Raw genomic sequence first — 288,358 nt, forward strand, 5'->3', positions numbered from 1 at the left:
GGGGATCAGCTGACAGCGTGAAGTAGTAGTAAATTTAATTCTGCAAACACAGTTGTCAACAGGCTATGGTCACTTACCTATATAAAAAGACTATACAATACACGTACGTACCTTGGAGATTGGCCCATTTTATATTAAACGTGCTGCTAAACAATCCAGTTACCAACGACCATCGCATATTAGACCTGTATTGTACAATCAAAGATATCTTCCTATCCTTCTAGGCCATTTGCTTTAATTTATAATTTAAAAACATCATAAGAATGGGGATTGGGTTTCAATCATTACTCCATCATAGAATGTCCAAATACTCTGTTTTTATTTTGGGTTTAACACATAACTTTAATAAATTTGTTTACTGGATAAGGAAAAATTGAAAAACTATTGTAAGGTGTCATTAACTTTATTATGTGACCAGTGCTATACTTGTTCCATAATTTCTAGTTACTGAAATAAAATTGATTAATTTTTTACTTTGACACATATAACTCTAATACATTTATATTTTCGGCCTTAGTTTTAAAGGCAACATGATTAAAATAAAAAAAGTAATCACATACACATACACATTACTACTATCAAAGTAGCGTAATAATTTAGAATACACAGCTACACTTTTAAACTTAAAACGTAAGCATCTGTAATCTCAACAATTACAATCACATCTAGAATTTTAAAGCAATCGCTTAATCCTTGCTCTGGATGTACTTGATGAGATCAATAACTCGGCTGGAGTAACCATATTCATTGTCGTACCAGCTGATGAGTTTCACAAAGTTGTCATTCAGAGAGATACCGGCAGCGGCATCAAAGATGGATGAGTGAGAATCCCCAATGAAGTCAGAAGATACTACTTGATCTTCAGTGTATCCAAGAATACCCTTGAGGGGTCCATTTGCGGCTTCCTTAACTTTCTGCTTAATAGCTTCATAGTTGGCAGGTTTGCCAAGACGCACAGTAAGATCAACTACTGAAACATTGGCCACTGGCACTCGGAAAGCCATGCCGGTGAGTTTGCCATTCAGAGCCGGGATCACTTTGCCGACAGCTTTAGCGGCTCCTGTAGAGGCAGGGATGATGTTTTGTTGGGCACCACGGCCATCACGCCACAACTTACCAGAGGGACCGTCTACGGTTTTTTGGGTGGCAGTGGTAGCATGTACAGTTGTCATCAAGCCCTCAATAATTTCAAAGTTGTCGTGGATAACTTTAGCGAGGGGCGCCAGGCAGTTTGTGGTGCAGGAGGCGTTAGAGATAACTTTGAAGGATGGGTCATATGCATCCAAGTTAACTCCAACTACAAACATGGGAGCATCAGCGCTAGGAGCAGAGATGATGACCTTTTTAGCTCCACCTTCTAAATGAGCAGATGCTTTATCTGTGGTGGTGAAAACTCCAGTAGATTCTACAACATATTCAGCACCAGCCTTGGACCATGGGATGGCTTTAGGGTCCCTCTCGGAGAAGACAGCAATTTTGTTTCCATTAACAATAAGATAACCATCTTTAGCATCTACAGTTCCCTTGAAACGTCCATGGGTAGAGTCATATTTGAAGAGATATACCATGTAGTCTAGACCGATGAAGGGATCATTGACAGCAACAACTTGGGCTCCCTTTTCAATAGATGCACGAAGCACCAGACGTCCAATGCGACCAAATCCATTAATTCCAATTTTCGACATGGTTTCTGTAAAATATTTTTATTTTAAATAATTATAAAAAAACAAAAGGAAACAATTTTTTTCTACCCACAATAGACAAAATTAATTTATCCTAAATAAAATTTTTGAGAGGATTGTATTAGAAATGAGCATCAATCTATATAGATCTTTATTTACCATCATTTGCAAAAAAAGTGTTAGATATTATACTATTTTATGAAATATATTTCAATTATTTTAGCATAAATCGCGATTAGTTACATTAATAAAATTGTTAATAATTTACTGTACAAATTATATTTTAAATTACATTTTAACTTTGGTTTATTTACCAGAATATACCGAGATTCTGGTGAATTTCTTAACAAGTACTATACAAGAAATATTAATGAGTAATTTAACTAAAACTATATCCAGGATTAATTACAACAAATCTTTTGTTAACATGTATATTAACTGCAAAAGATTGTATTTAGTGATATACTTATTAGTTAAACTGATGGTAAATTTTAGGTAATGATTAAGCATTGACATATTCAAAGAACAATATCGTCAAAAAATAATTAAAGAAATTCTTCTAAATCCTTGAAAATAAAGAGCAAATTTTCTAACCATTACTAAAAAACACGTAGGTTAAGATGAGAGCACTTTGCCGGCGTATGAAGGTCAAATAGAGGTCAAGCGATTCTTGAATGTTAATCGTTCGTAATAACTTAATTTCATTAAATCAATATACATATGATAATACTATTAATATCAAAAAATCTGACAAAAAATATAAACCTATAAAATAATTGTTAGCTGCAAAAGTCGGTCTCGGTTACATCTACTTACAACAATGTCACGCAACAAGTAATGCATAAAATGTTCACACAATAAGTAAAAAAATCAATCGATATTGAGTAAAAATTAATAAATTAAAAAACAAGTTTAATGCCTACCAGAAAGAAGAAGTTCTGGCGTAGAATTGATACACGTACGATCCCCACAAGATGGAGTACTGAAATGTCGTATGAAGGACAAGTTAGTATGTGAGTCGACCGCTATGAGCTGGAATCTAGATTGCGGATATCGAGTAAACACAGGTTTTCACTGACGAAAGCTCCAAAAATATTGATGTTGTGATCTCTCTCATTCTCTTGATAAAAAAACTGAGATAGCAATATCTTTTTGTAATGAAGTTTCATCAGTAGAAACCTAGTCTAAAACCTCTAGAGTGGGAAAAACGTCAATGAGTTAGAAAAAACAGACAGGCCACCATTCTGTAATAATGTAATTTAAATTATATAAAAAAAAAATCCTTCCCAGATTCACAGAATGATTATTAGTAGAAAAAAAAAAATGCTGCGAATGTGAGTGGTCATGTTAATTGAGGTCGACCTAAACAGGCTTATACCGTTGAAATTGGTGAGATACTACGAAGGAATATTAAGAGCACCAGAAATCGAATGTGGATGTTGAGGCAAGAAAAGTGTCGAGCCAATTACAAATCAATTCGTTATCTCACCTCTGTTACTCATCTGGGTTATGACTTGAGTTGTGTTGTTGAAATTACCTGTGTGGTTTATTAGATTTATGCTGTAATACATAATTTTCTGGATTTTCCAGCATCTTTTATACTTATTTTCAAATAATGTAAGGCTATAGTCTTGCGTCTTGCGAACTTTTAATGCATATTACGCTGCATTAATGGCTTGTCAAGCTTTACTGGGTTATGATATGTCACACGGCAGAATTCAGCCAGCATTATATAAAATACATTTTAATACCAAGTTGATATTTTTGGGAATATGAGCAACAACATAAAAACCATATCATGAGGGCGCTACGATCTCTATAGATATTGCAACATTATAGATATTGATATAGATGTTCAATCGAACATATGTTCTTTAAAAATAAAATCCAGTATTTCCACTTTTCCTACGTTAATAATAACCTATACATTTTTTTCTCCACGGCCATAAATATTTTTTACATAAATTTATTAGATCCTCATAAATAACACCACGATTAAAATAAAGTACTTCGACAACTCGGGTACAATCAACGATGTTAATGCCGTGGTCTTAGAGGATACAAATAATTCTTCTAAGGCCGTGGTAACTAATTTTTAATGCAATTGTTTTTGCCGTTACAAGAAATTAGTTCCGTAGATTTTCTGCTATATGGTGAAAATTTGTAGTTTTCTGGACAATCTATATAACTAGGTATTTTAAGAGACATTTGTTATAACTTACATCTCAAGTACCTATTGATTACTACTACATTGATATTTATTCAGAACTGTTTAGTTTGTTTAAATAATTTTAGATACCTATGCATACATAACTTTAAAAATTAAAATTACAGTCGCAAAAATATTGATTCAATATTTGAAACTTGTTCTCTAAATTCTTAATTTATTGATATGTCAACACTCGTGAAACGATTTTAATCTATTTTCTATTCTGTGGCGGCAATTTCAAAATATCAACTTTCTGTTTCTAATCAAAATTAAACATTTTTCCGTAATTTAGTGCACATAAATATAAACTGGTTATAAATGTATAATGGTTATAAAAGTAGGCATAAATGGTTTTGGCAGAATTGGCAGAATTATGTTTAGAACTTGTATATTGAATCCCGATGTTGAGGTAATACATTGTTGTATTTTTATACATTTTAAAATGTTTTTTATTCTCTGACCATATTACAGGTTGCCGCTGTTAATGATCCAGCAGTTGACGTAGAATACATCTGTTATTTAATAAAATTTGATTCAATACATGGAAAATTTGAAGGTGATGTCGCGCCATGCAAGGGCGATATTCAAATTAATGGTAACCTGAAAACACTATATTTTGAGATAATTACCCAGTCGTTATATTTTTTTTCCATTGCATAACAGTTATTGTATAACATATTTGTTTTGTTGTTAGAGATAACATTTCAATGATTTACATTGCACAATATACTTGTTGGTATAAGTCGTATAAATGCACTGAAATAACCTCTTCGCAACTATTGACTTATTTATATTGAAACTAAAGTAGTTAAAATTAACAAAAAGTAAAATAACAATTAAATAAAACAGAACTCATGACTTTCCAATTTTAGTCATGAATCTCAATTACACCACTTGCATAGCAAACTTAGGCTGAATCGTAATTATATTTCAGGTAATTTAGTTAAAATATTTCGAGCAAAGCAACCATGCGATGTGCCATGGAACACCGCCGGTGTGCAGTATGTCATCGAATCTTCGGGAATGTTCACCAATCTGGAAAAAGCTGCGGTAAAAAATATTGCACCTAACAACTAATACACTTTAAATTCTGTAAAGTGAAATACATACAGTTTAGTTAAGACTACACTATTATAATAACACTAGCTTTGCCCCAAACTTTGTCTGCGTAAAATACTATCTTCGGGTAGCATTTTTAATGACGTAGACTAATTATTTTACTTAAAATTATAATATATTACAACAAAAGATATTAAAAACCACAAAACATCCACATAAGCCTTACATATTACCATACAAACATTCATACCCTATTCCCATATTATTATTATGTTCCTTTGAGGGTAAAACTTAAACGATATTTAAATGTCATTTATGTTTAAATTAATTCAAATTAAAAGTTTAAAATATAAGTTTCAAGCTTGTAACTGTAAAAAAGACGATATTTCCAAACAAAGTTTCACCCCCACTTTGAACCCCCTTACAAATATTTTTTCTGTCTGTCCTATCTTAGGCTCTAGACTCTAGAAAATCTGTGTACCAAATTTCATTTAATTCAATAGTTTTGGCGTCAATGACAGACAGACAGAGTTACTTTCGCATTTATAATATTAGTAAGGACTAGGAACGATTTAAGATTTAATTATAAGTATATGGACAATTTTCTTTAATAAATCAAAAGAAACAAAAGACCAAGTAGTTTAAGTATAACTTATCTTTCAAGAGTTAAAAATATTAAATTTCTTTATGTTTTAACAAATAAGTCGATAGGCGTTGGCTGATAAACAAGCTGACGACATTTTTTGTTTTCATATCAGTAACTCAGAGATATTTTTAATATGGGTTCAACTAAAGGTTGAGGGTGTGTACGTGACGTCTTTGAAATATAAAAAAAAAGGTCAAAAACATATTGTTTATTGTTTTCCTAACCGTCTTATCATATTGTAATATTGTTCAGAATCCGGGTTCATTATATAAAAAATAGGATTCTCAACGTTCTAAGTTCTAAGCGATATGAAACTTTGTCAGTTTAAAAGATAAAGACAAAAGACTAACTAATATGTTATCTTCAGTAGGTACAATAATTTAGTACCATTTAGAATTCTATACAATTTTGTATCGTCCATAACATAATTAGTAAGATTGTTAACTGACAAAGTTTAGATCGATGACATAAAGTTTTGTGTCAGGGCCATTTGTCGGTAGAGGGTGTGAAGCGTGTGGTGGTGACTGCACCAAGCAGCGACGTGCCAATGATCATCCTGGGTGTCAACGATGATAAACTCAGAGCTGGTATTATCACTATTATTTAAATTAGCCATTTTTATTTTTGACTAGGGATTCAAGTTTCGCTTGTTTTCACGATCCAAATTAAAAAGTACCTACTCTAGGTTATTTGGACCATAACTTTATGTTATCAAATGTTTCCTAAAACCCTAAGGAAACTAATTAAAGGTTTTCAAAACAAGAAAACATTAGTATTTATAACTAGCAGTTAACTGTGACTTCTTCCGCGCTGATTTAAAAAAAAATAGCCTATGTCACCCCGAGGTAGTGTAGCTTCCCGACAATGAAAGAATTTTAAAATAGATTCAGTAGTTTCGGAGCTTATTCAATGCAAGCAAGCAAACAAACAGTCAAATCTATCTCTCTTTATAATATGTGTATAGACAATAGATTTTTTTACTGTAACTTTTTTTCACGACGGCCTTATAATAGTAGTTTTTTTTCATTTATTATGTTTTTTTTTAATAATTCATTAGATCAGAGAGTGATATCTTGCGCCTCAAGCACCTTGTACTGTTTGGCTCCGATAATGAAAGTTCTAGAAAACAACTATGGCGTTTCAGAGGGATTTGTTACTAGCATACACGCAATGACGCCCTCTCTCAAACCACTGGACGGATTGTGTTTGAGAGGAAAGGTAAAAATTTCACAAATGGTGCACATATACAAAAACAGTTTTGTTTCGAAATCCAACTGGTAGATTGATTCCGAATGAATTACTCTAGTGTTATTATAACCCTCGTTCTCCTCTCCTAAATGACATAAAAATGTATGGGTTTGTATGGTTTTTTACGGATATAGGAATATAGTACAGAAAGTCGATTAATTGGACCCATAATGAATAACTAACCTACCCCAAACCATAGAGCTGTGCATCGTCATCAAATTCATAATTTCTGCCTACCTCCTTCAACAGGCGTGAGTGTATTAGTAGTATATGATTCCAGCACTGGCGTGACTTTAGAAGCATCCATCAGAACGTAATCCCGGCTATGACAGGTGCGTGTAAAGCCCTCGGGAAGATACTGCCAGAACTTAAAGACAAGATGATTGGCCTCGCCTTCCGCGTACCCATTGTTAATGTATCCGTATTAGATTTGACAATAAGGTAAGTACACTTTTTTGACAATTGAAAATGAATAATAACTTCGTAGGAAATTAACTATGATGTATGTCAAATATTAAAATGTATTTTCACAAGGTTAAGCAAAAAAACAACATTAGAAAATATTGTTAAAAACGTTGAAAACGCCAGCGAAACCTACTTACAAGAAGTATTAAATATATCTAAAGAGGAAGCCGTGTCATCAGATTTTATAAGAGACAGTCATTCCTGTATATTGGATGTCAATTCGAGTTTGCAACTTCGACCCGATTTTTACAAACTTATCTGTTGGTACGAAAACGAATTTTCATACGCGTGTCGTGTTATGGATTTGATAACATTTTGTGAGAGACGATTTGAACAGAAACAAACTTTGGAAGGTAAAATTGTTGACGGCGTGACAGAAAGTCCAAAATTGACGGACACCGCCGCTGGTCTTAAGAGATTTAAACCAGCAGCTGGTACTTGTCGACAGCAAATTCCCAATACAATAAAGACTTTTTCCAAAAGTGTGTACAGTAGTTTACAAGATTTGCAGCCGTGGGGAGCTGATGTATCTGTAGTACATCAGGGAACATTTACAGATAGACAACCAAAGAAGGTAAACGAGTTATTACAAGTACCCACCGTCGATAACATGGTTAAGAATGTTTCAGTATCGACATCTATTCAAAATATTGAACCGACATCGAGTGCTAGTAATAACATTGAAGCTAAACCAAGTGTTAATAAAAACGTTCATAAATCAACTAAACATGAACGAAACGACTTCTTCGGTCAGAATCATTTGGAGAGTGTGAGAAAAGAATTAAATAAAATGATGAACGTCACTCAAGGATTACTTGAGAAATCTAATAGATTATGCGATCCGTTCAAGTTTAAGTTCGAGGATCAGGAATTAAAAAAAAACAAAGCGGATAGATGTATAGCATTCGTAGAATCGAACGAATCTATCCAATGTACGGGATGTTTGACAAAGAGTCAAGGTACATTTATTATTAACAAACAATTAGAAACAGCGTGTTCGGGTCGAGGAGATACGAAAAATGATAATGCGAGATTGATGGCTGTGGAACATTCAGCACTGACTGAAGGTACAAATATTTTATTTAATAAATAAAAAGCATAAACGAATTAACACTTAACCATTTCCACGTGATGTTAAGTGTACACAAGTTACATTTGTAACAACTAAAGCCGCATTCACATTTGTCTGACGTGTTGTGTCGTGATGCTTTCTGTCGTGATGGCTACTGTTCACATCAATGTGACGCGTTATGACGCATTTTTAAACAGTTCCGTTATAGCTCTCAGAGAGTTTACACATTCGCAATGTTTTTTCATGAATCATACGATTCAGATTCAGATTATGAAGAAGATATTTTTTTTTTTGTTTTTTTTTTTTTTTTTTTTTTTATTTATTTATTTTCAGGAAAAAAATAACACTATTTACAAATTAATGTTCGCCAAACCACTCACGTGGTTTGTAGGCGTCGCACCTTTTCAACTTTCCAAACACATAAATATAATCTTAATTAAATACAATTTTAAACTAACGCTATCAAGTTATTTCTTATTTATATATTTATTGCTGAGCTTTCAATCAAGAACAATTCATTGTTAATTGAAAGCTACAGCAGCATATTTTTCAATGTTTGCTTCAGTGAGCCCCTACTATTTACAGAACTATTCACAATTGAACTACGAACTAGTAAAGGTCTTAAGAATTTATTAAAAAGCTTTGGAGCCAAGTATTCTCTGGTTCGTTCGCCGTAATAATTATATGCTCTGGCTTCGCGTACGTTACCCGCAGCGACAGCCCTCGTGTTATAATTATTAGTAATTACTTCTAAATCCGTAACCTTTTCATTTTTATAGTATAACTGTAACATTATTAGGTAGTGTGTTTTTTTATCAATAGGTAATATCTGACATTCTTTAAAGAGTTTATAATAATCGTGTTTATATTTATCTTTAAATTTTTTATCTACAATTAATTTCAATAAATGTAACTGTATATTTTTAATTTGATCTGTATAAGTTTTAAATGTTAACCCGTATGAACTTAAACCATAACTTATCACTGAATCTGCTAACGCATAGTATACCATGAACATAATATCTTTACTAACCACTCTTTTGAGCTGATATAATTTAGCCAAAACAGCTCTTAATCTGTTACAAACAGTATTTATATGCGGTCGCCAGTTAAAACAGCTATCTAACGTCAGACCTAAATACCGAAAAGTAGTAACACAGTCTACCCTTGGACAGTTACACCAATTCTGGTCGCTGCGGTGGAAGCAGTCAAATGAGTGGCCAATGACATGAACCCCATGTATTGCAGCCTTCTTTGCATTCCTATTGTAGGGTGAATATATATACATAGACTTTGTCTTCGCTATATTTAATAGTATACCGTTATCGTGCGCCCATTGAACCACTCGATCAAAATCATTCTGCATCAATCTTTCCATCCTCTTCAAATCTCTGCCAGCCACCAACAAGCACATGTCGTCTGCATACATGTACACCCTACAATTCTCGACCACGTTGACCACACTATTTACGTGCATGATGTACCCAACCGGCCCGAACACTGAGCCGGTTGGCACACCGAGCACTACACCCGCCTCTGCTCCCCTTATCCCATTAACAACCGTATACATTGACCTTTCTTTGAGGTAATTGTGGAAATATCTATTGATGGGACCACTGATACCACATTCTTCCATGGCCAGTAGTAATTGGTTATGCTGTAAGGTGTCAAATGCCTTTTTGAAGTCCACAAAAAGTGCTATGAGCTGATTGCCCTCACTTAATTCTTTATTGACATAATCGGTGAACTGCCCAAGAGCAGTGTCAGTGCTTCTTCCCTTTCTAAATCCGTGCTGACTGTCACTTATAATTTGATGCTTTTCTAAAAATGTACTAATCTGTGGTACATATGCAGTTATTGGCACTGGCAACACTTCTAATAAAACAAAGAAAGAGAAGAAGATATTGGATACATCCAGTAAATACAAAAAGAGAGACTAAAGGCGAGTTTTATTGTCTTGTTAAAGAGCTTGAGAGTGATGCTGAAAAATTTCATCAGTATTTTAGAATGTCTAACTTCTGACGCGTCACAACACAACACGTGCGCGTGCACACTAGTCCGACCCGCTGTGTCGTGTCGCTGCGCCGTCCCCCGCACCTCACCCAACTGACGCGGACCGGGATCGCTACTGACGCGACACGACACAAGCCATCACGACACACTGCGTCAGAGAAGTGTGCACGCAACCATATTAATTGTATGAGACCGATACCTTTCTGATGCATCACGACACAACACGTCAGACAAATGTGAATGCGGCTTAAGTTGATGTAACATTTGTAGCTTTTCTACACTTGTCTTATGCAAATATATTTGAAAAGGAAATATGTAGGCATAGTTATAATATCTGTGTTCGAAAAGATTCTTATGCATTGATTACATTACGCCAGTACAATAAGACAGTAGCGGAATGTTTGCGCTGATTTTGAGCACTACTGTCCTACTTAACTGGAATAATGTAAACAAGGTATTACAGCTAAGTAATACGATATTAATGATGCGTGTTACTTTGCTATAATTTCATTTGTATTATACAGATGCACCTAAATTACATGATGGTGACGATATAAGTAAGTTCCATGTAAAAACTTTATACGATACTAATTTCGAAGAGATATCAGATAGTCGTCATGCAGGTGAACTGGTACAAAAACGAGCAATAACCAAACTTCAAAAGACAAGTACCAGCTTTCTAAGAGAAAATCCTTACGTGTATTCTTTTAACAAGAAACATGAATTTAGAAATGACCAATTAAAAAAACAATTACAAAAATCAAGTCCCGTCAGTATAAAGATGGAAGGGTTAAATCTTGCTGGTAACGAAGCGCATTGCTCCGAAAATATATCTAGATATATTATTGTACAAGAAACTGAAAACACTAAAAATGATGGTAAATTCTTGGGACAGCGACTTGTGGGCAAACAGAACATTCTAGTTCAGAAACAAGTGATTTGTGAAAATGTAGCTCTGCGTTCGAACGATAATAATAATGTCTTTGTAAAAAAAGATTCAAATAAAACTAAACAAGATATATTTGATAAACTAGACAGTACTAGTGCAACTAATTCTGAAAATTCATTTCACGTTAAAGAGAAACAATCTCAAGTTATTTGTATCAACGATTTAACGAACTCGTTGGAGGATTTGTCCCGCTTAGAAAAGATATGCAAGATTATAGAAATTTCCGATGATCTGTCAGACGAGTTGTTCTCAAAATTGAAACCGACAGAAGCGACTTGTATGAAAAATAAAAAATGGTCCTTCAAAGATCTTTGCGCTAAAATTAAATTGGACGATTTTTGTGATAAAGTTTTTCGTGAGTGAGAAATTTTGTTTTTGATATTAAAAATATTGTTTATAGTAAAAAGTTTTTAATCTATAATTTATTTTTATTTCAAGGCACATTCTTATAGAACTACATGAATATAAACTCTATAAATTTTCTTTTACCGTTATTAAAAAAATAGCACATACAAAACACTTACCATTAATATTATAAAAATAAAAAAAGCAGGTACAAGGTAGAAATACTGAGACTGGAAATAAATTCTTAACTATAATTTATCTGCGGAATCCATAGTTTTGAGAAGTTTCATATTAAGTTGTATAATAGCCTTTGGGAAGACGGCATCGTCCATTTCAACAAAGTCAGCGATTACAACGTTCACAGGCGCTTGAGATTGCAAATTCTGAGAATCTGTTACAGCCAGCGGAGGTCCTGGTGCAAAATCCTCTATTAGCTTAGGTAGAACCTCATCTTTTACGGGTATTGCACATTTCTCACGAAGTGTGGATATCCATCTGAAAGGAAACAGCATATGATTTAAGGATATTGCAATATTATTACAATAGATTGCTGAAAATACTTGTACTGAAGTTACACTTCTGATTTTTTATTTTTAAATTATAGACAAAGTCAAAATTAACGGTACAACTAGTTTGATTGTTTAAATCTTTTAGGAGAAAAATTAGGCAAAGCACATTATAGTAATTTCACAACAAAGTAGTTAATTTTTTTTACTAGTAGTGACAGCATTGTATTAAAAGAATAGCAAATTAAAAAAGAAAAATAACAATACCTGAAAAGTATAAACGCTGGGGTGGGTGTCAACACAGCTTGGTGCACAAAACCCATGCCGGGATGTCGGCACACATGTTGCAGGAAGTTGAGCAGACCACTGACACGCTCCTGCTGAGGCCAAGGTGACGGCAACATCTGTGGCTGCCAGAACTGATCTGTACTGTATACTGACCGGTGACGGTACACTATCACTACCTGAAGTTAAATCAAATGTTACATAAACATTATTATATCAAATTGACTAGTACACTATGAAAGAAATCCAAGATGGCGGATGACAATAAATTTTTACAAAACCTCCAAATATCTAGCTTGACTGGTTAAATATACTGGTTGAATAAATACAAAATGGCTGCCTCCAAAAATTGGCCTTTGATTTTGACCAGCCAGTATGGTTAGTAGACCTAGGTTACACTAGAAATTCCACTATGAATACCATAATAAATCTTAAATAGAAATATTAACTAAAAAAAATAATAGTTTAATCAGGTATTTTACTAATGAAATAAGTCGAATATTCATTTGTTAGAAGTAAGGTTAGTATAGAAATGGTACAATATTACCTGTTGTCTCAATCTTGCCAAAGAATGAAGTGTGATGTCTTGCAGATCTATTTGTCGAGGCACCAGCTGCTGACCGTATATATGTAATAATAACCCCATCAGTCTCTGATGGTCATTTGCTGTGAACCCATAAAAATGTTGACAATCTAATATCACCACCTGGAAAAGATTTAATCATAATTTTTTTTAACCTGTTTACATTCTAAGTGGGATTTGTAACATAGTTTATTTTAAACTTTTGTATAAATCATAATTTTTTCAGCCATTTGTCATACATTCATGTCTTGTCACTTTAATGACACTAACACTTACTATATTTGTCATAAAGATGTACAAACACACAAAACATGAATGTGTCGTTTGACACTTTAAAAGTATTACTGAATAACTGTAGGTAATTCCACTGAAGAAATGCATAAACAAAAATTACTTTTTTTTTTAAATAAAAGGGTGCGGTGTTAATCTTTTTTGCACTTTTATTCTACTAGTGGTTACAACTTTATTATTTTGATTGTAAATTTCTCTTACCTCGCCTGGATGTGTATCAATAAAACTTTTAACTTGGTGCAAAGCTGTTGTTATTTCATCTGCGTACACTCCATGGGTAAAATAAAATTTATCATCCCCCGTCTTTGTTGCGATCCTCAAATCAAAATACCTGTAAATTGAATTATTATGTTGTTAACTAAAAAAAATTAATTTAAAATTAGTTTTCTAAAACAACTTTTAATTTTGCAATTAATGTTCCATCAATTCCAATACCTATTTGAGTTGTATCAGTTTTCAGGAAGGCTGTAGCCACCATGAAGAAAAAACTAAATAAGTGTTTGTAGAACAAAAAAACAGCTATAAAATGAAATACTCGTGTATTATGCCATACATGTAAAGTCAGCTGCATAAATATTATCTACACATTTATACATTTTTAGAAACTTGTATAGAAAAATGTCATAAATGATATTATTTAAGATCTTAGTGCAATATTTAAGACTAATAAAAAATCCTTATTAAGATTATATCGACGCTAGAAAGCGTAAACGCTGTAACCCCGAACGTATGAACTTTACAGGAGAGCCAAAAAATGATAACTCGTGAGCTGATACGCCTACAAGCATGCGGTATTTAGCAATGTTGTGTAGTTTGTGCTAACATATAATAAAATCATTATCGTTTGATAATGGTTGAAATTATTAACGTGTGAAAAACATATTCGCGATTTCATGGGTTACAGTGTTTATGCTTTCCAGCGTCGATATGGTTTGTAATACAGCTATTGCTAAATGTAGACACTTAGATTACTGTGGGTTTCTGAGACCAAAAATGCTTTTAGAACTTATTGTTATCTCGTGTTTCGTCAAAGATAATGACAGGGATGATGATACTCAGAAACCAACAGTTAGTGACTTGTGTCCTATTCTTATGGTTAAAACTACAATTATTGTTGCTACGTATCTAGTAAGCATATTAAGTACATTTTGTAGGTATACATGATATTAGTAATTTAAGCAATGTACCTAATGCCAATTAGCAGTTGCTGCGAGGTATCTATAGCTTGTGTTATTGTCCAACGTAATATCGTACCTCGGAACAATGGGTACAGTTTCTTGACAATTGGCTCTGCATCGGGAGCTATCCCACTTGATTCTGTGATACCATAAGTCATTGAATCATGGCTACCTAGAAATTTTATAGTGTTGGTATAATGGTTTTCAGATATCTTAGTATCTTTTAACTTCATGAGTGTCACAGCACTGAACACAGTTTAAGGTGTAGTGAGGCATTGCAGGATGCAGGGGGGGCACCATGCAGCGCAATAAGGAACTTAAGCCGCCAAGATATTTGAAAAGAACTATAGCATATATTTATTTATGGTTTGTTACATATCCTAGACTTAAAAAATGTGGGTTGTATATGAATATTGGTAATCTAACAACAATCATAAAAGTTGTTAAAAAGTATATTAAATTATTATTTTTTCATTTTGTAGTATACTACTGTAAAAGGATAACCCCAATACATTTATAAATTATATATAGCAAGCTATTATGATAACTTTAATAAATTTACACATAGTTTTGTAAAGGAATAAAGAAAAGTATATATGATGTTATCATTACCTGGAATAGCCAGATATATAAAAGGAACATTTTTTAACTGCTCAGGCAATTCTCTCATCCAATTTTCAAGATTCACATTTTGTGCTGACCCGTTTTCACACATTATAGAAGCTTTAAAAGAAAAAAAACTATTACATACAACTAACATCTATTTACATAGTGAAAAATAAAATAGGAAGTAAGAACTACCTTTGTACTCGGCAATAAATTATTTAACCTTTGTTACGTCATGATCTAAGTTTAACTTTACTTGTCCTTACAAACAACAAGCCCTACCAGGTTTTTTTCTAATCATGTGTGCACATTACTATGTTTGATAAAATTTTGGACTCGTAACAGTTAAAATAAATAGACTAATTAATTTCAAAGTAACTATCCGTTGGTGTTTTTCCATTTCTTGCAGTTAAAATGTTAAACATAATTTTTTTCTTTTAAAAAGCGCAAACAAAACAAACCAAAACACTTTTAGAACTTCAAAGTATCTGATATCTGTCAACATCAAGTTGTCAACCTGCCAATGCCAATTGTCAAATTAGAATTCAAAAATAAAAAAGAAAACGAAAGTTTTTTGTACAATGGCAACACTGTAATTTTTGTAAAAATTTCCTCGTTGATATAAAAAAAAAGTAGCCTTTTAAAACCCACACATTAAAAAGTCTAGACACACAACACCTTCTCCACTAAATAGTGCATCCAAAGGCCCAAAATTTACTAGGTTATTAAAACTAATTTTTAAAACTAAGTTAACAGTGGTAGAGTCCTCCTAGATGCTGTTCATAGAATTTGCTCGACCTTCCCAATACCACGACTATACAGAAAGGACAGAAAGACATGTTAAGTGGAAGTAACTCTCCAATTCGTGTATGTGCCGGAGAATAAATTCTCCTTAACTTTCGATTACTGCCCTTTTACGATGAAGGGATAGGATGGTAAAGTAGATTTGATAGGCAAGGGGACGCACAGAAACAAACGGAAATATCCTCTTTCTTCCTCGCTACCTCCGCACAAAGCACGAAAATTAGGCAACGAATCTACAACGATTTAATTTCTAGCAGATGTCGATGGTCGGCGGTCACTTGACTATTTTAGCTAAATTAGGTTACCGTGTCATTAGAGCAATTCAACTAGGTAATTTTGATCAAACTTTAAACAGCAATAAAAAGCTTTTTTATCATTTATCGACCAAATAGAGAAAGAAAATCATACCCAAGGCAGCTAAAAGAAGTCCAAGCCTCATGTTAGCGAGATGAATATTATAAAACTACCCACTCAGAAACGTTAACACACTCTGTGACCGTTATTCGACGAAAGCTAATGTTCGAGTATTTTCAACAAATTATCTGACAAAATTATTTTCTGTATTTATTTCACTTAAGTAAACTGCTTCGAGACGTAAGCTAAAATGAACTTATCATGCAATCTAATGCGTTTGATCTTCTGTGATGTTAATAAATGCAAAAAGTAACCTCTGCATGTTATTATTGGCTCACTAGCCCTCCACCGATTGCTTTGTTACAATACTTGCTCTCAACTGTACGAATGTTTTTAGGAGTTTAGGTGAAAGGATAAAGTATGGTGTGTTTTTTGTGTCGACGTTCTTAACAGTCTCTTAATAAGATTAACCTTGAAATTTGGTCAGGTTTTAAGAATTAAATTTGCGTGACACGGAAATAGTTGGTTATTAAAATTTAACGTGCCTTTATAATATAGCCAAAATCCCAAAGATGGTGAACACGACATACGATGCTTTTTCTTGGGTTCGAGTAAACAACGCTGAAAGATTATTATTTTAGCTTTTCTTTGAGGATTCGCTGTTGCTGCAATTATTGTGATATTTTTATTATATACTAGAAAATTAGTGCAGTTTATAATAATAATTAGCCACCATGTTTCCATGAAACAACATTGAAACAATAAACAATCTACTCGTATGCTATATTGTGCAAGATAAAAAAAATTTACTTGCATAAAAGATTGTGTTCGTTTCCTTTAATTATTATTTTATGCATAATTTAAAGAGGTGATATGAAATTATAGATTGTATAATTCACTAAAGGTGAATATAAAAATAAATAAATAATTCAAAATTGTATTCCTTTGTGTGCAAGTGGCATTTTCCTTTCCACTCCAGTATTTGACGGAGGAGGCAAAAATATCCTCTTTGTATCCGTCCCCTCCTCCGTCGATTAAAATTAGGCAACGCATCTGCCTGGGATGTCTGTGGGCAACGGTAGCTTCGCTGTTTACCACATTATGATATAAAAACAAACAATAACGAATGCTCTTAAACTTTACTGAAGTTCATTGTTTCATGTTCCTTTGGCCTTATTATGCATCAAGTTAACGAAGACAAGGTCTTGTAATTAAAAATATTATTGTACTAAAATGGTACAGATAATTAATTGGCGGCGTCTGAAAATGATTCTTATAAAAGTTACTCGAGTTTAAAAAAAACAACTTCATTAAAGGTTTTTTTATTTGCGTAATTACAGAATCGTATTGATGGACGACCATTAATTATGTTATTATATTTATGTTATTACTTACAAATTTATTATGGCCCTACACCGATAACGAAAAGATCAAACCCAGTCTCCGTAATTTTCCTAACCATTAATTAATTGCATGTAAATAAAACTTCAATACTAAAAATTTATTGTTCTGTTGAAATCAGTTCGTAATGCAATCATGTTTCTTTGCCAAATAATTTATGGACTTTCGGCGAATGCACTTAAGGTCGGTAAGAAGTGCGTTAGTAATCTTAATGTTAGTGCCAAGGTTTCTGATGAGTTCGAAATATAATCATCTTATTCATGATGTTTGAATAAAAATAAAATATATACGCCCAACTATAACAACCCCATATATTATACTAACTTCATCCCATAATCATATCCATCCAAAATCATACTTTAAAGGTTAAATCATAAAAAGGCATGTAAAAGTTATGTTTACGTTATTTATATTTTTCCTAGATAACCTGTTTCGTGAGACAAAGGGCTTTGTACTCTTTGTAGAATGTGTGCAATGGTTGTAGATAGGAATAATAAAAAATGTCGCCAGGTAGTGCGTCATATGGATATATATGTCAGAGTAACATTAAATATTTATTTACGCAGCCAGGCTACTGTTAAGCTCTAAAAAAGGATAATAAATGTTGGAATCAGGAAGGAGACTAATAAAAATTAATAAGTGCCTATTTGCTTGTCATCAATGCATTTCTACCTTGATAAGATCATGATGAAACTTTGGTAGGGTGTGCTAAGGACACCTGCAAAGGGTCAAAGATCAACGAAAAAAAAAGAAGAAATTTATCTTTTAAATTATTTCGAATATTTTTACATTTGTTATTTCTACTTATTTTCATCATCAAAAATGTGATCGCTTTAGCATGACTACTACATGATTTATCAAAAATAATTAAAACACAAGATCAAGTCGTGCTCAGCTGACCTTTAGATGAGGTCATCTTGTGAACCATGTGTGATTCGCCAAAGTTAAGACATTAAAGAATAGAGCGTCATATTATTATACAAAAAAAAAAATTAAGTGCAAATGAATGCTTTCTCGTTTTTACACTCAGTGCTCAATAAGTTTTAAATTCGTAGACCAAAAACATACGAATTTCTTTTCTTTCGTCTGTCTTCCTCTTCTGCAGCCCCTCTTCTTAATCTTCTTTGTGCAGTGTCTTTGTCCTTTTAGGCGGTGGCATCGTACTCATTGTGATTTCGGGCTTGGTGCATATTTTATCTGCCCAGCGCATAGGATTGCGACTTAACAATTACTATTTAATTTTATTTGTATATTAATAATATAGAATTTTAGGATATGCGGAAAATATAAGCTAATTTTCTTGTATTCATATAACGTTGCTGGTATTGCAATTGGAAAAGTCCATAACGTCAAATGCTCACGCATCTTATTAGTAATCACGTGGGAATGTGTAGGAATGTTTAATCATAGCAAAGTTTCCCTTAGTTTATGAAACTGATACACGTGCTTTGTTCACGTGCAGTTTTATACTACAATTTACTCGCAGATGTTTTCATCTTATGCAGTAGAGAGTTTGAAGGTTCCAGATATTAGTAAAATAACTAGTAAATAAGTTGTTACTTTGCATAAGGTAATTAGTTTCTTTACCAACATTTTAAGTACCTTCTTGACTTCGAAATTTTACTAGTATAATCACTATTTGGTGCCTAGTGGTAAATATGCAATAAACAGTTTTTTGTTGATTCAGTTTATTGACTATTTAAATCGACAGAGTGGTTTGTATTTACAGCTGCATTTATAATTTCTTGCAATTTATTTATGCATCGCAACAACGCAGTGAGTACGCAGTCGGATATCAGAATACTCCCTCCCACTCGTTTGTGGTCGCGACGCGGTCCGAAGCTAGTCGAACAAGAATCGATGTCACACGAAGTCGTCGTGTTACCGCTCCCACTCCCCCGCTCTCTACTATATCTCGCTTTCGCCGAGCTTCGAGCGCCCCGCCGCAACCCGTCCCGCCTGCATTCTAGTTCGACCGTCCACGTTGTCAACTGTGAATAGTCTTTCACTCAGCGTAAACATAACACAGAGCCCGATATTATCAAGTAAATATTATTATTAACTTTTTCTAAGTCCATTTCGAAATTACAATGCGTAAGATAAGGTCTGGTGTTAAATAGTGACGCGGTGGACATTCAATAAGTGTTGATATCGTCGCGAGGTCAAAGACTGCTACAAAACTGTATAACTTTAGTGTCGTATTCCCAGTGAGATGTTGGGGGAGAGTTTTGGTTGACAGATTGACTGTTTTCGTCTGCTCGGACTTATTGCGAATGTGTATTGAAACGTTCATCGCTATCCACGGGCGCACTGCTATGCGCCACGACTTGGTACATTTTATTCGACACACATCTTCTGACCACTACTGCGAAGGAACACTTTAGTTATTCGAGCTGGTAAGATGATATATAATATATTATATCTTTATATAATCACTTTATTTTCATTTATCTCTCACCTACCTTTACTTAGCAATAAATTTTCAAAGCAGGTAGGTACGTAATACTATTAAAATGCAATAAAATGAAGTCATTAAACGACCTTCTAATATGAATCAAAATAGCAAAAGACATTCCATATTCATCATTAATTTGTTTATGAAGAGAAACCACTAGCAAAGTTTTGAAGCCAACTTTACACAGCAAAAACCTCGTAATTCGAGATTGCATTTACGTAATAAATGTCATACATATTTAACATACAATAATTTACCAACGTAAGTATTAACAAATATGGTTATTGTTAAAAGAAAAAAGTAACAAAGACGTCATAACCGCTGTGCGGTGCGTTGCATTCGATTGTATTTATAATGTAGGTATACGCATTCTGTTTACATTTTGTTCACTTCAAATTTATATTTCCTTCACAATTCGACATCAAAACAATAATATTTCCAAGATTAGTTACACGTGGTCTTCTTGTATCTATATTTATATAAAACGTATGGGTGCAGAGTCCACAAAACTGAATTAAAGTTGATCTTAGTCCGGTTTTACACCTGCAGGGCAAGATTTTAATTACGTACTGATAGAAAGTTGTAATGCGTTGCTTCGAATATGAACGTCGCGTCGTCATCGTCATTGATGGAGTCGTCAAATCAACAACCTTATTTATCATAAGTCTTTTGTTTTGTCCTCATCACTAATTGACACTAAAGTACGCATTAGATTCAAACAATTACAAACGTAGAAATTTAAAGAAAATTTTACACACTTTAATTGGGTACTATTTCGACAAAATATTTGTAAATTTTGAAAAAGATACAAACGAAATATTAAAACAATGAATACTATAAAGTATACCAATATTAATATAACAATAACATACTAAAAAACAAGCTATTCAAATTTACAATACAGCCCCACCTATTGAAAATTGTGAGTTAGGTAACCACAATGACGTTATTTGCAATATGTTCTGTGATAGTGTTTATATCTTTTTGAATATAACATTTTATACTACAATAGGTATAACTTGACATGAATAACATCTCCGTTAGGAAGCTTTTGTCCATCCATAGACTATACAATTCAAAAACACGATTTAGTTCTGTATTTCGAAGTTACCAAGGAAACTTGCTATTTTGTTTTTAGGGGGCGCGAGGGTATATTTTTCTTAATGGCCTGCAACGTCTTTCTTATGTTTTGCGGATGTCATTGGGTGAAGGTGTTCCCGCCGTTGTTTGTCCCCTAAATTTATTCAAAAACCATTGATATATGTAAGTAGGATTTTGACTATTGAAGAGATGAACCCCAGAAGCATTATAAAATGCCATAAGTAGGTACGTTGTCGTTACGTAAATCTTCAAAGCGTCGAAATCTCTTCGTTGCCGTGCAACGAATTATGCAAATATAGTCGAATCAAAAACCTGTTTATATTGTAAGACTAGTTGTTCCCGTGCAGCTTCATCCGTACTAAATTCTATAAATTTTTGTTAAACAAAAAAACTTCTTTAAATTGCAAATGTCAAAATAAATGCTTATATGTCAAGGAAGGTCTTCGCCATTGCCGGAGAATTTCCGTTTCCATGGCGACCATCCATTATTTTCGCTTTTGGTTTGCAATTTTTGTCCATTTCTCGTACAAAAATTATTTTAAATTTAGTGAACCCCTAAGTTTAATGGTGTGAAAATATGTAGCCTAAAGCGTGTCGTAAGTTTAGGACTTTTAATACATTTTTTTTTTATTTAAAACATGCCGTTATTGCTAAGATTCTAATTATATTACAAGCTGTCGCCGCGACTCCGTCCGCGCGGAATTAAAAAGCGTAATAAGTAGCCTATGTGTTCTTCCAGATTATGTTCTGCATCTGTGCCAAATTTCATCAAGATCCGTTGAGCCGTTCTGGAGATACCTTCAAACAAATATCCAACCATCTAAACATTTGCATTTATAATATTAGTAAGATATAGATCACGAGAATATCCCTTATTTATTTACCTACATTATCCTTGTTTTCTTGGACGTTCGGAATGACCGGACGATTGTAGAGCTTTTAATTTTGTAAATGGCAAACGTTGGCAAATTATCTAAATATAAATTTCAAAAGCACATTGCGAAAGATTTATGTAATCAACATTTTTACACAACTGCACTAAATCTTTTGATTTTCTGTAGCTTATTAAAAATATATACCTACTGGAGTTAGATAAGGAAGCCATTTGAAAATACAAGTTATAATAGTACGAAAATGGGCGTATCATCAAAAAAGTTACAAAAAGATAACCAAAGAGGTTCAATAATATTTGTTACTGGCTGCTAATAAAATGATTATAAATTGATGACAACTTATTTTTTTTTTTCTTTTCACCCATGACGCAGGTTATAGTCTTTCGACCATACCGCGTAGTCTTTCGTAGATTTTTGTTCAACTTATAGAAAACATAGCAAATCAATAAGGGAGCGTTGTTTCACGCAATGTGGAGGGGTAAAACAAGTATAGCCGGTCTATTCGACCGAGAGCTAGTTGTTAATAATGAATTATTCATTAAACTTGTCGATAAATCGATGTCCGTTTAACTGGCCTTTATTAACGTGAACGAAGTTATTATACGGCACTCTAGACAGTAGTTACAATGCCTAAAACATTACTGTTTTGGCTGTGGAAGTTTTATCTCTATTGTTCTCTTTGAAAAAAAGAGAACAGTATTTCAATAAAAGTGTCAGCAGGGGAATTTATGTTTATGAGATCCTAAGAACGACTATACCTTTTTCTTAACAACTGTTGAATGTATACCAAAATTGATACAGCTGTTGAATGAATGTGAAATGAGAATGTTGGCAATGCGTCATTATCATTAACTTGAGAAGGTTAAGATAATTATTACGATACATATTGTAATCACTTCTTCCTTTCATAACAAACATTTATGCATAAGAACATATAGGGTTGCTTCGCGGGTTATGCGGCCCAGCTTCGGTTGACCATTTGACGACTGAGTTTTTTTTTTTAGATCAATAAATATAATCGATAGAATTTACTAGAAGGAAGTTTTAGTAATAATATATAGTTTGTAACAAATGATTACCCAACTGCGAAGAAAAAATTATGACTGCTAACTGGTCGATAACCGGCGAAATGTCCCTATTCTGTAACATTTAGGATTGGTCCTAGAAAAAAATTAACAAAAAACGTTATTCGTTTACGTCGCACGAAAAAGAATACAAGTAAACAGTTATTATATCCCATATTAATTTCGGAGATCCACAAAATAGATTAAAGTTTATAGAAAAAAAATTATTACACATCTACATATTTTTATGACTGTAATATCCACAACATTATGTTTCCATCTGAAAAAACCAATCACGACATGTTTTATTTGAATCATTCGACAATGGAACTCATAGATACAATTTGTTACACTTTCCTGTATTGTGTGTTTTGAACTTTTATTGCAAAGTATGTTTTGGGGTCAACCTGAAAGATGAGGTACGAAAAGGAAAACCCGAAGTCATAAGGTTTCTTTACGTGTCTCATTATTTTAATATTTTATTGTGAAAACTTACGGTATAATATAAGGTTGACTGAAATTCTTTTTTTTAGTACCGGGCCGATTCTTCTGATTCTGTATTGATTTATTGTTTTATAAGTGAAGTTGCTACAGCAATTTTTTGTACAACAACGCTATGGTTATTATGCGTAGGTACTTTCAGGTTACAAAGTTTCAAAATAAAGTAAAAAATCTACTGTATTACTGCAAAAAATACATTTAGACTATTCAACGTGATTATGAAACATTAGATTAGAAACATTGAACATGTATTATCAAAACTGTTTCCTGCATAAATATTTTATTACTTATTTTTTAAGATCACATTTTTGAAGCCTATGCATAATCATATGTCAATAACTCAGATGAAGAATTATATAGATATGACACGCGCGTTCACCCGTAAGGGACAGATAGAGAGTACTATATACTATACCTATATGTAAGTAAAAGGATTGGGGTTACCAGTTATTTGTTTTGTCCCGAAAATGAATAATTACGATATAATTTAATATAGACCAATTTATATATTCCCAATTAAATTGTAATTAATAAACGTAATAAATATAAAAAACAATGCGTAATTTTTGTTTATGTGACTAAGATTACGTAAACAGATTTTTTTAGTAATACTTAGTCAGGTCATAAATTTTGTCACATGTTTAATATAAAATAATTGAAACAAGTTTATTCATTATGTGACCATTTATATACCAAAATGAACTTAACAAAACATAGATTCTTATGACACTAAAGTTTATTCAAAATGACATCCGTGATTTTGAATACAGGCCTTCAATCTGCTCGGCCAGTCGTCTATCACAGCACGAACGAGGTCCATGTTAATATCGGCGGCTGCCTTAATCAAGGATGTCTTGAGTGACTCCAAAAAAAGAATTTCCCGATATTTTTTTCTCGCGTACCGCTTCAACAAAGCGCGGCATCTCTTCAGTCTTAGGTCCATTAGACGAGCATTCAAACGATGTCCTATTTTTCTTCGATATGCACGAAGCCCTAAGTCTTCATAAAAAGCTACAAAAAACATACCAATATATAGTCATATAATTTTAAATTACTCTGTATATCATTACAGTGAACACTACATGTAAAACTACTTAATATTAAACTATTTTGATTGTAATTTCTAAGAAACAAAATTTACATGGGACAAATTAAAAAGCATACTCTTTAAAATCAACGGGATAAGAAAGTATCAAATATTTAAAAACACAGCATATACCAGAATTAAAAACTCCTTTTGAAATCTGTTGAAAATAGTATAAAAAATGTGAATTGTTTCATTTATATACATTATACATACTATAATTTATTTCCCCTAAATTCAGGGTAATTTTTACAACAAGATGGTGGTATTATTTTTACGGGTAATAACCAACCAATTTGAAAATAAGTTTAATATGGCCGCTTGTTTCCCAGATCTACAGTATATTATTTGACACAAATGACATCTGCGTTTGGGCGCATAATGTTAGAAAAATACTATTTTATTTTAGCTGATTTTACCCGTATTTTAACATATTAGTTATTACAAAGACTGTAAAGAACAACTAGTTTGTATTTTCTTCCTTATTTTGTATGAATACATGTGAATAAGTGCGTAGTTTCAGTACTTACGAGTGAAAGGTTATGTTTTTCTCTTTTCGCTCACTACGGCTTTTACAACCGACGATACAGCAGTATACCATGTTTTATAAACTTTACCTTACTAAAACTGTAATATCAAAATATTTTTGCACAATTACAGCCACTAAGTACTCACAATTTTCGAAAAATAGCTCGAATGTCAAACTTTGTTAGGGACAACCTAGGTTGTTTGTAGGGGACAACCTTTGTTCCAAACAAACCCCAAAGCCTGGTACGCAGAAAGGGACAGAAGATAGTTATCCCTGTCTTTGTCACGTCACAGGAATTGGGTATAACTGTATCTCTCTCAATCACGGTATTATTATTACCGTGTCATAGACTTGGTCAATAATCATGATTGGTAATGTCTTATGTCAGCTATTACGATAAAATTGTTAACATATTATTTTTAAGCTAAATTAAATTGAAACGTCTAAGTTTTTATGGTTAGTTCCAAAATAGAAATTTATAGATCGACAGACATTTTATACCTAATTTTTTATTTCGTATACCATAAAGTTTTAGTGACATATTCATGTGCTTTTAGCACTGGAATATTTATTTAAACTGGGTATTAATTAACACTAATTAAGGAATGTCGTTTTGGCCTCTATAAGTGCTTTTAACTGATATAAAGAACAATGCCCTTATTATATATAAACTTAATACTTTTGATTACAAAGAAAATATTTCCGCAAAACATGCAATAAATATCATTTTATAGTCGTTTACATCTGAGATGACAAGCTTATATAAAACAACAAAGAAAACTGGTGTTCTCTGAGATGTTTCTCTGTTAAAAATGTTTTTCATCGATATAAAAGATATGAATTTAAGCGATTTCTACCGTATGTATAGCATAACATATTTTATTTTGCACACCTTGCACAACTTTAGGATTATTGTAACTATGTAATTGTATGAAAATTCATACTAGGCCTAAACAATTGAAAAAAAATTTTTAGACTTAATATATTTAATATATTTTTTTTATAATTTCAGATCGCTATTAATGGCGTTGCTTTGCATCCGTGGCGACTGGTACCTGTATATTTGGCTAATATACTGCAAGATCTATTCGGCTGTCGTATGGCTTGTCGGTAATCATTGCCGCGGAGCTGATAAGCGGTCCGTGATAACTGCAAAAGCCGGCCAGTCGTCTACAGGCCTCCACAGAGTACGCACGCGTCGTAAGAGATCGCAGCACCATCGTGTCAAACACGTAGTCGCGTTAGTGAGGAGACCGTCTTTGAGGCGAATCGTCATGGCACCAGGAGCGAGCACCGCGCACACCATGATGGAAGATAAGGAGAAGGCACTGCACGGCGCCTTGGCCACAGGTTAGTCTTTGAAAGTGAAGGTTTCAATGAGATGTGTAACAAAGCATTCGTTACCATTCTTGGCAGTTGTTTCAGGATGCGTGTATTTTCCAAATTTTATATTTAGAACGAAAATCTTACAGCGAAAGTTGTGAAACGGTATTGACACACATTTTCATCTCCACAAAACGTTCGTTGAACCTTATTTCTCGATGTGTGTGTAATTTTTAATATGAAAATTTGCTAAATGCAGTCACAATCGCGTTGTCAGAATAATGTTTACTTTGCTGACTGGCTGGTAACGGAGGGTGAACGGTTAACAATTGAAAAAGAAATCGATACTCTTACGTGATGTGATTATAATTCGGCTAGTTAAATAACGCCTTGACTTTGAAATAATTTTAGGAGTCGATTTCGCAGCGCCACTCTCTTCCGGGCTTCCTGGTCTTGTTTGCATCGTAAGGTCGTAACTATTTATTTATCAACACGGATGATGATCCGTGTTGATAAATAAATATATTTTGATACATATTTATAATTTATTGATAACTTCTCATTTAATTGAAATTGTTAATGTGTATGCCTTTCCACTTTGTATAATCTACAGCACCGTCTTGAATACTGGCCAGTATCTGAGCTAGTAAGAGAGGCGCTGCTATCGCGGTTGGGTCTGTCAGAAAATATGTAAAACCTTCATGAGCATAAGAAATGACATAAGAGAAAAAAAACATCTACAGTAAGCCAAGGCTCTTGCGACACTCTTTTGACGCTGACAGAATGGCGCTAGTGAACTATCATCATTTTGTTTGACTTACTACTTAGTCGGTTTTTACTCGACTGATTAAAAAATTATTTTTTTAACATTCTGAGGCAAAGATAACGTTTGTCATTATGCCTATTTGCTGCTATCATACGCGTTCTTACATAAAAAAAAGATTAAACTATTTGTCCTACAAATATTAACGTGCTTATATGTAAAATTGCAAATCATCATGCTAATAAAAATGTTTAACAAGAAATTCTGATATTCAAATTTTGAATGTCGGTTCACGAATTAAATTTAACGTGGGTTTCTAAGACCAAAAGCTCTGTTTAGAACATAGCATTACCTGTGTTTTGTCACAGATAACGAAAAGATGACGATATGTTTTATACATATATTTTGATCTCAGAAGCCTACGATTAGGCGGGTAAATAGTGAACTTTGGTCTTACATTCCCTCTTTATAAGCACAGCGGGAGATTTTCAGTATCTTATTGCGTTCTAATTAGGGATTTCTTGGCGTCACGTCAAAATATTACGAGATACGAGATATATGTATATTTGTATGAAACCAATTCGTTTTATTGATGAAATTGACTTCGAGAAAGAACGATGATGTTATTGTTATGATTCAACGTACAACAACATTGATGTTGTTAAAACTTAAAGAAAATAACCTTGATTTTTCCGTCTTTCTCATGAAGTAAATTGTACGTCTAGGTCTTAGATTGTCTCACTCTTTGATATTAACCAGTAGAAATCTCTCCAGAGTAAAATTCGTTTTGTTCTTAAACTTGAAACTCTTTTTCTCTGTCCCCTCCACTACTGGTTGGCAATAAGTTTATGGAATTTATCTCACAAGCGAAACAGTCATCGACGCTGGCAGTACTGGTCCACTCCCTGATATTTTCTAGACCTAAATACTCTCTATGTTTGACGCGTGTCGAAGAGATATTATTAATATGTTATTGGAACTAATATAAGTAGATCAAATAATAATTCTAATCGTTAAGGTATCGTATCTTCTTGGAATTAACTCATGCATCATGAGCTATGGCACACTGCCAGGGAAAATTATTTGGTCCCCGTATGTCATGAAGCTAAACGTGTCCAATAATTATTAGAACCATGTATTGTTTACCTTTCATTTCACGCACTGGTATCGTGGTACAAACAACAACTAAGCAATAAAATATTAAACAACTCGATTTAACACACATTTATGAATTTTGTACGTAAGCTGTTTCGCTTTCATTAGAAACGTTAAATGTTTCAATTTAGTCAATGTTTTGAATATTGTTGTTTTCCTCAAATTTAATGTGACAATTTAATACGAATTGACCTTCAAGAATTTAACCAGGGCGGTGCGTATTTTCGTTCGTTGCATTCATTAATTGACTTATCAAAACCCCAATTACTTAGATGCAAAGGAAGGATAGAAAAGAGTTATTGCTCTTTCCATGAGCGTCCAATGTCGTGGGTATCTGTTTTATTTATGATAGAAAGAAGCCTCTTTCGTAATAACACTGAAAATTTGTTTACTCAAAAAGGATAGACGCATTTGCTGAATAATTTCGTAATTATCAAGATGGCAAAACATTTATGCTTTTAAATATTAACAGTTCTGAATGATTACTCCAAGTCGTTTATATAAAATGATAACGCATTATGTAGTCTTGAGAGATCGGTCAATTGCCTTGAGCAAGCGGTACAACGGAGCGCAATTGAACTTTGCGCTTTACGTTCAAAAATAGATGAACGGTTTTAAAGTCACTGTAACGCTTTTTATTAGTACTAAGTGAAATATCAAAGTTCAGTCAACAACTCGGACTATAATCGTCAACAACTTTGCCAAAGTATACGATACTCAGGGAGGGCCCCTAGTTCCGGACATAACTTAATATTTTGTGTTAGTGTAAATATACGACAAAAAAAAATACATTACAATTATTCGATTAAGGAAAAAATGTTGTAATTTAGATAACGTAGTTACAAACGTCGAATGGAATGAGCTAAATTCATCAATGTGCAAAACAATGTTTTACGAAACTGCTATGACGTCGGACCACGCCTCCGGTACCATTGCGGTCGATAGCGATAGTTTCAATCGACAACACAGAATATAAATTTATTTCTACAGATTATATTCTACGATTTTATTTAAAATTGGAGATTATTAAAACTCTAATAAACTAATGAACTTATGTTTGTTAAATGAATTTTATCTTTATTATGTTTATAAAATAGACGTGCTGTGTTCAATAACTTCTAGATTTTTTAGAGTATTATGAACTTAAAAGTTTTGTAAACAACAATGACATGTGTTAAATTACCGTTGTTATTCGCCTTACATTATCATCGTGCCCCCAGTGCCGTATTATCAGGGGGCGTGTTGTTACCAACGTTATCTTTGACAAATATTAGCTCCGCCACGTTGGCATTACAAGACGGATTCATTTGCTAGGTAATGTAATAGCTATTATATGTATTTAAATTTAAACGGAGACTATTATAAAAACAATCGACTGGAATAAAAAAACAATTTGATTAATAAACGTCTTTGAGGCTTTTAAGCCAGTCAGCCAGAGCTTAGCTTGTTCCTCGTTTGAAAACTGTCTGAAAAAAGTTATTTTTGCCTTGGAATTACTATGATTTGTAGACGATTAACGGCAGCAATGGGTTTTAAACTGTCTAACAGGTTTGTCAGGACAATAGATTATTTAACAAGTATAAATAATAATTTATCTAATAAGCAAACTTCTTTGAAGTGTTGAAATACTGCGTGACCAGAGGTGCTGCGAAACAATCGACGATAATGTCATAGAAACTATTTTATCTATTTTATACTTGTATTGCTCTAAAGATTAGATTATTGCTGATGAAATATTCAAAACATGTGGGCGTTGGCTACTACCGATACACATTTATATAAACATTTGGTTTTTTTATTTAATTTTGAACTCAAGTATGTATTGAGACAGTGAATACTTTTTATAGATTGTACACAATATTAGTCTCATCATAAATTTCCTTTACACCATTTGACAAACTTTATTTTATCTTTTTATTTCTTAAAATGATTTGGGAAATGTAAAAAATTCAGTCGAATTGATAACCTCCTTCTTTTTGAAGTCGGCTAAAAAGCCTAACAAAAGCCGGATAACTCTGACACCGTTTGTTTTGGCCGGACACGCAATCAAAAAAGCCTACCTATGTCCGGCTTTATCCGGACGCCTGGCAACCCTATATACACTCGATTCAGTAATACTGTCACTCTACAGCACCTCTATAACCTTGATAATTCTTCAATTGGTTTTTCAAAAGTTTAAAATTACAATGTTGAAGTGGATGGATGTTCATAACGCATAACGGAAGGAAATGGTTTTAAATGACACTAACTTTTTGTTGACATCAATGACAAAAACAATGTTAGGAAATAGGTCACGAAATAACTATTTAAATCTATATGAGAGAGTACTCCTTCTTTATGAGCTGTTAAAATTAAATAAATAAACAATTGAAGCATACAAAATATTTTTTATTATTCATGAATAAATCTCGAAATTTCTTCATGAACTTCAGCAATGAACAAGATTCTAAAAATGACAAATTATAATAACAATTATAATAATTTTTTTATTTGATTAAGATACAAGAAGATTAAAATGTTATCAGTTCACGACACTGAAACATGATGTAATAAATAATTATGTAATTAAATAGAGAATTAGATTATTACGCAAATTATTATTATAGCTGGCAATACTCAAGTGACATTTATTGGCGGGAATTCTCCGAAGGGTCACTACGTCAAGTGACCGAATGACTGCAAATTGCAAGCGACATGAGATGCCCGCGTGAAAGGCGGACGTCATTCATTCATGTTCATGTTGTTTTCTAAAGTCGATAGTGCACAACATAAATAATTAATAAAACAATAAATATATAATAGTCAAAGAATTATAATCCCCACTAAATATCCAATATCGTACAACAAATTGTCACCAAAGAGCTGTTATTTAGAAGTATATTTGTTGCATATAACACTAAAATGGGTAGGAAATAAACGTCGTTGACTGTACGAAATCGGCTGCACATTTAATTTACTAGTAGATAGATATATCAATGATATGACGTTAAATTAGTAGACGCTGCTGCGCATTCAGATTTTTACGCGGTGAAAGTCATTTGGGATACATTCTTGATCTTTTCACAACGTTCACTGTCTAGAACAAAAAAAAATTATGTTTAAAACAAAAGTAGAATAAATGTAAAACAAGCTACAATTATAAAAGGATTACGAATAAAAAAATATGTATGTTTTTTTGACATCTGTTCACACTCAAATGTTAAAAAGTAATTTCTAATCCCTATCAATTACGGTTGCGAAATGTGTTTATATTTTAACATACTAATACTAAATTGACACACGTGATGTTTCCGTTATCATAAAATTTATTATGCCATTTTTTTATTTGTTTGTTTCAACTTACATTGTAAATTATAGATTCTAAATGTTCATTAATGTTTTAGTAGTATTTATTATAAACTAGGTGTAGTCCTTGACTCCTTCCGCGCGGAATTAAATAAACTTAATAAGCCTATGTGTTCTTCCAGACTATGTTCTCCATTTTTGTCAAATTTCAGCGAGATCCCTGTAGCCGTTCTGAAGATACCTTCTAACTAACATCCATCCATTCATCTAAACATAAGCATTTATAATATTAATAAGATATAAGCGTCCATTATTGTTATACTATAACGAATTTAATACAGTTTACCAAATGGTACTTCTTGTTTTAATTAAAAATTTAAATTTTCTGATCCAGCAACAATAAACAAGATTTTCATGTTCTATGGTCAAATCTATTTTGACATTATGGTTCATATGTTGACGAAATTATATGTATATTTAATTGTATGTAAATATTCGAGAACAACGCGTTAGTTGAGATCACGAAACTATAAATATAGTCGGTCATCTCTCGAGATCCAATAATAAGTTTGTTGAATTTATTTAAAGGTTGTTAATGTCATTTGCTCACTGTTTTATTTATAAATTCAGATTTGTATGAACAGTTTATTCAATTAAATTACGTATAAGGACACTTACTACATAAATAATGCTCAAACATAGCCTTGTCATTAATCTCTATCTTACTAATATTGTAAATACGAAAGTTTAGATGGATGGATGGATGTTTGTTTGAAGGTATCTCCGGAACGGCTAAACGGATCTTAATTAAATTTGGCACAGATGTAGAACATAGTCTGGAAGAACACATAGGCTATTTATTAAGTTAATTTTTAATTCAGGGCGGACGGAGTCGCGGACAACAGCATACACAATTTTAACGAATTTAACAAAATTAATTTAATTTGTTAAACAAATGTCATCTGTCTTCTTTACTTGTATGAATTAACTCGTAATATTATAGATAATTTAGACTCACGTTTGTTTCTATAAGTTAATGATATTATGCAACTAAATATAGGCACTCGCATACCTATATAACTGGCCTCGGATCACTTGGCTTGTGTCGAATGCACTGTGGAACGGTGCTGTTCTCGACAGTGTAAAGTCCAAACCAATCTACTAGGGTTGTCGATTTTATGATAACGAATTTTATATTTTGTTCAATACACTTTGACTTTTTAATATAGTAAAATTGACAGCCCTAGTAATAATCATGAAATATCACGCCACTCGGGCTGCTGCGTGACGTTCTAGAATTCTTTACCGCCTAAATGTGTTAGCGTCATTATTTCTGAACGTATGATTGTTACTAATAACCTAGTTTTCAACTCCTAGCCCTAAGGGAGATGTACTTCTGTTCATATCTGTACTTTTTGTTTACGACATCCCTTAAAGGGACATAGAACTATAAATCAACGGGAAGAATTTGATTGCGTCAGACAAAGTCAGCTTGTTATGGCATTTGCATTTGACGCTAGTTAAAAACAGGGTGTAATAAATTAGTCGCGTGAGCATTGTTTCCATTAACCAGGCGTGTCGAGGTGAATGACGTGGGTGCGTTTGCATTGGAACTAGTGTTAGTACAGCGCGAGGGCGCGCCGTTATGCCGACATTTTATTGGTCGACCTCATATTTGTGTTCTAGTGGCCATGTTGATTTATTTATAAATTGCTTTAGCCCTCATTACGCAACACAGTTTTTACATACGATACTGTGTTTTCAACTCTACGAAGAAAAATCGAATATATGCATACATTTTCTCGTAATCTCCTTTTAATTTTTTTTCTGGTTTCGGTGAAAATCTTGCTGCTACATTTCTACCACGGTATTTCCATACACCACTTTGTTTCCTTCCAAAGTATACCCCATCGTGTCTCCCGTGAACCTCAGATCCCCTTTGACCACTTTAATCCAAAACACAAAATATGATATTTACATTGATTTGCAACTTTAATTTTGATTGAATCCTTTATTATTTACTTATTTTTTAATATTTTCATCATTTATTTAATTTCATAATTTCCAATGTTGTTTTTTATTCTGCGAAGAAAAAAGGTTCGTGTTCATTCAACACGAACATTTCAAGTTTATTGAGATAATTATAATGCTGATTGAAAGATAAGTTATCGCTTATCAAGTTGACCCGAACAGTTTGTTCAAACAACAAAAGTTATTGCCTGATTACATCATATTTGCAAAAATAATAATTCTATAAAGAAACAAGTTCAATATTATAACTACTTTATGCGTAAATTCACCTTTTGTATTACTTCCATGCACTCTATATTTACGCCTAAAACATACTTAAAAAAACTGACTACATTCGATTATGACTTTATGACATATAACCTTGTTCTAGAGATATAATGGCTGATAAAGATATATGGAAGAGTAAAAAATTAAAATAATAAATACTGTTTATTAACCAAATCAGTACCTAGTACATACTGTGCCGTCTCTCCGAAGGTGAAAGGGCATGATGATGAGGATTTTGACCTTGACATAAAATTTTAATCGAGAGGAACATTCCCACTGTCCTTGTAGCATTGTTATCTTGCCTCTCACTTATGTACATTGTAATACAGGGTGATATTAAGTTGGTATATTTGTTGTTACAGTATCGATGCGTTCCAGACGCATTAGCCAGTTCGCACCACTACTTATCGCGCTGGTGGGACTGCCGGCGCGAGGAAAGAGCCAGCTGGCGCACCGACTCTCCAGGCACCTCAACTGGAATGGAGAGAGCACTAAAGGTAACAACTTAGTAAATAACTTGTACAATCTTTTCACATGCCTACCAATTCTATTATCTTTACAATTTCAATTGGACTTCGTACTTTCATGAAATCATTTAGGTATCGCGCGTAGAATTGCGATATGATATTATTCTAAAGCGAAGCTATTCTAATGCCTTATTATGCATACGGATGGTATGATGCTACCCTGTCCTATTTTTCCAACATTTTCTCGTTTCCTTTTTCCTAAATTAAACTGTAAACAATTACATATAAATCGCTTGCCAAAATTAATGTTCACTGAAAACAGAACTACTCTACGAAATTTTGCCAATATTATAAATAAGACAATTTGAATGTTTGGATGGATCTTTATTAGAAGATATCTCAAGAACGGCTCTTTCATCTAGTTCATCAGTCTGGAAGGACACATGGGCTAGTAATGAAGTTTTTTTTTAATTCCGCGCGGATAAAGTCGCGATCGACTGTAGTTATTAATATGGGTGACAATTGTCCAGTGATTTAACATTAACATACTGTTTATAAAACATAACCGTTACCAGAGACTTCGTCCGTGCGGAATTAAAAAAATCTAGTAATAAAAATAACCTATGCACCTGGGGATAGTGAATAATAACAGTGAAATATTTTTTCAAATTAGTTCAGTAGTTTCGGAGCCTAATGCAAACAAACAAAAGAACAATCAATTTCCTCTTAATCATATTAATGTAGATACATATATGTCTTCATAGCACCAACCTCGACATAAATTGTGTCGTTTTATATCAAAAAGCATCAGAGAAACGATAACAAATACATTGCAGTGCCTTGACCTGGTTGAAGGTGTGCGCAAATGTCAACATATAGATTGTAGACGGTCTTATTGTACTTTCGACTAGATATTATTATTATATATTTTCTTGCCTACACATAATTATTATTCACTAGCTATTGCTCGCGACTCCGTCCGCACGAAATAAAAAAAACTTAGTAACCTGTTTGCAGACTATGTTCTACATCCATGCTAAATTTCATTGAGATCCGTTGAGCCGTTCTGGAGACTTTCTAAAAATCCATCCATTCATACATCTAAACCAGGGATCCCCAAACTATTTTGGACAAGTGACCCCTTTTCCAAAAATTACCTACTTTTAAGATCCATTATTATTATTACTATTATTTTTCATTCTGACTTAGGTCAATAGAAGAAGATAGAGTGAGAATTAGAAATGCTTTAAGTTCGATATCGATCACTTTGGGAATCCCTGATCTAAACTATAGTTTAGATCAGGGATCAGGGATGTTATAACATTGATTATATAAGTAAGGTATTTTATAAATGACATCATAAGTACGAATGGAATCCTTTAAAAACAAGTTCACTTAAGTTCATCTCAGTACGATTAGACTAGATAGTACATTTATTAGTTTCTTAGAAATGATATTAGAAAAGCAAGCAGTTTTTACTAAAAGTAAACTGTTTCAAATATTTAATGCATTTTCCTGTTAAAGTACTTATTAAATACAAATAATCTTTCGTGTAATTTGATATTAGCCCGGTGGGTCGTTGCCCTTAATTATTATTTTAGCCTATTATTCTGATAAAATATTCGTGTGTTTAAAGTGTTACAATACATACTCTTTATTTGTTCGTACTTGTCTAAAGTTGATACAGAAATATGATTTAACCATTAGCTCATTCTCTTCTTTAATTAAAGTTGCGTAAAGATGAATATGATACTGGCAACTTGTTAAAATTCTTTTCTGTACGGATTAATAATGCAAAACATATCTTACGTCTTATCTTACTAATATTATAAATGCGAATGTTTAGAGGGATGGATGGATAGATGTTTGTTTGAAGGTATCTCCAGAACGGCTCTACGACTGTCTATGAAATTTGGCATACATGTAAAACATAGTCTGGAAGACCACATAGGCTACTTAATATTTTTTTTTTAATTCTGCGCGGAATGAGTCGCCAGCGATAGCTAGTACAGACTAGTGATCTGTCTAAACATCTATTGAATACACCAGATTATATTATTACTGTCGTGTATGATAATACTTTAAAACTCGGACATTGAATCATTAGATTGACATTTAATAAAATAATATATTAACCTTTTAAATGCTACTTGGTTTAAATTTACATACATCTTAATTGTGATTTTTTTTGTGTACAGTATTCGACTGCAGCGAATATCGTCGCAAGCACATGGCTTTGTACGGCAGTCATGACATCTTCCGTGCGGACAATCAGCAGGGTTCCGCCATCCGCCGGCAGAGCGCGCGCGAGGCGGTACAGGATGCTGTGCTTTGGCTCAAAGAAGGGAACAGTGTTGCTGTAAGTTGCCTCTTTATAATCACCAATACTGCTTGTTGGATTACGTCAAAATGACGTCATAATAGTGCCATTGTTTGCTGTAGAGTCGATGCCGATGAAGAGATTATCAAGATCAGCTTATTCTATGAGATCTTTGTGACTCGAATGTTAATATAAAATGATGCTCTTGATCTGACAAGCATAAGGAGACACATGTGACAGTGACAATGGATATTTCATTAAATAAAAAATGGCTACCGAACTTTTTGATTTTTTTTAAGATAGGTACATTTGGCACGTTGTCGTTGTTGAGAGTGTTAACATATTCCTCTACGTTAACTATCGAAACTTAATTTATTTAATCTGTGTTTATCCATCCATTTGTGCAATTAACATCCTGTTTGCTAAGTTGTTATAGATAAGCGAGTTAAGAGACGATACATATTATGAATAGCAGATTAGAATAACAACATTAGAGATAGCTGTCTGCTGACGTAACGAACTATTTGCATGATAAGCTGATCTCTTGATAAATAACATCCTATTGCAAATAGACAACGCACGAGTTATTATGACATTAAAACTTTAAAAAGAAATATATAGTTCATCCGAACTTGGCATAAAGTTTATTATTATTAAAAAAAATCTTAATTTAGCATTCAGTTTCCATTCTTTATGTTTAAAATTAGGACAAAGACAGGAATATTTCTCCAAACAAAGATAGTACAAAAGTCCATTACCATCCGGTACTATTTAGAATATCATCCGTCTAATTTTTGTCAAACCTCAGCTGTTCTATTTCAGATATTCGATGGCACGAACATAACACGTGAGCAGCGTCGCGAGCTGGACGAATACTGCCAGACTGACATGGGCTTCAGGATCCTCTTCATCGAGTGCGTCTGCGAGGATCAAGAGTTGCTGGAGAGGAACATCATTGAGATCCTGCATTACTCAGCCGATTACAAGAGTATGAGTGAAGAGGAAGCAGTCGATGATCTGCGGAAGAAATTGGAACACTACATGAGGCAGTATGAACCTATAGATGGGAATCTAGAAACTATTAGCTTTGTGAGAGTTGAGAATATGGGGGAGACGGTGACAGCGCACAAAGTGATCGGACAAAAGGAGTCTGGAATACTTGGATATCTGTCTGGAATGAGAGCTCTGCCGCAGACGTTGTATTTCACACGGGTAAGTTTACAGTTTAAATAGAAATTATTAAAGTCGTCTTCGTTGATGCCAGGTTTTGGTCAGAATCAATTTTCTTGAATGTTTTGACTTTATTATGTTTAGAAAATTATATGTACGACATTTTCTGATAATATTAATAAGCTAAAAACATATTCATCGTGTAACAACTTTCATTCTGATATGGAATGGAAAATTTATTGACATTGTTATTTATAGTACAGGCAATAAACAAGTCTTGGAAAATAGACATACGATTTAAATAAATAAGTCTGTTCACGTATGTTCCAGCTGTTTAATATCAAAGTTCTAGCCAAATAAACGATATTGTTATTTCAGATTATTTTAAGAGTATGAAAGAGATATAGATATTCTTTTCTTCTTTTCCAGTTTAACATTGAAATTATTCGCATTTAAGAGATGTTCTAAATTTACTTAACTTTTCCGAACATATCGTATTATCCGTGTTAATTTGTAACAGTATTAATTTTGGCAAACATACAGAAAACTGGAAGCATTTCTGAGAATTTGCCAAAAATGTTTTTGGTTTACACAGTTTTGTGTACTACAAAACCTAAGTTTACCATTATTTTATAAAAAAGAAAACTATTTTTAAATATATTCAGATTAATGTGTATGCAATCGTTATATACATAGGTACTTAGAGAGAAAAAAACAAAAAAACGGTACCTTGTCAGTTTTGTGATGATTTCTAATAACTGTCTTCATTTTAAAGATGTCAATCAATTCGTACTTTCACACATGTATAGGTTTATTGAATAGTATATTTAGTAATTAACAATAACTAATTATTCAGCATGGTGAGAGCGAGTACAACGTGGTTGGTCGTATTGGAGGTGACGCGGCGTTGTCAGCACGCGGTCAGTTGTACGCGCGCGCGCTCGCCGAACATGTTAACGCACTTGCTGGCCGCGAGCCGCTCGCCGTCTGGACATCAGAATTGAGGCGCACAAAGCAAACAGCCGCTGACATACGAGCACCCAAGTACCCATTGCGAGCACTCAACGAACTGGACGCTGTAAGTACACTTTGTTAGAATCGTTTACGAACATTAGAACTAATCCTTGTCCCGTACTGATCCTTAATCGATGACACTACGATTTTTTAGTATCTAAGTTAACTGAATTAATTTTGAGATAATTTGTCTGAGAAAGGGTGCACAAATTTGAATGGTCGTCAGGTTATTTTTATGTGGTAACATTACTATAGTTCATTAGATCGGTTTTTGAATCAAATAAATTACAAAAATAAACTAAAATTGAATTACACAAGTAAAAACAGATCGATTATTAGGTTTCTTTGTTGCATATTCTTGAGATGTTAAAGTAATCTAATGACCTAATGATAATAACTGTAATATTCTAAACACAACTTTTCTAGTAATTGCGTCAGTTTAATTAATACGCATTAAATTTAGTTTAATTCGTGTTATGAGCAATTCTAGCGAATTTATCAATATTAATCAAAACTTAAGGTCGGATTATGCTGATAGAACAGTAATATAGTGATTGTTTTTAGCAAAGAAAATGCTTAAATCATTGTTTGTTAAATTATCGAAAGGAACAAAAACGACGCGTTTTCTTTGACTTTGTTATTAAGATAAGAAACTGGCTTTTGTATATTTGATTCACGATTTTTTTTCGCGAAAATTCCTATTAATCATTGAGTGTTCTATAGAAACATGTGTACAATATTTGTATGAAATAAACAACATTGTATGGTTATTGTTTATACTAATATAATATCTATTATCCTTATCTTTGGTCTAAAGACATCTATGCTCTATGTCTATGCCAAATTTCATCAAGATCCGTTGAGGCGTTCCGGAGATTCTGATGGCTGACATTCCACAACAGTGCGGTTCTCGCGATTTTGCCACGCACGTCCGCATTGTAGAATGGTCTGTCCTCGGCGATATTTCCAAACCAGTACGACTTAGGGTCCTTCAAGAAGCGAGAATATATTTTCTCAAAGGCCGGCAACGCATCTGCAGTTCCTCTAGTGTTGCGAATGTCTATAGGCGTGTCTATGGTGTTCCCGCCGCTCGTTTGCCCACTTCTCTTATTAAAAAAATACCTTCCAACAGACATCCATCCATCCAAACATTCGCATTTGTTAATATTAAGTAGTAAGATTGTAATCTTTGTTTTGTCAATGAAAAAAAAAAATAAACAATATGTTACTAATGCAGGAAAATATTATATTTAATATCTATATATATAAAAGAAAGTCGTGTTAGTTACACTATTTATAACTCAAGAACGGCTGAATCGATTTGACTGAAAATTGGTGAGCAGGTAGCTTAGAACCAGGAAACGGACATAGGATCATTTTTACCCCGTTTTCTATTTTTTATTCCGTGCGGACGGAGTCGCGGGTAAAAGCTAGTTAAGTATATTAAAGAGAACATGATAGGTTCTAATACTCTGATAAACTAGTTACCTACATACCATCTGGGACAAGGTGGAAACTCATTTTCTATTTATCATAGTTTATTTACATAGTTTAATGATAGTTTAATTTTTGAAAAATGGAACGTTATATGCTGATAAGAAATAAGTAACATAGAATTGTAACGAATAAATTTACATGTTATTCTTTAAACAATGTCATAAATGTAGTAAAATAAGATAGGCTTTCAATATTACTACGAATATGTTACATTGTAAACTTTTTTTTATATCATAAGATGGCAAACGAGAAACCTGATTCTCTGTAATAGCGAAGCAACCGCTGCCCATACATTTGCAATTGCAGATGCGTTGTCTACCTTTAAACGCACAGAAAGAGAATATCCCTCCTTATTATATCCTCTCCGACAAATTACCATCCCATTGTTATCATTTCATAAAAAAGGTGGAAAAGGGAAGGGGACTAAATAAAAATTTGATAATAAAATTTCTAATACAATTGTTAGTCAATATAATGGTATTTAAAAATAGCATTGATATCATCATAGTCTGATTTCATTCATCATTTATCATCATCATTTTATTTATCACATATTTATCTAATTAATCCGCCTTTGTACGATCACGTATTACAAATAAAATACATTTTAATGTATTATTTCATTTGTAAACAAATCAAACGACCGATAGTGAATGATAAAAATATTGTATCTGTAAACAGCTTTGAACATTTTTACAACGAGTGATTTGTTTCTAAAAAAAAATTAAAAGGTAAAAGCGATTTTGCGATTAAATAAAATCTAGTTTTACTTTTATGTTAGGTATATCGTAAACATATTATTAAGTGTAACTTCAATTAACTATGTTTAAAACCATTACGTAGTTATTTTTGATATTATAAAATTGTGAGTCATATTAGGTGAAATATAAGATAATCCGTGATAGTATTATCTATGCAAAGTGGTTTATATTGTACCAGGAAGTGATACGTGCTATCAATACTTTTTTGTGAGGCTCGGTTGTAAGACTAAATTTTTGCGTCCTCGATGCTATTTTTTACTCATTTTAATGGATAAACTATCTTACTTATTACTAACTAGCTTTTACCCGCGACTCTGTCCGCGCGGAATAAAAAAAATAGAAAACGGGGTAAAAACTATCCTATGTCCGTTTCCTGGTTCTAAGCTACCTGCCCACTAATTTTCAGTCAAATCGATTCAGCCGTTCTTGAGTTATAAATAGTGTAACTAACACGACTTTCTTTTATATATATATATAGATAGATTTTGTAAATGCGAATGTTGAGATGGATGGATGTTTGTTTGAAAGATCTCGATGAAATTTGGCACATATATAGAACATAATCTAAAAGAACACATAGACTTACTGTTTTTTTTTATTTCGCGCAGACGAAGTGACAGGCAAAAGCTGGTAGTTCGTAAAAATGTTTAGTGAAAGCTTAAATTTTTATAGTACTTGGAAAGTATTATTTCTTTGCTGTTAAATTTGCTGTACAAAGTTTGGCTTTCAGGTAAACGTGTTGCATAATCTTACCTTACGTGTAACCGCAATCGATTTAAAATGTTTTCGCGCGTTTGCGCAATGTGTGATTTCTTTATTGTATTTAAAGTATTGTTGTGGTTCTTGATTTCTTATTGTTATTATTCTTAAGGGGCTAGTTATACTACATTTTTATAACACATATAAAAATTCAGTTACTTTTTATGCAAGGACTTATAATTACAGTAATTTCGTAATACATCTCGAATCTTCATTTACATACGTATTGACAAAATAAGTATTTTTATTGTAGGCAATTCTATTTTTTTTCTTTATTTCAACTTTAATAAATGTCGAGAAATGTGCCAGAGACATATCTTTTTGCTCTAATTATTATGTCACACTTATTTAAGAATATATTTCTTGTTGTTGTTTATTAATTTCGCTGTTTACCAAGCATACCAAGTATTCATTGCTATATACGTAAACATGAATGGAAACGTTCCATATGTTACATATCTTGGCAGCAATATTTAATGTCCTATTACATACCACAATCGCAAAGGAAAATTACCTAATGAGTATTCCTTTTGTTTATACAAATACTCGCCAGTGAATATCTACTTTTGCGAAATCTATAAATGAATATGTTACGTGGAAAACACTTTCGAATTATATAGCTTCAATGCTGTTGCCAACAGACTTAATCTTTCTTTCCATTGCGTCATGATTTTCCCGCCTATTCTAATGTCAAATTCTAATCCGTATCAACTTTTAATTAATTTATTTTTATGTTAAAATTATCTTTGTGATAAAATTAATCAGGTACCTAATCAAAGATACAAATAACAATTACCAGGAAAAGTAATTGATAATGAACAGAAAACAGTATCTCCATATGAAATTTTTGACCAACAACACAACTCACATCCGTAACAGACGCATTAGCGCCGTCCTGGCACACCTCCCTCGCCTCTATATTCATATGCTTGTCGGTAATGGGTACTGTTGAGTACTTTGTTGATGGGGATATTTTACAGATTTCGTTTCTTGTCTGCAGGGTATCTGCGAAGGTCTGACGTATGAGGAGATGCAGGAACGCTTCCCGCAGGAGTTTGCCTGGCGTGACCAGGACAAGCTACGATACCGGTACCCGTGGGGCGAGTCGTACATCGACATAATGACTCGGCTGCGACCCGTGCTCGCCGCGCTTGAAGACGACCACAATGTTGTAGTGGTCGGCCATCAGGCGGTGCTGCGCTGCATGCTCGGATACTTCCTTGACGCCAAGCTTGGTAAGTTTTACTCTGATGAACTCATTTTATCATCCACAACGACAATCTTTATATATTACCCTAATTACAATCTTTTAAGTGGTCATTATCAGTGTATTTTACCCTAAAGATGACTTTTGTACTCAAAACTTGGTGTTTATACTCTTACGTTATTCATATACGAAAATAGTTCGAATACATTGTGAATTTTTGTGAAAGAGTCAAAATAAAATTAATATTTTTTCGTTTACAGATGAACTGCCGTACATGAATGTGCCTCTACACACTATTGTAAAACTAACATCTTACGGCTACAAGTACAAAGTGGAGATGATAAAGTTACCAATAGACTGTGTGGACACGCACCGAAAACAGCCCAAGGTAATGTTTACACGTCAACTGAATCACATGACTTATCAATCTTAGGCAATTATGTGCAAGTCATAACGGTTTAAAATAATCAATCATGTAAGTAGAAGCTTCCATGTTTTTGTTCTGACTTTCTGGATATTTTTTATTTAAATTCAATATGTCATTACTTTCTGTTACATAAGCCATAATCGTATTTTACTTAATAGAAAACTGTCAATTTATAATGACAGTCTAACCGTTGGTTTCGAACACCAAAATCTCTATATGTATAAAACATATCGAGGGGTGTAAAGGCTATTTGTTTTAAGCGACATTTTTTGCTATATTGACTTATATATATATTCAGAATCAAGGAATTTTTCTGATTCTGAATATATATATAAGTCAATATCAGAATTTTTCTGATTCTGAATATATATATAAGTCAATACCAGAATTTTTCTGATTCTGGATATATATATAAGTCAATATCAGAATTTTTCTGATTCTGAATATATATATAAGTCAATATCGCAAAAAATATCGCTTAAAACAAATAGCCTTTCACCCCTCGATATCGTCACCCCTGTTATTATCTTTGACAAAACAGAGATAACAATATGTTTTAAACGAGGATTTTGTTAAAAAATCACGATTATATTATTTTCCATATATGAAAATATAAAAAATCACTTGTACAAACAATCTTATCGAAGTAAATGTCATCTTTACAGAACTGCTCTATAAACCGGAGTACAGCTGAAGCGCTAGTTACTGTGCCCTCTCACTACGACACGTTGCCTTCCAACTTATGGCAGAACTCCACTGAGGCACAACTTTAGGCGTTGGAGCCGCGCCTCAGTGCACGGGGCGCTTGAGTACTACGCCAACATTACACGATACAGGGAACGGAAACCCTCTAGTGTGTACAGGCTCTGCAAGCCTAAGTACCCATAGTGACCTAAGAGGCCCTATCTAGGTCCTACAGGACATAGTAAGGCCTTTAAGGACTCAAACTTAGGCCCTATTAGGCCAGGTCGAAAGCCACGGATACATGCAGAAAGGAATCAGCCATCTAGCGATCTGAAGACTCAATACACAGTTCACGCCCACAGTGATAAATGAGTTTTTTTTTAAGTGATAGATTTAACTTACAAAACTCATGGATGTGTTCGAATAAAAGTGTTAATTTCCAATTAATTATAAGACTGAAATGGTTTTTAAATGTCGTTTCAATTTAACAGTTCGTTTTATTATTAATCTTTTGATATGTGTTCTTATTTTTTAATCTATGGTTATTTTTTTTTAGTTAGACGATGTATTTCATATATTTTTATTATAAATAAATCTTAATAAGAGCTTCATCAGTTTTATAATTTTTTTTTCATTATGTTCAATTTCATTGTGTCTGTTTTATAGGTTAGAATTTCGTAATTAAAACAAAAAAAAATTAAATTAATTCTTATTTTGTATCAGTAGTAAATAATTTTTTTAAACATAAGTTAGTTACAATTTAAAGATTAAGAAAAAACGACGCTGGTTGAAAATGTTTGTTTCAAGTTTGCCGGGATTTTTTGAGCAATTTCATTAACAAATATAATTGTTACTTAGGCTCTCATTCTGTTCGATAATAGCTTATTTCTTAAGTTTAAGACGGTGGGGTATACTTAGACTATGCTTAGTATTAAGTATATTCCTAAATATTATACTCGTCAAAGGCACTGCGGGGCGTAATCTTTAATTATTAAAAGTAAAGGTTCAATTGAATCTATTTTAGAGGTTATGTAGGGATATTGCTTCAGATGACATACTTAGTTTCTTTCAACGAATCTTGTATGTGTAATAATTTTTTTAATAAATGATATAAATGCAGAATACATTTTTGTTTTATTTTGTTAAGATAAGCTTTTATTTAATTTCACAGAATCTTAGCAATCACGGAATATTTTTGAATAATTAGTTTTGTAATAAAAAGCCCTATATTTACGACACGCTTTAGGCTATATATTTTCACGCCTAGAAAGTTATGGGGTGAGTTAATTGAAAAAAAATATATGCAAGAAAGGGACAAGAATTGCAAGCCGTAATAGCAAAGGTAAAATTGCCATGGTAACGGTAAGGGTCAATTCACACGTACCGCAACCACACAACGTCGCAGCGTCAAAATGTGGTCAAGCTGTGGTTACGTGTGAATAGTGTCGCAGCGGCTTTTTGCAGTTGCGTGTGGTACAGACAAAATGGCGTCGTTGTGGTACATGTGAATTGACCCTTAATCTCAATCAATGGCGAAGACCTTCGTTGTCATTTGAGGATTTGAACTTTGACATAAGCAATTGATACTTTTGATGTGAAGATTGTTTTGACAACATCAGCTGGATATGAGGTTACTAAAGTGATAAATGTACTTTATTTATTAATTTTCTGTAGAGTTCACATGAATTTATACTATTAAAAAAATCATAATTATTTAAGTGCTAAAAATATTATTCACCCAAATAAATTTAATATAAAATAAATGTAAGAAATAAATAAATTCATTTATTCGAAAGTTTAGAATAAATACTCAGTCAACCTTGAGACTTAAACTTATGACAAAAATTACAACTAACAAACATACCGTACAGACCTAAAAGAGAACAAAAAGAAATCAACAATTATGATCGTTAAATAAAAGGAAAAACAGCACAAATCCAACAAAGGTACAAAAACTACTAATATATAGGCAACTCCGAGACGCCGAAACAAATCCGAATGCAATTACACACAGAAACATCTAGGTTTATTGATTATGAATATGAAGTTTTTATATCTTTTTTAAAGGTAAATATGTCGTAGTCACACATAAAAAACCGAATGTAAAAAAAAATCCGGCTGAATAAAAAACCGCCGGAATGTATTCGGCGCCACTCGACATATATATTGGCATTAACTAGATTTTTTCAAGAATTAACCTAAAAAGATAACACTAACGAAATTGATCTATGAGTGATTTTAAACATTTTATACTAGATTTTACTAAAACAATATTTGTATACATGTCGGAACAAGAATGACTCACTTTATGATGGATGTCTCACAGATTTCATATTATAGTGATAACAAAAATCTATATATAGCGGATATAAATAACTGTTCCCTTGATTTATCAGCTTGAATAAACTGCATTATAAATGTATGTCTCTATTCTATATTAATTATATTTAATAAAGAATTTAAAACTAAACTTTACTTTATTTTAAATAGTCTACCTGAGTTGTATAAAGACCTACACTAATGTGTTTTACTATAAAAACTGGTCAATCTTCAGAATTCATTATTCACATTTAGTTTTTTTGTCCTTTTAAAAAATACAAATTTAAGATTAATTAAATGTATATTATGTTACGTTACATCAAAAGCAGGTTTTCGTGCTACCCAAACGTTACTTTACAAAGTAAAAATATATTTAAATTAATGTAAAAACACCTACTGTGGGTTGCAACTGCCGTAACATTAATACGTATTGTCATCCTCTCATTCTTTTAACACTGCAGTTGAAACTTAAAGTAATATTTTATCGACTTGAAACTTTAGAAACTAAACGGGTTCATATAAACTATAATGTAAGATATTTGATGCAAAAGTATTTTAAAAGAATTAAACTAACAGCGAAATAATGAATTTAACTCTACTTCATAATAAACCTCGCTGTAGTATAAACTTAAACCGAACGTAAGTAAACAAAAATGTCAGACGTTCCGCAATGACGGATGGAAAGAGACTGCTTCGAGCAGCAGCGCACGCTTCCTTATAAAACCTTTTTTTTTTGTGGCTACCCTCAACAGTCCTAACACGGCTTCTCCTGACATGAGACCGTCCTCGGGCTCGTTCTTCCAGCATCTTCAACACTGGAATTCGTCTGTAACAATGGCATAGAGTTTTTCGATACCAGCTCGTTGGCAGGCGCGATGCGGGCGCGCTGCTCGTCGTCAGGTGCTGCACCGGCGCGCTGCTCGGCGACAGGCGCTGCACTAGCGTGCTGCTCGCGACAGGTGCTGCACTGGCGCGCTGCTTGTGGGCAGGCGCGGCTGTGGCGCGCTGCTCGTGGGCAGGCGCGGCTGTGGCGCGCTGCTCGTGGGCAGGCGCGGCTGTGGCGCTGCTCGTGGGCAGGCGCGGCTGTGGCGCGCTGCTCGTGGGCAGGCGCGGCTGTGGCGCGCTGCTCGTGGGCAGGCGCGGCTGTGGCGCGGTGCTCGTGGGCAGGCGCGGCTGTGGCGCGGTGCTCGTGGGCAGGCGCGGCTGTGGCGCGGTGCTCGTGGGCAGGCGCGGCTGTGGCGCGGTGCTCGTGGGCAGGCGCGGCTGTGGCGCGCTGCTCGTGGGCAGGCGCGGCTGTGGCGCGCTGCTCGTGGGCAGGCGCGGCTGTGGCGCGCTGCTCGTGGGCAGGCGCGGCTGTGGCGCGCTGCTCGTGGGCTGGCGCGGCTGTGGCGCGCTGCTCGTAGGCTGGCGCGGCTGTGGCGCGCTGCTCGTAGGCAGGCGCGGCTGTGGCGCGCTGCTCGTAGGCAGGCGCGGCTGTGGCGCGCTGCTCGTAGGCAGGCGCGGCTGTGGCGCGCTGCTCGTAGGCAGGCGCGGCTGTGGCGCGCTGCTCGTAGGCAGGCGCGGCTGTGGCCCGCTGCTCGTAGGCAGGCGCCGCGGCTGTGGCCCGCTGCTTGTAGCCAGGCGCGGCTGTGGCGCGCTGCTTGTAGGCAGGCGCCGCGCAGGCGCGCTGATTGAAGACAGGCACCGCTCAGGCGCGCTGATTGAAGACAGGCACTCTGCTGAGGCGCGCTGATTGAAGACAGACACTCTGCTGAGGCGCAGTGCACAACACAGCTACACAGTAGGACACAAGATCCGACCAAATCCGCATCTATATCAATAATAGTGTCCTCGGTTAGTTGATCATAACTCTTTATGGTTTCAAAACATTCGACAAATTACCATGCGAGCCATGACATCAGTGGAAGCCCGCAGTATGCCAGATAATGAACGTCCCGCAGTCCGTTCAATGCCTTAATTCACAAGACCATGTAGTTCCGCAATGACGGATGGAAAGAGACTGCTTCGAGAAGCAGCGCACGCTTCCTTATAAAACCTTTTTTTTGTGTGGCTACCCTCAACAGTCCTAACAATAATATAATAAAGAGGAAAGGTTTGTATTTTGTACTAGCGGTCGCGCGACTTCGTCAACGCAGAATTTTAAATAAAACAGGCTATAAAATACCCGCGTCATCAACTATTTCCCGTCAAAATCAGTTTAGCCGTTCCGGAGATGATACGAAACAAACTTACGGACAGACATACAAACAGACAAAAATGACTTTTGTTCTCAGAACGCAAATACATCACGTGTACGAAATATGATGTTTTCGCTCTTTACGTTAATATTATCTGAAGTCTTGTATACTTCAACATTCAACAGTCCATTGATGCATCGTATTCCGTCTCTTTTATACTTATACTAGCTGTCGCCCGCGACTCAATCCGCGCGGGATTTAAAAAAATAAGTAACCTATGCCAAATTTCATCGAGATCCATGCAGCCGTCCTTGAGATACCTTCAAACAAACAAACATCCATCCATCCATCCATCTAACCATTTGCATTTGTATTAGTAATATTTTTATAGCTATGCTTTGGTACTATACCGTCAAATAAATGAGAGTTATAAACATTCGGAGATGAAAGATAATATTTATAAAACTTTCGTAACGTTTAGTAGTGTATGATTACGTCTGCGCACGTGCAGTAAAGGTATTGTAGATTAAAGATTAGATAACACATGCACTACAGCTAGCTACAGATCGGAGTCGTATCGAATGATATGCAACAAGCCTATGTAGCGGTGAGAGGCTCGATGGCGACCGTGGCTTACTTCATTGACGCCGCAGCGCCTGCGACTGCGACCTGCCCGACCCCTAAACTAAAATATAAACGCTTATTGTCATACAAATCGCTGAGAAGCGCGCACGTTTCTCTCAGATTTGTTTTCCCGCGCTCGCGTTATCCCGTTCTATTTTTAAATTTTCAGTGTCATTTATCGAACAATAAAAAGTTCGCGGTTATGTTGTGACATTAACAAAGGAGACGTGTGGATATATCATTTAAAGTAAGTGAAATTTAAATAAAGTTTGACGATGTAAAATGTTAACCTTTTCGATGTTACTGTTTGATAACCGTGTTTAAGTCTTTTTGAACTTTGGATTTTGTAAGGAAATTTTTTGTTGTATCGTAACTTAAAAGAGTAGTTACTAGTTATACCCATTTTTTATTAGTCTAGATTTATCTCATCTATTCGTCAGTAAACTACTTTAGTTGTCATCTTTTAGTTAATTAAAAGCGCCTTTTGGACTTTTTAATTTAAATCCCCGAATTGTTTCCAAAGTATTTAAACCTAAATGTTTTGAAACTAAATTTTATCTCATTATATCTACAAAAAATCTGTAGACTGATTGTTATAACCCTCAAGTTGTATTGTGCACGCATAGTAATTTTTATTTTTTGTATGAATTAAAATAAAAGATCCTTTTTATACGACATCTACCGACGAAAAAACATAAAATAAATACTTGATTCAATGTTGTTTCTCACTGGTTTGGCATTGTTTGCTAATATAATTATACACACATTACTTACCGTAGATTTCCGAGACCAAATTCTCCGTTTAAAACATATTGTTATTTCTGTTTTGTCAAAGATAATGACAGGGATGGAGATATGTTTCAAACAGAGATTTTGTTCTTAGAAAGCCACGGTCGACCCAATAACTTATTTGCATAATAAAAACATCTTTTAATTCTAATAATGAAAATAGATTATGAAAACACGAAATATATCTTATATTTGAGTGTAGGAAACATAACACATGGTGTTGCCATTATCATCAGAAATTAACAGCACAGAAACTGGCAAAAGCTCAATTGAAAGACGAAAATAAATTTATACCAATGTGTTGGTAGTTTAAATCCACAGTTACTTCTTGTACAAGGCGTCAAAATAACATAAGAATTACGTAAAATGCAACGCTATCACAATAACAATTCAGTTTTTCATTTGCGACATTGTTTTAACAAGATGCGATAAACATATTTCATAGCAGTCGTTCGTATTATGTCGCAGTATTTTTTGACGTTGACTTTTTCTACAGTGTACAAAACCGTAGTAACGACTTCCAACTTCAAACTCAGTTCTCATGATTTTGCGCGTGTAATAAATTATATTTATTGTGTTTATAAATGTTTTATAACAGTCTTCATTGAAAACATTGAAAAAGTCAAGGTTAAAAGTGGCAATCGTAATGAATGATAGCGTTTTTTTCAGACTTCTCTGAGTGAACTTAATAATGCATTAGAAAACAATGGATAATAAAAAATGACTGAAAAAATAAAACCTTATAATCAGAACAAGTTTATGCAGAATCTATGTAGGTACATATGCGATCTTTATTATCTATCTTTTTTAAATTAAATAAAATATTGTTCCTCTTTGGTTCTTAAACTACTGGACAGATTCTGGTGGAACTTTGGTAGAATAGTCTGAGGATACCAGAGAAAGTTTGTTCAAAACTTTTAACGTTGTTTTGACTATGGCACTACAACACATGCCGGGTTGACCTAGTGTGTTCCTTAACATGTTTATAAAGCGAACACAATGTGTTCGCACATGTCATGTGTAGGCAAAATCAGTCGATGTAAATATTTTTAACAATACTCACTGTTAATTTGAGATAACGAATACTAACGAGTATATAACGCTTTTAACATCTGAATAAATCGGTCTCACATTCAATACGATTGCTGAACGGAATTGCCTTGAAGGAAATCAATTACTGATCCCACGCAAACTCCAATATATCAAACTAGCAATTAGTCGCGACTTCGTCAGCGTTGAATTTTAAAAGTAGCCTGTACCTAATTCCAGTATACATCAGCTACCTTCCAGTAAAAGTCCCGTCAAAATTGGTCTAGCTGTTTCAGAGATTATGCGGAAAAAAACGTGGTCTAGCCACAGACAGACAAAAGTTTTTGAAATAGTTTTTTCTTATAAGCAACGCAAATACATAATATTACGGCACGGCATACAAACACTCCAATAGGAGTATAAAATTTTATAAATTGTATAGATATATCTAAATACAATAGATACTCGACATCGACAACCCAACAAACGTTTTGCAGGGCAGTGTTGAACTAATTTTGTCGGATTATAGAATAACCACTGCCTAAGTCGCCGGATAATAGTACAGATTTTTTTTACAAAACAGTACACGTAATCCGACAAATAACAGATTCAATGAGAAGACTACATCTCTACATTCTATGAAACTGGTTGATTGGAATATTGTTCAATTTATTTTACTCCATTCATAAATATCCGTATCGATCTAACTTGGTTATTAGACAAAAAACTTGAGAGGTGTCAAGGGACACCCGGATGGAACGAAGTTCCTTTCGATTAATTAGTGAAGGAACCAATGTTTATTCTATGAATAAAAAACTTAAGTCTTCACAAGAAGTACATTTTATTTCTATGAATTTTCGTTATATATTGTCACGTCGTTGCCATGGTTATTATAGCAAAAAGTATCGTGACAACTTTTCGTAAGAATTTTTCCGGTCTAGCCCCCTTTCACAACGCGCGATAAACTTCGTTCCAAAATCTATGATTGTCAATGGTACGTAATACTTGAGGACACCAATAAAGTAACATGTTCAGATGACATAATTTCATTTATAAATTGACTCATTTAAGTTGAACCAACCAGTTTAGAAGCTTATAATTTACCACAAATAGGCTAATATTAATAAGAAAAAAATAGCAAATAGTCATACACATGCTCTCAATTCATGATTTAAAGACAGAGCTCATGAGGTTTACCTTGGGCTTGGAACAAGATCTCAATAATTTTACTGTACCTTTACAACGCGAAGCTACCCTCTAATCTTTCTATTATAATTCTTAACACAAAGCAATACGGTCCATTTTAGCGTACCGAATTCAAAGAAACATCAGTGAAAAAGTATTGTAGTCACAGAGGTGATAGTCGAAACTATAACTTATGGCATTGATCAAAATAGGTCATCATGTTGCAGTCGAAAATTAAACAAGCTTAAAAAAATGTTGCTCGCTACATGTTTAACTGCCCCTTAAATATTATTACATTTAGATTTAGTTTAATAAATATAAGAAACTGCTTAAGTAATCCTTATATGGTTGTGGGTGAAGCAGTGAGTGATACAAAGCCTGAATTTCGAGGATTCGCTTTTGGATTGTCAATAGGGATTGAAGTGATTTTTACGGTCCTTTGAACTGCTGAAGTCTTGAACAGTCTAAATAAAATGATCTAGGTTAGAGAACTCATTATGCTATTTTTTTTTCTAAAAAATTTTGAAATTAACGTGTTTCCCACTATTATTTTCTATATTTTCAGAATGTTAAACGAGCAAGATTTAGTAGTGGCGCGGGCCTTAGCGGCGGAATCACGTGAAAATTCCCCGGGAGGATCTCCCGGACCGCTTCGCAAAAACCCACTTAACAAAGTGGTAGACAAACTTAAAACATTCAGGTAAGTCGATATTTTATGTAATAGTTCTTAATTAAAAATATTATGGGATAAAATTAAGGAACCACGTATTAAATATCTTGATAATTTGACCTAAGAGTATGTACTAAAATAATTTAACTTAAAAACTCCATAAATCATTTAAACTCGTAAGTAAAGTCTATTGGACTCTGGCTTTGATGATGTCTATCTATTAAAGCCAAAATCTAATATACCCTTTAAAATAAGTTGTTAATAGCATGTAAGTAAAAAAAATACGAAGACGAAATTTATTTCAGAATTTTAGATATACTTTACAGAGAAAAGTATAATAAAATATTACTCTGCTCAACTACGAGGAGGTGCACATTTATAAACGTCATAGGCAAAACGTCAAGTGCGTGTGAAGACCTCCGTGAAGTTGGCCCCCTCACTTTCATTTTTTTAACTTTTTTTTACGCAAATCGTTTGAGAATCGTTTGAGAGAGTTTGAGAGAAAAGAAATATCGTTTGAGAGTTCCTACTTTCTCCGTAAAAACAATTTCAAATTCTAGTGTTAAGTTGGCCCCCTCACTTTACTTTTTTCTATTTTTTTCAATGCGAATCGTTAGAGAGTCGTTTGAGAGACATTAAGAGAAAAGAAATATCGTTTGAGAGTTTTTACTTTTTCTGTAATAAATATTTTGATTCTGGGCATCGAAAGTTACAAATCGATTTTCTTTTTTTTCCGAATTAAATATGGCAATCATACACTTGGACGTTTCAAATTTATTGTGTAGGTAGAGAATGGTAAAAGAGTGATTGAGAGAAAAGAGAAATCGTTTGAGAGTTAATACTTTTTCTTAAATAAATATTTCAATGTCGGAATCGAAAGTAACAAATCGATTTTCCTTTTTTCCGAATTAAATATAGCAATCATGCACTTAGACGATTCAGATTTATGGTGTAGGTAGAGAATGGTAATAGAGTGATTGAGAGAAAAGAGAAATCGTTTGAGAGTTAATACTTTTTCTGAAGTATATATTTCAATGTCGGAATCGAAAGTTACAAATCGATTTTTCTTTTATTACGAATTAAATATGGCAATCATGCACTAAGACGTTTCAAATTTATTGTGTAGGTAGAGAATGCTTAGGGAGTGATTGAGAGAAAAGAGAAATCGTTTGAGAGTTAATACTTTTTCTGAAATATATATTTCAATTTCGGAATCGAAAGTTACAGATCGGTTTTCCTTTGCTCCGAAATAAATATGGCAACCATGCACTTGGACGTTTCAAATTTATTGTGTAGGTAGAGAATAGTAAGAGAGTGATTGAGAGAAAAGAGAAATCGTTTGAGAGTTAATACTTTTTCTTATATATATATTTCAATGTCGGAATCGAAAGTAACAAATCGATTTTCCTTTTGTCCGAATTAAATATAGCAATCATGCACTTAAACGTTTCAAATTTTTTGTATAGGTATAGAATGATTAGGCAGTGATTGAGAGAAAAGAGAAATCGTTTGAGAGTAGATACTTTTCCTGAAATAAATATTTCAATTTCGGAATCGTAAGTAACAAATCGATTTTCAAAAACTTACAAATCTCAAAAATTGAAATATTTATTTCAGAAAAAGTATTAACTCTCAAACGATTTCTCTTTTCTTTAAATCAATCTATAACCATTCTCTACCTACACAGTAAATTTGAATCGTTTATTCTCATGATTCCCATATTTAATTCGGAAAAAAGGAAAATCGATTTGTTACTTTCGATTCCGACATTGAAATATATATTTCAGAAAAAGTATTAACTCTCAAACGATTTCTCTTTTCTCTCAATCACTCTCTTACCATTCTCTACCTACACAGTAAATTTGAAACGTCTAAGTGCATGATTGCCATATTTATTTCGGAGTAAAGGAAAACCGATCTGTAACTTTCGATTCCGACATTGAAATATTTATTTCAAAAAAAGTATTAACTCTCAAACGATTTCTCTTTTCTCTCAATCACTCTATTATAATTCTCTACCTACACCATAAATTTGAATCGTCTAAGTGCATGACTGCCATATTTAATTCGGAAAAAAGGAAAATCGATTTGTTACTTTCGATTTAGAAATTGAAATATTTATTTCAGGAAAAGTATTAACTCTCAAACGATTTATCTTTTCTCTCAATCACTCTCTAATCATTCTCTACCTACACAATAAATTTGAAACGTCTAAATGCATGATTGCCATAATTATTTTGGAAAAAAAGGAAAATCGATTAGTAACTTTCGATTCCGACATTGAAATATATTTTTCAGAAAAAGTATTAACTCTCAAACGATTTCTCTTTTCTCTCAATCACTCTATTATCATTCCCTACCTACACCATAAATTTGAATCGTCTAAGTGCATGATTGCTATATTAAATTCGGAAAAAAGGAAAATCGATTTGTTACTTTCGATTCCGACATTGAAATATATATTTCAGAAAAAGTATTAACTCTCAAACGATTTCTCTTTTCTCTCAATCACTCTCTTACCATTCTCTACCTACACAATAAATTTGAAACGTCCAAGTGCATGATTGCCATATTTATTTCGGAGCAAAGGAAAACCGATCTGTAACTTTCGATTCCGAAATTGAAATATTTATTTAAGAAAAAGTATTAACTCTCAAACGATTTCTCTTTTCTCTCAATCACTCTCTTACCATTCTCTACCTACACAATAAATTTGAAACGTCCAAGTGCATGATTGCCATATTTATTTCGGAGCAAAGGAAAACCGATCTGTAACTTTCGATTCCGAAATTGAAATATTTATTTAAGAAAAAGTATTAACTCTCAAACGATTTCTCTTTTTTCTCAATCACTCTCTTACCATTCTCTACCTACACAATAAATTTGAAACGTCCAAGTGCATGATTGCCATATTTAATTCGGAAAAAAAAGAAAATCGATTTGTAACTTTCGATGCCCAGAATTAAAATATTTATTACAGAAAAAGTAAAAACTCTCAAACGGTATTTCTTTTCTCTTAATGTCTCTCAAACGACTCTTTAACGATTCGCATTGAAAAAAATAAAAAAAAGTAAAGTGAGGGGGCCAACTTAACACTAGAATTTGAAATTGTTTTTACGGAGAAAGTAGGAACTCTCAAACGATATTTCTTTTCTCTCAAACCCTCTCAAACGATTCTCAAACGATTTGCGTAAAAAAAAGTTAAAAAAATGAAAGTGAGGGGGTCAACTTCACGGAGGTCGTGTGAAGTACAGCTTTCAATCTAATGTCAAAGTCAAACCAATAAACCAAGATAAACTGTGATGACAGTTAACCTATTCATCTTATAAATAATAATTTTTTTTTCTCCATTGAAACGTCTTCATATGTGTTGTGATTTAGATGGATAAGTAAGATGTGCTATGCCTCAGCAATTATTATATTTCATAGATAAGTTAATGAACCAATTTAGGGATTGAAGTATGGTTATGAAGATGGATTACAAAGTCAAATTCAAACAACCTGCGACAAGCAAAGAAATAGTAGATGAAGATGAGAGGTATGCTTTACTTATAATTTTTTAAATTCTGTGACCTAAATTGATATGCGCTATTTTTTTAAGAAAACAAAAGAACCTATGTTGCATATTGTATTTTGTCACAGATTAAAAATATGTGACAGAAGTCAAACGAATCGAATAAACTATCTCGCGGGTATAGAATCGAATACAATTACCATTTTTTACAACTATACTCTTATATTATCTGTCTAATGTTTATCAGTTTTGGTTTCATATTTTATTCTAGTTGAACACATTGCAATTTTTATATTTTGGATTTTTAAATACAAAAAAGGTTTAATTAATGGCTTGACCCTTTTAATGCTAAAAGGTAGTTGGTGAACAGTGATCACTATGTGATATCTCTAACTTAGTCCTAATTTGACTACATATGTAATAAAATATTTGCTAAATCTACATAAAATATCAGTATTTTCGTTTCCAAAAAAGTCGATGTGGGGGCAGCACTGAAAATACAGAAATGAATCGATTTTAATCTTATGTTAATATACGTACTGTGTTTAATCCATTATAGTCTATGACCGTTTTCGTAACAAATTTCTATTATTTACAAATCGGTCGGTTGTTGGTTGGAATTGTAAATAAATCAGATTTGATTGTAAAATCTGTGCCTTCTAACGTTATTTGAAAAAAAATATATTTGAATCCTAGTTACATGGTTTTCGTCCGTTTCGCGGTCTACAAGACAGTTCGTACTTCGTAGACAGATACGAAATTTATGAACCGTTCTCGCAATGGATTTAATTGCGGAATTGATGCAAGAAGTTACTCTTAACAATTTCGATGTTGGATCGTCGACATGGGTTGATGTTACTTATATCAATAATCCACACAGTTTTTACGTTCGACCAACCTCGTACAGAAGTTTTTTATCTTCAATGCAAATTCATGGTCAGAAACTTGAGCAGCAAGATCTGCAGTTGAGTATGAATATAGTTTATTATTCTAAAACACTAAAGCACTTTTGTAGAGGTTTAATTTATCATATAGATACAGCAAAAAAGAATTGTACATGTGACATATATGCCATTGATTATGGTTGTGTAGAGAAATCTGTCTCATTAAAAAATATGTATTCTCCTCTCCTTGAGCAAGGTTTGCCACCTCTAGCAACTCACTGTCAATTGGCAAATTGTGAACCTAAGAATGGCTTGTGGAATGAAAAAGAAATAGATGCTATGAAATGTTATATAGGGACAGAGAAGGCAAAGTTAATAGTAAAAGGGAAGACAAGTCTTAAACTAATTGTCGAATTGTATAACTCTTGTCCTGATGATATAGCCACAATGCTAGCATTAACGGGTTATTCAACCATGGGCTATAATGAAAATGTTATTAGCCGCATTCCTAATTTCAAACAAGAAAAACATTACTATACCTACACAAAGATAGAACCAGGAAATATTTTACATGTTAGAACTCAATCAGGAAAAGAACTTAATAATTTCTATGTCGCAAAAGTTGATGATTATTATGACTACTCTAAGAATATAAATAATTTTCTTGCATATTCTAAGCAAGCACAAAGTTTAAGGTCAGAAGATATGAAAGAAAACAAACCTGTAAGTGTTTATGTACCACATTTTGTAAGATATGAACGTGGCATTATACAAAAGATTACAGTGTCTGAAGAAAAAGCTTTGGTACAATTAGTTGACTGGGGTTTTGTTATTGAAGCTGATGTGTCTGCAATGAAGCCTATGTCGGAATATTATTTTTTAAATCCTGTAATTGCTATTTATTGTACAATAGAAAAAAGTAAACAATTTGACGCTAGCTTAAAGAAATTCCTACACACAGGTTGTGAGTTTCTTATTAAAATTGAAGAGGTTGGAAATGAATTTGATAAACCTAATATTGTTAGTTTATCTCCATTACCCAAACAAAAATAATTGCTGTTATAATATATAACAATTTTTTTATCAAAATTTAGCAAATTCTCTTAGTTTTTGTTTGGGTTGCTAGAAATTTAATTAGGAAATATAGCCTAATATCATTTTAGTTTGAAGGTATTTCCAATTCTTTCATTTCCTTTATTTTTCAGTTTGAAACAAGTGTTATAAATTATTATCATAAGATTTAATAAATTTAAACTGATAAAAGATGGCTTTGTTCAGAAACACATTGTTACTATTTTCATTGTAAAAGAAATCATAACCGCAACAATAGTGTTCTAAGAAAATGAAATTTTGATGTTCTTGTAAAGTGAAAAACATGTTTAATGTCTACACTAAGACTGAATAATTTAGAATTTGAGACTTACAACTTTATATGAAGTTAAAGTCATAAATAAATAAATATGATCATCATATAAATATAACTATAATTAATTATATTGTTAATAGATTATTTCGTAGTATTACAATTAGTATAAGGCTATAGCTTTTTGCAATATTAAACCTAAACCTAAAATTAAAACATTTAACTTTTCTAGACCAGAATTATATTTTATGTTGTGTTGTGGTATGACAAATATTTTATGCAGAGTATGCAGTTAATGATTTGACGGATTTTATTTAAAACATTAATAATATAAATTAATATTCACACATAGTTTAGTTACTATTTAGTTTACTTTATGTTGGTATTATATGGCAAATGTATTTACAATTAAAGATTCCATTTAAAAAATAAACAGCATTTAACAATTAAAACAATTAGTTTAATTTATATTATTGTATTCGTGAGTAATTTACGGCTAAACCAAGCTTGAAGTAAAAAAAGTGCAACACAACTAAATAATCTATAATAATTTGAGCTGTAAAAACGCCTGTCACTTTTAATATAGCAATTATTTATAATAGATAAATATTATCTGATCTAAAACAGGCGTCATAATATTTTAATTAAACTACAGTTTTAAAGAGATAAATGTGTATCCGAAAATAACTAATAAGAAAATAAAAGAAGTAGAAGAAATGCATTATACGCAACATATAGCTTAAGTACTATGAACATATTAGAACTTAAATTCAGCTAGATCCATTAAAACAAATTGCCTCAGTAAGTCAGTAATGCAAATGACTGGCAAATAAGTTAAAAAGCAATTTGGAAAGGGCGTGTCAATACTTGGGTATTCAATGTTGGTTGACTGTAAAGATACAATGAACTGGACACCATAACAATTATGAGGCCTCAGGCACAGTTGTTTTTCGGAACTACCGGATAAAGTACGTGAGCCGTTAAGCCCACGCATTGTTTTTATGTTAAAGGTTACAAGCAAGCGTTTAAAAACGTTATTTTAGTGAATTATTTTTAAATTTAGGCAACATTTAGTTTTAACTTTAATATTTCTTTTTAATGAAACTAAATTTCCAATACATTTCCACTGCTGAAGACTTACGTTATAAATCTTTCGTGTTTATAATGAACGTCTGAAAAAAAAAAATTATGCCTGGTACACATATAAACAACAATAGGGTATGCGAGCACTTTGTTTGAGAAATATTCTAAGCCAAGATAAGTCAGTTTTAGAAGTAAAGCCATCCAATACCATACCTGTAAAAAAAGGCGCGTTGTTTAGGTGGTGTGGACTAGCCTTTAGCAGTTTTAGGAAAGCTACCACACGCCTGAGTCAGACACCCCGGTGCGTAACAGTTGTAGGACAATGACTCTTGACCCACCGTCTGCGATTCAATTATAGTGCCCGCACATTTTGGATTACGAGGTTATTGTACACAGCAGACTTCTGAAATGTTATCGTTCGAGATTTATAATAAATCCATTTCTTGTCTGTTAAATATAATCTAATTTTACCAATATAAAGGTATGGTCAAACTTAAAAAAAGCTACATTGGAAAGATCTAATATAGCTTTGTGTTTTAACCGAAATCCTTAATAATAAATCAAGAACTATAGTTTTCTTTAATCTCATAAAAATAAACTCCAACGATACAAAATATACTTCTTTCTCAAGTTTTTTTTTAAAAAGAATCATGATTTCAGGCAGTGAAATTTGGATGATTAAAACAAGTCTTCAATTAAAATTTCGTGAATACTTTATGAATTTTGCTACTGAACCAACTGTTAGTATTAATTCCTGTGTTCGCAGTAATTTGGCGAGCAAGATGTTACTTTCACTAAACTTGATCCAGTACAAACTGAATTAGATTCAGTTTTCAGCGAGATATCGCGTGACTTGTGATCAGAAGGCGGCACAACTTTCATTAACCTAATTATGACCGTTCACTTCAGACTAAGTTTTTTGTTACTTTTTGTGGCTTAAATATTTAAAAGCAAATAATTAAAGAATTTTTTGAAATTCCCACTAATTGTTAGTTTTAAAATTATTATAGACTCTACTAATATAACTAAAAAGGGTTTTCGAGTCGATAAATAACCAGCAAGTAATTGCTCATACAGATTCCGTTGGTAACAGGATTTGTGATTCATAACAAGATTGTCAAGTATTGAAAATGCTAATATTCTGGAGTTGTTAATGGACGGAAGAGCTTTGTAGAGTAATGTCGAGTATTTCTAAGTACTCTCTATAAATAACTTAGGTATATGACATTCCAAAGAAATTTGTTCAGTCGTTTACAATAGAAAAATATACAAAAAAATATAGTCTACTTCATAAACAGAGCTTTCTATTAGTAAAAGAACATTTTAAATTGATTCAATAGTTTTTGAGATAAATCCCGACAAACAATTTTTTTTATAATATTCATACGTAAAAGCATTCATTCTTTTATGTCCACAGATTAAGTAAATATTTAAATTTGATTTGATAATTATAAAATGTTGCCCACTCAATCATAGATTATAACAGTTTAATAGATATCGTGATACAATTCTGGAATAGGATTTTGTGTAGACAAGCTTTTACAGTAGTTGTCAGACATGTTGGCGGCTCTTAACTTCTCGCGAGTCGCGTTTCCTAAAACAAACTTAGGTATTGTACGATGCGGGGGGAGGGCACTGCGCAGCGCATCTATGAATTTGGGCCACCAAGATATTTGAAATGAATTGTACTTGAGTTTACATTATAACACGGTTACTTTGATCCAACGAAAAATGTTAATCGAATTTTAATAACTATAATTTGTTAACAGAACCATTAATGGTAGTTATAATAACTTTAGACATTTTATTATTCACTTTTAATGTGCCATTAATTGATAGCCATGGATTCCACTGCCAACACACATGTTGGCGTCCATCTCGTGCTCATTGAAAACATTGTTTCATTATTATTATTAACACTTAAAACAATATTTTTAACAGTAAACAGTCTTGCTAAAGAAGTTCCCAGATATTAACTCTAAAACAAATGAACAACTTTATTTAAGAGCAAGTTGGTGACTATCCATCCACAAGATAGATATAAAAATAAATATCTGTAATTCACATAATAACAATGTGTAATGTAAATATCATTGTTCATACTCCGAACACGTGCTGATAATGTACCGTGCAAAGTTTAAAAATTCTATAACTTAGATAACTGGTTGGTATATAATCATATTAAAAAGAACGATATCGTCTGCTAGCCAATGTGTACATAAATATATAGCTCAATTTGTTTGATAAAGTCGAGGCAGTTTTTTTTCTTTGCAATTTCGTGGTATCGTTAAACCCGGCGTGTGTTGGAGCGGAACGCTTGCTATCAGTTTCACAGTCGCTCTGGTCGTGTTCGGTCGTATACACCAGGCGGCGCACTCATAAATATTATTCTTTAAAACATCAAACCAGCAACTCCTTAGCCTCCGTATTATTTTAACAATTTTGTACAACACAACCGTGTTTATTTTGCAATAACGTTTCGCGTGCTACAGAAGGTTGCCGTACAGTGTTGTGAAATTAGATTCGCTTTCGGGCATGCGAGTTGTATAATTCGTACTTTATTGAGGATAGGTTTACAAGTGTAGAATATCCAGTCAAGTGATGTGGTAAAAGACCTCGCCATGTTGTCTATGGAATCGTTGTGGTGTTCCTCGGAGAGCGAGCTGTCCAGTCTTAAGATTGCGAAGACCGTTGAAAGACCTGAGTACAGATTTTCGAGAAGACGATCATCTAAGAGTTTAATACCTCAGGCTCTTTTGCACTGTCCGGAGCCACAACCGAGAGCTCACCGCCGACGAAGATCTGGCACTTGGCCGTAAGTTTCTTAATGTTGTCATTACTACAAACGTTTTGTTTAAAAATCAATCGGTCAAGGCGACCAGAGTTGACTGAGATTACCATAGATGAATTTAAATTACTATTGTTGTTTATCTTACTTCTTACCATTATGGATGGATAGATGTTTGTTTGAAGGTATCTACGGAACGGCTCAACGGATCTTGATGAAATTTGGCACAGATGTAGAACATGGCCTGGAAGAATAAATAGGCTACTTGTTATATTTTTTAATTCCGCGCAGACGGAGTTGCGTGCGACAGCTAGTAATGAATAAATAATAGAAGGCACTTTATTGGAAAACAATTATTATTATGTTTTATAGTACAAAAGTATTACAATGTAGTCTCATGAGCTTATCACCCTAAATGGATATATCAGGTAGAAACTACATGTGAGCCCGCATGCTCCAAATAGGCTGCGGTGAAAAGTGGGTTAAGACGACTTAATATGTCTGTCTCTTACCGCCTTATAAAGCTAAAAAAGTTAAAGTAAACGATTGTTTTTTTATTAAAATGGGCGAGCACTTTACCACAATCGTATCGTATAATATTAGAAAGATAATTTATCACATTTCATAGGATTCAATATCAAATCGTTACTTGAATGTTGAAAATTACAAGATGCCATAACCCATAGCTATTGTCTTGAAGTACATTTCGTATCACACAGGAAATTTTTGACAGTGTCTAGAAGATTAATTAGGCCGTGGTTATAAAATATCAATATGATAACGTAACAATGTTGTTTATCAGTTCCCTCTTTAAGAGAAGTCTGTGCAACGCCTTTCACACCTCTCTATCAACCGTAAACTAATTAGTAAATATCATATTTTAAACATTTTCATGCAATTTGCTCGTCTAATGCAACTTGATGCATTCAGAATTGCAATTTCTTGCAAATACCTCGTTTAGATAGTGCACATTATCGCCTTTCTCTCTTACAGCTCTATGGACAAACATTTGCCTTCCTTTAGCTTAATGTCCATCAGAAGTACATATCTATACTAATATTATAAAGAGGAAAGATTTAATTGTTTGTTTGATTGTATTGAATAGTATCCGAAACTACTGAACATATTTGAAAAATTCTTTCACTGTGAAGTTACATTGTCTCCGAGTGACATAGGCTTTATTTATTATAAACTAGCGACCCGCCCCGGCTTCGCACGGGTGCAATGCAAAATATACCTACTACAGAATAAATGCACAATTTATTTAAGGTACTTAAATGGATAAGGATTAATGCTGTATTGTTTAAAATCACTTCGTAAAAGAATAAAAATGGTTATGCTGGGTTATCCCTAAGAGATAGACATATACCATCGCGGACTTTTTTGTTGAACTTTTTAAGGTGAACAATACTGTAGTACATTATTTTGGTCTATCTCGTAGGGTTCAGCCAGCGTTTGCAATATAAGCGCAAAAAAACGTGCTTATTTACGACATCACCTTAGAAAACTTTAAATTTATCAGTGTTTCTCTACTATATTATGCATTTATTATACATACAAACCTTCCTTAAGAATCACTCTATCTATTAAAAAAACCGCGTCAAAATCCGTTGCGTAGTTTTAAAGATCTAAGCATACATACGGACATACAGCGAAAGCGACTTTGTTTTATACTATGTATTGATGTTTAACTCCGCACAGACTAACTGGCGGGCTTCTGTCTACTTATTAGTAAATAGAGGAACTTGACACATGTCTGTCATTATTAGATTATAGTTTTTCAGTAATTTTGTAGTAATTTTTAAAATAAAGAGTAGTGATATTGTAAGACAATCGTAGCTAAAGTGAGATTATGCGAGAAAAAATGTTTCTAAGTGATGTGCATGATTTGTAAAGCCGCCACTACTATGGCTGCATTCACTTCGCCCCAGATAACTATTGACGTGTTAAAATTTAAAACCTTCGCATCGATTTAGTTTGTTTACACTTGCGGAATTTTAATATTTTTTATTGTATAAGACGAATCTAAACTATGAAGTTTTTATATAACATGGGCATATTTCGTCTAAACTATTATGTCACGTGACCTAAATAATATTACCTTGGTTTTCCTCTGCAGAGAGACACCTTAACAAAGTGAATATGAGATGAATATGATATTTATCATTAAATTTATCACTTTCGTATTCTTCTTGTTCTTGAATTGTATTGGAATATTAAACCAAACATATTTCGTTTATTACATTGAAAATGGGAAGAGTTTGTACTGTGTCAGCGTGAATAAATAGAAATTTATTTGATATATAAAATGAACATTACACGCGAAATATTTTCAACTTAATACATAGAATAATGAGAAAAGAAATTGATAAATATAAAAGAATTATTCATAATAATGTTTGTTATTATCTAGAAGGCCTAGAAACAAAAACATGCGTCGACGAAATGTCCTAGTTTCCTACATCTAGAGACGAAATGACCTCATTGCTTTGTAAAACAGTCGCCATATTTGCACGTATAGTTAAGTTTGACTTTTAACTAACTTTAATTTAAGAGTAAGTTCTTTGTAAAATTCTTATACCTGAACAAAACATATTCCTATCTCTATCTTTGGAAAGGGAATGAAAAGGATGAATATATATGTTTTGTAAAGCTAAATATCAAGGTTAAGAGTTTAAATAACCTCAGTTTCATACAAAGCACGGTCTATAACTTCTAACTTCTTCACAATAACTATATTATTTTATACGCTGTTAGAACTGTATTAGCTTTTACGAAGGAACTAATTTTTTTCTCGACAATGTAATTTTTATAAATTAAGTCCTAAGCTAATACTACTCATAGTGAGTAGGACTTGACACTTGAGTATCCATCTGGTTTGTAACAAGCTCAGAAGGATTACGTGACATATACCTAACATTACTGGTACTTCGTAATGTATGCATGCAGGATAAATAGGTGGAAGGAATTGCGCTAAGCTTTCTAATAGTTACATTCTTAATGTAGAGAGCGTATTTAAATATTCTTTTACAGATAAATAACTTTATTATTCGTATTACTTTCATTTTACCTCTATGGTTAGAAATACAGAGACAATTATATTTTTATACATTTCTTATCACAATTAAAAAAGCTATTTACAATGATGACTAAATAAAAAGTATTTTTGTTATCATTCAGTATGACCCAAATACAAAAATTACATTTTGTTTAATTAATGAAATGTAATGTATTCGTTTTTCAAAGTGAAATGTAGCAAATTCCTTCTAGAATATTCACTGATAAAATTTCAGTATTTTTTTTCTCTTTATCAAAATATCCCATTTTTTAATTTTTGTTTGCAAGTTTTCTGCAATTTCTTAATTTTTTTTGCGAATGTGGGTAAAGATTGTTTCATAACATTACGACAATATTATTCTTTGTATAAAAACCTTTTTACACCTCATTACGTAAGATATTTCTTAATTGAAATATACATATAAATAAGGAAGTGAAAAAAAAATAATGAAGGTTGATTTACTAATGTAAATTTATTGCTTATCATTAACTTATCCATATGTTATCTGTACCTAATAATTTGCTATGTAAGAAAAAAAAATATTCTTACACGAGAATAAAAGAGATTGTTTTTTTTTTTTGCTTCTATATAGAATTTAAGGTTTCGTTGTTAGTTTGTTACTATGGACTTCGTAGCAATATCTAAATATATCCCGTTTTGTACTTACCCCTATCTACATCTTACTAACAGCCACAGCATTTCTGTCAATATTTGAATACAAAAGAGGTAGTTATTGAAAATGGGGCTGCCACCTAATAGACTCACCGCAGTTTTTCGCCGAGCATTGTACTGATTCAAATTTAAACTGATGTTTTGTTGAGCCTCAATCTGAGATCTAATTTTAACCTGTTTCGTTAACTGAACTTTGTACCCTTTGTAACGTTGCCTTAAATTTGTTTAAGTTGAGATATGAATAGCTTGTTTTATTCTGATTTATCTCTTCCTGTTTATTTGTATTTTATATATATAAGTAAATGTTAACCTTTTTGATTGCGTGTCCGGCCAAAAGTCCGAGTTGTCCGGCTTTTGTTAGGCTTTTTACATTTCCTAAATGAGAGTGTACCTATTAATACTGAGACAAAATTCTAAATAATACATGGTGTCCGACCTTTCCACCCAAACCAAACCAAACTGTCCGGCCAAACTGGCTGGTATGACCGGCTAGAAGGTTTGGCGACCTGGCAACCCTATACATAGGGGCACAACAGTTTGGCAATTACAAATTACACAGTCTCACCAAATCCCCCCCCCCCCTGTATACTCATATATGTAGAAGATACATATCCTTATTAGATAAAATATCTAACGATACTAATTATGTAGGTTCCTAATCGGTCATTGAATTTTAATCTTTCAGTTTTAAATTAAAAGCTACCACACGCCTGAGTCAGACACCCCGGTGCGTAACAGTTGTAGGACAATGACTCTTGACCCACCGTCTGCGATTCAATTATAGTGCCCGCACATTTTGGATTACGAGGTTATTGTACACAGCAGACTTCTGAAATGTTATCGTTCGAGATTTATAATAAATCCATTTCTTGTCTGTTAAATATAATCTAATTTTACCAATATAAAGGTATGGTCAAACTTAAAAAAAGCTACATTGGAAAGATCTAATATAGCTTTGTGTTTTAACCGAAATCCTTAATAATAAATCAAGAACTATAGTTTTCTTTAATCTCATAAAAATAAACTCCAACGATACAAAATATACTTCTTTCTCAAGTTTTTTTTTAAAAAGAATCATGATTTCAGGCAGTGAAATTTGGATGATTAAAACAAGTCTTCAATTAAAATTTCGTGAATACTTTATGAATTTTGCTACTGAACCAACTGTTAGTATTAATTCCTGTGTTCGCAGTAATTTGGCGAGCAAGATGTTACTTTCACTAAACTTGATCCAGTACAAACTGAATTAGATTCAGTTTTCAGCGAGATATCGCGTGACTTGTGATCAGAAGGCGGCACAACTTTCATTAACCTAATTATGACCGTTCACTTCAGACTAAGTTTTTTGTTACTTTTTGTGGCTTAAATATTTAAAAGCAAATAATTAAAGAATTTTTTGAAATTCCCACTAATTGTTAGTTTTAAAATTATTATAGACTCTACTAATATAACTAAAAAGGGTTTTCGAGTCGATAAATAACCAGCAAGTAATTGCTCATACAGATTCCGTTGGTAACAGGATTTGTGATTCATAACAAGATTGTCAAGTATTGAAAATGCTAATATTCTGGAGTTGTTAATGGACGGAAGAGCTTTGTAGAGTAATGTCGAGTATTTCTAAGTACTCTCTATAAATAACTTAGGTATATGACATTCCAAAGAAATTTGTTCAGTCGTTTACAATAGAAAAATATACAAAAAAATATAGTCTACTTCATAAACAGAGCTTTCTATTAGTAAAAGAACATTTTAAATTGATTCAATAGTTTTTGAGATAAATCCCGACAAACAATTTTTTTTATAATATTCATACGTAAAAGCATTCATTCTTTTATGTCCACAGATTAAGTAAATATTTAAATTTGATTTGATAATTATAAAATGTTGCCCACTCAATCATAGATTATAACAGTTTAATAGATATCGTGATACAATTCTGGAATAGGATTTTGTGTAGACAAGCTTTTACAGTAGTTGTCAGACATGTTGGCGGCTCTTAACTTCTCGCGAGTCGCGTTTCCTAAAACAAACTTAGGTATTGTACGATGCGGGGGGAGGGCACTGCGCAGCGCATCTATGAATTTGGGCCACCAAGATATTTGAAATGAATTGTACTTGAGTTTACATTATAACACGGTTACTTTGATCCAACGAAAAATGTTAATCGAATTTTAATAACTATAATTTGTTAACAGAACCATTAATGGTAGTTATAATAACTTTAGACATTTTATTATTCACTTTTAATGTGCCATTAATTGATAGCCATGGATTCCACTGCCAACACACATGTTGGCGTCCATCTCGTGCTCATTGAAAACATTGTTTCATTATTATTATTAACACTTAAAACAATATTTTTAACAGTAAACAGTCTTGCTAAAGAAGTTCCCAGATATTAACTCTAAAACAAATGAACAACTTTATTTAAGAGCAAGTTGGTGACTATCCATCCACAAGATAGATATAAAAATAAATATCTGTAATTCACATAATAACAATGTGTAATGTAAATATCATTGTTCATACTCCGAACACGTGCTGATAATGTACCGTGCAAAGTTTAAAAATTCTATAACTTAGATAACTGGTTGGTATATAATCATATTAAAAAGAACGATATCGTCTGCTAGCCAATGTGTACATAAATATATAGCTCAATTTGTTTGATAAAGTCGAGGCAGTTTTTTTTCTTTGCAATTTCGTGGTATCGTTAAACCCGGCGTGTGTTGGAGCGAACGCTTGCTATCAGTTTCACAGTCGCTCTGGTCGTGTTCGGTCGTATACACCAGGCGGCGCACTCATAAATATTATTCTTTAAAACATCAAACCAGCAACTCCTTAGCCTCCGTATTATTTTAACAATTTTGTACAACACAACCGTGTTTATTTTGCAATAACGTTTCGCGTGCTACAGAAGGTTGCCGTACAGTGTTGTGAAATTAGATTCGCTTTCGGGCATGCGAGTTGTATAATTCGTACTTTATTGAGGATAGGTTTACAAGTGTAGAATATCCAGTCAAGTGATGTGGTAAAAGACCTCGCCATGTTGTCTATGGAATCGTTGTGGTGTTCCTCGGAGAGCGAGCTGTCCAGTCTTAAGATTGCGAAGACCGTTGAAAGACCTGAGTACAGATTTTCGAGAAGACGATCATCTAAGAGTTTAATACCTCAGGCTCTTTTGCACTGTCCGGAGCCACAACCGAGAGCTCACCGCCGACGAAGATCTGGCACTTGGCCGTAAGTTTCTTAATGTTGTCATTACTACAAACGTTTTGTTTAAAAATCAATCGGTCAAGGCGACCAGAGTTGACTGAGATTACCATAGATGAATTTAAATTACTATTGTTGTTTATCTTACTTCTTACCATTATGGATGGATAGATGTTTGTTTGAAGGTATCTACGGAACGGCTCAACGGATCTTGATGAAATTTGGCACAGATGTAGAACATGGCCTGGAAGAATAAATAGGCTACTTGTTATATTTTTTAATTCCGCGCAGACGGAGTTGCGTGCGACAGCTAGTAATGAATAAATAATAGAAGGCACTTTATTGGAAAACAATTATTATTATGTTTTATAGTACAAAAGTATTACAATGTAGTCTCATGAGCTTATCACCCTAAATGGATATATCAGGTAGAAACTACATGTGAGCCCGCATGCTCCAAATAGGCTGCGGTGAAAAGTGGGTTAAGACGACTTAATATGTCTGTCTCTTACCGCCTTATAAAGCTAAAAAAGTTAAAGTAAACGATTGTTTTTTTATTAAAATGGGCGAGCACTTTACCACAATCGTATCGTATAATATTAGAAAGATAATTTATCACATTTCATAGGATTCAATATCAAATCGTTACTTGAATGTTGAAAATTACAAGATGCCATAACCCATAGCTATTGTCTTGAAGTACATTTCGTATCACACAGGAAATTTTTGACAGTGTCTAGAAGATTAATTAGGCCGTGGTTATAAAATATCAATATGATAACGTAACAATGTTGTTTATCAGTTCCCTCTTTAAGAGAAGTCTGTGCAACGCCTTTCACACCTCTCTATCAACCGTAAACTAATTAGTAAATATCATATTTTAAACATTTTCATGCAATTTGCTCGTCTAATGCAACTTGATGCATTCAGAATTGCAATTTCTTGCAAATACCTCGTTTAGATAGTGCACATTATCGCCTTTCTCTCTTACAGCTCTATGGACAAACATTTGCCTTCCTTTAGCTTAATGTCCATCAGAAGTACATATCTATACTAATATTATAAAGAGGAAAGATTTAATTGTTTGTTTGATTGTATTGAATAGTATCCGAAACTACTGAACATATTTGAAAAATTCTTTCACTGTGAAGTTACATTGTCTCCGAGTGACATAGGCTTTATTTATTATAAACTAGCGACCCGCCCCGGCTTCGCACGGGTGCAATGCAAAATATACCTACTACAGAATAAATGCACAATTTATTTAAGGTACTTAAATGGATAAGGATTAATGCTGTATTGTTTAAAATCACTTCGTAAAAGAATAAAAATGGTTATGCTGGGTTATCCCTAAGAGATAGACATATACCATCGCGGACTTTTTTGTTGAACTTTTTAAGGTGAACAATACTGTAGTACATTATTTTGGTCTATCTCGTAGGGTTCAGCCAGCGTTTGCAATATAAGCGCAAAAAAACGTGCTTATTTACGACATCACCTTAGAAAACTTTAAATTTATCAGTGTTTCTCTACTATATTATGCATTTATTATACATACAAACCTTCCTTAAGAATCACTCTATCTATTAAAAAAACCGCGTCAAAATCCGTTGCGTAGTTTTAAAGATCTAAGCATACATACGGACATACAGCGAAAGCGACTTTGTTTTATACTATGTATTGATGTTTAACTCCGCACAGACTAACTGGCGGGCTTCTGTCTACTTATTAGTAAATAGAGGAACTTGACACATGTCTGTCATTATTAGATTATAGTTTTTCAGTAATTTTGTAGTAATTTTTAAAATAAAGAGTAGTGATATTGTAAGACAATCGTAGCTAAAGTGAGATTATGCGAGAAAAAATGTTTCTAAGTGATGTGCATGATTTGTAAAGCCGCCACTACTATGGCTGCATTCACTTCGCCCCAGATAACTATTGACGTGTTAAAATTTAAAACCTTCGCATCGATTTAGTTTGTTTACACTTGCGGAATTTTAATATTTTTTATTGTATAAGACGAATCTAAACTATGAAGTTTTTATATAACATGGGCATATTTCGTCTAAACTATTATGTCACGTGACCTAAATAATATTACCTTGGTTTTCCTCTGCAGAGAGACACCTTAACAAAGTGAATATGAGATGAATATGATATTTATCATTAAATTTATCACTTTCGTATTCTTCTTGTTCTTGAATTGTATTGGAATATTAAACCAAACATATTTCGTTTATTACATTGAAAATGGGAAGAGTTTGTACTGTGTCAGCGTGAATAAATAGAAATTTATTTGATATATAAAATGAACATTACACGCGAAATATTTTCAACTTAATACATAGAATAATGAGAAAAGAAATTGATAAATATAAAAGAATTATTCATAATAATGTTTGTTATTATCTAGAAGGCCTAGAAACAAAAACATGCGTCGACGAAATGTCCTAGTTTCCTACATCTAGAGACGAAATGACCTCATTGCTTTGTAAAACAGTCGCCATATTTGCACGTATAGTTAAGTTTGACTTTTAACTAACTTTAATTTAAGAGTAAGTTCTTTGTAAAATTCTTATACCTGAACAAAACATATTCCTATCTCTATCTTTGGAAAGGGAATGAAAAGGATGAATATATATGTTTTGTAAAGCTAAATATCAAGGTTAAGAGTTTAAATAACCTCAGTTTCATACAAAGCACGGTCTATAACTTCTAACTTCTTCACAATAACTATATTATTTTATACGCTGTTAGAACTGTATTAGCTTTTACGAAGGAACTAATTTTTTTCTCGACAATGTAATTTTTATAAATTAAGTCCTAAGCTAATACTACTCATAGTGAGTAGGACTTGACACTTGAGTATCCATCTGGTTTGTAACAAGCTCAGAAGGATTACGTGACATATACCTAACATTACTGGTACTTCGTAATGTATGCATGCAGGATAAATAGGTGGAAGGAATTGCGCTAAGCTTTCTAATAGTTACATTCTTAATGTAGAGAGCGTATTTAAATATTCTTTTACAGATAAATAACTTTATTATTCGTATTACTTTCATTTTACCTCTATGGTTAGAAATACAGAGACAATTATATTTTTATACATTTCTTATCACAATTAAAAAAGCTATTTACAATGATGACTAAATAAAAAGTATTTTTGTTATCATTCAGTATGACCCAAATACAAAAATTACATTTTGTTTAATTAATGAAATGTAATGTATTCGTTTTTCAAAGTGAAATGTAGCAAATTCCTTCTAGAATATTCACTGATAAAATTTCAGTATTTTTTTTCTCTTTATCAAAATATCCCATTTTTTAATTTTTGTTTGCAAGTTTTCTGCAATTTCTTAATTTTTTTTTGCGAATGTGGGTAAAGATTGTTTCATAACATTACGACAATATTATTCTTTGTATAAAAACCTTTTTACACCTCATTACGTAAGATATTTCTTAATTGAAATATACATATAAATAAGGAAGTGAAAAAAAAATAATGAAGGTTGATTTACTAATGTAAATTTATTGCTTATCATTAACTTATCCATATGTTATCTGTACCTAATAATTTGCTATGTAAGAAAAAAAAATATTCTTACACGAGAATAAAAGAGATTGTTTTTTTTTTTTGCTTCTATATAGAATTTAAGGTTTCGTTGTTAGTTTGTTACTATGGACTTCGTAGCAATATCTAAATATATCCCGTTTTGTACTTACCCCTATCTACATCTTACTAACAGCCACAGCATTTCTGTCAATATTTGAATACAAAAGAGGTAGTTATTGAAAATGGGGCTGCCACCTAATAGACTCACCGCAGTTTTTCGCCGAGCATTGTACTGATTCAAATTTAAACTGATGTTTTGTTGAGCCTCAATCTGAGATCTAATTTTAACCTGTTTCGTTAACTGAACTTTGTACCCTTTGTAACGTTGCCTTAAATTTGTTTAAGTTGAGATATGAATAGCTTGTTTTATTCTGATTTATCTCTTCCTGTTTATTTGTATTTTATATATATAAGTAAATGTTAACCTTTTTGATTGCGTGTCCGGCCAAAAGTCCGAGTTGTCCGGCTTTTGTTAGGCTTTTTACATTTCCTAAATGAGAGTGTACCTATTAATACTGAGACAAAATTCTAAATAATACATGGTGTCCGACCTTTCCACCCAAACCAAACCAAACTGTCCGGCCAAACTGGCTGGTATGACCGGCTAGAAGGTTTGGCGACCTGGCAACCCTATACATAGGGGCACAACAGTTTGGCAATTACAAATTACACAGTCTCACCAAATCCCCCCCCCCCCTGTATACTCATATATGTAGAAGATACATATCCTTATTAGATAAAATATCTAACGATACTAATTATGTAGGTTCCTAATCGGTCATTGAATTTTAATCTTTCAGTTTTAAATCTAAGCAAATTAAATGTAACTATTATGTTCCTTTGTAAATATTGTGTACAATAAACTAATAGTTACTTCCAGGGCAGTACTTGGAAATGGTTATTTAAAACAACACGTGTTGTTTCTATATTGTTCACGTGTAAAATACATAATGTACCTAATTTAACAAGCCATTTACTACAAGGAAAAACTATGTTGTCGTTATTATACTAGTATGACGTCACACGACATAAAGTTATTTAATTATTACATATGTTGTGGCCTCGGTGTTGCGTCCAGCTTTTTTGGACATTTTGTATAATATTTTTAAAATTAATATCTTCTGTTTATTTTACATCTTGTACGTTTTATTTTGATATAATAAAATGTCGTGTCACTTTAAGTTTCGTCACCAAAAACCAAAAATATTTAATTTTTTTCTTTCGAAGAAATCTCGACTCAATAAAGTGACTAGAATTTTTACCAAAGGTGTTATTAAACGTTGCATTAATAATACAAATCTTCTATGAAAAATTAATAATACTAGGTCACAGTAGATGCGTCACATTTCCATTGATTTTTTTTATCTGTATCCATGACTTTCTACATTTAAAACAACAGTATGGAAACATATTGTTTTCTCGATTTTTTCAAGGTCGAATGAGTGGGATGGAAGTATGCTTCTTATAATTGAAGCGCAGTGGAAACTCATGTTAATTTAAAAAATTACTCGTTAACAGTGATCATCTGTAGAAAAAATGTATGCTATTGATTTGTTTTGTTGGTCGAGAGGTCAAGGCTTGGATCAAATGTTTACACAACGGTTGCTATAGTGAAGCATATTGTTGCGCAAAATTTATCATTAAAACTAGCTGTCGCCTGCGACTCTGTCCGCGCGGAATAAAAAAAAATAAGTAGCTTAATGTGTTGTTAAAGACATCTATGCCAAATTTCATCAAGATTCATGAAGATACCTTCAAACAAACATCCATCCATCCATTCGCATTTATAATATTAGTTAGATACAGCTATTTCCTATTATATGTAATTATTTTAACAAGCAGACTTTCTTAGCAAACAAAATTGTATTCAACCAGAAAATTAATCAAAAACAAGGCGTAAAAACAGACTCGAAGTTTTTTTACTGAAGGCAACTATATGCTTTCGTTAAACCGGTTGTATAAATTCTTCGTACTTGAAACAAAAAAACAATGCATAAAGAACGGCACTTGCTTGAACTGTCCTTGGGGAAATCCCGACTGCATTGCGTTATAGAATAATTGTCGATGTCACAAAATAAATATGGTCCTCCCAAGTATTTCCTGTTTGAATATATTACAATATAATAATAAAAAGCTCATAGTACATTTGTCATGAGAAAGAATTAAAAAAATATCTATTAAACTATTTATTTTTCTTCAGTTCGGCTCAATGACAGCATTTACGAGTAAGTGCTCTATGCATAGAGTTGGCACGTCGAATTAAAGAGTATTGTGATTCCAGACATGCCAATTCAAAAGCCTAAAACTATATTTCTGTCTACTTCGTCTATATATCTAAGCCTAGCGTTATACTACACTAAATACCTATACTAAATAATATAAGGTGTCCGACCTTTCTATCCAAATGTCCGGCCAAACTGGCTGGTCTGTCCGGCTAGTAGGTTTGGCGACCTGGCAACCCTATCTAAGCCTCTATACAAGTATTGAAACATTTCGATGGGTCTTATGTATATGGGCCAAAGTAACAAATTAATGATTTTTACTTTTATGTGTTTACCTCCAAGTTTAGTTAACAACATGCACTAAACAAAATACCCATTTACAGATGTAATTCTTAATTTTTGCTGAATTAAAAGGGCCTATGCGGTCTATTTTCATATATGGTTAAAACTTTGAGAGCCTCTCCTGAAAAGTTGTCAATTTGCACATTGTCCCTTATTCGTAGGAGACATCGATCTGTCGATTTACTCTCCAGTTTTAAAGATATCATTAAAGAAACTTTTCTTGTTAAATAATGTTCAAATATATTTGTATAGATTAGATTTTACCGTGTTACATTATTTAAACACCTCACGATTGTATTATCAACTAATTTAACAGTCACGAAACTCAATTATGTACAAGGTTCGATAAAAAATACACGTGATGCGAAATTAGTTGATTGTTTTTACCTGTGTGCGTTTTTTTTAATTTTTTTTAATCGTTACATTTGCAGTTTTCTTGTACCAAAAAAAAAATTGAACCTTCCGATGTATACTTTACTCTATGTCTGTCTTTATAAGGCAGGCATATATAGACAAATGAAATGTTATTTATTTTTAATTTTTCCTTTCTGTAAAAGGACAAAATGCATTGATATGTAAAATTTTATTGTTAGTTATTTTATTTTAGAGTATGTTTCCACTTGTGTAAAATTACTATAATTTCATTCTCAATGCAAAATCAGAGACAATGTTTTGTGCACGATTTTCCACAGTGGAAATTAAAAATTATTTAATACAGGTGGTATCACGAGTTTGACAGTATTAAACAGCTGTTTTTTTTTTATTTCCATATAATTACAATTCTTAACATGTTAAAGTCATAAAAGATAAGGTTGACTACAAACATGTTTCCTTTGCAAATGGCCCTTTGGTAGGTAAGATGTTTCGCAAAACACCTTAATTGACTACGTGTAGATATTTTAAATCGAAAATTTTAGAGTATTTCGTAAAAGTAAAGAAAGAGAAATCTCATTATAATTACCTACCAATTTGTCTATGGTTGAAATAAAGCCAGATATGACAGTTGATAGAGATGTATGGAATAATAGTAGGTACATAATTTGTCGACCATTCGTTGGGAAAAGAGCAGGATTATTGAACTATATAGTAGGTATATATTAGTGTAAGCAAGGAGTTCCTATATCTGCATATCTATAGCTCTGGTTAACGGAATACAAGTATTCATATTGGATCAGCTGCCGCTAGTGTGAAAGTCACATGCAATGAACACGTTCCTTCAATTATCTTAGCCATTAAACTAAATTTAACTGTATTACTAAAGTCTTACGAAACATTTTTGCTTGACCAGTATATGCAGGGACATGCACAAAAAGGGCACAGAGTGTCATACGACGTGAAAAAGCTTTAATACTGGTTCGATTTTAATTGACATAAGGAAGAAGGTAGTTAAAATGAACATGTGAAATTCAAAAATTCAATAACATATCGGTACATGATAGGCTTTGATAAACAATAACACATTTAAAGTTTCGTTTTTATTGTTTACTAGCTGTCGCCCGCGACTCCGTCCGCGCGAATTAAGAAAAAAACGAGATACCTTCAAACAAACATCCATGTATCCATCTAAACATTTGCATTTATAATATTAGTATGATATTATTTGGCGGGGATCGATGGACTACTAAGTAACCAGTTAACTCACTACGCGACCACTTATATTACTTCGTTTTTTTATGTTTTCATGTCAACAAGAAGTTTGAGCTCTACGTACTACATAGTAGGTATATAAGTGATGTTAAAGTTTCCAGAAACATATAAAATATCAATTTTATCTTTGTTATAATAATGTCTCCAAAGAGTTAATAAGTTGACCCCGATAACGATTAGTTTGATTGGTTATCGACAGTTGCGAGCACATGGTCTCACACACCAGTGACGTGAACGCGAGTTCGCTAGCTATATGTATTAATATATGTGTTACTGATTGAATGCTAACTTAGATATGTTATAATCGTACCAGGCTTCAACTATCCGTCAATTTCTGGACGCAGCAATTTCTTCGCAGTTTATTAATTACTAGCTGTCGCCCGCGATTCCGGCCGCGCGAAAAAAACCTTTATTAATAGCCTACGTGTTCTCCCAGACGCTGCCAAATTTCATCAAGATCTGTTGAACCGTTCCGAAGATACCTTCACACAGAAATCCATCCATCCAAACATTTGAATTTATAATATTAGTAAGATTTTATAGTCCGTAGTAGATTAATGTCTATGTGAGATCTGCACAACAGGTTATCGTCTTTGAAATCATTCCATCATTCGTGTTTTTACTATTGAAGTAAAGAAGTACTTGAAATAGAAATCTGTAATTGAGTCCTTTTAGTCTCAATTCCTGTGAATTTACAATACGTCTAGTGCGGTTATAAACCAAGTTTATAATCTGTTGGTAACATAGTTGGTCACTCAAAGCGCTTGTTAGTGCATTTGTTATCAACAAAGATAAGACCCCATGCTACTCGCAAGACATAAGTACTTGTATTGCACTTAAATTGCTTCAAACCGAGTAAAATGTACTTTTATTTTCCTTTTAGAGCTTGAAAAATATGGAGTTGGATTTCTTTTTTTATGTTTATTTATATTCACAAAAATAAATATCACTCTTTTGTTTTGTGACCTTTCCTTTTTACTGCATTTCTAATTCTAATATTCACAATAACATTTCTAGCATTCATTTTTCTAACTGTGGTTTCCGAAAGATATTTTTTTTCAAAGAAAAAACAAACTAAAAAATGTGGCTATCCTAAAAAATCTAAATAAACATTGTTAAGAATGTCTATGACTTAATGACAGCGACCTCTGACATTAAAAAACAATAAACATTGTAAGTTAATCGCAGACCTCACGTCTTCGTCATGTAGTGACGTAAAACTGTGGATTATTCCTTATGATAATTTCTAGATTATACTTCATTTAATTGACGTACAATGATTTGCTATAAAAAAGTACTATTCAGAATTAATTATTGCACTAACAGACTGCTCTATTAATCTATGAACGACATAAATATCCGTGTATCCCGGCCGTTATATACTTAAAATTTCTTTCGAAGCTTTTTATATTCTTAGTGAACCAAAAGCAGAAATACCTCCGCCTTATTTATTAGTTAAAAATTGTTTTAAATGTAGGTCATATAACCATTTATTTATTTATGATTAAATCGCAGTTGATTTTAATCACATATGCGTCCAAAATATACAGTTATTTTATACAAACCGGTTTTAATAATTTGCGTTGTCTCTGAGCTGTACATTCTTGTGGTATGTGAAATCACACGTTTGAGCACAACGCAACTCTAACAAACACGTTTCCGTTCACTACGCCAATTTTGTGTTTGCATATTATGCAATTAAATTAAATTACTACGAAAGGTAAATATTTCGAATCCGCGCACGCCGCGCCGCGCACGCTGTCCGCAAAATGTCAACGTCGCGTATAATTTGTTATTCGGCCAAGGATTGTTGTGTTACCGTCGATAATTATGAATATCGTTTTGTATTATTATATTCTACACTTGGATTTTAAATTCCGAAATACTTTAAATCATTCATATTTTCTAGAAATATTGATTTTTACAAAGTTTAAGACGGCTCGCAATTTCGGGCAGGGCGCACCCTTGTGCGAGCTTTTTTACACATACGAAGATCTGCGCTCGCAGCTAACCGCGATATGACATTAATTTTGAATCATATAATACTACAATTTTTATCTATCTATACATTTAATAACACATGATAGCAAAAATTCAACTTATAAATTTTTTGTCTGTCTGTCCGTAAATGACAAATGAATGAAACAAACACGTTGTTCCGGGTAATCTTCGTAACGGTTGAACCAATTTTGACGGAACTTTTACTGGAATGTGGCTATTGTGTGCGTGAGTAACTTGGCTATATTTTTTTCGCGCTAACGAAGTCGCGGGCTACCGCTAGTTACAAATACACATATTTAATCTCAATTATATATTTATTTAGTATTATAAACACTTGTTATATATGTGTTAGATTATTAATTTTGTATATAGTCTTATTTTTTAACAATATTTATTTATTAAAAGAAACTGTGCCATAAAAAGTATCTAAACTATAGAAATAGACATATATGTATTTTAATTTAATCGCGGAATTGAAATAAGGACATGTTTTGAATAACTTAGACGATAAACAAAACCTTGTTTTCAATTCTTCATGGTTACAAAAATTAAAAGAACCTTGTAGAAATATTGAACGTTAATATATTTATCGTTTATTATTTAGTTACTTAGTTTCAAGTGTTTATTTAGTTATATACATCCGTCATCTATTTATATATATAAAAGAAAGTCGTGTTAGTTACACTATTTATAACTCAAGAACGGCTGAATCGATTTGACTGAAAATTGGTGGGCAAATAGCTAAGAACCAAGAAACGGACATAGGATAATTTTTACCCCGTTTTCTATTTTTTATTCCGCGCGGACGGAGTCGCGGGTAAAAGCTAGTCTTTTATAAAAGAAAATAACTGGCTTACTTTTCGGTATAACTTTACATAATCCTTGCAATTTAACCTACCGTTTGTTCAATGTAAGAAACAGACAAAAACTAAACAATATTAAGTCATAATTTTAGTAATAAATTATAGGTCAGAGTTTAAATTAAAAATAATAATTAAAAATAAATAGCCTCCTCAGGCAAAGTGCATTCGATCCGAAGGGATTCCATAAGGAATTTCAAAAATCATAGAACTGACACGTGACATTCACGTGATATATCGAAAGTTTTTGTCAGCTCTATATATCTTTGAAGTTCTTTATGGAATCATTTCAGAGCGAATGCGCTCTGTCTAAGGGGTGGTTGTGTTCATTTCAGTATCTAATTGCTATCGCACGAGTTTGACATAACCTACAAATTCTTTCGATGTCACGTAACAAGTTGTGAATGGAATGTCGTATAAAAAGCGTGACGTCACCGGAGTACGTAACTACGTTATGAAATGGTCACCAAGTTGCCAATGTCGGTCAATGCTGGCGTGTTGACACCTATCGTAAATGAGTCGTAATTCTCAAACAGTAAATATTGCTCTGTCCACACCTTTGTCTTTGCCTTTGCGCTATTCCAAACTGTAATCTATCTCTGTTCCAAATTTCGTCCAGCTTCGTTCGACCATTATGATGTTATGTGGTAACAAACATACATCTAAACTTTCACATTAATAATTTTAGTAAGACTAAATGTCACCCGCGAATCAGTCGGCGCGTAAAAAAAAAACTTAAGTAAGTCTTCCAGACTATGTTCTATATCTATGCCAAATTTCAGCGAGATCCGTTGAGCCGTTCTGGAGATACGTATAACAAACATCCAATATTTTGTTTTAGTATTTTGCTGATTTGTAAAAAGTAAGATTACCAGTAGCAACGCTGTGGAGTCTATTTGTATAACTAATCTAAATGAACAAACAGAAATCATGGCTAAAGAAACATTCGAGCCTAAAGTCGCCAAACCCCGGAAAAGATAAGTTGAGATAAAATCAACATCACACACACATACAACAATGCACATTCTGTCTAGAGATTTTGTTATCTTGAATCATCCTCTATAAGATATAAAATATCAAAAAACTTGTGAAACTGTGATAACTGATATAAGGTTTATTATGCAGGTAGGTACTAGCAGTCGCCCGCGACTTCGTCAGCGCGGAATTTAAAAAAATTATACAAACAACGATGAACAACGACAAAGGAAATATGATATGTTTTTAGATAATACACACAGACACTCCTTTTTTTAATGTAACGATAAAATCACACAACACACACAATATTATTAATTAAAATGATAAGATTAAGAAAGTCACGAAAGTTAGCATCATACCTACATGCAATTGATCATTCCGAATGTCACGGTACAAAAATCAAAGTAATTAATTTCATATTTTGAAACATAATTGTAACTTAAAGAATTTTCCACGTTCAAATAGTCAATACTAGCTGTCGCCCGCGACTCCGTCCGCGCGGACTTAAAAAAACTTTATAAGTAATCCATGATGTAGAACATAGTCTGGAGAGACCAGACTATGTTCTACATATATGTGAACTTTCATCAAGAACTGTTTAGCCGTTCCGGAGATACCTTCAAACAAACATCCATCCATCTATCTATTTGCATTTATAATATTAGTATGACAACTCGATGAAAATTAGATATAATCATTTAATTTTATAAATACACGGAAGATTTTGTTATAAATTAACATTTTTAACAAAAAATTCGTTGTTTGTTTTATATTTTACTATTCGAATACGAAATACGTTGCAATGACAAATTCAATATACATAATGCCAATGAAAAATTCTTAGTGCTAAAGATTCATTAAAAAGGAAAACATTTTTATTTAATTTTGTAGATTTTTTATAATTATTATTATTCGCCAGTACAATAAAGTGCTTTGCTTTAATTTTAAATTGTTTCTTAATCTAAGGTTGTTTTCGCACTATCGAATTTATAGGTCAATGTACAGTACGTTAAGTCAACTAGAGACTCCTCATAATTAAAAAAAACTAACAGACCGAAAATTCCGCTTCAACCAGTTTTTTATAAGTGAGATTTTAGTAACGCGAAATGTAAAGGACCAAATCTTTTCGGTCCGAGTATCGGCACGTCAAGGTCAGTCACTGGTTACTGCCATTCGTTGTAATAAGAGGCTTCTTCATGGTTGTGTTGCTCGTGCACATAATATCCATTTTTTAATATGGTTTAAATATGTTTTATAACAATCAAAGTGTATTAACCATGGACTTAAATGTGTCTAAAATTGTAGCAAAAATGACAACTAAGAGTAGTTCCGATCATCAAAAAATGTACAAATAAAATACGTGTTTAGTGTATATTTTTTTTACGTTTTGTTATAAACGATGTTGAAACGACAGTTATCGCATGAGTCCGGTAAAACCGCGCTCATTAGAGCACATGAGGAATATTTAGATAGACGGTAAGTTTCCGTATAGTTTTATTTATGTAGGAAACAAGAAATAGAAACTATTTACAAACTATACTTCCAAACTCAGAGTTGGAACATGGGTACTTAAACTCTCAGAGTAGATTTCTCTCACTAAAATTACAGTAAGTCGCAAGTTGATGACTAAACTTGTTAACTTGTTTGTGGTGCTTGAAGTGGCATTTGCTGGCTACTAGCGATTATTATTAAAATAAAATTATTTAAACTTTCGTGAGACATTATCATAAACTAATATATAAACGGCTAAACACACGTATTTGTCAGGTGTCGGCACCGACTAGTTGCCGACTATGTGCCGACATCGTACAAATACTTGAATGCTTAGCCGTTTATACGAGTATATTAGCTTAAAATTTAAATTAATTCAAATGACTCTATTATTCATTTATTTAAACCATTTTTCTTTATTTATCATATCAAAAAGTCTACACTGAATGAGTTTCAAAAACAAAAGATTCGATATTACACTGGTTTATCGCACTACTTATGTACTTATCATGCAATGCAATAGACAGTTTGAGAGTATACTAACTGAATTATCATAACACAATGTAAAAACATCGAAGTTAACTTTTATGTACTATTCGCCCGGTTTCTGAAAGAATTGGCAAATTGTTATTCAACGATATTTTATCACTTTGATTGATTAACCGTGGGTTTCTAAGACCAAAATCTCTGTATAAAACATATCGCCATCCCTGTCATTGAGAAAACACAGATAACAATGTTTTAAATGGTAATTTTGGTCAGAAACGCACTGTAAATCAATATCAGAATAAGCAATCTGAAGTCCTGTACTTACGACACGCTTTAAGCTATATAATATTTTTACGGCATTAAACTTAGGGGTGAAAAAAAATGCGAAATAGTGACATAAATTGCAAGCCAATAGCAGCAAAGATGGATGGTTGCCATGGTAACGGTAACTCTTAGCTAAAAGCGAAGGCCTTCGTTGTCATTTGAGCATTTGAATTTTGTTATTTGCAATTGAAAGTTTTACGCAATGTGAACAATGAAACAAAGTTTTTCTGTGTAACAAAAATGAATGGAATTTCATGCGGATGAAGCACTTGAACAGCTAGTAAATAAAAATAACAACATTTTAAAGAACTTAAGAACAAGATAAATGGCTTTGGTGAATCAGTGGAACAATCTGGAACAGTCTACGTTTAATTCTATAGATAATAAGGAAATGATTCAAAGTTACCTTATTTTGCATTTACTTCTTACGTCGTAAAAAGTAAGTGATTGCATCGTACTTGTTGTGGAACTGTTTGATTTTCCACTATAAATATAAATAAACGTAAGAATTTATGCATTACTAGCTGTCGCCCGCGACTCTATCCACGCGGAATTTAAAAAAAATTAAGTAGCCTATGTATTCTTCCTGACTGTGTTGTACATCTGTGCCAAATTTCCGGAGATATCTTCTAACAAACATCCATCCATCCATCTAAACATTCGAATTTTATAATATTAATAAGATTTATAAGTAATTTTTTTTTTCAATATTGTTTTTTTTTTTTTTCATTATACTATTTGTATTCTGTTAATTTAATACGACTTAAAAATCTATAACCAAATGATTACATTCTTCTTAGCCATTCATTTTTAATTATTTAGCCCTTTGTATACTTTGGTTTAGAATAAAGATCTATATTCTATATAACTATATTCTTATAAAGTTACTTGCATCCAAAAACAGTATAAAAGTAGTATTGTTATAAATTCATTAGCAAGGTCATGCAGGTTAATACAAAACTTTGTTCACGTACCTACCTCGTGACCACTGTATACAGGATGATAGCTAATATAATTAAAATCTTACTTAGATAATCTTACATACCTCAAATATATCGCACATAAATTATTCGTGGAGAAAAAAACACTAATTAATCGATTCCTATTTGAATAATTTCAAATTAAAATATCAAATATCGTAGTGCAAACAAGTTGTATACAACAAAATATGTACCTATTTTTCCATGCCCAAATTTTAAGCACAATTCTTTACCGTCCCAAGAATCCATATTGTATTATAAACTTATTTAGTTTGTTTAAAACGGTGCCGTCATTTGACAATCATACGTGAGTTAAGCCATTCTTAATGAATTTAACTTAACTTCTTTAGTGTAAATAATATTCGATGTTTTTTTTATTTTTTTTTTACATTAGAGAAACTATCCGCCATAGCACGCACTGAACCACAGACAGATACAATAGAAACAAAATGGCAACATAGGCTTTGGCCATAAAAAAGAAAAATCTTTCTGGTAATAAACTCATACAATAAGCGGGTTTTTAACAGATATACAAAGGCGTAAAATTATTTTATACTTATACAAACAACCTGTATTTACTTTTTAATTCACTGAATACATTAAGAAAGCGGACTCCATTTTATTTGACTTGTCATTTATAAATAAAGTCTATGATGTGTACGGTCGCGTTATGAATTGGATGCGTTCAGGTATTATCGTATTTTTTTTTTTATTTAAACGGTAGTTTCCACTCCCGAAGCAATTGTAAAAAACATATTGTCTCATTGGAAAAATTACAATATGTTATTAACCAGATTAACTTTATTTTTCATGTTTTAATCTAGTGTGTAGACTGTCGTGTTAAATAAAGTAGTTTACCGGCGGCAATTACATCCCGGTGTATTACAATTTAATTGAAAAAAAGTCTTCCATCTATAAAAAAAGATTTTAATGTTATTAATTTAAAACTAAAAATGGTAAAAAAACGCACAATTATAATCTTAGTCGAAGTGGAAAAATAATATTGTGTGGTTTTTTTGTTGCAGGAGGACCAGATCTCTGAACGCACCGTCTCCAATCCAGCAGTTTGGACCATGTGGCAGGATAATGAAAAACTCGGCAATGGTTATGTATGTTATTTCTTTCATATCGTCCTTTATTTTATTAGATTCATTAGACCTACAGAACTGAAACGAAAAAAAAAACCAAATCAATCGAAATACATACATACTTCGCTTTACCCTACATAGGATAACTATATGTAGTACGTTAAATACTATTTCAAATGTTGTGTTATCATTCCAGGCAAATCCAGGACCCGGCGTCACAGCGGCTGACTTGGTACAAACCTCCACTGACGGTGCTCGTCATCAAGAAGGTGCACGACGCCAGCATACTGGCATCTTTCGTGCAGCTCGTGCACTGGCTTGTACATGTGAGGATATTCCTAGTGTTTGTTTCCACTTAGAGTGTAGTCGTGCGACTCTACCTTCGCGCCATACTTAAGCGCGAGCGCGGTCGAGAAATTTCCAACATATTATAAACATACAATTAAGGAAATCATAAAATGTAAAGTTTTTTAACAAAAATTTACATTGTTTTTTACATATATTTGATCGAATTGATCTCCAATATATTGCATTCATATGTTTTTCTTTGACTTATTCATCTCAATCAGGTAGTCAGTCAAAATTTGTAAATTGATGTCCTCTTAAATTTTTATAATTTCGAGTTTAACAGAAATCTATAAGTATAAAGCGAAGTTGGTTATGAATCAAGATAGCTGCAAAAGGTCGACGACCAGCCGTCACCGCAGACCGCATTGAATCTAGACCAATCTAAATCTAACGCCTATGTGTCATTTGAACAACCTCTGTTGTAATTACTGATGATAATAAATCATGTAATTAGTACAAGAATAATAGGATAGAGGAATTTATGTACAAACTAGCTTTTACCCGCGACTCCGTTCGCGCGGAATAAAAAACAGAAAACGGGATAAAAATTATCCTATGTCCGTTTCCTGGTTTTAAGCTACCTGCCCACCAATTTTCAGTCAATTCGATTCAGCCGTTCTTGAGTTATAAATAGTGTAACTAATACAACTTTCTTTTATATATATAGATAAAATAAATAAATAAAAATATTGTGATGTAGAAAGAACTTAGTGGTGGACACGATTACGATGTCAGTCGACATGTCAAGGAAATCTGAATGTAGATAATATTCGAGTAATTTTGTGTGGAAATTTAGAAAATGAAGTCTATTTTTACGGTATCGCACAAAGTTTTTCAAGTGGCTTATAATCTCAGCGCACGTAAAGACCGGGATAAGATCTTGTTGACATTATAACCTACATTTAAGTGAAGTTGCGGCAACTATTCTATCATGCTTAAAGTTTATTTATGTAGTATATTGTACATATCTAATATTTTGATAATCATACAATTGACTATTGAAAACCTAGAAAACTCAATTGTGGGCCTAGCACGAATAAATTTTCAACAACATTCAAATTTTTAACAATCGGCATAGTATCGTCATGGGTAAAATTTGTGTACCGTTATATCGGGCGTTAAGTACACTAAAAATCTTATACTAATTTTGACATAATTAACACTGACGATACGAAGTCGATTGTCACAAATATTCGTGCTAGGCCAGACTATACCTCACTCTTCAAAATCGGTCATAGTAGGTTACAATAAATACAATGGACAGCGACATTACCTTGGATAAAGTTATCAGTTTTAAAAAATGCTTACACCGTTGCTATAACAAGTGATATTCAAAGGTTATTTCTAAATTTCCCTATTTTACTTTTAAAAAATCTCTAGGTCAGTGATTCCCACACTTTTTTCTCGTAGACCAATTTCATTTTTCCCCTACATTTTTCTGTTTTTTTGTGAACCCATTGCCGTCATATTTCTTCTTCAGCTTGTGAATCCTCAACTTAAAATCCCGCTATCCTACATCCATACCAGGTCTTCTGTGAACCCCGGGTGGTCGTGGACCACTTTGGTAATCACTGATCTATGGATGTAGCAAATATTTTTTTCTTTTCTTATTTAATGCTATGGTAAAATTTTCTAGGACAAAAGTATGGTAGTTTTCGTGGAAGCGGCGGTATTAGATGACACATTACTGGCTGAGTACGGAGACTTCGCGTCGGTGCGGGAGCGGCTGATGACCTTCCGCGCTGGCACCGACGACCTTACCGACAAGATTGACTTCATTATCTGCCTCGGAGGAGACGGCACACTGCTGCATGCCAGCTCACTCTTCCAGGTTAGCTGGTACTTTTCTGCTGCTACTTTTCAAATAAAAAGGAATAACAAGGTGCGCGAAAAATATCTGTCAAAAATTAGTAAAATATTTTTATTTCCATTTTGGTTTAGAGGCCATAAACAATTGCTATCGATTGCCCATGTAAATATTGTCTATGGTGCGGTTACGTATCCGCGGGCGGAGATTGAGAAAATATTTTTTTTTCTAATTAAGCTATGAAATATCTGTTTTCTGTGGACTTTCACTATCGAAATATGTTTATAAATCATATTTTCATCCTTCTTATTCTCTTTGGAGGAACAGTGACAACAATATTGGGTTATTGACCCCGTAGTTGGCATATTATTTCTGTTTGTATTGTTCTACTTAAGGGGAACAAAGGATATGTGGTACTTGTCTATACAATTGCTAATGACCCATTCTAATGTAGAGAATTTAAGTCACTAGCTTCTTTACTATAATCGAGACTGTGAATGTTGGTTTCTACTGCAGAAACAGCTGTAAGAAAACATATTATCTTACCTTTATTCTCCCTCATTTTCACTTACAGAACAAAGATAACAAAATGTTTTATATAGGGATTTTGGTGTCCGAAAACAACGATAAAAGATTCAATCAGTTTTTGTTTAATATTGTAAGATTATAGATAAACAGTTTTGGCAAGTTATTGGCAAGATAATTTGAAACTAAATAGTTGCAAAATTTTGATTTTTTTTTTCAGCAATCCGTCCCTCCAGTGATGGCTTTCCACTTGGGTTCCCTCGGGTTTCTGACGCCTTTTGAATTCAACAATTTTCAAGATCAAGTTATGAATGTATTAGAAGGTATAGTCATTTCATATTATTCTTTTGCTTTTTTGTGTCAATTATTTAGAATCTTTAATGATTATTTTGTCACAGCTTTATTTATTAAATTTGTTTTAAACACATTATTTGCATTTTTTAACGCCACTAACTGAGTAGGATTGTGTTTTTCGCGAGTATGTTTTGTGTGTACATTTGCTCCAATATGGCCTCCTCTACTTTAAATAAATAAACCTTTTTAGACAAGTCGTCTAGTCAGTCGGTTTTTGTTGTTTTTATTAACAAATATTGATGTGATTACCAGGTCATGCAGCGTTAACGTTGCGATCGCGTCTGCAGTGTGTGGTGCTGCGTAAGACGAGCAGCGAGGATAAGAACAAGAAGAAGCCGACCACTATATTGGTGCTGAACGAGGTGGTGGTCGACAGAGGACCTTCGCCATACCTCTCCAACATCGACTTATTCCTCGATGGCAAACATATCACCTCCGTACAGGGCGACGGTAATTTTCTATTTACTTAAAAATGACACAAGAGCTAACAGGCAACATGCAATAGACAGACAGACAGTATTTTGTAATAATATATTTAATGAAATATTAATGACAATATAAGATTTTAATCTGCAGGTCTGATAGTATCAACGCCGACTGGCAGCACAGCATACGCGGTGGCGGCTGGCGCCAGCATGATACACCCCTCAGTACCCGCCATCATGGTGACACCCATCTGCCCCCACTCGCTCTCCTTCCGCCCCATTGTGGTGCCCGCGGGCGTCGAACTCAAGGTAACTACTGTCTCTAGTTCTCCAATCAATTTTACAATATTTATATTGTAATAATGTTAAATTTAATTAAAACTCGAAAATTACTTAAAATTTTTAGCTTGTTAAATCAAACTAAAGTCCCATTATTAAAAATAGATTTTAGCTTAGTCATTCGTGATGACGGTAAGTGATACTTTTAGCAATGGATACTAAGATATAAGATGACAAGTCTATGAACTTATGGGTATAAATAGAAATACATAAGTATATCTGAACCGGTTAGAGGCGCTGCTATCGCAGTTAGTTCTGTCTGAAAATATGTTAAACCTACATGGACATAAAAAATGGCATAAAACAAAAAACATGTCAGACGGCTACAGTATGAAAAGAATCTAGTAACACTTAACCGTTGACAGGGAGGCGCTAGTGATCTATCATAATTTAATTTGACTTATGCTCACCGGTTCAGATATTTTTGTCGGTCTATAAAAGGAATATGACAAACTAAATATCTCGTTAGACGTTAGTTATATTCGTCACTCAACATAAATTGTTAGAGGATAAAAATGTTTGTAATGTTAATAAAACTAATCTTATAGATAGCATTGTCCCCGGAGGCGCGAAACGCAATGTGGGTGTCATTCGACGGCCGCAACCGACAAGCCTTGCAGCACGGAGATAGGTATACGAAGTCTAGCAGACCTGAACGCTCTGCTCTAACGAACACCACTAATGCTTTGTTTTGTACATTATCTGTGCCTTTTCACATCTTTTTATCTGTATGCGTTATGATATTTGACATTTGGAATTGTCAAATAAAAATTTGACATTTATCTAATTCTTTGAAAATTTATTTATTTAATCTATATTTTTAAAAACATGTGAAGAGGTTATGTGTAAGTATTATTTATTAATTTTAGGTTAGTTTAAAAAATCGGTTTAAAAAGATAGTAGATGAAGTCCGCGGGATTGTTTCAGATAACTCCTAGCCTAGAGGCGCGTAATGTCGCCTGCGTTTCATTCGACGGTCGCTCGCAGTTGACACTTAGACCAGGCGATAGGTAACCTATAAAATTTTGGTCTAAACTGGAGTATGACTAGGAAAAATGGTCCAGTCATAATCATGGTCCTTAGGACATTACATAAGTCCATACATAAATCACGTGGTGACGGCGATATAATAAATCCTGCAGACGGATTTAAACTTCAAAACATTATCACCAGATTAGGGATTCTCTTCACTATTTTAAAATTAATTATAGTTAATTGTCACAATATAACGTTTTGACGTCACAATATAACGATTGGCTTAGGTTTTCCTTGCTTCTTTTATTTACGACAGTTAATTGTAAAGTACGACACCATTTTGAATTCTGTATTTCTCTATTTCTGAACTATTTTTCACAATTAATTATTTTTTATTAATAAACAATAAATGAACGCGCCTTTTTACTAACTTTATCTATATGCCTACTGCCGATAATGCCGTGTAATTATTACCGTGCTTTTTCGCTTGATCTGTAATTAGATATGTAAGATAATTTTTAGAATTAAATTTTTATAGTTTTTATTTACCACAACTTTTATCATTATAGCATGGTGCAGGTGAAATTTAATTTAAGACTTAACACTTTTAAAAATACGCGCGTAATAATTTTTTTAAATTATTATTTTTTATTACATCAATACTGAAAACTTCACCTGCAACATGCTGATTTAATTTTTTTATGCTAACAACACTGTTATTTCACAGCCTATATGTGACGACATCAGTGTACCCAGTGCCGTCGATATGCGCACAGGACCAAATCTCCGACTGGTTCGACTCACTGGCTGAATGCTTGCACTGGAACGTACGGAAGAAGCAGAAGCAAATCGACGAGCTAAGTGACATGACGCACTCATCCAGCGATACACTCGAGGAACTAGACGCAAACCACCACGATGACAGGCCCGCGGACACGTGACCGTACCATAGACAATATTTGCATGAACGATTGATAGACTGGAGGATTTCGTTGTCTATGGCCTCAATGAACGGTATAATAGCAATAAAATATTTTTAATGAAGCACAGCTCTAATATTGTGTCAAAAATATACTTGCTTTGTTTCAACAAACAAGGTTCAACGGATATTTATTTCTATTGTTACTATAAGTATCAACTAGTTATCGACGATTATGAATAAAATAAATGCTTTGACAGCACAAATATTTTATTATGTAAATTTAAGTTAAATACAAATTTAAACATAATTTTAGTGGTTACATTGTATTATGTTGAAATGAATGCAAGAAAATTAATTGTGTTTTTAATTAAATTTTATCAAATAAAAATGATATTTAAATTTGTTTCATTCTGTTCATAATCGTCATAATAATATTTATAGTATATGTATTAAAGTGCCGATTAATCCTGACTGTTGTTATAAGTCTTTGGATGTTTGTGATTTATGGTTAAGAGAACTTTTTTATTATTGGAATGAAATTGTACACACCTTTTGTGTTCCTAATTTTCTTGACATTCCCTTAAAAATTGTAAGATTTTATAATCTAAAATTAAAGTGTTGGCTCTATTGAAAGTCTGTGGCTTATATGGATAAGGCTGAAGTTCCAAGAGATAAAGCTCTATGACGCCAAAATTAGCGAATTGTCTCTAAGTGTCATGGACAATATTTGTGGCCGCATGCTTTTATGTGTAAAATATTTCTAGTTAAAGGACCAGACAATGTTTATTGTATTAAATCCATCACAATAATGTTTATAATTGTCTAAACGCACTAATGTGCAAAAACATTTTTTCAGCAATTAAAAAAATACTGAAAAAAATTCTTTCCAGGTGCTTTGTGGAATAGTGAATAGTGCCAATCCAATTTATTTCTAAGATAATATTAATGCACAAAAATAGATGTAAAATACAATTATTTTAAATTAAAATCAAGGTTTCTCAATTTTATTGCGGGATTGTTTTAATATTTAAAAGAATAAGTAGCGTTTTATGTATCACATCAAAGAAAATAATAAAATATTATTCAATTCCACAAAAATCGGTTGTTACGGGAGTAAATGCAAGAGTGTTTGTATCATATTTTATAAAAAATTGTTTGTGTTTTTAAATATGTATCTTATGATGAACGCCTAAATGTTTGTTATAAATTATACAGATTTGACAATTTTATTTCAAGTGTTTCTTTTACCACCTAATGTCACTTAACAATGTATTGCCGCGCCACCTGATAGATAGTACTTACTAAAACATATATCCATGATTTGTTTTAACAACTTGTGGATGACACGTAATAATGAGTAAGCAGTGAAGTTGCTTTTGGTCTCAGAGCTCATATCAAGGAGCCCTGAACCAAATCAAGTAATTGTCATGATCACACAAATGGGATTGTAGGTATCTCATCATATATGAAAACAAGGTTTAACTTTGACATTTCTTGGCTTATATTTTGTATTTTAGTTGCAAAAAAACTTTGTTTAGGCTATGACATTTTGTTATCTGTTAAGTAAATTTACTCTTTGAAATTTGTTATCTGTGTTCAAATTTGACATTAAAAATAAAATAATTATAACCTCATAACAGTTTTATGTACTCTTTGAATAATTTTAGAAATTTAAAGAATAACAATAAACATAGCATAAAAGTAAAATGATAAAACCATCAGCATTGATAAATTTAGTGTCAAAAAGGGGAATTTGTTTGACAGCAGCAAGAGAAGGTAAACGAAATTTTCGGAAATTCGTCATCCCCAACAAAAGAGGTTCAAGAATCCACAAGGAGCAACAGAAGTCAGCAAATAGAGAACTAGAGATAGACAAGCGGGGTGTTCGTGATGTTGGATATTACTTAAATGGAAAATTCGTCAAAGTCCCCGAAATGATACCAGAAATAATTGTGCCCGATTTAACAGATTTTAAATTAAAACCTTACGTTTCTTATAAAGCCGAAGATGTTATACAGAGTGAATTTACAGCAGAGCATCTTTTTAATTCAATTTACAGCAAAAAAATTGCCAAAGATTTTAAAGAAGATAAATTAGATGCTGATGGTCAACCACTTGAGCCCTCGGAGGAAGAAAAATTACAAGCAGATGAAGCTGTTATGAGAGCAAAGAGAACTGGTTCAGATATATTTTAAATGTTGTATAGTTTCCTTAGTATAGATGTTTAGTAAATATAAATTAAATAATATTTACAACTGTATTTTTTTATTTTATATAACCCTTATTTCACATATTACAGAAAGAAGAATAACTAAAAAGGTACATAGATCAGAGTTAACAATAAGTTTTTAGTAAGACATATGGTTAAAAAAAGAAAATATAAAATTCTTTGAAACGCATGATCCTTGGCCCTCATTTTGTTTATTTAATTTAATGTACAAATATTTATACATACTAATTACAGAAATAATTCCAGAATATGTTTAATATCAATAAATACCTACATTTACTTTACTGATTTTATTTTAAACAAAAATATTTAATTTTTTTATGCCTACTGGTAGTTTCATTAGTTAGTTTTAATTGAATTCCTGTTATGCGAAATAAGTTATTAAGTTTTAATTTAAATTATATAAAAGTTTTTTTCATTTTAAAAACTTTAAGTGTGACACATAGGTATTCTAATTGTAAAAAAATCACCTTTTATAAGACTATTTTTTGATAAACCGGTCAAATTAAAGCACTATAGGATACTATCAATAGATAAGCTGTTATTGCAATGACCTACAACCCCTATACGACCCTTGTTTATCTTAAAATATTATTTCTACAACTCGTAGGTATTTTATCATTTAAACTGCAGTTATCTTTTGGCGCGGTTGTCAGGCGCGTGCACATACCCAACAAACATAAATATAATGGGTGGTAACTATTCCGCTATGGACCCGATGGACGTATCTGTCCCGGACTTAGCTAAATTATTCGAACGCGATGGATATTTGAAACCTTACGAACGTGAAATTCGCCGGCGGTGAGTTGATTTAATTCTATAATATAATAGAAATTATTGATTAACTTAAATTCAGCTTGGAAACTAAAAACATTTTACTTTCGTAAATTAGGTTAGGAAATTGTGTTTACGGTGTTTGTCACATTAAGCGCTTTAGAGCTGCAAGATGTCACTTGTTAACAGAGTAGTTATAGTTCGATTATTAACTTTAAAAAAAACTATGAAGTATACAAAAAACTTTGAAATGTTATTGTAAACGTAAAACAATACTTAAGATACATAGACTTTAATAGTGGAAAAATATTAATATAGAAAAGCTACCAACGCTTTTAAGCGCTTTCGTTGCTGTTGCGACAATCTCAATGTCAAAGTAAAGGTCGTTTCGTTTCATTTCGATGTTACATATTTGAAAGAACTGTTGCAATAGGTACTTATAAAACAGGATTCTTCTTAAATAACGTATAACATTTACATAACACAAATGCGACAAATATCTCAACTTTCTTTTACAAAAAAATTTACTTTAACATTGCCTCGGTTTTCTTCAATTAACTTAGAAGCATAGGAATATATTTTCTAATTATGTTGTACCATAGAAACATAGAGAAAGTGTTAAGTTTTGACTTTATATGTATGCAGATATCCTAGTTGATTTTATAGAATGCGTCTAATGCAATTCATGATTTTTTATAGTTCTAATTGTAATAATTCATACAAAACTTTGTTCCCAATCTAAAAAGGGTACTACTATTTTTTATACTACCGTGCTAATAATAAGCTTAACAGTCATGAGTTCTTTTTTTAAAAATTAACTATTGCTTCGTTTATATTAGTTTTAGCTAGTTTGTTAATAATTTTAGATATGGGTGCTTCAAGGATCTATGGGAACGCATCGAGACGTGGGATGGTGGATTAGATGCTTTCACCACAGGTTATCGTTATTTCGGGCCGCAGTTTAACTCTGATGGTTCGGTAACTTGGCGGGAATGGGCACCGGGTGCTCACACGTTACATCTGCAAGGAGAATTCAGTAAGTAGTAAACATAAAGATGGCGTAAAAAAGAAATATGATGATGATACATAAAACCATGACAAATAATATAGTAGGAAGTGGGTATGGCACTGAAAAGACTCCTGGTGCCAATTTATTTTTTTGAGAAATCCACCCTCTCCAATTTTTTACGCTTGGATCCGTTGGTGAAGTGTTTAGTTTCTTGTCAATTCGTATGGCGCTAGTTACGCTAGCGTAAAATTATTGTTAAATGAGGACTGTACTTGTGTAGATGTTAAGAATACTAAAATGTTATTACAGATGGCTGGAATTCAAAAAGTCATCCATTTAAGAAGTTGGAGTATGGGAAGTGGGAGCTGCATATCCCCGCAGTGGCAGGTGGCTACGCGTTGAAACATGGCAGCCGAGTCCAACTTATCGTCAACGAACATTTATACAGGGTGTCCCCCTGGGCAAGCTATGTTAAACCATTCGAGGGATTTACGTATCAACAGTTTATTTACAAACCGGAACAGGTATATATAATGTTCATTATAAAAATATTCATACCAGTAAAAGTAAAGACGAATCTTTGGCTTAAAATAAGCTGGCTATAAGTTTTCAACTGTATTAAGTTTTTTTCAATATGCATGAAACTTTGCGGCTAAAAATTCATAATATGATGTCTTTCAGCCGTACCAGTTTAAACACCCAAAAGTTGATAGACCGAAATCACTTAGAATCTACGAGAGTCACGTGGGCATCGCCACTCCAGAGGGCAGAGTCGGTACTTACACTGAATTCAAGGATAATGTGCTACCTAGGATTAAGAAACAAGGTAACAGTTCCATTGGTAAATTTGACCTAAAAAGTTCAATCAATTTCAAAAATACATCCTAGAATTTTTTGGGGCAGTAATATTTGACCAGTCTGCCATTCCTGCGGTCGTATAATTGTTTATTGTTATTTATAGGTTACAATGCAATACAATTAATGGCTATAATGGAGCACGCCTACTATGCGTCTTTTGGATATCAAGTCACCAGTTTCTTCGCCGCGAGCAGGTATTTTTTCACATTCATGTCTACTTTCAGTGAAATCGCTATTTTAGGAATATCAAATGACCACTTTTGCCTTTTTTCTTGTAAAAAAAAAAACTTTGACATTTCCAGTCGTTACGGCACGCCATGCGAACTGAAACAGCTGATCGACCGCGCGCACGAAATGGGTCTTTACGTGTTGTTGGATGTGGTTCACTCGCATGCATCCAAGAACACGCTGGACGGACTCAACGAGTTCGACGGCACCAACGCGTGCTACTTCCATGACGGCCCGCGCGGCACTCACACGCTGTGGGACAGCAGACTGTTTAACTATTCAGAGTAAGTAAACAAAAAATTTAATTAAAAATTAAATGAGATTTTTTTTACCCAAAATTTGTTAAACTTATTAAGACGAGTAAAAAAGATTTGTATTACTGTTTTCAAATATCTTGACAGCTCAAGGTCATTGGCGTTGCGCACTGCCCTCCCCCCACATCCCGCTTCTCCACAATACACCTGAAATTGTGTTCTGCGCAGTGACTCGCGCGAAGTTAAGAGCCGCCGAGATATTTGAAATTTACTTGTTTACAGAACTGAGGTGCTAAGGTTCCTGCTATCGAATCTACGGTGGTATCAAGAGGAGTATCAGTTTGATGGATTCAGGTGAGATGAAAAGCTTATAAACTTAAAATAAAGTTGTAGGCACATCAAGTTTTTATGTAATTTTGTAAATATTTACTAAATGTGTATTTCCTGTGGACAGGTTCGACGGCGTGACGTCAATGTTGTACCACAGCCGCGGCATCGGGCAGGGCTTCTCCGGCCATTACGACGAGTACTACGGCCTCAACGTTGACACCGAGGCCCTCGTCTACCTCATGTTGGCCAACGAACTCGTGCACAAGTTGGACCACAGAGCTATTACTATTGCTGAAGTTGGTTCACCATTTTTATATACCTTTTTACGTAATGTTACAAATGTTTATTCAGTGAAAACATATGGAAATATTAATTAAGTATTCAATTTTATTTTGTAATATAGCTTAATTTAGTTTTACGTAGGGATATGTATAATATTAATTTTGATTTCTTAATCAGCTGTCGCCCGCGACTCCGTTCGCGCGGCACTTAAAAAAAACATTATAATTAGCCTATGTGTTCTTCCAGACAATGATCTACATCTGTGCTAAATTTTATCAAGATCCGTTGAGCCGTTCTAGAGATATCTACAAACAAACATCCATCCATCCAAACATTCTATTATAATTATATATTATAATATTAGTAAGATTAAATTTTAATTTACGTAATAAAAACTACTATTCATAGTTATAATCGAATCGAAATTAAAAAAAAAGTTTTTTAACTCTTAAAGTGTGTAAATTCAAAAATTTTGATAAGTATCGCGTTATGTAGGATGTGTCAGGCATGCCGGCGTCAGGTCGGCCTGTGCGCGAGGGGGGGACCGGGTTCGACTACCGGCTGGGCATGGCTATCCCCGACATGTGGATCAAACTGCTGAAGGAGGAGCGCGACGAGGACTGGAAGATGGGCTACATCGTGCACACGCTCACAAACCGTCGCTGGATGGAGGGCACCGTCGCTTATGCCGAAAGCCACGATCAGGTTTGTCGTAATAAATTATTCTTTGCTTTGATATATAGTTTTAAGATAATATCTACAAATTTTTATATCCAAATATCATGACTTATCTCTAGCTAAAACACTTTTAGACCAGCGGATATGGTTCACATTTATATACTATGTGCAGTGTACCAACGCGCCGAAGTCGCCGTACCTGTCACACAATTAAGAAATTAGCCAGGGTGCTAGCGCAGCACAGATTTCTACGGCGCCCCCTTCTTTATCATGTCTTGGGGAGGGGGGTGGTTTTTACCTGATTACCTGAGACTGAGTAATTCGCAAACATGTGGCACCCTGGGCGGTTATCAAACCGCGCCCTAACATAACGCGGGTATTATCTAATATATAAAATTCTCGTGTCACAGTTTTCGTTGCCATACTCCTCCGAAACGGCTTGACCGATTCTCATGAAATTTTGTGAGCATATTCAGTAGGTCTGAGAATCGGCCAACATCTATTTTTCATAACCCCCCCCCCCTATTTTTTAACTGCGCGCGGACGGAGTCGCGGGCGACAGCTAGTCTATTTATAAGAGTAATGTTAGGCGAACTTTTTACGAATCAAATATAATTAAGCCTAGCCGAGGTTAGATTATTGTAGGTTAGAATTAAGATTAATTTTCACGATTAGCATGTCTGAATGTCAGGCGCTGGTGGGCGATAAGACGATAGCATTCTGGTTGATGGACGCGGCGATGTACAGCCACATGAGTACTCTGAGTGAGCCCAGCGCTGTAGTGGAGCGCGGCCTCGCACTACATTGTATCATACGACTCATCACACACGCGCTCGGAGGAGAAGCATACCTCAACTTCATAGGTTTAAACTATTTTACATTAATAAAGTACATAAAGACGTAAATATAGATTAATTATAAAGTTTTCTTAATATTAACAGAACAATGAAATAATAAATTTCTTACATTACTTTATCAAACAATCTTTAAACTTATGTAAATATGGTTCATCACAACCACGTTACGATTGGAACTTATAGGCTATAGGAAAACATTAACAAAACTATTTAAATTTCACTTACAAGGCGTGATATAAACGCATAAACTGAGTCTGAAAATGATTAAGAAAAAAATAGATAAAGCAAATTTTATCATCATCCAGGCAACGAATTCGGTCACCCAGAATGGTTGGATTTCCCACGCGCGGGCAACAACTCCTCGTACCACTACGCGCGCCGCCAGTGGAACCTGGTAGATGATGAACTCCTCAAATACAAGTTCTTGAACGAATTTGACCGCGACATGAACATGCTCGAGGAGAAACATGGCTGGCTCAGATCTGATCCGGTAAGTAATATAAAGGATCTTGTAGATGTAGAACAATAAACAATAAAAGATAGTCGAGAAGTGAAAGTATTTTTGTATTTCAGCAGATAAATGTTTAAGTCCTACTCTCCTTCCCAACTTTTTTAATTACTAAAGTAAGGAAAGGGATGGAAGGGGAAGATGGATTGGACGGAGAAAAAATTAATATAAAAATAAATACAATTCTCCAATTTATTATTAGTATTGCTTACTTGTTTTTTTTCCACAGGGTTTCGTATCATGCAAACACGAAGGTGACAAAGTGATTGCATTTGAAAGAGCTGGTCTTTTGTTTGTGTTCAATTTCCATCCATCGCAGAGTTTCACAGACTACAGGGTCGGTGTAAATGTGTCAGGGAAATACCAGGCGGTGCTATGTTCAGATAGTAAGAAGTATGGTGGGTTTGGACGGATAGAACCGGAAGGAGAATTTCATTTAACACAGAATATACCTTGGGGAAATCGAAATGATTCAATACAGGTAATAAAATTTAAAGAAAAAAAATATAATAGTTTAAATAATAAAAGTAACCTGCCAAAGACTACAGAAATTAGACACCATAGTTAAAAATATCAAATAAAAATTCCAAAATTATTAAATAAAAATTTATTTTCTGTTTCAGGTCTACATACCCTGTCGTACAGCTATTGTCTATGCTAGAAGTGATTAAATTATCTTTTTTATAAAATGCCAGCCAGTGATATGTTAATCACATTTTTGCTCAATTTTATTTTGCTGTATCTGTGCTTACCATATAAAAGTGTTGGTGTTATTTATATTTTACAAAATTCTGCATATAATTAACATAAAAATGCATTAAAACATGTTAAAAAAATAAAGTATATTTGTTTATCAAAAAAACTTTTTATTTGTTTCTAAGATGGAACACCAATTAGTAAATTGTTCTTTGGGGTACAAGATAAAGGTGTGAGTCTTGACAATGTAACACTATAACCATGTTCTTCTGCAAGTCTGGCACGGTCTGAATCAATGATGCCCATACATCTTGCTCCTCTTTCTGTCAAATGATGATCTTTGTGAGTTTGGTCAGCGGCATGGCCAATACACAAGTATTGGTCTGTATTTAGAGTATTAAATGTAGCACTCCTAGGATACACTAGTCTATCAGTAACATGAACTGATCCATAGCAACATGGACAGAGTACAAACTTTGCATTGGCCTTCAAACATTTGTCCAAAACTAAATCACTGGCCACTCCACAAGCATGTAAGGCAACTCCGATGTTGAACTTCCCAACAAAAAAGTCCAAATTACATTGGAAGAAATAAACATTTTTCAAACACATTTCATGCACTCTTTCTCTTGCTCTTAGCAATGATTGTTCTTTATTTTCAAGTAGTATAATTGTGCAATTAGGTAACAAATGTGCAAGAAGTATACCTAAATGTCCACTGCCGCTGCAAAAATCTACAATCAAATCTCCTTTTTGAGCTATTTTTAAGACAGCTTGAGCGAGATTTTCCAGTTGTTGAGATTTTCTCATAATTCTTACATCTGGTAAATGTCCAGCAAATGGATTTGCACCATCAGGTATATCAATCCATGTTATACTTGATTCATATTGATTACTGCTAACAGAAAGCTCCATGCCAATCTTGAGTGCACTTAAAGCATTTTCTATATCCAGTTCTTTAGTGAACAATCTCTTTTTAGGGTTGTGTCTCTTTGGATCTGATTTATAGAGGCTGACATCATCAACTGAGGGTATGCTTACACTTTCTAAATTCATTGGTTTTGATGAAAACTGTGGCATTATATCTAAAATATCTTTTACATCTGGTATACTTATTATATCAATATACCAATTATATGTCAAAGGGAGTAGAGATTCGAAAAAATTAGATCCTAATCTTTGAAACATAATTCTATAACATGTGAATAAAATTAGGTCAGCTAATGTAAAGAAAGGTCCTTCAGCAAACTTGTGACTTATATTTAAATCCTCTATTTTAGTTGTGCAATCTATTTCAAGTGCTTTTCTGCAGTTTGACTTCCATTTTCTGGGTTTAGAAGGTCTTTCTTTGTCTGATAGCTCATTTGAACTGTTTGAATGTTCTGTTTTCTTATCAGTTATATTTAGATTTACTTTTTTCAATTCCCTCGCTAATCTATATACATTGTGTACCCTAACAGGTTTATTAAGATGATTTTCAAATCGAATTAAATTTATGGGCACTTCATTCATGTGTTCGGTTGTTATTATATCTTTTACAGTCCTTATGATGTCTACTTCGCAAAATTTAGTCCAAATGGATACTTCATTTGGCGCTTGCAAGCAACCTTTTCGAAAACTAAGCAATCCCTCATCATGCTCTTCGCACAATTTTTTTGTAGATCTGTGTTTGCAAATATATCTAGCCACACCACAAAGTCCTGATACGACAGTATCTTCGCTTTTCAATACTGGGAAATTACACGACAAAACTTGCCAAGGTACGTCTTCTGTATCCAGAACCTTTAGATCTACATCATTTAATTTAAACACTGGCGCGGAGTTTTCGGCAACTGCTTCTTTGAAAATAAACACTACATCAAGTTCACAAGGTTTACAAAATTTAAAGATGCTATAAGACACCAATGACTCGAGGGATATATCCAGTACATTAAATTTATAGTAATTTGCCGGCTTAGTAAAAGATTCTAAGTAAACTCGGTTTCCCATGATTAATTATCTTAAAAAAAATTAAATTCACTTATATGATGAGGTTATGTTATCATCTCAGTTTTTTTTTTGTCAAAACTATAGACAAATTTGACATTTCTCACTGAATTGACAATGAATTTATTAGAATGGATACTCTTTGGCTTTAGGATTTATGGTTTTATATCATGTATGCCAACCAATGTCAATCAGCGTTCGGAACCGTACGATAATTATCGTACACATACCATAATTTTGTGCCTACATACGATGTACGATAGCATATTATTATCGTACGCAGATTGTACGATAATTTCTATCATGATGCAAAATTTGAGAATTTATATTATTTCACTCATGCGTTGATAGTCTAAACCGCAGTAGCATGATTTTATTTTGTCCAATAAAATCTTGAGAAAATACCGGGAAATACAAGTTCTTTATTCCTATTGGTCCTTACGATCCGCTCTACTAAGTTTCACCACTGCCAATACTGTAACTTTATCCAGCGCCTGCTGTACACGCTTTCTTATTGGTTAGTATAGCATCTACCAATGCGAACAAGAGAATATAAGTTCGATATTTCGATTATGTTCACACTTCATATGTATCGTATATTTTGTGTAGAAAAGTTGGCAGTTATTTCGTTATATTATTATGATTATATGTCCGTATTCGCTCTGACAAACGGAATTATTCAAATTAAGTGAAGAAAGAAGTAATTTTCTAGAGCAGCAAAATTTTATGAATACCTTAATTATATTAAATTATTTTTTAAAGACTATATTAAAATATAAAAATTATATTTTCTGTTTTTATGAATATAAGTGTATATTGATATATAAAAAAAATTCTTTGATTTTTTATTTCACCACCCATTCATATCCATTTCTTCTTTATAAATACAAAATTTTGACGTGTTTCATACCCAACTTGCATGAGAACAGTGAAATTTTGTCTAAGTGAATTTTAAGTTTGGCGCGTTTATTGAACTTAAAGTGGAAAGGGAATCAGTTCAGGTCTGTACCACGTGTAAAGCATTTGGGTTTCAGTGTTCTGTTGATTTGACAGCGGTGGTTTAAAAAAGATAAACTATAAAGTACTTGCATGCATATCAATATTACAATTTATATGATTAATTTATCTATAATAGACATTATCCAAAAAAATACGATAATTTCGATCCATGTACGATAATTTTACGCCCCTGGGTACGATGTCAGTCCACTTCAAGTTGCTAACGCTGATGTCAATGTCATTCTTCATCTTTACGTCAAAGTCAAAGTTATAGGTTAGGACAATGTTTTCAGAGTTCTGAAATTTTCTTTGTAGTTCGAGAAAACTTAGTGATACAGCAATATTTTATACAACAAAAATAAAGTCTTTCCAAAACACGATGTTAGAAGTTGTAAATGGATTCCTACTTGTTTACTTTTTAGTTTTGTGCACAATCAGCGCCCTAGTCCCGACTATAGTAAAACCTGTAAGTTAATTTAATTTTTACGATTTTTATCTACTATTGAGATGTACTTTGCTGAACTTACGACATTAGATGAGTACGCTATTCATCTTAATATTATTGGCAACTTTATTATTTATTGTGTCTTTTAAATGTTTGATTTATATTATTAATTTTCAGATTGTAGCATGTTTTTCGGGTGCATCACATGAAGAACGATCGGCGTGGGCAGAATTATTAAAACTAAAAGAGATACAAAAAGGTATATCAATGAAAGATGAGTTTGCAGCATATTCAAAATTGCAACGTAAAATCAATAAACTGGAATCTGAATTGAAGGAAAACCGATCTTCACGGATGAGTAAGAGTTTGGCTATAATTGGATCAGTTCACATTGTGTTACAGGTAGTTGTTGCTGTATTTATTTTGATATCAGTAATTTGGTTTAGAAGAGAGCCTATAGTAGCATTGAAAGGAGACCTTTTCCCTCTCTCTACTGTACTCCGATACCCTAGTGATATGCCAAATGCTATTTCTACTCATGTGTGGGTTTTGATAACAAATTTGTCTGTTAGAACATTATTGAAACCAATTTTAAGCTAAGAAAATAAAATATAATAAAAGTTTAGACAGTTTAAAAACAAAAAGACTGATTGGAGCACACTAGTACCAATTTGTAAAAATGTGTAAGGACCGATCCAGATCTGGTGAAGTGTTCAGACTGCATACCTGCATATAGGCCACATTGCAAGTAATTTGAGCATCTCTTGAGTGGGTCCAAACATCCATTCACTAGATCTGAATGGATCCTAAAAATCAATATGCTCATTTACTCATTTTCATGCTAATATTTCCCTTCTAAACTAAGGGAAGAATTTTGTATTAAAAATTGTTTAGTATTTATAACTAATTGATGGATTGAGGCATTAACAATTAATTCAATGAACAGGGGAATGGATATTTGTTGAAATATTTATTAGCTTTGTAATTTTTTTATGAATGTAAATAAAAATTTCTTTGTACATTTTCTTTTATTCTAATTTGTAATGGACAAGTCAATTTTTTCCTACACAAATATGATATCGGTAACTCTAAGATCTGTTCTATTTTTCGAAATTATTTCAACACACTTCTGGAATACCATGTTTTTTGCAGTATAATGTCCCTTCAGTTAAGCAGAAAAGACCCGAATGTTACTACAAATATAAAGGGAAAGGTTTATAATATTAAAACAAACTTAATTTTTAAATAACTTTATTTACTAAACAAAAATTAAAGTATCTTATATTCAGTCTGATTTACATCAAAATCTGTTCCTTTCAAAATATTTCAACAAACAATTACATGTTTGTATCACATCCAAGCTCAATAGAATCCTCGCTTAACAATATGGACGACCCGATTGTGCTCTATAATTGATTAGCAAAAATAAACTGTTATAAAATTTAGATTACAGGAAAAAATATATATCACTAAACAATATCGGAGAAAAAAGTAACAAAACAAAACCCAAGAAATGTAAGACATCTCGGGGAAGCATTGATAGCTTTAAGTATACCAACATAAGTTATTTACAAGTGAGTTATCACAGCTTAAACTTAATATATCTGTGCTAAAGTGTTGCCATGACAACTATGAATAATAAACATCCTGTATACAATAGAACATTTGACAAGCAATACTAAATTTAATCAGTGACATCCCGACTACTAAAATACATTCATGAAAACATGTTATTTTTTTCAAATAGAATAAAAAAGGAGGACAATTCTACATGACAGAAGAAAGTCATAGTAATACTTGTTGAATATATTCCAATTACAACAAAATGTGCAATATTAAAGAATGAGTTTTGTTGTATTTGATTTTGTTATTTGAAAATATTTGTAAAATGCATGCGCCTATTGTAGATATTTAACAGAGTTTCCACTGCGACAAGGTGTTACAGAACATCCAAATGTCAACATCAAATCAGTGGAAACCTAGCTTTTAATATAGAAATCTCAACTTAATTATTTTTATAATCTTAACAAGCATAGATAATAGAATTAAGTGCACTGGTGAAGAAGCAGAATATAACAAGTGTTATTTGTTGATAATTTGAAAAAGAATAAATGTTGCCATTATTGTTAAAAAAAAAAATTATTGATTTTGCATTTTTTTATTATTTACTAAGAAATGTTTCTTACAAAAGAGACTAGAAAACTATGACTAATGCGATTTTTTTAATTATTTTCGGAGTCGTAAAAGCCAGATTAATTAGTCGGCGCACATAAAAACGAATAACCAATTAAAATAGGAAAATATTAACATTATAAAAATATTTTTTGACAACAATTTTTTTTGATTATGTCAGCATATTAAAACTCTAGTTACAACATAAATGATATATTTAAGAAGTTAACAATTTTTTTTTAAATAACGGGACCAATTCAGTACTTAAATCATTAGATTACATCAGAGCACCGTACATACTATATTTTGTTAAAAAATATATCCATTCATATAAGTAGAAACTAATTTCATAAAAATACGCTGAAATAAAAACACTAACAAGCTCGTTGGAACAGAACATTCTAGATATTTTAATGAAGGATTTTTTTTAGCTTCCACTTTGATTTTGTATATGAATAAGGATTATAAAAACTTTCAAATAAAAATGTGTACCTCTTTGATACTAGAACTGTCAAAATCGTAAAAAAAAATTAACATTTTGAAATTAAATTTTATTTTACGAATTTCCGAGTTGTGACGTCACATTTTTATTTGAAACCCATTGTTTATGTCTATAATGTCTTCTTTTGTAAACACGTAAAGATGATTTCTAAGCATATTTTTCTGTTTTACAATGACTTATGCAACATTTCATCTGAAATCTAAATTGCAAGTTTGCAAGCCATTTGTAAATAATGACTACTATTTTGATGGGTTCAAAGTATTGACTTGTCATAGTTTAAGTGTTCTCATAGAAGGAACTATTGAAATGTGTAGTTAGCAGATAAACCACTGCCTCGTATGTAGACATCATGATCGCTGTGTTAGGTATTTGACGGACCAGCTGAGTTCCTAAACCCCTGAAAAACAACAATAACATATATAATTCTATATAATACTAGCTTTTACCCGCGACTTCGTCCGCGCGGAATAAAAAAAAATGCACACAAGATAAAAAAGTTCCTATGTCCGTCTCCTAGTTCTAAGCTACCTCCCCATCAATTTTCAGCTAAATCAGTTCGACCGATCTTGAGTTATAAATAGTGTAACTAACACGACTTTCTTTTATATACATATATAGATATATATTTTTTTTCTATTTGAAATTAATTATGTTACTTAAAATTAAAAAAAATAAAGATATTCAATATGAACGGTTTTAAAAATACTCTAAAACTAGACATTTCAATAATGTTTAACGGTAAGCCAGTAATTTAAAATTCCTCTACCGAACACATTTTCAAGAAGATTTTTAGCAGTTTTATTCTAAGACTAGCTTTTCCCCGCGACTCCGTCCGCGCGGAATAAAAAACAGAAAACGGGGTAAAAATTATCCTATGTCCGTTTCCTGGTTCTAAGCTACCTGCTCACCAATTTTCAATCAAATCGATTCAGCCGTTCTTGATTATAAATAGTGTAACTAACACGACTTTCCTTTATATATATATATATATATATATATAACATGTTTTTATGCGTTTGTTGATATGATAAAATACATTAAGTTCAATGATACCTATATACACCGCGATAACCTTCCTCCACCCAAACTGTGTGCAGCGTCTGCCAGAACTTGCGGTACTTGTCGCCTTCCTCTCGCAGCCGCGTCCTTGCTACTTCTATTATTTAAAACCACAATAAAACCATTAAGATAGGAACATGACAATATTGAGACAGAGCATAATATAATTTTACAAATTAACAGCGGGACATACAACACCGGCAGTGGGTTAAGAAATGCACTCACATCTAACATGCCACCATAATGTTTCTTATGTCATCTTACTAATATTAGAATTGTGGATATATGTATGGATGAGATATATGTTTGTTAGAAGGTCTGCAGAACATCTCAAAGGATCTTAATGAAATTTGGCATTGATGTAGAACATAATCTAGAAGAACATATAGGCTACTTATTAAGTTTTATTTTACCTCCTCGCAGCTACAATTTTGAATTACAATCAAACGAGAAACTTTTGTGTTTCTTACCATGTGGATAAGCAATACAGGATGCGACCGTCTTAGAGAAGGCGCCTGCGCCCATGAACTCCACAAAGTCCCGAGGCGAGCGCGTGTCGCTGGGCACGCCGTCAGAGCGCGCGGCGATCAGGCGCGCCTTCACACCTTCGTACAGCACGAAGTGTACCACAGTCTCACTTATACCCATGTACGATGCCGTTATACCTTTGTAAAAACCTTTTATACCCTGCAACAATTACAAAACAAATTCTATTCAACAAAGGATAGAGAATATAAATACACTAGATTTTTTTTTATATATAGGGGCAAATGAACAAGTGGTGACTTGAAAAATAGCGAAGTGGCTACTTTTAAGAGATGATGAGAGATTTCTTTCAGATACTAACCTATACTATGTATCTTAGATGCTAAAGGAGTCAAAAAATCCACCACATCTTTAACCAGAATTAAAGACAAATACGATTTTTTTCCCTCTATGATATTTTAAGACCTTAATTTGTAACTCTATGGTAATTTTTTTTTTCTGTAAGAGACGAATAAATCTTTTCATCTACCCCAATAAATATTAAAAGTCCCGTCAAAATATGTCCAGCCGTTCTTGAGATCACCCGGTACAAATGCAGCTTTGTGGACAGATATGACAGACGAAAATTAAAAATAATGTTTTTTTTTATAATCAGCTACTATGTTGAGTGCAGAATTGAACATTCTGCCAAAGAGGTGGCATACTGGCCAAGACCTTTGCCTTTTGTATTAGACATAGCTGGGCACAGTTAATCAAAAAGTTAACTTCGTTAATCGTTAATTCGTTAAATAAAAATTTAACTTCGTTAATCGTTAAAGCGTTTAATTTTCAAAAATTTAACGCAAGTTAAAGTTAACAGTTAAAGTTAATTTTTGTTTATAAACAAAAATTACGAGTATAAGGCCCAAGCGGGAATCCGAATCGTATGGACCGATTTTGTCGAGACTTTCAATAGAACTTAGGCTATTTTTTTACTGCGCTTACAAAATCTCGGGCGATCGCTAATCCTATCTATAGTTTAGTAATATAATTTACTAAAATAAAACTTCTACAATAGGAGCGATGTACTACGAGTATAATGCCTGTACCATACTAATGACATAGCATGCACTAGTTACACACACTTATATACTACACTGACAATGATGGACAATTGACTTTTTCAGTCAATTTTTTATCGACAATCCGACATCACGGAATTAGAGAGCTAACTAAATTTAGACAACACAAATTTTCTGTTAAACTGTGAGACATGTGATAATATTCAAAAGAAAACAATCAAAACTTGTATGCAGTATTTACATTTATCTGTTACTATTTGCACCTGTATATTCATTTGCTCATGCTCCAACAACTGAACATTTAATTTTATGTATAATTTGGTAATATTTTTTTATTTTATTTTTGCTAAGGACCCACGAACAGACTTATCATTTTTTACGTACTTTTTATTTATTAATATAGATTTATTAATAAAACTTCTAACATCAGAGGAAACTTATTATAACATTAATAAATAAACTATATAACCAATCCAGTGATACATCTCAACGCATCAAACTATACAACTGAGATGCCTTCGATAATTTCTAGCATCTAATGATCTATCGTCCGATCTATTGTTATATGTAAATCAAATAATACGTTACACGACAACGAAAACAATCGATCGCGGGTGATGTCTTCTATATTTCTTATCACCTATAAAATCGTTATAGTCAATTAGTAAGAATATGTTTTAAATTATTTTCAACGACATTCGATATCGAAAGTTTATTTTATATTAATTTTATACGTAAAAAATCGATGTCTTTTTGTAAAGGTCACTTGTGGCGACATTTCACATATTAATTTTAGTATATACTAGCGACCCGCCCCGGCTTCGCACGGGTGCAATGCAAAATATACCTACTACAGAATAAATGCACAATTTATTTAAGGTACTTAAATGGATAAGGATTAATGTTGTATTGTTTAAAATCACTTCGTAAAAGAATAAAAATGGTTATGCTGGGTTATCCCTAAGAGATAGACATATACCATCGCGGACTTTTTTGTTGAACTTTTTAAGGTGAACAATACTGTAGTACATTATTTTGGTCTATCTCGTAGGGTTCAGCCAGCGTTTGCAATATAAGCGCAAAAAAACGTGCTTATTTACGACATCACATTAGAAAACTTTAAATTTATCAGTGTTTCTCTACTATATTATGCATTTATTATACATACAAACCTTCCTTAAGAATCACTCTATCTATTAAAAAAAACCGCGTCAAAATCCGTTGCGTAGTTTTAAAGATCTAAGCATACATACGGACATACAGCGAAAGCGACTTTGTTTTACACTATGTATTGATGTATTGATAACACAATTTAACATTATTTCACTAACATAATAATTTTATCTTTTTCCTCATTCTTTCTCGTTTTGTCGTATACTTTTTTTTTTGTAAACAAACAAATTATCTTCGCTATTGTCTTTGCGCAGCGCACGTGCATCCCCGACCATTAGAAGGGTTGGGGCCATAAATCCATCGAGTTCGTTATCGCATTCTCTGTGCGGATGTCCATTTGATCCTTTGTTCATATTTTTGTTGTTGTTAAAATTATTTTTCGTTGACTATAAAGAAGCCCCAAAAAAACAAACGACGGTAATAAACACCTAAATCCCTTTTGTTTTTGAGGAATGTTTATTGCGTGCACATTTCGTCTTTCGTATTTTTAAATTTATTTTTCATTGTTTGTTTCTTATCTACGCAATGACAAAAAAATCCTATTTTTACGCTTTTTCAAATGAGCCATATACGATTTTTTTAATATTTTTGTTGTCTTTAAACTTCAATATTAAAATAAACATTTTTGTCGCCAACAAAGTTTAGTTGTAATTTAGTTACGAGGTTGAAGAGTAATGCACATTTGATTATTTCGATATCAATTCAACGCAGTGTTTATCTTTTTTACTAGATTTTGCGTTTCACGTATAAGACAAAGTGTATAATTATTGTATTTAGAATAAAGTGCTTTCGAACCTTATGTTGATTTTATAACAAAATCTTGTTCTAAAAAAAAAGTGATGTTAAATAAATGAAAACCAGTTTTAATGTGAATAAAATGTAATAGGTATAGACTTTTCGAGATATTTGTGTAAATGTGAAATAATAAATAAACTTTGAAGGTGTCTAGCGCCTAAACATCGCAATATTTGATAGAGGTAAGTTTGATTAAATCGTCACTATTTTCTAACAAGGATTCTGCGGTACTCTTTTGATCACGTCTTTCCCGGCCGCTCGGTGTATTGTATAAACTGCATAACACTCGCACTCGCCCGTTCTCGTTCTCTCTCGTTCTCGTTCACCATTCGACTCGCCGACGGTCCCCGAACATAGCCGAACTTACGAATGTAGCCTGATGCATAATTTAAATAAAATGACAACACGTCATTAACGGACTAAATTAACGGAAGTAGAATTTAACGGAAGTTAACAAGAGCGTTAACACTTTTTGAATTTAACTTAAAAGTTAATCCGTTAAGGAAAATGTTAACTTCGTTAATTAACGATTAACGGATTAACGAGTTAATGCCCACCTATGGTATTAGAAAAAGATAGGTAAAAAAAATTGTAGAAGAATGGCGCGGAAATTATTAACAACGTGATGTTTGAGTGAATAAAGCATTTTTTGCTGCCATTTAAGATTTTTCAATATTACATACAGACACTCATATATTTAAATTATTAGATTAACATATAAGTTTACTTGTGTAAAAGCTATGATAGATATTTGATGTACGATAAACAATAGCTCGATATAGATTTGGCCGCTTCAATGTGCGCCATATTGATTGTTTGACGCCAACAGTGACGGTACACCGCACCGCATCTAGTTATGTATCATTCGTTCATACTCATACATACATATCTACAATATCTAGTGATAAGTTTTATTCCAATAAGTATTTTACAGAACAGTTAAAGTCGTGATTAATATGAAAACCAGCAAATATTTAAGCAATTAACAAACGCAAAAATACTGCGTGTATTACAATAAAAATGTGGTGGATCAAGTTTTCAGTTGTTTTTGTATAATGCCTGGTTTACATTATGCCAGTCCAGTAGGACAGTAGCGCTGGCGAGGAATGAACTGTTTTGAGTCACTGGCGCCAGTTAGTGTGTACATTATGCGAGTTGAATGCAAGCGCTGATTTTTAGTGTAACTGTCTTACTACACTGGTATAATGTAAACCAGACATATCTTACTAATAATATAAATGGGAATGTTTGAAAAATGAAAATGTATGGATGGATGTTTGTTTAAAGGCATCTCCGGAACAGCTGAACGGATCTTGATGAAATTTGGCACCGATGTAGAACATATTTTAGTCATTAAGGTTTTTTTAAATATAACGATAGCTCTTTATGTATAAAACTCTTCAATATTTCAACGCTTATATTTTAAGTTTTTGTATACTGTAAAATGGGGTTTTTAAAATATTTCCCACGCATAAAGCACTGCACTTTCCCATATTAAAAAAACACTCTGGTTATATTGTGCACGTATTGGAAGCAGAAACATCGCCAGATTGTGTCTATAATTTCTAAATATAAATATTTATAAAGTTGGTACCGTCTTAGCGTATATCCTCTTTATGCACTGCAGCGCTGTGATGTTCTGTCCGTCCAGTTGCAGGCGGGTCTTCACGAACCAGATAGGATTGGTCATAGTGCACGACATGAAACCTGCAATAATAAAAAATATATATTATAGCCCAAAGATTCTCATACTTTTCTCTTAGACTCCTTTCAGAATTTTACCGATTTCGGTGAAACACTTTCTGTCATTCAGTAGTTAGTAAACGGGGATTTCCTTTATCTTCATAAGTTGTAATTGTTTTTAATTTCGTCAAACACATTATTCAGTTCTCTCAAAGTTTCGTACGACATACATATCGACGTACATATGACGACATGTTTTCTATTTTTAATTCTTTTTATATATAATTCTTTATGATTATTAAGATTATTGATTAGATTGAGATTTAAAGCAAAAAAAAAATAAGTACATTTCGATCTATCCAACGAAAAGAGTTACATCTCTCATAAGATCTCTTGAAAAATATAACTCTTTCGTTGGTCAATTTTAGTGAGCTTGAAAAATATAAATCACCTGCAGCGCTCGCTGCTGAGAGATGAACAATCGGCGTGTCCGGCGGTATGTGTTGATTAAGGATCGCCTTCGCCTGGGAATACGTGCAGAAGTAAATCGCCCTAGATGGCGCCACCCCCACCAGGTTCGGTCCCAGCCCTTTGAAAAGCGCCCTCGGACCTTCAGTCTGGACGATGTGCCTGTAAGATAAAAATTAATCACCTCTACTCTCCTCATATCTTATTGTTTTAATATGCATTGACGCAAGCGGGACTATCTGGCGTGATAAATAAAATTGTAAACAAATGTCAAATAACAACAATTGATTATTTTAACGGTAAAACTGGTGACATTTTCTATTTAGTTGATGGATTATTATTTATAAATGTACGGAAGATCCCACTGCACTGATTAAATTTATTATTGGAAAAGATAAATTTTAACGTAAGAAAAAGATAAAAACATTTAAGATTATGTTTAAAAATAAGTATGGGTGTTGGTTAAATGACGCTAATCAGCGCAATATTTGGCCGTGTCAAGAGCATGTCCATGCGGAGCGCGAGTGATGCGGGACGTTTGTTATCTATTAGCGAAGCAGTATGATAACAGCGCTAGTTACAACCGGTTTTAGGTCCTAGATTATCTCATTTCTTGTACTTGGATACTGAAACTTATCCTTTGATGCATGTCATCTGACAAGTCACGACAAAATTAGGGGTAGATTTTTTTCTTAATAAAGCTTTTAGAATCGTACAAATAAATAATGTTAAAAAATAATTCTTGAGTACAGAATATATAAAAACATGGCGGAAAAAAATGCTAAGATTTGGTACAGCGCTGTCGAAAAACACTAACTACGATTTCAAAGAAGACATTATGGATAACATTAAGAAAGAATAAAGAAAAACAAGGTATTATAAAAGAGAAAAAAGTTTTTATTTAACGAGTTATAATGAAAGGTAATGAAGATGCTCGATCAAATCATTGATAGAGCTTCATCCCGCAATTGTCTGGAAGACTCTATAAAATATAATCATTGTTCTCGCTGGTAATAAAATCGTTCAAAACATTGTCGTTCTGTCTTACATCAAAACATGACGCAAGGGTACTCTTCTGCCAGAAGAACAGTGTACTGTACATAACAGTCGACCCATCTAACGAAAACAGTTATATCTCTTAAGCAATGTTCACTTAATCTTTTTTTTACAGATGTACTTTCATACTACTATCTTTAACCTATAATTAAGGTTATTTTCTTGTAGTAGATTATTTAACACGGCATGCTTTTCGAGTGACGAGCAGATGTCTAAGCACGCGGTGGCACACAGCCAACATGTCAATTGACACAGGCGCGCATTAGCGATGTTCGAAGTGCACAACTTATGGATATATTGGAACTGTTACTACGCTATAGTTACCCTACGTGTTATTCCGGTAAAAGTTATTTATAGATTTAGAGAAAGTCACAGTAACAGGTTAGAAAGGGCAACTCTATTGTCTGTCCCAACGATAGCTAGACTCAAGTCGTGGGTGTTTCAGCTATTAACGTATTAAATATAGATAATTATTCATACATACATATTTAGTAACAAGTCCTTTTCGAAATACATTACAGAAGTTAGAAAATATAAATATCGCTGTATTCACGTGTAATAAAATTATGTCTTAATTACATTTATGAGCTAATCTTTGTGGTTTCAAATAACAAAGTGGAAAAAGAAATTTATAAGAAATTCATTAAAAAAACGTCTCCGATTTACTATGCTAAACAGGTTGACTATTTTTAACTTGTTTGTAGGACGACACACTGTTTTGCACGACTCTATTTTTTTTCATACCCATTGCTCTAAATTCACATATAAAATTTTGATTTAGTTTTAAACCGATTAAATAAGAAACCTTGTAATTTTTTTATTTCAAACTTCATTCACGTCATTTTCCATACGTAGCGATAACTAGTCTAAAGTCTAGTCTAATTAAAGAACCTAATCACTAAATACGCTATGACCTAAAAGCAACTTGATCGACGGTAAATAATTAGTAACAAAAACAATGCAATTAATCTATAATAAGAGCGGAAACATTTTCCTGTTAGCTTACACTTTGTAAACAACACTATGAGTAAATACTATTATTAAATGCAACCCGACGAAAAGAGTTACATGTCTTAAGGTAACTCGTATGAGTTGTAACTGTTTTCATTGGAATAGTCGAAACGCGTATTGACTAGTATTACTTAAGAACTGGTTCTTACATTTGTCTTGCTAACTTTAGTAACACTTTGATATGAATCTTTGCAGGTGACATGTGCATAATTGCTTTTGAGTGAACTCGAGCGAGTTCATAGTAATTTAATTGATAGTTTATTTGAATATGTAAAATAAACTAAAGCTGCCTAAAATAATGAACTAGTTGATGATATAGGCAATTTATTAAATAAAACTGTGGGTCTACCACGAATATTTTTGACAATTGCCTTCCTATGGTCACCGTCAACTGTGTCAAAATTAGTGTGAGATTTTAGTGCACTTATGCCCGATTGGGGCGGTACAGTTTGCAATAAAAAAAATTTTTTCGACAAAGATACGAACGCAATTGTCACAAATATTCGTGCTAGGCTCACTGTAGAAAAATATATGCGACATTTTACCACATTTTGAATTAATTTCTCGGTCCTTTTACAGTTACGTTGTTACTAAACAAAGATAAAACCGGTTACGATGACAACTTTCAAACCTTCTTGAGAGCTGTTTGGTATTGTGAAGAATTAAGAAATAATATTACTTGATTGCTAAACTCGAAAAAAAAAAAACAATAGCCATAAAATATTAGCGATAAAAAATGCTTACATTCATAGCCAGCGCAAATACAGCTGCGTTCGTATGCATTCATTTTAAAATGTAGTAACAGGACGATTTTGTGGCACTGAACATATTAAGCCTTGTTTATACAGTATAACGACATATTGACTCATCTGATTAAAAGACTTTCATCTTATATAGAGATCCCATGAGATTTAACTTTTGCATATAGACCTCTTAAGAGATGTGACTCTTTTCATCGGATGTGTTGATAAATTGATAATGTTTACTCACCTGATGCACTGTATAAGGCTCATCCTGGAGGTGGTGCGCGCGTGGCCGGCCCTGGCGCACTGCTGCACCTGGTAATTGTACGACATCAGCATACGATCTGCTTGCTTGCTGTATGCGAACATCGCGCCCATCGTACGCCTGTAGCCCCATTTGGCCTCCTGCGTTACACGGCCAATGTTACGTTGCAAATCAATTTGCTTTATACATATTGTTATTAACCCCAGAACTTTAATTCTATTTGATTATTTGCAAGATTTCTTATTATAGAAAATGTTAATGTACGAAGTCCAATAGATTTGATTTGAATTTATTAAGATATTGAAACAATGATGAGATTGTTTGTGACCTCTGAAAACCTTACTGACGGTGACCAGGGCCGGCGTTAGGGAACGGTGCGGTTGGGCGTCCGCCCAGGGCGCTAGACAGGAGGGGGGGGGGGGCGCCACAGGTTGCGAATTAAACAGTCTCACTTAAAAGAAGTGAAAAAAGAGGGCGCCTTAGAAATTTAGTAGTAAAAAAGTGTCCTAAGTATAAATATAAATTTCTAGAACCATCACATTATTATAGATGCTTCCTTAAATTTAGCGTTTGAGTGACTTAATCATATTATATCAATTTCAAATTCTAAAGAGATGTGTCACTTTAAAAATTAGTACATTATCTAATAAACGTATATTTTGTAAACAACATCAATCAAAATTATACCAGTGGAAAATTACAGAAGCAGAGATGAGATGAAGCCTTACTTGCTAATTAAATTCTCCCATCGCCACTCGCTACCACAAATATAGATAAACGTGATAAGTGACTGATAGCGCCGTGCAAATTACAATATGTTACAATTTATTGGTATACCTATATGTTGATATGTTATGTGATATATAGGAATATTTAAACAACTAAATAAATAAATATACATGTAAGAACATCCGTTTCTCGTTTAATTTAAATATTAACATGAAATGGACAAATCTTTTGTCAATTCCAAAGAAGTCTTGTGTCGACATTACACTGTTTACGTTATATTTTTGCCACTTTTAAAGGGCCTTTTGGCTTAATTGTTTCCTTTCATATGAGCATCAGCAATCTATCTAAATATCTGAGCAAATAAAAAAAAATAACTCTAATGAATGGTATTATAAATGCGAATGTTTAGATGGATGGATGTTTGTTAGAAGGTACCTCCGGAATGGTTCAATGGATCTTGATGAAATTTGACATGTATGTAGAAAATAAACTAGAAGAACACATAGGCTACTAATTCAGTTTTTTTTTAAATTTCGCGGTGACGGAGTCGACAGCTAGTGATATTATAAATGCAAATGTTTGTATTTATATTTGTCAGAAAGTGTCTCCAGACCGGCTCAACAGATCTAAATGAAATTTGGTATAGATGTAGAACACACCCAGGAAGAACACATAGGCTACTATTTCTTTCATTCCGGACGGACCGAGTCACTGGCAAAAGCTAGTAAATCATAGATATTAAATTATTGCTGCCATGTCAAATATTAGTCTCACGTTTATACAGGTCTGCGCTAGTTTTCATGACTGAGAGAATTAGCGTCAATTATTACACATATACAGTAAAATGATTATAATATTGTAAATAGACTTCAAAACACATGCACATCTAGATAAGTAAATAATGTATTTATACACTAGATGGCGCTGTATTATTTAATTTAGATGCACTTCTGAATACATGGAATAATATGAAGATGAAATTATTTTTCATCGTACAGTTTCTGGCGGAGACAATAGGATAAACTTTAGAAAACCGTATTCTTATCAGCCTGTAATAAGTACCTATGCAAATTATATAAATTATAATTTGGTTATAACAATAATTTTAAGTCTATCGTTTTATTTCTACAGTTCTGATTCTGAGTTGATACTGAAGCCATCATTGAAACTTTATTATTAATGTAAAATCTTAATCTTGGTTCAGTGTTTACTTGAATGCATTGATATCTATTTATAGACAGCCTTGAAATCCTTTAGATTCATAACAATTCATCTCGTAACATGACATCGTACGATGTTGGCTTTTATATCTAAAGGTAGGTTTACATTGAGCTAATTATAAGCAACTTATGCCGCAAATGTGATGAAAGTTACATAAGTAAAGGTTTTGTTAAAATCTACTAGTCTTCTAGTTATTTAAAAAAAAAACAATGGGACCCATCTGCAAGCACTTCCTTTCGATTAAAATATTTTTTGTCAAAATCGGACCACCAGGGGCGGAGTTTCGCGGTAACACACATAAAAAAACAGTCGAATTGATAACCTCCTTCTTTTTGAAGTCGGCTAAAAATATTAATATAGGTTTTTTAATGTTTCAAGAAAGCTTACGGAAGAGAAAATCTTTTATTACAAATTCAAAGCAGCATACATGAGTGAGAACATGAGCCATATTACTACCACCTAAACAGTTATCAGGATGCAAATCTGTACTATGAAATGCAAAATTTAAAAGTTAAAAGTTCCATGTAAACCTACCTTAGTGTACTGTTGCTAATAGAGAATGTCGTGCTGTTAAGTATTTTAAAGCATGTGCGCAATTGTTGATGATACGTTCATTGCTGTACTTGAAAGTAAACATCGTCAATTACCGAGACAGCATGCGTCCAAAGATAAACAACTCCATTGGCGATATGATATGTATAGTACATTAAGATAGTGAATCTTTGGCACTTGGTATATCTAAAAATACTCTCAGGTCATCCGGTGTTGATCTAACTATATATCAATATATACATATTTATGAAATTAAAGTGTCTGTATGTAATATCAAAAAAATAGACATGATGTATTTATTGCTAATAACAAAAATCCAATTTTTAAACATTTTATACGACCGCAATTCCGCGTTTGTTCCAATGTCTGGAACGTCTGGATCGATTTTGACGGGAATTTGGAAGGTACCTGATGTAGGCGGACGTAATATAGGCTACTTTTTTAAATTTTGCGCTGATGAAATCGCGGTCGCTAACTATAAATATAACTAGTAATAAGTTCTTAACATATTTCTTTTGTGTTAGTGAGGCAAAAACTGGTTAATAACCGTGAATTTTTATAGTCGAAACAGTCGTATGAACACATATCTATCTATCAACATAATCCTTATAGAAAAAAAAATGTTAACGATATTTTTTCTACGATTGTTTCTGCAATGGAAAAACATCAATGTAAACGTCCTAAGTACGCGTATTTTACTTAAATAGTAAATAACACGATAAGATCCATGTGATAAATTAGCAATCGGTTACGTATTCGGAGAGTAAATGGGTCATTGCCGAATGAACAGAAATACATAATGTTCAATTGTAGAACGTACATACGTATATAACCAAGATAAATCCGTGGACGTTACCTTCAACCTTGCCTATGTTTATTCGGTAGTAACTTTAAAAGTATAAATATTCATATAAATATAATATACGTCGTTGTAAAAATAGCAGTATTTTTTTATTATAGCTGTATGATAAAATATTTATTAAGAAGCCCTATTTAACTAAATATACAACATTTCTTGATAACATAACTTGTGTGAAGGTTGAAATTTATATTAAAAAAAACTACTAAAAAAATATTTCAAACCCAATTAGGCTTACAAAATATAACCTTATTCGGTGAAAACTGTTAAATGCAATACACTTACAAATTAAAACACTGACATACTCTTAAATTGTTGTCTTAAAAAAAAACAATTTCATTGGCAAGTTGCATAAAAATGCAGATATGATAGCATTCAAGTTAACCACATATGGACATCGAAGGCTGTTCGTCGGACACTGAACTAGCAGGAAGGTTGTTTCTTGTAATGAAATGGGTTTTACAGGGAATATTATTTCTGCTTCACATATTACTAGAATTACGTAAAGATTTTCTTTAAATCAATGAAATTGTCATCAATCATTGGATAGTCGGTTAGGTAAACAATAGCTTGTCGATTTATCTAATAAGAAATACCAGATAGTAGTGGATATATACAAATTTATAAACGATACGAGCATATGATGTAGGAAACAAAATGTTTCCTAGTTTGTCATATTTTGTCACTAAATATCGTGGGTTCCCACTGCCACGTTCTGATATTTCACTTCTTTCCATTTGAAAAACAAAATCCTACTGCCTGCTATAGGCCGTGAAAACAAAGTAAAGTGAAACGAATGGGAAGATTTCCGAATACTCTGTTTTTATCTTTCAAGAAATCTTTGCTGGATGCTTCAACGATTTTTTTGTCGTAATCGGGAATAAAACGACGTGACATTACAAGCTAACAATGATATCGCATTTATTGTACAATATTGTACACTATTTGTAGACAGAATTCTATATTATTCTGGAAAATTCATTGCAAAAACAAATATGACTAAGATGACAAAACAACAACCAAAAATACGAGAAAGCATAGTATTAAAATACGTATCAAATGAAATGCCCAATCAGATGATGTTTACTGCACTTTGATTCAGAGTTATAAATACGACTTGATCCATTTACAGTCCGTATGAATCTCGGACGATGATCTTATACGATCGAAATGCTTAAAACCTGGTTTGTTTTACTAATAATTCAATATAAAAATTCAAAGATTTCCATAAAATCGATTGAAATAGTTTTGGAATTTTTCAATAATCAAATCGTAAATGCATACTTGACCGAATTCAAAGTAAAAAAAAAAACAAAAACTTACATTCAAATTAGCAAACAACTGTTGTCAGTTGGACAAAATAATTAAGGTATAAAAAAAAACAAAATGTATGAAACAACAAAAGAGAGAACAATAATTTTGGCGACAGTATTGGGTATTTGCCAATAACTAACTCAATTGGGTTTTGATGTTAAGAAAACATATATCTTATATGTTTAGATAACATAGTATAAGATATTTGATGCAAAAGTATTTTAAAAGAATTAAACTAACAGCGAAATAATGAATTTAACTCTACTTCATAATAATCCTCGCTGTAGTATAAACTCAAACCGAACGTAAGTAAACAAAAATGTCAGACGTTCCGCAATGACGAATGGAAAGAGACTGCCTCGAGCAGCAGCGCACGCTTCCTTATAAAACCTTTTTTTTGTGTGGCTACCCTCAACAGTCCTAACAATAGTTATATTTATAGAATAAGGGAGTAACATAATCACTGATGTAAAACTATATCTAGAGTTGAACATCGACAAAACATAGTCATGATTGTGGTTAATATATCAATGGCTCCTACGAATAAGGGCCAATGTGCAAATTGAGTACATGAGAAGCGCTCAAAGTTTCAACCATATAAAAGAAGATGCAACATAGGCCCTTTACTTCAGTAAAAACACACTTTTAACTATTTTAATTAGTGCATGTTAACTAGACTAATACATAGCTAACATAAAAAAGTAAAAATATTTGTTACTTTGGCCCTTATATATAGGACCCATCAATATCTACAACTTTTTAAAACACTCCAGTCTACACTATATCTCCTACTGATAAATTGTGACATGTTTTATAAAATTTTTTTGGCAGTGCCAACCGTTTCAGTGATTTATTAAGGAAACAAAAGGTCATTGGTTTGAACCTGATCTTTGAATAATAAGTAATAAATAAATATAGATTGATGGGAATTTTATATAATTATGCAGATAATATGTAATTAAGTGTGTTCAATCTTATCTTTCTTCCATGCTACATGATAAAATCATTCAAATAAATATTCTCAATTTTCTAGATTACATTAAACAGTTAAAACTGGTGAAGTTCATAACTTAACAATAAAATATACAATATACAATATTTTATAAAACATCTTTCAAAATCCCTTTTGCCTAACAAGAATATAAAAATATATCCATTTTTCTAATTTTCATAGAGTATAAAAACAAAAAATTAACGATGGATTTTTTTATAGAGGAATAGGTTATAAATTATATTCAATTTGATCAAAATTTAACTTTTTTAAAATTTAAACACTGCTGTATAAGAGTGCAAATAAAATGTTAAGATAATGTTGGCTATACATTTAGATATGATATAAATACAATAAACATCTTGTTTAAACATTGCAGATGTTCAGATAATGACTTACTAAATAAAAATAAGAATGACAAGAATATTTTATTTTTAATTGTAATATAAAGTTTTATGTTTTAATTTAATTTACACTTTATTTCAAAAAAATATCTTAATCAGTCAATAGACCATCATAGCCTAAAAAACAAAATAGAAGGGAAAAAGCAAACATGAAATTATTTCTTTCATTTTTCATTGATATTTGCAGTTCATTTATTTATGACAGTTTTTAGATTTGTGATCTTTTCCATTACATTTTTATAGAAAAATTAACCATTTGAACTTTCATCTCTGTAATATTTTGTGAATGCACAATAATATTGGGATATAAAGATAGAGACGGATGTGAATTTATTTTTATAATTAAATTATTTTGAATGAAAAATAATTACTTTATAATAAAAAATCAAAAGCTTAGTAAATTAGTATTTAATATTAAAATTAAAAGAAATGTAGTTTATTGTATTCTATTGTTAAGAATGTTTTTAAATAAAAGTTTTATCATTTATTGAATGCCAGGAACGTATTTTATCACAATAAAAAGATAAAATATTAGCAGGGGTAATCACTAGATACAGATAAAAATTGACACAAAAAAATTCATATCCAAGATATTGTCCTACAAAAAACATTATAAAAATTAATGTTATTAAGACATTTTTTTCCAATGTGACTGTGACATATATGTACATCATAAATGGTATACATAAGAGTTTTTTTTTTTATCAGAGAAGGGTAAAGAAGCTGTGGATGTTTAAAATATTTTATTTAATGTTTTTTGGCTATGCTGTAAAATGTGTAAATTTACATAATTATTTCTCATCATTGTTGCAATAAAAAAAATTAATGTATGAAATAAATACATAGTTATGATTCTGTAGTAAAAAACTATGTACTAAGAAAAACTATTAAAAATTACCTGATGTTTTGGTATCTTGGAGCAAACCCTTCTTGTGCTGACAGTACCAGATTGTGACGGTGGCTGTGGTATGCCGACACCTTTAGAGGACTGCAGACGAGTCTTCACCACTTCAAGTGGACATGTAACTACCGCCCCGGCAGTTCCCGCCAATCTGTGAATATAAATTATGTCAATAAAAAATTTACTACTAAAAGACTTATTCCATCTTCCACAGATGTGGGTTTTGTCCAGAATGCTTAGGCCAGTACAGTGCCAGTTAGTGTTTAAATTATGCCAGTAATGATTTTGAGCATTACTGTCCTATTGTACTGGTCATAAAGTAAAACAGGCAGAATGTTCATTGTCAGAACAGTACATTGTCAGAACATGTTTAAAAATATATATTGTTATTTGTCTCATTCTATTTGAAAAGAAGTTGGCTTAACATCTTTGTTCTAATTAAAATATTGTACAGTATTTGATACATGGGTTTACATCCAATAGATAGTAAATTTATTACAAAAGAACTTTTATTAAAATAATAACTTCATGATATACAGATTAGTTTCCAAACACCAAAACTTGCTGTATATTCATAAAACTTTTCAACATCATAAAATTCTAACTATAATAATATTTTTTTTATTTAAATATGTAATTTACTTAATTTCAGATTAATTTTACTCAAATAACTTATTCAAATCACATTTTCCCATAAATAAATGTAAAGTTACTTTATACAATGTGGTAAATTGTATAATTTCTAATACAATACATTGGCTTCACAACTATTTCAATTGTGAATGAAATTAATATTACTATAAATGCAGGATTTCTGTAATGTCCAGTAAAAATAACTAAAAGGTTTAAACAACTGTTTATTTTGGAAACCATGTAATACCTGCTTTTCATACTTGGTGTTCTTTTATTAACACTTTCCATTTTAAACAAAAGCAGCTAGTTTATGGTGGTTTAAACTTTTTTGAAATGAAGTAGAAAACTATGTTATTTAAAAATATCAGCATAGTATTGTAGTGTAAAGGTAACATATACAAGAGTGCATTGTTAAAGTTCTGCACTACTAAAATCTAATCATATAAGATTTTTATCTAGTAAAAAGCTATAACAGCCAACTAGGTCACTATAATGTAAATAATATTGTCAAGACATGATAATACAGCGTCTGCCGACACAACAAATGCTTAGCCGATATAAGTGAATAAACATATTCATGCAGCAACTTGCAAAATCAGTAATTTAAATCTTACATGCCGTATCAAACACATTTTGCGCATTAGGCCATACGTTGAACAAGAATGCAATATTGTGCAAAAATGATATTAAAACTTACCCCCCAGCCACAAGGTGTATCGCAGTATCCCTCTGAGACATTTTAGCGCCACAAGAGTGATAACATGACTGCAAATTGCAAAATCTATAAATAAACAAATGCACCACTACAACACCATATATTCAATCAAGTAGCAACGATCGCACAGTGTTTGTTGTTGCAAGTACGCAATATTTGAAATAAAAAAACTCTATTTTGATAAAGAATATTTACAAAATTGCATCTACATTATACAAAAACTGATATTCTTTAACATTTCAAATATATTTTAGGGTCAGCAAGAAAGTAATCTTTACAACACCGCCGCACTAGAAATTCATCTGCGTCGTCGTAACAATTTACACACACAACTGTCATAACATGGAAACTATATTGCAAAGTGCACACACTAGTGTAACTGGGCGCAGGTTCACGTCGTTCACGTGCGTAATCAGACGTACATTCTCTATGTAGTTTATGTACTAGTAGAAAATAACACCTTATCACTGCTGCATACAAGCTAATACTGTTAAACACTTAAGGATAAAGTGTAAACATCAGTGTTTCAGACGACTACATATTTTTTTCCACATAATTTGAAATACTCAAAAATGTTAACAGTTTCTAATATTTCATCACAGGAAAGTTAATAAAAACACCTTAAAATTTTTCATTAACGGAAAAATGTAACATGTTAAAAGCAGTTTTTAATCAAAGACTAGAGTTTGTCGTCTCGGCTAACTTATATGTCAAAGTCATAGGAAATGTCTTCATGACACTTTGTGACTTTTTCCCTCATACAATATTTTCATTTGACTTTTCTTCGATTGCATAACGTTCAACATTGAAGGTTGAAGCGCATATATTTTGCACCGGCCGTTCTTTAAACATCGTTGCAATATGTTGGCGACACGCAATTTTGGAAATTTAATGTATATTTTGTTTTTATAAATATTTTTCAATAATTAATAACAAACATAATTAGCCTAGGTTTAATTCTACTCAATTTTGTTGTTGATGTGTTTTCTTAATTGTTATTATTTCAATTGCAGTCGCGCTGCGGGTGCTACCCGTCTAAAACATACATTACCGGAGCTGCCTTATGAGTACAGTGCATTGGAGCCGGTAATCAGCCGGGAAATTATGAGCCTTCATCACAGCAAGCACCATGCTACGTACATAAACAACTTAAACGTAGCAGAGGAAAAACTTGTTCAGGCACAAACAAAAGGTAAATTGTACATTCCAGATTATTGTAATATACTTCAAATATGAGTTTAGGTATTTTTTTTATTTGACAGCAGCAGAAACAAGCACAATGATATCACTTTTAAGTGCTGTAAAGTTTAATGGAGGAGGGCACTTGAACCATTCAATATTGTGGTGCAATCTCTCTCCTTGCAAGACAGAACCTTCCTGTGCCTTTTTGAAAGCTGTTGTGCAGTAAATATTTATATTATCCTATGTACAAGTACTATTACCAAGTAGATGTACTTATTACCATTTATTTAATCAATAGAGCTGTTATTTGTATTAGTAACTAAGTAACATAGTTAATTTCTAGAGGAAGTATTTACATAATAGTAATATAATATGTATGTAAATTAATTTTAAACTTTTTAGGTGACATTGACACTGTAATCAGTTTGGCACCTGCCTTGAAATTTAATGGCGGTGGTCACATCAACCACACAATTTTCTGGCAGAATCTCTCTCCAAAGTCCAGTAAACCCTCTGATGTGCTGGTCAAAGCAATTGAAAAGTAATTATATTATTTTATATTACAAAATGTCTATACATGTCTAATTTGCATTGTTTATAATCTCCAAAGTTAATCTTAAATTTATATTGTTGAGAAATGTAGAAGTATATTCATAGATCAAATTGCTACTAATTTATAGTTAAACTTAGAATTTCATTATTTTAGATATAATTTACAGTAAATTATTAAATAGCTAAATGTTTTATCATAAAATAATTTGAAATTAAAGTTTTACTCTTTCTTGTTAATTACATGTTATATTTAACATTTTCAAGGGATTTTGGATCATTGGAGAACATGAAGAACCAACTTGCAGCAGCTTCCGTTGGTGTGCAGGGCTCCGGCTGGGGCTGGCTCGGATACAATAAGCAAATGAAGAAATTACAGATTGCTACATGCCAGAATCAAGATCCATTGCAGGCAACTACAGGTATTGTGTACAATGCAAATGTGTTATATTACATAACATAAAATATTCAAGTAGGTTTATTAAAAGTTGGTCACTTCAAGGTTGAGGCTTATGTAACATAAAAATTTGTTTGCCTCTTTTTAAACAATTTTTTTACAAGCTTCACTTCATTTAAAATGTACATAATACTCTTATGTATTTCAATACAAATTGCATTAAAAAAAGATTTTGTTGTTACTAACAAAAAATATATGCTTTTTTTTTACAATTTTCCTTTAGTTTCAACATTCATATAAAGAACTAGCAGTTGTTTGTGAATTCATCTACTCAGAATTTAAAAAAACCTTTTAATAAATTATATCTATTTAATACAAGGATAGTATAGCTTCCTAACAGTGAATGACTTTTTCCAAGAAATTTGGTAATTCAGAGCCTATTCAATGCAAACAAACAATCAAATCTTTCTTCTTTATAATTAGTATAGATTTGTCAAGCATATTGTGCATCGTAGTTTACAGTTTACCAAACAAAAGTATGACTCAATTTCAGTTATGACTTTTCTAAACCAACCAACCAGTTGATAGATAATATGCAAAATGTTTTATTGAAATGCGGTCCCGAAATTATAATAATTAAATAGTTTTGTTGTTGATGTAAGTTTAAGGATATCTGGTTATTAATAATGCCTTTAGTTTAAAAGAGATAAAATGAAACACTTTTTTTTCAGGACTTGTGCCTCTCTTTGGTATTGACGTGTGGGAACATGCCTATTATCTTCAATATAAAAATGTGCGCGCAGATTATGTTAAAGCAATATTCGACGTCGCAAACTGGCAAGACATTTCTGCCAGATATGAAAATGCTTCAAAGTGAAATGTTTACAGAAATCGCACTTCATTTAATCTCAGCATTTTGGTTAAACCTTTAGAATATAATTATGAATTAGGCATATGTAAACGACAACCACAAAGTGCTTGTTGTAGATTCCAGGAAACGCCTTATATTATTTTGTCTAAGTTGCTAATCTTAATACATGGATATTTGTAGCTATTGTGTTTTTTTCTTGGTGTTGTTTTTATTTAATAAAAACATTTCCTCAATCTAATTAATCCTCAGAGTTCCAAACATTTAATAATCCATAAGTTGACCATATGCCACAAGTAGGTTGTTGCTGAATCTTAATTTCTGATTTACATTGTGCCAGGGCAGTAGAACTGGCCTGGTTCATGTTTTTTGGTGCACAGCTTGCTCTTTTGCCAAAGAAAAATTTTAAGTGATTATGAAAATAAATAACGATATTTAACGTGAGATAAAAATAGAGAAAGCAGTTAAGGAATAAGTTTGGAATAAATGGTAATATTGCAAGAGATTGATCACCCTGTTTGTCATTTTCCATAAAATCGGTAAGAAATTGTTGAAAAGTGATATTTAATTTGATCAAACATGATATAAATATTGTATACGATATTTTCATTTAATTTCAGAAAATTGTTTTAGTGAAATGAAACGTAATTTACTTGCAAAATTGCAAAATGTCAAACGTCAAATCATATTTTTATTGGCGAAGTAGTGTTTCGGGCTAGTGATGAGAAATAAATAAATAATTATTTACTTTTGCGTTCTTGTAAAAATATTGATTTGTGGTTTACGTTTACCTACGAGATATTCTTCGCTCTTCTGTGAAGTCATATGTAAGTTATCCATTCATATTTCATTTCTTATAGGGCGGTTCGTGAACTTGTCGTAGTGTTATTGATTTTTCAGTGAATAGTTCTAGAGCAGCTATGGATGTTTTTCACTGTTACAGGCTAAAAGCCCTTGGATTAAAAGTAAACGAACTTTAATTAAGGTTTATTGATTAAGTATTGATGGGCTACGGGTAGTTTTTTTCTAAAGAGAATATTTTGTATCTCTTATTAACGATTAGTATTTATGAGGTCGAGGCTATTGCTACTTAGACAAAGAAAATATTTGTAAATATTTTTAGTGTGCTTTTAATGAAAATGGTTTATATTTCTTTCAAGTATAAAAAAACCAGTGCCCACATAAAAAATTTATAAACCATAAAATATAATGATTCTTTAACTTAATCTGTTTGTCTTTGCTTGTTGCCTTTATTGATTTATTCCAAAGACATTTAAGAATATAAAGACCAGACATCATGAACTAAAATTTTCTGCCCAAACGCGTAAATCTCTGGTTCTCAATCTAAGTTGTCAAGTTTGACAAAGACCAAAACCATGCTGTTGTATTGGCATGTAATAAAAACATTTGCCAAAATTGTAATAAACTCCCTCTGTTAAATAAAAGTATTTTATAATATACTAGCTTTTACCCGCGACTCCGTCCGCGCGGAATAAAAAATAGAAAACGGGGTAAAAATTATCCTATGTCTGTTTCCTGGTTCTAAGCTACCTGCCCACCAATTTTCAGTCAAATCGATTCAGCCGTTCTTGAGTTATAAATAGTGTAACTAACACGACTTTCTTTTATATATATAGACTAGCTTTTACCCGCGACTCCGTCCGCGCGGAATAAAAAATAAAAAACGGGGTAAATATTATCCTATGTCCGTTTCCTGGTCCTAAGCTACCTCCCTATCAATTTTCAGTCAAATCGATTCAGCCGTTCTTGAGTTATATATAGTGTAACTAACACAACTTTCTTTTATATATATAGATAATATACATATATGTAACATACATACAAAAGCCACATAAAGGTATGATTATGGATATTTTCAATGTCTTTATAACATTTATTGTGTACAAGCTGTGACTCTGTCCACGCAAATTAAAAAAAAAACTAATTAGTAGCTTATGAGTTCTTCCGGACTATATTCTACATCAATGCCAAATTTCAGCGAGTTACATGCAGCCATTCTGGAGATACCTTCAAAAAAACAACCATCTAAGTATTCGCATTAAAATATTAGTAAGATGTATTTCAGATACCATATTTTTTTACGTCACCAAATTATATTATTTTAAGTCATCTATTTGCCATTTCTCTAAATGTCGGAAAATGCTGCTTATGTTCCCTCTGTAACTACATATTATATTTGATTCTCTTTGCTATATTCAAAGGATTTTTTAGGAACTTACAAACATCCTCATCATCAATAAAAGTACAGTCACTAGGCCCTTAAAAATAGTGTGTATCATATCGACACCCCCATCAAATAATCCTGTAATGCAGTCTTACCAGGTTCTTGCTTTTCCGTCGAATTCGGCATCTAAAGGTCCTATTACACATTGTGATTTTATTTTATATTTTTCTTAATGTTAATTACGGAGATAAAAAGTCATTATTGATACAGCTTTTTTTTTCCCGGTATTATCATTTTTCCTTCATAGCACAGAATACGCCCGGAATACATGAATGAAAATACAATGAAGCTATAAAAATTTGCTTTTTTTTGCTAAGCTTTGTTTTAATATCTAAAAGATTTTTGTACAATAATTATTGATGAAGTTATTATATAAAGAAATACGGTTTTTTGCTTCTCTTGAAAAAATTTAATTTTTCCTATTACGGGGTTATTCGGTGGATGCGTCGATATTTTCACCACACTGCTAAACTGGATTGTGCTCAAGTATTAGATTATTAATTATAAAAAAAATATTACTTAAAATAAATTTTTATACAATTGATATAACATTAAGTAAATATTTATTCATGTAAGTCACTTGATTCTAATGACAACATGAGTATTATGACTATTTTTTCCTAGTGTTTTAATCATGGAGTACATATACGATGGGTATCGCAGCAAAATGGCGCCGCACGCGATTCTAACTTCGTAGGTCAATGTACTATGGGGATCTATTCTATAAGGGAAATTCCGTAACTGATATTTAAATTATGCTATTGTTGACGTCTCTAACATTGTTTAGAGGATTTAAGTTTGAAGAGAAGAAGGAAAAATATTAAAAAGAATAGAGAACAGGGGAGGGAAGATGTTAGGACATCTGATAAGACTCAATGATCTTATAACCACAATTATATACCACAAGTATAACTCATATGCAACAAGAGAAAGCAGAAATTGTGTTGTATCAAGAAATCAAGAGAATGGCACAAGAGAGAGGAGTAGAGCTTGCTCTATAGAAAAATAAGCGGTAGTCATCCTTCTCAATGTCTGAAAAAACAGGGACAATAATATGATTTGTAAACTGTGGCTAGTTTGTTCATTTCAGTTTTCTGACTTAGATTTTTCACTTAAATTTACTAGATAGAGGATCATGTTTTCAAGTCTGTGCTATAAAGTTAGCAATTAGTAGAATAAATTGGAATAAAAATAAAGTTTTCGTTTATATGGTAAAACAATATCGCAAAAGTTTCGTCATTTTCTTATTACCACTTTATTTCCCTCATTTGATTACTCAGTCGTTCTTAGATTCCGACGGTGTTTGTAGTTGGGGTAACTACAAGAGGTCAACGCACTTTGTGAATTGCCTTCACCAGAATTGACTTCGTTTTAGATGTGCAAAGTTATTGTTTCTAGTGTATTCCCCCTACACATTATACTGCAATAACAACATGTTTTTGTACAAGTGGAACCAATTGAAACCTGCGGTATACTTAAGTGACGATGTTTTTTTGACTACCTACTAATAGTCATAAGATGGGTTTGGCATGTTTTACTATATTTTATTTAGGATAAATATCAGCCATAGTAAAAATTTACGTAAGACATTTTATATTAAATCGATTTGTACACTATACGCTTTTTTTCTAACTTTAGATTACTTTCTATACTTATTTTCCCTACTTAATTAGATTATTTGCATTCGTCTTGTGTTACGTCTTGACTTCGAGCCCTTTGTAATTCCTATTCCGTTGTAAACTCTATTCCCGCGATACGCCCGTCTTCTCAAACTTCTATAATTTCAATCTTGATTACTATTTGCTTTAGAATATTAAGAGAACATTGAGAAATAAAGTAATGAAAAATGTGATATTTTAACATGTCGTCTGATGATTGGTTCTGCAAACTAATATTTAAATATTGTTTATAGAGAAAATACTACTCTTTATGTAATATGTGTGCTAAAAATATTTATTAAAATAATATTTATAAACTGTAATATTTTTACAAAAATGCTTTTTCAAATTCTTTAAACCCGGAATCGATAAGTGGGGTGATATCCTTGCCGGGTTTGTCATCGATTGAGAGCCAGATGGAGCCATTCGCACCTTCCTTGAACATCTTCAGAACACCTGCAGCGGCAGATTCAACCCTGAAACAATATCATAAAGTTATGAGTTATGATGACACGTATCAGGAGTTTTACTCATGTATAAATCGGTATAATATGTTTGAAGTCAACATTGTGTGCTCTTAAACTAACAGTTTTACACTGAATTTAAGATCAATTAATCAATCACATTAAATAGTAATAGTGGTTTTTCATTAGTTGTTAGCGCCCGCATGTGAAATGCGGGAGATTTCTGTTCACTCATACTGTAATCGTTTTTCACTAGTTGATCGCACTTGCATGGGTGCGGGAGATTTTGTTTAAAACATGCCATAGGACCAGCATGCAAGACGCAAGGCAAAAAGTCTGGCTTATATCACAGATGCGTCAATGATCATGTAGCTGTATGCACTTTAAGTTAATCTGTTGTAGTGATATTATAGACTCTTTTATAAGGTGATGCACCAAGTTTAATTATAATAATAAAATGTGCTTACTTCTGATGTTTCTGAGAATTAACAACAAGTATTTCCTTAGCTCCTATATCATCCAGAGTTCTATCTTCCAAGCCTTGTAGAAGTGCAGTTTCGGTCGCTCCAAAGCATACTGTCAAAATCCTTATTCCAGTTTTCTCATAGAACGGTCCGCCCTGGAAACAAATTTACTTTAAAAGATAATTTAAAATTCGCAAATTTGTAGAATTTACTTCTTCTCTTTTGGTAAAGTGAATTGAAAATACTATGGTAGTAGGTACAAAATTTACATTATTGAAACATCTTTACACAAACATAATGTTATCTTTATTTTTCAACAGAAGATAATTTTATCGCAAAATCAATTGCTCAAAAGTAACTTCTGAATAATGTTATCAATTCATATATTACATTCAGAATGATATCGATTGAAAATGTTTGTAAAGATACTACTTTATGCAAAAAGTTCTTGAAAATTGGCACAAGTTGCTATACATATAAAGTAACTTACTGCAAGACTTTGACTGAAGTGGAGAACGGCCATCTTGGATCCATTGTAAATTGGAAGGAAGCGGAATTTATATAGTGCTGCGATCGAAGACACATTTATGATAGTCCCTCCGACACCACCTTCGTCTTTTCGCATATGTTTAAGACCCTTTAATGTGCAGGACACAAGACCTTGCTGGAATTAAAATGTAGGTGTCAATAAAACATTTATGTAATACATAATGTATAGCTGTCGCCCGCGACTCCGTCCGCGCCGACGTTCAACATCTATGTCAAATTTAATCAAGTTTCGTTGAGCGGTTTCTGGTGATACCTTTTAAGATACATCCGCACTAAACTTACGCATTTATAATATTAGTAAGATTTTTAAATAAAAGTTATATAATATTAAACTCTATGGAACTAGATAGAAAAGATTTTAGTTTAACATACCCAATTTACGTCACAAGCTTTCCTCCATCCAGTAGGACTGTCTACCATTATTCCAGCATTATTCATAACTACATCTAACTGCTTGAAGTGTCCGAGAACTTTTTCAAAAGCTTCGGATACTTCTTTCTCATCACCAACGTCACATTTAATGAATATAACTTTATTAGGATAAGTCTTGTTTAATTGTTTGGCGAGCTCCTGGCCTACGGCGACTTGTACATCCAAAATGGCAATGCCCTGTAAGAAAGTATAATGTAATATGGAAACGAATCTAAGATTTCATTAATGTTGCTGATATTCATAGTCGTCGGTTATCATTTAACTTTATATGACGGCCCTCGTTTGTTCCCTTATATTGTAAAAAATAAAAACAAGCTGATAACCCCTGGGAGAGCGAAGGTCACGTAATTCGGCTGTCTAAAATCAGAGTATGCCCAATTTTAAAACAATAATAACCGACTTGTTTTCTGTTTCATTCACTGGTGTAAAGATTTAAGGACCATGTAAACTTCTCAGATTTTATTCATATTATTATATTAAAAAAAAAAAAAATGGGTACTTATCTGTAATCAAATCAATTAAGTCAAGAATCGTTTCTACATTCCTAGTTAATGTATTGTTTCTTCAGTTCTAATTTTCTATATATGTATTTAATTTATTTTACTTATTTGAATAGGTGTTGGGAAAGGATATGTCCAGCAGTGGTCAGATAAGGGCTGATGATGACGAGAGAGATAGTAACCATGCAATTTGTAGTAGGAATTTAAATTTCGAGATTCCTACCTTGGCCCCTTCTCTAAGAAATGTTTCAATGCATTGCTTTCCTATTCCAGAAGCTCCGCCTGTCACTAAAAAAGTTTTTCCCTCCGGCGATATCAGATTAGCCATCTTCTTGTACCACAAATTATCGAGTGACGATTTAAAACGAACACAGTCTTCTTTTATACAAGTGATAACTTCGGGTATTGAGATAATAATGAATAATCAAAACTTTATGTTTGTCAATGATAAGTATGTTTTTTTACAAGCAACTTGTTTATCTTTCTTATAACCGGCTTTGTTTCTATGGGGGATTAGATCATTACTCGCCGTACGACGATGAGGCCGCGGTGTATCGGACTACAGAAACTTGTCCGTTTGAGCTATCTGTTTCTCTATTGCTACCATATATATTGGTTTGATTTAGTCGGTACGTCAAACCGAGTATTCGTTGGTACTGATTCATATACGTTAAAACTACAATGCTAAATATAGCGCGCGATATAGTGTATAGGTATTACCAACATGCGTTGACTCAATATGTAATTGAAAAACTGAGTAAGATTGTTCTACTTTGAATGTTCTCTCTTCGCTTCAAATTAACATCAAGGTGATAAAAGTACTGATGATTTGGTTTTCTTCACATTTAGCAGGCGGCCAGTCGTAAAAACTAAGCCAAAACATTACAATTTGAATCTTATGTAACGACCTCACCTGAGTGAGATAAAAGAGCAAATATTTTTAGCTATATTTTTTTGTTCATAAAGTAAAACTGATACAATCTTGTCGCGCCTTATCGGAGTTCAAAACTGAAAAATAGCATTGACTGAATAAATAACATCAGAGCAAGTGAAGGCTAACTGATAGCTTCTTGATCAGGTACATTAAATTTAATTAATGTTAAAAATATTTAGTGAATTATATTATATTTAGTCTACAAATTTCTCTTGGTCTACGAGCCAATAACGCACACAAGCAAGCTTTTATAAGATGGTGTCAATCTCGACCTAAATTCGCCCATAGGTTGCAGTCGTCGGCGCTATTCTCAGGCATTCAACGACACCCTCAACGTTCCTAGACGTTTACTGCTTATATGTTCTTTTTTTCTACTAACGTTTACATCAGCCAGGTATTAAGAAAAGTGAAATATTAATCGCGTGGAAAAAGTTAAAGACGACAACGAGGTTTTAAGCAAACTGTAATTTTGTTACATCATTTGTTGTGTTTTTACTGTCGATACCTGTATCACAACAATTTTGCCATCTGCATCTTCTCTGAAGAAAAAAAAGGTCAATAAAACACCAATTATCCTTTTATCCTTCTGGTACTACGACAGTTATATTTCGCGGTTAGAAATAATCTCGATCAAGTATGATTCTATAATATTTCACACTTGTAAATATAGCTTTCAGAATAAATTATTTATTTTTTGTTATAGATGGTTCGTGGGCAATAGATCGTGGCAATTTAAGAAAAGGTAAGTGCTTGTAATTTAATTAAGGTAATATTTCAGTTACAGATTACTACTTACCGTGGGTTTCTGAGACCAAAATATACGTGGGACAATCAGAAAGTTTTGCGACACAAAAAAAATCTGTAGTTAAATATATTTTTATTACATCTTTAAAAGTACTCTCCTTATCGTGACGGAGCAGTAGCGCTGTGTTTGGTCGCTTGTTGCTCACAACAGAGAAACGGCCAGTCTCACATACATGAAAACTTTTTCTCGCAATACTTTCGGAGTAACCTGGTATTCGACAAAACAGATATAACAATAATTTTTGAACTGACATTTTGGTCTCAGTAACCTACGGTTAGTTAATTACTTTATACTAAAACTTTAACACTGTTTTATAACTGTGAAATTGTACCTTATTACGTGTAACTTATTACCTTGAAATGTGAACTGAAAAAATTAATATTGCAACAGAAATAATCCATTTTCGGTCTAAAATGGCTTCTTTTAATTGGTTTCGTATTACAAGACAGAATTGACTTATTTTTCCTATTAAATTGAATAACACAAAGGTACACATTATAAACAATAACATTTAGACTTAGTTTAATGTGAGTTTGTTCTTTGTATGTTTTTCCATGTTTAGTAATACTCGTACTTTAATCAGTTATAGTTATTTATTAGTATAATATATTAATTATTATTAATTTAAGAAAGAGAACTGTTCAGTTATTTATTGTTAATAATAGAAAAAAATTCTGTATTAAGTAAGAAAGTACTAAAATTATAAATATCGCCGGATTGTGAGTTTGTGGCTGAGATTATGCAATTGAAGTGTACTTTTAGTTGAAGTTTCTGTTACTGAAAATGTATCTAATTACGCCACAGTAATTAACCAGAATATGGCTTGCTTTATACGTACAGCATTTATTGTCTTTACTCTGTCTACCTTATTCACGATAAGATATAGGTAATTATAACAGTGTAATCTATTGATTTTTTAAAAGAACGATTGACTTAATAATTTAATAAACCATTTTTATTTATTTATTAAAAACAACTGCATGGCATCCTTACAGTATACAACCAATTTGACACTATACTCACTTTACATAATAGTTTACACGATGACATATTTTATAATAACAGTAAATAATACATAACAATGATAAATAAAAAAATACATAGATAAACAGTGCAAGAATATATCAACGCGTAACTAATCTTTTATCTTGTCTATGTATAATATGATAATGCGTTGTTCGATTTACTTTTTCAATTTATTCAAGTTATGCGATAATATCCAACCGTCCGTTATAAAATACGTATTTCAACATAAAGTTGAGAAAATGTGTTTAAATTTGTCTATATTGCGATGTCATGTGCCCTACGACCTGAGGGGAGCACTTTAATAAAACATGTTATAAATTGCACAGACGTATCGCTCAGTTATGCTATATCTTTGTGCGAGGGTGTAAAAATAAGGGGCAATATACTTGGCAGTTTTAGCACCTTCCTTTAGACCGTTTTGCGTACGTTCCTTAGTGTGCGTCCACACTGAAAGCGCGGTGACTGGAGCCTAGGCGGGCGCGGCGAGCGGGGGCGTGCGGTGGCCACAGTAAGGCGCGAGCTCTTGTAGCGTTTTGACTTATATCAGGTGTTGTAAACTATTATGGACGAGCATTTGCTATTTTTACTAGACATTCCGATTCTGACATGGGAAGTGTTGAACACTAGAGATGGTGTGCACGAAATAAATAAAAAAGAGCAATAACTGGTGAATTTGTTAACTTATATGAAGAATTGAGATTATACCCTACAAAATTCGCCATTACAGTATCTAACGCCATTTTACGACCAACAAAACAAACAGACGCGCATACGCCGAGCGACAAGACTGAATTGGTTTGTTACCTCCGCCACCCGCGCTTTGGGTCGCTCGCTGACTAGGCCCGTAGTGGGGCCAAAACGCGCGGACAGAAACGTTTGAAACTTAGGCGCGCTGTCTCGCTCAGTCCCGTCGCACTAGGCTTCCGCCTTAGTCACTACAATATGGACACAAAGGCGCGTTTCATATGTATGATACTTCGCGCCCGTCGTCGCAACCGCGCTAGGATCGTACTATGGACGCACACTTAGAGAAATGCCACACGGGCAGCTATGCCAGCGTCATCCATCCTTGTGGAATATCGTCATTAAGATTTAAATTCAAAATTCTTGAACTGTTGACGAGAGAAACATATGAAAGAAAAAAAAATGTCTAATGAAAAAGTCTTATAAGATTAGTCATTTTCATCACTCGTATCTAATTTATCCGAGGTTCTTATAGTGAAAGAAAACACTGCGAAACAATCTGCACATGTCTGCGAAGAAATTCAAAGATATGTGGAGTGTGAAGTCGACCAACCCGCACTATGTCAATATAATTGACTATGGCCTAATCAACCCTGACTTAGGGTAGGTTCCGAGTCTCCGTGGGGATGTTTAGTGGTGACAGATTGTATTTGATTTATACTGCGGGATATGTTATACGTGTATGAATTTTTAATGTAAAGGCGTAGATTAATTAATGTGAGGTAGTAAATCATTACGGTCTTATAAATTCATTACCTTAATGGAAGATGTTAAAAGGTTGCCAGGATAAAAGATTTTATATTCATGTTTATGATTCAACGTTTGTATGCTAAAGATAGCTTTTACTTACCTGAACTCTGAAGTTTTTTGTGCTATTTTCAATGTATTTAAACGATATCAATATAAAGAACGTATCTATATATGTCTGCTGGAAAAGCTGTTAAAAGTTTAGTTGGATTTGTCTAATTATATATTTGCTGGTTTTATTTACCGTGGGTTTTCACTGCCGGAATACTTGTTTCAAAAATATCGCTATCTCAGTTTCTCAAACAGAATGGATAATACAAGTATCTCGGCAGAGGAAATCCAATGTAAATCCCGCGATAAATACTGTTCATTTTTACTCATTTGGTCGATGCCACGAAAAGTGTTTTCATATAAAATAGGTCTTTTTGGATTGTTTATTGTTCTAGACGCAATCGTTACTGTGAAAGCTGAAAGTCTCGTCAGCATGGCGCCGTAAAGTGTAGACTGTGTGTCATCTACAGCTTAGTCATATTTTACAAATAAAGTAGCTGTGTCGACAGCAACTCCGTCCGCGCGGAATTAAAAAAAACTAAACTAGTAGCCTATGTAGACTTCCAGACTGTGTCCTACATCTATACTAAATGTCATCGAGATCTATGCAGCCGTTTGGGAGATAATCTGTAACAAACATCCATCCATCCATCATCTATATCTATATATATAAAAGAAAGTCGTGTTAGTTACACTATTTATAACTCAAGAACGGCTGAATCGATTTGACTGAAAAAAGGTAGGCAGGTAGCTTAGAACCAGGAAAAGGACATAGGATAATTTTTACCCCGTTTTCTATTTTTGATTCCGCGCGGACGGAGTCGCAGGTAAAAGCTAGTCTAGTAGACATTTAAACATTCGCATTTTTTATGTTAGAAACATTAACATTGTATTATACAATTTATTTATTTATTTAAGCCTAAAAGATCTAATGAGCAAAAGAATCAAGTAAGGGTAGTGAAGAAGTTGTTTTATTTCGGAGGTACTGTAAAAGATTCATATACTTTGTAAGCAAGTTCTGTTTAAGTAACTCTGAATGGTATATTTTATAGAACAATTTTCTTATAAGGTCACCTACATAGGTATATACAACGAAATTTAGGTCAGCGGGTCAAGGAATAAGGATAATGGAGAATGGGTTGCATCGAGTTTGATGCTGCAATACTTGAGTGTGGACTTTTATATTATACAATACTATCTTTTGCCAGCGACTCTGTCCGCGTGGAATTTAAAAAAAAAACATAAAAAGTAGCTTATATGTTCTTCCAGATTATGTTCTACATCTATGCGAAATTACAGCCTGACTCGTTTAGTTGTTTTGGAAATACGTAATAAAAAACGAACATCCAAACATTCGCTTTTTGTCGCCCATTTAAACGGTAATTAAGTAATTTGAATTAAAAATACTTTTCCATACATTTGAATTTAAAAAGGGATGTCTTTGATTAATTTTTTAAAATTGCATTTTCCACATTATCAATTTACTCTGATAGAATTCGGTTGTTTCTCGAACATTGCCTACATTCAACATTTCCCACAAGTGCAGACATGCAGTATGACTCACTGCTATGCAACTAACATTATTACCGTAAGTTTCCACTGCAGTTACACCTGTACTAAAACATAGTGTCATCCCTGTCATTCTTTTTGAAAAAAAAAAAAACAGAGATAGTATTATGCTTTTGTCCATGTATTTATGTCAGCAGTAGAAATCCACTCTATAAGCTTACTTACATTGTTAGAGAGAAGTTGGAATAAAGCGGTAAATTATAAAAATATATTGTTATTAGATATGTCTCCGCATAAGCCTGGCAAAAAGTCGATAAAGTTCGTGGGCGTCAGTAGGGGAGCGTGGGTTGTCTCGGCTGACGCATTCTCATGCCAATCGGTTTATGTTTGACCTGTTCCAGAAAATTGAACTCTGTTTATATTTAAGAGTGACTCGCTCTTGTCGTAGGTCATCGTATCGATTGTGTTGAATTCTTTTATCGTTATTGTCTTCATTTTTTAGTGGAATTGTTCGGTTTTTGTTATCGTTTTTATTTTATATGTTTATCACGCGACCAGAGATATAACTGTCTTTAGTTTTGTTTAAAAACGAAACTTTTAGATACACGTTTTGTATCTCCTTTCATATGCTGCGCTGAAAGTGTTTCACGATGTTTGATAGAAAGTATCTCTGGAACAACCGATCTTGATGAAATTAGTCATAGATATAGAACATAGTTTAAAAGAACACATTACTACGAACTAAGATTTTTTTTAAATCCGCGCGGATGTAGTGCCTAAGGTACAAAAAAATAGTGGAAGGAAAAAATTGCAGAATGTGGATTTTGTGCCGAAAACGTATCGTGTATACCTGAGTAAGGAAATGGACATAATTTATGTATACTTTTCATACGTAACCTTGTTATATGACCTTTTCATTTGATATAATTAAATTAAATTTCTTACCACCGTAAATCATACTATAAGATTTAATTATTTTCATAGTGTTGGGGTAGCCCATGTGATACTATGCTACAAATGGTCCGGGTAATTTCTGTAATAGTTTGAATTGCGTGTTTCTAAAGTTGGGGAGTGGAAATGATGGCTTACGTTGATTGGCCGCGGGGCCCGACGAGCCGGCGCCTAGTTCCATACAAGTTGAACAACTATGTATTAAGCGCCTGTGGAAATATAATAGTAAAATTCACTATTCGTTTTATAGTATGCTTAATCTGTGTGTGTTTATTTTACTTTTTTTTTGATAATAAATGGTTTTATCTGTGTCACAGTGATAATGAATGTACGCGATAACCGTATCTGATATGCTAGGTACATATCATTTAAATCATCACGATAAATATTTTCCTTTCGTTTTAAATTCGCAATGTATCTCTGATCTGCGATCTGATGGATGAAGGGGTGGAGTGTGCGGAGCGACGAAAGGGGGGATATCAAAAATGTATGAAGCGTCGACTGAAACGCGCTATCAGATGCAAACGGGAATTATTGTATCGAACTTGTTTAATGGGAATTTATTTCAGTTACACGGAACTATGAAAACTTTTACTACCTCAAATTAGATACGCCCTTAGTTCTACTACTTCGAGCTATTAAAATATAATTATATATAGTTTTTAAATGGATTTTTATCAAAGCTTGACAAAATTGTTTTTTTTTTGTTTATCTTGTTATTAGATTCGATGTAGTTTTGTAGATCCATGTATTGTACTTTTCCATTAGTCTGTTTTAATTTTACTGGGATTTTGCTACTCATTACCTGAATGTACTGGTAGTATAGAGCGAAGTTATACCGTGTGGGGGCATCGACCGACTTGCCTACATATTTCACTCGCTTCGTCATGTAGTCGTAGCTGAAGCACATAAACTAAGTCAACGTAGCGTCCGGGGACGTGTTTGCTCCACGTCTAGCGTTTGATACGTAAGAGAAATAAAGTTGCAAGTCTCGGTGAATTTTCTTACTTCCATTTTCCTGTGTCTCTGGAAATGTTGTTATAGTAGAGCAGTTTTAAAGAAAAATAAATTCGTGAACTTTGTCTACGTGTTCTATATTTCATTAAATGTAGGCTTGTACTGCTGAAACTCTATTGTCCAAACATGTATGTCTAAACATATTGTTAGCCAACGTATTCTATTTTCAAACACGGATATACGAGTAACAATATTCGATTTTTGTAGACATCATTCGACAGTGGAAATCCACCAAAGAGTACAATAATATATATAGAAATCCACAATAACAGTGATGTAATCTTCCATGTGAGTCATGTGATCTTTGATTTTCTAAAAGACAATATGGTAGAGCTTTTTTAAAGATATTATTTTATTATTAACTAAAAATGTTCTTATAAAAGAGGATAAGTTTTTTATTCAGACGTGTTATCAGTTCACAAGAGAGAGATTAAAAGCTGAAATATAAATTGTACGCACCATATATTTTTCACCTCTAGGGAATTGTTCACAACAAGCTTTTGAATATTTTGCGTCACGCAATCAAATCAACAAACATGCAAAATATTGCGGACTTGTTTGTAAATATAAAATTTTGCTTTTCGGTATTAAAGTGATTATTTTGGGTATTTCAAGTATATAATTTAATTTCTTTAAAAATCCCTTAATATTAGAATAAGGATATTCTGATAATACTATTGTATTTAGGACTGAAAGATCTGGAATAATATTAACACATAAAACGCACAAAGCACACATAAATGTTGCGAAATAACACGTTCAATTAACTTGTCTCGTTTGCAACAAAACAAATATCTTGGTATCGAAGGAAAATTCGAGATGCATGTGCTATCGCGAGCTCTTTGTTCAGTTCATTTAACATGTAGAGAGTGCTAAAAAAACTCAGTTGATTATGGTCTAATCAAGGAAAAGGTTGAAGACCCGTCTTGCGTCTAGACGTGTAACTATAAAAAGGGAAGATTTTTTCATAAAGCTTATTACTAATGGTAAAGTTGTAGTTGTAAAAGGATACAAAAAATATCAATATTTTTAGATTATTGATGACTAGTGAATAATATATCAAAACATAGTTCTAAATTTAAATACGAATCACTGAATACAAACGGGTTCAGTGCCAAGCACTAATAAAGTCACTCGACTGGACTATGGATTCAAGCCAAATTCGTTTATAATCTACTGGAGTTAAATATATTTTTTGCGGTAAGCAAATAAGTATAAATATTGTAACAAAATCAGTTGGAGGAATTTTCACTTTGTTATTGATCTTGTATGTATTTTACTATATCTGGAGAAGAAAAATCTTGTCCTATCTTACTAATATTTTAAATGCAAATGATTGGATGTATATCCATACAAATATCCATCTAACGGCGAAATGGATCTCGCTGAAATTAGGCCTAGATGTAAAACATAGTCTGGAAAAACACATAGGCTACTAATGAAGTTCTTTTTTTAATTCCACGTAGTCGGAGTTGCGGGCGACAACTAGTTTACTTAATAAAGGTAAAACATAGAGAAGAGAAAATTTATATTTAAATTACCCTACTCTGCCCTACATTAATATTCATAGCTTGATTTTTATTAGAACTGGCTTTTGAAAAATTGAATTTATTGCCTTCATATAGGTAATATTATTAGACTTAACTCAATTCAGAATTTTTCCCGACGCTTGTGCGTACAAAGTTGTGACGTCAATACAGTAATTTTATAACTCCTATAAAATCATTGATTCAGAAACAAAAGAGCTTGCTTCTTATTTTACGTATTCAGCACGCGTTCTCATTGTTTAAAGACCTTTTGTAATTGACATTTGAAGATATTCATTTCTATTAATCCTGCTTATTTTTGTAAATTATTGATTTTCATTCCGCACCCTTTTTTTTTAAACGGCTAGCTTTTAGATATTCTCTAGACTTCTTTTAATGAGAGAACTTTATTAATACCCTTGATTTCGAATTAAAAAAGCCTACAATAAGCCCGCGTGCATCAGCTACCTTCCCGTCAAAGTCCCGCCAAAATCGGCCCAGTCGTTTCTAAGATTACCAGAAATAAACGCGATCTTGTGGACAGATAAACACACAGAACAAAAATTAAAAAAACATTTTTTCGTTATCCTCTACGCAAATACATTATGTGTACGAAATATGATTTTTCCTCGATATAACAAACAGATACTCCAATTTTATTAATATATATAGATTAGTGGCAGTTTGACAATGGATGTAGGACACCAATCTTTGTCATTATCACATTGTGCGGGTGTTAATGAAAATAATGATTCGGCCTTTGATATTGTTAGTTTCCGTATTCGTTGTTATCTGATGAATGATGACTCACTCGTTTTTTTTAAAGCAAACATGTTTTGTAAAATTTAATGGTAAACTTGTACAGAAATACAATTGTATTCATCTCTTTCAATCTCCTTGGAAAAATAGAGAACAAACTTTTTATATGCAAGTATGATATTTGGTTAAGCTACAATTACAGAAAGCTTTTACGGTAACAAGGTTTCCTGTGAATTTCCTGTAGTTTATTGAATTAATTTGTAACTATATCAAGTTAGTTACCGGCTGCTATTTTTAACAACCACCCAAAGCATTTCCACTAAAGTTAAGTGAAAAAATATAAAAATTAATTTGTCAAAATGTAACTTCGGTTATTTTATTCTCTGTCTTAGCGTTATTACTCGTATAATTGCCATTTTAAAAATCAATATAGAAAATTCCAGAGTACTGGTGAAATTTTCAGCTGACGCCATATTTGTAAACTCATATATCGCTTCAAAACATTGTCTAGGTTTAACCAATGGCGTGGGAGCCGTGAGAGGACGCGCATGCGTGCGCGGCCGGGCGCGGGTCGATACGTGACGTCACGGCGACCGACCAATGGCAGACGTCGCCTGCCAATCGATGTGAACGATTCATGTTTCACAATAAATGCTCTTTTTTCGCTTTGAAATTCAAAGACAAAGAATACGTTTATATTAAATGTACCTTTTTGTAACTGTACATTAACAATGCCTTGTTTTAGTTCTTTTGAATCGTCGATATCAAAGGAAAAATAAAGTTTCTTTTTCAACGGAATCTATAAAGCGTTTGTATCAATTTATTTATGACTAGCTGTCACCTGCGACTTCGTCCGCGCGGAATTAAAAAAAATAAAAAACATAAAAGTAGCCTATGTGTTCTTCCAGGTTTCTAAATCTGTGCCAAATTTCATCAAGATCCTTCGAATTTAAGAAAATTCGTTTTGGGACATACATAAAAGTATGATGTTTTTTTATTCTCTGATATAAAGATGTTTCAAATTATACAATGCCAGACTGAAAGAGACGTTTTATGAATATATATTCGTTTTCATGAATAGTAATATATTGTATAATTTCAGTTTTGGCCCTTTGATGTGGAGACAGAAATTGGACGTATACTCTTTATAAAATAGACGTAAACTATTTGTGTAACCCTACCTTTATAAATGTGAAAAGGGATTTTTGCAGATTTGGGAAACGTTTTATTAACACAGACAAAGTAAAGATAATTACTCATGTTCTTTTTATAAATCTTAATATATATAAATCTAGTGTCACAATGTTTGTCCTCAATGGACTCCTAAACCACTTAACCGATTATAATAAAATTCGCACACCATGTGCAGTTCGATCCAACTTGAGAGATAGGATAGTTTAAATCTCAAATTATAGTCGTAATTTTAATTTATTGCTAATTATTTGTCTGTTATTATTTGACAGTCACAATTATCTGTTAACTCCAAATGATTCTAACAGATGTCGATACCATTCGACTGGGTTGAGTAAGTAATCAATAGATGGCGCTGCTATGGTAAATCTACGAACGTGTCATATAAGCTTATTAACTGCGCGCAGACGGAGTCGCGGGCGACAGCTAGTAGGTATATAATAATAGAAAGTCATATCAAATTCAGTATAAAATATTTTATTAGATAAAAAAGATTTGAATTCTATTCTATTTCCGCAACATTGACTGTAGTTTTTATTTGTAGCGATGATTTTTTTTTGCATATAAGCATTCTTCAATAATAATAATTCTTATAGTAGGGGAGCCCAAGCGGGGATTTCGGGATTTCCTAAAGCACGGCAGATTAATATACAGGGGGATACCTTGTACCCGGTTAAGTACCTCCACAAAACATGGGGCCCATGTATAAGGCCGAACCGTTTTTCTATTTTTTTTTGTCAAATCAGGCGAATCCCTCTACATAATCGTCAGATTATGAGACAGTACGTTTAGAACATCAAGATAAACCATATATATCTTAATCTGACGCGCTTGAGTATTTCAAAATGGCGAATTTTTTTGCACATTATAAAAATGACCGCGAGTTTGCGTCCCATCGAAATCGTCAGATTAGTGAATAAGAGCTTTTTTTGGTGCACTTAACACTCCCTTAGAAAATCTGACGCGCTCGATAAAAATTTTTTTTTTTACATTTTTAAAAATCTATAGCCGCTTCCCCCACTGATGTAAAGGTATATATCATATAACATTTTTTTCTTCTTATCATCTAAGCTTTGCATCCCAATAGGTCTCTACGATGCTCGAGTAAATCCCCATTTAGCCTCGTGGGCTCCCCTACTATTAAGGTTTTGTAATAAAAGTTACTTACTGGTTTCTGAGACCAAAATGACTGTATAAAACATATCATCATCCCTGACTCTTCCCCGTCATCTTTGATAAAACAGGGATAACAATATGTTTTAAACTGATATTTGGTTTCATAAACTCACGGACTCACGAGTTCTTCCACATCAGTAAAGAATTTGTCAATGTGCGATGTCAGTTCGTAAGGTGGTTGGTCTTTGTTGGAGAGCCATATTGATCCGTTGTTGCCGTCCTTTAGCATCTTAAGCATCACAGCTACCGTGGATTCCACACTGGAAATATTAAGATGCACGTTAAAGCTTAATATGCTGACTTATGAGACAAAAAACCTCGTTTGTCTTAGCATCCTACTTCTAGATTCCTTTGGATCACTAGTAGTTCTGGGATTCTCTATAAGTATAGTTTCGACGAGGATTAATCGTGGAACCTGCAACCTTATTATTAGCAGGGAAGTATATCGGTGGGCCTAAAGCAGAGCGATATTTCTTGAATAATAAAATGGGAAGAAAAATCAGTTTATTGAGATGCCTGATGATAAAAATAAGAAATTAAGAAATCAGCATAATTATTATAAAAATTACATAGATTTTTTAATTACATTTTCATTAATATAATGATCTTATTTATAGTACGTCTAAGGCCCTTCGTACACAATGGCGGAGTAAAACTAGTTGACATGTAGTCCCTATGCTTGGACTGACCGAAAAGACGCAGGCGTCGACGATTCAAGGTTGTGTGTATGTATGCAGCGCCCGCAACGCAATTCTGGCGACGCAACCATAAAATATTAGTTTAGAAGTTTTACATCGCCTTGAACTAGCAATGATACCAAAATTTATTCTACTGTATTATTCTATCTCTTTTCATTGTGTGTACTTGTCTAATTATCATTTTCCTCCTTATTAAAAATATATGAAGTTCAAGACGTTTTTGCCAACATTCGGGCGCAACAAGGAATAGTTTACAAACCTTTGAATGTGAACGTTGCCGAATAATTCTTCCATCATTTTACTATTTTTCATATCAACGACTTTTTTGTCGAGGTTTTCAACCAATTTGGTAGCGGTGGCTCCCGGGCATAAAGCCATCACTCTTATGCCCGTATCCTCAAAGAACGGTGGCATCTGAAATATTAGATTGTAACTTTTATTGCTTTTGATTAGCAAATTACTGAAAATTTTAAGGTTATAATCGTGAATGCCACTATTATTAGAGCTCGCTTTTCGTTGTATTTTATCCATCGTGTTTTATAGATATTAGAAAAAAAAAACAACTTACTGATAACAATGTATCATGGTTATCTACGAGGGTCTTGTTCAAGTGAAAGGGATTCATCCTTTTCAACACTATACTACTCTCATTACGTTTTTTTTTGCTTTTTAAAAATTTATTTCACTTACTGCTAAACTCTGAGTGAAGTACCGGACTGCTGCTTTACTTCCGCAGTAAATCGGGAATGTGTTTACTTTACTCAATCCCGCGGTAGATGAAATGTTAACTATTACCCCACCGGCGCCCCCTTCGTCCTTCCTCATATGCTTCACCGCTTTCAATGTGAATGACACTAGTCCTTGCTGAAATGTTTTTAAATGAAAAGAAATGCAAACAAGTGAATTTCAGTTTGAGTGGTAATTAAAAGATTATAAAAAATACCACACTTTAGGTCCATAATGTAAGAACTTATGATATAGTACTATCTTATGAAATTCAATAATTACTATTGCAAATGAGTAAAAGTGATACTTTTGAATTTAAATCCAATATGGTATAAGATACCATTAGGTAGCTACAAAAGAGATAGCAATCAGTGAATACAAATTACTCAGGTGCAAATGTAATTTTGTTAAAATACAACAAGTTTTCAACAAGGATATCTGACCCGGTAGGGTAAGTCAAACTAAATTATGTATGATAGCTCACTACCGCCCTCCAGTCACTGTCTTAACAGTGTTACAAGGTCCTTTTTTGTACTGTAGCTATCATGTAATATTTTTTTCTTTTATGCCATTTTCTAGGCAAATTTACATATTTTTTTGACAGAACTAACCTACTTAATAGAGTTTCTGTCATCGGGCAAGATATCCTTGCTTGTCTATAATTGCTTTATTGTTGTCAAAAGACGTTTCGCCAAAACGGGTAGGAGATAAACGTCTTTAATCGTACATGTATCTGCACATTGAATAATAGTGTAAACAGGTTCTTACGTAGTTGATATCAGTTGCTAATCTCCACGTCGTTTCCAAGTCGCTCATAATACCTGCGTTGTTTATCAAAACGTCCACTCTTCCAAATTCCTTTACTACAGTCTTAAAGCAATTTTCTATTTCCGATTCTTTACTGACATCGCATTTGACAAATATAGCTGCATTTTTATACGTTTCATTTAGTTTAGCGACGAAGTTTTGTCCAGTATTTTCATCGATATCAACTACTGCAACTTTCTGTAACACATATTATAGTTGTATTAGATGTTTATAAAATACAGAACAAGTTTCTAATTGGCCTCCGGCAGCGCCCGATCCAGGATTAGGTTTTTTGATGCAAGATTGTTTAATACTAAATGAAATGGGTGTTTCCCGCGATCAGCCTATCGATCAATCGGCCCAATGGAACACATTATATTTTATTACTTACTAGCGACCCGCCCCGGCTTCGCACGGGTGCAATGCAAAATAAACCTACTACAGAATGTCCTTATACACAACGTTCACAGCGTTCACATTAGAAACCTTTAAATTTATCAGTGTTTCTCTACTATATTATGCGTTTATTATACATACAAACCTTCCTTAAGAATCACTCTATCTATTAAAAAAAACCGCGTCAAAATCCGTTGCGTAGTTTTAAAGATCTAAGCATACATACGGACATACAGCGAAAGCGACTTTGTTTTATACTATGTATTGATATAATTTTCTAATAGATAGCGAAGTACAGTCAGCTGCATAAATATATAAATATAGTGAAGCAACCATCGTCATCGAACATCGTCTAATATATGAGTACATTCAAAGTGCCTATAATTATAATAACAGACATAGCGCCAATAGTAACTAAGCATCCAAAGTATGCAAAAATATCGTAACATTAGACGAAAATGAACTCTATCTCTATTTCTTTGAGATACACTTTGAAATACTTCATACTTAAATTCCTTTGACACTTTGCCAAAACATTTTTGTGCTATTTACTAAAAGTTTTAGATTTAAGATCACTTTAGGTGTTCCTATATATTTGGATATTTTGACTGCCACTATATTTATGCAGCTGACAGTTTTTTGTTTTTACTATTAAATAGGATTTACAAAAGATGATTACATCTAGAAATAAATTGAAATTACTATGACAAGGCCGACATTTAAAAGAGTAATAGTTTCTTAGTTAAATGTACCACAAAAATGTAAACATTGTTAGATAGTATAGTATAGAGCTCTAATCGCTGGCCCTGAATAATATTTTGCAAATCATGATGAGACCGGTTCGTTTATTACGTCGAGATAATATTAATTCCGATCATGAATTTGTGACTCGTACAACATTTTCAAGTATGGGTTAGTTTAGGTTTGTAATTTGTAATGGCATTTGGAATTAGGCTTCTGATTCTACATAATAGGTGTAGAGTGATACTTTGCTATAAGCGGATGATGTTTTAAGGTTTTTGAAATATGACATATTGTATTATATGAAATTACACAAAGGTTGTGACTTAGCAAATATTTTAGAAATTACCTTTGCACCTTCTTTCAATAAAGCTTCTGCATATGCTGCTCCTAGGCCTGAAGCGGCACCAGTGATTAAACAGTTTTTATTTTTTGCTTCCCACTGGGCGGTCATCTTGGTTCAATTCGGAGTGTTCACCGATCACCGTTTATTAAATGACTAAACACTTTTTAAATTCGGTTCGAATTTATACTGAGCCGTCACGTTAGTTTATAGATAAATGATTTGGCATAACTCATATTTAAGTAACTAGATTTCTACCGTTGATACGCCTGGACAAAAACATACTGTTATCTCTATTTTTCGATTCCTACAATATACTACTATCATGCACATCGACTATGTTTGATAATTTATATAAATATATATAAAATTCTCGACCATACTCTTCCGAAACGGTTTGACTGATTTTTTAGAAAATTTTATATGCATATAGCTGTCGCCCGCGACTCCGTCCGCGCGCAGTTAAAAAAAAATTGAGAAATAGATGTTGGCCGATTCTCAGACCTACTGAATATGCTCACAAAATGTCATGAGAATCGGTCAAGCCGTTTCGGAGGAGTACGGGAACGAAAACTGTGACACGAGAATTTTATATATTAGATTCAGTAGGTCTGAGAATCGGCTACTATCTATTTTTATACCCCTATTAGTTTTTTAAAAGCGCGCAGACGGTGTCGCGGGCGACAGGGTATTTATAGATGTATATATATATATTTATTAATAAGTCCGTCCGCGCGGAGGAAGAAAAAACTTATTGTGTAAATAAATATTACGAGAAATAAAGTAATAGAATTTATATTCTAAGAAACAGAACACAGTGCCATCTATTGGGTGTATTTACAACCTAGGTGTAAAACAATATTGAAGGATTTATCGATGAATCAACGTACACCGCCATCTATGAGAACTTCATAAAACTAAACAGTAAATAAACACTTGCTTAAGAAACAATTAATTGATACATTTTATTCGTTTACATTCACGACATAAGCGAATAATTGAGATGATAACTATCCTATCCAGTAAGTTAGACCAAAATACGGGTACATGTGAAATTTGATTGAAATTGGTTCAGTAGTTTTGGAGTTTATTGGCAACATACATCGTGACATCTTATATATATATATATATATATATAAAAGATAAGAAATAAGATATGATATCCTCGTATTATATCTTAAATTCATTATCTTAAGTCATTATTTTTTACTCACTCACTATGATAAAGGTAAAAATAAAAAACTAAAGACTACGAATCATGATATTAATGCAAATAGCTAAGCCAAAGCGGGATGAAGTGAGTAGACGGAATTAGTTTTTTTTTAGTAATAATATAGTTATATATAATAATATTTCAATTTTGATTTGCATATATATATAATTTCTTAAAAATGATAAATATCGATATATAATTTCTTAAAAATGATAAATATCGACAACAGATTACGCTATTTAGACCAGGGTAGAAGCCTTTAAAAATAATAAAAAGTGAAAAAATATAATAGTAGGATAAAACCCATTAGAAAAGGAGGTGAATATTATAAAAATGAAAGGAAAAATAATTTACGGGCGATCTGAGGTCGGGAAGGGGTTGGGGGGGGGATTTTTTTAAGGATAAAAAACAGTTTATCTTGATTTCCGGCAAAACTAAAAGTCCTATGGAAAAAAGTCAAATGGCAAAGTTGTAGGTAATAAAAAGATCTAAAACTTTTGGTATTCACACTTTTTTCACATAAACTCAAAATTTATGTGAAAAATTCAAAAATTTGGTGAAACCTTACCTTTTTATGTCCCGAATACGCTGTAATTTATTTGATCAGAAATATTTATTTTTAACCTTATTTTGAATTAATATCGAAAACGCACCCTAATTTTGAATCGAAAATTTCCCGTCACTCGTCAAAATATCAGCTTTTTTCAAAAAGTTGGTATGCTTTCTGTTCGTTGAAATCTCTACTTTTCGATTGTGAAAAAAAAAAACATATTGTACTATAGTAAATCTTTGCTGAGTTTGATATTAATAAAAATATTGTAGAGATTGATGTCTTTTTCGATTTTAAAGTTTTTCCAGGTAAGAACAAATTATTCTATCAAAAAAGTTAAATAAAACAAATGCTTAATTTTTTTTGACATTCATTTACGTACATATATCTATATCATTTTAAGTATGCAAATTACAATATAGTAAAAAATAAAAATGTAACAAAAATTTAAGAAGATTTTAGCAATTATTATAAGAAATTCAAGGCAGCGTTAACTTTTCCAGTTCAGCCAAGTATTTGTTTATCTGTGGCGTCAATTCCAGGGCTGGCTTGTCGTTAGCAGACAGCCAGATTGACCCGTTGTCGCCGTCCTTTAGTAATTTCATCATAGCAGCCACAGCAGACTCAACACTGAAAACGATAAAAACCTTCATTGTGAATATTAAAAAAAAAACAGTAAATTTTCCAGATAGTAAACATATTGAAATACATGCTACAGCGAGCAGCTTTATTTGACCACGACACGATAATAGCGCATCTCTAGCTTACGATATCTCAATTTTTTAAATTATACTCAAACTGTTCAGAGAGACATATTTAGTACATTAACCACTTAGTTAGTCGATCGATATAAAAGCGTACGTATATTTCATTTTAATCCGACCTCAAAATTAGGTAAACTGATAAAGGTCAAATTCCATACTTGACGGCCATTACGCTATCCCCATTATTGCAGTTATTTTGTGAAAACTGTCAGATAATGTAAACAAGTGAGGATAATATAATATCGACTTAGGATTATAAATATATCGTGGCGATATTTGGGGGAGGCCTATGCCCAGCAGTGGGCGTAACGACGCTGAATACATAGATTATAAATATAAACCAACCTTTGTACTGGAATACCGTTCAATGATTGAAGCTGGTTCATGTCAGTGGTTTCAACAATTCTGTTATCGAGACCTTCCATCAGCTTAGTAGCGGTGGGCCCTGGGCATAGAGTTAGCACTCTTATACCTGTATTGTCGTAGAATGGTGCACTCTGGAATATAAATTATAATTATTTTTATTGAAAATATGCAAAACTTAACATCTTTCAGGTAAATAAAAAACCTAGAGCTAATTATGCGTTTGTCACATCTCACTGGAAATGAACTGCTCAGATGTAAGCAAGTGAACCTTAATATTAACTGACACTAGCAACGACATATAGTAATATAAATGACAAAAGTAACAGGTGATGTTTGTAACACATCTTTTAAAGCTTTAGTAATAATTCGGAAAGATTACTAAGAAACAATTTAGAATTTGACTAGGCAAAAGAAAACAAGACTAATTTTACATCTAATTTACTTTTAAATAACACATTTACTCTATTGCTATTTTTTACAGAAACAAGACGTTATAAATATATTTAATATAAAATTGGCTAAAGCATGGAAATAAAACATGAACTCTTTGCAATTGACACGTAAAGTAAGTTGTTTTGGGAGTTCATTATCTTTCTTGTAAACCAGGACTATCAAAATCGATGTTTTTGTTTTTCGTTAATAGATATAGTAGCAAGTGTGACGATGATGGAAAAGATGCGAAGGCGACGTCCTCGTACACACGCAGTATCGCGCAAATAGCGACTACAACGTAAATAAAATTTTAAGAAAAAAGAAAGACAACTTCATAAAAAAAACAACCACAAACAACATGCACTAAAAAGTAACAAAATAATGTCATAAATACCCTCGAAAATAAGAAATTTCTCTTCATTGTTTAAGAAAAATACATTCGAATCGATACCCTCGTTCTTTTTGTAGTCGGCCAAAAAGAAGGCAATTTGACGATTGTTGCCTTCTTTTGGTGGCGGCACTTTCCGAGCGCCAATCGTCATTGTAACAAATTATACTTCAATGGTATACATACCGCTAGACTTTGGCTGAAATGAAGCACGGCTCCTTTGCTTCCGCAGTAAATTGGCAAAAAGTTCAGTTTACATATTCCAGCAGTAGAGGATATGTTGACTATGGTACCTCCATCACCGCCTTCGTCTTTCCTCATGTGCTTCACTGCTTTCATTGTAAAAGACACTAGTCCTTCCTAAAATATTAAATATACACATTTACCAATGGGGTAAACAAAATAATAAAAAATGTAGAGTTTGACAAATCAGCGATTTTAGAAGTTAGAACTGTAACTAGTGCTTTTGGACAAACGTTTCGTCTTCTAAATGTAGCGTATGAAATGGATAATTTTTATAGTTTATTTTTTGGTTAGTGTATCATCAGTTCATATATGGCTCTATATGGACTTAGCCTAAGTTGTTAACAACAAAAAACTCGTTCCTCATTTAAGTCGAAAACATCAATGTTATTCTGACCATGAGTTTCGGCTAAAGAAACAGCTGTACAAAAACATGTCATAGTTCGAATTGTACAAAAATCTTGACATCAGTTTATTAATAAAAACACGCCTGTTAATGGTGCGCGAATGTTATGTAAAGTATTACGATCAGATTATTTTTATTACGCTATCTGTTTCTTATTTTTAGGTCGATTTTCTAAAGGCATCTAATATCTAATCTAATGAAATCAAATATTATCATTAATAGGATACCCATTTCTATACGTTATTCCCCTCCTACGGTAAATCCATTTTCCTTTTTCACCTCTTCCTTACAAAAAAAGGGTTGGAAAGGAAGACGACCAAAATAAGGCCACTCATAAGACAAAACGCGAAATTGTTTCCACTTCACAGCTGTTTTCTGTGTGGTCGGGGAAGTTGAAAAAGTTTGGTGGGTTCAACTGGTGCTATTGCAATAAATGACTGTAGCGCAACCATATACAACTAGTAACATTAAAAACCTAATGCCAAAATGTTTATGTGTTGGTGTTTCGGCAATGTAAATCTAAGTAAAGTTTTTTGGTTCTTACCCAGTTAACATCGCAAGCTAATCTCCACATAGAATCAGTGTCACTCATAATTCCTGCGTTGTTTATCAAAAGATCTATTCTTTTAAATTTATTAAGAACGTTGTTAAAACTATTCTTTATGTCTTCTTCCTTGCTAACATCACATTTTATAAAGATAGCTTTATTGTTGTATGTTTCGTTTAATTTTGAGACGAAATTCTCTCCGGTCTTTACATCAATATCCAACACAGCAATATTCTGAAATAAAATGATAATTAATCAGAAAACAATTTATAGAGGCATACATTAACTTCATACTATACTTCAAAAATAAATAACTTAAATTTTATTTACTTATTTATTGACTCTTATTGCTATTATAAATTATACATTAAATTTCTTGAGACTTAACTTTATAAACTTATATAATATCGAATAAACATTCACGTATGTCCGGTGTCGGAACCGACTAGTTTGGAGCCCTTCGAGGGCCCTCTGTCGTGTGGTACTGGTACTATTTCGTGAACGACCCGTCCGTTACTGAGCTGACCGACAACGGACAAATACGTGAGTGTTTAGCCGTTTACATATTATTTAAGAAAAAAAAGAAATACATATATGTAAAGTCAAAAAAAAATGTTTTAAATAGGTGAAACTCTCTTATTCATTTTTATCTTCTAAATAAGAAAAAAGTCGACTATAAATAACTTTCATAATACCTCTATGAAAATATAAGATCTATGAGAGTGATACCTTACTCGTTTAAATCAGTTCAGTCATTTAGTTTACAGGCGGTCACAATGAAACTTATATACAAACCAGCATACATAAAAATTTAAATATTTTCGAAAAAAAAAATGACCCATGAGAGTCATAATAAAAAAAAAACAATGAAGCTCTTACCTTTGCGCCTTCATTCAATAAAGCTTCAGCATATGCAGCACCCAGACCTGAAGCGGCACCAGTGATTAAAATATTTTTGTTTTTCGGTTCCCACTTAGCGGCCATCTTGGTTCCGTTAGTCGTAGAACTTCCTGTCTCAAATTACTTGTAAATCAACAGTGTTAAGTATTTATATACTCGTGGTTACGTATTTGATGCGTTATCTATAGTAATATTATAAAGAGGCAAGATTTGATTGTTTGTTTGTTTGTTTGAATTGAATAGGCTCCGAAACTACTGAACTGATTTGAAAAATTCCTTCACTGTTGGTAAGCTACATTATTACCTGGTGTTTTTTTTAAATTATATCTTTTTAATTCCGCACAGTGAAGTCGCGGGCAACTGCTAGTCTAAATTATTACGATAACCTAAGGTTTTGCACGTAGAAGAAGAAAATTTTGCGACTCCGATAGCCTATCAAGATTGATAATGAAAATTTAATTATCCGTACAGTAAAAACTAAAATTTAATTTTTGAAAAAACTTCTTAATAATAAAAATTTTATCTTATTACTTTATAAATTTTATTTCCAAGTTTTGTACGAAAATTAATAGAGTCGTTTGCCCAGAGCTATTTTAATTCATATTTTTTACTTGAAAAACAAATAAAAGCCTAATGAAGTTATAAGGTTACATTTTTCGATTTGTGCCAAGTTTTTAAAATAGTTTGTAGAAAAAAGTTGGAGGAAAGCATAGCATGTCAATGTTGGACGTAAAAAATTTCATTTTCAGTTCAGTTCTTTTTTTTTGAGTTATATAAAAAAGGCGTAACGGTACAAAAAATAGACTTGTTAAACAAAAAAAAATTCAGTCAAATCTATTGAGCGACGGTGGCTCAGGGGTTGCACCTGCAATCTGCAGGTCCTGGTTTCGAATCCCTCCATGTACCTATGTGTTTTTCGATTCTCGACTTACATATGTACATTTATCGGTGAAGGAAAACATCGTGATGCAACCTGCACATATCTGAGAAGAAATTCAATGATATGTCTGAACTCAACCAACCCACACTGGGCCAGAGTGGTTAGCTAAGGCTTAGTCACCCCTAACTTGGGGTAGGCTCCGAGCCCCTCGTTGGGGACGTATAGTGAGCTGATGATGATGAGATTGTTGATGTCTTCAATATCTACAAAGCTTTGAATCCATCCATTACGAAACATCCTGTATAATTCATTATAGATATTTCGTTTCTGTAACTAAGTAAATTGAGTAGTCATCATTACAATAAATAAATTGTTATCAAATTTATTTATTGTAATGATGACTAGTAAAAGTGAAATAAATTACGAAAAACATGCAAAAAATTGTCTTCGTGGGCGATTTAGTTTTAGGGTTTGTTTTAAATATAAAATAAGAAGTCGGTTTAAAGAAAATCCTTTGGGAGATAACCAGTAGCCACCGATTAGGGATCGTTGATGTAATTTGACCTACTTTGCGTTAGAACTGAGTACGTAAGAACCCCTATTACTATGAACAAATATATTGTATCTGGCGGTAGCGTAGCAACGTAAATAATTAAATAAAAAAAAACTTGAGAGGTGTCAAGGGACACCCGGATGGAACGAAGTTCCTTTCAATTAATTAGTGAAGGAACCAATGTTTATTCTATGCATAAAAAACTTAAGTCTTCACAAGAAGTACATTTTATTTCTATGAATTTTATATATTGTCACGTCGTTGCCATGGTGATATAGCAAAAAGTGTCGTGACAACTTTTCGTAAGAATTTTTTCCGTCTAGCCCCCTTCCACAACGCGCGATAAGGAACTTCGTTCCAAAAATATAATTATCAATTTCACTTTCTTGTTTTCAATCTTGAGATTCTGTTTAATTATGTAGGTATTTCTGCGCAGTATTGTCGATGTTCTCTATATTGATTGTTCTTATGAAGCTCTGACCTTTCCCGCACTCGCTGTATTCTCTGCGCTCGTCAGCTCGCAGCCTGTTCACACAATAAAATGATTTTAAAGCCAAGCCGGTTTTTTTTTTTAATTCAGTAATACATAATTTTTCAACAAACCAACCAATTTTTGTGGTAATTGAAAAATAACCGAATGACAACTTGATGTCAAATATTTCGTACAAACATTTCACTCACCAGTTACAATAATAATGTCATATACACTACAAAGCAAAAGGGTGGGCATGTTGACCCCCCCCCCTCCCTCCGGGGTGTCTCGTGTTGAGGCCGTAACCTTGTCGGTCACCTTCCCTTTGATGGCCGCTCTGATAATGTCTACGTATAACCACTGACTTAGCGAAGCTTCTATCATATCTAAATGGGATATAATATTTACTCAACACTTTCATGTCCTATTCACTTATCTAGTTTTTGTAAGTCTGTACCTAATTGCTATACTCAGTCATTTCAATGTTACTTATGCAGTCGCTTAGTGTAGGTTTCTATTACTATCACTGCACAAAGAGACTCCTTTATTGACAATTCATCTCAAACCCTTGACTTGCGTCCGACCGTAAAAGACTCTACTTTTTAAAAGATACTAGTGGACGTTCGCAACTATGTCGGGGTTGGAATAAAAAGCATAATAACAAAAAGCACACATAGCATCCAGTAAAACTATCAATTTTCGATTCAGCCGTTTCGTAGATTGCTCAAACTCAAGAACTCAAGAGGCATAAATTTATAAAATTGTATTTTTAGGCTTTTAATTGACGCAAATACATTATGTTCGTTATTTTTTTTTTCTATTTTACATACACACACACACTTGGTTATTTATACATCGTAATTAATTATTGGATATCGTGTAAACAACGTTAATATAGCTAAACTTAGATTACTTATTCAGCAGGATCTTGCAGTAAATAAACCCCTAAACCCGCTTGCGACATTAGTTCGTCAGTAAATCTTAATTAGATAAATTCTTTGTTAGTTCCCAATTGAATAGAAATTGGTGTGACCTTTTTGATAAATATTATTTTGGCAAAGCAATTTAAAAATACAGATGTCTCACGAAGTTTGTCCCAGCGGAGCGGCCGAGCTACTTCTCAATGTTAAACATCAATTTCATAGCAATATTTACCGCTAGATCCCTCGAGAATTCCGATGACTTATTAGAATATTCTAGATCTAGGTTTTTCAGTATAGTTTTATATCTCCTTGGAACTTAAGTGTATTTATTAGTGTGCATTTATTACTTTTGACGAGTTTAGTTTTGTTGGCAATTATGAACATAATTATGTTTCTGTGCAAGCTAGTAAAGTAGAGTAGACTTTAAACATCCTTTATTAATGTTATTGGCAAAAGAGGCGCTCTATTGTGTCGAACTCACATGTGGACTGTTGGACTTTTGCCATTTATAACATTTTTAGCCTAAATAACCTAACCATAACCTTGAAATCAAATCTGAGAGAATCATCTTCACCGTGTATTTGGAAAACCTAACGGATATTTGTATTCCTCATTTAAGTAATACACTCTGATGACATAATCCATAAATGTCTAATACTGTACAGTACTATTGTCTAAGGTTTACCATCATGTCAACGCGACTATTACAAAAGAACACAGGCCACCTGATGGTATCTCTCACTTGATGAGTCCCTCATCCATTCAAACTGTATCCTTGGCATCATTTCTTATCAGCAATGGAAATAGTGTTTTACCTCTCGTTTCTATAGACAAACTGGAATTGTGATGGACATATTTTTATAAGAAGCGAGAAAATGTGTTGTTAAATACTGTTTTTTTGCAAGATGTCATGTTTTGATAAACACAGAACACGTACACATTCCAAGGCCTAAGTCCTAAATCCGCAGTTGTTTCTGCAATATCATCGTTACTATTAAAAAAATATATATATTGGGGTTATGCAACGATACGATAAGTATTCACTTTGTCGCCATTTTGTTTGTTCTTAAAAACTTTTGCTTGTTCTTTAGTTTTGTTTTGTTTTGTTTGTTCTTTAAAAACTTGATGTCTTGAAATATTACGTAAATTACTATCTATGTTTTTATTAAGTACTTAAGCTGTCGCCTGCGACTCCGTCCGCACGGAATGAGGAAAAAACAAACCATTTTCCTGTAAGAAAATCCTGTAAAGAAAAAAGTTACAAGGGTAAAGAAAGGTAAAGAGGTGAAAGGATAAAGCAAGTACAAAATATTTGAGGAAAATATTAACAACATTTTCCGGCCTGATTTTTTTAAGACATCATCTGTATTCTCTATGAGTAGGTACTACAGACCCTTCGTAACAGTTTTTATCGCAGCTTCAAGCTGTGTTGGGTGTCTATGAAGCAATTTAACATATGCGGTACGAATAACAGTTTGCTTCGACTACGCCCAACGAACCGTTTAAATTGATTTACGCAATGTCCCTAATGCCTTTATAAGTATAATTTCCCTTGTGAACAGCGACTGTAGGGTCGCTAAAAACGTTAAAAATTTAGAATTTTGGATACCTATTAATGATTCGTCTTAATTTGAAAAGAATCTGATTAAAATCATTGTAATTGATTGTACCTACAATAACACATTTTGTTATTGATAAGATAAACCAACAACTATTTTCTATTCGAATGTATCGGAGTTGTGCGTGATGGCATTTTTAACATAAATAGTAGACTATAGTTTTATTGTCCGTGATTTAATACTTTTTATAGGCTTCCGAATAGACCAATGTTTCCCAACCTTTTTGGATCCATGTCCCATTTTTCAGGATGAATATGACTATTGCCCCCTTATAAATTTTGTTTAGAAATAAATTTCTCTCGAGGCTAAATTTACAATGTTAGAGAAATAATTAAATACTACTTTTGGCTGACTAGATCAATTTCATATAAAACTTTTAAACACGAAAACACATATAAATAGATTAAATGCAACGGATTTTTGTCTCTAAAACGTTTTTATGTACTTTTTAGCCCTGGCTATCATTGTAAGGATGTAGTCTTAAGTATTTAAATCTCCGAAATGCCCCCCTCTAAACCCAAATGTCCCCCAGGTGGAGCGTAAGCCCCACCTTGGGAAACACTGGAATAGACCCTACATCAGGGCTAAGTACGTAACTTGACAAAAACATTGTAAATTTACTATTAAAAAACGATTTGTTCAAGTTAATTTCGTTCAGCTATGTGTGATACAGGATTTATAAAAGTCAATTTTGATAATATTCCTGATGTTGATATATTTTTATAAAAAGGAAACAAAACTTTAAAATTTACTTTACAATTTTTTTATCATCTCAATTATTCGCTTATGTCGTGAATGTAAACGAATAAAATGTATCAATTAATTGTTTCTTAAGCAAGTGTTTATTTACTGTTTAGTTTTATGAAGTTCTCCTAGATAGCGGTGTACGTTGATTCATCAATAAAATTCTTCAATATTGTTTCACATCTAGGTTGTAAATACACCCAATAGATGGCGCTGTGTTCTATTTCTTAGAATATAAATTCTATTACTTTATTTCACGTATAATATTTATTTACTTATTAAGTTTTTTTTAATTCCGCGCGGACGGAGTCGCGGGCGGCAGCTAGTTTTTAATAAATCTCTTAGTGATGGAATTTTTCCAGACGAATGGAAAATTGCAAGAATCATTCCACTTCATAAGAAAGGAGATCTAAGTGATGTTAAGAATTACCGTCCTGTACCTATTTTGTCGTGGTTTTCAAAACTATTTGAATCCTTAATATTTCCTATTCTATCTGCTCATGTTAGTACAGAGCTGTCACCTAATCAACACGGGTTTAGGAAAGGTTTTCCGACAGTCACAAACTTAACACTGTACGTGTCTGATATTTCTGGTGATCTCGATAAAGGATTGGAGGTAGATGCCGTGTATATGGAGTTTCCGAACGCTTTTGACCGAGTTAACCACCTTCTGTTGATAAAAAAATAGAATACATGGGTATACATGGTTCACTGTTACATTGGTTTGAATCATACTTAGCAAAAATACTTATTTTTGTTACAGTCAAAGGCTCCGATTCTTGCCCTTTTGTCGCCAGTTTTGGAGTACCTCAAGGGTCCCACTTAGGTGTAATCTTGTTTTTAATTTTCATCAATGACATTTCAACCCAAAATAAAACATTGCAAGTTCTTATTATTCGCCGATGACCTCAAAATCTACAAAACGATTAACTTCATAGCAGATATAAAATATATTCAAGACGACTTTAACATTATTCAAAAATGGTCTCTAGAAAATCATATGTCAATTAATCCAAAAAAATGCTTCCAAATTAAATTTACAAAAAAGAAAAGCACTACAATATCCACATATGTAATATACGGGACTAAGCTTATGAGAGTCAACAAAGTGAACGATTTGGGCATACTGGTCGATGACGCAGTAGCCACGAAAGCAGCCAAAATGTTGGGCTTCTTACGTCGTAACACGAAATGTTTTCGTACCGTCCGCACAAAATGGCCCTGTATAATGCTCTGGTACGCAGTGGACTTGAGTATGCATCTACCGTGTGGAATCCCTTATGCTCTATTCACTCTCAGCGCATCGAAAGTATTCAAAGAACATTCACTAGACAACTGGCGTACAGCTGCCATGGAATCTCGCATCGCTCTTCTTACGATGCGAGATTACCTTTTTATAGAATGACCTCCCTGCGAAGCAAACGCAAGATAATTGATCTGGTACTATTATTTAAGGTTCTCCACAATATTGTTAGATGCAGCGACATTACTCATCATATTTCCATATCTGTCCCCAGAGTTAGTCCTAGAGAGTACATAAAAAATATGTTCCACATTAAATTTGCCAGAACCAACCTCGGTCGCAATAGTCAAAAATTAAATTCAAAAATTAATTTTTATTTTGATGTAACTTATAATTATTGCGAAAAAAAAATTATTTTACTTATATATAATCTTTCCATTTTTCAAAGAAAAAAAAAAAAAATTAAAAACCCAAATTTGGACCTCCCCTCAATATGGTTATCAAATGAAAGGGCTTGACTTGTAGGATATAATACGCTGTAAATAATTCAATATGGCTGCCATTACAAAATGGCCAATCATACATTGTACTATCCCCTAAATGTGGGTTTTAAATTTGACGGCTGAATTTGATATTAATAAAAAAATATTGTAGAGATTGATGTCTTTTTTATTTTAAGATTTTCCCAGGTAATAATAAATTATTCTATCAATAAAGTTAAATAAAAACAAATGCTTAATTTTTATGACATTCATATACATATGAAAATTACATTATAGTAAAAAATAAATATGGAACAAGAATTTAAGAAGATTTTAGCAATTATTATAAGAAAGTTAAGCCAGTGTTAACTTTTCCAATTCATCCAAGTGTTTGTTTATTTTTTCCGTCAATTCCACGACTGGCTTGTCGTTAGCAGACAGCCAGACTGACCCATTGTCGCCTTCCTTTAGTAATTTCATCATAGCAGCCACAGCAGACGGAATACTGAAAACGATAAAAACATCCATTGTAAATATTTAGAAAAAATGCCAGCAAATTTTCCATATAATAAACATATTAAAATACATGCTACAGCGAAAAGCTTTATTTGACCGCGACGCTGTCGCGGTTATAGCGCATCTCTAGCTTAAGACATCTCAATTTTTTAAATCATAATCAAACTGTTTAAAAAGACATATTCAGAACATTAACCCATTACTGTTAGTTGATCGATATAAAAGCGAACGTATATTTCATTTGAATCCGACCAAAAATTAGGTAAACTGATAAAGGTCAAATTCCATACTTGGCAGCCATTACTCTGTCCCCATTATTGTAAGTCAGGATAGCATATAGGTAATATATCTACCGATCTTTGGGGGAAGCCTATGCCCAGCAGTGAGAGTTACGAGGCTGGATAGATAGATAGATAGATTATAAAATATAAACCAACCTTTGTATTTTTTGAACATCGCTCAACGATTTAATTTGGTTCATGCTACTGGTTTCAACAATTCTGTTGTCGAGACCTTGCATCAGCTTAGTAGCGGTGGGCCCCGGACATAAAGTTATCACTCTTATACCTGTATTGTCGTAGAATGGTCCCCTCTGGAATGTAAATTATAATAAAAACTTTTGTGAATTTTATGCACTTTAATATTTTCCAGGCAAATAGTAACGATAAAATAGAAATATAAGCTAAATGTGCGTTTGTCTCAGTATATCACATATTTTCTATCATATTGGAAATGGACTGCTCAAATATTCGCAGCTAAACTTTATTATCATCATACAGAAATATAAATTACAAAAGTTACAGGCGCTTTTTATAATAAATATTTGGAATGTTTATTAACAATTCTGATAAGAGTTTTATAATATAGAATAAATTAACAATTTTTTTTTAAAGGGTAAAGAAAAATTTGGGTAATTTAACTTGCAATATATTTTTAAAATTTTCAGTACATACCGCTAGACTTTGGCTGAAATGCAGCACGGCACCTTTGCTTCCGCCGTAGATTGGCAAGAAGGTATATTTACATAATCCAGCAGTAGAGGATATGTTTACTATGGTACCTCCTTCACCGCCTTCATCTTTCCTCATGTGCCTCACTGCTTTCATTGTAAAAGACACTAGTCCTTGCTAAAATATTATAAACACATCACATTTATCAATGGGGAAAACAAAGTAACAAAAATTGTAAAAAAATATGCAAATTTACAGGTTTATAATATTTTTTTTAGTAAGTGTATCATCAGCTGATATATGGCCCTATATGGGCTTAGCTTAAGTTGTTAACAACATAAAAATTAGTTCCGCATTTAAGTCGAAAACATCCACATGGATGGATGGATGAATTCTGACCATGAGTTTCGGCTAACGAAACAGCTGTACAGAAACATATCATCTTTCGTAATAGTAGAAAAGAGTCAACAAACAACCGTAGTAATCAGACTTTAATCTTGACATCAGTTTATTAATAAAAACACGCCTGTTTATGGTGTGCGAGAGTTATGTGAACTATTACGATTAGATTATTTTTATTTCGCTATCTGTTTGTCATTTTAGGTCAATTTTCTAACGAAAAGTATTATCAGGAGTAGAATACCCATTTCTATGCGTTATTCCCCCCTCCTAAGCTAAATCCATTTCCATTTCCCACCTCCTCCTTACAAGAAAAGGGTGAAAAAGGAAGACGACCAAAATAAAGCTACTCATCAGACGAAACGCGAAATTGTTTCCACTTCACGCTTGTTTTCTGTGTGGTCGTGGAAGTTGAAAAAGTTGGTTAATTCAACAGTTGCTATTGCAACAAATGACTGTACCACAACCAAATATTACTAGTAACATTAAAAACCTAGTGCCATCCCTCTCATTCAGTTTTAATAAAAGGAGATAATAATATGTTTATTTATATGTTGGTGTTTCAGCAATGTAAATCTATGTAAAGTTTTTTGCTTCTTACCCAGTTAACATCGCAAGCCAATCTCCACATAGACTCAATGTCACTCATAATTCCTGCGTTGTTTATCAAAAGATCTATTCTTTTAAATTTATTAAGAACGATGTTAAAACTGTTCTTTATGTCTTCTTCCTTGCTAACATCACATTTTATAAAGATAGCTTTATTGTTGTATGTTTCGTTTAATTTTGAGACGAAATCCTCTCCGGTCTTTACATCAATATCCAACACAGCAATATTCTGAAATAAAATTATAATTAATCAGAAAACAATTTATAGAGGCATAAGTACATTAACTTCATACTATACTTCAAAAATAAATTATTTAAACTTTCGTGAGACTTAACTTTATAAACTTATACTATATAATATCGAATAAACATTCACGTATGTCCGGTGTCGGAACCGACTAGTTTCGAGCCCTTCGAGGGCCCTCTGTCGTGTCTATTTCGTGAAAGACCCGTTCGTTACTGAGCTGACCGACAACGGACAAATACGTGAGTGTTTAGCCGTTTACATATTATTTAAGAAAAAAAGGAAATACATATATGTAAAGTCAAAAAAAATGTTTTGAAAAGGTGAAACTCTAAATAAGAAAAACGTCGACTATAAATAACTTTCATAATACCTCTATGAAAATATAAGATCTATGACAGTGATGATACCTTACTCGTTAAAATCAGTTCAGTCATTTAGGTTATAGGCGGACACAATGAAACTTATATACAAACCAGCATACATGAAAATTTAAATATTTTCGGAAAAACCTGACACATGTGAGTCAGCCTTATAATAAAAAAAATAATGAAGGTCAATTACCTGTGCGCCTTCTTTCAATAAAGCTTCAGCATACGCGGCACCTAGACCTGAAGCGGCACCAGTGATTAAAATATTTTTGTTTTTCGGTTCCCACTTAGCGGCCATCTTGGTTCTGTTAATCGTAGACCTTCTCGTCTCAAATTACTTGTAAATCAACAGTGTTAAGTATTTATATACTCGTGGTTACGTATGTGGTGTGTTATCTATAGTAATATTATAAATAGGAAAGATTTGATTGTTTGTTTGTTTGTTTGAATTGAATAGGCTCCGAAACTACTGCACTGATTTGAATAATTCTTTCACTGCTGGTAAGTTACATTATTCCCTGGTGGTATTTATATATTTTTTTTTTAATTCCGCACAGTGAAGTCGCGGGCAACTGCTAGTCTAAAATATTATGATAAGCCTAACATTTCTATATTATACCATATATTGATAATTAAAATTGACTTTTCCGCTGTTAGTATTAAAATTGTTGTTTAATTACTTCATGTTTTTAAGTTTTTATACGAAAATTAATAGAGTTTTTTGTCCAGAGCTATTTTAATTCATAATTTTTACTTGAAAAACAAATAAAAGGCGAATGAAGTTATAAGGTTTATTTTTCTATGAACAAGTATATTACTTCTGGCGGCAGCGTAGCGGAGTAATTAATAAAATAAATTAAATAATACAATATAATTATTAATTACACTATCTCGCTTTCAATCCTGAGATTCTGTTATTTAGTTTTATTTACAAGAAAATTACATCTTTTCATTTTGATAAAATGTCTCAGACAATGGTCTTTAGTAAAATTAATTATGTAGGTCTTTCTGCGCAGTATTGTCGATGTTCTCTATATTGATTGTTCTTATGAAGCTCTGACCTTTCCCGCCCTTGCTGTATTCTCTGCGCTCGTCAGCTCGCAGCCTGTTTACACAATAAAATGATTTTAAAGCCAAGCCAGTTTTATTTTCTTCAATTCAGTAATACGTAATTCTTTTTCATGATAGTTTTTCAACAAACCAAACCAATGTAAAAATGCATCATAGTCCGATGTAGCATTTTTGTGGTAATTAAAAAATAACCGAATGACAACTTGATGTCAAATATTTCGTACAAACACTTCACTCACCAGTTACAATAATAATGTCATATACACTACAAAGCAAAAGGGTGGGCATGAAAATCAGCCCTCCTATCCCGGGTGTCTCGTTTTGAGGCCGTAACCTTGTCGGTCACCTTCCCTTCGATGGCCGCTTTGATAATGTCTTCGTAACAACTGACTTAACTAATTGGGATATAATTTTACTCAACACTTTCTTGTCCTATTTACTTAATCTGTTTTTGTAAGTCTGTACTTAAGTGCTACACTCAGTCATTTGAATGTTACTTATGCAGTCGCTTAGTGTAGATTTCTATAACTAACACTGCACAGAGGTACTCCTTTATTTTATTAATCTAAACAACGTTAATATAGCTAAACTTAGATTACTTATTCAGCAGGATCTTGCAGTAAATTAACCCCTAAACCCGCTTGCGACATTAGTTCGTCAGTAAATCTTAATTAGATAAATTCTTTGCTAGTTCCCTATTGAATAGAAATTGGTGTGACCTTTTTGATAATTATTATGTTGGCAAAGCAATTTAAAAATACAGATGTAAACATCAATTTCATAACAATATTTAGCGCTAGATCCCTCGAGAATTCCGACGACTTAGTAGAATATTCTAGATCTAGGTTTTTCAGTATAGTTTTATATCTCCTTGGAACTTAAGTGTATTTATTAGTGTGCATTTATTACTTTTGAAGAGATTAGTTTTGTTGGCAATTATGACCATACATAATTATGTTTCTGTGCGAGCTAGTAAAGCAGAGTTAAAAAATATTTGTAGTCTTAAATAATGTTGACTTTAAACATCCCTTTATTAATGTTATTGGCAAAAGAGGTACTTTAATGTGAGTTGGACTGTTGGACTTTTGCCATTTATAACATTTTTAGCCTGAATAACCTAACCATAACCTTGAAATCAAATCTGAGAGAATCAGCTTAACCGTGTATTTGGAAAACCTAACAGATATTTGTATTCCTCATTTAAGTAATACACTCTGATGACATAATCCATAAATGTCTAATACTGTACAGTACTATTGTCTAAGGTTTACCATCATGTCAACGCGACTATTACAAAAGAACACAGGCCACCTGATGGTATCTCTCACTTGATGAGTCCCTCGTCCATTCAAACTGTATCCTTGACATCATTTCTTATCAGCAATGGAAATAGTATTTCACCTCTCGTTTCTATAGACAAACTGGAATTGTGATGGACCTATTTTATACTAGCTGTCGCCCGCAACTTCGTCCGCGCGGAATTAAAAAAAACTCAATAAGTAGCCTATGTGTTGTTCCAGGCTATGTTCTATATCTGTGCCAAATTTAAGATATACTTTCGAACAAATTTCCATCCATCAACCCATCCATTCATCTATCCACCCATCTGAATATTTGCATTTATATTATCTATATATATATAAGAAAGTCGTGTTAGTTACACTATTTATAACTCAAGAACGGCTGAATCGATTTGACTGAAAATTGATGGGGAGGTAGCTTAGAACCAGGAAACGGACATAGGATAATTTTTACTCCGTTTTCTATTTTTTATTCCGCGCGGTCGGAGTCGCGGGTAAAAGCTAGTTAGTAATATAAGAAGCCGTTGAATGTGTAGTGAAATACTGTTTTTTGCTAGTGTTGTTATGTTGTGATAAACGCAGGAACGCTTACAGTCCAAGGTCTAAGTCCAAAATCCGCAGTTTTTTCAGCAATATCATCGTTATCGGTTAATGTTATCGAAGTTTTAGCAGTGATACGATACGTATACGTCGTCATTTTGTTTGTTCCTATCGTAAATTACTATCTTTATTCTTATAAAGGACTTATAACTCATTAGCCGTGACTCAGTCCGCACGGAATGAAAAAAACAACAAGCCATTTTCGTTACAGGAAGTTGCATAACAAAAATTACCACCCTGTCGGTCAAGAAAAAAAGTTACAAGGGTAAGGAAAGGTAAAGAGGAGAAAGGATAAAGCAAGTACAAAATATTTGAGGAAAATATTAACACCATTTTCCGGCCTGATTTTTTTTAAGATATCTGTATCCGTTATGAGTAGGTACTACAGACCCTTCGTAACAGTTTTTATCGCAGCTTCATGCTGTGTTGGGTGTCTATGAGGCAATTTAACAAATGCGGTACGAATAACAGTTTGCTTCGATTACGCCCAACGAACCGTTTAAATTGATATACGCAATATCCCTAAAACATTTCCCTTGTGAACCACGACTGTAGGGTCGCTAAAAAAACACATTTATAATTATAGATACAGTTATTAATTATTCGCTTTAATTTGAAAAGAATCTGATTAAAATCATTGTAATTGATTGTACTTACAATGACACATTTTGTTATTGATAAGATAAACCAACAACTATTTTCTATTCGAATGTATCGGAGTTGTGTGTGATGGCATTTTTAACATAAATACATAGTAGACTATACTTTTATTGTCCTTGGTTTAATAGTTTTTATAGGCTTCCGAAGAGTATACTGCAAACAGTTTTGGTCTCTGGCACAGTAATTGTAAATTGGAGATAGATGCGTTATCTATTGAAGAAAAAAATATTTTAAAATAAAAAAAAATTATATAAGATTTTATTTCCTCAGAAATTTATTGTATTTCTAACCGCCGTCAATTACAAAATTATAACACCTATATACATATTAAGTATACGACATATGTATTATTTTTAAAATTGTGTTTGACAAATTATGACAAGGTAGAAAACTTGGCGAGCTCTACTAACTTTTACTAGTCTAACTAAATTTCTATTACCATTTCTGATGGAAAACCCTGCTTAATCCTAAAAAAAATTCCATTTCTTTACAAAACACATAAGTTGTAATTTGATGCCGATTCTGATTGTTGCGTTATGCACTAAATTACCTGATAACTTATTAGTAATTCTAATAAACGTACATACGTCCGTATATAACAAAGTATATTATAGAAGTGTAAGGTATGTCGTTGCGCTGAAGGACTCTAATCCGGTGGGCAATCAATACTAGGCAATTACGTCATCAGACCGCTCAGGACTAGTGGGTTATTTTGTTTGTGTAGTTCTTTGACCTACGTAGGTCTAAATCATAGAGTTTTATGCTTAAGATGAAATGATAATGGAGTTAATATGTGCAAAAATATAACTACTTATCATGACGAAATGAGTTTGACTTCGTATCTTGAGCTGTTCCTTTCAATTCTTAAAAATTCTATATTTCACAGACGAAAATTATCGATTTTTTAAGTGTCTTGAAAAAGTACACAGCGTCGCGATTAGTTGTGAAGTTGTGTATTAAAGCTCGTTTATACTTGTTTCATTTCCTGAAACAGAGAACTAGATACATGTGATGCAATAGGGTTGTACATGATGCAGTGGAGCACAATAGAATATTGATGCATGAATGGAGTGGCAAGCGCTATTTGCATTTTATTTTCATGAAACTTGAAATTAAAATTAAACTATTTTCATCTCGGCGGTTTATTAATATTTTATGACTTAATCAACATTAAGTTTTTTTTACAATGAATACGGTGAAATCCTAACGATTTAGTTATTTTCATTTAAATAGAGGATGCAGTGACGACATACAAAATGGCCTTTGAATTAGTCAAAGACTCCCGGGCGTCAAACGTTTCCCACGCCTTGCGGCGAATAGCGTCAATGAAAAACCGTTCCAATCTTGTAATTAGAGTCGATTCAACCGTAGTTAGCTCTCGGGGCTCACGAAATGGCCGTGCGGAGCCGCTAACGTTATTTGCGGTGGCGGATGCGCGGCCCGTGCGGCGCAGACCGCCGGCGGCGCCGAGGATCGAAGCCTCGGGGCTGAGTACGCGTGCGCGCGCCTTCGCCCTCGCCTTCGCGCAGCCGCTGCTCCCGTCGCCTGCTCCCCGCAGTCGAATCGCGGTCCCCGCCGCGACACCATGCCGGCCGAGGCTGCTACCTGACCTCAGCGATCAGCTCCCAAACCTTCGAATAACAAACGACGTACGCGCGATCCTCACCCTCGTCCTACGGAGACCGGGGTAAGTCCGCAGCCGTATTCGTCACTATCGATCGCCGCATCGAATGCATTCTCAAGGTTAACGCGCTGTTCCCGGACGTCGTCGCGACTGGGGTGCTAGGGGGCGCTAGGGGCGCGGTGAGTCATCTCTGCTGCGACACATTTCCAGCGGCTCTTCGATCTCGTGGATTTTCGAACGGAAGATGTAGGTTGCAGTGCATATTACGTAAGCGAGGAGTGCACCGGCCGTGGCAGCCGCTACTTTCGAAGCCGTGTTCACTCGACCGCAAGCGAGCGCCGCACGCGAGGATCGCTTTCAGGAACACATTCACCATTTTGTACGTGAGCCTCGCGCCGCGAACAGCCGTGCTCTGCTCCATGCTGGGTAGTATGCGCTCTAAATTCCTCTCTGTACTTAAATACGCTTTTGATATGGATATCGTGTGAATTTCATATTGTGAAAGTGGCGTTTAATAATACTAAATATCTTAAGATTTCAACCGTTTCAAGTAGAATAAGTGTTTTGTTTAATTATGTGTCTAGTGTTCGTCGTAGTGCTGTGACAATTGTAAGTATATTAAATCGAACAGTTACGAATTATTAAAGCGATCTCGCATGGTTGTAAAGCCACATCGATTAATTTAATGTACCTGTACCTGTTCCATTGAACAGAAAATCGATTCGGGGTGGCCTTTGTCCGTATGAAACAGCTGACGGGCGCGCGCGCAGTAATCGCTTGTGCTCCGCCTGTGCAGCGAGCCACGGTAACCGCCATTCGGGCTAACGGTAGTCCGCTCCAAACTACGCAATATCCAACAAGATACTTGATTGCCTCTCAAGCAGTAATAAGGCCGGCGTAGTTTTTTACAAAGCCAATGCAACTATATTTTCGCATGACTCATTGAACGAAAATGTTAGACTAGAGTTATCCAAAACACCATTAATATTGTCTTGCTCTCGTATTATTAAAAAATATCCATTGCAACTTATTTAATACTATTAGAAATTATCACTTATCGCTTTTTAATAACAATAAGGATAGAGCCTTCTGAAGCTCTTGTATTTGGTGAATCTGTTCGCATTTCGCACCTCAAGTCATGTTAAGTTTTACAAAATGTTGAAGTTATAAATTAACTGTAGTCCAATTAAAATTAAGCAAAGCTTAGGTAAAGCTACCGTTTAAAAATTTAGCGTTCTTACACTATCTTCGGTCATTTCATTTGCAAGGCGGTTCCATTTCTGAATTCTTCAATTTTCCTCACAATTTTATTCAATGTTACTGATATATTTTTTTTTGTTTGCAGGTGTAAATCAGCTATAGTACCCATGTGCTAGAGACGGAGGCTACGAGCAGCTTCAGCCATGTCGTCTGTGAAGGTGGCGGTGCGGGTACGCCCCTTCAACTCGCGAGAGATCGCCAAGGAGTGCAAATGCATCATAGAAATGTCCGGCAATACAACAGGTTAGTGCAGGCAATACAGGATCACCGTAATTTGTACGGTAAAAATATATCTTTTTTATACGGATACGTGTATCACATGTATATTTGTTGAGTGTTCAACTAATATTATATTTTATGTAAAATTTATGTAGTTTTACGACTGAAAGATGTCCAAGTTTGTTTTTGAATAAGTGTGAAACGCTAGAAGTTATCTAATTGAAAATTTATTTAAAGAACATAGCAAACTAATACATTTTAGCAAAAATGTTAACCTCTTAACCCTTGTTAATGAAGATTGGCGTTTATAGCAGAGTAAAAACTAAAATTATCCTGAATGAAATGCGATGTGGCGATAAAAAAGGCGTAATGGTTATTGATGACTCCCTCGCATGTTCCTCCACATACGATGCCGTTAACGGCTAAGTTTTTGATTACATATAGGCTTACTACTTTAATCACAATGAGCTTTGTACTTTATTTTATAATAAACTAGCTGTCGCCCGAGACTCCGGCGACATTCTATGCAGAATTTAAAAAAAAAACGCCGTTACGGAGATACCTTCAAACAAATAAACATCCATCCATGCATTCCATTTAAAAATATTTATACAATAATATTAGTAAGATTGGAGACTTCATATCTATAACCTAACCTAAAATGGTGGGGATATTATTTCAATGAATACTTAAAATTTCGATATAATGCAAAAATACGTTTTCATGGCTTAAAATCTTTCTTAAGGAAATATTTTTTACACTTTATAAATTTATATCGTCAATAACTTTTTCTTTCCTTTTTTCATTTGCGATATAAACGATTACGAATTGCGTTTTAAAATAAATTTTAATAGAAAATCCTAAAGGACTTTTAATTAAGAGCCGAGGAACTTGCAATAAAGTCGACTTTACAGTCGGGAAAACTTCCACTTCTGTACGGTACAGCTTCCAGCGAACGGTACAGCTTTCATTTAATTCCAGGAACCGTTTATTTTTAAACTTTAATTGCAATTAGGTAACTACAAGTACTTAGGTGTATGCGCTCTCCTTATTTTTATTGAAAAAAACTATGTATCATGTTTTTACATAATTTTCATAAAATACATTGCGATAGGTTTTACGTGAAAACCTTGTACAGTTAAACCTGGATCAGTGAGTGTTGAATGGAGCGCGATATTTTTCTCCCTTATGGTGGGTTCTCGCGTATCTAGGTTCGACAATACCTCTTTTTGTGCGTAAAACTATTCTTAATGAAAAATCTCAGATAATGATTTATTGTCAAATTTCGACGGATAGACGACCACTAATATAAATAAATTGTTCTTATCTAAAGAATTTTACCCTTAGAAAATTTTACCTTTACGTAGTTTAAAGGTTAGATTATATATTTTCTAAATAATTCTTACCTAGTTTAATAAAATGAATTCTGAATACAGAAAAACTTCATTAAGTTATTACAGCTTTCATATTATGCTTTCTATATCGTTAAATATTTCACAACACTAAAAATAATTTACTGGAACATTCTTGAAGCCAAAAATGTATATTGAACGGTCTTTCTCTGTTTAATTAAATACTTTTCTACACTGGTATTTAGGGATTACTTTGCTAACCTTTGATGGAATTTAATAATTAGTAAGTTTAGATTTCACAGTATAAAAAGATTTTAGAATTTCACAAAAAAATGTTTGCAATCTCAGACAATTCTATTCTTCGGTGTTCAATTTTTATTTACATGTTTTTTTCTTAAGCTAAATGCACTTTGTATCGCTTGATTAAATTAATTTTGTAAAACATCTTATTTAAAATTTTCAAGTTCAAAGCCAGTTGAATACGGTGGGTGATAAAGCACGGAATGGGGTGCGGTGACGTCACAGCGTGCGTCAATCTCGGGGTCCATTAATATGCATTAGTTTGTTATTAAACTGTTTATACTTGAACGTCATCATCCACGCACACACTCAGGAGCACTTTTTGCTTTTAATAGGAGAATTTAATGTTAGTGACGATTATTTCAGACAGTGAATGCACTTTTTCATATTAATTACAAAGTTAAATTACTTCTTGATAAATCTTGTTTTTCTCTTTTAACCTTAGGTTGTCGCAATTCTATTAAACTTTACCCATCCACAAAGTACCTAAAATTATGCATTGTAGGTCTTGTATAAAACGTTCTTTAATCCCGGGATAGCTCAAAAGCAACTGGTCTGATTTTCAAAATTATTAATTAACGTAAAAACCAGTTAGTTATCTTCTTTTTTGTACAATGAGCTTGTTTAAATATAATTCATTACATGACCTGAAATATTTTAAAGCCCACAGATGCGAGCTGAATCTCAATAATTCTTCACGATCTAGGTCATAAGGACAGTCGTAATTTCAGCAAAAACCAGGGTAAAGTTCAATTTGGAAGGGGTCATGCCACCGCACGCAATAGTAACAGGCCAAATTACGTTGATATTAGTCGATTACCGAAATAACGTGTGAAGCATCAATAAAACGTTCAATTTGATTATTAATTTATTTTTTAAATGTAAAATATCATTTAGTCGGACATAAGAAAAATATTTTATGAAGATAAAATATTTAACAATGGCTTGTTACTTCACCTACCGAAACACATAAACCGTAAAATTTCTGACACAACATTTTTTTCTTAAACACACACAATTATCTCGGTTTTCTCAAGGAATACGATACGGATGGCTATATTTTTTTGTACACGAGTGACTATCGAGTCTTCTACTAACTAGTCAATAAATTGAGAGTTCTCCAGAATACAGAACAATTGAGAATCCCATTGTGTCTATCGCAGGTCGTTGTACGACTATATCAAATTAATCGCTTCGTCGCCTCTCAGTAAGCACCCTCTACAGAACACCATATGACTCATGCCCAGACGTCTATTGACCTCTACTCATCTGTCTCGTTTCTTGACCTCTCATGTGTACTGAATATCTTATTTATTTAGTTAATGATTGGTAAATGTTGCTAGACTTTGCTTCGCATGATTTGTACTAATGATAATGTCAAAGTTACTTTAGACATTTTGAGCTGCGTTACATTTTTCAAACATGCTTTCACATAACTTATTACATAACATAAGTTAGTCTTGAGTTAAAAAAATGTTTTGAAAAATGTTTCTCAGATTAAGATAATAGAAAAAAAAATATCCTTACTTTTTCACAGTATTTAAGGCATGATTTTCCTTTAATTCTCCGAAAAAACTATTTTTCCTAGACGTGTGCTCATAAATTCTACCCTGTCTATAATATACAAAATAATATAACAGTATAAGGCGGAAAGGAAAATGAAATTCGTTGATATTTGCAGCGGGAGGGTTTTTATTAGATTTCCCCGAGCTCGGTAAATATGACAAAGGTGTAAGAGGTTGTAACAAAGGCTTTGTGTAGTTCACTGTTTTGTTGAGAGCTCGTTGTAGCTAAGAACTTGAAAATAATGAGATAACAAGGATTGTAGCATTTCAACTGAAGTTTTTGCAGTAAATAAACGGTTACGGTCACTCTCATAGTCCTAAAGCGATCTCTCTTAGTGTAGATTTAGTAAATAAAATTTAAAGAGAAGCTACAGTAAGGGACTCCCTTAGTGCTCCATTAACTATTTTATGTACTCGTTGCACAGGTACGAGTATTGTAATTTGTAATGCATCGCCGGTCGATACTGTTAGGTATTCGTTAGTTTTTGTGTCGCTGACCTCGACTGCGGTGTTTACACAAAGGCTGTTATAGTCGATTTACGTTTTCTATACAATCTATGTTTGGCTTATTATAAGTAAAACGCGGTTTTTTATTAATAAATGTTACAATTTTTAATAGAGTTTTAGTGACGACCTGTTCTATTTATTAAAATACTTCTCAAATTAAATTTTTTGATTCTTGATTCTCTCAAGTGAATTCTCGTGTATTTAATATGTTTTGATGTTTAGACTTTCAAAAATTTTGTAGTAAAGAAGAAAAATATAGTAGGAGTATGTGGTGAAAATAATAATTCTTAGCAAAGGCTACTTCATCCCCAGATAAATTTAAAGCTATAATTCCATAAAGTCTTAAAATAAAACTAGAAAAATCTACTAAAATACCCTAAAAGCAATTTCCTACATCTCTTTTAACGTCAAGAGCTCTTTTATGTTCTTTCGTCACGTACAAGTAAATCAAACTTTTACAGTTTTCAATTTAGTGTAAAACCAGTGCACCGTAAATGTACTTTTCACTCGAAGGCTGCCAGTATATGTCTCTACGTTTCCTTGCCAACTGCAATAAAGGGGGGTTGGGAGTATAGGGTGGTTGTAGTCGTTGCGCGATGCAACTTGATGACTCATAAAACCAGGGGAAGAAAAACAAGATGGCGACGTTGAGTCGGAAGTAGTTTTATATTTATGTTGCAATACAGGATGACTTGTAGTTTCAGGATTTATATTTTCAGGTTGTCGCTTAAATACATATAGTGAACAGTTATTTATGCTAAGTATATTTCAGTCCAGCGATGAAATTAAGTGCTGGATTACATATAGAAAAATGTAATCTTAAACTGATAATAACCCACATAATGCATTCCAGTTTGGGTTTACATATTTCGGTTGTAATCGATCGCTGGATTGGAATAATGTAAACCGGACATATGTTTACATTTTATTAAAATAAAGCGAAAACCTATTCACTACGAGATGATATTGATTGAAATGTTAATTTTTAAGTCGTGTTCTCACTGCTGAAACATCTCTACAAAATCATGTTGTTATATTAGCTTCCTGATCTGAATGAGAGGGATGTAGGATAGCAAGTCTTATATTTGCAAATAAAATCAACTATTCTTACGTCAACTAATATTGTACATTCAGCTACGTGAAATATTTAAACTATTAATACTGACATAACACACTTATACTTTTCCGTGATTACAAGTAATTTGAAAAGTCTAAAGTTAACAAAAAATATTTTGACATTGATATTTCTTATATTTGGTTACTTTCTAACATTTCGGTACCGCACAAGGTTCCTTTGTTCCATGTGAAATCCTTTACCGTCTCACTATAACTTGACTGTAGACGCCGGTGTCGGTCGATACGTCGCGCCAGACGGACTCGTGTCGCGCCCCCGACACCTTACCGTCTACTTTTACCACTTAAATATAAACGCAAAAGGATATACTTACGTATCTGTGTCTATAGTTTTACCTTGAGCTTTAAGGATCACTATGATGAAGATGTCTCAACCATCAAAGCATTAAAGGCTTCAAAATGATAATTTCAGTCTACTTTTTATCTCCTACTTGAAGAGTAATTTTTTCAAGAATACTTTTTGAAAATTCGCTTATGGTCTATTATATAGATGGTTTGTGTAAAGTCAGTGGATATTATTAGTACATATATATTATAACGGGTTTTTTGAAAGAAAAATGCTGGGTATGTCAAAGTTAATTTAAGTTGTTAATTGTATTTTTTTGTTGCAGTGATAATGAACCCGAAAGCCCCTCCGGGCAACAAGGAACCACCAAAAAGTTTCAACTTTGACTTTTCCTACTGGTCACACAACGTGAGTATATTACTTGAAAACAATTCAAACAAGCATATTTTTGAAGATAGTTAGAACGTACTTAACGTTTATTTCTAAGCAAATTAAATTGTGTATTCGCCCAACAGAATCGATTTAGTAGTCCGCCCGCCCACGGTCCGCGGCTCGTATTTCCTGTGCCAATACAGGGGAGATGGAAACTTAATGGAATCGTTGATTGCTTACTGGGACCCTAGTCAGTCTGGTCTTTGTAATTAGATAACTGTAGTCTATAGATATTGTTGTGTCGTCAGCTTATATATGTCTCCACCCACGGCCTCATACCTATCCTAAGTTGGGGAGTCATTTTTATGGATGATATCGATAATAAATGGTAACAAGTTACAGTAAGCGTATGAAATTTGAAAATCAGTGAAATCGGGCCCTAAAAACTGGTTTATCGAAATGCGAAATAATAATAATTAATTTCAATAGAACGATTGTTTGATATGTAATTGATGAAAAGTTATCAGTGCAGAAATATTCGTGTAGTTTTCTCAAATTTTTTTTGTGTTGATATCTATCCAATCCAACACTAAGAGCTTTTGTAAACACTTTTTATAAGGATAATGTTTTTTTTTTAAATCTTAGTAGAAAAGTTTATTATTAATGAGATTAAGATATTAATTAAAGTATAACTTAGGAGTAATATAATATTTCACCGAGATCCGCTGAACCGTTTTGGAGATACCTTAACGAACATTCAAGTTTTACATTTATAATATTAGTAAGATAAAATTAGAATTATTACTTATCATTATAATCGATTTAATACAAATCCAAACATCCAATTTCTTTTGCAAATATTAAACTGATTAATTATGAATTTGTAACCATCAAAACAGCCTGGTCGTCCTTTTTGGACAGCGGCCATATTGGATTTAGTCGCAAGAGGATTATCGGATTGGCTATCTGTAGCCAACAAATATGGCTTCCGTATTGAACGTACTTGTTCTTACATTATTCGTATTTTAAATATGGCAGTAATATTTATTAATTGATGTATAATACCCTCATGTTTTTGATAGACTGAAACTTATTTTAATACACTTATACCAAAGACTAAATTCTAAATAGTTTAGTTTTTACTACAAGCAGTAAGATTAATATAAAACGAAAAATATTTTTATTTTTAGGTTTTCAATTTTAGGTTAAAAAACCATCTCTGGTATATTCAGAACATCTTAGCTACATTTCATCATAATCTGTTTTATAAATAAAGTGGTTAATATTCCTTTTTATTTAAATAGTAAATTACATACCGTATACATCTTTAGCTGCCAGGTGGTTTATATTGTGCAAAAAAAAAATTATCCTCTCGAATAAAATTACTTTATTATATTTAATATGCCAGTGAGAGAGTTTTTAATTTAACAAATTTAATTAGAGAGTTTGGGAATCATGATAATTTATGCAAATTATGAGTAGGTAACTTGGGTTTGTTTCTCCCCGGCTGTGTTTAAAAGGATTAGAATATTAAATTATACTAAAGTTATACGAATTACATTGTATTTTATTCAAAAGTTAAATAACTGAAATTAACTTACTGGCGCAGAATTTCTTACAGTTTGAGATAATAATTCTTAATTAAATTTTGAAAAGAATACATCATATTTATGTTTACCCTTTAGAAAAGATTATATAACGATAAAATGTTAGATATTTATTTAAGAAAAATTTAATCAATTTATTTTGTTTCAGCCAAACGATCCCGACTTCTCTTCCCAAATAATGGTGTATAAAGACATCGGAGAGGAGATGTTACAACATGCTTTTGACGGTATGTAATTAAATACAAACAATTGATAGGTAAAATTACAATAATAAGCAATCAACTTAGAGTATCTTTGCACATTAAGTCCATTTTGAATAGATGTGCGGGTGTGTGGAAGTGGAATACTTACCCCATTTACTTCTTTCTTAGGATACAATATATGTATATTCGCGTACGGCCAGACCGGCGCCGGCAAATCTTATACTATGATGGGTCGCGGGGAGGAAGGTCAGGAGGGCATCATCCCTCAGATCTGTAAGGACCTCTTCCGTCGCATTCGACAAACTACCTGCGATGATCTCACATACTCTGTAAGTCCACTTTCAACTATTTCTTGGCTAGTTTAAGTAAAATAATATATGAATGAATACAGTATTAGAGTAACTATTCCAATCTGAATTTCTACACAATGCTGTTTAAATCTGTTATATAAGGTGCCAAACGAGAAAGTGGCCACCTGATTCGCTGAAATAGCGAAGCGACCGCTACCCATAGACCTTTAATCAACGGATAGGGGATGCACAGAAAGAGAAGAGAATACTAGCGTTTATGACTAGTTTATCAGTACTCTACATTTTTTTGCCTTTAATCCATCTCGTCATACAACGGTAGTACTATTTGATATGGCAACATTTATGTTGAAATTTAGCTTATTTAAATGGCATCTGTCATAGGTGGAAGTATCTTACATGGAGATATACTGCGAGCGTGTGCGTGACCTGCTTAATCCCAAGAACAAGGGCAACCTGCGTGTTCGCGAGCATCCCGCGCTAGGACCCTATGTGGAGGACCTCAGCAAGCTCGCCGTCACCTCTTATCAGGATATATACGACCTCATCGATGAGGGCAACAAGGCTAGGTACGTTATTGATCATTTATACACAGAACATGTCTTTAAGATACTAAAATTAAGTTAAAATTCCTCTCAATATAGGTTTAGAATCAAAATAATTATTAATTTATACGTCCATTAAACCTTACTGACTTTAATATTCCGAGGAAAAATACAAATATAATGACATCTAACATTTTAAAATTAATTAAGTCTAATCTAATTAATTATAACTATAAATACATACGCGTCTAGAACATAGGCAAAAATTTTATCCCAGCGAGTGTATTATGGATTTTAGTTAGACCTTAATAGCTAATGTGTATTTCTGAGTTACATCGTTTTGTGACAGGACCGTGGCGGCGACCAACATGAATGAGACGTCGTCTCGCTCGCACGCCGTCTTTACTATATTCTTTACTCAGCAACGACACGACAAAACCACCAATCTTATGTCAGAAAAGGTGACAAATTAATTAATTTTTTAACTAGATTTTTTTTTTAGAAAAATGATGAAAAAATAAAAGAAATTTGCCTGTATGATAGAATTGTTTAATAAATATCCTTTATCCAGGTATCAAAGATATCGTTGGTGGATCTTGCCGGGTCTGAACGTGCGGACTCTACCGGTGCTAAAGGCACACGTCTCAAAGAAGGCGCTAACATCAACAAGTCTCTCACAACCTTAGGAAAAGTTATTTCCGCTTTGGCAGAAATCGTGAGTAACCTTGTTTTATGAATAAAAAATTTAGCTTTATAATTTGGTTTTTATAAATATTTAAAGTTTAATTCTTTGATAACAGAAAACTTCTATAGTTATTATGTTGATATGTTATTTTGTTTCTCAATTCAAAACTTTTCTAAATTAAATAGTCGTGTGTTTTGATTTGTGGTGGTGGATAATATAAGGTCGAATGCTGAACGCTGTTTATATAAAAATTACATAATAATCTAAATAAGATAATATTAACAACGCGTACATATTTGAGAATAAACAAAAAACTAGACATATTTATGAATTTAACAATGTAACCAGCTAAAAATGTACCAAATCATTTTTTAACTACTTTTGATCACACTCATTTTGCTAAATTCATTCATCTTAATCTTTCATCAAAATAAAAATGGCTAAATCATGCTAGTTAATACGAAAATCATTGTATTTTCTCATAATACTTTGTCAAATTTTACTGCACTACATTCGTTCGGAAACACAGTCGGTAAGTATTGTTTGGCATACGAATTCTGAACGCTTTCATTTTGGTTTGTTCTAAAATAGTTTTCGCCCGCGATTCCATGTGCGTAATAAAAAAAAACATAATAAGTAGCCTATGTGTTCTTTCAGACTATGATCTACATTTATGCCAAATTTCATCAAGATCCGTTGAGCCGTTACGGAGATACCTTCAAACAAACATCCATCTAAACATTCGCATTTATAATATTAGTAAGATTACATATGGAGCTAAGTCGTTGCACATCAAGTTTTGTTGAGAGTGAGAGCAATTTAGTTCACATTTTTATTTGCTTCTTAGAGTTTTTTTTAATCTTTGTGCACGGTTCATTTTTAATTGTACATAGAGGCAAACAAGAAAGTTGATGTCTTTAATATAGTAAAGTAATCTCTACCCATAGACTTCTATAAGTTAAGAGGTTATGAAAACCATAGATCTTCCCTGACAAATTAACTTTCCCTTTCCTAATTAAAATATAAATAGAGCACTAGAATTCTTCTTCTATAATACTTAATGCAACATTATCCTTTAGGCGTCAAAGAGCAAGAAGTCAAAGAAGGCAGACTTCATCCCTTACCGTGACTCCGTACTCACCTGGCTGCTGCGAGAGAATCTCGGCGGCAACTCCAAGACAGCCATGATAGCTGCCATCTCACCTGCTGATATTAACTACGATGAAACACTCAGTACTCTTAGGTAGATACTCTTTATAATAAAATTATAAACTAGCGACATCACATACAACTGCAATGATGTTAAAAGGAAAGACAAAGCAGTTGAAAATAAAACATAGTCAGAAAATGGATGGTATATTAAAAAAACTCAGTTCTCTGTTTAACAGAACTTTCTTGATCATATCTCTATTATTGCTTTGATCTTATTTTATGAATGTATAAAGTCTAACAAATTTATCTGACCCGGTGGATGACAAACTAAATTATGATAGCACACTAGCGCCATCCTGTCAAATTAAAACAAATGTCTTAAGATCCTTTTTACTGAATCTTCTATGCCATTTTAGGTTTTACATATTTTCTAGCAAAAATAACCTTCAAAGCAGCACCTCTCTTACCGGCACAGATATCCTTTATTTACATAGAAAAAAGGTTTTTTTTTTCTTCGAAATTCTGTTAGTGTAATTAAACTTATTTGTTTACCTATCAGATATGCTGATCGAGCCAAACAGATCGTGTGTAAAGCTGTCGTCAACGAGGACGCCAACGCGAAGCTCATCCGCGAGCTCAAAGAAGAGATCCTCAAACTGCGCGAACTCCTCAAAGCAGAAGGAATCGACGTGGAAGAGGGTAAGCAAAAAACAACTTTATCGTCATACAAATAAAGACTAGGCCGCTTTGAAGTCATGTGAACCGATAGATCGTTATGTGTCTACGCATTGAATGTTATCATGCTAAAAAGAAACGTAACGCCACAAACTTAGATTTTAAATTCAAATGGCAAAAAAAAAATCTGATGTTAAATTTTTACATTTTGTTCCAAAAATCCAACCGATCTAGGACCGGATGGTAGAGTCGTTTATGAAAAGAAAGAACAACCCATCAGTAAGTAATAATATTAAAGAGGCTTGTGCATTGCATATGTACACCCCACCTGTACGCTTGGCCTCCTACAGGGTTGCCAGATCCAAAAATATATACAATCATTTTGGACATTCCTCTGGCAACCCCACACATGAGAATATAAAGAGCAATCTCGCACCCTTATTCCAGTGCTTGTGGCGTTGTACGAATTATATAGTATTTATAATTAAAACAGTCACTTCATAATTGTTTCAAATATTATGGAGTGATTTAATCTTTAAAAAAAAAATTTTTATATAAAGCGCTTACGTCATTGTTTTCGTGTTGAATTCATTACATATATTTTTATTAGATATTTACTCGATGTGATTTTTTTTCTTTGCGTTTCGAAAAATATAGTTGAAATCGCTGAGCATTTTAGCTTCAAGCCTCAAGGCTTGTTTTTATATATATAAAACATGCTGTAGCTGGCAACAAAATAAAAAAAAACTTTTTTTTTATATATTAGGTCCTTACATATGAAATTGGCGTTTTGTATGGGAGGAACAAAAAGTCGAATATTTTTAATATAATATATTTAATTAATCAAAGTATGAACCATTATTTTCTATGCACTTTTGCCATCTCATAGGTAGTTCATTGATCCCTTTACTAAAAAAACCAGTCGGACGGGAATCAATAAAATCTTTGAAAGCGATTTGGACTGCCCCATCGGAGTTGAATTTTTTCCCTTGCAAGAAGTTATCCAAATTTCGAAAAAAATGGTAATCTGTTGGAGCAAGGTCCGGGGAGTACGGAGGATGTCTTAGACTTTCCAATTGAAGCTCTTCTAATTTAGTAGCCGTCTGTTGCGCAGTGTGTGGTCTAGCGTTGTCATGAAGCAGCAGTGGCGTGGAGCGATTGACCAGCCTAGGTTGTTTAGCCGCTAGCTTTTCCATCATGGTTTGCAATTGCTGACAATAGACATCAGCCGTAATAGTCTGGCCAGATTTGAGAAAACTGTAATGAACAATACCGGCACTAGTCCACCAAACGCTTACAAGTAACTTTTTTGGGGTTAATTTTCGCTTGGGGCAGGATTTGGCTGGCTGGCCAGGATCCAACCATTGCGCTGAGCGCTTCCGATTATCGTAAAGAACCCATTTTTCATCACAGGTAATGATTCGGTTTAAAATACCTTCATTATTGTGCCGGTTTAGTAATGTAACGCAACAGAGGACGCGCGTTTGCCGGTTTGCTTCAGTCAATTCGTGAGGTACCCACCTTTCAAGCTTTTTAATCTTCCCAATTTGCTTCAAGTGAATTAAAACAGTTTTATCACTAACATCGCAGCCTGCAGCTAACTCGGACGTGGTTTGCGATGGATCCGCTTCCACAATAGCCTTCAACTCTTCATTATCAACTTGAGTCTCAGGCCGTCCACGGGGCTTGTTCTGCAGATCGAAATTTCCAGAACGAAAACGTTGGAACCAAAAACGAACTGTGTTTTCTTTTGCAACACGACTGCCATACACATCATTCACCCTTCGAGTCGTTTCCGCAGCACTAGTGCCACGGCGGAACTCGTACTCGTAAATAATGCGATATTTTAAGTTTTCCATTTTGTAAAATGAGTGACGCAAACAGAAAAAAACAGAAGAAAAAAAACAAATGAATGACGGTCATCGAACCACAAATACATGAGTCTATAGCTGTACAAATTTGAATTTGGAATTCCTTACCAAAGAGGAGAAATTCGTGATTAAAGTGGCCAGTACGAAAAACGCCAATTTCATATGTAAGGACCTAATATTTGCATACAGTTTATGAAAATGCTCAGTTATGTATATTTTATATTAAAACCGTGCGCGGCCAATTATAAATGCAAAATATTGGCCATTAGCAAATGAAATATTGCAAATGCAAAGATTAAACGATTCAAAGATTATACGATTAAAAAAAAGAAATGTCTATGCCTAGAGGTCGCGGACGGAAGTTTTTGTGTCAATATGTGTTGCTACAAAAAAAAAAAGCTTAATAGCTTTCGTCAAGCATTTGCATGTATCCCGTATAAATAAAATAATTGTTCTTTTCTAATATTGAATTATATTTAAAAGAACAATAATATAGATTTTTTAATCTGTGCGGTAAACCTAGTTTTTTTTTCTATTGTACAACATTAAAATTAAAATATGTTTTAAAAGGAAGAAAAAACTAAAAACTATGCTAAAGGACGAATTAATTATTTTTAGTATAAATTACAAAAAAAAGTTTCTTAATAAAAACCTGATCATGTCACATAATAAGTTAATGGGGATTGTCAATTCCAATAGAATTGTTAATCGAGGTTGCAAAAGTTATACAAAAACTGCATTTGGTAAATTGTACCGTTCACTACATGGCACAGAATATATTCGGTAAATTTATGGTACGTATTTGGTGGAAGTCTTAACAGTTAAGATGCTTAAGTTAAAATAACTGTTAACAAATTACCCTTTAATAGTACCAAGCAATTTAAATGGTTATGCGAAAATGCTAAAAAATAGTAGAATACAGTGAAATGTCAACTTGAAAGTACTGTATTCTGCTATTTTTAATAAAAATATCAAATATTATTTTTGTAGCCTTTTATTTATAGCTATCCTTGTCTATAATAATTTAAATGTAACGTGTTAAAACAGCGGAGGAGACATCGCCGGCGCGCAAGAAGAGCGAGGAGGCGGTGTTGTCGCCCAAGTTGTCGCGCGCTGCTACCACCATAGCTGAAGAGGCAGTTGATCAGTTGCAGGCTTCAGAGAAACTTATTGCCGGTATGTATTTAAGATCTACATTGAAATCCAACGATTTTGATTATTGTATCCATAAATCATAGAGTTATCAACTAAATAGATTTATTTTATTTCAAGGAGAATATAAAAATAGTGTTTTAACAAGATGGCAAAATAGTTCCACATATACCTATGGACAAAAAAAGGGACAGATAGAAGAGATTTTCTTTTCATGTCTATTCTTTCCTTTGTTAGATTATTTATGTTTTTCGTTGTTAGAAAGGCTTCGAATATTTAATTTTATCGATTTATTTTTGGCAACAGAACTAAATGAAACTTGGGAGGAGAAACTGAAGCGTACGGAACAGATCCGTGTGCAGCGGGAGGCTGTGTTCGCGGAGATGGGCGTGGCCGTCAAAGAGGGCATCACTGTGGGCGTGTACTCGCCCAAGAAGACGCCCCATCTCGTCAACTTGAACGAAGACCCTAATCTATCTGAATGTCTCATATATTATATTAAAGATGGTGAGTTACAAGTTGTTATTCTCTTAAAATATGATGCTATACAAATTAAATATCTATTTTTTCACCTACCCTTGTTTTATTTAATATCAAACATGGTGTCACACTGACTTGTAGCACATTTTTTTTTATTTCTCCATGTAAGGTGTGACTCGCCTGGGTACATCGGAGGCGAATGTGCCACAAGACATCCAGTTGTCAGGTTCACACATCCTCAGCGAGCATTGCATATTCGAGAACACAGATGGTGTTATCTGCCTCATCCCGCATCATGGCGCACTCGTATATATCAACGGACGTGAGGTACGTTCGGTAACTTCGTCTGTTTATAATCGGACTAGGTATATTGTGTAAACTAACAGCGAAATAATTTTTGTTGACAGTTGTACGTGTTTTCATTGACATTTCTGTTTTTGTGGAGGTTATTTTTAAATATGAAAAATCTACACTGAGGGTCTCTCTTAATAAAATAACTTCTCTGAGTGCGGGAATAAAGTGTTATTAGACTTTTTTTTTTCTCTAAAGAGAGGTAAAATGATAATGTACGTTGTGTAATTGAGTTATTTGGTTCAGGTGCATGAGCCAATAATCCTGAAGACTGGTTCCCGAGTGATCTTGGGCAAGAACCACGTGTTCCGGTTCACACATCCCGGACAACGATACGAGCCCTCCAACATCGCCAGCAAGGAGATCACAGACACCAATAATACGGAGATTATTGAAACTAATAACGACGGTAAGTTTACTTATCCAAAAAAAAAAACTATAACCCGATTCACGTCAAGATGGGTAGAGAAAAATCACAAACATTAACAAATGCTAAGAAAATACAAATTACTTTGTGAACTGTAGTCATAGTAATGACTTCCGTCAAATTTTACTCAAAAAAAATAATCGAAAATAAGTATTTATTTAGTTAATAATTCATAAATTATATATATAAAAAAATTAAAAAGAAAATAGTTTTTAAATCATTAGAATAACGTATAACGTAATAAAAACTATGACATATGACAGATGACAGCTGACTCTTGACGCTAACGCCACCTATTTAATCTATTCGGTTTTTTTTTGTCGATTCATGGTTGTTGTTGGTTTCGATAAATAATATTAAGATCGGTATAAGTCTATCTCTGGCATTGATTCCAAAATGTCAAGTATTCTCGAATGACAGGAATTAAATTCAAGGCATAATAACTTCTATAGTCCGGTCGCGGAGCAGGAAGAATTTCGTACAATGACCTCTTTACCTACTGACAGAGGTTACAAACGTTAGTGCGGTTTACATGAATTATTTGAAGGAGAAAGAAAATTTACCAACTTATAATATATAGTTATTATTATTATATAAATTATTTATTTAGATTTAATAATACAAGTAATAAATATCTAGACAAGTATCTAATAATAAAAATTCCTTTTCGGTAATCTTTTTAACGGAGCCCATAAAATTTTTACAATTTACAATCCCTGAGGACGGCGGCCTTTGTTTCTGTGCGAGCGAGACTCACTGTATTTACGCGGGAGTGACAGAGACAGGCAATGCGAGTTCAATGTACGAAATTCTTCGTGCTCCGCGACCGGACTATAGAAGAAATGTAACAATAGGGGGTTTACTGGAAAAAAGTATGGAAATGACTTTTCTAGTTTGACCCCTACCAACACTCCTACTCACATTTAAGACAATCCTTTATTAATGTTATAAAATCTATCTCTTTTCCTAGATAATATCCTATAAGGTGTTAACTTCAACTTGTTAGTCTCATCTACTTCGCTTTGTCTTCGAAATCTTCGTCTGACTTTCAGAACTACATATTTTCTTTCTACTTTTGGATCTGTCCCTGGATCTTCTTTCAATCATCATTTACGAATACCTTGGTGTTTGGTACAGAAGGCAAGGATGGTGAGAACATAGATTGGGACTTCGCACAGTGCGAGCTGCTGGAGAAGCAGGGCATAGACCTGAAGGCGGAGATGCAGAAGCGGCTTCTCGCCCTCGAGGAACAGTTCCGTAGAGAGAAGGAGCACGCCGACCAGCAGTTTGAGGAGCAGAGGAAGGTATGACTAAAGCATTCAATATCTGTTCATTTTACTTTTCTAATATAAAAAATGGACGTATGGATGTTTTTAACGTTACTCAAAACCTCTGAACAAGTTTGAATGTATGTATCAGAGATATATTACAGTATAAAAAAAAACTTAATAAGTAGTCTGTGTGTTCATCCAGACTATGTTCTACATCTGTGTCTAATTTCATCAAGATCCATCATGATTTGTAACATCCATCCATCCATCCATCCATTTAAACTTTCGCATTTATAATATTAGTAAGATTCTATTCTATTCTATAAATTTCTTACTTTTGTTGACATTTGTACAGAACTACGAGGCCCGTATCGACGCTCTGCAGCGTCAGGTGGAGGAGCAGAGCGTCACCATGTCCATGTACAGCTCCTACACTCCTGAGGACTTCCACAACGATGAGGATATATTTGGTGAGTTCACAAATAAATATCAAGGTATATCCACACCAGAGTGGTATTAAATTGATTGTGGATGGATAAAGAACAATTTGACAAAATTAATCGGTTTTTTAATTTTTTTTGTAAATTAAATTCTGGTACGGTTATACCATAAATAAAAAGTTACAATTTATAGGTTTTTTTATGTTTCCTAATAATAATAATGTCATACAATATTATGCATGGTGTTAAAAAGTAAATTGGGAATGCGTATGATTGCGCATGCAACATCTTTTTTTGAGAATTCGATCATAAGAACAATTTAGCATATTTTTTGGATAATTGTTTAAAAAAAAAACGTTTGTATCACCTTCGATTTTTACTCCATTATATGCTTGCATAATATGACTGGAATATAAAAGTTTTCACAATTTTGATCAATTAGTTTACTAGTTGCTGAAAACATCTCATTAAAATTACAGTCAATTCATTCATGTTTTTTTTAGTATTTAATATTTTACGTAGAATTTACCTAATAAACCATGTCATTCAATTCAAGTTAGCAACATAACTTACAGTTCTCCATAATAACATCGTTAATATTTTTTTTAATTCTATTATTTTTAACATATAAACGTAGCTGGGATTATATTAAAAAAAAAGGCATTGAAATTTTTTTTAGGCAATTTTAAAATTATTTTTGTCAAAAATAAACCAAAACTAAATTATTTAAACTTTCGTGAAACATAAACTTAATATAAAAGGACTAACCACGCATTTATCTAATGTCAATTTCAAATCCATCGATGACTCTCCTACAGGTTGATTGGAAAGGGTACTATTTCACCCGACCCTTCTCTCTTTGGAAAAATATAAGAACTTCAAAGATTCAATCGAACAAGAAATATTTTGCTATACTTTCGTGAAACATAAACTAAATATAAAACGGATAACATTCACACATTTATTCCATGTCAATTTCAAACCCATCGATGACTCTTCTACAGGATGATTGGAAAGGGTATTTCATAGACTTGACCCTTCTCTCTTTGGAAAAGTATGAGAACTATTTTGCGGGTAGTTGTGAATTCCCAGCTAGGTGTGGTAGTTTACATGAGTAATGCATGATTGTATGGTAACGTATTGTCGGTTTGGTCCATATAGTGAACCCCCTGTTTGAGACAGAGTGTTGGTCGGCGCGCGAGGTCGGCCTGGCCGCGTGGGCGTTCCGCAAGTGGAAGTACCACCAGTTCACCTCGCTACGAGACGACCTCTGGGGCAATGCTATATTCTTGAAGGTAAATATGTTACTTAGAACATACAGTTATCGTTTAGTTAAAGGTTAAATTTGATCTATTAAAGGAAACATCAAATAGGAAGAAAATCCTTTACCTATGTAGATATCAGCATGATTAAGTAGAGGAAGTAGCACTAAATATAACATAGATAAAAAAACACTTAATTTTATATACTAAGTACTAAGTAATCTGTGGTTATAACAATAATTTTTAACAAATTTCATTTCTTAAAAAAAAAACAAAAATAAATGTAAACTTCATAAATGATTTATAAAAAAATGAAAAAAGGAATACATTTTTGAAATCATGTATATAATCTTTGACATTTGACATCCCGCTCTTGGTGCTAGCGCCACCTACTTAGAGTTTTCAGTTCTTCCCATTGTTTAAAATGATTAGATGAAGTCAGTTTTTTTATATAAAATCACTTTGAATTTCATAGCAATGCTCTCTTTGTTTATAACAAAATTTTTAAAACTAGCTTTTACCCGCGACTTCGTCCGCGCGGAATAAAAAATAGAAAACGGGGTAAAAATTATCCTATGTCCGTTTCCTGGTTCTAAGCTACCTGCCCACCAATTTTCAGTCAAATCGATTCAGCCTTTCTTGAGTTATAAATAGTGTAACTAACACGACTTTCTTTTATATATATAGATAAATAAATATAAATGTAACTGAAAAAAACATAAAACTCCTTTTCCCAATCAAACATTAACATCAATTTTTAAGCACTTCAAAGCCATACAATTTACAGGAAGCTAACGCAATATCAGTGGAACTCCGCAAGAAGGTGCAGTTCCAATTTACCCTACTCACTGACACTCCCTACTCCCCCCTGCCGGGAGAGTTGGCACCACGAGATGATGCAGATGACGAATACCGACCTGGAGCACCAACTGTAGTCGCTGTCGAAGTCACTGATACGAAGAATGGAGCCACACATTACTGGACATTGGAGAAACTACGGTATGTCTTATATTGTGTTATTTTTAATAGGTATAACAATATTCAAACTTTATAGATGCTTGTGGTTCATAAGCGCACACCAGAGAATCTCCCTTTCTTTCAGTCTGCCTCTTCTGTGCTTCGTTCGTGTATCATATAATGCATATGTTGACTGTAAGATACTAAAAGTTGTACTATTACATAACGTCTTTTTTGAATTCAAGCCGCTATAAAGTTTGAAAGGAACTATACATGTTAGAATGTTTTGTGAAGGCGTAAAATTCTTAGTAAAGGTTTATTTTAAAAGTTCTGCGTGTGTTAATATTAGCTGATTAATAAATTAGTGTAGGATATGTTAATAGGTGTTTAACTTTATATATATTAAAATTATGAGATTTATCAAATTCGAAATAGATGCATGACTCAAACAATTTCGTCAGAAAATAAATTTAGACAAATAAAACTAGATATTTTATAAATACGTAAGACTCGAATGAAATGTTAAATAAATAAAGTGATTAAATTAATAAAATAAATTGATTCAACAATTAATTATTAGAAATAACTTATAATTTTTAGTACTCTTTTTTCAATGTTATAAATTTATTTTAATATTTGTAACACTGTAAATAAGTTTGAAAAGTTTAGTTCAATAAATATTTAATTTCAATGAATTCATTACACTTGCTTCTTTTTGAAACTTTATTTTGAACTTAATTATTTTATTAGCTTTTATTATTACAATTTATTTCTTTCGTCTTTTAATCTTTTTACTTTTATTCTATCTTTTGTTGATTTATTTTATTTTTGCTATAGCTATTTCGTATATTATTATTTTTCGATAAAATTATAAAACTATATTTTCAAATCAAATTAAGGTGAGTATTAAGTTTAAAATATAAATATTATGGTGTAAATTCTAAATATCTATAGAGGCGAAGTTTAAATATTATTGTGCTTATTAATTGTTTGCAGCTTAGTATTTTTTGTTGCTTATAATTGTTTAAAGGTTGCTTTATTTCTACATCTGGCTTTATATATCATGCTATATACATTTCTTATTTTATACATACATTATTATTTTTAAACATTATTAACGCAAGGCTGACAATAATTTCATTTCATTTCACACGTTTTAAAAAGTTGATATAGGAAGTGATATAAATGAACAATTTTGGAATACGAAGAAAGAATGCTTAGGTTTTCGGTTTTTTTTAAGAATTTGATCTAATTTATGAAGATATATATAAGTGTACGAAAAGTCAAATGTTTATTACATACCTAAAAAGAAAATGGAAAGACAAATGGCGTTGTTTAAATAAAAGGGGAAAGTGTAAGACCAGTAAGGAAAAAGGGGCAGTGGTATATGGCGGTGTATTGTCCGTAGCCACCGCTTGGAGCTCATGCGTCAGATATACAACATGAACGAGACGTGCGGGGAGGAGGAGGACGTGTCCCCCTCTCTGCCCGCGCTCCCCGCCCCGCCCTCGCCGGGGGAACCCGTCCTCGCCCCGCTCGCCCCCGCGCCCGCCCCGCACTCGCCCGACATACTGCAGTGCATATCTGCGTGCGCGCAGCAGACCAGACTCTCGCTAGCCAACCTGCTGCCCTCGAGGTTTGTGCGGGAGAAACGAACCAGTATAGCCTGACCCATGAAAACACCAAGCACCCGAACCCTCACGGCTCAATCTAACGTCACGTTCGAGTGCACTTAGCGAAATTAATTTAAAGAAGTGAATACTTTTGGAAGGAAAATCCTACCAGATTTGATTTAACAAACTGTTTTGTTTCTACCGAAGATGGTTTGATTTGTTTGTTGTTGAATTTGTCTCGGCTTCATTCGCAATATCACGCTTTCCGTGAACTTAACGGCTGATTGTTTTATTTTATAACTCAAAGCTCGAACAATTACGTCAACAAAATCCTGAATCCGTTTTAAAAATTCAATATACGCCTATTCGATATTTATGCAGTTGATGTTGTAACTTCATATAAAAAAAATGTTTTGCTTTGTATGTTGTAAAATCACATTTGAATCTGCGTTTGTGTACTGTCGAGGCTTTTGTCTACTGATCACTATAAATGGATAGGGGATTGCTTGGAAATGACAGCTTTTGCTTCGTTAAATGTTACGTGACAGATATTAGTTCGAATCCATACAAACCGCTATTATCAGAGCCAAAATGGTGAAGATCAAATAGGCACAAAATTATTTGTCTTAGAGCCATTCCATTTATAGAGGTCATTGCTTTTGTCATTAATTGTTTTTACACATACTTTAATGTAATATCATTACCATTTTGTACGTTTCGCAAATATTTATGTAGTGTTTTTTGCCATTATCTGTTTGCTTTATCTGTAATTGTAACTTTCTATGTTGACGTTAATTATAAAGCTGTAATACATAGATAAAAGGGTATTGATTTTTTATTGCCATGTATTTATAAGATTTTGGTTATTAAATAATAATACCATTAATGTTATGCTAATAGATTGTTAACAGGTTGTAATCTGCTTTTTAATATTGTTTTTTGCACGCTTTTGTATTTTAAATGTTTGGTAAAAATTGGTATAATTCGCAACATCTACTTTTTATATAATTTGGTAATTTTCTCAAGGGATCATTTTGATTAAAAAAATAAAATTAAATAAATATAAAATTGAATTTATACACAAGAATCAGCTTACTAAGCTAGCTTAGCACAACATACGGTTACTTAAGTGAATGTTTTTGTATGTCAGTTTTTTTTTTTGAAAAGGTGGCAAACGACCAAACGGTCATCTGAATTCGCTGAAATAGCAAGGCGACCGATGCCCATGGACATCCGCAAATGCAGATGTGTTGCCTACCTTTAATCAACGGAGAAGGGGACGTACAGAAAGAGGATATTTCCCCTTCCTATGCATCCCCTCCTCTGCCAAATCCACTTCCCCTTCCCATCCTTTTCTAATAAGAAAATATTGTGAAGGGGAAGAGGACTAAAATTTGGCCTCCGGCACCACACGCATCATACTGTACTTGGAATTACTTCCACTTGAGGCTTGTCTTCTGTGTGGTCGTGGTATACTACCCGGTGAGCCGACCAATTCGTGCAACAGATGTTGTTGTTGCTGGCGTCTACCACTGTTAGTATAGTGACATTGTCGTACATTCACAGACAAAGGTTGGAGCTGATGCGTGAGATGTACCACAACGAGGCGGAGTTGTCTCCAACATCACCCGACCACAACATTGAGTCTGTGACTGGAGGTGATCCGTTCTACGATCGCTTCCCCTGGTTCCGTATGGTTGGACGGTTAGTATTGTAACTGAACTAAATTAAACAACTTTTAACGACTGAATGAACGAATTGATTGACTATATGTTTTTTATTCATAATAATCACTCAGGTGTTTGGAATCCTAAGTCAGAGGTGACTAGAACATTGTCAACCACGATAATCCAGTGTGGGTTGACTTCATACATCTTTGAATTTCTTACGAAACTAAAACGAAAAATACATGTCGGGATTCGAACCCAAGAACTGCTGGTTACAAGTCAAATGCTTAACCCATGAGCCACTGATGCTCTTGATGATGATGTTTTTATTTTTTATTACTTAATTCTAAATGAATTTTATCGTTGTTTAGGAGCTTCGTTTACCTTTCGAACCTGCTATATCCGGTTCCTCTCATTCACAAAGTGGCGATAGTGAATGAGAAAGGAGACGTGAAGGGCTACTTGCGAGTGGCCGTGCAGGCTGTTATCGATACCGAAAAGAGTGAGTTAAATTCAATAATTAACAATTACCATGTACCCATTACTGAACGGGTCAATTTTTAAAGTTTCGTTGTGTAAGTTGTCAAAAATTTATACTTTCAACACTACAAAGGGTCTTTTTTTAACAAGTTTGCATTTAACTATTTGTAGAATTCATTGTTGTAATTCTGTTCTGAAATTAATTCTTAAGACTTAATTTTTATTTGTGTTTGGATAAGGGAGAGTTACATTTAGAAGCGAGAGTTACATTTAGTAGCCAGAGTTATTATCCGGTCTCGACGGATTAACTCCATAAGTGAGGATAATAAACTCGGGTTGAATAGAAACCTTTATAAGCGAGAGAAATATCGCGTTCCTCGGACTCTCGCTTATCCAGGTTTGACTGTATAACTCTTAAAAGATTTAAAAATGTTCACGTTTTGATGTCGCACCAGACAATGCGGAGTTAGCGGCGGGTGTGAAGCAATCCGCTAAGATATCGTTTGAAGACGAGGCAGCGCCCGCGCGCAGCCGCCTCAAGACTTTGTCCACACTTTCGGCTCTCTCCGCCGTTGACAAGAACAACGCTCTCAATCTGGAGGACCGCATCGCTGACGGACCAGACTCTAATATTAAAATAGAAGGTGATTATTACTATTTATTCTAAGGTGGCTATGAAAGAGATGATGTACTATTTCAGTGAATATTTATTAAACTTGTATATTTTTACACTAAACTTCAAAGTCGAAACGAATTACATATCATAATATGTTTAGTTATTTTCAGATAGTATATAGATAATTTAATTTATAATATCCTTAAGATATCTAATTCTTTTCCTTGGATGAATTGAATGGACACTTATCGACTCTGAGTGCGGCGTCACGTGATAAAACAATCCAGTATCCTGTACAAGGCAGATAACATTTTTACTAAAACAAAATTTGTTTTATAAAATAAAACAAAAACTCAAATAAAAATAAAAAAAAAACAATGAGGCAGTGTTAACAGTCCAATATCAACACTCCTTAAAGGTTTATATTAACACGGGTTTTGTTCTGTGCGTTGTGTCAGAGCTGGGTATGGGCGTGGGCGAGTGCGACGCTGACAGTGGGCGTGGCGACAGCTCGCTGGCCTCCGAGCTGAAGGAGGAGGAGCTGCCGGAGCACCTGGCTCCAGGTCGAGACTTCACCTTCCGCGTCACTGTGCTGCAGGCTCACGCCGTCTCCACGGACTATGCGGATGTCTTCTGCCAGTTCAAGTCAGTAACCACTGCCCGTACCTTAATATAAAAAATGTATTTTGAAACAGGCGGAGTTTTGTTCAATTGCTACGTTTTATTGCAGTTTCTTACATCGCAACGAAGACGCGTTCTCTACAGAACCTGTTAAGAACACTGGAAAGAATACGCCTCTCGGATTCTATCATGTACAAAATGTAAGTAGATTTTTTTTTATCATATATGCTTTCGTTTTTAATGGTTACTGACGTAAATTTTCATCTTGCAGATAACTGTACCGGTGACGAAATCATTCGTCGAATATATTAAGACGCAACCGATCGTTTTCGAAGTGTTCGGACATTATCAACAACACCCACTTCACAAGGTTAGTAATTTTGTAACTAAATTTTAAATTTCTAAATATTTTAAAGCAAACCATTTGAATTACAAAAAGCTTTTGGACAACTGTTATTGTTCATCATATCACCTACTTTTCAGAATGATGAAAGTTTAAGATATAACGAGGGAACTATGTCACAGGATGCGAAGCAAGATGGTCCAATGGCGGGTCGTACACCACCACGTCGTATGCTGCCACCATCTATCCCCATCTCGGCGCCCGTGCGCAGCCCCAAGTGGGGCGCGGCCAGTGTGGCCCCGCCCTGCTGCTCCTCCCATCTCCACTCCAAGCACGACCTTCTCGTCTGGTTCGAGATCTGCGAGCTCGCGCCCAGCGGCGACTACGTGCCTGCTGTTAGTATATTACACAAATAATTACACACATTACACATATAGACGCACAAATGACACATATGAACGCACGAATTACACATATGAAAGCACAAATGACACATATGAACGCACAAATTACACATATGAACGCACGAATTACACATATGAAAGCACAAATTACACATATGAACGCACAAATTACACATATGAACGCACAAATTACACTTATGAACGCACGAATTACACATATGAAAGCACAAATTACACATATGAAAGCACAAATTACACATATGAACGCACAAATTACACATATGAACGCACAAATTACCCTTATGAACGCACGAATTACACATATGAAAGCACAAATTACACATATGAACGCACGAATTACACATATGAAAGCACAAATTACACATATGAACGCACAAATTACACATATGAACGCACAAATTACCCTTATGAACGCACGAATTACACATATGAAAGCACAAATTACACATATGAACGCACGAATTACACATATGAAAGCACAAATTACACATATGAACGCACAAATTACACATATGAACGCACAAATTACACTTATGAACGCACGAATTACACATATGAACGCACACATTACACGTATGAACGCACAAATTACACGTATGAACGCACAAATTACACATATGAACGCACAAATAACCCATATAGTTGGAGACAGATGTTACACTGTCGAATGTTTGTACACTTGAGTGTCATTCATTGTGTGACAGGTTGTGGAGCACAGTGATGAGCTGCCGTGTCGCGGGCTGTTCGTGCTGCATCAGGGCATCCAGCGCCGCATCCGCATCACCATACTGCATGAACCCTCCTCAGATCTACAGTGGAGCGACGTTCGAGAACTCGTCGTTGGTAAGAACTGTTCTAGAATCTGCTCTCTTATTTCTATATTTCTCTCTCTCATATTTAAAATGATTATCACAAAGGTGTTGTAAATTACATTATTAATTTATACCAGGTCGTATCCGCAACACTCCTGAAGCCAACGAGGATTCGTCGGACGGTGACGAAGACGGCGCACTCTCACTCGGTCTTTTCCCTGGCGAACGACCTGCTCTAGACGATCGCGCCATATTCCGGTACATATCACAATTCTGAATAATATTTTATTGATTTAGATACAAGGATTTTGGCCAAATTTTGAGAACATGTTATAGTGACAAAAGGGTTTGAATCTTTAAAAAAAATATCGACCAAGTGAATTTGTTTGCGTTAGATTTGAGGCGGCGTGGGACAGCAGCCTGCACGGCTCACCCTTGCTCAATAGGGTCAGTGCCAACGGAGAGGTGGTCTACATCACGCTCAGTGCTTACCTCGAGGTAAAATATAGATATAAACTCCTAGAATATCTGAAGACTGGTAGACAGGCCTAAAGAAATGTCTAGGTTATACTGTGCAACATTTTGTACCAATGCACTAATTTTATATTTTACATTATCTTGTTATTGTTAATTTTCGTTATACCTGAGTAAAACGTATTATAAGATTCAAACTTTATAGGAGCTCGCATTGTACTGAGTTAGTCGCCCAGTTGTGGGCTTTAGACCCTTGGATAAAATCCACTAACATCTAAGATTGTATCACGAGCTTTCATAAAGTGTGTCTAACACTTTATTTAGGTGGAGAACTGTGGCCGGCCAGCCATCATCACCAAGGACCTGTCAGTGGTGGTGGTAGGTCGCGAACGTTCCGGGCGCTCGCTTCGCCGCGCTCTGTTCGGTTCGCGAACCGCGCGTGCTGATCATCTAACTGGAGTGTATGAGCTCAGCCTGCATCGCGCTCTCGAGCCCGGTATGTCACATACAGTACGACCGAACATTTAAACAACCTGGTCTAATAAGGAGTTGATTATGGCAACATTACAATGTTTACTTACCTATTATCTATATTTTTAACCTATGTAAAATTCTAGAACAAATTGCTAAATATTTAATAACAGCGCCATCTACATATCGGCCATATGTCTATATCAGGGATCCCCAAACTATTTTGGTGCTTGAGTAAACTAAGTGACCCCTTTTCCAAAATGAACCGTTACCACTGACCCCCCATGGACAAATTACCTACTTTTAAGATCAATTATTATTATTTTTTTCATTCTGACTTAGATCAATAGAAGAAGACAGAGTGAGAATTAGCAATGCTTTAAGTTCGATATCGACCACTTTGGGAATCCCTGATCTATATTAATAGTGAAAAGAAAGTGTTCCGAATAAAAAAATACCCTCAATGTTTTCGAGATTTCAATTTAATTTACAACATTCTCTTATTAAAGGGATTGTTTAATAAAAATTATTTAACAGTAATTATTTATCTTGAAAATAGGTGTACAACGTAGACAACGCCGGGTGTTAGACACTAGCGGCACATATGTACGCGGCGAGGAGAACTTGCACGGCTGGAGGCCACGCGGTGACTCTCTCATCTTTGACCATCAGGTAACATACATACATACAACTCATACAAAACTCATTAAAATCATACATACATCTAGTGAAAATATACATCTAGAAATGTTTAGCGGGAAGTTAAGTTCATACAATCAAATTTACTATTTATGTCATGGATGCATAAATGGATTATTATCAGATATAGAGTTAATAACGTTCTTTTACAACAATAAGGTTTTGGTCCAATCTTGTCTATGATAAATGTTTATTATTTGAAAGTAAATTGGGAGAGATATATAAATATAAAAAAATATATAGACTTGTATGATTTCACCCATTTTCAATTTTAACCAACATTCATATATTTAAAAATTTAATTATATAAAATCTGTTATTAATTTTTTGGCAATATATTTTGTAGTATACTCGCTGGAAATCTTTCTGTGTCAGAAGTTATACCATAAATAGAGATTATTTAATTAAATGTCAACTTTTGACTATCAAAGATTTGTAACGAGTACATTTGTAGATATTCACAGGCTTCATAATAATTGACGATTTCTTTATAAGAAACTAATAATGTGCTAGATAGTTTAGTATTAATATAATCCACGATATTTCTGCATTGGTTATTAAATAGCAACATTAACCGTTAGTTTTTGAGACCAGAATCTCTGTATAAAACATATCGTCATCCTTGTCATTATATTTGACGAAACAGAAATAATAACATGGTTTAAACGGAGTTTTTAGCCTCTGAAATCCACGGTAAATATTAGGTCCTTACATATGAAATTGGCGTTTTGTATGGGAGGAACAAAAAGTCGAATATTTTTTAATATAATATATTTAATTAATCAAAGTATGAACCATTATTTTCTATGCACTTTTGCCATCTCATAGGTAGTTCATTGATCCCTTTACTAAAAAACCAGTCGGACGGGAATCAATAAAATCTTTGAAGGCGATTTGGACTGCCCCATCGGAGTTGAATTTTTTCCCTTGCAAGAAGTTATCCAAATTTCGAAAAAAATGGTAATCTGTTGGAGCAAGGTCCGGGGAGTACGGAGGATGTCTTAGACTTTCCAATTGAAGCTCTTCTAATTTAGTAGCCGTCTGTTGCGCAGCGTGTGGTCTAGCGTTGTCGTGAAGCAGCAGTGGCGTGGAGCGATTGACCAGCCTAGGTTGTTTAGCCGCTAGCTTTTCCATCATGGTTTGCAATTGCTGACAATAGACATCAGCCGTAATAGTCTGGCCAGATTTGAGAAAACTGTAATGAACAATACCGGCACTAGTCCACCAAACGCTTACAAGTAACTTTTTTGGGGTTAATTTTCACTTGGGGCAGGATTTGGCTGGCTGGCCAGGATCCAACCATTGCGCTGAGCGCTTCCGATTATCGTAAAGAACCCATTTTTCATCACAGGTAATGATTCGGTTTAAAATACCTTCATTATTGTGCCGGTTTAGTAATGTAACGCAACAGTCGACGCGCGTTTGCCGGTTTGCTTCAGTCAATTCGTGAGGTACCCACCTTTCAAGCTTTTTAATCTTCCCAATTTGCTTCAAGTGAATTAAAACAGTTTTATCACTAACATCGCAGCCTGCAGCTAACTCGGACGTGGTTTGCGATGGATCCGCTTCCACAATAGCCTTCAACTCTTCATTATCAACTTGAGCCTCAGGCCGTCCACGGGGCTTGTTCTGCAGATCGAAATTTCCAGAACGAAAACGTTGGAACCAAAAACGAACTGTGTTTTCTTTTGCAACACGACCGCCATACACATAATTCACCCTTCGAGTCGTTTCCGCAGCACTAGTGCCACGGCGGAACTCGTACTCGTAAACAATGCGATATTTTAAGTTTTCCATTTTGTAAAATGAGTGACGCAAACAGAAAAAAACAAAAGAAAAAAAACAAATGAATGACGGTCATCGAACCACAAATACATGAGTCTATAGCTGTACAAATTTGAATTTGGAATTCCTTACCAAAGAGGAGAAATTCGTGATTAAAGTGGCCAGTACGAAAAACGCCAATTTCATATGTAAGGACCTAATATTAACTATGTTTTATTTCAAACTCATCCGTAATTGCCACATTTAGAAGATTGACCGGTTATATATCAAACGTGTTTGACAAATTTGTATGAACAAAAACGGCGAACAATGCCCTGTACTATACTAATAGTAAAAAAAAAACTAAGATATCTGGCCCGGTGATAGGCTCTGCTATTGCGGTTAGTATTGTCACAAATATAATATACTTGTATTCTACGAAAGAATAAATACAAGACAGGTCCAGTACAACTATTCTGTTACACTATTTTGACATTGACAGTTAGGTACTATTGAGCTAACATAATTTGACTTGTGCCCATCGAATCAGGATATCTTTATCGGTCTATATCAATAACTAGCTTTTACCCGCGACTCCGTCCGCGCGGAATAAAAAATAGAAAAAGGGGTAAAAATTATCCTATGTCCGTTTCCTGGTTCTAAGCTACCTGCCCATCAATTTTCAGCTAAATCAGTTCGACCGATCTTGAGTTATAAATAGTGTAACTAACACGACTTTCTTTTATATATATAGTATAGATTTGAAAGTGACATAAAGTTTGACTGACAGTTTGATCGTTGTCAATCAATATTGCCGTAACAAACTTTTAATTTCTGTTAATTAATTGCAGAAATATCGTGGTTAGAATAAAATGCTATATATTTTTGTTATATCACTGTATGACATATGAAAACTTTCTCCTCGCCAGAAGAAGCGTATCGTGCGTAAGCTGGTATATGATTGGCCGCAGGACGTTGTGGATAGCGCCCAGGTCCACAAATGTTTCCTTAGCTATTTAGTATGTGCGAACCTGCAATCTGCAATCATTCATCCGATCCGTTATCATTTACATACTAAATAGCTACCGAATTTATTTGTGTACTGGCACAATGTACTTCCTATTATATGCATAGTCTGTCCAGTATAACTTAAAATATAATTGCTTCCATATCTTTAAGTATTTTGTATATATATTCATCATCAGCTCACTATACGTCCCCACTGAGGGGTTTGGAGCCTACCCCAAGTTAGGGTTGATTAGGCCATAGTCAACCACTGGCCCAGTGCGGGTTGACTTCACACATATCATTGAGTTTCTTCTTAGATATGTGGCAGCATCACGATGTTTTCCTTCACCGTAAGAACGTCGGTTAAATGTACATATGTAATTCGAACCCAGGACCTGCAGATTGCAAGACAAGTGCTTAACATCTGAGCCACCGATGCCTTTATATATATATTTGTTTTCATTCTGTTTAAAATTATATACCAACATTGGGTCATTGTGGTCCAGTTATGGTCTAGTCAACTTTAATTTAGGGTAGGTTTCAAACCCCTCGTTGGGGACTTAAAAGCTGCTAACAAAATAGTGTTTCTATAGAGTCAATACCGACACTTTATTTTTCGTTTAAAACTAACCTCAAAATATCTTTAATAAATCTTTATCACTGGACAGATTATATATAAGCTTATCCCATATATATTTTAATCATTTAATAAATTATTCAATTGAAACGAGTTTTCTTACATATTACATAAAGCGAAAAATAAAAATATATGAATTTTCATAGTATATTAACTAAGAATACTCGGATCAATATTATACATATATTTTTATTTTTTTTAAATATATTTATATTACGTCATTCGGCTTATAACAATATCCAATCATAGATAAAAATCATCGCTTGTCACATAATAATCGATTGGCTTTCGTCTCTTTCATTAGTTTACTAACAATTTTAGTGCAAGATTATAACTTTCCAAATCATGGTTTATTTACTTTTTCTTTTAGTTGAATCGTCTTAATAGGAAATGTTAATCTATATTTTATATTTAATATGTTCTTTGCCCTAATTCTCTTGTCTACACTTTCATTTCTATCTTAAGTGTAGTCTGAAGTGAAAACGGTTAATTCTTTATATCGTTTAATTTAAATGTCTTTTTATTCTAAAAACAAGCATACCCTAGAATAAAGGGAGAGTGTCAATATCTCTTTAAAACGGCTCAAGCTTATATTTGCAATTCTTTGCACTAATCTTAAAGTACATTTATCATTCCTGGTGGTGGTTATTATTGTTAATTAAATACTGTATTCTTTTGTACTTCATGTAAATTATAATATTTGTGGTGCAGTGGGAGTTGGAGAAGATGACCCGACTGGAGCAAGTAGGTCGCACGCGGCACTTCCTCGCATTGCGTGAGCGTCTGCGTCACGGACACGAGAACACTGTCGCGCCCAATGACTTCACCAAGACGGAGAAGGTTTGTTATCTTAACCTGCTCTAAATCTGGAGGGTCGGCACAGTATGTACTACTCCTCCATACATCTCTATCAGCCGTCATATCTGAATTTACCCCCTTCTTACGCATATCCTCTTTCACACAATCCATCCATACTTTCTTTGGTCTTCCTCTACCTTTATAGCCACATTCAATCTCATCATCCCTCAGCATAACATGTCCAAATCACGCTAACCTTCTGCTCCTCAATTTCTCGATAACTGGCGCTACTTTCAAACTTCCTCTGATATACACATCATCATATATACATCTTCAATATGTAAAAGTACTACACAATAGCATTTTTGTTTTTTAACATAGGAGGTATGCAATATGGCGGCGAAGGCTGCGGGCGAGTGCGCACACGGCGGACACGGTGGACACGGCGCACACGGCGGCCACGCCCCGCACGTGCAGCACGCGGACGACGTGTACGAGCCCTGGGAGATGACGCCGCGTGAACGAGAGCTCGCTACTAAATACATCAAGCTTATACAAGGTACAAGAACATTTATAGACATTATTTTTACAAAACAAACTTAGTTTAGGAACTACAGATGAATTATACTTACTCTATTAATTATTAAAAATTCGCTTTGTGATGTTATGACTTTTTGCTTTGTGTTTAAATGTGGCACAGTCATTTTGCTGTGATATTACGTTTCAGGTTTTTGACAAATATACATCCAAACATTCGCATTTATAATATCACTAGCTGTCGTTCGCGACTCCCTCCGCGCGGAATTAAAAAAAAAAATAACTGAATTAGTAGCCTATGTGTTCTTCCGATCTATGTTCTACATCTGTACCAAATTTAATCAAGATCCGTTGAGCCGTTCTGGAGATACCTTCATACATCCATTCATCTATACATTCGCATTTGAAATTAAGTAAGAGTAAGATTAGATTTAATCTATTTTTTTTTTATTTATTGTTAATAATGTTTGTTCCGTGTTGCAGGGCGGATAGGTTCCGGATCTGGTGGTGCTGAAGGTGGTGCGGGTGCAGCGGGTGCAGGGGGTGCGGCCTCGCCAGCCAGCCCGGTGGACGAGGGTGTGTCTGCGGACATCTCCACCCCCAGTCTGCTCTCCTCCATACACAGCGCCAGTAGCTTCGAGTCAGTAGCTTTTATATATAGAAAAAGTTTTATACTTGAAGTAAAAAGTTGTGCCAATTGCAATTATATAAGTCAGTAGCTGTCGCCCGCGACTTCGTTCGTGCGGATTTAAAAAAGAAACTCAATTAGTAACCTACGCTCTATATCTATGCCAAATTTCATTGAGATTCGTTGAGCCATTTTGGGGATAACTTCAAACAAACATCCATCTATTCATCACTCGATCTAAACATATGCACTTATATTAGTAAGATAAATTGACAAGCTACTTTTTTAGTTATTTTTGTGCAAGTTTAACAGCAATTGATAAAGTATATTCGTAAATTTGTTTGGATCAAGTATTATACGTGTGTATTTAATGATGTTGATTATTAATTTAGGTATTTTTTATGTTAGTTTACGTCCAGCTATGTGTTGTTGTGATACAGACTGTGCTCCCCGGAGAGGTCGATGTTGGAGCGTGCAGTGGCAGCATGGGGCGGTGCTGGAGGTGGAGGTGCGGGCGCGCTGCTCGTGCCCGACTGCGAGGAGGTGCGCGTGTCCGCTGCAGTCGCACGTCGCGGGTACCTCAACGTGCTGCAGCACGGCACACATGGCTGGAAGAAGAGATGGCTGGTGAGCATGCACACGTACATGTACACGTACACGTTCACGTACACGTACACGTACACATATACGTACACGTACACCTACACGTATACGCACACATACATATACACGTACACGTATACGTACACATACACGTGCACGTACACGTATACGTACACGTACATGTACACATTACACGTACACGTACACGTATACGTATACGTACACATACACGTACACGTACACGTATACGTACACGTACATGTACACATTACACGTACACGTATACGTACACATACACGTACACGTACACGTATACGTACACGTACATGTACACATTACACGTACACGTACACGTATACGTATACGTACACATACACGTACACGTACACGTATACGTACACGTACATGTACACATTACACGTACACGTACACGTATACGTATACGTACACATACACGTACACGTACACGTATACGTACACGTACATGTACACATTACACGTACACGTACACGTATACGTATACGTACACATACACGTACACGTACACGTATACGTACACGTACATGTACACATTACACGTACACGTACACGTATACGTATACGTACACATACACGTACACGTACACGTATACGTACACGTACATGTACACATTACACGTACACGTACACGTATACGTATACGTACACATACACGTACACGTACACGTATACGTACACGCAAATGCAAAAGTAGATCTAAATGAGTAAGCGGTTTACTTGATGTTATTTGATGACGACTTGTTTTGTTATGCCAATATACTGGATAAGCGGGACCGGAGAAGTGGATAAGATAAATTCTCGCTTATCCAGGTTTGACTGTACGTATGTTCAATCGAGTGCAGCGGTTTTCGTTTAATACATTCAGTTTATGAGTAAGTAGCGTGTTAAGTAGATACTTGTGTATCAGGTTGTGCGGCGGCCGTACGTATTCATTTACCGAGATGAGAGAGACCCCATAGAGCGCGCTCTCATCAACCTCGCCAACGCTCACGTCGAGTACTCCGAGGATCAGGAGCAGATGGTGCGCATGCCCAACACATTCAGGTAACTACTGCTTATTATTGATATTTCAAATGTTTTATAATTAATAATTAGTAAAGAAAGAAAGATAAACATTTATTGCCACACAAAAAATAAATATAAAAACAAAAAAGAAAAAACACACACAAGGCACAAAGTTTAGTAAAAGGGAGCCAGCTCAGCTATGCAGGGACAGACTAAACGGCTCCTGCGCTTGTTTTCAGCTGGCAACTTTATAAAAAATAAAGAAAAAAAAAACAAAAAGATAGAATTAGATTAACAACAAACAATGATTTATAACATTGAGATAGCCCAAGCAAATTTAAAGTGTTTAAAATTACAAAGTTTTCTATGCAACATTTTACAAATTGTATCCAGTTCAAGTAACTGTGAGTAAGTAAAGTGTTGTAAGTTTTTTTACTTTCAACTACCTTACTTAACTACTTTACTTACCTTTAACAATAGTAAATTAATTATTAATTTATTCATAATGTTAGCAATATTAAAGTTTGGTTGGTTATGAAGCAATTCGTGTCATTTGTCCTCTGTCATGTCATTTATTTAGGCTATAATTTATTACTTTTTAAATTTAGAGGTTATTTGACACTAGCAGTTGCTCGCGAATCCGTCCGCGTGGAATTAAAAACAAAAGTAATAAGTAGCCTATGTGTACTTCCAGGCTATGTTCTACATCTGTGCCAAATTTCATCAAGATCTGTTTAGCCATTATGGAGATATCTTCAAACAAACATCTATCCATCCATACATTCACATGTATAATATTAGTAAGATACTGTTGTTTGTTGCAGTGTGGTGAGCAAGGAGCGCGGCTACTTGCTGCAGACGTTGGGAGACAAAGAAGTACACGACTGGTTGTATGCCATCAATCCACTGCTCGCTGGACAGATTAGGTAAGATTTATTCATCTGTATTTTTTTTTAATAAATTTTTCTTGTATGCTGTTAAATCAGCTGTGATCGGAGATCAATCCATGTCTGAAAAGTTCCTTATAACAGCTGCACTATACTTCCCCACTGAGGGGCTCGGAGCTTACCCCAAGTTAGGGTTGACTAGGCCATAGTCAGTCATAGTCAATTTCTTCTCAGATATGTGCAGGTTGCATCACAATGTTTTCCTTCACCGCGTCGGGTAAATGTACATATGTAAATTGAAACTTGAAAAACTTGGCGGGATTCGAACCCAGGACCTGTAGATTGCAAGTCAATTGTGCCTTATAATATAATTTTTCCGCTTTTAATAACCATTGCTAAATTTATTTCCATTTTATTTTGTGTGTATGTATGTATGTATGTTTTTACTTTGTTTCGTAGCGATTTGATTTCTAGTTTTAATTAAATAGATACATAATTATATTATATTTTATAACAAATATTCCCTTCACTGATGAAAGTTTCATAACAATATGAATAATATTCTTATCTGAGTACAAGAAAAAAAAATATTAAATTTAATACAAGGAATTGTATTTCAGTATTGAAGTTTACATTTCGTTTGTATTAATTCAGATAGGAATATTGTAACTTTCATAAGTAAAGGGTCATGAATGTAAGAAATCGCGTAAAAGAAGCAAAGTGAATATACACGCTCAAGGTGTGCGGGCACAGGTCGCGGTCAGCGCGGCGCGGCGACAGGCCGGCGCCAGCGACACCCGCCGCCGCGGCAGCCGCCATGGCTCACTGCCGTACTTAGACGTGTCGCCAGACCCGCTAGCGGACATTGACACGGCTCACACACTACCCGCTACCCGCCACACACTGCCCGCCACACTACACACTACACGCCACACTACACACTACCCGCCACACTACACACTACCCGCTACACGTCACACTACACACTACACGACACACTACCCGCTACACTACCCGCTACACGACACACTACCCGCCACACGACACACTACACGACACACTACACGCTACACGACACACTACACACTACCCGCTACACGCTACCCGCACAGATAGGTACACTACATAACCCAACACTACAGATGTCATTGACAAATCTAACCTAACAATAGAGATATTTAAATGCGTTTAGAAAATATTAGTTTGATTGTTATTTTGCATCTCATTACATGAAATTATTACATTTGAATATCAGAATATTAGCTTATTGCTATATGTTTGGTTTTAGCTACAAGGCTTTTGAGTCAACGAAACATTTTAGACTATAAAGTGCCAAACATGATTTTTTAGATGTACCACTTATGATGCTGTACTTATTTTTTATTGAATAACCATATATACATTTCAAAAAACTTTAACATATGAACAATAATATTGATATGACTGGTTTGGTGGGAATATTGAAATTGGGAACCATTAGGAAAAAGGAGCATATTTTTGTTTTAATATGTTATTTATTAACGACTTATAAATTATAATTATTTAATAATTGGTTTTATATAGTATATTTTTATATAAGTTGAAATATTCGTTTGTTTTGTATATACCAAAGTTGTTAACAGTATTAATATGCATTTAATGCTATATGGTATATATATAAAAATAGTTTTATATATATATAAAAAAAAGATCAAAATGCTTGTAGTTTGGGACCAAACCGGTGCATTGATTCGGAAGGCGGGGTAAAGAAATGAAATATATATAGCGAATCTAATTTAACAGTCATATGTGTTTGAGCCGTTTCAATGTCCGTGTTACAGCGACGCTAAATGTTCATAGAACTATGATTTGTGACGTAACGTTACCATGACAACATGAGCTGTTGACAGATGTCAAATACTTTGACAGATGTCAAATACTTCGACAACTTTGCTCTTGCTGTCGTGACATACGACAATCATCGTGGGTTTCCACTGCTGATATATTGTAGCAAAACATTATCGTTATCTATCTTGTTTGTTTTTGCAAAACATCAGTAGTGGTAACTTACGTTTTGATATTCTAAATTTTGTGAAAAATCGATTCTTATACACGAATCGAATCGATTTTATTGATTATTATGACAATTTGTACACCACAGAGATGACATTCGAAGATTATTATAAAATGATGAAGGAAAATGACGTTCTATATAGAATTTCTCCTAACTTTGGATACATTATTGTAATTTACTATGTATATACGTATGACAATTAGGTTATATTTTGTGAATCCCAGTCGGAGGTGTTTCCGTATGACGTCATACGTAAAGTTTCTTTCCACTGTAGTAGAATGTAAATAAATTAAAAAAAAATATTGCAACACATGAACATTGTAGATTCGTAGCCAACTTTTATTTAACACTTCATATATTAGGTGATTATTTTTTTTTTTAATTCAGTTCCTAGATACACAATAATTTTATCGTTTGGATTGTATAAAGTAGGTTTATTGGAATGTTCTCGGGAATGTTGACGCGGTTTCGGTCGTGTTATGTCAATGTCACAAAATCATTCCTCTGATGTTGTCTAGTCATGTGACATGAGAGCGCTGCGATACGCCTCATCTTCACATCCTTAGTTCATTAAATACAAATAATATTTATTTATATACATTAGTTAGAAAATCGATGACAGTTTCGTTAATTTTGACATTAATTTCATGCTTTTTTCAAGTTTTTTTTTTTACAATAATTACATCATGACAACCGTCTGTTGATAAGTCCAAGCAATCTTAATCTTGTTACCGCTTAAATAAAGGTTAAATAAAATTATAATATAAATGTCAATGTACTATTGCTTGTAGGCGAACCCTATTTTAGATTTCATGACAATTTGTAAGCTTAAATGAATTTTAGTCGTTGTAAATATCTTTGACTAGTTCATTTGGTACTTATTGTATGGTTTATTTAAATGTCAAAACTATTAAAAAAAAATTGCTTCTCTCTATGTCCGATGTGAGGTACGTTAGCTTGCACTCTGACAGTAGACAAAGAATATCCTGATTATAATTTAGTTTAGATTTAAATAGTTGTAAGTTGAAAAAAAGTATTAACCAAAATTTAGACATGCTGTGTGTTTATATTAATTAAAAATTGAAAAATTAATACGTTAAATGTCGTTTGAATGTATACTTAAGTGATAAAGTTGTCTCTTACAAGCACAACGTCAAATACTTTCTCTCATTTGTGTAGTGCAAATCATCTGTTTAAGTCGAAGTTTGACGATGTGCTCAATGTTTCAATGTTTCGCTGTTGATATTTTCTCAGACTTTTCTTCTTACACTGACGCATGTTTCTCTCGATGTATGTAAAGATCTCAAGCTACAAACACATCTCTTTCTTTTCTAGTCATTTGCATAACATTCCAAAGTTTGTAAATTATTTTCAATTGTTTCTCTAAATATCTAGAATAATATGTATTTTGCATAGCAAAATGGTGTTTACGTAGTTCATTAATAGAGAGCTGAATTGAAAATCACGATAGTGCAGCGAGTGTTGTAAAAAAATATTTATCTTAAAATTTAATATTCTATTCGTTTTTTTGTGCGCAGAGCTTCTCGTTTGGTTATATTTTTGTAGATCCAAAAAATAAACCTTTTTAAATTTAGATATAACAGCTTAAGCTGTATTATATATATTTTTATAGAGTACTCTTTAAGCTATACTGTTATTTTTATAGGATTTCTAGTATGTTATTTTGAAATTAGGTTCTTTATGTATTTATGATTGTCGATTGATCGGAAACTATTAGGGTGCCGGAAGGAGCTTGTACTGTTTTTATTTAATGCTTTTATGTATCGAGACGTTAGTGACACCGGCGCGTGGTGGGCGTGGCCTGCGTCACGTGTAAGTGACGTAAGCCACGCCCACCTCCTCTCGCCTGAGGCTCGGCCGGTTCTTGTGATTGTTGATTGTTGGGTGAGAATGGGATATTTGAAAAATTATATATTCTATATATAATTTATATAGATTTCATTCAATTTATGGATAAGTAACGTTGTAATGATCGGTAATTATTACTCATTGCTCTAAATGTACTATCAAAATATATTATACACAGTGTTAAAGGTCATAAATAAAATGCTTCGAAAATTTCCAAATTGTTGTTTTTCTTTATTACGTATACCTAATTTTATCGTTTTTCTAGGACTTAGGAATATTAAATACTTTTTCAAAGTGGATGGAAGAAGTAAAACACAACATTCTGTGATAAATCTATATTAAAACAATGTGTTTTTATACATTAAAACTTATAGTTTTACATTTTTAAATATATTATAGATATTTTAAATGGATTAATTACACATTTATTCTTAAAAGCTGACTGTATAAACATTTAATATGGATATTTAAGGAATGTAAGTAGGTATAAAAGTGTAACGAAATTTATTTTTTTAATTTAATTTTATATAATTACATTTCATATACAACGTTGGGCAATATAATCAAGAGATCCAATACAATAAACGTAAACTAAAAGTTTTTTAATACATTTTCATGATTTTTATCACTACATTTAGAAATTAAGGCTCGATTACAGTTCTTTTTTATTACTGGAAAATTAAAATAGCAAATAATCTTATTACATATACTTTTTTACCAAAGTTATTCTATTCAAAAATAACCTACGAGAAAGTAAAATGAACCTTAATTTTAAAGATCATAAAATATTAATAATGCAATAAGTTCATTGCCAGTCTTATAGGCATCAGTGTTGCCAACATCGAAAATAAGTAACTTTGATGGTAAATAACGCAGTCTTTCCTACGTATTTCACTTTAAAAATAATTAATAAAAGACGCTAATTTACATATAAACGCATTTCAATCAAGTAAAATGGCGACATTTATACTTCTATATTGATAAGTTGTCTTGTTGCGACGACAGAACCATAATGTCCCAATAAAATTTCATCCCAACGCAGAAAAAAGGTTAATTATTGTACACCATACCTAGAACTCATTATGTTGGCAACATTGTTAGCTACCGGGAATTTCAAGTGACGTCACACTTGTACAAACAATTGATTTCTCTGTCTGTTTACTGTTTAGAATGAAAGTGATAGATATATTGTAATACCACTTGTATTGAGGACAGTGGAGACAAGTCGTTACGTAAACTCACGAAAAAGGGTTAAGATTTTTGTCATAATCATCGTCTTCTGCGAAAGGGTTGCTCGGATCTTTGTCGTCGTCTGAGAACGGATTCTTACTTTCGTCGTATGTGTCGTCTTTGAAAGGATTTTTATTCGCCCCATTGGTTATCGCTGATGATATCTTAGGAGAGACATTAGGCTCTTGGAATCTGTGAAGAAGTTACAAATAAGAAAAAGTGATTAATGCTGATTACGATCAAAAAAAAAAGTATGCTGTTATATAGTATCATACATCATATCAAGCTGCTTCAGTTTACTACATGTTAGTTGGTAAAGCAGTTGCAAGATTTACGTGACAAGAAGTTCGGGGTCACGTGACTAAAAGCTCAGAGTCGCGTTTTTTTTATTTAAGAGAAGTGGGCAAACGAGCGGCGGGAACACCATGGAGACACTAGATGAACTGCAGATGCGTTACCGGCCTTTAAGAAAGATATATGCTCGCTTCTTGAAGGACCACGTCACGCTAGAAGCTTGAGGTCACGTCTCTAGAAGCTTGGGGTCACGTCTCTAGAAGCTTGGGGTCACGTCTCTAGAAGCTTGAGGTCACGTCTCTAGAAGCTTGGGGTCACGTCTCTAGAAGCTTGGGGTCACGTCTCTAGAAGCTTGAGGTCACGTCTCTAGAAGCTTGGGGTCACGTCTCTAGAAGCTTGAGGTCACGTCTCTAGAAGCTTGGGGTCACGTCTCTAGAAGCTTGAGGTCACGTCTCTAGAAGCTTGGGGTCACGTCTCTAGAAGCTTGGGGTCACGTCTCTAGAAGCTTGGGGTCACGTCTCTAGAAGCTTGGGGTCACGTCTCTAGAAGCTTGGGGTCAGGTCTCTAGAAGCTTGGGGTCACGTCTCTAGAAGCTTGGGGTCACGTCTCTATGCATGCTGGACACAGCGGGGAAAGTTCTGGAGAGAATAATCCACAATAGAATGGAAGCCGCAATCGGAAACGCCATCCACAACAACCAGTACGGTTTTAGAAAAGCCCGCTCTACCCTGGATGCGATAGAACGAGTAGTAAACATCGCCAAAAACGCCACCAGGGGCCATCGCTGGAAAGGTGGGGGCAAAAAGTACTGCCTGTTGGTAGCTCTCGACATCCAAAATGCCTTCAACTCGGCAAGATGGGACATCATCTGCAAGGCTATGGATAGATTGGAAGTACCGATGTACCTCAGGAAGATAATACGTAGCTACCTTAGTAACAGGGTCCTTCACTACGACACGGATGATGGACCGGAAAAGTACAAAATTACGGCTGGTGTACCACAGGGCTCTGTGCTCGGACCGCTTTTGTGGAACATTATGTATGACGGACTGCTGAATCTCACACTACCTGCTGGAGCTGAACTCACTGCCTTCGCAGACGACGCGATGATCTCAATAGTCGCGAAGCACACAGAAGAGATACGCAGAATATTCGAAGAAACGTACCGCCGCATACAAACGTGGATGACATCGACCGGGCTGAAGCTAGCAGAGCACAAGACAGAGGCAATGCTGGTCACGAGTCGGAAGAACGTAGAAAGGATCACGCTAGCCGTGGGATCAAGTTGCATCACATCTAAAACACAAATTAGGTATCTTGGAGTGTACCTAGATTTCAGGCTAAACTTTAACCACCACGTGGAGCAAGCAGCCGTGAAGACATCGAAGGTTACCATGGCACTCGCCAGGCTCATGCCAAACGTGGGTGGCCCACGGCAAAAGAAGAGGAACCTGTTGATGTCGGTAAGTAATTCCGTTTTGTTGTATGGGGCTCCCATTTGGGCGGACGCTCTAAGTAACAAAATAAATAGGAAAAAGATGGAGTCAGTGTATCGGGTAAGTTTGATCAGAATCATCAGCGCGTTTCGCACTGTATCGTTAGATGCAGCCTGTGTAATCGCCGGCGCTATACCCGTGCATCTACTTGCAGAAGAGAGAAAACTGTTGTTTGACAGAAGAAGTGATCCGAGCGCAACGCGGAAAAAATCGCGATGTCTAGTCAGAAGACAGATCATCACCAAATGGCAGCAGGAGTGGGATCACTCAATAAAGGGCCGCTGGACTCACAAACTAATTGGACAAGTCGAAAAATGGATAAACCGCAGGCATGGGGAAACGAACTTCTACCTCACCCAAATGCTGACGGGCCATGGATGTTACCGTGCGTACCTACACCGTTTTGGGCACGAAATTCTCCCGGATTGTCCACACGGGTGCGGCGAACCAGAGGATGCAGAGCACGTGTTCTTTGTCTGCCCGGCCTACTCCAAGGAGCGCGAAGAACTCAAGAACAGTATCGGACCTACTACGGTCGCAAATTTGGTGGATAACATGCTTGCAACAGAAGAAGCATGGAATAAAGTTAGCGAATACGCCGCCTCAGTACTAAAGAAGGTACGGCGGGCTGAGCAAACACGGCGAAAAGCCAACGCAATGGACTCAAGGAGCTAAAAAGCGCAGAGAGCTAGAAGGGAAAGCATGATTGCTGAGACCACCCCTCCGAAGTAATACCGGAAGGTAGTCCCGGAGGGGTACCAAAAAGTCCATAGAGAGGGTTGTTTTAGTCGGTAACGGGACTCATGTTAGGTAAGGTGAACACTAATGAGCCTGAGCCCCACACACCAGGCATGTAGCTCCCATGTCTGACGGTGCCCCAAGGCATTTTTTCCCTCTATAAAAAAAAAAAAAAAAAAAAAAAAACGTCTCTAGAAGCTTGAGGTCACGTCTCTAGAAGCTTGAGGTCACGTCTCTAGAAGCTTGGGGTCACGTCTCTAGAAGCTTGGGGTCACGTCTCTAGAAGCTTGGGGTCACGTCTCTAGAAGCTTGGGGTCACGTCTCTAGAAGCTTGGGGTCACGTGACTAGCCGCTTGGGTCGGTCATTCTAGTCGTAGTGACTAGTTAAATGTCTATTAAGCAAGAAAATTGACATATGTTACGTATACTAACTTCTTGTTTGCTGTTGGCTGCAGCTGCTGCATGTTGGCCTCCAGGCTGGATGAATACTGCTGCTGCTCCAACAGCCGCATTCTGCCCTCAGGTACCGGCACTACCGCAGTGCCTTTCGGCACCTGCTGCTTAGCTGTATTTGTTACGAATACTGGAAAAAAATATGTAAACTTTCTAACTCTTTGTTCGAGGTGGAAGGGGACAAACATATTAAACAGTTGTTCTAAGTGAGATGCAGAAGTATACAGCATAATGCAGTATGACTGAAAATGTTTGACGACAATATAGACTGTGTTTTAAGGCTATTAATTGATGTCATTTCGTTGTTGTTCATAACTTGTTACATCCCTTAAAGGAAAAAAGGAGTGTGGAAACTTTTCCGAATTAAACTATAGCAACTGCTAGGCTATATAGTAAAATAAACCGTTACTTTTATAATTTAACTAGCTGTCGCCCGCGACTCCGTCCGCGCGCAGTTAAAAAAAATATGAAAAATAGATGTTGGCCGATTCTCAGATCTACTGAATATGCTCACAAAATTTCATGAGAATCGGTCAAGCCGTTTCGGAGGAGTACGGTGACGAAAACTGTGACACGAGAATTTTATATATTAGATAATCACTGTTTTAACAATACATAGATGTTATACTGCATTAGTCATGTAAATTTAATTGAAAAAGGTTTGTTCTTTATTGACATTGGTCGTCTTATCAGTGAACAGAAAATACTTACATTGTGCAATAAAAATATATTTAACGTTATCATAAAAAATAACTCTCGCAATAATCAAATAAAAATGTCATTTAATTGTTCTAACTATTGAATTATAACTAACGAACAAGTGAACACAAAATATGCAGAGAACAAAATGACGTAGTTCAATTCTGAATGAATTTCTTTCTTCTACATTCATACAACAAGACTTAGTTCTTTGTTACCTTGTTTACTCTGTCCTTCTTGCAATCGTAGTTTAGCTTCAGCACCAGGTCCGTATGTCTGCTGAGTGGGCGGGGCGAGCGGTGCGAGGGGCGTGGCTGGGGGCGGGGCCACGCCCTCCTGTCCACCTTCTGTTACCACCGTCAGCTTGTTGAACAAACCACGGCCAAAATATTCTGATACCACTGCATATCTGTTAAGTAATCATTTATTGTTAAATATCCACAATTTGCCATGAGTTTTCACTGTATTAACACCTATGCGAAAACATACCAACAGCTAACTATTTCTGATATATACGTTTTTATATAAGAACCATTATTTGGCAGAATGTTTGTACAAACGCTTGCACAAAAATTATTTTCGTCCCTTTCATTTTTAGCCAACTTCAAAAAGAAGGAGGTTATCAATTCGACTGTTTTTTTACGAATGTTTTGTCAGCGCAAATTGACAGTAACGTGGAAAAATCTACAACACCCTATAGTAAAATTCGTTTATGTAAATACAAAATTTGAAGAAAATACATCTCATCACAAGTAACATTGTTTGCATTATTTAAATCAATAAAAAGAATGAAAGAAATTTTTAAAGACAAACACGAACAAGATGTAATGCAAACAATTGTATATAAATGAATATAAAAACATCCGCACATTGTGTAGTTTTATAAACAGATAAACACATAACATTTTGCTCAACATTGTTATTATTGGAGTATATTAAAAAAGAAAGTCGTGTTAGTTACACTATTTATAACTTAAGATCGGTCGAACTGATTTAGCTGAAAATTGATGGGGAGGTAGCTTAGAACTAGGTGACGGACATAGGAACTTTGTTATCTTGTGTACATTTTTTTTTCCGCGCGGACGGAGTCGCGGGGGAAAAGCTAGTTTATTATATACTGAAGAAAATGTTCATGTAAATCTTGGTGCGTTTGTCCTCTGTGCATTCCTAAACCACTGGACTCATTTTTTATGAAATACTAGCTGTCGCCCGCCACTCCGTCCGCTCGGAATTAATAAAAAGTAATGAGTAACCTATATGGTCTTCCAGAATATATTCTATATATGTGCCAAATTTAATCAAGATTCGTTAAGCCGTTCCGGAGATACTTTCAAACATCTATCCATTCATCCATCTTATAATAAGGCATTCTTAGGATGCCAGCGAAGGTTTTTAAAAATATATAAAAAAAAAGAAAAAGTAGACTGCCTCTTTGGTTTATTTACCAATATAAAATCCGTTTTACGACGTTTTTCACAAAAAAAAATCATTGTTTAAAAAATCAAGAATAAAAAAGTCATTTTTTTTAATGTTTAACTGAAACTATAAAACAGAAACATTGAAGGGTTTTAAATGTTAAATATTTAATTCAAAATAATTTGTTTTTCGTAAATTTATTGCTTGTAAATGATATTGCATCAAACTGATTACAAAACTGTGTGTAAATTTAAAGATACAGTATTGCATGGAATATTTATTTTACAACCTTTATCTTTTAATATAATTATCTATTACTAACATACAAACATTTAGTGTTATTTTCTTCATTTAAATTTCGACATATGAAAATGTAGCGTTAGTGTAAATTGTGACACAATGTTAGTTACCGTAGTCTTCCGAAACGGCTTGACAGATCTTTATGAAATGTTATATGCATATTTAGTAGGTCTGAGAATCGGTAACTATCTATTTTTCATACCCCTATTAAGTTTTTTTTAGCGCACAGAGTCGCGGCCGACAGTTAGTATTCTATACATTACGATATAAGTGTATACCATTAAGTGTCACACTCGTTAGTAACCACTAGGCGACTAAGTTCCTTAGTGAAGAATTCAATGGTTCCTATGAATAAGGGCCAATGTGCAAATTGACTTTACAGGAGTGACGCTCAAAGTTTCAACCATATAGGAAAAGATGCCGCATACGCTCTTTTACTTTAGTAAAAAAAAACACGTTTACACCTGTAAATGTGTATTTGTGTTTAGTGCATGTTGTTAACTAGACTAAGACGTAACTTTTAACATAAAAAGTAAAAATGATAATTTTGTAATTTTGGCCCTTATACATAGGACCCATCGATTTAATAGAATCCTCACCCATCGAGGCCGTCATTGGCGATGTTTTGGAAACACCAAGAGAAAGGCGGAATCATAACAGAAACAAACACGCACTCAAACCTAAAACAACTTCGCGCGACTGTCGATAAGCATTGCCGATGGATTACACAACTCGTAAAGATAACAAATTAAACTTCATAATCACACGTCCACTTGCATTGACGACTGAAGCGATACTGATTGAAAAATAATATTTTATAGGTAAATCATGTTGTTGAAAATTATTCTACGTTCGAAGAGTATTTATTTATTAGATAATAGCTTTTACCCGCGACTCCGTCCGGGCGGAATAAGAAATAGAAAACGGGGTAAAAATTATCCTATGTGCGTTTCCTAGTTCTTAGCTACCTCCCCATCAATTTTCAGCTAAATCAGTTGGACCTTGATTTATAAATAGTGTAACTAACACGACTTTCTTTTATATACACTCGCGAGCAACCAAATCGACTCACTCCTTGACGGCGCCCTTATGCATTGATTTTATTAAAACGACAAATGTCAATTGTAAATATGATATGTCATTCGAAAGCTAAAGATGTCAGCTTTAATTTGATGTCATTTTTATTGAAATACATTAATTATTTCTTAAGTTAATGACGTCTGAACGTAACAGTAGGAAAAATCGGAATTTATGAATTTATGAAAAGGTCTCGTATTTTGGAAATTACACAAAAATTGGTAGAAATTTAAAAAAATATATATTAAATCAATATTTTGTATTGCCCCCTCTAGCCTTTATTACAGCCTGCAGTCTGTTTTTCATTGAAATGATCAATTTTTTTACAGTCTCTTGAGGAATGCCGTTCCACTCCTCTAACAATGCTGACTTTAGATCATCTACGCTCGAAGGGACTGGATTCCTGGCTCGAACCCTTCGTTTAAGCTCGTCCCATAAGTGCTCGATGGGATTCATATCCGGGCTGAGCGCAGGCCAGTCCATCGTGCGCAATTCGACCTCTTCAAGAAATTGCCGAGTGACTCGTGCCGTGTGACAGCGGGCATTGTCGTGTATTAACACGAAGTCTTCGCCGACAAACCCTGCGTAGGGCACAACATGACTCAGTAGGATGTCGGTGATGTACCGATCAGCTGTTAGCCCGCCTCCACGGCCGCCCCCAGGCACGAAAACAAGATCAGTTTTTCCCTCTAAGGAAATACCAGCCCACATCATGCAGGAACCGCCGCCATACGCCACTGTTTCAGCAAAACAGCATTGGGAAAAACGTTCCCCCGGACGCCAGTAGACTCGGCTTCTCCTGTCACTGCCATGCAAACACATTCTGCACTCATCAGTAAACAGTACCGACCGCCAATGCGTAATGCTCCAATTGAGATGTTCTCGAGCAAAATGAAGGCGCGCTTGACGGTGGCCTGCAGTGAATTTGGGGCCCGTCGCAGGCCTTTTTGGCCTCAAATTGGCTTCCTTCAAGCGTCTTCTCACCGTCCATTCGCTTACAGCCACCCCTCGTGTATGTCTGAATTCCTGTTGCACATCACCACCCGTGAGGTGTCGATTGCGCAGCGAGGTTGAGACAATGAAACGGTCGTCTCTCTCTGAAGTGCACCAGTGGCGGCTCGTTCTTGGTCTCCGATTAAAGGCACCAGTCTCTTGGAACCGTTTGTATACTCGGGACACTGCAGACTAGCTCAATTGGAGCTGGGCAGCGACTGCTCGCTGACTTAACCCTTGTTGCAACAAGGCAACAACTTGAGCTGCTTTTTCTGGCGTGGTATCCATGGTTTCACTAAAACTTTTAATGCAATTTACTGAGATGTGTACCGGCCAACTTGTGATAAGCGACTGATAGGGTAAACCGGATGTGGGCGGGTTTTATAGCGGGGAAAGGTAGCGCAACTCGTGGGTACCTTATGGAGCAAATTTTCCCTGACGCCTAATTAAAATGCGTCATTAAATCAGCGCTTCAATTTTTTTTAGGGTATTGATGTTAAATGAGAGTATCAATCTTCAGCTTACGAATGACATATCATTTTTATAATTGACATTTGTCGTTTTAGCAAAATCAATGCATATGTGCGCCGTCAAGGGTTGAGTCGATTTGGTTGCTCGCGAGTGTATATAGATTAGAATTATTAGAAACTAGCTGTCGTACGAGAACCGTCCGCACGGAATTTAGAAACAACTTAACAAATAGCATATTTGTTCTTCCGGACTATATTTTATTTCAGTATCTAATTTCATAAAGATTCGTTAAGCTGTTATGGAGATGCGTTCTAACATCCATCCATACATTATCTTGAATACACACATATTTAGTTTAATTTAAATGGCAAATGTATAAAATTATAACCTCCAAATATAGTGTTCCGTACAAATTTATCATTCACTAGTGAAATCTATTTTTATGTATGAACTAGCTGTCGCCTGCGACTCCGACCGCGCGGAATTATAAAAAATAAACATAATAAGTAGCCTATGTGTTCTTCCAGACTATGATCTACATGTATGCCAAATTTCATCGAAATCGGTTGAGCCGTTCTGGAGATACATTCAAACAAGGAGAATATAACATTTTGTAAAGATGTTTGCTCAATTAATCTAATAGAAAAATTTAATCCAAAAAACCAATAACTATGACTTCATATTTAAATCATGGATTTTAACACTTGTGATGTTAAACCGCGTTAAACGTCTCTCAACTTTATATAACAATATCCATTTAAAACCTAAATATTACCGCAGAGCTCGAACACTTGCGTCAACACGACATGTAGTTTGTATAGAATCAAGGTTACGTTTATAAAGAGAGAACAAACGCTATCTTTCATTATTAATGAACTAGCTTTTACCCGCGACTTCGTCCGCGCGGAATAAAAAAAATGCACACAAGATAAAAAAGTTCCGTCTCCTAGTTCTAAGCTACCTGCCCATCAATTTTCAGCTAAATCAGTTCGACCGATCTTGAGTTATAAATAGTGTAACTAACACGACTTTATTTTATATATATAGATTTATATTAGACTAGTCTATTCCTGTGTAGCTTCATCCCCACGAAATAACATTAATTTTTGTTACACAGAAAAACTTTGTTTTATTGTACACATTGCGTAAAACTTTCAATTGCAAATGTCAAAATTCAAATGCTCAAATGACAACGAAGGCCTTCCCTATTGGCTGAGAATTACCGTTACCATGGTAACCATCTTTGCTGCTATTGGCTTGCAAGTTTTGTCCCCTTGTCGCAGAGTATTTTTTTCAATTTAGTCAACCCCTAAGTTAAATGCCGTGAAAATAAATAGCTCAAAGCGTGTTGTAAGTACAGAGCTTTTTATTACATAAATAATTATTCAAATATGTGTGTGTGTAGTGAACAGTAGTACTTACTGGTCCTAGAGCAGTAGTACTTACTGGTCCTTGAGCAGTAGTACTTACTGGTCCTAGAGCAGTAGTACTTACTGGTCCTAGAGCAGTAGTACTTACTGGTCCTTGAGCAGTAGTACTTACTGGTCCTTGAGCAGTAGTACTTACTGGTCCTAGAGCAGTAGTACTTACTGGTCCTAGAGCAGTAGTACTTACTGGTCCTTGAGCAGTAGTACTTACTGGTCCTTGAGCAGTAGTACTTACTGGTCCTAGAGCAGTAGTACTTACTGGTCCTAGAGCAGTAGTACTTACTGGTCCTTGAGCAGTAGTACTTACTGGTCCTTGAGCAGTAGTACTTACTGGTCCTTGAGCAGTAGTACTTACTGGTCCTTGAGCAGTAGTACTTACTGGTCCTTGAGCAGTAGTACTTACTGGTCCTTGAGCAGTAGTACTTACTGGTCCTTGAGCAGTAGTATTTACTGGTCCTTGAGCAGTAGTACTTACTGGTCCTTGAGCAGTAGTACTTACTGGTCCTTGAGCAGTAGTACTTACTGGTCCTTGAGCAGTAGTACTTAGTGGTCCTTGAGAAGTAGTACTTACCGGTCTTTGAGTAGTAGTACTTACTGGTCCTTGAGCAGTAGTACTTACTGGTCCTTGAGCAGTAGTACTTACTGGTCCTTGTGCAGTAGTACTTACTGGTCCTAGAGCAGTAGTACTTACTGGTCCTTGAGCAGTAGTATTTACTGGTCCTTGAGCAGTAGTACTTACTGGTCCTTGAGCAGTAGTACTTACTGGTCCTTGAGCAGTAGTACTTACTGGTCCTTGAGCAGTAGTACTTACTGGTCCTTGAGCAGTAGTACTTAGTGGTCCTTGAGAAGTAGTACTTACCGGTCTTTGAGAAGTAGTACTTACCGGTCTTTGAGTAGTAGTACTTACTGGTCCTTGAGCAGTAGTACTTACTGGTCCTTGAGCAGTAGTATTTACTGGTCCTTGAGCAGTAGTACTTACTGGTCCTTGAGCAGTAGTACTTACTGGTCCTTGAGCAGTAGTACTTACTGGTCCTTGAGCAGTAGTACTTAGTGGTCCTTGAGAAGTAGTACTTACCGGTCTTTGAGTAGTAGTACTTACTGGTCCTTGAGCAGTAGTACTTACTGGTCCTTGAGCAGTAGTATTTACTGGTCCTTGAGCAGTAGTACTTACTGGTCCTTGAGCAGTAGTACTTACTGGTCCTTAAGCAGTAGTACTTACTGGTCCTTGAGCAGTAGTACTTACTGGTCCTTGAGCAGTAGTATTTACTGGTCCTTGAGCAGTAGTACTTACTGGTCTTTGAGCAGTAGTACTTACTGGTCCGTGTGCAGATGTACTTACGGGTCGTGGTCCTTGTACAGACGGGAGTGCAATGTCTCCGCGGTGTGTGGCGGTGGCGCGGGCGGGCGAGGCGGAGCGCAAGCTGGACACTCGCTCTCGCACTCCGAATAGCTCTGGAAACAGCTGCAATACACCACAATACGTATTCAATACGTCTCACAGCAATACACAATATGTATTGAATACGTACCAATGTTAAGTAAGACTGTATGAAATAGTACATAGGAAATTTTTTAGGTATTTAATCATATTATGAACTGATTTGAATAATTATTTCGTAATTTATAATAACATTATTTATTACTTTAGCAATGAATACAGATTTGTTAATACTTTTGAAGCAAAATGATATTCAAGCACTCACTGTTGATGGAAAGAGTGTTGGCAGAAGAAGTGTACGGAGGGCAGTGTCAGAGATCCATTGCATGCGGCGCAGCGGGAACTTTGGAAGGTGATAGGTTCGTTCTGGATCACTTCTATCTGACTCTTCATCTTCTCAGTCTCGCTCTTGTATTTAGCGGACAGTTCTCTTTCTCTGTTTATCACCTCCTCTTCTGATTTCAGTACATCCATTAAATATCTAATGAAATTAAATGTAAGTGAAAAAAATGGTTTACTAAAATGTTTAAATCCATAAATTAAACTTATGTATTACTAGCTATCGCCCGCGACTCCGTCTGCGCGGTATTAAAAAAACTTAATAAGTAGCCTATGTGTTCTTCCAGACTATGTTCTACATCTGTGCCTACATCATGATCCTTTGAGGGGTTCCGGATATACCTTCAAACAAACATCCATCCATCCATCTAAACATTCCCATTTATAATATTAGTAAGTTGTACTTTTACATCCAAGCAAGCGATCCTTAATACAAAGTAAATAGGTCAGTATATATTACTTTTGGTCTTTAGACTACTTTTTTTAAAAGAAAATATGAGGGATGATGTTTTAATATACGAATGATTCAACAGTGGGCGTTTTGACATAATTTCCATTCATTTTTAATTTTTTCGTCACTATGTGATTTTTTTTTATTAGTTAACAATATACTTTTTTTATAAAATTATTATCGAACAGTATTTTTTACTATTCTTCACAATTTAAGTTTAAAAAAATTAAGGTTTTTTTTGAAGAACTTTTTTGGCATACAAATATCTCTGGATAGACCTAAATATGTATTTATTTAGGTTTTTTATCACATCTCCTTTATAATTAATGCAGCAAGTGTTTAAATATATGAAAAGTTAAGGTAATATTGTTAGATATAGAGTAGTTTTGTATATAAACTTACTTGCGTACATCTCCCAGTGTGTATGACTGAGTGCTTGTGAGACAATCAATGACTAGAATAGGCGAGAGTAGCTTCTCACTTGCTGCAAATAAACATAACGTTTATATATAACGTCCATACAAGTTTATAAGGACTAAATACACGTATTGAGATGTAGGTTTGTTTGTTCGCACGTATCCGTGTACAGTCGTCGTTGTTCGTTGTATTACATAAAATTTTTCTTTAATCTCAGACTTATACTGTTTTTCTTCTTGCAAACACATATTTTTCTAGAGCACAGGGTATAGATGTACAAGCAAGAGTGAGGCTGAGTTCTCACTGAGTGAGGCTGAGTTCTCACTGAGTGAGGTTGAGTTCTCACTGAGTCAGGTTGAGTTCTCACTGAATCAGGCTGAGTTCTCACTGTGAGGCTGAGTTCTCACTGAGTGAGGCTAAGTTCTCACTGAGTGAGGTTGAGTTCTCACTGAGTCAGGTTGAGTTCTCATTGAATCAGGCTGAGTTCTCACTGTGAGGCTGAGTTCTCACTGAGTGAGGCTGAGTTCTCACTGAGTGAGGCTCTCATAGTGAGCAAAAGGTAGAAGGGTCATCATAAAAGGACTGATTCAAGCAAATACTGCGTTACAAAGACTGCACTTATAGCAGCTATCTGTGTAATGTGTACTGTGTGGTGTGGCAATGTGTCAACTGACCGAGTACTTGTAGAGGTTCGGGCAGACAGCGGGGCGGGGGCGGGGGCGAGGCGTGCAGCAAGTCCCGCCACAGCTGGGGGCAGGCTGCGCCACGTCGCCGGCACACCTCCAGCGCCACGTCCGGTGTGCCACTGCGCATGTGCAGCGCAAGTGTCGCACGCCATCTACATACATACATTCATACATACAGGTTTATGAATCTAGTATCGATAAAGATACAAGTGTGTTGTTTTTAAATTGCTCGCTTAAAAATTGGTGGTTCCCGTTGAGCTGATCTGTACAATGATCGATCGACCCAATGGGAATTTTATTTGCCATTGGACCGATCGAATTTGTACAATCAATCGACCCAATGGTAACAACATAGAAAGACATTCGTCAAATTAAAGAAAGAATGTAAAAGTTTAGTAATTCATAATACTGACAAGGTTTAGACAACAAAATATACTATTTTCATTGAAGTCACAGAAGACAGGCGTGAAGTGAAAGTAATTCCGCGTTTCGTCTAATGAGTGTTGCTCCGGGGGCCTAATTTTAGTCCACTTTCCCTTCCCACCTTTTTCTTATTAGGAAAGGACGGGAAGGTGAGATGAATTTGGCGGAAGAGGGGACGCATAGAAAGGAGAGATATTCTCTTTTTCCATTGATTAAAGGTTGGCAACATCTGCATTTGCGAATGTCTATTGGCATCGGTCGCCTCGCTATTTCGGCGAATTTAGGTGGCCGTTTTCTCGTTTGCAACTTATTCATATAAAATAGACAAAAACAAAATAGCCTTTTTTATTTTAAATCAAAACTACAATATAAATACTTACAATTTCTTCTCTTCATACAAATGTAATATGCCAATTTTAAAGTTAAACATTTGGCAAATGATCAACATCTGGTCCCTGTCATAGTTGGCCTCGGGGTCTTTCAGCACATTGTACACTTTCAGCGCTTTCTGAGACTTGTCATCTGGTTCCGCTTTAGCCCTGAAATTATATTAGTTTTCAAGAAAACCTTTTAGCTATATATTTGAGTAAAGTATTTCTCAGTTACAGAAACAAATCATTAAATGAAAAAAAAACTAAACAACATTAATTAAAACTGTTTTATAACAAAATTAAATAAAATGAAACTTAATTATCTATTACCAAAATATCGAAACAATTCACACCCGTTACCCAGAAGGGTAGACAGAGATGCTCGTTTACTGTTCCTCTTAAAATAGTTATAACTTACCAGACATGTATGTAATGTTCTATGAGGGTATTGTAGACTAGACTGGAACACTTGAGGTCTGCGCACGAGACCATATGCTCCAGAAACTCTATGAGGTCCTCCGAGTTGTTGAGGAACATGTGGATGTACTCATCGGGGAGAGCCCTTCATTAACAACAATCAAATATTGAAATACATCGGTAAAACATAATTCAGAGGTCAACAATCTTGCTAATAGTGGACCAAATTCATTTAATAATAGTTAATTTGGCCAGAGGTGCTAAAATAGTAAAAGTAATATTATGTAATAATAATATATGGTTGATTAATTAAAAGTTGTAGTTATTTATAGACCTTTAGGTTGCTGACCTCTTGATTTAAATGAAAGTTTACCTGTCAGGTTCTCTGTGCACTCCGATTAGAGAATCTTCATCTACCAGCGGCTTGTTGCGAGGCTTGTAGTCAGTGCACAGTACTGGAAAACATTTATATGTAGAAAAAAATCCTTTCTCATAAACATTACGATAATGTACAGTCACGTTAGTTCGCAGTTATGCAGTAACAGAATTTTTTTTTACCATGTAATTCAACTCCCGTGATAGTTATATTTCTACACTAGCGGTCGCCCGCGACTTTGTTATAGCAACATAAAAAAAATACCCTTTAATACTCTCGTGTGTATCAGCTACATTCCCGTCAAAGTCTCGTCAAAATCGGTTCAGACGTTCCGGATATTACCCGGAACAAACGCAACCTTACAGACCGAAAGATAGACAAAAAAAAAATGGTTTTAGTTATTAACAATGTTAATACATAATGTGTGCTAAATATGATTTTTTTATGACATTACATACAGACACTCGAATTTTCTACTGATAAATGCGGAACTTCCAACTAACCTCATTGTACCTGCAATATACTTACATTTCAATAGTTTAGTGCACTCCTTTGGTTCGTGTTGAATCAGTTTGTGTCCGTACTTCTTCATGTACATATCCGCATCATCAAACTCTAGATCCGCGATGTAATCCAGTGCGGTCTTGTATTCCTTTTTATCTTCCAACACTATTTTAAGATACCAATCGTGTCGTTTGTGGTTCGAAGCTAATGATAGAGCGTCGTCTACACTCACTTGACGGACAACCTAGGGAAATACATTGTCTTAAGTAAGTCCCAAACGATATTTTATCCTATAGAGTATAGACCGATAAAGATATCTGACCCGGTGGGTATAAGTTAAACTAAATTATGATATCTCACTAACAGTCAATGTCAAAAAAGAGTCACAAGATCTTTTTCGTACTGTAGCTATAACGTCATGTTTTTTTTTGTCATGTCATGTAGATTTTAATTATTTTTGTCAAGTAACCGTGACAGCAGTTCGTCTGTCATCGGCTCAGACAGAGTGCGATTGACTATCTTACTAATATAAATGCAAAAGTTTGGATGGATGGATGTTTGTTTGAAAGTATATCTGGTACAGCTCAATGGATATTAATGAAATTTGTCACATATGTAGAACATAGTCTGGAAGAACACATGGGCTACTATTAGGTTTTTTTTAAATACCGCTCGGCCGGAATCGCGGGCTACAACTAGTAATACATAAATTAGAAAACATTTTCTTAAAACACCTTCGCTCGTATTATGTACAAGAGCTGCCCGCGACTTTGTCCCCACGAAATTTAATAAATATATATAACCTATGTCACCCGGGGATAGTGTAACACAACAATGAAAGAATTTTTTAAATCAGTTCTTTAGTTTCAGAGCCTATTCTATGCAAACAAACAAATAATCAAACAACCCCTTTATAATATTAGAGAAAAGAAAACATTACCTATCCTGATAACATTTTATTCCAGTTCAATCTATTTTTATAAAATTAAATTACATATCAAGATATAACATTGTAAAATGGCGGTCATTTTATAAATTTGAAGTTAGTATATTTAATAGATTATATAATACTTACTTTAATAGCAACATCGACATCAAAATCAATACTTTTATCTTTAGAATTGATGAATTCTTTAAGTTTTCCTTGTTGATCATGTTGGTCTATCTTCACATAACATGTTAGTAACAAAGTTGTATGGTCCTCAGTCGCAAAACCTTTCTTATGTAGTTCTTCTAGGTATTGTACCAGTGACTCCAGATGTCTTGATTCTAGATATTTACGTATAACATAGGATGTTTCTAACCAACCTATAGTTTTGACGTATTGTTCTATTGCACTTTTTAGATCACCCTGTAATGTTAATGTATTAATATAGTTAATATTTATGTATGACGTATCTGCAATTGTGGATGACTACAGTCAGCGGTCGCTTCGCCATTTCGGCGAATTCATAACAGTAAAAAAAATTGTTATCATGCTTGTGTGCATGTGCTTATATTTCTAAATTATTTTTCATATAAATTGAATAGATTAAAAAAACTATACTTTTTTTTACTCTAAACTAATTTGATAAAACGTAAAAAAAAAAATCCTTACCTTACTATACAAATGATCGCCATACTGTTTATAAATCTCCATCAACCCTTCAACATCATAATGCTGGCTGCTCGCTATCCTTATTGCGACGTCATAAAGGTTCTTTTTGAATAGCAACGTCAATTTAGACTGAAGGTCCTTCTCTTCAAGGAATATCATCTCTTTACTCTTAGTTAGTATATAAAATGATCCCCATTCAGTTAAAACAGCTTCGATACCATCAAAAGTTTTAGAAAATACTATAAATTTGTTCTGTATGTCTAATATAGTGAGATGATGTGATTTTGTGACCGTAGTGCTTGTGGACGGTGCAGTTTTCGTTGGTATTTCATTGGTGACTATTATTAAATAGTTACGGAACCAATTGATGAGAACTTTCTCACCGGCCAATGCATAACATGGACCACGTACTTCAGCGGTATAACAATATATTGCCTGGAATTGAGAAAGTTATCTTTTTTTTTGGATGTAAATTGTGTTTATACATATACTTTAATTTATATAAATCATTAAAATTACCTATCTTGTTTTTAAGTTAGGAAAATGACACATAATAATGTCTTTCCCCTGTAGAAAGGAACATATTTAAAATACCAAGATACCACAAGGCATTGTTAAAATTTGTTAACTATTTTAGTAGCATTATAAGATGTTTGGACTCAAAATGAATAAAAATATGCCATAGTTATGTAATTCTCATGGTAACAGTTGATACTAAAATAAATATGCAGTCAAACCTGGATAAGTGAGAAACTCGGCTAAGAAAGAAATCTATACAAGCGAGAAAAATATCACAGTCTTTTGGACTCTCGCTTATCCAGGTTCGACTGTATTTACACTGAGTTAGTTTAATAATTTTAAAGGATTGTATCTCATCAGAAAGTGTGTGTGATCCAGGATATGTATTATAAAAAGTTGTGCTCACATCTGTTGCTGCAACGGTGAAACACTGCCTGTCAGTAAGTACGCTGCACTGTGGCGCTGCACCCATCGCATCCAGAGTGACACAGCGTTCCTCGCCCAGCCGATACACCAGTGTAGCGGACCGGCTAACTACAAACAGCTTATCTGCACCCCTACACACTCCACAATGTTAAAATCCATTCTCTTCTAATAAGTATCAACAGAAACTAATCTTAATACTAAATCAAGTAAAGAAATAGTAAATATTTTTATAAGTATAGAGGTTTAATTTTTCAGTAATTATGATTGTTTTTATAAGTGGCTGTAGTTTTTATATAAAATGGGTACTAACTTGAATGCCAGTCCAGTGATTGGACTAGTACCAGAGTCAGGCAGAGTATTCATCTTTCCACTGCGCTGTCTGGATATATCACCGCGGAACAACGACACCGAACCATCTTGGAAACCAACCGCAAAGAGATTCTAAAAAAAAAACGATATCTTGAGCTCAAAACTTAGTTTTTCTTTTAAATAAATTCACATACTTTTAATACTTCTTACTAATATAATAAACGCAAATGATTAGATGTATGGATGGATGTTTGTTTGAAGGTATCTCCGGAACGGCAAAACAGATCTTGATGAAATTTGGCACAAATATAGAAGATAATCTGGAACAACACATAGGCTACTTATTAAGTTTTTTTTAATTCCATTGCGGGTGTGACAGCTAATATTTCCGTAAAGCAAGAATGTTACAAAAAATTATAGTTGTGCAACTGTATACTGTATGCGACACTTGAAAAAGGACCAAAGTCTATATGTAGCATAATGCTGATAAAAAATAAAGAAATAGCACCTGCATATGTTTTTCGGAGTGTCTCTTGAAAAATTACTAGCTGTCATAAAATTGTATCACTGTGTCAGTTTAAAGTAGTTGTTACCTTATTATGTACCGCCAGAGCGGTGGCAGGTGTGGCTCTCAGGTGTGACGGCACTGCTCTTGACACTCGGGTGCATGTAGGATCCCTATCACTCCGGGACCAGTCCCACACTTTAATGAATGGATTAATTCCTGGATCATCATCCTTAAAAAAGAAAAATGTCCAGAGCTCACAAATTATATTTCATGCAGCTTTTTTAGTTATGATTACTAGTTGATAAATTTGTCAGTTTGAACACATAAATTAAATTGAATAAAATCTTTTCAAGATTCTCTAATGATTGATGGCTTAAACTAAATTTTAATACTCACCCCAATGGTAACTAAATAAGGGTCATGTGGCAACTGTTGTGCCAGTGTTATTGTCAGCTCATAGGCTTTGAATGACAGGATCTCCCAAGATCGGGAGATGATGTGAGCCATGCCCGTGACATCACATATGATAATGTGATTATGTCCATTAGTTGTTGCTGACACAGATGTATCCTGGAAATGGAATATTAAATGAAATTGTATACATACATACTAAGTACACAGTTAATTTATTAAACAATCACTTTTCAATATGCCTAATTTTATTATCAGATGTGTTTTGCTATTGGTTACTTCTATGTTGTTGAATATTTTAAATTGTATTATAATTTTCTTTTCTTTGTTTGTATTAGTTAAATAGTAATCTACTTGTCTAAGGGATAAATACAATTGCTTTTCTACAACTTACCTGAAGGCATTCTGCAATTTTTCCACCATCAACATTGTTATGCACGTCAAAGAACGTAAATCGACGCCTCTAAAATATAAATACACTTTTAGAATTTCCTTCATTGCTATGTACATCAAATTTCGTTTTATACCATTAAACCGAATTTAACTGAGTACTAACGTTTCTAAGAAACCCGATATTTCTATTATAAAAGTAATGAACACAAAGAATTAACCGACAATTTATTTTTATGATCCACAAAATCAATCAATTGGTCATTTAAAAAATACTTACTTCTAAAAACGCCATTTCATTTGTATTAGCCAAGTAAAAGCATTGTATGATTAATTTAAGGACTGTTTATCTTCCCCACCTACAAAATCCAATTACAATTTTACAATTTTTACAAACACAATAAAATGTCAGACGTTGTCAAGTTGTCAAGTCAAAACTGACATTTCAGTATACCTTTCATTTCACGCAATACGCAATATCATGTCTCGTTCAAAGGGTTCAAAATGTTTGCCAACATAGCGTAAGTATTTGTAATAAACAATAAAACATATAATTCAATACGAAACATTATTTTGTAAAGAAACGTTAGTTTAGTATATGTTAGAATATAAGTAACACGCCATAAAAACAGAATCCCCAATATATTGCCCGGTAGAAACACTAGTTACAACTTATATATTTCTTTTTCATAAACTTAGTTTTCAATATTTTTTCTACTCTCTCATTTACTAATTTCGAATTAGAATATTGAAAGTGAAAAGGTATAAAGAGATTTTTAGTACAGTTTGTTTGTTTTTTTTTACGAAAAAAGATTGTCAAATGGTTATTTCATTTTTGTGACATTTAGGGTGTATAAAAGTTGGTTTTATTAGTATGTATATTTCCTAAATTGTTATCGTAAAATGCCTAAATATTATAGATTTAGACCTACTTCACCAACACGAAGAATAAAACGAAATAAAGAGAAGGACAAAGACACCGAATTATTTAGGTAAGAATTTATTAAAACAATTTAGATTTTTGATTATTGTTTTGGTTGTTTTTTTTTTTAACAAATATATACTTTGTTTTGATTTTGTCCTGGTAATTGGATTGCAGATGTTGTATACTGTATCTTATTGAGCACATTAGATATTCATGCACGGAATTCAAAAGATGATCTTTAATTTCGAAATGTTCAAGGGGAAAATGACCTAATATTATATGAAACTCGAACAAATTAGGCTATGCTTATGTTTATGTGCGACTAAACTATTATTATTTTAATGATTTATTTTGTAGAAATGAAACGGATTTCGAGAGGAATTGGTTGGATTTAACACTAGCATGTCCAGCAACGCCCTCTTGGTATTTACGTCGAATCGCTTGGCGGGAAAGTCATCCACCCCTTATGGGTCTACCACGGCAGCTAGCTACGGGTCTTCGAGCTGAATTACAAATTAATAATCGACCAATTTTAGTATTCAAAATGCCTCCAACTTTACGGACTCAGGATATGTTGCGTTTGTTTTAGTTTGTTCTTAAAAAGTCTAAATTAATGATGTTATTTATTGTTCTTTTTCTTCGGCTCCTTAAGCCTAACTACTATCCAAACAATGAAGGAACAAATTCTGTTGATATAAGTTAAAAATAATTATATTGTTTTTATACTTTAAAACAATTTGTTTTCGACACATCAATATTATGATTTTTAATTATCAATCCAACGGTCAATTGTTGTTATTGTATTTGTTTTTATTAAAAATAAATAAACCTATCCGATTTTTATTCCAATTTGATATGACAATCTCGCTCGTGCATCTGGCAGTTTCCTTCTTTACCTAACAATAATTACCTCAATTTATCGTCTGCAAACCGTACACGGCTTCTTATGAATCATTAAGATTGAAAACAGCGATTGAAGATATGCAAACTTGCAAATGTCGTTTCTCAATGGCCCAGTAATGGCGTAATGGCGTAATATCATACCCGTTCGCGAATAAATATGTTGGTACCTTTAAGATGCTTTTGATTAAGCATATAATAAATTTGCATTTTAAAAAGGAACAATTAAATATTTTCATGTATTTAAAAGGCTTTTATAAGGAAGCGTTTGAATAAAGAATTATACGCTACCGGTGATTGGTATAATCCCTCAGTTTAATATAACGTGATTAAGGTGTCCTATATTCACGGTAACGAAGGTTCGTAAGCTGCTCGCAGATTTAAAATATAAAAGTATTCCACATGCTTTCGGTACAGGTATAAATCTTTCGGAATTTTACGTCATATCTGAATTTACGCATACAGATATTACGTTCTTCCATATTAGGTTTACACGGAATAAAATTCGTGAGATGTTTGTCATAATTTATTCTGGAAAAACTATTGAATGGACTAAAATAATACGTAAATTATGAACAACTACATTTGAAACTCATTCAGAATAATTTAAAGACGATTTATAGTTGTATATAATTTGAATAAAAGTTTTAGTAAAATTCACAGAATATTTTTTTAAAAGTATCCAAAATTGAAAAAATATATTACCTATTTGTTCTATTATAAATGAAAGATAGAAGAAATCAGTTAATTTATTATTTACGGTCTAAATTACCAGAGCAAAATTTTATTTTGCTTAGTTTGTGAACTTTAAAAAGTGTATAATGTCCGCACAGTCGGAGGTAATTATAAAACAAAATTTGTATTTGTAGTTTCAACTAAAAGTTTACTGAATAAGGTAAAATATCTATTTTCTACCTTAATACAATTCAGTTAAGGTATAAATCAGTATGGAAGGGATTTGTTTCTATCAGTGCTACGGCTACGACGGTGCGCGTAGCAGGAAATTTGACATGCTCCAATTATAACTACTTGTTTTCAGCTGCAGCTTCATTTATTTTGTTCTGTTTTTTAAATTTATATTGTTTTACTTTTACGTTATTCATTTTGCATTCTTATTTTTTAATCCGGCGCACTAGGTTTTCGTCCTCGTGATTGAACTTGCGTCATCTCAGATCCACTCCCTTCTTGATCAAATCATTTTTTATTCAAATGTTCCATTTCTTCCTAGACCTATCCATCTTTTAAATTCAATTTGATTTATTAATCGCAGACGAAGGCATTGAAATTTTAAAAATTCCAATTTTATATTAAAAATGTTGGTTGAAATGCCGTGTAAAGTCCGAAAGTGTCTTTAAGGTTCCAGAGTTTAGAATAATTATGTTTTTTTTTTCAATTGTACTGTATACATAATAATATAACATTAAAATTGAAAAGTTCTCTCTCTCAGTCTTTGGCTGAAATTCAAAATATATATTTTTGTCCATTATCTCGTAGCACTTTGTGTCCGAAATGCAAATTAAAAGGATTTGTCGCGATCGCGAGTGTTGTAGGAAGTTCGTTAGATGGCGCAATTGTGTCGACCTTAATATAAACATGCCAACTTCTTGTCTTGGCGTAATTTTACGACGGAACAAAAGGTGCCATTGTTGTCTCAAGACCCGGGTATTTAATAAAATACTTTTTGTTATAAAATCTTGGTTAATTACATTGTTCACAGTTTATCTTTTCTTTAACCAACATTTATTACGTCTTAATTAAACAAGGGTCCGTTTAAAAACTTTAAAAATAGACGATAACATTTTTGAATTGTTTTCAATGATCTTTTATAGTTTCAAAATTCACAACATAAGCAAAGATCTGTTTGCTTCAATCGCAGATATTGGCTACTTATTTGATCAAATACTTTGATAATAATTAGGTCAACAGTGGTTATATTATGTAGAGATAATATACCATTTAAAGAGGAAAAACAAATGCTTAATTACTTCAGAACACAACAAACTTGAACAATAAGTAATAAGACACTTTACATAGTATACAATATTATCCCTTTTTATTTGAAAACTTCGACCTGTTTCACTTTATATCTATTCCCTTAGGATAAATTTACTTTTAAGCTTTTATATTGAAAAAGTTTTCTTTTTTAAGATAAGTTTATTTAACTACAGTATCAAACGTTACCGTTGAGATGGGATGAAATAAAAACTTTGACAACATAATAGTTAAATGCTTATAAATAAACTAGCTGTTGCTCGCGACTATATCCGCGCGGAATTAAGAAAAAACTTATTAAGTAGCCTATATGTTCTATAAAACTATGTTTTACATGTATGCCAAATTTCATCGAGGTCCGTCGAGCCGTTCTGGAGATACCTTCAAACAAACATCGATCCATTTAAACTTGTAAACTAAATGTATATTATATGTCGCAATCAGAAGAAGAAATCAACTTTAATAAATCGAAATTAGAACACGAGCTGTGTTCGAAGAGACTTCTTGTACGATGCGCGTCTGACATTAGTCATTCTGGAAATATGGTTCGTAGCTAAAGCATTGTTCGTTGTACATGAGCCTGTGAATCAATTATAACGAGTTGAGAAGTGATAAGCAGTGTATTCCTTGAATCCGATATTACCCATAGCCGCCCACAAGTGATCTCAATCAATAATAATTCTGATAGCGAGCCACCCCGGCCGTTATATATAATATTTAGTAAGATAGTAAGGTAATCAAATTTTACACAAAATTTAATTTCAAAAGCGTTGGCAGTAAAATACCTTACGTTCGAACAAACATTTTTAATTGGGACCTTGTCAAATTTTATGCCACGCTGACTTTTGTTTATTTACGTGTAATTTTTACACACATTTTACACTGAATATTGTTGGAAAAAGAAAAAAATATTACAGTTAAATCCAATTACGTTGAAATGAAATAAAATATTAAATAAACATTGATTAATATTAAAGCTGTAAATAAATTCAAAATCTAGTGTTTATTATATAATATTTATTTTTGTGCGAAAATTACAGTTTTTGGTAATTTTTACACAAAGGAATAATTTTACATAGTTAAATAAGTAAATAATATATACTTAGATCGCGTTACCGAGACAAAATTAATTCGAAGACATAGATAAAGTTTATGTCGGAGTCAGAACTGTTGCCTCGAGTTACGCAGGCACAAAGTTATGGCTGGCACTGAGCCCAAACAATACAATCGTGTGTAAATTCACGCGCTGAGACATTCACATCTTATCCCAAACATAAGTAAATAAGTACATCCAAGAAACTAAACTGAATTTATCTTTGTTATGCAATGCTGAGAATAATATATATCTGACGGAATTGGTCTGGAATGGTTGGACGGTCTTAATATTTTTATCAGAAAGTACTTATTTAATAATAGAAATTATTCGTTTACAATAACAAAAGTTGCCAGTACTAACTTATGTTAAAAATCACTAAAAGCACGGGCTCACATGTTGGTTATTAATTAAAAATAGCTATAAGAATTATGGAAACTGATTCTTGGCTTTTGGCCAACACCTGCAGACTGCGGTATTGGATATACAGCACGTTGAAGATCAATAACGCATATATTACGTATCTGTTGTATTCAATATTAATCTTTGAAATCTACTATTCTCAAAATGGATTCTGGGAATGCAATTTATGTTACCAATTTTATATAACTAGAGTTTACTAGAGTTTACGTTTTAGTAGGAAATATACCTAAGTTTTATATAAGTTTATAAAAGATATTTATTAAGAAGTAATTTTAATTATCTGTCTGTTGAAGGTCTTTTGTAACTTTTGAGATCTTAGTAAAGAGAAATAAATCATATTCAAAGCCACGCAATGAACAAATAAATAATTTAGACAAAAAATCTTATGTATAATTCTGATTGTTATTTTGTGTCGGGTCAAGTTGTAATAGATAATATCAAATGCCAAGATTATACGGAACTAATTACAATTTGCGGTAAGCCGAAGCATCCGACAAACATGTTAAGGTGAGTTTTCATTGATGTACGTTTGATTATATTACACATCTATGATGTACTTAGAAATATTTACTTTTTCTATTTACTCACTGCACATTCGGAGCCATCAAGTGGTCAATAAGACAGTCGCTTAGTGTGTATTTAGTGTGAAAAATCTACACTGAGCCAATGCTTAAGACTCCGAATGCTACAGTAAGTGTAAATTCACAGTATTTGAAATAAAGATTGTCTTGATTCAGTCCGCATTGCGGGGTTGTCTCATCAATCATGATTAATTTCGCCCTCAACGTTCTGTTACGACCCAAACAATATTAACTTGCCTCAACATTAGTTAAGCAAATTTGGTCCGAGAATCGTTAATTGTTGTTACAGAAGATTTTAATCTTGAACGATCAGAACAATTTAAACGTTTGCATAATTTAAATCAGTCGGAAAATTTTACATTAGGATATAACTGTGAGGTAAAAATGTTACAGATAAATCTGATATTTCAATTGAAATAAATCAAATAAACTCATGGTTAAAATAATTTACCTTTCGTAAAACTTTTATACGTATAGCATCGCTGTGGCAATGTTAATATTGTGGAACCATTAATCACATATGTATGTAACGGCCCTAACAAAATTGGGTCAATTTCGACATTACACGAACACTTTTTATCATATTCAACTTCAAGAATGGTTCAAATCTGTAACTTTGACGCAGATTTATATTGCAAAAATAAAAACGAAATAAAGAGCAAAAATGCAATTGAAAATAAAATTAAAAATAGTCTATGGATTTGTTCTTGATTCCAACTGGCATGTCTAATATTCGTGCATTAATTTTTTTTATAAGAAAGATGTCCATGGGCGTCGATGATCATCTTGGTGTTCCCGCCATTTGTTTATCCCCTTCTCTTCTATAAAAAAAATTGTGATACGACAATTAATATTACCTAGACTCTTCAGTAGCCAGTATTAAATTGTCAGTTATTAATAATTGGTCAAAACATGTTTATAAAATAAATAAGAACTTAATAAGAATACTGTAATAAACTTCAAATGACCGCAGTAACTTTTTACGATGCCATATATAAATGTATGATTTATGTAACTGCCGCCATTACTTTGTAACGTTTTTCATTCCAGGTTAATAGTCAAATTTGGCTTTAGTTATTCTAAATTGATAAATATTCTGGTAACAATATCAATATTCAATAGTTTGATTCTCAAACTATGATAACATTGATGGAAAGCAGATTAGAAGCTTTATTTAAATATAAAATTATATCTTACTCTGTATAAAGAAAATTGCATCGCACGCTATAAAAGAATTGTACATTAAATAAAATTTATTCACTCTAATGCTGAGCTAGTAGCTACTAACATTCCTGTCACGTTTCCGGATAAGACATTCCGAGAAAAGTTTCAGACATGGGGGAATAAAGCTATTCGGTAGATAAGAAGCTTAAAGGAACTATACAAGAAAAAGTAAACCGAGCTTTATCTGCTAAAGGAACAAATTCAATCAATTAATTGAATTGATGTTGTAAAAACTTCTTGCAAACACTACTATACCGTGGGCTTTCATTGAAGATACTTTGTTACAAATACGTATTGTAACAATATGCTTTGAAGCGATGATTTCTATATGAAAATCTGCTGGTTAAAATATACATCACTACACTTAAGTCATTGCGCTCATTCTGGGTCGGTTGAAAAAAACATTTATAGCAAAATACATTTAAAAATATAATAAGATAGGTAAATGAGATTCTTAATGTTTGCGCGTTATCTGTATAATATTTTTTTACTGCATACTAGAAATGTTTATTGCACCGCAATAACATTTTGCCCTCGTTTTTATTGCAGTATTCAAAGTGGACCCTAAAGCTTAATAAAAATAAAGTCGAATGGCCGCGGTAGAGATAATGTGTACAATCTACAGTGATGCTAAATGTTGACGTCTTAATTATATTGTTAACTGAGCTATTACACTAATATATATGACAGTTTATATCCATATTGTCTTTATTGTCTTAGATAAACGTCAAAGTAATTTTACAGTAGAATTTCACTGCTGTTAACTATTATCTTAGGTATGTATAAAATTTTCGTGTCACATATCAGTTATTAGTTAAACTGTAAATGCCTCTAAACTGTAAATGTCTCTAAACTGTAAATGCCTTTAAACTGTAAATGCCTCAAACTGTAAATGCCTCTTCAAGGCAAACAGTGACTACTCAGTCACAAAAAAAAATTAGTTACTATACTCCGAAATAGCTTGACCGATTGTAATGAAATCTTATATGCATAATTAGTTGGTCTGAGAATAGGCTACTATCAATTTTTCATATACCTATTAAGTTTTTTTTTTATTGCGCGCGGACGGAGTTGCGGTCGACAGCTAGTGATAGTATGTATTGCAGTCTCTGTTTAGCCAAAGAGAATAAAAGGGATGGCAATATGCAATAATATATAGGTACCACAACGTTATCTCGCTCGTCGTGGATTTCTTTATACCCTGGATTGAATACACATGTGTATTTCACATCCTTGTTTGAATATGCACTGCAGTGAAATTCTACGGATACGTGACGTAAAAAATGTCAAAAAAGTCATACGAAATTTTAGCGTAAGTTGTCGCTATAATCGTCTTAAGTATAGTTCTTAATTGTAAATTAAATTTCTCATACATGTGACAATTACTCCGTTAAAAATTAATAGTAAGTAATAATCTTGTGATGAAGACAGTTTTCCATTTGCAAACTTTATCTATGAAGACGTTACTCGTATGTTAAAGTTCTGTTCGCTTTTCATACTATAACGACATTCAGAACGTTATATAATTGAATTACAAAATGTTAGATGGTGTAATTAGTACACGGGAACAGCAGTTTAAAATGTCTACTAAATAAGACATAATGTTTACGCTGTTTTAACATTTATGCATTTAAAATGTAGGAATACTAACACACACTATAATTTTAAGTAAGTAAGTACTTAGTACAAGTATGATAAAAAGTGGGTCCCACTTGTTTTTACTTCTTTCCGACTAACAGAAGTATTTTTTTTTTTTTTAGTAATTTATCATCAATCAATGCGTATTTGTGCCGAAATAAGGATATTATGTTTAGTCTTAAGCAATGTCAATCAGTTTTGTTGAATTAACTTCACTTACCGTGGGTTTCTTAGATCTACAATTTCGTTTAACACATTTTGTTATCTTTGTTTTGCTAAAAATAATGTCAGTACTGATGACAGACAGATATACAGCTTTATGCAGAGATTTTAGTCACAAACCAACTGTTAATAAAGAATGAATTTAACATTTCGTTCGCACATAACTTTATAATATAGTGCAAATAATATTAGCATAGCTTTCTTCAGATATGTTAAAGTGAAGTTGACAAAGAGCAACTTGGGATTCCGTCTCGTTCCAAGCAGCCTGAAATATGAGGACGTTTTGAATCCTATGCAGCACTTTACTGCGACATGTATAAGTTATTGTTGCAGTTGTTCTTCTCAACAAACTTGTTTAAATTCTATATTAGTAAGCTTACAACTCAGTATGCATCACGCTCTTAACTTAAAAACTTAATTTACTTATGTATTTATTTTATAAATTTCTCATCTACTAAAAAGTACGGTATTGTATTAATAATAAATTCATAATAGTTGATTTGCTATTCTTTTCAATTTGTTTTGAATGTAAGGCAACATGTAACAATGATGACAGGAATAAATAACAGAATTAAGAGTCTAGAAACAAAAATTACTAAACGTTTAATTAACACCAAACGTTTGACAAACTTTTGATAAGCGAGGGTAGACGTTTGAGTTTACAAATCGCTTCTTTGACCGGAGGAGGTTTGCCACGGATCATGACAAATGTTTGCAAAATTGCACTATTTCGATTTCTTGATTAATAGTTATTTTGCTATGCAGAAATTTTTAAATCAACAAAAATATTGAAATCTGTTCAGATTCTTATTTGGACAGAAGAAAGCAAATATTTATTTACGAAAAAATGTGCAATAGTAATGCAATTCTGTTAACAAATGGTATAAAAATAATGAAGGCGGAATATCAAATACTACCCGGATAAATTCGACATTGAGATATACTTAGTTACTTAGATAAAACCTTTTGTAACCCTTATACTTGTGAACACCCACAACTATAAACTTCAGTTCATCTAGAAAGTATGGTATGCATTTTAAAACTAACAATATAAACAAAATAACATATTGAAGTACAATGTTAGTATTTCATACCACATCATGTAAACAATTTGATAAAGTGTTCGACAAAGTCAGTTCGGTGAACGCAACGATTTTTCGCTTGGAAAGTACCGCGACAGATGCTATCGTAATATAGACGGAAATTTCCAATATCTGCGTCCGAGCTGGTCGGGAAGTTAGCAAGTTGTAAGAAACATTGTTAAGAACTGATTTTAATAAAGATTGAGCATTTCAGATTATTTTATGAAATATTAAAGTCTGAGTTTATTAAAGAAGATTATATTTGCAAATTATAAATGTCTGGGGTTGATCCAATTAGTCCGGATAAATAACTGCCACATTCAGAGCCGGTAAAATGGTCAAGTGGGGTCTTAGCTTTCTCTTAATGCAAGTTTAATATCTTGTATCTATAGTAAAAGACTGCCTATGTTATTATTTATTAACTGACTGTGACTTCAAAACAAATATTACCAAAGTAGATGCGCCAAAGTTGTGAAGGTCACTCGAATTCTTTCAGAATTTATTCTATTGTTAGGACTGTTGAGGGCAGCCACACAAAAAAAAGGTTTTATAAGGAAGCGTGCGCTGCTGCTCGAAGCAGTCTCTTTCCATCCGCCATTTCGTAACGTCTGACATTTTTGTTTACTTACGTTCGGTTTGAGTTTATACTACAGCGAGGATTATTATGAAGTAGAGTTACATTCATTATTTCGCTGTTAGTTTAATTCTTTTAAAATACTTTTGCATCAAATATCTTACACTATTTATTGTATTTTTAGCCGACTTCAAAAAGAAGGAGGTTATCAATTCGACTGTATTTTTTTATGTGTGTTACTGCGAATCTTCGCCCCTGGTGGTCCGATTTTGATAAAAATTATTTTAATCGAAAGAAAGTTTTTTTTTTTTTAATAATACTTGTACCTACTTGAAATAAGAAAAGCGACAGCAGCTTAACATTTAATGAAGATGAATAAGCTTCGTTAGTTAAATTAAAAACCGTTGCTCTGAAACATTAAAAAAAACTATGAGTAAAATTTTAAAAGTATTAAAACCTTGGTAAAAATAGTATAAATTAAATATTTTAAGGCTGAAAGTTGAAATAAAAACCGAAAAAGAGAAAAAATGAATACAGATTCATTGTAGTGAATTAATTTGCAAGGGAAATGGTGGATGTAACAATGCCGAAAATTTAGTAGGAATTTCTCGCTGTGTTTTTAATATTTCCAATTCACTCTTCGGTGTCGGGTTGAGAATTAATCAAGGAGCTTTACAAATGAGAATTCTTTGTGCAAACAATGGACTTATGATTTTTGTATAAATTAACTGAAGACTAAGCTTCGCCGTTACTAAAAACATTGTGCTCGAATGTGCATGATATAGACTATTTTTTTTTATTTTGTTGTGACGAAGTCGCGGGCGACCGATAGTCATTTGAATAAATATTCTTCCGAAGTCTTTTAATAATAGCTATACAATAAAAAGATAATCCTCAGCAGAAATTTGTTAACCGGCTTTGGGCCGGTGTACGGATTACGTTGGCTTCCCAAAATCTTTTTGAATAAACAATTTATATTGCTAAGTATGATTAATGAATGCTATTATTAAATCTGACAGACTCGAATTTGTTTTGCTATTTTCACTTCTTTTAAGATAGTAAAGTAGTGATGATAGCTTTATTTCATTGAAGTACAAACAAACAACAAAAATGCATGAAATATAAAATATAAAATTGATCTAATACTATTCCATATGCCATATCCTCTTTTTTAGATTCTAAAACTTAGCATAAAATAAAACTATGTACTGCGTTTGTACAAAGAGATAAATAAAATGTTTTTTTTTTCAATATTTTAGAGCTGAAGTGAAATCGAACATACTACTCTGGTTATTAAATGCATACAATACGCGCGACTACACGTCCAGTTGAAGCATTTCCATTGCTGTTACATGTACAATAACATTTTGTCCTCCCTCTTACTCCTTACGAAAATAACAGAGACAGACAGAGACAACGACATGTTTTTACACAGGCTTTCCCAGTGAAAACTCACCTTAAAAACCTTCCTTAGTATCGACCACTTCAATGATTAAATTACTTTGCGTTCACTATATTTGTTCGTTATCAGTAAATAATAAATTAAAAAGCTTTAATATTCCGTGTTAACTCCATTTTGTTCCGATTAATGGACTGGACTTGACATAAATTTTTATGATAGGCAAATTCTGAACAATGTTTTTTTTAATTTTCTCTGGAAAATCGTAGTACCGTGAATTTACACTGTTAAAATGCGTTGTATTTAAACATATTCTAATCTCTGTTACCTATCTATATATATAAAAGAAAGTCGTGTTAGTTACACTATTTATAACTCAAGAACGGCTGAATCGATTTGACTGAAAATTGGTGGGCAGGCAGCTTAGAACCAGGAAACGGACATAGGATAATTTTTACCCCGTTTTCTATTTTTTATTCCGCGCGGACGGAGTCGCGGGTAAAAGCTAGTTTATAATAGAATGAAAGGGATGACAATAGAAATCAACAGTTAAAATGATTTTGGTGATAAAATTCGAAAAATCTTATAAAGTCGAAAATGTGCCATGTTCTTGCCCAAACAAATCTAAATTTGGTGGATACCCACAAAGAAATTCCCGCTGGATTTCATTAGGATAAGATAATAGAGATTGCGGACAAACTGAATCGCAAATTGAATTTTCAAAGAAGCCGCTGTTAATTTCGCAGCGAGGCCTCCAAATATCTTCGGATGAAATCGAAATAACACAACCTATGAAAGTTGACTTCAGAAAAAATCACAAAATATTGTGAGTAATTTTACCATTAACTAAGATCTCATGGAAAATAAACAAATACAATTTGCAAAAACCTTTTAACAATATTGCAAAAAAAAAACTTACGACAGCCAGTCCTTTGTTATTTTACAAAAGTTAGTTTTTTCTTACTCTAATAGTTAAATTTTATTAAGATTTTTAACAAACATTAATAAATCTAAAAGTGCAATACACAAACAATTTTTTAAAGTATCCAACTATATGTAACTATGTATAAATAATTTCCAACGAAATATACTTATAGAAAAAAAAATGATAAAAGATACCATCAGCTGAGCTTTTTTAAGTTTGGTAAGTCTTTGTTTAAATTGGTTTCTTTTTTATCTGTTTTTATATATATCTTTATAAACTAAACTATCATAGTAAATCGTATATAACTATGATACCTGGGTTATCACAGCACTATATTAATGGTATGTATTCAGGCGGTAACATATCGAAAGCGAATATATTTTTCATTCAATTTGCTTAATGTTGCGTACACGGGCCCACCGCCATCGAATCAATCTTACACGTGTCATTAATATTGTTTACGAAAACCATTTAATGATTTAACATTGCGACTAAATTATGCTGAGATTATTTTCCAATGAATAAATAACACGTTATATAAAATATTTGTGTAAGTACTGCAGATATATTTTAAAATCTGTACTACGTAAATTATAAACAAACACTATGTAGTTGGAGTAATAATCAAGGCACATTAGACAAGACAGTACTTGACGTCTTGAAGACAAAGACAAAATAAGCTACGCCCTGTCAAGGGCCATGTAAGCTTTAAGCGACGTTAAAGCTTTGGTAGCGTCCACTTGGTAAGTATGCAGTGTGTTTTCCCGATGAATTCAGAATGAGTAAAATTCATTAAACATATAGCGGTGGACTTATACGGAGTAATGATGAAACAAAGGTTAAAAAATACAATTAACTGACGAGTCTTAAATAATGAGGCTTTATAAACAGTTTGCAATCACTATGGCTTAACATCAATTAGTTGTAAAGATTGCACAGCAACTCGAGCACGTCTAGTACGAATGTCGCAATTTCTCCTTCCGCGAAATATCGAGCATTTTGCCAAATGCCGATTATCAATTGAACGAAAGCTCACTTAGTAGTCTCCATTCACTGTTTGAATGAAGGTTTGCTCTCAGCTGTTCATAACGCTGAGTGAAAACATTGCAGCAAGAATCCATTTGTACGAAATGCGATTCTGCTTTAAATGAGAAGTTTGCTTTCTACTTACTGATAAGAGAAAGATGAATGTTATTTGAATTTCGAGGCTATTTTTAAAACAAACTGAAATGTAATCACATCATTTACACCACTTTACTTTCAAACTTTTAATAAAATGTTCAACGAATATAAGGACCACAAGCACAACCACAAGGAACGTGGAAGTTTTTCAGAAGAATTTATTTAGCCAAGATTTTTAAATGAACGTTTCAAATTTCGTTTCAAGATTTTTGCTTGTGTAAGCCGGGGTTGGGTACAATGAAAAGTTCTCGTTACTTCGTCGCGACGTTTTGCAAAGGAGCTGTCGTGTTCAAATTAAGGTCGCCAAGACAGTCTCTGCTCTATCTAGCGAGCTCGCCTCCGTATCTCTTGTTACATTCAAACAACTTGGACTAATGTGAAAAATATTCTGTCCATCGTCAAGATTTTATAGTACTCGTTTTGAATCCATAGATAATATTCAGTGTGACCCAATTTATATTTAATAACCTCCTTCTTTTTGAAGTTGACTAATAATACTATACAGACTTAGGTATATAAAATCATAGTTAACTAATGAAACCCGATTAGTAGAATTTTTAGACACAATTTTTAAGAAATAAAAGAATGTAAATAGTACAAGCAGTTGTCGACTTCGTCCGCGGGAAATTGAAATAAAAACGTAGTCTATGTTACCCGCGGATAGTATAGCATCCCAACAGTGAAAAAATTTTTCATATCGGTTGACTAGTTTCTTCCTGATTTGTAATATTAGTAAAGATAATCGAGAGTCCTACAAAGTATTACATAATAGTCTAACTTATTCTAAACTAGCTTTTACCCGCGACTCCGTCCGCGCGGAATAAAACAGGGTAAAAATTATCCTATGTCCGTTTCCTGGTTTTCCAATTTTCAGTCAAATCGACTCAGCCGTTCTTGAGTTATCAATAGTGTAACTAACACGACTTTCTTTTATATATATAGATAGATAATAGTAAGAGATTTCCTTTTTACATAAAAACTGTGATGCGTACTCATCTCTGCTATATTATCGATTTATTCGAGGGTAGGGGGAGACGCTGCGGAAATAAAGACTTACAGATTCATTTCCGTTTCCGGTATGTGCGCGTGTTATTTGATTTCTTATGAGTTCACTCACTGACTAATTTTACAAATGTCGTTTTCTGGAATTACTTTAGAAAGAAATATTTTCTTTTTGAGAAAAATATGTTTTTATCACTACCTCTATAAATATTGACAACATGGAAAAAACACTTAAGTCCTTTTAAAATGAAATTAATATTATGAAGTTAATGTTTTCATTATCGAAAAGTATAAATGTAAAGTATTTAACGATAAAAATAATAACTTGACCTCAGTTTTACAGAATTATACAAAGAGAAACGAAAATGATGTAAAAAGACTTAAATCGAAAAAGGTTGTAACTTGAACTACATTAGAACCTTTTTCGCTTAAGGTTAGGCAGAAAGATAAATTGCTAACTTTATCTGAAATGATCCCTATAAACGAATTAGTCAAAGTCTTTTCGGCCTGTATTAATCAAAGCTGCGTGCTTTGTGCCAGTTTATTTTCAGGTTTACTCGGTAGATACTGTCAGGAAAAGTTATTACTTCGGAATAAAGGGAAAAGAGTAAATCGTTACGAGCAGTTATTTAAAAGATATATATATGTAGAATTTGTTTCTAAGGGCAAAATTAGATATTGTAAAGAAAGGATATGTCATTATGTAACTAAATATTTATCTACTTATGTATTTAACTAGTCGTCTTATTTATTTTAATGTCAGGAATCAGAATTAACTAGAAGGTATATATGTTAAATCGTACGGTACGAAAACAAGTGAAAATCATTGTTAAAATAACCGCTTATTTATTTTTTACCAGCTGTCGCCCACGCGGAATTAAAAAAAAAACTTAAATAGGCTACTAATTAAGTTTAATATGTGTTCTTCCAAACTATGTCCTACATCTTTGCCTTCTAGAAAACATCCAACTATCCATCCATCCTACTAAACTTACGCATTTATAATATTAGTAAGATAATCGTATTTGCGACAATCGTACCTTTTTGAAATAAACTGAAAACTCCTTTGTTCGTAAAACGAGAACAAAGTTTTTTTTTTCTTTCATAAACCAACCCGCAGTTTCTATTCCGTTGAAACTAGAACACAAACGACCAAATCATTCGAAAGAATTCAATTTTCCACCAACTGGTCACCTGTTTTCACCAAGAATAAACTTCAAATTTTATTTGAGACTTCAAGAAATAGGGCAAATAACATTAACTAGCTACGTGAATGTGGCAACATTTAATTGAAGTAAAATTCGTTATGAGCATGTATAGTTTACAATAATGTCAAATGATATTAATAAAATTTTTAAACGTAGACAAAATCGTCAAACAAACCTATTGACTAATTTGGTCGTTGACTAGCGCTTAATGTGATCCGCCGTAATCGTAACTGCTTTCGTTGCATTTAATTTCGATTTAATGCTTTTTTAAATTCGAATACGTATTCAAACAGTCGAATGGCAGCACATTCAATAGATTCAACAATTACTATCAATTCTTGTGGCGCCGCCGCCTCCAAGATGAATCGATGTTGAATCACAATTGACGTTTTCTACTATCGTATCAATTGAACAAATTGTGCAAAGTTCAGACTTATATTCTAGAAAACCCTGTGTATAATGCACTTTGTTTCATATTCATACGTTTTTTAATATATTATAAGGTGACAAATGAGCAAGCGGCCTCCTGAATTCGCCGAAATGGCGAAGCGAGGGCTGTCAATAAACATCCGTAATAACGGATGCGTTGCCTATTTTTACCGACACAGACACAGAAATAGAATATTTCCCCTTCCTATGTTCCCCTCCTCCATCAAATCCACTTCCCCTTCCATCCTTTCCATGTAAGAAACGGGAATTGTACTTCACGGCTGTTTTCTGTGTGGTCGTACTATTTTATTGGGCAAGCCACCCCATTAGTACAACAGGTGTTGTTGTTGTTAGCATCTACCACTATTACATTCAAATCTATAATGGTTTAAATCATATTGAATGCTTAAGACATTGTGCACATTACAGCAACAGAAAAATCGATTGCCAGGAACAATCACATTGATTAATTTATTCTGAACTTGTCTCGAGCACTTGGTACAGAAACAGTTTAGAACATTACGTATTTCAATAACTATTGTTTCATTGTGGAAGGCTCTCGGCGTCTGTGACTATAAATTACTACGTTAATGTAATTTCTATTGCCATTTAAGAAACTTTGAAAATAGAATGAGTTGGCATGGTATCGTGTGGTTTAGTTGTTTCATGAAGATAATCCCTAATATTTCTGTTCAGATCAAGCGACTACAAGAGATACATACTTTAACCTGACGAATGTCATCTCAATACAAGTCCCATAATTTCCTGACTAATGATGACTGGACAAAATGGGCGTCACAACTGTCCAGACTCAAAAAGGAGTAGTAAGATGACATGGCAGATGGGAGTTATTATTGTTATTTCAGGTGAACGGGGGACATTGTCAAGGTCGCCTTGAGAAAATAATTTCCTAGAACTGTATTTTTTAAATTTTAAGACTATATGAAAAAAAGAAACTACTACCATCACATATATCTGACTTCTTCGGTCACTTACTGACAAACAAATATTGTTGTTCTTCCGGTGTCTTGCAATCTTTGTCTTGTTTTTTTTTGTAAACAATCACAATCGATACCGACAATATACAGCTCACTACATGGTATTCTAGAATATTAAAACAGTTAAGTGAATATTAGAATGAAAATAATAAGCTCATGCCGTAACCGAAAATATATCTTATTGCTTTTTTAAATAATCTTCTATTTTACCCATTTCAAGACTATTTTGGATTAAATTTGCAACATTCCAGGAACAAATCTTAACGTATCTGGCAACACTTTTCTATTCTCATTTCTAATGTCAGTTGAATTCTGCAGTTCGCAGCTGCTTGTAAAACGTCGTGAAATATTTTTGTTTTCCATTTATAAGAGGATTTCGTTACAATTATTCGTGAAAGGCACTAATATTATTTAAATGCGTAAATGTGAATAAAATAATTTGATATTAGCATTTATTTTAAACGTGTACTGTTCGTGGATTTGGAAGTGTGTTTTTCCTTAAAAACTCGTTTTGTGTATAATCATATAAAACGTACAGCGGCTGATTTTAATTAAAAGAATTATAAAAGGTTAGTAAATCTTTTGTATGTATTAGTTTTAAGTCAAGTAAACAACACATTGCGTGGAGTCCGCGTCAATCTAATTTTAGAACCCGGCCTCCAGTTCTAAGATGTTTATTTCCTTCACTTGCCCTCCAAAGACTGATGATATATTCTCTAAACAAATTGTTATATTTTGTCGATAAGGTAGGGAAAATTATATTTTCATTAATACCCATAAAATGAAATGTTGACTTTGTTGAGACTAAAACGTATTTTTCTAATAAATTATTAATAACTATATGAATATATGATATTTTTAAATAGTTCATAATTTAATATACACTTCATGTTATTTTCACCTGTTTTATAAACAGCTCCGGTCTTACATAATTTTTCTTCCCTTTTCCCTACGAAGGATTGGCTCAATAGATACTTTTTACAATCAAAAAGTATCTGAATATTAAAAATAAAATTATGACTACCAGTATTATATACTAAGCAGGCCAAAGTAGCAATAAGTCTTCCTTTATTTAAGAGAAGCATCCAGCGGGAACTCACATTCCTTACAATCTTACACAATTTTAATAATAATCTCTTTCCTTCTTTCTCTCACCTTTTCTCTCTCATCAGAAGTCTAATATCTAATTAATAAAAATAAGTCTTCCTTTATCTTAGAGAAGCACCCAGCTTCAACCCACATGCCTTACAATCTTACATAATTTCTATTATAATTTCTCTCTACTTCTTTCTCTCACTCTCTCTCATTAGAAGTCTAATTTGTATTATTATTAAATTTGAAGTTAATTTATTTTTATTTAATTGAGTATTATTTGTTTCAGTTTTTATTTTTTTCATAATGAAGGCGGAAGTTGTTACTTCTTTAAGATATTACAAATATTGAATTTTCAATGGTTGGACTTAAATATAAATTACTATTAGCCGTATCAGTTTTTATTGCATGTTTAATTATCTACAGTCTTTATGTTTTTGTATTTGAGAGATATGATAAAAAGCATTTATTGGTTTTCAAAAGTATGTTTGTTTATTAAATTGTAGACATTTGTTATTTATAACATGTAATAAATTACAAATTCATTTTTAAATATGACTTTTTATTTAATTAAATAAATATAATAAAAATCTTAGTACATGGAAATAATATTATTTAATATCACATAATGCTTTAAAACTTAATAATAAGTATTAATTAATTTATGAAGAATAAATATCCGGTAAAGTTTTTTTTAACACAAAAAAAGATTTTTTGTTTCATGCATGAGGAATTTATTTACCTTACCTTCTGCATACTACATTAATACTAACTTAATTTTTTGCTTGTCCTATTAAATCAAGGAAATTTCATTTCATTGGCTAGACTTTATTATCATTTTTTAGATTATTTGTCATGCCATTTTGGGTTAGAGGTGTGACAAAATATGGATATCTCATGAAAAACTATTACTGACATTCTGTATAATTTTTTAGTTTATTTCAAATTATAATGAACTTATAATGCTGTAATCACAGACTTATTAAAAACAGATGTACTTGTATCATTAATTTTAATACTAAAGCTATTCAAAATAAAACAATAGACAGTCAAATAACTTTGTAAGCTATTGAAGTATGTAAATATAATTTCTCATATTATAAGTTTGAATTTCATCTTTCTATGTTCCACTTTCCCATCCACAGTAATAGGTTTAAGTTCTGTAAAATTAAATGGCTGTTACACAGCTCTTATTTACGAGTTATTAATACTTTGAACGAAGGACGTTGTACGATCGATCTAAGACGCAAGTGGTAATTGACAAATGGTGCCACTTCTGTAGGTCACTTCACTCATATTCCACGATTAAAGCAATAATTTCTCCGAAGCTTGAAAATAATTCAAAGGTCATGATAATTCAAATGACGTCATAAATCTGTTCAGACTTCTTACAAATTTGTTTTAAGGAATTTTCGCTAATGAAAACTCAATACATATTTATAATCTCTTTCGAAATCTAAAGGACAATTCGAACCCTCTAACTAACGAATAAAGTTATACGGGATATTCGTATAAGATGTGACTTTATTCTTCGGATGGGTCGAAATATGATGGTTAAGCGCTCTAAAGGATTTTTTAAAGCACTAACAGTCATCTGCGACTTCGTGTGAAATTACTAGAAAAAACTGAATAGCTTATGCCTTATTTCATATTTTATCCAAACTCAAATTCCGTTCAAACGAACTGTTCATTAGTTTTATTCTATTTGATTAAACATCGGAACAGCAAGAATATTTTTTTCTTAAAATATTTAGGTGTATACAATTCCACTCGTTGTTTACAGTAATTTAAAACAACAATTTTAATTTCTTCCAAACAACAATGTTGTCATGTTTATACACAGGGCGTATTTTTTGGCGCAATGCAATGTTTATATGGAAATATGGTTTTTTTGTTAAATATCTGAGCATATAACTGATTATACTTATAAAGAATGCTAACATCCTTTTCGACACACGATTCCTTGTGTACGAAAACATCTTGATATCTATCACAGAGACAACAATGAGTTTTTTAACATGTGTTTTGGGAGTGTAATCTTCTGATAGATTTGATTTTAGCTATCTTCAAGGAAACAATTTTTTTATTCATCTAGAGGCTGAACGAAGAAAGTATGTATGGATAGTGTGAAAGAGGATATGCGTGAGAAGGGAGTGAATTCGAATATGACGGTGGATGATGAATCCATATGAGAAGATTATCAATTAAGTGAAAAAAGTTAAGTTCTTTATGTAAAAGAAATTGTTAGAACTATTAATTTGTAATGTCAATGTCACATGAAAATTGTTTGAAAAAAAAATGACTTGAAAATATTAATCTTTAACCCAGTTTAAATTACCTAGCAAATATAGAGTAAATGAGATTTACTTGGTACTGTATAATGATGTCCGTTTGCGGAATTATAATAGGAGATTACACGTAGCGAGGGATAATCCGTGTTGGTATGCCCTTAATACCAAATTACTTTGTTCTTACATGTATAACCTTTTAGAAGGGCTTTTATATAATTCGCTAATCCTTATTTTACGTTCTAACAACTGTTTATTTATGTTATTAACTGAATATAAAAGACTGACTATTTTAACGTGTGAAATGATTCTTCAATTAATTTGCAAGATATTAAGTAATTTTGTAAAAGTCTTATCCTGTGCCCAGAATCGCACGTACGCATGCACATAAATATATATAAAAACAAATATTGGTATTTGTTACATAATGGAAATTGTACATAAAAAGATTTTGTAGAAAACCATTTAGACGATACGATTTGATTTTAATTTTACGACATATTTATTACTTAAAACGTCGGCTATGTATCTGTAGTTCCTCTGGTGTTGGGAATGTATCGTAGATGATCACATGTCTATCACCCGCCGCTTGTTTGCACCCGAGCGAGATCCGTTGAACCGTTCTGGAGATACCTTTTAACAAACATCCATACATTTAATGTTCGCATATATTATATGAGTAAGATAAACAACAGTTTTTTCAATACCCGAACGTGAAACTATGTATTTTTGTATACTGTTTCTAAAACAAATAATGTACCGATAGTGAAGTAATTGTTTGGTGAGCAAACATTTGTTCAAGGTTCAGTGCCGGTCGCGTGTTTCACTACCAATGTTTGATATCACGATGGACAGTGTGCAAAGCGATCGATTAAAATTTGTTCTCAAATTTTACGTGTTTGCCAAATTAATATTTGATGGTATACGCGTAACACGCACTCTTAATGATATTGTCCACATTTGGAATGTTTGATAAATAAATTAATAGCCCAATAGGTACCAGTATATCTGTTCTCAATGTCCTAATATAAAAATATGTGAAATAAATTGCGACATATCCATTATAATGTATATAACTAGCTTTTGTCCGCGACTTCGTATGCGCAGTATTTAAACAAAGAGTGAAGAGTATCTCATGGAATACTCGAGACTAAGTTCAATATCTGTGCTAAATATCTGTAAGATGTGTCGAAGCGATGCGGAGTTATGGAGTAAATATTTAAATCAAACTTATCCCACGGGAACCGCACACATCTCCGGAATCATAGGTAGCCTATGTGTTCTTCCAGAATGTGTTCTACATCTATACCGTTTATCATCGAGATTCATGCTGCCGTTCTGGAGATACCTTCTAAAAAACATCCATCCATCCATCCATACATCAAAACATTCGCATATATAATATTAGTAAGATATTTTATGTATATTTGAATCTTTCTATCCTCTCTACTTTTATCTCTATGTCGTTCTTTCTTAAAGAAAAACGTAAGACAACAACATGCTATATGTGATCGGGTAGGGCTAACTAGGTCCTCATGGCGTTGTATTATATGTTAGGGCTACGTATACTCCGTGGTTCTCTGCAGGGTTACGAATGCTATGATCTCTACGTGATCGTTTTTGTCCACTTGACAACGTAAAAATTTTCATGCAAAATTGGTAATTATCACGTTTTTGTATATAATTTTGCATTAATTTGTTACATATTAGCTACGCTAATAATTTTCCATTGGAATAATTTATATTGTTGTAGTATGTCTAATGAAGTTTTACGGCCGAATTGGCGAAACAATGTCATGTCTTTAGGAAAAACTAGCTGTCGCCCTCGACTTCGTCCGCGCGGTGTAAAAAAAAGCTGATAAGTATCCTATGTGTTCTTCCAGACTATGTTCTACATCTGTGCCAAATTTCATCAAGATCCGTTCCGGAGATACGTTCAAACAAACATCTATCTAAACATTCGTATTTATAATATTAGTAAGATGTATGTTCCATATACACACGCTGAGTAGTTACATAAATATGTTTGGACTTAGCTTTATTTTTCTTTATAAAAGTATAACTTTTTATAACGCTAATAACATTTATCCCGGCGTTTCTGATTATATCCATTTATTTCACCCTCAATCTGTTCCAATGCTCAACTGTCTAGAAAATCTGTCACAAAATTGAAAAAGATAACAAAAAACTCCTACTTTTTACACTCATTACCGTCGTTAATACGTGAGTCATTTGGTAAATGGTTCCCATAAACGAGACAGGACCTATTTCGATACAGTCATAAAGTTTTATGTCCACCAGGGTTCTATGACTACGGGTGACATTGAACGGATTAACGACACCTTTATGACGTCATGTCAAACTTTTGTAATAAAATTATCCTATAGCAACTAGCTTAAAAAGTCTGGACACTTATCATGAAACTTTTTCTGACAGTTTTCAATACGAGCTTGTATTTGGTTATAACTTTAAAGTAGTGTTTCTTATTTAATGTTATACGATAGCGATATATTTTAAAGATACTATGTTTGTAGCCCAACTGACATGTACATTAAACAAGCCTTTGCCCGCAACTTCGTCTACTTAGAATTAAAAAAAGGATGAAAAGTACATCATGGTTCTATACCTGTGCCAAATTCCAATAAGATGTGTACTATAGTGCATACCATGTGTCCAATCTTATCAATACTGATTGGAGTCGAATCAATAAGTTGTGTGTGAAATGTGATTGTAAACATTCACGTGATGAGAAAATATCACGTGTGGTAATATCACGTGTGATAATATCACGTGTTCGTTCCATTGTTCTTCGTATGAAAAAGTAAAAATCGTATGTGAATAACTGAGATAGTTGACACTTTATTTTAATGTTTAATAATTAAATAATAATATTTTTTATAAAGAAATACAGCCCATTATTATCTTAAAATAACCTTAAATCAACCTTAGTACATGAAAAAACCTTAATTATTAACAAATTAAAAACTTTATTTTTATATAGTGTATGGTGACAAATGTTAATAAAAATATTTTATTATCTAAGTAAAATAAAAGTAAATAATTAATTTAATAGTGTTTTTTTTTCATATACTTTTAAGGACATAAAGTTTCAAAAGAGATTAGCATATTTTTATGGATGTAGTGAATAGCAGATTTATCATATAACTAGCTTTTACCCGCGACTCCGTCCGCGCGGAATAAAAAATAGAAAACGGGGTAAAAATTATCCTGTGTCTGTTTCCTGGTTCTAAGCTTCCTGCCCACCAATTTTCAGTCAAATCGATTCAGCCGTTCTTGAGTTATAAATAGTGTAACTAACACGGCTTTCTTTTATATATATAGATAAGATGTCAACTAACCGATAGCTAAAGATACGGTTGTGAGTTCCAACCTCGTGGTAAAATGTATATGTTTATAGTGGGCAAAGGTAATCGCGTTATAGAATATATGTTATATGCCTGCCTTATCTCTTTATTGATTTTATCTTTAGCTTTCTCTTTCTTCTTCATACATGTACAATATTTTAACGTGAATTTCCACTGTGGTAATTCCTGTTTTGATATATAGCGGCTATATATCTGCGACATGAATTCACACCACATCATGTCATCACATTCGTTCATGAAACCCGGCATAAACTGGACGCGGAATCTGCTGCTGCAATAACTTTGTTTGCCGTGGCAACATATTTAGATATCCAAAATTATTCCAAAGCGTTGGAAAAAAGTACATTGTGGATGACATCATAACTTTTAATGTCTATTTAATTATTAAATAAAATAAAAATAAATAGACTGACACGAGGCCGCGAATGTTGATGATTTACCCGCGAACAAGCGCGAACACACGCGAACCCTGAAAAACCCATTCACATTTACGTTCACGCCAGTTCGCGGTGCTTCGAGGCAATAATGTGTGGAGTCGCCAAGATATTGTTCTGTCTGTTTTTTCAATAATTCAATGTCTGTCCCTTGATTATTGGTACACCTTTTTTATCGTTTATACCACGGGGAGTGTTCCGAAGAACTGTTTGGAACGATTCCTGCCGCCGAGTTTCGTCATCGGACGACCCGACAGACCGCCAGGTACCATCCATACCATCTGGATGGCTGGCATTCCACAACAGTGCGGTTCTCGCAAAATTTCTTGCCGCGCACGGCCGCGTTGTGGAATGGTCTGTCCTCGGCGGTATTTCCAAACCAGTACGACTTAGGGTCCTTCAAGAAGTGAGCGTATCACCATCTCAAAGGCCGGCAACGCATTTGCGATTCCTCTGGTATTGCAGATGTCCATGGGCGTCGATGAACACCTTGGTGTTCCCGCTGCTCGTTTGCCCCCTTCTCTTATAAAAAAAAAAAAAAAAAAGGAGTGGCATTTGTTTTGGTACCTACATGTGTAATGTTAGTGGAAGCTTACGGTTAGTAGATACAGTTTTTATCCAATCTTATCTAAGAATGTAAACAGCTTTTTAACTTTGTCAATTCAAACGAATCGGTGTAATTAAATTATACGATAATCTTGTCGATAATGTCCAAACAGTAATCTGGATTAGATAAATTTGATTTATGATACGATATCAAGCTGTCTATAGTTTATGTATTTATTTAATAGCTCAATGGATTAAAATCTGAAAATGCTAAAGACCGTTTAGTGAGTTTTGATTTTGGTAAAATAATGAACAGCAAATTTTCACAGAAATTTTCTACCTCACACAGCCGCGATAAATAGTTCGACTTAGGGACCTTCAAGAAAAAAACGTATACCTTCCTTAAATGCCGGTAATGCATCTGCGATTCCTTTGGCGTTGCGAATGTCCATAGGCGTCGGATCAAATAACTTTAGACGGTCCGTTGCTCGTTTGTCCCCTTCTCCTATAAAAAAAGTCTATACTTAGGTACTTCCAAGCCATTTCTTAACTTTCTTCTGTACAAGCTACTTCGGTAAGTATTTTTGGTAGGATTACTTGAGCTACAAGATTTTTTATATGACTTGTATTTTGAAAACACAAAGCGACCATACGTAATATTGTCTGTAAGCAAACATTATGACTGAAGATAAATTAGTCAATATATTAGTTCGTACGTGCGATCCGTGCCCACAAATTATTAACTTACGAACACTCTGTGAATAAATATGTTCATTTTCCTTGTATTGAAGTACAATGCCGCAAATGGATAATAATATTACAATGTGTAAGTAATTGAGTTATTTTTGTTAGAAATATGAAAAAATCAAATTTTTTTAGACTTTTTGGGCCATAAATTGGAACGCAATCATTGATTTTTATTTTCATCTCTACGATAGATAGATAATGTGGTAAAAATTTGTACAAATAGACAATAGAAAAAAACCGGCTAAGTGCGAGTTGGATTCGTGCACAAGGTGTTCCGTACAAACCTGTAGGTATATAACTAAAGTTTGACGGTTTTCGCAATTTTTCCTTTATCTGTGCTACAAAACGTTGATTTGTACCAAATTTCAAGATTCTGAGTTCACAGAAAATACCCCGTAGGTTTTGATTCCCTTGCGAGGGTCGAAAATTTGCTGAAATTTGTGGCATAAACGGCTGTATCTTTTGATTGAATTGGCTTAGAAGATTTTTTCACAGCTACAAGGTAGACTTAGTATTTCATATAAATTCCAGCTTGATACATCCACGCTTTCTTGAGTAAAAGAGTCTTGACAGTTAGACAGACGGACGGACAACAAATTGATCCTATAAGGGTTCCGTTTTTTCCTTTCGAGGTACGGAACCCTAAAAAATGGTTTGTACGAACCACATGTTCTATAATATCATTTAGATAGAGCGTCTCCTTTGTCATTAAAACAAAGGTCCAGAATTTTCATTCGTACCTAAATACGAGTTATTTTTATTGTGCGCATAATGTGAGATTTTCATTACCGTAAATTGTTATACGTAAGACAGCATTATGAATAAAACAGTCGTTTATACTCAAGCCTCTACTCCTACTTTGAAAGTGAAATTCCAGGTAATTCTGAAACAAAACGGGACTCTGGGACGTTTCACCTTTTCAGTACGCGTTTCGCATACATATGCAATAGATGGAGCTGTTATTAAGTCAGTTTTATTGTTCTGAGGATGTGAAACGAACTTGGCTTATTGCGTACTTGTCGTTATACTCATATTTACTAAAACGTATATTAGTATGGAAAGTATAGGACGAGGAAATATTCTCTTTCCGTGCGTCCCCTTCTCCGCCGATTAAATGTAAATAACGTTCTGAAATTGTAGATATCTAAGATGAGTGTTGTAAGCGAGTTTAAGTTTTACCATAATTCGGTATTCATCTTTTTTTTTGTCTAATTTAGGCTATAAGTTTCTTAAGATTTTTTACATCTATAATTTAAGGTGGCAAACGAGCAAGCGGCCACCTAAATTCGCTGAAAGAGTGAAGCGACCGCTGTCATTTATAAGACGTAAGTTTATTTTATTCTTCTTATAATAAATTAAACTAACGTTCTAAAAGTTTTATTTTAAACTGGATAGATATAACAATTGAACGTCAATTCCCGGACTTGGATATCCGTTTCCGGCGAAATGAAAGGTCATCGTCGCATCCTAATGCACTAAATGATTTGCATGATTAGCTGGAATCTAGATTAATAGGTTCTAATGAACTAGTACATTTGTAGTATATCTTTTTTATATTTACAGTTTGACCATCAAGTTCTTTTCATCCTTAACTAAACGTATTTTTTTATACAATTTCTCTACCGTTTAAATCGTTTCAGTTTTAATCTCTTTTTGATTCGTAGTTAATTTGGGATTTATTTAAGAGTTGTATAATTCAATTTAAAATTCCGTTTGCCCTAACATTCATTTTATTCAAAGTTGTTACTTTGTTCTGATAATTTTGTGCCTCGGCGCGGCGTTCGTCGTTTAAAATGAGGGGAGAGTTTTATATAGTAAATAATTAACGAACTTATATTCTTTTCTATAATTTATTTTATCTACCTTTGTTATCAATTGATAATTAAACTTTATTTACTTCATTATATTAAGTAAAAAAAATACCGAAGAAAGCATGGATATATTATATTAATGAGGACATGTGTAACAAGGAATTCTGTTATGTAAAAAATTAAAACTACATCACTAACACTCGAAAAACTTACAACATTAAAAAACTACGCATACTCAAGTCGAGATGCTTTTTCAAATTACATCCGTGACTTTGTGCAAGTGTGAATGAGACACTCACTCCTCGTACAATGGTCGAGTGGTCGAAACGAGGCTAGGGAGAGATGACTCTCTTGTAACATGCAAGATGCAAGATTTACTACGCGACAGATATGTGCTCCTAGTACTTTATGCTATAAATTCTGTTTTTGTATTTCAGTGCTTGTAAACTAGCCCTAGCTTCATGTAGGTAGCCTACAGTATGCGCTAGCTAAAAAGCATAAATAATTTAAAATCGGTTTATTAAGTTTTTCAGTTAACTTATTGATATAACAAGTCATCATTGAGCGGTCAATTTGCTGTTAAGTGTGAACTTCAGATTCAAGTTTTGAAGGTCAATATATTATAGTTTCAATATCTTGGTTATTACGAAGTAATGTGGAGATGAAGCGAAGTTAAAACGCAAACAATTCAAGCAACATTAACGTAATACTCTGCCATTTCGTTCAACGAGCACTTACGTTTCATTGTAGGCTTGTCACATATAAATGTTCTCCACGCACGCCTACCAACTACAGCCCTAATGCAGGTCACACACGTTAGGTTTCGCATGGCGGTTACAATGTTACATAATCGAGCTTAAAACTGTACAGTTGTATCAGACTGAGACTAGAGTTTGCTGAAGGAAACTGCCGCGCAAAACCTAACTTGTGTGGCCTACCTAATACCCGAAAAGCTGACAAGACGAAGTGTTATATTAAAGTTGTAATACTAATAAATTGAAGTGTTCTCGCGAACCTTGGCTTGCGGTATATCTTATAACTACGAAAATTATCCGTTTTATTATTTGTGATTCGATTTCCATTTTTTCCTTGTATTGTCACAGTGAGTCGATTTTGTTATATTTTAATTACCTTTAGTTCAATTTTTACAATACAGTAAACAAATAAACGTTAAAAAGTTAAATGTACAGTCAATGAACTAAATTCGCTTCGAATTTAAAAGCAATTTGATTCTAAACAATTAACCAAAATGGTTGGAAAAAAACTTCCTCGACTGTACTCCCAGTATCAAAGTCTATTAATAAATTTTGATTAATTTAGCGGTTTTTTAAAGCGTAGATTAAATTAACGGTATCTCCTTTGTGAATTGAATTCGAGACTCATTTTGTCTGCAATTTTTTAAGTCAAATGATTGGAATCGCCGGAATGTCTCGCTCTGTGACAATCAATTTTAGACTGATTTGTTTAATTGACTGCGACTTGCTGTCACTTCTTTATGAAATTATTTCGCTTTTGGTTTTTGAATATTATCTTGTGGAGTATATAACGAAAGAGTAATGAATTTGTTTATTATTTGTAACATACTTCGGTTGACTTTAACGAATACATATTACTTCTTACTAATATTATAAATGTTTAGATGGATGGTTGGATGGAAGTTTGTTTGAAGGTATCTCCGGAACGGCTCAGCGGATCTCGATTAAATTCAGCGTAGATGTAGATTATAGTCTGGAAGAACAAGGCTACTTATTATTTTTTTATTTTCGCGCGGATGGATTCGCGGGCGACAGCTAGTAGTCTGTATTTAAATATGATTTATCCGTAAGTACCTATTTCATTGGCTGTCTATTTACCAAATACTTTACTTTACCAAATTATTATATTATTATTATACATACGAACTATGTATATTGCTACATTGGCTCCAAAGAAATAAGTAAATTTTTGAAACGCGAAAGATAAAACTTAATGATTTCTAATCATCATAAATGTATGTTTATTGCATGTGGAGTTTCGTAGTGATTACTTTGTCCTATAAAATAAATAAATTAAAAAAGATAATTATATTCGCTTCGGGTTTTCCCTGTGACAAATTATGTAATTATTGACTTGAGGTAAGACCTCACCTTTGCGATCCCTGTTAAGCCAGTTCAACCTGAAAGTAAATCGTACCATTAATCAAAGGTATTTGTCAGTAAATAACCGTAGATTTAGTATTAAATGGATAGTGATTACGCTTGTGTTAAGATTAATACCTTACATAAGATCTAATAGCAACTGAACACGTAACACATTGACTGTAAACTACTATGCGGTAGAATAAACACATAACTCGTTAAAATCCCTAAGGGCCTTGGTTCATTAGTCGTTAGCTCCCGCATGCGTGGTCCAAAAGATTTCTTGTTCACGCATGCTTCGCATGAGAGAACTGTTGCCACATATGCGCTGGAAGTTAGCCCTCTCTTTTCCGTACCTCGCATCATACTCGTCACTGAGACTCGTTAAACTCCTCGCATGCTGTAAGACGACCGAGTTTTCGATTAATGAAATTGTGCCCTAACTGATTTTAGCGTCGCATAATGTAATTGACGTATATAAACCCACGTTTTTTTTCCTCCGTCGAAATAAAACAAGACTTCACTTTGGTTAGTACATGTTACTACGTTACTGAAGTAATCGCTACGAACTTAAGTCGGATTTTCTTTGTAAACTTCGATGTTATTCACAAATTTATTCACAAGTAAAAAAAATCAGTCTGCGAGATAAACGTTTGCGTCACACTGTTTGACATTGGTTTCCGATCGACGAACCGAGTGACGCATCGAATCGTATTGTGATAAATTATTTATCAATGGATATGACGTCGCTGAAATATTTTTAGCTTTAGTTGTTATTTTTTAACCTTTCTTAATATTTACACAGATGTTTGGGCAAATTATAATACCTTTTTCCAGTTAGAGTTCTTAATGAAATAATGAACTCTTACTACACTAATTTTGGCGTATTTTGACAAAATCTTATAAAGAGAAAAGATATAACGAATAAACTAAAAAACTACCGGAACGATTTCAAAATATATTATCGCGATAATGTAGCTCTAAAAGGGCAAAATATTTTCCATAAATAACTCCGAGGAGTTATATATGATATTTACGACTAGATATTTTTTAATTCCACGCGGACGAAGCCACGGGCAAAAGCTATTTTATACAAGCGCATTGTTAGGTCTTCCTTAATGTATTCAACATTATGTGATCCATCGCTTACACTACACGTAGTTTGAATTATTTTACAAGAATTTAATGTAGATATGAAACCAAGCGAGTGTATTCTTGGAAGAGAAACATTGAATGGTCGGTGTGAGCTCACGTTCGACTCAATGAAGCAAATTTTCCATACAATATTTCTGTACAATTTTACATCTTTACGTTCCCCGTATAACCTTTATTTATTTTTCCTTTGATGCACACCATTTATCGCGTAATATTTTACGCAGTGCGGATATTTTTCATTGACTCTTAAAGTTTACAAACTCAATGTTTGTTTCATTATTTTCTGACAAAATTATGAGTAGCGTTAAATCTTTGTCCTTTGTAACACACAATAAACAATGTCTACAATATTTGTTGGCAATTTCATCACAAACTTTAATAAAGCAAGTTTATTAATTGACGAATCGTCATTTATTTAATTGCCAATTTGAAATTAAATTATAAAAATACTCTTAGTCCAATAATAAAATGATAAAGTTCACAATTGGTCGGTGACACTTTTTTATATGTTCCTAGTATTGTTAAAATATAATGTCTTAACTAGAAACATTGTTTATTCAAGAAACAACGCTCGGGAAGCTGAAAGAAGAAAGCCTTTAATTAGATTATTAACTGAAGCGAGCTCGCTAACGAAGTTGAAAGAGAAATTACTAAACTAAAATAAAATAGTACAATTTTCTTCAGCTTACAAATAAACTCGCCTCTATCTTAGATATTTATTATTTTAGTATTATACAAATTCATGCATGCAGAATTCGTTTTACCACACAATAGTTAAGAGGGTTGAGACGAGTATATAATTTTACAAGTCTATTGTAAAATGTCAATAAATCTATGTAAATAGAGTTTACTCAATACTTGTATTTATTCTATTCCATTTTTTCGGTTCCTTGAAATGGTTGCGTACTTTTTTAATTCAAAAACTATTGGGCCATTTTTTTAAATAAAGAATTTTTCAAAGTAGAAAGTTTAAAAGCTGTATACTCTTTGAGAAAATAAACGACTTTATCAAAGACTAACTGTTGCTCGCGACTCCGTCCGTGCGGAATTTAAAAAAAATAAACTAACTTCTGTCTAAAATTTTACCAAGATCCGTTGCCGCGCTTCGCAGATGCCTTCAAACATCCATCCCTCTAAACTTTCGCATTTATATTATTATTATAGTAAGATTAGTAACTATTTTGTTTTTTTTATTGTTCCAATTGACCCGAGCTCTTGTGCTTAAGCTGGAGCTTATTCTTAAAAATTCTATGTTATTATTAACAAATTAAATACACTTATTTAGTTCGTAGTCAACGGAAGTCTGTCCTTTGAGGCATAATGTTGAACAAAGCGCTTCGCATACAATGGACGCAGTCAAGCCAGAAGCTCATTACAAGACGTCTTTACAATTACAGGACGTAGGACTTTCTTTCTTCATTAATATAAAAACTTAAGTAACACACTAAAGCCAGAATTCTGACTAGATTTTATTCATAGTGTACGTTTCAATTCAAATATCTAGAAACTATAAGATAAAATATATATTATATTAGTTTAAATTACACGTTTTGATCGAATATTTTATATTTTGATTATTTAGACTTAACACATTATTTCTTTTCGATGAAAAAAATATTTTAATTCAATTTCAACTTATCGCATTATAACTTAGTCGTTCAATGTGCTAAGTTATGCGTCGCGTCGCATAACTTAACGGTCTGAATTTATGTACATCTGAACATCATCTACCTCCATCACAAACACCTCTAGTCTCATGCACTCATGAATATTTACTTTTACCAACCTGCCGCAATTTCGCTAGGCAAGATAGATTCAAAAAGGTAACCTAGGTTACTCGCAGATAAAAGATAAACTTTATATCGGTAAAAGGATATAAAATTCTGCCGAATTTGTTTTTAAGAGAAACTGAAATAAAATTATTTTCTTTGTTACTTATTTATGGGTTGATCTGTCTATGATTTACCAAACATATCCATTATTACCAAAGACGCTTCTAAGCATTGTAATTAATAATCCCTTTCAGTAGTTTCCTTCACCCTCTTCAAACGTATGCAGTCTGAGAGACACTTAACATGCATACGTAGACATGTTTTCAAACGCATTCACCCTTTTGAGCGCTCCTAATAAAGTCTTGTGCAGCTTTTGTACGTGCAGCTATTTGGATGAGTAGTGCACGGAACCAAACTACTGCGGTTATTTCTAGCACAATGATTACGCGATAGGTATTTGAACCAAAGATTTGTGTGCGAACGATTGAAGACCAAAAAATTATGTAGTATAGTAATAAAACATGTAGCTGTTAACACTATCAATGCCACCGACACGCCACTTCATATTCCTATAAAAATCGTAGTATCATTGAACGTGTTAAACTTTAAAATCATATGAAAAGGCTGCAATATAATGATAAATCGGATCATAATAGCTCGGATAACGATCTAGCTATCCATCCTGGTGAATTAAATATAACATCCCTGAGGGCTGGCAGCGCCCTCTCGACCTCTATCTATTGTTTGCAGAATATGAACGAAGTCTTTCGCACTACAATGTTCTCTTTTCAAGCGTTTTATTAAATCAACACAAAAGTGAAGAAAATGATTTTAATGAGCGTTGATCTACTGACAAAAAGATTAATGTTTTTTAGGTTATATACAGTATTGTTATATTCTTTGGCTTAACGTTTAGTAACTCGGAGGGGTTCGGAGCCTACCCTAAGTCAGGACGAATAGGCCATAGTCAACCACGCTGGCCCAGTGCGGGTTGGTTGACTTCAAATAAATCTTTGAATTTCTTCACAGATATTTGCAGGTTGCACGATGTTTTCCTTCACCGTAAGAACTTCGGATAAATGTACACATAATAAATAAACACATATGTAAACGGTGGGATTTGAAACCAAGTCTTGCAAATTACAAGTCAAGTCAACCCCTGAACCACGGACGCTCTTACACACATATAGACAGTCAATTTTTTCGATTCCTGTGTGACCTATTGACTTCATTTGTTCTTTGTTTTCTTTTTTTAAGGAAATTATCAAGGAATATTATCAGGAAACATTATTTTCTTTTATATAACACACGAAGTACATTGTATGCAATGCATTACCTACTAAATACTTCAGGCCGCATGTGTGCTCGCTCCGTTGTGTTTCAAAACGTACATTTGTGCTCCAAACATAACTAGGTCTGGAACGTAATAACTTTGCAAGAAATACGAAATGAAGCTGAAATAGACTAAAAATATACATTTCAACGAGAAACTGCGGTTAGTATTTCGGAGTAAATTTTATGTTGTAAAAATAACTAGCTGTGCGTATTCGCGACAATAAATTATAAATAAATCGTTTTGCTACTTTAAGCAATCTATAGCAAAAATTATAACAAAACTGAACGAATACAGAATCTGCGTTTACAACACATGTTTTAGCGTTCCCTTGAAATTTCGCCATAATATCTAAATTCTCAAATAACTGCGGCTTTGAATCGTATTTTGTCTCTCCCCAGACGTTTGCGTTCGGATTCTGGGTAAAACAAATTGATAAAGTCCTTTGAGATTTCTTTTATTCGACGAATTAGGAGCCCAATACTGTATTAAATAAAATAAGTGAATTATTGATTTGCGAAATTCCCGTGATGTACAAAAGTAGTAGTATAAGTTATATGTTTTTCTGTGGTCTTCTAGTTTATGTAGCATATTATTTTGGAAATAGTCCTGGAATCTGCAAGTTTTATAAGACTTTATCTATTCTTAAATGTTCTCAAAGCGTTATGATTTTATAAAAATGCCTAATTTCTAAAAAAATCTGAATTAGATTCTAATTTGGAACATCATTAGTTATTAGTTGTTACAAGGTCGCAAATTTTCTTAATAATTGCTAGTGAAAATTGTGCTTAAAACCAACTTACATTTTGTTGCGTAGTTTCTAAATGTTAATTCTAAATTCAGAGTAAATTAGATTTAATAATTACGTATATTAATTTATCTAGTCGGCGTTGTATTAATCACGCTTGGCGACACAATCTGTTTATAAAGACAGCTTTGCCGAGCATAATGTAATTCTAACGATACTAAACCATTTAATAATTTTGCCTCCTATGTTTACTTCGAAATAAGCAATGATTAAAATAAGAAATTCAATATTCGAATAACTGTAAAAATTGCTTGTATCTTTAATACAAAAGTTTTAAAAATCAAAAAAATCTATATGTTTGTAACAAATACACTACTGGATCAATTGCTTTTCTTTGAAATTATTCAAAGACAACAAGTGAAATGTAATTAGAAAAGTGTTCGAGAAAATTATTTACTTTGAGAGTTTTGTATTTTTACATTTAATTGTAATTTTCATTAATTAATCTAGGATCTTTAGTTTGTTTCCTTAAAAGACGCCTTTAGTGGCTATTTCGACACTAAATGTAGCAATATCTCGTGATCAGTTTGCTTCTTTTATCATTTATAAATTACATGAACATAATTTGAAAAAAAAAATCTTTAAATTGATATTGAAGTAAAATCATCGATGTAAAGGCGATATGGCTATAGAAATAAATGGACCAATGTCCCTCTCGACCTTCTAAGCTCTTAGTCGACCCGTTGATGTATTGTTTGCTGAAAATGTATAAATCCTCAAAGCGCTCGGGGTCTTTTGTGAGCGATTCATAACGCGAAAGAAGAAATGCACGAGACCAATATGTAGGATTTTTACACTGACAATATTAAAAGGATTTTTATGTGAGACTAACGTTTAATACCGAATTCTTAGTTTTTTTTTTGTATAAAATAGAAAGTGGATAAAATACAATGCTGCTAAAGCTAAGTTTTTTTTTTTTGCAAAATGTGGCAAACGAGCACTGGCCACTTCAATAGCCAAAAAACGAAGTGTCCCTAGCCCATAGACCATAGACATCTGCATTAAAATCTCAATAAAAATTACTAAACGCAAATAATTTTGATTTGTATTATTATAAATGATCTTTTTTAGATGGATGGATGGATATTTGTTACAAGTTATCTTCATAGGGGCTTTACGGATATCGGTGAAATTCGGCGTAGATGTAGAACATAGTCTGGAAGAATATATAGGCTACTATTTTTTTTTATTCCGCGCGGTGGGATTCGCGGTTAAACATAGTACCTACGTATTATAAAGTAGGTGCAATCAATATGAGTGATAAAAAAGTTTATGTAGTTTATTATTGGTATATAAAAATAAAATCATACAAATCGTTTTACATACGCCCACTTTTTAACACTACTTGACAACACGTGCAACATAATATGTATAGTTCTCGATTATTTCATTACAATGTTAAACAAGTACGAAAGTAATTTTACTAATTAATAATTTATTGACTAATTATTAATTTTGATAACTTTGTCAAGAAAAACTCCAATTCATTGCACAGTGAATACTTTTATTCCATTTTCAACATTTCTAACGGTCAATTCCACTAGACGACTTATCACATCGACGGATATCCAACGACTGGCCGAGCTCCTGACTCAATAATCAAACGCTGTTTCAACCCCACCACTCTCAATCCATTCGCCGGAAGTTGTCACAAAAGAGTGGCGGGGTCGAGCAGTGCTGCCATCTAAGAAAACTAAAACTACCTTTTATAAAATTATTACATTCGGCCATCCTACGAAATGTGTAGCCTCCTGGCACACTAAAACCTCAGGAACTCTGCCAATTAATTACTTACTAACTTAAGTTACTTATTATAATTTTGAAGCCAATATAATAAAATCTTAATTTAATTTAACAATATAACTATAATGCAATATTATAAAACGGTATAAAAGTATCTATTTTCCTCATAAAAGTATTCAACCTACGTAATAATTATTAGAGACTCAAGTAGAAGCTCTTATGAAAGATTTAAAATCGCAAGTCGATCAATCTAACCAAGAGCTTGATAAAAGTCTAGACTTCCTAACGGACCAATTAAAAAAACATTGAAGGTAAGTTAGCTGAGGAGGCGATCTGGAAAAACGGACATCGCTACTTGAAGAGCGATTAGATACTTTGGAACGTTTTCCTTTAAAAACAGCCGTTGAAATAAGAAACGTCCCTGGTAAACAGGCAGAATCCAAATCCAATCTCCTACAAACTTTTGAGCGCCTAACTAATACTTTGGATGTTCAAATTGAAAAGAATGAGCCGACTCCACAACGTCTACAGTCGTTGTCGAATTTACCAATACTTGGACTGAAATGGACGTGCTAGCGTCTGTCAAAAGCACAGAAAAACAGAACTGACGAACTAAACTCCAAGCAACTTCCTTTCGTCGGAGAAGTCATTCCAGTTTACATGTTATAAAGATTAAAAGAGATTAACAAAAATTAGAAGAGTACATTTTCTCGCCAGAGAATTAGCAAAGGCAGAAAAATACGCTCACAGCTGGGTTAAAAATGGTAAAATACTTTTACGAAAAACAGAAGGGCCATTGTCATTAAAAACGAAGATCAACTACATTCATTACGGACACAAAATAAAATATTCTACGTAGTACAAATATTTAAACACATTTGTATAACATATACCGTCCATAATGTTATCTTGTTTGTTCATTTTATAAATGTAATATGTAGACACACTTTACTAAAACATCAACAATCCCAAAATAATACAATCAACTTACTCTTATCACACATACTACCACCGCATCATAGAAGTGTACAATGCCCGGCATACTTATAAAATTCACCTTAGTTCCCCAATTTGTTTATCATACAAGTATGCTAACCTTGAAATTAATGTTCCATATTACGGTTGCTTAATTTGTAAATACTGGTACTGTGTAAACATCAACACACTGTACGGCTTATTACTACTACTATTCGAGAACATTATATATTACCCATGTACACTAAATTTATGAAAAGTTACAATAAAAGTTGCAATATACATGTCATATTACTAATGTACAATATCTTATATACAATGATATAAATATCAATTTCACACTATCAACTAACATTATTAAAACTCATGACAATAAAAATACAACATCATTCCTCCAATAGTGTCAACTTCATGAAAACTGTTATTGTTACTTAACAACGAAGCACGAATTTTGTTTACAAAATCAAAACATACGTTTTATCAATTTAAACCTCTATTAATATGTCGTATTATGTATACACATACTAAGGCACTCTGATGTTTTACAAAACAAACAGCCCTAAACGTAGTACTTATATCCATTCATTTTTTTTTGGTAGGAGTACTAATGTACCCTTAATTATATCCGACATACAAATAATGTACCACACAATCTCAATAATTAATGATCAACATCGACAACATTGTACCATCTAAGGCACAAACCTGCACATCTGAAGAATTCAACTCGTTAATAAAATCACCAACACATAAACTAAAGATTCTAACACAGAATATAAAGAGTATATTGTGCAATTTTAACGGTTTCCTATTACTTCTTTCCAGAATAGCAATAAGTCCTGGCACCATTATTTTATTAGAATGCTGGCTTAACAATTCTTTATGTATCCATTAAATAAAGGGGTACAATACTAGTAGTCTAGAATTAAAAAAAAAACAAAATGATGGCATAATGATATAAACTAAAAACTATTTACACTGTGAATCCTTTGAACATAAACTTTCAGATGCTACCTGTATTATAACAAATAAAAAAATGGTATTATCCTAAAGTCCATTAACAGATCGCAATCATTTCATAATGTAATACCATTCCTTAAATCATTAGAAGAACTATTAATCTCATGTAAGAATTATAAAAAAAACATCGTAATAACAGGTGATATGAACATAATGTTCAAAATGCCCTCACCGACCACGATACCATATTCCTTCCTAGTCATGGATACTAACCAAACAAAACCCTTTTTCACTATCACTGTTACCAAGACTAATTACAAAGAAGTTTCTGAAACAATCAAAGCATCAGACCTCTCAAAAATATTTATTACTGCTGATTGTAACTTGGCCACAAACTATCTTTTAGATAATATATCTAAACCAATTACCAGACACAAAAAAAAACTCTGGATCTTGACAGGACTATTAAGGTGCATGAAAAATAGAGATCGAATGCATATGAAATTACGAAACCAACCTGTTAATGTTATTTTTATTAAGACATATAAACGTTATAGAAATCACTGTAAAACCCTTCTTAGAAAAGCAAAAGCCAATTATGAAATAGAACGTCTGAGGGAAGCTAGTAAATCGAAAAATATGAAAATAACGTGGCGAATCATAAACGAAATTACACATTTTAAAACAATTCCCAAGGTATCACAAGATCTTCTAGAAAACAACCAACTATAAAAAAAAAGCAGTCAACGATGTGAATAGTTATTTTGTTAATATAGGTAAAGCTCTCGCAGAAAATATTGCTCCCGACACTGATATAAGTAATAGTCTACAGCCAACTAATACAACACTAAATTCCGTGATCCTAACAGATGCCGATATACCTGAAATTCTGAACACCATTAACGCGTTAAAAATCGATAGCTCCATGGGCTTGGACAATATTCCCTCCGCTGTACTACGCCAAAATAGTTACTTACTTGCACCAGTCATAACACACATTGTTAATCTTTCCCTACAGTCAAGAGTCTTTCCTAAATCTCTTAAACATGGCAAAAAATACCTATGCACAAAGGTGATGATAAAATGATTGTTGGTAACTACAGGCCCAATTCCATATTAACATATTTATCGAAGGTTTTTGAAAAGATAATTAACAATAGATTGGTCAGTTTTCTAGAACACAACAACATGTTCTCTAGAAATCCATTTGGCTTCCGAAGAAATAGGTCGACTTCAAATGCTGTACTAACATTAACAGAATATGTCGCCAAAAACTATCAGAAAGAAGAGTATTGCTCTATTTCTAAATCTTGCAAAGGCCTTTGACACTGTGCCAATGCCGCTACTTTTAAACAAGTTAGAAGGTCTTAAAAACAAGGAATCAAAAATGTTCAACTTAACCTTTTCAAATCTGCCTCTCGGATAGGACACAGAGCATAAAGATAGGACCTCATATAAGTGACCCCTTAACTGTTAGCTGTGGTGTTCCGCAGGACAGTATACTAGGGCCTACCCTCTTTCTAGTTTATATAAACGAGCTTTGCAACCTCCCAGTCGATCGCGGTATCATTATCACTTATGCTGATGATACAGTTTTAGTTGTCCAAGGAGACACCTGGCCTGAGACTTTTGCATCAGCCCAAGGAGCGTTTAACAACATCTCAATGTGGCTCAGAAATTACTAGATTAACATTAAATATAGAAAAACAAAGCATGTAACATTTTCCATTAAGAACCCGCAGAATTTCGAGTCCCTCTTTCTACTTGCACACACCTCATCTACCTGCCAAAACAGGTTCCCGAATATCATGTGTAAATGCCAGACTATAGAAAAAGTTACCTCAATTAGATATCTTAGCGTAATCAATTAACTCAGCGAATCAGAAAATTAACTGCAGTTTTCAAAACATCAGGGTTTGTACATATAAAAGACATCATTAAAATGTTATATTACTCCCTATGTCAGTCTGTGCTAAGTTACTGTATTTCGTCTTGGGGAGGTTCAAATAAAATAAATCTTTTTCCACTCGAGTGAGCCCAACGCGGTATACTAAAATGCAGCACAAACCGCCCATACAGATATCCAACAGCTAACCTGTACAGGGAATGTAAAGTTCTTACAGTAAGGCAACTATATATACCGACTCTTATCCTTCATCATCACTCATCAATTACATACAATCACGAGCTAATCTTCATTCAACGCTCCGCACATAATATATGTGAAGTGCCAAGAGTTCATACTACGTTTTCCGGAAAATTTTCATACTTCTTAAGCCCAATCTTACCTCTTTCAAATGCAAAAGATATTATTTCATATTATACTCATTGATTTAATTGTATAGAACCTTTTAATCCTTGATACAAACATAGAACTTTACTTTTATAAACGTACATAAACATACACACATTTACTTTTATTCTCACTTGACGATGTCGAAGTAGATGACGTCGAAGGAGCTCTTTTCCTCTTTACTTTCCTCCGTTTTGCGTACTTACGCTTCCTTGGTGGAGTTAGCGTACCTCCAACTTAGTCATCGTCTGACGTCATATCTAAATGTATTAAATCCCTGGAATCATGTCTCAATCTCTCTTATTTACATCAAAGTTCAGTCTCAGTCAAATTTAAAGTCATTCGTTTCCTACGGTCCAGCGAGCATCATTGCTCACTCAATCATTAAGTTCAGTCGTTTCTTACAGTCCAGCGAGCATCATTGCTCACTCAATCATTAAGTTCAGTCGGGTCTTATAGTCCAGCGAGCATCATTGCTCACTCAATCATTAAGTTCAGTCGTTTCTTATAGTCCAGCGAGCATCATTGCTCACTCAATCATTAAGTTCAGTCGTTTCTTACAGTCCAGCGAGCATCATTGCTCACTCAATCATTAAGTTCAGTCGGGTCTTATAGTCCAGCGAGCATCATTGCTCACTCAATCATTAAGTTCAGTCGTTTCTTATAGTCCAGCGAGCATCATTGTTCACTCAGTCATTAAGTTCAGTCGATTCTTACAGTCCAGCGAGCATCATTGCCCGCTCAATCAATATCCAGCGTACATCATTGTTCGCTCAATCATTATAAAGCGAACATTCATTGTTCGCTCAATCGGTATCCCAAAAACATGATATTTCTCCACTGTTTAATCGTTCGAAGCGAGTAATTTCAATAGACATAAATACAAAAAAAATAAAAAGTAAGTAAATGATTCACACACAAATAAAGTTTCATATATAATAAAATAGAAACCTCTATTATTTATTTCCCTGTTGGGGGGTCTCGCTTGTATAACTATGAAATCATTACCCATATTCAATTTCCAAATATCCCGTAAAACGTTTAAAATTCTAAAGAATTCAAAATAGGTAGTATAAATATAAATAAAGAAAAGTGAAAATACGAGTTAAAATCACATTCGATACTTATAAATCAATAAGTCATTAAATAAATATTTTTAATAATGACGTAAATAATGATCTCTATAAAAAGTCTTTGTAACACTAGCTTTTACTCGCGACTCCGTCCACGCGGAATAAAAAATAGAAAACGGGGTAAAAATTATCCTATGTCCGTTTCCTGGTTCTAAGCTCCCTGCCCACCAATTTTCAGTCAAATCGATTCAGCCGTTCTTGAGTTATAAATAGTGTAACTAACACGACTTTCTTTTATATATATAGATAGATAGATAGATAGATATAGAAGATATGCATAATTTGTATTTTTGGAAAATAGACGTGATCAAATGCAGTATGACAGTGTCATATTTGTGCCGTATCGAAAGTAAAATAAAAAAAAAATAAATAAATTAACAAGCGTTATAGCTACTTTGTACTTTAAAGTAATTTTTTTTTTATGTAAATTAGTGTTTAAAATTCTGAGGGCGTTCATACCTGGATTTTTATATCCCGCTTCTGAAATGTCAAGAAAAACTCCAATTCATTGCACAGTGAATACTTTTATTCCATTTTCAACATTTCTAACGGTCAATTCCACTAGACGACTTATCACATCGACGGATATCCAACGACTGGCCGAGCTCCTGACTCAATAATCAAACGCTGTTTCAACCCCACCACTCTCAATCCATTCGCCGGAAGTTGTCACAAAAGAGTGGCGGGGTCGAGCAGTGCTGCCATCTAAGAAAACTAAAACTACCTTTTATAAAATTATTACAACTTATTGTTTAACTAATGAATAAAAATAATTTTAATTTGATTACATTATTTACTTAAATTAATTAAAAACAGCTTAACTCACGTATGATCTGATGACGGCACCGACTATTTTCGGATCCGTCGGTTGTCCATCTTAAGGGCGAGTGTTTATTTTGCGATCTTCGCGTTCGCGTCGCGTTACAGTGTGAGATGTCTCACGAAAGTTTAAATAATTTATTATTTACTTATTTCCCTTTTCGCTTGAGAGTATATTTTCTTTTTTTATTTTCCTCTGTAAATACTCAATTCGTATACGATACGATGTTGTAAACATAATTCCATATACCGCACTGCTGTTTTTGGCAAAATATCAAACTTTATTTTGTTAGTGTCTCTGCTTTGTTTGGTTTCTCTCCTTACAATTATTGTTCCGTTTTTCCGACACACGTTAATTGGTGGTACTTTTTTGTCAATTAAAAACATCGGCCATTTAAGAATTTTTGGCTTCTATCCAAATAAATTTTTTTAAAGAGCCCCATACGATGAAATTTTTTGTCAAATATGTTTGAAAAAATGCTGTCTGCTAAAATAAGTTCTACATTTAGTTGTAAAACATATTGTACATCTAAATGTAGAACATATTTCTTCTTCTGGCTTTTATGTACATGAACATAGAAGCCGAATTTCAGCGAGATCCATGCAGCCGTTCTGGAGATACTTTCTTACACACATCCATCCATCCATCCATATTTCCAAACATTCGCATTTATAATATGACAACATATGGACAAAATAAGAGTATAATTGTTCTAATTTTCAGAAATGTTATCAATTATATCTTAAAATGAAATTATTGGAATATGTTGATATAGAATACACTCGAAAGGTAATAAATACGGTAATTTTCCTTTTCAGGATTATTTCATATAAATACGAAGGCAGCTTTAATTTGTAAGGATCTTTTGACGGACGCCCGCATTGATCATTTGTTTATACCAGTTTGTATTGGCTTTAATATTAATTGAATACGTTATACGAGAATACCGTATAGATTTATGTTTCCCTTTTCAATATAAGCAAATCAAATTTATGTAGGTTTGTTTTTTTAAAAAGAAATCAATTCTACATGAATTTCAATATCTCAATCAAACGATAAAATAATAACTCAACATAGGAATGTTATTTATTCAATGTTTCAAATGTTTTGCTCTCTTTTGTTTCCAATTTACGTTATATATTTCTTCTCTTTCATGGAATTTGGTATACTTTAATTTTTGTTTCAGGTACCATAATATGCGGCTGAAGATTTTGAATCAGTGAAGTAGTAAATATCTTAATTGTACCACTTACGTCTATAACGTCCGGTTTACATTATTCCAGTCCAGCGTTTGAATAAAGCCCTATATTACAACTGGAAAAATATAATACAAATAAAAGCGTAATTTGTAAAAATAGTTCAAAAATCTTACGTAAACTTAACTTTACAATAAGGTCAAAAAAACATGCAAACTATAACTTTCTCCCCTACTCTTTTACCCGTTAAGCCCTTCGTACACAAGGCAGCGTATATAAATCGTCAAAACTAATATTAGTTGCGTTGCGAGAAAAGCGTTACTCGAGCTCCGTAAACACAACGTTGAATTCAACGCAAGTCATCTATTTGGTTAGAAACGACTAAATGTCAATGAATAGATTTTCTCCACCATCTTGAAAATTGCAGTGACTTTTCCACAAAGATCTTAACAAATAGGTTGCGAGCGACTGTCTTTAGAAATAAAAAATGAAATATCGGCGACGCGTGCTGTGTACGAACCCCCTATAACACTGTATTGCATAAGTCGCTTAGCGACTCAAATCGCTGGTTTTCAAAGATTTAGGTTCCATGTGTACGAAAGGCCTTAGAAAACTCAAGTCGGTAACTTAGAAGTATAAACAAACATTCTTATTTACTGTGCGGGCTACGCTTCAACCTAAAGAAAAGACTTCAAGCAATAAAACTATCGTAAAATACAAGGGTGGGAAGCACTGACATACTAAGTTCGGTTAAGAAGTACTCATCTTCCCTACTCCTCTCGTATTTTCATATACTTGATGGGTTGTATGGGCTCTTTTGAATAGAATTGTCTATACGAGACTTATTTTTTTGTTTCTTTTCTTTCAAAAACTTTTCTTTTGTATTTGTATTAACATTACAATACTGAATTGGATATTCATATAAAACTATTAATTGAGCGTAAATTGTATGATAAATATTATAATGTATTAGGTACACATTATTTCATTTATGCAAGCATATCTTTGGTTTCTACAAAGAAACATATGTACAAAAATATTTTGTAACCCTTCTTCCTCATTTTATTTTGAAAAACGGATAAACAACATGTTAGTAAAGGTTTCAGCAGTGGAAACTCACTGTTAGTCTAACATAATGTAACGTTGGTCATGTCCGCAACAATTGTCGCATCACACTGACATGAAGTAAATACATTAGCATTAGTGTATTAGCAAAGCTGGTGCCAGACAGAATAGCACGAGTGGACATCGTTTTAATTACTAAATTATATTGTCACGAATTTCGGAGATAAATTACGTCATTCGTATTCAAAAATATTCAAAATTTTCCACATTACATAAACGTATGTCTGGGTTTTTTTTTAGACAATAACCTTACCTACTATAGATACCTTACCTACTAAAGATGAAATAATTAGGATAATACTGATTAAAATAATTTGATAACGTTTTGGTACATAACATTTAATCTAATGAAAGACTATTTTTATAGTAACAACGATGCTGTTTTGTTTACGTGTGGAACAAACATTGTATAACTCTGGAATCAATTAGTAGCTTCGTCACGTCTGTAACAAATAGGACCCTTGCTATTAGTGTGTTAGTAAGTACATTCTCCCTGCTCTCACGCCCCTTACACAATTCACAACGAAGCATTTCCTAAAAGCTCAATACATTTACGGTATTTACTTTTCCCTAAATAAATGAGTAGCTGATATCTATATGATGTTAGGTCTGACATACACGGACCACAAACAAAGGTTCTTCTTCTTAAGGTGCCTCTCCGACTAGCGAAGGTTGGCGGCCAGTTCTCCATATTTCTGTTTATCCCTTACGAGGCGAAAAAGTTGTAAACAAAGGTTAGCTTTTACCAATTTAAGTTTTCCTTCGTCGTACACGGATCGCAGTTTGCAGTTGTGATTTAAAATACACTGACAGTTTGAACCGGTACGTGTATGACCTTTATGTAACACAACATTCAATATTCAATGAGTAAATTGATTCTGAGTCTTTTTGAATTAAATAAATAATTCGATAATGTAAATTTAATGAAGACAAAACACTTGCGGAAGAAAAAAAAACATGAAGGTTGACTCCACGATCGTTATCTGTTACGTTGTACGCCGTACACTAACGCTGTTTAATGTTGAAATCCAGCAGTAAGCCAAATATAAGCTGGTTGTTTGTTCTGAGTAAATTTAATCTGTGACCTTCACAGGCTCGTAAAAATTTATTATTTACACTAATTCAACTGTAAGGCGTCGGTACAAACTAAAATTTAACATAGAGCATTGTTTTGTCGGGCTACAAAGGAATTAAAGCAGTACACCCACGTGAAGTTTGTACCGAAGCGTGAGAAACAGATTTAGTCTAAATTAGGTCCTAATGGACAGCGAGACTTTAGTTAAAGCGATTATTTATTTGTTGAAATGTGCAAATGAAATCGCATTTTTTAAACTGTACAAATACTACACGTCACTTTTTTGTAAAGGTTGACTTAAAATAGACAAGTTGTTTGACTTAATCTACTTCCCTTATCTATAACGATATAGAAAGGGACTAGGACATAATAAACATATGAAATACTTCGGACAAATGCATGACCTTAAATCAATCTTTATTGGGGATTCCCCTGATAACAAATAATCTCATAACAAGGAAAACAGTATGCACTCAATCTAGTGTAAACTTGAATTTTAAATACTTAATAATCGGACTACGTTACTTATTCGAAAATATATAGTCTCTCTCTCTTCAAGAAGGATGAGAAGGATGACGATATGCTTACGTATGATTATTTCCGCTGGTTTAAACCATGGTAATAATAATTATTAGTTGTGAATACAACTTAAAATCTTCTATGTTGTTACCCGAGAAAAATTGGGCCGATTGCTAGTATTTTCTTCATAAGCCAGTATTTACTGATAACTGGTTTATATATAGTACATAATGTACACACGATAATATAATATAGCGTAATATATGTCGTTGTCAACATATTAAGGCCGATATTAACACATTAATTAAACCGAGTATTATGTTATATACATGTATGTTGATAGAGGTCGCTTTATATAACGAATACATTATCAGGCCGTAAACATACTTGTATTGAAATTTATAGTACTAATTAATAATCAAAATTAAAATAGCATCAATGTTCAAAATGGAAAATTAATCGGCAATTAGTGATTCTGTAGACTGAATTATAACGGCAATGTATACATATCGTACCGTACCATATCGTACCGTAATTTACCATACCATACCATAGGTATTTGTACCGTACCATACCATATTTCAACCAGTGGGCCTAGCATGAATATATGTGACAATCGCCATCATATCGTCATGGATTAATTTTGTATGAAAATTTGCAGCGTATCGAGCGTAAATTCCACCAAAAATCTTATACTTTATTGTCAAAAATATTCGTACTAGGCCCAAAGTACTTGCGGGATATTGAGTGTAAGATAGCAATGAGGACAATATTTTTCTACGTATGTGTTCGATTGTTATATAAATAACATAATCCATAAAAATTTAATTAAAAACTTTAATCTTGAAAACTCTTTACGTCGTAACAAAATCGTTAATAAAGAAATAAACGTTTATAGTTAATTAAATTGCTACAAAGGCAAAGTATTACAAAGTTTAACGAATGAAGTTACGTAAGAAGTGCCATTAAAGACTAGAGCTTTGTAAGCTCAACTATTTTTTCCTCCGCCTCAGTTCACTGAAGACAATTAGTATAAATTAATTTACAACGACGTTCGAATAGTACGGCTATAAATTGACTCTGTATAGAAATCTCTAGGGAAGATGGCAGTTCTGTATAAAATTAATAAATTTAACGTCTTTATGAATTTATCTTTGAGACTTAATATTATATCTAAGTTGCTTGCTTGTTGAAGATAATATGCACTACTATATTTCGTTTCAATTGAACCAAGTTAAGTGTAATATCTTAATCTATACAGGAAGTTTTTTTTTCTTCTGTTAGTTTTTTGAGAATAATAATAATATTTTGGAATTTACAAAGAGTTTTTAACTGTGGACAGTTCCGAATTTTACCTTTTCTGTAATAAAGAAATCGACACATTAAAAAAAAGTAATTTCATAAATTCAGGAAACATTTTTTGTCTCTCTTGTAACTAAAATTTTATGACTGTTATTTGCGATCTTTTGAAAAATAACATTGTAATTGTTAATACAACTTTTCCTCTAGTTTCGTTCAAAGCTTGTCTCAACTGAACGCAACTTGTTCACAAGTTTCTCAACTCTCTGAAGCGGAGCTCAAATTGTAAATTTCCATCCCTATCACGATATCGTCTGTCGATTGCAACTTTGTATTGCTAAATTGTCGGTATCGACCGCTTTGTAGTTCTCGTTTAGTTGTAAGTGTATCAACTTATTTCACTTTTGTTATTTAACTTTATAATTTTAATCTTATAAATTTACGACAGAAATGAATGTTAATCTCGTACTATTTTTGCTTTATCTATGGTATTTTTAATTAACAATAAAGTATTACTCGCAATCTGCCTATATATTTTTTCGGACGCTGCTTAATTTTACGCCACGTAAAAATTTAAATATTTTAGCGAATAAGATTTTCGCACATATAACATTTTCTATATTATGTAGACTCATATATTTTAAAACCTCACAAAGTACATTCGCGGTTGTTTTATAGTGTCATATTCAAATTATAGTAACCCCAAAGGAGTAGGATTGGTGAGATCGGTCGTAAAATAACAGTATCATTTTATAACCGTTCTTGTTGTTGGAATTGTTAAGTGCTCTCTCTAATTACTTAGACCTCTGACCCGAAGCTCGAAACAATTAAACTAAACGAGACGATATTTTTAAGTAATTGCACATCCCAAAAGATTATTCTGTGGATACTGGTTTGTTTTTGCCAGATAGAAGGGCCATGCCAAAAGTATCTTTGCGGGTAAAAGTATGTATCATCGTGAGTTCCCACTGCCGAAACACAACATAAAAATACATCGTTGTTTCTATTCATTTCGAAACAAATGAAGGGGACAATAATATGTATTTGTTATCTTGTTTCGTGGATAATTAAAGGTTGTCATTCGAATTACATTCTTCTCCAAAGGACCTGTTTCACACTGTCTAAGTACGTTGGAGTTCGACAATATCCAAATAAGCTGTCAAATGTAAACTGTTGTCTGAAATTATTATGTGTCAGTTAATTTATTTGTTATCTAGCACTTTTCTAGGACGTTGTGAAAGGCATTAACATAGCAATAAACTAGGCTTTTCGATGTCTAGTTTATTTTATACTATGAAATACTTTCAGTTTTTCCCCTTTCTTCTAGCTTGCCCGTATTTATCAAACAACCTTTCATGCAACTAATTATTTTAAATCATTTAACAAGCTTGTCATGCTCACGGCTCTACAATCTCATTAGTGCAGAAATAACACCAAAGCCGATTAAAATAGTTTGTTATGATTCATAGGGAATGTTATTTATGGTTTCTTTATTAAAAGACATACTGACACATTCACTGTCACACATATTTTGTAGTTAATTATGTCCTTTAATTTAGATTTAAAAAATCAGCACTAAGGGTCTGTTTTCCCGTTGGGCCGATCGCTCTACGATTAATTGATACAATGAGACTTTTTTGCCATTCGGCTGATTAAATACGATGCCCGATACTCAATGAAAAATGTTTGCCGTTGAGCCCAATACCCAGGTTCAATGTAATATGTATCCCGTTGAGCTGATCGCTATACCGACTCAATCGATGCAATGGAAAAAATCCCATTGGGCCGATTGAGTCCGTAAGCCGATCAGTCTAAAAGGAAACACCCCTAAGGGAATGCTATTAAACAATTCCCAGTATGTCAATAAGACTTAAAATCAAGATTAAAAAGCAGTCACTCCCACAACTCAGTGAAATATAGGTAAAAATCTTATAGTTTTGACAAAAGAAATAGAAGCCAGAAGACTAAATACGACTAAATACTACGCATACCTACGATTTATCCAAGCTATTCTCGTATTGTTTAGAACATCTACAAATTATCTTAGTCAGTTTCAATTAAATTTAAATACACAGAAGTACTTGAATATATCTTGTTAAATATAGCTAACTGGCGGCCATAACTTCGTGTACAGCGTAGCGCAGGTTCCCTCCAATAAATCTCATTAAAGAGCCTCGTACGCGAGACTTCCTTAAGCAAAAGGTGCTTCAGCATCATAAATCTATTTTGAAAATATTAACGATAAATTAATATTACCTTTCATTATTAGATCACAACTTTTATAATTAGATACAAATATGTATAGAGCTTTAAAATATTTTAAAGCTCTTTAAAGCTTTTTATAACAGATTTTGTGGCAGTAGATTAATAAAAAATTAATAAAACGTCATATTTACTGGCTTAGACATTCTTTTTTTTCGCATAGATCGATCTAAAATTGAAATATACCCTCAATATTTCGATAGCATCTGTGGCTGTATATTCGCGAGGAAAAATCGTTGCTTGCGGCAGGCGGAGTTAACCGCAGCACTTCGTCAGATTATATCGGTATCGTGCGGCCCTAAATAAATAATCAGCTGCCAAGACTTTAATCAAAATCGAAGGGTAGTACATAAATATCAGATCGTCAATCTGGTTTTATGATCGGCGTTTTCACATTTTGTGGAATTCACTAAAAACGTGACTTAAATCTTGAGTTAAATATTGTTCGATTCAATATTTATATAGAAATTATTTATTTTAATTTCATTGCAGTATGAGGTGGCAAATGAGTTAGGGGCACCTGATGTAGCTAAAAACAGATGCGTTGCATTGCTTTGCATTGCACCTTTAATGGACAGTGAACATAATATACGGATAACTTTACTTTATTTGAAAATGTTACTTGACACGACCCTGTCCGTTAATTCGTATAGCAGACATTATTGTAGCACATGACAATATTACGTGCGTCATGAAAATATTACCAGAGCACATAAGGATATTACCATAGCATAAGAAAAAGTCAACATCTATCACACCGCAGCAGTTCCAATAACATAAGTTGGCAAAGTCCGCCGCCGCCGTGCGCCGCCGCTTCTCCGCTCGAATGTAACTTGATCTGGCGCAACGCCAACACTGTCTAACGAGATATTGATTGCATCCACTTGTTTACCTTAAATGTTCTTAGTTTTTCATACATTTAAACTAAACAGATAATTGAAATTGTGATTTAAAAACTCAAAAATCACGTCTGATTTGTTTTTATTCACATTTTCTATGACATTCCATAGAACATAAATAAAATGTGACCTACAGTTTTAAAATTGTTTCGACTACAAAAGGCTTTAAGTAAAAAGAAAAATTGGTATGTAAAAATAGAATACGTCTTAATAACAAAACGACACAGAAAAAAGACCTCGAGATAAAATTTGCTTTTTTTAATATAGTAGGTATTCGATTATTAAATCCGTTGTATAAAAATATTCTAACACTCTCATTTTCTTTAAGAAAACTATGAAACTAGATATGTATTTAAAAAAGTTTAATGACAGTGGAATTTCTCTTACATTGATACATCCAAAGGCAATAGTTGCGTCATTTGTTTTTTATAATCAATAAATGTGAAATACGATGAAAAAAGCGCTAAATTTAAAACAGCCAGCTAATATAATAGTGTGTAAATTGTCGCAATAATTGTCCTACACTTGGCAAATGCGTTGCTTGTTTAATAACATGATGTGCCTCATAACTGACATGAGGCATGCAACTCCCAGCTCTGACGTTCTGTGGACAGACTAATTAAATTCACGTTGATTACGTACAGACATCGGTAATGTCTGCGCAAATGTTTATGGTTAATAAATTACTCTATGATTAATAATATTATATGAAACTTTATTTATTCATTTTATAGCCTTAATATTGGATCTTACTACAGTCTTCTTAGTCTTTTTATCGTGTGTTTCTGAGACAAACCCTGTATAAAACGTATCGTCATTCCTATCATTATTTTTGTCAAAACAAAGGTAACAATATGTTTTTAACGGGCATGTTGATCTCAGAAACCAACTATAAGTATTCTTTCATATGGTAACTTAATTTATAAATAACTTTTTACAAGTACATTTATTTGTCAAGGACTTTTGCTCGCACGCTATAGGGGTCAATGAACTATGATCGGCTACAAAATTGTTACGTATTTTCAATAATTGTACCTAATTACGATCGAAGAATTAAATTCGCTGTCCACTGAGGATATAACATGTTCAATTGTATTACGGGCACCGAATGAAATTTAATCGAAATGGGTAGGAAATAAACGTCCTCAACTATATACACTTGTAGTCTAGAGCTACGAGGGCGTAGCATCGATCGCCATATGTTCATAAATCTCTACGGCCGCAGTAAAGCTTGGTGTACACGCGCGAATGACGTCATGCCCCAGAGTCGACGATATTTGTAACATTTTTGCCCACTATGAGCCGACAATCTGTAATTAGGGCGAGCGAATATAGCCCTATACTAGCTTACAACGTTTACAGTTTTGTGGCACAGTAATATTAATTAAATTTATTCTCTATTATATCTAAAATTTTATTGTATTTCTAACGCTACCTGAATATAATATCCTTTATTTACAAACTCTACATATAAAGGTTTTTGTTTTAATTAATTTTACAATTTATGACCAGATGGAAATTATTGCAAACCCTCCAAAAGTACCGCTTTCGCTAGTATAATATGGAAGAAAACTTCTAACACTTGTGAATCTAGTCAATCTTATTGTTAATAACTTAAACATAATCCGTTGCAATCACCGCATGCTGAACGGAGGGAATGGGATGGGTTGTGCAAATTGTTTCCCAGATCCCGGAGATTAGTTCTCGTACATAATAGAGACAGCGCTTGATATAACGTCCGTCCGATGACGATTAAATAGCGTACGGATGACACAATTGCCAATAGGTCTAAATAGGTAAATCGTTTTTTTTAAATTAGTTACAGTGCAAGTAAAAAGTTTTATTTCCATGAAAACTATTTTTAGGGTTTTTGGGACACAAACCTTCACCGTCGTCTTCAGAAAATTATTACTATTTTCATCACAATGTGGTTAGTTGTTTGAACGTTTAAGGACAAATATACAAACTTCATTTTTGATTATGTAAAACTAGCTGTCGCCCGCGACACTGTCCGCGCGGAGTTAAAAAAAAAGTAGTAGCCTATGTGTTCTTCCAGACTATGTTCTACATCTGTGTCAAATTTCATCGAGATGCTTTGAGTCATTACGGAGATACCTTCAAACAAACATCCATCTAAACATTCGCATTTATAATATCAGTAAGATAGATCAAAACGAAATTATTAAAACATTCGTGACGTCTAACTAATCATTGCCGTCACAGGATTATCTATACGTGACTGTTACCGTTTTCATTTAGCTTTAAACAGATCAAAACATTAACCAAAAGCATATATAAGCAAGTTTCCAATCTCCATTAATTGCCATCAGTTTTTGTTTGTTATAAACAGAGCTGCCGAACATGGGTCAACTACATCAAACGGCAAGTCCTTTGACGGGCGAATCAACTCCCGCTCGGTTCAACAAATATTGGCCTCTGTTAAACGAACTTTTGTTTACACTTCGGATAATAGTTTAGGATTGTTAAATGTATTCACAGACAGATTTATTATAAATCTAATACCCATGAGATTAAATAATTTCAATTTTAATTTTTGACAACATTTTGGCGCTTTAACGCATACCTAGTTTACCTAGTCCCGGTACGTTCCTTTGGAGATCCCGGGACTCTAACCAATTGCACTTGAGGATGGCCACCGATGGCAAATTTCACATAACCCTCCCTGCCTTTCCACCAGAACGCAGGGTATCTTTTGAAGGTTCCCCCCCCCCCCCCGAAAAAAAAAATGCCTAGTTAACCTAGTTAATTACATAATTTGCTAATCTCAGGTTAACTTTTGATTTATAAATAACTATTAAACAATTCTGAGTTTGACTGTCAATATGTATTAATTTTAGGTTGAAAATATTCGGATGTAATTATTTTGTTTTCTGTTTATAATATTGGATAATTTAAAACTTTTTATTTGTTTCAGGTAAACAAATCATCTTCAGAATGTATTGTTAAAACAACTTTTCAATGTAACTGACGGTAAGAAAATCAACATCCTTTGATTAATATCGATAATAAATAATGTTCTATACCAGATGTTATATCCCAAGTAGGGTTGGCGACAGGCAGGCGGCCGGCCGTATAAACTTAAGCTAAAACTTTTAGGTTTATAAAACCTTGTGTGCCGACCCCACGTAAGTGGGAAAAGGCTTGGGAGATGATGACCAGATGTTATATCTAGGATTATATTATGAAGAGAATCTAAACATACAAAATGTATATAATTAATCAAAATATATGCTGGAAAAATATATAAAACTCTTTCACCAATAAAATGGTATATTATCGATGAGAAGGAAATGCTAGAGTTAATTATTGTTATTTATCATCATCAACCTGATCTTATCTCTATGGAGGGTCGACACAGTATTGTATTACTCCTCCATACATCTCTATCAGCCGTCATATCTGAATTTACCCCCTTCTTACGCATATCCTCTTTCTCACAATCCATTCAACTTTCTTTGTTCTTCCTCTACTTTTGTAGCCATCCACATTCAATGTCATCATCCCTCAGCATAACATGTCCAAACCACGCTAACCTTCTGCTCCTCAATTTCTCAATCACTGGCGCTATTTTAAAACTTCCTTTGATATACACGTTCTTAAATTTATCTCTTCTTGTTACACCACACATCCATCTTAGCATACGCATCTTAGCTACATGCAATCTTCTTTCATCGTGTATATTTATTTTTGAATATTAATAACAATATTATAATATTTAATATTAATATACTCGTGTAAAGCCAGGATGAGTTGCTAGTGGCCAAAATGAAGCAAGTAAAAGATTTTTTTTTTTTCAATAAATAATATTTTTGCGTAAACAACAATGGTCCTTAAAATAATCGCTATTGACAGTTTTTGTTTAAAATATTTCCATTATTTTTGTATTCCTTTGTCTTGATGATATTCTCATTGTTTTAGGCAACTTAAATATTTTGGTGACTGTTTTCTTTGAAGGACTTTATTAATACTGGTACACGAAAAATACTTTTCAGTTCACTGTTCAGTTCTTGTTATGGAAATTGTTCTTAAAAATAATTAAGTTTCACAACAGTAATATTAATTATATAAATTACATAAATTTGGTTTAGCCCTGCTAACCTCCGCGGCTTTATTGCCTACAAGCTGTCGCCCGTGACTCCGTCCATCAAAACATTCGCATTTATAAACACACGCACACAAATAACACGAAAGGTTAATATTTATGTACACACACAGGACATCGTACTGTTTGATTTTTAGGCCAGGTTACCGACTAATTTTTTTGTCATTTCACGTTTACCAATTTAGTTGATATGTTATATTTATCATATTTGATAGTGCACTGATTTGTTTGACACTTTTTCTTTATGCATTTGACATGTATATGGGCGCTATAACCTCACACACAAAAAGAATTTATAGAACTGCTAGCAAACAACAATTATCGATTGCTTGTGCATTTTCAAATATAAATGTAAAATATTTTCATATACATTTTCAATGAAAGAACATTTCGCATCAATTCTAGGCGAGGAGGGAATCGGTCGCAGACATTTTAACGTTTGCCCGAGCGCGTTCCTGAATAAACTACCGTGTTATTGGAAATTTGCTTTTGGAAAAACATTTTCATACTTTGAGAAAAATAAATATGTGGAACTTTTAAAAGGAAATGTAGAAATATGCTAATATTTTTGTTGCAATTGGGCTTCTTCTTTGAATTACCGGCCCACTGCGTACGGCCATTACTTGATGTCTAAGCTCGGTAAAATATGACTTTGTTTTTGTTGTTAGAAAAAGGATTATATTTTTGTCTATAGGTTTCTCATCTCTTAACAACTAATACAGATGTTAAGGCAGTGAACACCCACGGTGCGTGTGAATGCACTGATGTTCAATTGTTCTTGTATTTTTAATCGAAGAGTTATTTGTTATGTAAATTAATTAATGCCATATCAATATATCTCGCCGTGTAAACATTATTCAGATTTGCCCTGTTTAGTTCTCTCTCTTTCAATTACCACATTAACGCAAACCGCAATAGGAAACACTTTTAAATTAAACCCTTTGAAGTAAAAGTTAGTAACAAAGTCCGTGGAGTTCGATACAGCTGCGGACAAAGCTCTAGCGTATGTTGAAACGTGTATTTGAATTGGAAACGAGC

General features: G+C 33.5%; 18 protein-coding genes across 26 annotated transcripts; 9 read left to right on the plus strand and 9 right to left on the minus strand.

Annotated features, from left to right (window-relative positions):
* Positions 1–387: 387 nt before the first annotated feature.
* On the minus strand, positions 388–2,704 carry LOC106710266 (glyceraldehyde-3-phosphate dehydrogenase 2). The gene is made up of 2 exons (XM_014502278.2): positions 2,606–2,704; positions 388–1,690 (listed from the first exon to the last, which is right to left on the minus strand). The coding sequence occupies exon 2, from the start codon at positions 1,683–1,685 to the stop codon at positions 687–689; it is 999 nt and encodes a 332-aa protein (XP_014357764.1). The 5' UTR covers positions 1,686–1,690; positions 2,606–2,704; the 3' UTR covers positions 388–686.
* Positions 2,705–4,216: 1,512 nt separating this feature from the next.
* Positions 4,217–11,706, plus strand: LOC106710219. The gene is made up of 8 exons (XM_045681378.1): positions 4,217–4,300; positions 4,363–4,486; positions 4,826–4,941; positions 6,081–6,183; positions 6,654–6,814; positions 7,125–7,285; positions 7,379–8,376; positions 10,919–11,706. Exons 1-8 carry the CDS (start codon positions 4,217–4,219, stop codon positions 11,704–11,706), a joined length of 2,535 nt encoding a protein of 844 aa, XP_045537334.1.
* A 131-nt stretch (positions 11,707–11,837) lies between these two features.
* Positions 11,838–16,579, minus strand: LOC106710271 (PI-PLC X domain-containing protein 3). 2 transcript variants are annotated; one of them, XM_014502286.2, is made up of 7 exons: positions 16,350–16,579; positions 15,144–15,254; positions 14,541–14,703; positions 13,555–13,684; positions 13,027–13,185; positions 12,462–12,658; positions 11,838–12,183 (listed from the first exon to the last, which is right to left on the minus strand). In XM_014502286.2, exons 1-7 carry the CDS (start codon positions 16,378–16,380, stop codon positions 11,937–11,939), a joined length of 1,038 nt encoding a protein of 345 aa, XP_014357772.2. In that variant the 5' UTR covers positions 16,381–16,579; the 3' UTR covers positions 11,838–11,936. The 2 variants fall into 2 exon arrangements, with proteins under 2 accessions (XP_014357772.2, XP_014357773.2); XM_014502287.2 differs by lacking the exon at positions 16,350–16,579 and adding an exon at positions 15,333–15,552.
* Positions 16,580–19,597: 3,018 nt separating this feature from the next.
* LOC106710267 (6-phosphofructo-2-kinase/fructose-2,6-bisphosphatase) lies at positions 19,598–44,836 on the plus strand. Its single transcript, XM_045681168.1, has 9 exons — positions 19,598–20,092; positions 26,336–26,673; positions 34,510–34,644; positions 36,813–36,973; positions 37,757–38,146; positions 38,961–39,182; positions 43,136–43,370; positions 43,603–43,730; positions 44,435–44,836. The coding sequence occupies exons 2-9, from the start codon at positions 26,346–26,348 to the stop codon at positions 44,540–44,542; spliced, it is 1,707 nt and encodes a 568-aa protein (XP_045537124.1). The 5' UTR covers positions 19,598–20,092; positions 26,336–26,345; the 3' UTR covers positions 44,543–44,836.
* A 4,811-nt stretch (positions 44,837–49,647) lies between these two features.
* LOC106710254 (NAD kinase) lies at positions 49,648–91,810 on the plus strand. Of its 7 annotated transcripts, XM_014502261.2 has the most exons (10): positions 49,648–49,820; positions 53,142–53,276; positions 85,797–85,880; positions 86,056–86,185; positions 87,844–88,038; positions 88,760–88,862; positions 89,146–89,343; positions 89,470–89,627; positions 90,206–90,288; positions 91,360–91,810. In XM_014502261.2, the coding sequence occupies exons 2-10, from the start codon at positions 53,143–53,145 to the stop codon at positions 91,571–91,573; spliced, it is 1,299 nt and encodes a 432-aa protein (XP_014357747.2). In that variant the 5' UTR covers positions 49,648–49,820; position 53,142; the 3' UTR covers positions 91,574–91,810. The 7 variants fall into 7 exon arrangements, with proteins under 7 accessions (XP_014357747.2, XP_014357748.1, XP_014357750.2 ...); XM_014502262.2 differs by lacking the exons at positions 49,648–49,820; positions 53,142–53,276 and adding an exon at positions 56,590–56,784; XM_014502260.2 differs by lacking the exons at positions 49,648–49,820; positions 53,142–53,276; positions 90,206–90,288 and adding exons at positions 69,351–69,848; positions 90,585–90,667.
* LOC106710209 lies at positions 57,389–58,697 on the plus strand. Its single transcript, XM_014502213.2, has one exon. The coding sequence runs from the start codon at positions 57,540–57,542 to the stop codon at positions 58,695–58,697; it is 1,158 nt and encodes a 385-aa protein (XP_014357699.2). The 5' UTR covers positions 57,389–57,539.
* Positions 91,811–93,178: 1,368 nt separating the features above from the next.
* LOC106710244 (39S ribosomal protein L41, mitochondrial) lies at positions 93,179–93,789 on the plus strand. The gene has a single exon (XM_014502250.2). It carries the CDS (start codon positions 93,261–93,263, stop codon positions 93,747–93,749), a length of 489 nt encoding a protein of 162 aa, XP_014357736.2. The 5' UTR covers positions 93,179–93,260; the 3' UTR covers positions 93,750–93,789.
* A 591-nt stretch (positions 93,790–94,380) lies between these two features.
* Positions 94,381–100,329, plus strand: LOC106710256 (1,4-alpha-glucan-branching enzyme). The gene is made up of 13 exons (XM_014502266.2): positions 94,381–94,585; positions 95,425–95,594; positions 95,877–96,091; positions 96,249–96,393; positions 96,529–96,619; positions 96,728–96,937; positions 97,190–97,261; positions 97,362–97,533; positions 98,015–98,224; positions 98,889–99,060; positions 99,360–99,544; positions 99,792–100,043; positions 100,186–100,329. The coding sequence occupies exons 1-13, from the start codon at positions 94,473–94,475 to the stop codon at positions 100,231–100,233; spliced, it is 2,055 nt and encodes a 684-aa protein (XP_014357752.1). The 5' UTR covers positions 94,381–94,472; the 3' UTR covers positions 100,234–100,329.
* Positions 100,330–100,417: 88 nt separating this feature from the next.
* On the minus strand, positions 100,418–102,281 carry LOC106710257 (glutathione S-transferase C-terminal domain-containing protein homolog). Its single transcript, XM_014502267.2, has one exon. It carries the CDS (start codon positions 102,245–102,247, stop codon positions 100,439–100,441), a length of 1,809 nt encoding a protein of 602 aa, XP_014357753.2. The 5' UTR covers positions 102,248–102,281; the 3' UTR covers positions 100,418–100,438.
* A 1,279-nt stretch (positions 102,282–103,560) lies between these two features.
* LOC106710241 (guided entry of tail-anchored proteins factor 1) lies at positions 103,561–104,633 on the plus strand. Its single transcript, XM_014502245.2, has 2 exons — positions 103,561–103,709; positions 103,866–104,633. The coding sequence occupies exons 1-2, from the start codon at positions 103,623–103,625 to the stop codon at positions 104,286–104,288; spliced, it is 510 nt and encodes a 169-aa protein (XP_014357731.2). The 5' UTR covers positions 103,561–103,622; the 3' UTR covers positions 104,289–104,633.
* Positions 104,634–106,280: 1,647 nt separating this feature from the next.
* Positions 106,281–124,847, minus strand: LOC106710260 (mitochondrial carrier protein Rim2). Of its 2 annotated transcripts, none has more exons than XM_045681281.1 (8): positions 124,464–124,847; positions 123,131–123,284; positions 116,145–116,212; positions 113,071–113,249; positions 112,531–112,643; positions 107,892–108,108; positions 107,416–107,518; positions 106,281–106,759 (listed from the first exon to the last, which is right to left on the minus strand). In XM_045681281.1, the coding sequence occupies exons 1-8, from the start codon at positions 124,502–124,504 to the stop codon at positions 106,639–106,641; spliced, it is 996 nt and encodes a 331-aa protein (XP_045537237.1). In that variant the 5' UTR covers positions 124,505–124,847; the 3' UTR covers positions 106,281–106,638. The 2 variants fall into 2 exon arrangements, with proteins under 2 accessions (XP_045537237.1, XP_045537236.1); XM_045681280.1 differs by having other exon boundaries at positions 106,282–106,759; positions 116,145–116,302; positions 124,464–124,845.
* Positions 124,848–125,226: 379 nt separating this feature from the next.
* Positions 125,227–127,653, plus strand: LOC106710231 (superoxide dismutase [Mn], mitochondrial). Its single transcript, XM_014502235.2, has 5 exons — positions 125,227–125,374; positions 125,495–125,673; positions 126,066–126,204; positions 126,480–126,634; positions 127,341–127,653. Exons 1-5 carry the CDS (start codon positions 125,343–125,345, stop codon positions 127,484–127,486), a joined length of 651 nt encoding a protein of 216 aa, XP_014357721.2. The 5' UTR covers positions 125,227–125,342; the 3' UTR covers positions 127,487–127,653.
* Positions 127,654–128,147: 494 nt separating this feature from the next.
* Positions 128,148–208,405, plus strand: LOC106710217 (kinesin-like protein unc-104). The gene is made up of 39 exons (XM_045681298.1): positions 128,148–128,304; positions 135,427–135,465; positions 172,352–172,509; positions 177,955–178,037; positions 179,757–179,835; positions 179,980–180,140; positions 180,504–180,688; positions 181,014–181,125; positions 181,236–181,379; positions 182,429–182,592; positions 183,061–183,200; positions 183,411–183,455; positions 186,095–186,223; positions 186,506–186,706; positions 186,849–187,006; positions 187,277–187,439; positions 188,595–188,761; positions 189,084–189,198; positions 190,330–190,463; positions 191,218–191,429; positions 194,567–194,704; positions 195,039–195,169; positions 195,603–195,791; positions 196,222–196,408; positions 196,494–196,584; positions 196,656–196,754; positions 196,910–197,122; positions 197,857–197,995; positions 198,102–198,222; positions 198,360–198,462; positions 198,763–198,934; positions 199,469–199,581; positions 203,729–203,857; positions 204,197–204,374; positions 204,836–204,992; positions 205,421–205,607; positions 206,530–206,666; positions 207,452–207,553; positions 208,254–208,405. Exons 3-39 carry the CDS (start codon positions 172,410–172,412, stop codon positions 208,381–208,383), a joined length of 5,208 nt encoding a protein of 1,735 aa, XP_045537254.1. The 5' UTR covers positions 128,148–128,304; positions 135,427–135,465; positions 172,352–172,409; the 3' UTR covers positions 208,384–208,405.
* On the minus strand, positions 130,748–134,287 carry LOC106710252 (15-hydroxyprostaglandin dehydrogenase [NAD(+)]). Its single transcript, XM_014502257.2, has 5 exons — positions 134,013–134,287; positions 133,230–133,466; positions 132,799–132,972; positions 132,312–132,463; positions 130,748–131,856 (listed from the first exon to the last, which is right to left on the minus strand). Exons 1-5 carry the CDS (start codon positions 134,115–134,117, stop codon positions 131,709–131,711), a joined length of 816 nt encoding a protein of 271 aa, XP_014357743.2. The 5' UTR covers positions 134,118–134,287; the 3' UTR covers positions 130,748–131,708.
* On the minus strand, positions 145,511–150,217 carry LOC106710250 (15-hydroxyprostaglandin dehydrogenase [NAD(+)]). Its single transcript, XM_014502254.2, has 5 exons — positions 149,943–150,217; positions 148,418–148,654; positions 147,614–147,787; positions 147,183–147,337; positions 145,511–146,485 (listed from the first exon to the last, which is right to left on the minus strand). The coding sequence occupies exons 1-5, from the start codon at positions 150,045–150,047 to the stop codon at positions 146,335–146,337; spliced, it is 822 nt and encodes a 273-aa protein (XP_014357740.2). The 5' UTR covers positions 150,048–150,217; the 3' UTR covers positions 145,511–146,334.
* Positions 152,148–155,880, minus strand: LOC106710251 (15-hydroxyprostaglandin dehydrogenase [NAD(+)]). Its single transcript, XM_045681297.1, has 5 exons — positions 155,725–155,880; positions 154,843–155,079; positions 153,836–154,009; positions 152,809–152,960; positions 152,148–152,329 (listed from the first exon to the last, which is right to left on the minus strand). Exons 1-5 carry the CDS (start codon positions 155,827–155,829, stop codon positions 152,179–152,181), a joined length of 819 nt encoding a protein of 272 aa, XP_045537253.1. The 5' UTR covers positions 155,830–155,880; the 3' UTR covers positions 152,148–152,178.
* Positions 162,969–166,099, minus strand: LOC106707962 (15-hydroxyprostaglandin dehydrogenase [NAD(+)]). The gene is made up of 5 exons (XM_045681296.1): positions 165,944–166,099; positions 165,128–165,364; positions 164,131–164,304; positions 163,615–163,769; positions 162,969–163,166 (listed from the first exon to the last, which is right to left on the minus strand). Exons 1-5 carry the CDS (start codon positions 166,046–166,048, stop codon positions 163,016–163,018), a joined length of 822 nt encoding a protein of 273 aa, XP_045537252.1. The 5' UTR covers positions 166,049–166,099; the 3' UTR covers positions 162,969–163,015.
* Positions 208,406–212,656: 4,251 nt separating the features above from the next.
* Positions 212,657–232,026, minus strand: LOC106710216 (vacuolar protein sorting-associated protein 11 homolog). The gene is made up of 19 exons (XM_045681196.1): positions 231,893–232,026; positions 231,617–231,685; positions 231,208–231,381; positions 230,897–231,040; positions 230,305–230,435; positions 229,975–230,125; positions 229,050–229,484; positions 228,528–228,803; positions 227,477–227,696; positions 226,946–227,027; positions 226,574–226,717; positions 226,165–226,323; positions 225,350–225,513; positions 224,661–224,742; positions 223,734–223,949; positions 223,370–223,492; positions 216,565–216,755; positions 215,627–215,777; positions 212,657–212,858 (listed from the first exon to the last, which is right to left on the minus strand). The coding sequence occupies exons 1-19, from the start codon at positions 231,905–231,907 to the stop codon at positions 212,675–212,677; spliced, it is 3,111 nt and encodes a 1,036-aa protein (XP_045537152.1). The 5' UTR covers positions 231,908–232,026; the 3' UTR covers positions 212,657–212,674.
* Between the last annotated feature and the right edge of the window lie 56,332 nt (positions 232,027–288,358).

This window comes from Papilio machaon, chromosome 15 (genome assembly GCF_912999745.1).
Source record: "Papilio machaon chromosome 15, ilPapMach1.1, whole genome shotgun sequence".
In the NCBI taxonomy this organism is placed as follows: Eukaryota; Metazoa; Arthropoda; class Insecta; order Lepidoptera; family Papilionidae; genus Papilio; species Papilio machaon.

Bases quoted from the DNA above. Each gene is read 5' to 3' on its own strand.
- LOC106710271 (XM_014502286.2), bottom strand. From the start codon at position 16,380: ATGAGGCTTGGACTTCTTTTAGCTGCCTTGG. The intron at 15,255-16,349 runs GTATGATTTTCT...TTTCTTTTAAAG, and splicing joins ACTTCTTTTAGCTGCCTTGG to CTTCTATAATGTGTGAAAAC. The intron at 13,685-14,540 runs GTACATTGCTTA...TTCAATTTACAG, and splicing joins CAACTGCTAATTGGCATTAG to GTATTTTGATTTGAGGATCG.
- LOC106707962 (XM_045681296.1), bottom strand. From the start codon at position 166,048: ATGGCCGCTAAGTGGGAACCGAAAAACAAAAATATTTTAATCACTGGT. The intron at 165,365-165,943 runs GTAATTGACCTT...ATTTTATTTCAG, and splicing joins TATTGAAAGAAGGCGCACAG to AATATTGCTGTGTTGGATAT. The intron at 164,305-165,127 runs GTAAGAAGCAAA...ATAATATTTTAG, and splicing joins TGGCTTGCGATGTTAACTGG to CAAGGACTAGTGTCTTTTAC.
- LOC106710260 (XM_045681280.1), bottom strand. From the start codon at position 124,504: ATGTCTCAGAGGGATACTGCGATACACCTTGTGGCTGGGGG. The intron at 116,303-123,130 runs GTAATTTTTAAT...CGTGTAACGCAG, and splicing joins CCAAGATACCAAAACATCAG to GAGGCCAAATGGGGCTACAG. The intron at 112,644-113,070 runs GTGATTTATATT...TTATTATTGCAG, and splicing joins CTCAGCAGCGAGCGCTGCAG to GTTTCATGTCGTGCACTATG.
- LOC106710250 (XM_014502254.2), bottom strand. From the start codon at position 150,047: ATGACCGCCCAGTGGGAAGCAAAAAATAAAAACTGTTTAATCACTGGT. The intron at 147,788-148,417 runs GTAAGAACCTGT...AAAACATTTCAG, and splicing joins TAGCAACTGATATCAACTAC to CAAGGACTAGTGTCATTCAC. The intron at 147,338-147,613 runs GTAAGTGAAATA...CTAATATTTCAG, and splicing joins ACTTCACTCAGAGTTTAGCA to ATGCCACCGTTCTTTGAGGA.
- LOC106710257 (XM_014502267.2), bottom strand. From the start codon at position 102,247: ATGGGAAACCGAGTTTACTTAGAATCTTTTACTAAGCCGGCAAATTAC.
- LOC106710217 (XM_045681298.1), top strand. From the start codon at position 172,410: ATGTCGTCTGTGAAGGTGGCGGTGCGGGTACGCCCCTTCAACTCGCGA. The intron at 203,858-204,196 runs GTTTGTTATCTT...TTTTTAACATAG, and splicing joins ACTTCACCAAGACGGAGAAG to GAGGTATGCAATATGGCGGC. The intron at 205,608-206,529 runs GTGAGCATGCAC...CTTGTGTATCAG, and splicing joins GCTGGAAGAAGAGATGGCTG to GTTGTGCGGCGGCCGTACGT.
- LOC106710231 (XM_014502235.2), top strand. From the start codon at position 125,343: ATGTTGGCGACACGCAATTTTGGAAATTTAAT. The intron at 126,205-126,479 runs GTAATTATATTA...AACATTTTCAAG, and splicing joins CTGGTCAAAGCAATTGAAAA to GGATTTTGGATCATTGGAGA. The intron at 126,635-127,340 runs GTATTGTGTACA...CTTTTTTTTCAG, and splicing joins TCCATTGCAGGCAACTACAG to GACTTGTGCCTCTCTTTGGT.
- LOC106710266 (XM_014502278.2), bottom strand. From the start codon at position 1,685: ATGTCGAAAATTGGAATTAATGGATTTGGTCGCATTGGACGTCTGGTG.
- LOC106710219 (XM_045681378.1), top strand. From the start codon at position 4,217: ATGGTTATAAAAGTAGGCATAAATGGTTTTGGCAGAATTGGCAGAATT. The intron at 4,301-4,362 runs GTAATACATTGT...ACCATATTACAG, and splicing joins TATTGAATCCCGATGTTGAG to GTTGCCGCTGTTAATGATCC. The intron at 6,184-6,653 runs GTATTATCACTA...ATAATTCATTAG, and splicing joins CGATGATAAACTCAGAGCTG to ATCAGAGAGTGATATCTTGC.
- LOC106710216 (XM_045681196.1), bottom strand. The intron at 230,436-230,896 runs GTAACAACTACT...TTTTTTTTTTAG, and splicing joins CTCTGGCGGTACATAATAAG to AATCTCTTTGCGGTTGGTTT. The intron at 224,743-225,349 runs GTCAGTTGACAC...GTTTATTTGCAG, and splicing joins CGAACCTCTACAAGTACTCG to CAAGTGAGAAGCTACTCTCG.
- LOC106710256 (XM_014502266.2), top strand. From the start codon at position 94,473: ATGGGTGGTAACTATTCCGCTATGGACCCGATGGACGTATCTGTCCCG. The intron at 96,092-96,248 runs GTATATATAATG...GATGTCTTTCAG, and splicing joins TTATTTACAAACCGGAACAG to CCGTACCAGTTTAAACACCC. The intron at 99,061-99,359 runs GTTTAAACTATT...ATCATCATCCAG, and splicing joins AGCATACCTCAACTTCATAG to GCAACGAATTCGGTCACCCA.
- LOC106710244 (XM_014502250.2), top strand. From the start codon at position 93,261: ATGATAAAACCATCAGCATTGATAAATTTAGTGTCAAAAAGGGGAATT.
- LOC106710241 (XM_014502245.2), top strand. From the start codon at position 103,623: ATGTTAGAAGTTGTAAATGGATTCCTACTTGTTTACTTTTTAGTTTTG. The intron at 103,710-103,865 runs GTAAGTTAATTT...ATTAATTTTCAG, and splicing joins TCCCGACTATAGTAAAACCT to ATTGTAGCATGTTTTTCGGG.
- LOC106710209 (XM_014502213.2), top strand. From the start codon at position 57,540: ATGGATTTAATTGCGGAATTGATGCAAGAAGTTACTCTTAACAATTTC.
- LOC106710267 (XM_045681168.1), top strand. From the start codon at position 26,346: ATGGCGTTGCTTTGCATCCGTGGCGACTGGTACCTGTATATTTGGCTA. The intron at 36,974-37,756 runs GTAAGTTGCCTC...GTTCTATTTCAG, and splicing joins AAGAAGGGAACAGTGTTGCT to ATATTCGATGGCACGAACAT. The intron at 39,183-43,135 runs GTAAGTACACTT...TCTTGTCTGCAG, and splicing joins CACTCAACGAACTGGACGCT to GGTATCTGCGAAGGTCTGAC.
- LOC106710254 (XM_014502260.2), top strand. From the start codon at position 69,655: ATGTTGTCTATGGAATCGTTGTGGTGTTCCTCGGAGAGCGAGCTGTCC. The intron at 88,039-88,759 runs GTTAGCTGGTAC...TTTTTTTTTCAG, and splicing joins ATGCCAGCTCACTCTTCCAG to CAATCCGTCCCTCCAGTGAT. The intron at 89,344-89,469 runs GTAATTTTCTAT...TTTAATCTGCAG, and splicing joins CACCTCCGTACAGGGCGACG to GTCTGATAGTATCAACGCCG.
- LOC106710252 (XM_014502257.2), bottom strand. From the start codon at position 134,117: ATGGCTAATCTGATATCGCCGGAGGGAAAAACTTTTTTAGTGACAGGC. The intron at 133,467-134,012 runs GTAGGAATCTCG...ACTTTCTTACAG, and splicing joins TTCTTAGAGAAGGGGCCAAG to GGCATTGCCATTTTGGATGT. The intron at 131,857-132,311 runs GTAAGCACATTT...ATATTGTTTCAG, and splicing joins AATTCTCAGAAACATCAGAA to GGTTGAATCTGCCGCTGCAG.
- LOC106710251 (XM_045681297.1), bottom strand. From the start codon at position 155,829: ATGGCCGCTAAGTGGGAACCGAAAAACAAAAATATTTTAATCACTGGT. The intron at 152,961-153,835 runs GTATGTATACCA...TTTATATTCCAG, and splicing joins ATTTCAGCCAAAGTCTAGCG to AGTGCACCATTCTACGACAA. The intron at 152,330-152,808 runs GTTGGTTTATAT...TATCGTTTTCAG, and splicing joins AACGGTATTCCAGTACAAAG to TGTTGAGTCTGCTGTGGCTG.